The sequence below is a fragment of the Heterodontus francisci genome, chromosome 22 (assembly GCF_036365525.1).
Source record: "Heterodontus francisci isolate sHetFra1 chromosome 22, sHetFra1.hap1, whole genome shotgun sequence".
NCBI lineage: Eukaryota > Metazoa > Chordata > Chondrichthyes > Heterodontiformes > Heterodontidae > Heterodontus > Heterodontus francisci.
This window is the reverse complement of record NC_090392.1, coordinates 15,777,428-16,058,775: the sequence shown is the minus strand read 5'-3', so window position 1 is coordinate 16,058,775 and position 281,348 is coordinate 15,777,428.

The window sequence follows — 281,348 nt, the reverse complement described above, 5'->3', positions numbered from 1 at the left end:
TGCTGGGTATCAGTGTATGTCTTTGTTACTTGGTGTCAGTTTATGTCTGTGTTACTTGGTGTCAGTGTGTTTGTTTGTGTTGCTGAGTGTCAGTATGTGTCTGTGTTACTTAGTGTAAGTGTGTGTCTTTGTTACTTGGTGTCCGTGTGTGTCTGTGTTACTGGGTGTCAGTGTATGTCTTTGTTACTTGGTGTCAGTGTCTGTCAAAATACTTGGTGAAAGTGTATGTCTTTGTTACTTGGTGTACTTGTCTGTCTTTGTTACGTGATGTCAGTGTATGTCTGTGTTACTTGGTGTAAGTGTGTGTCTTTGTTACTTGGTGTCAGTGTATGTCTTTGTTACTTGGTGTCAGTGTATGTCTGTGTTACTTGGTGTAAGTGTGTGCCTTTGTTACTGGGTATCAATTTATGTATTTGTTACTTGGTGTAAGTGTGTGTCTTTGTTACTGGGTGTCAGTGTGCGTCTGTGTTACTTGGTGTAAGTGTGTGTCTTTGTTACTTGGTGACCGTGTGTGTCTGTGTTACTGGGTGTCAGCGTATGTCTTTGTTACTGGGTGTCAGTGTATGTCTTTGTTACTTGTTGTAAGTGTGTGTCTGTGTTACTGGGTATCAGTGTCTGTCTTTGTTACTTGGTGTAAGTGTGTGTCTCTGTTACTGGGTATCAGTGTATGTCTTTGTTACTTGGTGTCAGTGTATGTCTGTGTTACTTGGTGTCAGTGTGTGTCTGTGTTACTGTGTATCAGTGTATGTATTTGTGACTTGGTGTCAGTGTATGTCTTTGTTACTGGGTGTCAGTTTGTGTCTTTGTGACTTGGTGTCAGTGTATGTCTTTGTTACTTGGTGGAAGTGTGTGTCTGTGTTATTGGGTATCAGTGTATGTCTTTGTTACTTGGTGTCAGTGTATGTCAAAATACTTGGTGTAAGTGTATGTCTTTGTTACTTGGTGTAATTGTCTGTCTTTGTTACTTGGTGTCAGTGTATGTCTGTGTTACTTGGTGTAAGTGTGTGCCTTTGTTACTTGCTGTAAGCGCATCTCTTTGTTACTTGGTGTCAGTGTATGTCTTTGTTACTTGGTGTCAGTGTATCTCTGTGTTACTTGGTGTAAGAGTGTGCCTGTGTTACTGTGTATCAGTGTATGTCATTGTTACTTGGTGTCAGTGTATGTCAAAATACCTGGTGTCAGTGTATGCCTTTGTTACTGGGTGTCAGTGTGTGTCTTTGTGACTTGGTGTCAGTGTATGTCTTTGTTACTTGGTGTAAGTGTGTGTCTGTGTTACTGGGTATCAGTGTATGTCTTAGTTACTTGGTGTCAGTGTATGTCTGTGTTACTTGGTGTAAGTGTGTGTCTGTGTTACTGGGTATCAGTGTATGTCTGTGTTACTTGGTGTCAGTGCATGTCTGTGTTACTTGGTGTAAGTGTGTGTCTGTGTTACTGGGTATCAGTGTATGTCTTTGTTACTTTGTGTCAGTGTATGTCTGTGTTACTTGGTGTAAGTGTGTGTCTGTGTTACTGGGTATCAGTGTATGTCTTTGTTACTTGGTGTAAGTGTGTGTCTGTGTTACTGGGTATCAGTGTATGTCTTTGTTACTTGGTGTCAGTGTATGTCTGTGTTACTTGGTGTTAGTGTGTGTCTGTGTTACTGGGTATCAGTGTATGTCTGTGTTACTTGGTGTCAGTGTATGTCTGTGTTACTTGGTGTAAGTGTGTGTCTGTGTTACTGGGTATCAGTGTATGTCTTTGTTACTTTGTGTCAGTGTATGTCTGTGTTACTTGGTGTCAGTGTATCTCTGTGTTACTTGGTGTAAGAGTGTGCCTGTGTTACTGGCTATCAGTGTATGTCATTGTTACTTGGTGTCAGTGTATGTCAAAATACCTGGTGTCAGTGTATGCCTTTGTTACTGGGTGTCAGTGTGTGTCTTTGTGACTTGGTGTCAGTGTATGTCTTTGTTACTTGGTGTAAGTGTGTGTCTGTGTTACTGGGTATCAGTGTATGTCTTAGTTACTTGGTGTCAGTGTATGTCTGTGTTACTTGGTGTAAGTGTGTGTCTGTGTTACTGGGTATCAGTGTATGTCTGTGTTACTTGGTGTCAGTGCATGTCTGTGTTACTTGGTGTAAGTGTGTGTCTATGTTACTGGGTATCAGTGTATGTCTTTGTTACTTTGTGTCAGTGTATGTCTGTGTTACTTGGTGTAAGTGTGTGTCTGTGTTACTGGGTATCAGTGTATGTCTTTGTTACTTGGTGTAAGTGTGTGTCTGTGTTACTGGGTATCAGTGTATGTCTTTGTTACTTGGTGTCAGTGTATGTCTGTGTTACTTGGTGTTAGTGTGTGTCTGTGTTACTGGGTATCAGTGTATGTCTGTGTTACTTGGTGTCAGTGTATGTCTGTGTTACTTGGTGTAAGTGTGTGTCTGTGTTACTGGGTATCAGTGTATGTCTTTGTTACTTTGTGTCAGTGTATGTCTGTGTTACTTGGTGTAAGTGTGTGTCTGTGTTACTGGGTATCAGTGTATGTCTTTGTTACTTGGTGTAAGTGTGTGTCTGTGTTACTGGGTATCAGTGTATGTCTTTGTTACTTGGTATCAGTGTATGTCTTTGTTACTTGGTGTAAGTGTGTGTCTGTGTTACTGGGTGTCAGTGTATGTCTTAGTTACTTTGTGTAAGTGTGTGTCTGTGTTACTGGGTGTAAGTGTGTGTCTGTGTTACTGGGTATCAGTGTATGTCTTTGTCACTTGGTGTCAGTGTATGTCAAAATACTTGGTGTAACTCTATGTCTTTGTTGCTTGGTGTAATTGTCTGTCTTTGTTACTTGGTGTCAGTGTATGTCTGTGTTACCTGGTGTAAGTGTGTGTCTTTGTTACTTGGTGTAAGTGTATTCTTTTGTTACTTGGTGTCAGTGTATGTCTTTCTTACTTGGTGTAAGTGTGTGCCTGTGTTACTGGGTATCAGTGTATGTCTTTGTTACTTGGTGTCAGTGTATGTCTTTGTTACTTGGTGTAAGTGTATGTCTTTGTTACTTGGTGTCACTGTATGTCTTTGTTACTTGGTGTAAGTCTATGTCTTTGTTACTTGGTGTAAGTGTGTGTCAGTGTTACTGGCTATCAGTGTCTGTCTTTGTTACTTGGTGTAAGTGTATGTCTGTGTTACGGGGTATCAATGTATTTCTTTGTTACCTGGTGTCAATGTATGTCCTTTTTACTTGGTGTAAGTGTGTGTCTGTGTTACTGGGTATCAGTGCATGTCTTTGTTACTCGGGGTCAGTGTGTTTCTGTGTTACTGGGTATCAGTGTATGTCTTTGTTAATTGGTGTCAGTGTATGTCAAAATACTTGATGTCAGTGTATGTCTTTGTTGCTTGGTGTAAGTGTGTGTCTGTGTTACTGGGTGTCAGTGTGTGTCTGTGTTACTTGGTGTAAGTGTGTGTCTTTGTTACTTGGTGTGCGTGTGTGTCTGTGTTACTTGGTGTCAGTTTATGTCTTTGTTACTTGGTGTCAGTGTATGTCTTTGTTACTTGGTGTAAGTGTGTGTCTGTGTTACTGGGTATCAGTGTATGTCTTTGTTACCTGGTGTCAGTGTATGTCTTTGTTACATGGTGTAAGTGTGTGTCTGTGTTACTGGGTATCAGTATCTGTCTTTGTTACTTGGTGTAAGTGTGTGCCTGTGTTACTGGGTATCAGTGTATGTCTTTGTTGCTTGATGTCAGTGTATGTCTGTGTTACTTGGTGTAAGTGTGTGTCTGTGTTACTGGGTATCAGTGTATGTCTTTGTTACTTGGTATCAGTGTATGTCTTTGTTACTTGCTGTAAGTGTATGTCTGTGTTACTTGGCGTAAGTGTGTGTCTTTGTTACTTGGTGTAAGTGTATGCTTTTGTTACTTGGTGTCAGTGTACGTCTTTGTTACTTGGTGTGGGTGTGTGCCTGTGTTACTGGGTATCAGTGTATGTCTTTGTTACTTGGTGTCAGTGTATGTCTTTGTTACTTGGTGTAAGTGTGTGTCTGTGTTACTGGGTGTCAGTGTGTGTCTGTGTTACTTGGTGTAAGTGTGTGTCTTTGTTACTTGGTGTCCGTGTGTGTCTGTGTTACTGGGTGTCAGTTTATGTCTTTGTTGCTTGGTGTCAGTGTATGTCTTTGTTACTTGGTGTAAGTGTGTGTCTGTGTTACTGGGTATCAGAGTCTGTCTTTGTTACTTGGTGCAGATGTGTGTCTGTGTCACTGGGTATCAGTGCATGTCTTTGTTACTTGGTATCAGTGTATGTCTGTGTTACTTGGTGTAAGTGTGTGTCTGTGTTACTGGGTATCAGTGTATGTCTTTGTTACTTGGTGTAAGTGTGTGTCTGTGTTACTGGGTATCAGTGTATGTCATTGTTACTTGGTGTCAGTGTATGTCAAAATACCTGGTGTCAGTGTATGTTTTTGTTACTGGGTGTCAGTGTGTGTCTTTGTGATTTGGTGTCAGTGTATGTCTTTGTTACTTGGTGTAAGTGTGTGTCTGTGTTACTGGGTATCAGTGTATGTCTTTGTTACTTGGTGTCAGTGTATGTCTGTGTTACTTGGTGTAAGTGTGTCTCTGTGTTGCTGGGTATCAGTGTATGTTTGTGTTACTTGGTGTCAGTGTATGTCTGTGTTACTTGGTGTAAGTGTGTATCTGTGTTACTGGTATCAGTGTAGGTCTTTGTTACTTTGTGTCAGTGTATGTCTGTGTTACTTGGTGTAAGTGTGTGTCTGTGTTACTGGGTGTCCGTGTATGTCTTTGTTACTTTGTGTAAGTGTGTGTCTGTGTTACTGGGTGTAAGTGTGTGTCTGTGTTAATGGGTATCAGTGTTTGTCTTTGTCACTTGGTGTCAGTGTATGTCAACATACTTGGTGTAAGTGTATGTCTTTGTTGCTTGGTGTAATTGGCTGTCTTTGTTAGTTGGTGTCAGTGTATGTCTGTGTTACTTGTTGTAAGTGTGTGTCTTTGTTACTTGGTGTAAGTGTATTCTTTTGTTACTTGGTGTCAGTGTATGTCTTTGTTAATTGGTGTAAGTGTGTGCCTGTGTTACTGGGTATCAGTGTATGTCTTTGTTACCTGGTGTCAGTGTATGTCTTTGTTACTTGGTGTAAGTGTATGTATTTGTTTCTTGGTGTCAGTGTATGTCTTTGTTACTTGGTGGAAGTGTGTGTCTGTGTTACTGGGTGTCAGTGTGTGTCTGTGTTACTTGGTGTAAGTGTGTGTCTTTGTTACTTGGTGTCCGTGTGTGACTGTGTTACTGGGTGTCAGTTTATGTCTTTGTTACTTGGTGTCAGTGTATGTCTTTGTTACTTGGTGGAAGTGTGTGTCTGTGTTACTGGGTATCAGTGTCTGTCTTTGTTACTTGGTGCAGATGTGTGTCTGTGTTACTGGGTATCAGTGTCTGTCTTTGTGACTCTCTGTCAGTGTATGTCTTTGTTACTGGGTGTCAGTGTGTGTCTTTTTGACTTGGTGTCAGTGTATGTCTTTGTTACTTGGTGTAAGTGGGTGCCTGTGTTACTGGGTATCAGTGTTTGTCATTGTTACTTGGTGTCAGTGTATGTCAAAATACCTGGTGTCAGTGTATGTCTTTGTTACTGGGTGTCAGTGTGTGTCTTTGTGACTTGGTGTCAGTGTATGTCTTTGTTACTTGGTGTAAGTGTGTGTCTGTGTTACTGGGTATCAGTGTATGTCTTTGTTACTTGGTGTCATTGTATGTCTGTGTTACTTGGTGTAAGTGTGTGTCTGTGTTACTTGGTATCAGTGTATGTTTGTGTTACTTGGTGTCAGTGTATGTCTGTGTTACTTGGTGTAAGTGTATGTCTGTGTTACTGGGTATCAGTGTATGTCTGTGTTACTTGGTGTAAGTGTGTGTCTTTGTTACTTGGTGACCGTGTGTGTCTGTGTTACTGGGTGTCAGTGTATGTCTTTGTTACTGGGTGTCAGTGTATGTCTTTGTTACTTGTTGTAAGTGTGTGTCTGTGTTACTGGGTATCAGTGTATGTCTTTATTACTTGGTGTCAGTGTATGTCTTTGTTACTTGGTGTCATTGTATGTCTGTGTTACTTGGTGTAAGTGTGTGCCTTTGTTACTGGGTATCAGTGTATGTATTTGTTACTTGGTGTAAGTGTGTGTCTTTGTTACTGGGTGTCAGTGAGCGTCTGTGTTACTTGGTGTAAGTGTGTGTCTTTGTTACTTGGTGACCGTGTGTGTCTGTGTTACTGGGTGTCAGTGTATGTCTTTGTTACTGGGTGTCAGTGTATGTCTTTGTTACTTGTTGTAAGTGTGTGTCTGTGTTACTGGGTATCAGTGTCTGTCTTTGTTACTTGGTGTAAGTGTGTGTCTCTGTTACTGGGTATCAGTGTACGTCTTTCTTACTTGGTGTCAGTGTATGTCTGTGTTACTTGGTGTCAGTGTGTGTCTGTGTTACTGTGTATCAGTGTATGTATTTGTGACTTGGTGTCAGTGTATGTCTTTGTTACTGGGTGTCAGTTTGTGTCTTTGTGACTTGGTGTCAGTGTATGTCTTTGTTACTTGGTGGAAGTGTGTGCCTGTGTAATTGGGTATCAGTGTATGTCTTTGTTACTTGGTGTCAGTGTATGTCAAAATACTTGGTGTAAGTGTATGTCTTTGTTACTTGGTGTAATTGTCTGTCTTTGTTACTTGGTGTCAGTGTATGTCTGTGTTACTTGGTGTAAGTTTGTGTCTTTGTTACTTGCTGTAAGCGTATGTCTTTGTTACTTGGTGTCAGTGTATGTCTTTGTTACTTAGTGTCAGTGTATGTCTGTGTTACTTGGTGTAAGAGTGTGCCTGTGTTACTGGGTATCAGTGTATGTCATTGTTACTTGGTGTCAGTGTATGTCAAAATACCTGGTGTCAGTGTATGTCTTTGTTAAAGGGTGTCAGTGTGTGTCTTTGTGACTTGGTGTCAGTGTATGTCTTTGTTACTTGGTGTAAGTGTGTGTCAGTGTTACTGGCTTTCAGTGTATGTCTTAGTTACTTGGTGTCAGTGTATGTCTGTGTTACTTGGTGTAAGTGTGTGTCTGTGTTACTGGGTATCAGTGTATGTCTGTGTTACTTGGTGTCAGTGCATGTCTGTGTTACTTGGTGTAAGTGTGTGTCTGTGTTACTGGGTATCAGTGTATGTCTTTGTTACTTTGTGTCAGTGTATGTCTGTGTTACTTGGTGTAAGTGTGTGTCTGTGTTACTGGGTATCAGTGTATGTCTTTGTTACCTGGTGTAAGTGTGTGTCTGTGTTACTGGGTATCAGTGTATGTCTTTGTTACTTGGTGTCAGTGTATGTCTGTGTTACTTGGTGTAAGTGTGTGTCTGTGTTACTGGGTATCAGTGTATGTCTGTGTTACTTGGTGTCAGTGTATGTCTGTGTTACTTGGTGTAAGTGTGTGTCTGTGTTACTGGGTATCAGTGTATGTCTTTGTTACTTTGTGTCAGTGTATGTCTGTGTTACTTGGTGTAAGTGTGTGTCTGTGTTACTGGGTATCAGTGTATGTCTTTGTTACTTGGTGTAAGTGTGTGTCTGTGTTACTGGGTATCAGTGTATGTCTTTGTTTCTTGGTATCAGTGTATGACTTTGTTACTTGGTGTAAGTGTGTGTCTGTGTTACTGGGTGTCAGTGTATGTCTTTGTTACTTTGTGTAAGTGCGTGTCTGTGTTACTGGGTGTAAGTGTGTGTCTGTGTTACTGGGTATCAGTGTATGTCTTTGTCACTTGGTGTCAGTGTATGTCAAAATACTTGGTGTAACTCTATGTCTTTGTTGCTTTGTGTAATTGTCTGTCTTTGTTACTTGGTGTCAGTGTATGTCTGTGTTACTTGGTGTAAGTGTGTGTCTTTGTTACTTGGTGTAAGTGTATTCTTTTGTTACTTGGTGTCAGTGTATGTCTTTGTTACTTGGTGTCAGTGTATGTCTTTGTTACTTGGTGTAAGTGTATGTCTTTGTTACTTGGTGTCACTGTATGTCTTTGTTACTTGGTGTAAGTCTATGTCTTTGTTACTTGGTGTAAGTGTGTGTCAGTGTTACTGGGTATCAGTGTCTGTCTTTGTTACTTGGTGTAAGTGTGTGTCTGTGTTACGGGGTATCAATGTATGTCTTTGTTACCTGGTGTCAATGTATGTCTTTGTTACTTGGTGTAAGTGTGTGTCTGTGTTACTGGGTATCAGTGTATTACTTTGTTACTAGGGGTCAGTGTGTTTCTGTGTTACTGGGGGTCAGTGCTTGTTTCTAACTGGGTGTCAGTGTGTGTCTGTGTTACTGGGTATCAGTGTATGTCTTTGTTACTTGGTGTAAGTGTATGTCTTTGTTACTTGGTTTCAGTGTATGTGTTTGTGACTTGGTGACAGTGTATGTCTTTGTTACTGGGTGTCAGTGTATGTCTTTGTTACTTGGTGTAAGTGTGTGTCTGTGTTACTGGGTATCAGTGTATGTCTTTGTTACTTGGTGTAAGTGTGTCTCTTTGTGACTTGGTGTCATTGTATGTCATTGTTATTGGTGTAAGTGTGTGTCTTTGTTACTTGGTGTCATTGTGTGTCTGTGTTCCTGGGTCTCAGTGCATGTCTTTGTTACTGTGTATCGGTGTGTGTTACTGGGTGTCAGTCTGTGTTTTTGACAGTAGGTGTCAGTATTTAGTTTAGTTTGGAGAAACATCACTTAAACGGGCCCTTGGGCCCACCGAGTCTGTGCCGACCATCAACAACCCATTTATACTAATCCTGCACTTATCCCGTATTCCTCTCACATCCCCACCTGTCCCTATATATTTCCCAACCACCTTCCTATACTAGGGGCAATTTATAATGGCCAATTAACCTATCAACCTGCAAGTCTTTGGCATGTGGGAGGAAACCGGAGCACCCGGAGGAAACCCACGCAGACACAGGGAGAAATTGCAAACTCCGCACAGGCAGTACCCAGAATCGAACACGGGTCCCTGGAGCTGTGAGGCTGCGGTGCTAACCACTGCGCCAATGTGCCCCCGCCCCCCCCCCCACCCACACCACCCCCAGTTTGTGCCTGTGTTACTGGGTATCAGTGTATGTCTTTGTTACTTGGTGTCAGTTTATGTCTGTGTTACTTGGTGTCAGTGTGTTTGTTTGTGTTGCTGGGTGTCAGTATGTGTCTGTGTTACTTAGTGTAAGTGTGTGTCTTTGTTACTTGGTGTCCGTGTGTGTCTGTGTTACTGGGTGTCAGTGTATGTCTTTGTTTCTTGGTGTCAGTGTATGTCAAAATACTTGGTGGAAGTGTATGTCTTTGTTACGTGGTGTCAGTGTATGTCTGTGTTACTTGGTGTAAGTGTGTGTCTTTGTTACTTGGTGTCAGTGTATGTCTTTGTTACTTGGTGTCAGTGTATGTCTGTGTTACTTGGTGAAAGTGTGTGCCTTTGTTACTTGGTGTCCGTGTGTGTCTGTGTTCCTGGGTATCAGTGCATGACTTTGTTACTGGGTGCCAGTGTATGTCTTTGTTACTTGTTGTAAGTGTGTGTCTGTGTTACTGGGTATCAGTGTCTGTCTTTGTTACTTGGTGTAAGTGTGTGTCTCTGTTACTGGGTATCAGTGTATGTCTTTGTTACTTGGTGTCAGTGTATGTCTGTGTTACTTGGTGTCAGTGTGTGTCTGTGTTACTGTGTATCAGTGTATGTCTTTGTGACTTGGTGTCAGTGTATGTCTTTGTTACTGGTTGTCAGTTTGTATCTTTGTGACTTGGTGTCAGTGTATGTCTTTGTTACTTGGTGTAAGTGTGTGTCTGTGTTACTGGGTATCAGTGTATGTCTTTGTTACTTGGTGTCAGTGTATGTCAAAATACTTGGTGTAAGTGTATGTCTTTGTTACTTGGTGTAATTGTCTGTCTTTGTTACTTGGTGTCAGTGTATGTCTGTGTTACTTGGTGTAAGTGTGTGTCTTTGTTACTTGCTGTAAGCGTATGTCTTTGTTACTTGGTGTCAGTGTATGTCTTTGTTACTTGGTGTCAGTGTATGTCTGTGTTACTTGGTGTAAGAGTGTGCCTTTGTTACTGGGTATCAGTGTATGTATTTGTTACTTGCTGTCAGTGTATGTCTGTGTTAATTGGTGTAAGTGTGTGCCTTTGTTACTGGGTGTTAGTGTATGTCTTTGTTACTTGGTGTCAGTGTATGTCTGTGTTACTTGGTGTAAGTGTGTGCCTTTGTTACTGGGTATCAGTGTATGTATTTGTTACTTGGTGTCAGTGTATGTCTGTGTTACTTGGTGTAAGTGTGTGTCTTTGTTACTGGGTGTCAGTGTGCGTCTGTGTTACTTGGTATAAGTGTGTGTCTTTGTTACTTGGTGTCCGTGTGTGTCTGTGTTACTGGGTGTCAGTGTATGTCTTTGTTACTGGGTGTCAGTGTATGTCTTTGTTACTTGGTGTAAGTGTGTGTCTCTGTTACTGGGTATCAGTGCATGTCTTTGTTACTTGGTGTCAGTGTATGTCTGTGTTACTTGGTGTCAGTTTATGTCTGTGTTACTTGGTGTCAGTGAGTTTGTTTGTGTTGCTGCGTGTCAGTATGTGTCTGTGTTACTTAGTGTAAGTGTGTGTCTTTGTTACTTGGTGTCCGTGTGTGTCTGTGTTACTGGGTGTCAGTGTATGTCTTTGTAACTTGGTGTCAGTGTCTGTCAAAATACTTGGTGGAAGTGTATGTCTTTGTTACTTGGTGTAATTGTCTGTCTTTGTTACGTGGTGTCAGTGTATGTCTGTGTTACTTGGTGTAAGTGTGTGTCTTTGTTACTTGGTGTCAGTGTATGTCTTTATTACTTGGTGTCAGTTTATGTCTGTGTTACTTGGCGTAAGTGTGTGCCTTTGTTACTGGGTATCAGTGTATGTATTTGTTAAATGGTGTAAGTGTGTGTCTTTGTTACTTGGTGTCCGTGTGTGTCTGTGTTACTGGGTGTCAGTGTATGTCTTTGTTACTGGGTGTCAGTGTATGTCTTTGTTACTTGTTGTAAGTGTGTGTCTGTGTTACTGGGTATCAGTGTCTGTCTTTGTTACTTGGTGTAAGTGTATGTCTCTGTTACTGGGTATCAGTGTATGTCTTTGTTACTTGGTGTCAGTGTATTTCTGTGTTACTTGGTGTCAGTGTGTGTCTGTGTGACTGTGTATCAGTGTATGTATTTGTGACTTGGTGTCAGTGTATGTCTTTGTTACTGGGTGTCAGTTTGTGTCTTTGTGACTTGGTGTCAGTGTATGTCTTTGTTACTTGGTGGAAGTGCGTGTCTGTGTTATTGGGTATCAGTGTATGTCTTTGTTACTTGGTGTCAGTGTATGTCAAAATACTTGGTGTAAGTGTATGTCTTTGTTACTTGGTGTAATTGTCTGTCTTTGTTACTTGGTGTCAGTGTATGTCTGTGTTACTTGGGGTAAGTGTGTGTCTTTGTTACTTGCTGTAAGCGTATGTCTTTGTTACTTGGTGTCAGTGTATGTCTGTGTTACTTTTTGTAAGAGTGTGTCTGTGTTACTGGGTATCAGTGTATGTCATTGTTACTTGGTGTCAGTGTATGTCAAAATACCTGGTGTCAGTGTATGTCTTTGTTAGTGGGTGTCAGTGTGTGTCTTTGTGACTTGGTGTCAGTGTATGTCTTTGTTACTTGGTGTAAGTGTGTGTCTGTGTTACTGGGTATCAGTGTATGTCTTAGTTACTTGGTGTCAGTGTATGTCTGTGTTACTTGGTGTAAGTGTGTGTCTGTGTTACTGGGTATCAGTGTATGTCTGTGTTACTTGGTGTCAGTGCATGTCTGTGTTACTTGGTGTAAGTGTGTGTCTGTGTTACTGGGTATCAGTGTATGTCTTTGTTACTTTGTGTCACTGTATGTCTGTGTTACTTGGTGTAAGTGTGTGTCTGTGTTACTGGGTATCAGTATATGTCTTTGTTACTTGGTGTAAGTGTGTGTCTGTGTTACTGGGTATCAGTGTATGTCTGTGTTCCTTGGTGTCAGTGCATGTCTGTGTTACTTGGTGTCAGTGTGCGTCTGTGTTGCTTGGTGTAAGTGTGTGTCTTTGTTACTTGGTGACCGTGTGTGTCTGTGTTACTGGGTGTCAGTGTATGTCTTTGTTACTGGGTGTCAGTGTATGTCTTTGTTACTTGTTGTAAGTGTGTGTCTGTGTTACTGGGTATCAGTGTCTGTCTTTGTTACTTGGTGTAAGTGTGTGTCTCTGTTACTGGGTATCAGTGTACGTCTTTGTTACTTGGTGTCAGTGTATGTCTGTGTTACTTGGTGTCAGTGTGTGTCTGTGTTACTGTGTATCAGTGTATGTATTTGTGACTTGGTGTCAGTGTATGCCTTTGTTACTGGGTGTCAGTTTGTGTCTTTGTGACTTGGTGTCAGTGTATGTCTTTGTTACTTGGTGGAAGTGTGTGTCTGTGTAATTGGGTATCAGTGTATGTCTTTGTTACTTGGTGTCAGTGTATGTCAAAATACTTGGTGTAAGTGTATGTCTTTGTTACTTGTTCTAATTGTCTGTCTTTGTTACTTGGTGTCAGTGTATGTCTGTGTTACTTGGTGTAAGTTTGTGTCTTTGTTACTTGCTGTAAGCGTATGTCTTTGTTACTTGGTGTCAGTGTATGTCTTTGTTACTTAGTCTCAGTGTATGTCTGTGTTACTTGGTGTAAGAGTGTGCCTGTGTTACTGGGTATCAGTGTATGTCATTGTTACTTGGTGTCAGTGTATGTCAAAATACCTGGTGTCAGTGTATGTCTTTGTTACTGGGTGTCAGTGTGTGTCTTTGTGACTTGGTGTCAGTGTATGTCTTTGTTACTTGGTGTAAGTGTGTGTCAGTGTTACTGGCTTTCAGTGTATGTCTTAGTTACTTGGTGTCAGTGTATGTCTGTGTTACTTGGTGTAAGTGTATGTCTGTGTTACTGGGTATCAGTGTATGGCTGTGTTACTTGGTGTCAGTGCATGTCTGTGTTACATGGTGTAAGTGTGTGTCTGTGTTACTGGGTATCAGTGTATGTCTTTGTTACTTTGTGTCAGTGTATGTCTGTGTTACTTGGTGTAAGTGTGTGTCTGTGTTACTGGGTATCAGTGTATGTGTTTGTTACCTGTTGTAAGTGTGTGTCTGTGTTACTGGGTATCAGTGTATGTCTTTGTTACTTGGTGTCAGTGTATGTCTGTGTTACTTGGTGTAAGTGTGTGTCTGTGTTACTGGGTATCAGTGTATGTCTGTGTTACTTGGTGTCAGTGTATGTCTGTGTTACTTGGTGTAAGTGTGTGTCTGTGTTACTGGGTATCAGTGTATGTCTTTGTTACTTTGTGTCAGTGTATGTCTGTGTTACTTGGTGTAAGTGTGTGTCTGTGTTACTGGGTATCAGTGTATGTCTTTGTTACTTGGTGTAAGTGTGTGTCTGTGTTACTGGGTATCAGTGTATGTCTTTGTTTCTTGGTATCAGTGTATGACTTTGTTACCTGGTGTAAGTGTGTGTCTGTGTTACTGGGTGTCAGTGTATGTCTTTGTTACTTTGTGTAAGTGTGTGTCTGTGTTACTGGGTGTAAGTGTGTGTCTGTGTTACTGGGTATCAGTGTATGTCTTTGTCACTTGGTGTCAGTGTATGTCAAAATACTTGGTGTAACTCTATGTCTTTGTTGCTTTGTGTAATTGTCTGTCTTTGTTACTTGGTGTCAGTGTATGTCTGTGTTACTTGGTGTAAGTGTGTGTCTTTGTTACTTGGTGTAAGTGTATTCTTTTGTTACTTGGTGTCAGTGTATGTCTTTGTTACTTGGTGTCAGTGTATGTCTTTGTTACTTGGTGTAAGTGTATGTCTTTGTTACTTGGTGTCACTGTATGTCTTTGTTACTTGGTGTAAGTCTATGTCTTTGTTACTTGGTGTAATTGTGTGTCAGTGTTACTGGGTATCAGTGTCTGTCTTTGTTACTTGGTGTAAGTGTGTGTCTGTGTTACGGGGTATCAATGTATGTCTTTGTTACCTGGTGTCAATGTATGTCTTTGTTACTTGGTGTAAGTGTGTGTCTGTGTTACTGGGTATCAGTGTATGTCTTTGTTACTAGGGGTCAGTGTGTTTCTGTGTTACTGGGGGTCAGTGCTTGTTTCTAACTGGGTGTCAGTGTGTGTCTGTGTTACTGGGTATCAGTGTATGTCTTTGTTACTTGGTGTAAGTGTATGTCTTTGTTACTTGGTTTCAGTGTATGTGTTTGTGACTTGGTGACAGTGTATGTCTTTGTTACTGGGTGTCAGTGTATGTCTTTGTTACTTGGTGTAAGTGTGTGTCTGTGTTACTGGGTATCAGTGTATGTCTTTGTTACTTGGTGTAAGTGTGTCTCTTTGTGACTTGGTGTCAGTGTATGTCATTGTTATTGGTGTAAGTGTGTGTCTTTGTTACTTGGTGTCATTGTGTGTCTGTGTTCCTGGGTGTCAGTGCATGTCTTTGTTACTGTGTATCGGTGTGTGTTACTGGGTGTCAGTCTGTGTTTTTGACACTAGGTGTCAGTATTTAGTTTAGTTTGGAGAAACATCACTTAAACGGGCCCTTGGGCCCACCGAGTCTGTGCCGACCATCAACAACCCATTTATACTAATCCTGCACTTATCCCGTATTCCTCTCACAGCCCCACCTGTCCCTATATATTTCCCAACCACCTTCCTATACTAGGGGCAATTTATAATGGCCAATTAACCTATCAACCTGCAAGTCTTTGGCATGTGGGAGGAAACCGGAGCACCCGGAGGAAACCCACGCAGACACAGGGAGAAATTGCAAACTCCGCACAGGCAGTACCCAGAATCGAACACGGGTCCCTGGAGCTGTGAGGCTGCGGTGCTAACCACTGCGCCAATGTGCCCCCCCCCCCCCACCCACACCACCCCCAGTTTGTGCCTGTGTTACTGGGTATCAGTGTATGTCTTTGTTACTTGGTGTCAGTTTATGTCTGTGTTACTTGGTGTCAGTGTGTTTGTTTGTGTTGCTGGGTGTCAGTATGTGTCTGTGTTACTTAGTGTAAGTGTGTGTCTTTGTTACTTGGTGTCCGTGTGTGTCTGTGTTACTGGGTGTCAGTGTATGTCTTTGTTTCTTGGTGTCAGTGTATGTCAAAATACTTGGTGGAAGTGTATGTCTTTGTTACGTGGTGTCAGTGTATGTCTGTGTTACTTGGTGTAAGTGTGTGTCTTTGTTACTTGGTGTCAGTGTATGTCTTTGTTACTTGGTGTCAATGTATGTCTGTGTTACTTGGTGAAAGTGTGTGCCTTTGTTACTTGGTGTCCGTGTGTGTCTGTGTTCCTGGGTATCAGTGCATGTCTTTGTTACTGGGTGTCAGTGTATGTCTTTGTTACTTGTTGTAAGTTTGTGTCTGTGTTACTGGGTATCAGTGTCTGTCTTTGTTACTTGGTGTAAGTGTGTGTCTCTGTTACTGGGTATCAGTGTATGTCTTTGTTACTTGGTGTCAGTGTATGTCTGTGTTACTTGGTGTCAGTGTGTGTCTGTGTTACTGTGTATCAGTGTATGTCTTTGTGACTTGGTGTCAGTGTATGTCTTTGTTACTGGGTGTCAGTTTGTATCTTTGTGACTTGGTGTCAGTGTATGTCTTTGTTACTTGGTGTAAGTGTGTGTCTGTGTTACTGGGTATCAGTGTATGTCTTTGTTACTTGGTGTCAGTGTATGTCAAAATACTTCGTGTAAGTGTATGTCTTTGTTACTTGGTGTAATTGTCTGTCTTTGTTACTTGGTGTCAGTGTATGTCTGTGTTACTTGGTGTAAGTGAGTGTCTTTGTTACTTGCTGTAAGCGTATCTCTTTGTTACTTGGTGTCAGTGTATGTCTTTGTTACTTGGTGTCAGTGTATGTCTGTGTTACTTGGTGTAAGAGTGTGCCTTTGTTACTGGGTATCAGTGTATGTATTTGTTACTTGGTGTCAGTGTATGTCTGTGTTAATTGGTGTAAATGTGTGCCTTTGTTACTGGGTGTTAATGTATGTCTTTGTTACTTGGTGTCAGTGTATGTCTGTGTTACTTGGTGTAAGTGTGTGCCTTTGTTACTGGGTATCAGTGTATGTATTTGTTACTTGGTGTAAGTGTATGTCTGTGTTACTTGGTGTAAGTGTGTGTCTTTGTTACTGGGTGTCAGTGTGCGTCTGTGTTACTTGGTATAAGTGTGTGTCTTTGTTACTTGGTGTCCGTGTGTGTCTGTGGTACTGGGTGTCAGTGTATGTCTTTGTTACTGGGTGTCAGTGTATGTCTTTGTTACTTGTTGTAAGTGTGTGTCTGTGTTACTAGGTATCAGTGTCTGTCTTTGTTACTTGGTGTAAGTGTGTGTCTCTGTTACTGGGTATCAGTGCATGTCTTTGTTACTTGGTGTCAGTCTATGTCTGTGTTACTTGGTGTCAGTTTATGTCTGTGTTACTTGGCGTCAGTGAGTTTGTTTGTGTTGCTGCGTGTCAGTATGTGTCTGTGTTACTTAGTGTAAGTGTGTGTCTTTGTTACTTGGTGTCCGTGTGTGTCTGTGTTACTGGGTGTCAGTGTATGTCTTTGTTACTTGGTGTCAGTGTCTGTCAAAATACTTGGTGGAAGTGTATGACTTTGTTACTTGGTGTAATTGTCTGTCTTTGTTACGTGGTGTCAGTGTATGTCTGTGTTACTTGGTGTAAGTGTGTGTCTTTGTTACTTGGTGTCAGTGTATGTCTTTGTTACTTGGTGTCAGTTTATGTCTGTGTTACTTGGTGTAAGTGTGTGCCTTTGTTACTGGGTATCAGTGTATGTATTTGTTAAATGGTGTAAGTGTGTGTCTTTGTTACTTGGTGTCCGTGTGTGTCTGTGTTACTGGGTGTCAGTGTATGTCTTTGTTACTGGGTGTCAGTGTATGTCTTTGTTACTTGTTGTAAGTGTGTGTCTGTGTTACTGGGTATCAGTGTCTGTCTTTGTTACTTGGTGTAAGTGTATGTCTCTGTTACTGGGTATCAGTGTATGTCTTTGTTACTTGGTGTCAGTGTATGTCTGTGTTACTTGGTGTCAGTGTGTGTCTGTGTGACTGTGTATCAGTGTATGTATTTGTGACTTGGTGTCTGTGTATGTCTTTGTTACTGGGTGTCAGTTTGTGGCTTTGTGACTTGGTGTCAGTGTATGTCTTTGTTACTTGGTGGAAGTGTGTGTCTGTGTTATTGGGTATCAGTGTATGTCTTTGTTACTTGGTGTCAGTGTATGTCAAAATACTTGGTGTAAGTGTATGTCTTTGTTACTTGGTGTAATTGTCTGTCTTTGTTACTTGGTGTCAGTGTATGTCTGTGTTACTTGGTGTAAGTGTGTGTCTTTGTTACTTGCTGTAAGCGTATGTCTTTGTTACTTGGTGTCAGTGTATGTCTGTGTTACTTTTTGTAAGAGTGTGTCTGTGTTACTGGGTATCAGTGTATGTCATTGTTACTTGGTGTCAGTGTATGTCAAAATACCTGGTGTCAGTGTATGTCTTTGTTAGTGGGTGTCAGTGTGTGTCTTTGTGACTTGGTGTCAGTGTATGTCTTTGTTACTTGGTGTAAGTGTGTGTCTGTGTTACTGGGTATCAGTGTATGTCTTAGTTACTTGGTGTCAGTGTATGTCTGTGTTACTTGGTGTAAGTGTGTGTCTGTGTTACTGGGTATCAGTGTATGTCTGTGTTACTTGGTGTCAGTGCATGTCTGTGTTACTTGGTGTAAGTGTGTGTCTGTGTTACTGGGTATCAGTGTATGTCTTTGTTACTTTGTGTCACTGTATGTCTGTGTTACTTGGTGTAAGTGTGTGTCTGTGTTACTGGGTATCAGTATATGTCTTTGTTACTTGGTGTAAGTGTGTGTCTGTGTTACTGGGTATCAGTGTATGTCTTTGTTACTTGGTGTCAGTGTATGTCTGTGTTACTTGGTGTAAGTGTGTGTCTGTGTTACTGGGTATCAGTGTATGTCTGTGTTACTTGGTGTCAGTGTATGTCTGTGTTACTTGGTGTAAGTGTGTGTCTGTGTTACTGGGTATCAGTGTATGTCTTTATTACTTGGTGTCAGTGTATGTCTGTGTTACTTGGTGTAAGTGTGTGTCTGTGTTACTGGGTATCAGTGTATGTCTGTGTTACTTGGTGTCAGTGTATGTCTGTGTTACTTGGTGTCAGTGTATGTCTGTGTTACTTGGTGTAAGTGTGTGTCTGTGTTACTGGGTATCAGGGTAAGTCTTTGTTACTTGGTGTAAGTGTGTGTCTGTGTTACTGGGTATCAGTGTATGTCTTTGTTACTTGGTATCAGTGTATGTCTTTGTTACTTGGTGTAAGTGTGTGTCTGTGTTACTGGGTGTCAGTGTATGTCTTTGTTACTTTGTGTAAGTGTGTGTCTGTGTTACTGGGTGTAAGTGTGTGTCTGTGTTACTGAGTATCATTGTATGTCTTTGTCACTTGGTGTCAGTGTATGTCAAAATACTTGGTGTAACTCTATGTCTGTGTCACTTGGTGTCAGTATGTGTCTGTGTTACTGGGGGTCAGTGTGTGTTTCTAACTGGGTGTCAGTGTGTGTGTTACTGGATGTAAGTGTGTGTCTGTGCTACTGGGTATCAGTGTATGTCTTTGTTACTTGGTGGAAGTGTATGTCTTTGTTACTTGGTGTCTTTGTATGTGTTTGTGACTTGGTCTCAGTGTATGTCTTTGTTACTGGGTGTCAGTGTGTGTCTTTGTTACTTGGTGTAAGTGTGTGTCTGTGTTTCTGGGTATCAGTGTATGTCTTTGTTACTTGGTGTCAGTGCATGTCTTTGTTACTTGGTGTAAGTTTGTTTCTTTGTTACTTGGTGTCAGTGTATGTCTTTGTTACTTGGTGTAATTGTCTGTCTTTGTTACTTGGTGTCAGTGTATGTCTGTGTTACTTGGTGTAAGTTTGTGTCTTTGTTACTTGCTGTAAGCGTATGTCTTTGTTACTTGGTGTCAGTGTATGTCTTTGTTACTTAGTGTCAGTGTATGTCTGTGTTACTTGGTGTAAGAGTGTGCCTGTGTTACTGGGTATCAGTGTATGTCATTGTTACTTGGTGTCAGTGTATGTCAAAATACCTGGTGTCAGTGTATGTCTTTGTTAAAGGGTGTCAGTGTGTGTCTTTGTGACTTGGTGTCAGTGTATGTCTTTGTTACTTGGTGTAAGTGTGTGTCAGTGTTACTGGCTTTCAGTGTATGTCTTAGTTACTTGGTGTCAGTGTATGTCTGTGTTACTTGGTGTAAGTGTGTGTCTGTGTTACTGGGTATCAGTGTATGTCTGTGTTACTTGGTGTCAGTGCATGTCTGTGTTACTTGGTGTAAGTGTGTGTCTGTGTTACTGGGTATCAGTGTATGTCTTTGTTACTTTGTGTCAGTGTATGTCTGTGTTACTTGGTGTAAGTGTGTGTCTGTGTTACTGGGTATCAGTGTATGTCTTTGTTACCTGGTGTAAGTGTGTGTCTGTGTTACTGGGTATCAGTGTATGTCTTTGTTACTTGGTGTCAGTGTATGTCTGTGTTACTTGGTGTAAGTGTGTGTCTGTGTTACTGGGTATCAGTGTATGTCTGTGTTACTTGGTGTCAGTGTATGTCTGTGTTACTTGGTGTAAGTGTGTGTCTGTGTTACTGGGTATCAGTGTATGTCTTTGTTACTTTGTGTCAGTGTATGTCTGTGTTACTTGGTGTAAGTGTGTGTCTGTGTTACTGGGTATCAGTGTATGTCTTTGTTACTTGGTGTAAGTGTGTGTCTGTGTTACTGGGTATCAGTGTATGTCTTTGTTTCTTGGTATCAGTGTATGACTTTGTTACTTGGTGTAAGTGTGTGTCTGTGTTACTGGGTGTCAGTGTATGTCTTTGTTACTTTGTGTAAGTGCGTGTCTGTGTTACTGGGTGTAAGTGTGTGTCTGTGTTACTGGGTATCAGTGTATGTCTTTGTCACTTGGTGTCAGTGTATGTCAAAATACTTGGTGTAACTCTATGTCTTTGTTGCTTTGTGTAATTGTCTGTCTTTGTTACTTGGTGTCAGTGTATGTCTGTGTTACTTGGTGTAAGTGTGTGTCTTTGTTACTTGGTGTAAGTGTATTCTTTTGTTACTTGGTGTCAGTGTATGTCTTTGTTACTTGGTGTCAGTGTATGTCTTTGTTACTTGGTGTAAGTGTATGTCTTTGTTACTTGGTGTCACTGTATGTCTTTGTTACTTGGTGTAAGTCTATGTCTTTGTTACTTGGTGTAAGTGTGTGTCAGTGTTACTGGGTATCAGTGTCTGTCTTTGTTACTTGGTGTAAGTGTGTGTCTGTGTTACGGGGTATCAATGTATGTCTTTGTTACCTGGTGTCAATGTATGTCTTTGTTACTTGGTGTAAGTGTGTGTCTGTGTTACTGGGTATCAGTGTATTACTTTGTTACTAGGGGTCAGTGTGTTTCTGTGTTACTGGGGGTCAGTGCTTGTTTCTAACTGGGTGTCAGTGTGTGTCTGTGTTACTGGGTATCAGTGTATGTCTTTGTTACTTGGTGTAAGTGTATGTCTTTGTTACTTGGTTTCAGTGTATGTGTTTGTGACTTGGTGACAGTGTATGTCTTTGTTACTGGGTGTCAGTGTATGTCTTTGTTACTTGGTGTAAGTGTGTGTCTGTGTTACTGGGTATCAGTGTATGTCTTTGTTACTTGGTGTAAGTGTGTCTCTTTGTGACTTGGTGTCATTGTATGTCATTGTTATTGGTGTAAGTGTGTGTCTTTGTTACTTGGTGTCATTGTGTGTCTGTGTTCCTGGGTCTCAGTGCATGTCTTTGTTACTGTGTATCGGTGTGTGTTACTGGGTGTCAGTCTGTGTTTTTGACAGTAGGTGTCAGTATTTAGTTTAGTTTGGAGAAACATCACTTAAACGGGCCCTTGGGCCCACCGAGTCTGTGCCGACCATCAACAACCCATTTATACTAATCCTGCACTTATCCCGTATTCCTCTCACATCCCCACCTGTCCCTATATATTTCCCAACCACCTTCCTATACTAGGGGCAATTTATAATGGCCAATTAACCTATCAACCTGCAAGTCTTTGGCATGTGGGAGGAAACCGGAGCACCCGGAGGAAACCCACGCAGACACAGGGAGAAATTGCAAACTCCGCACAGGCAGTACCCAGAATCGAACACGGGTCCCTGGAGCTGTGAGGCTGCGGTGCTAACCACTGCGCCAATGTGCCCCCGCCCCCCCCCCCCCACCCACACCACCCCCAGTTTGTGCCTGTGTTACTGGGTATCAGTGTATGTCTTTGTTACTTGGTGTCAGTTTATGTCTGTGTTACTTGGTGTCAGTGTGTTTGTTTGTGTTGCTGGGTGTCAGTATGTGTCTGTGTTACTTAGTGTAAGTGTGTGTCTTTGTTACTTGGTGTCCGTGTGTGTCTGTGTTACTGGGTGTCAGTGTATGTCTTTGTTTCTTGGTGTCAGTGTATGTCAAAATACTTGGTGGAAGTGTATGTCTTTGTTACGTGGTGTCAGTGTATGTCTGTGTTACTTGGTGTAAGTGTGTGTCTTTGTTACTTGGTGTCAGTGTATGTCTTTGTTACTTGGTGTCAGTGTATGTCTGTGTTACTTGGTGAAAGTGTGTGCCTTTGTTACTTGGTGTCCGTGTGTGTCTGTGTTCCTGGGTATCAGTGCATGACTTTGTTACTGGGTGCCAGTGTATGTCTTTGTTACTTGTTGTAAGTGTGTGTCTGTGTTACTGGGTATCAGTGTCTGTCTTTGTTACTTGGTGTAAGTGTGTGTCTCTGTTACTGGGTATCAGTGTATGTCTTTGTTACTTGGTGTCAGTGTATGTCTGTGTTACTTGGTGTCAGTGTGTGTCTGTGTTACTGTGTATCAGTGTATGTCTTTGTGACTTGGTGTCAGTGTATGTCTTTGTTACTGGTTGTCAGTTTGTATCTTTGTGACTTGGTGTCAGTGTATGTCTTTGTTACTTGGTGTAAGTGTGTGTCTGTGTTACTGGGTATCAGTGTATGTCTTTGTTACTTGGTGTCAGTGTATGTCAAAATACTTGGTGTAAGTGTATGTCTTTGTTACTTGGTGTAATTGTCTGTCTTTGTTACTTGGTGTCAGTGTATGTCTGTGTTACTTGGTGTAAGTGTGTGTCTTTGTTACTTGCTGTAAGCGTATGTCTTTGTTACTTGGTGTCAGTGTATGTCTTTGTTACTTGGTGTCAGTGTATGTCTGTGTTACTTGGTGTAAGAGTGTGCCTTTGTTACTGGGTATCAGTGTATGTATTTGTTACTTGCTGTCAGTGTATGTCTGTGTTAATTGGTGTAAGTGTGTGCCTTTGTTACTGGGTGTTAGTGTATGTCTTTGTTACTTGGTGTCAGTGTATGTCTGTGTTACTTGGTGTAAGTGTGTGCCTTTGTTACTGGGTATCAGTGTATGTATTTGTTACTTGGTGTCAGTGTATGTCTGTGTTACTTGGTGTAAGTGTGTGTCTTTGTTACTGGGTGTCAGTGTGCGTCTGTGTTACTTGGTATAAGTGTGTGTCTTTGTTACTTGGTGTCCGTGTGTGTCTGTGTTACTGGGTGTCAGTGTATGTCTTTGTTACTGGGTGTCAGTGTATGTCTTTGTTACTTGGTGTAAGTGTGTGTCTCTGTTACTGGGTATCAGTGCATGTCTTTGTTACTTGGTGTCAGTGTATGTCTGTGTTACTTGGTGTCAGTTTATGTCTGTGTTACTTGGTGTCAGTGAGTTTGTTTGTGTTGCTGCGTGTCAGTATGTGTCTGTGTTACTTAGTGTAAGTGTGTGTCTTTGTTACTTGGTGTCCGTGTGTGTCTGTGTTACTGGGTGTCAGTGTATGTCTTTGTAACTTGGTGTCAGTGTCTGTCAAAATACTTGGTGGAAGTGTATGTCTTTGTTACTTGGTGTAATTGTCTGTCTTTGTTACGTGGTGTCAGTGTATGTCTGTGTTACTTGGTGTAAGTGTGTGTCTTTGTTACTTGGTGTCAGTGTATGTCTTTATTACTTGGTGTCAGTTTATGTCTGTGTTACTTGGCGTAAGTGTGTGCCTTTGTTACTGGGTATCAGTGTATGTATTTGTTAAATGGTGTAAGTGTGTGTCTTTGTTACTTGGTGTCCGTGTGTGTCTGTGTTACTGGGTGTCAGTGTATGTCTTTGTTACTGGGTGTCAGTGTATGTCTTTGTTACTTGTTGTAAGTGTGTGTCTGTGTTACTGGGTATCAGTGTCTGTCTTTGTTACTTGGTGTAAGTGTATGTCTCTGTTACTGGGTATCAGTGTATGTCTTTGTTACTTGGTGTCAGTGTATTTCTGTGTTACTTGGTGTCAGTGTGTGTCTGTGTGACTGTGTATCAGTGTATGTATTTGTGACTTGGTGTCAGTGTATGTCTTTGTTACTGGGTGTCAGTTTGTGTCTTTGTGACTTGGTGTCAGTGTATGTCTTTGTTACTTGGTGGAAGTGCGTGTCTGTGTTATTGGGTATCAGTGTATGTCTTTGTTACTTGGTGTCAGTGTATGTCAAAATACTTGGTGTAAGTGTATGTCTTTGTTACTTGGTGTAATTGTCTGTCTTTGTTACTTGGTGTCAGTGTATGTCTGTGTTACTTGGGGTAAGTGTGTGTCTTTGTTACTTGCTGTAAGCGTATGTCTTTGTTACTTGGTGTCAGTGTATGTCTGTGTTACTTTTTGTAAGAGTGTGTCTGTGTTACTGGGTATCAGTGTATGTCATTGTTACTTGGTGTCAGTGTATGTCAAAATACCTGGTGTCAGTGTATGTCTTTGTTAGTGGGTGTCAGTGTGTGTCTTTGTGACTTGGTGTCAGTGTATGTCTTTGTTACTTGGTGTAAGTGTGTGTCTGTGTTACTGGGTATCAGTGTATGTCTTAGTTACTTGGTGTCAGTGTATGTCTGTGTTACTTGGTGTAAGTGTGTGTCTGTGTTACTGGGTATCAGTGTATGTCTGTGTTACTTGGTGTCAGTGCATGTCTGTGTTACTTGGTGTAAGTGTGTGTCTGTGTTACTGGGTATCAGTGTATGTCTTTGTTACTTTGTGTCACTGTATGTCTGTGTTACTTGGTGTAAGTGTGTGTCTGTGTTACTGGGTATCAGTATATGTCTTTGTTACTTGGTGTAAGTGTGTGTCTGTGTTACTGGGTATCAGTGTATGTCTGTGTTCCTTGGTGTCAGTGCATGTCTGTGTTACTTGGTGTCAGTGTGCGTCTGTGTTGCTTGGTGTAAGTGTGTGTCTTTGTTACTTGGTGACCGTGTGTGTCTGTGTTACTGGGTGTCAGTGTATGTCTTTGTTACTGGGTGTCAGTGTATGTCTTTGTTACTTGTTGTAAGTGTGTGTCTGTGTTACTGGGTATCAGTGTCTGTCTTTGTTACTTGGTGTAAGTGTGTGTCTCTGTTACTGGGTATCAGTGTACGTCTTTGTTACTTGGTGTCAGTGTATGTCTGTGTTACTTGGTGTCAGTGTGTGTCTGTGTTACTGTGTATCAGTGTATGTATTTGTGACTTGGTGTCAGTGTATGCCTTTGTTACTGGGTGTCAGTTTGTGTCTTTGTGACTTGGTGTCAGTGTATGTCTTTGTTACTTGGTGGAAGTGTGTGTCTGTGTAATTGGGTATCAGTGTATGTCTTTGTTACTTGGTGTCAGTGTATGTCAAAATACTTGGTGTAAGTGTATGTCTTTGTTACTTGGTGTAATTGTCTGTCTTTGTTACTTGGTGTCAGTGTATGTCTGTGTTACTTGGTGTAAGTTTGTGTCTTTGTTACTTGCTGTAAGCGTATGTCTTTGTTACTTGGTGTCAGTGTATGTCTTTGTTACTTAGTCTCAGTGTATGTCTGTGTTACTTGGTGTAAGAGTGTGCCTGTGTTACTGGGTATCAGTGTATGTCATTGTTACTTGGTGTCAGTGTATGTCAAAATACCTGGTGTCAGTGTATGTCTTTGTTACTGGGTGTCAGTGTGTGTCTTTGTGACTTGGTGTCAGTGTATGTCTTTGTTACTTGGTGTAAGTGTGTGTCAGTGTTACTGGCTTTCAGTGTATGTCTTAGTTACTTGGTGTCAGTGTATGTCTGTGTTACTTGGTGTAAGTGTATGTCTGTGTTACTGGGTATCAGTGTATGGCTGTGTTACTTGGTGTCAGTGCATGTCTGTGTTACATGGTGTAAGTGTGTGTCTGTGTTACTGGGTATCAGTGTATGTCTTTGTTACTTTGTGTCAGTGTATGTCTGTGTTACTTGGTGTAAGTGTGTGTCTGTGTTACTGGGTATCAGTGTATGTGTTTGTTACCTGTTGTAAGTGTGTGTCTGTGTTACTGGGTATCAGTGTATGTCTTTGTTACTTGGTGTCAGTGTATGTCTGTGTTACTTGGTGTAAGTGTGTGTCTGTGTTACTGGGTATCAGTGTATGTCTGTGTTACTTGGTGTCAGTGTATGTCTGTGTTACTTGGTGTAAGTGTGTGTCTGTGTTACTGGGTATCAGTGTATGTCTTTGTTACTTTGTGTCAGTGTATGTCTGTGTTACTTGGTGTAAGTGTGTGTCTGTGTTACTGGGTATCAGTGTATGTCTTTGTTACTTGGTGTAAGTGTGTGTCTGTGTTACTGGGTATCAGTGTATGTCTTTGTTTCTTGGTATCAGTGTATGACTTTGTTACCTGGTGTAAGTGTGTGTCTGTGTTACTGGGTGTCAGTGTATGTCTTTGTTACTTTGTGTAAGTGTGTGTCTGTGTTACTGGGTGTAAGTGTGTGTCTGTGTTACTGGGTATCAGTGTATGTCTTTGTCACTTGGTGTCAGTGTATGTCAAAATACTTGGTGTAACTCTATGTCTTTGTTGCTTTGTGTAATTGTCTGTCTTTGTTACTTGGTGTCAGTGTATGTCTGTGTTACTTGGTGTAAGTGTGTGTCTTTGTTACTTGGTGTAAGTGTATTCTTTTGTTACTTGGTGTCAGTGTATGTCTTTGTTACTTGGTGTCAGTGTATGTCTTTGTTACTTGGTGTAAGTGTATGTCTTTGTTACTTGGTGTCACTGTATGTCTTTGTTACTTGGTGTAAGTCTATGTCTTTGTTACTTGGTGTAATTGTGTGTCAGTGTTACTGGGTATCAGTGTCTGTCTTTGTTACTTGGTGTAAGTGTGTGTCTGTGTTACGGGGTATCAATGTATGTCTTTGTTACCTGGTGTCAATGTATGTCTTTGTTACTTGGTGTAAGTGTGTGTCTGTGTTACTGGGTATCAGTGTATGTCTTTGTTACTAGGGGTCAGTGTGTTTCTGTGTTACTGGGGGTCAGTGCTTGTTTCTAACTGGGTGTCAGTGTGTGTCTGTGTTACTGGGTATCAGTGTATGTCTTTGTTACTTGGTGTAAGTGTATGTCTTTGTTACTTGGTTTCAGTGTATGTGTTTGTGACTTGGTGACAGTGTATGTCTTTGTTACTGGGTGTCAGTGTATGTCTTTGTTACTTGGTGTAAGTGTGTGTCTGTGTTACTGGGTATCAGTGTATGTCTTTGTTACTTGGTGTAAGTGTGTCTCTTTGTGACTTGGTGTCAGTGTATGTCATTGTTATTGGTGTAAGTGTGTGTCTTTGTTACTTGGTGTCATTGTGTGTCTGTGTTCCTGGGTGTCAGTGCATGTCTTTGTTACTGTGTATCGGTGTGTGTTACTGGGTGTCAGTCTGTGTTTTTGACACTAGGTGTCAGTATTTAGTTTAGTTTGGAGAAACATCACTTAAACGGGCCCTTGGGCCCACCGAGTCTGTGCCGACCATCAACAACCCATTTATACTAATCCTGCACTTATCCCGTATTCCTCTCACAGCCCCACCTGTCCCTATATATTTCCCAACCACCTTCCTATACTAGGGGCAATTTATAATGGCCAATTAACCTATCAACCTGCAAGTCTTTGGCATGTGGGAGGAAACCGGAGCACCCGGAGGAAACCCACGCAGACACAGGGAGAAATTGCAAACTCCGCACAGGCAGTACCCAGAATCGAACACGGGTCCCTGGAGCTGTGAGGCTGCGGTGCTAACCACTGCGCCAATGTGCCCCCCCCCCCCACCCACACCACCCCCAGTTTGTGCCTGTGTTACTGGGTATCAGTGTATGTCTTTGTTACTTGGTGTCAGTTTATGTCTGTGTTACTTGGTGTCAGTGTGTTTGTTTGTGTTGCTGGGTGTCAGTATGTGTCTGTGTTACTTAGTGTAAGTGTGTGTCTTTGTTACTTGGTGTCCGTGTGTGTCTGTGTTACTGGGTGTCAGTGTATGTCTTTGTTTCTTGGTGTCAGTGTATGTCAAAATACTTGGTGGAAGTGTATGTCTTTGTTACGTGGTGTCAGTGTATGTCTGTGTTACTTGGTGTAAGTGTGTGTCTTTGTTACTTGGTGTCAGTGTATGTCTTTGTTACTTGGTGTCAATGTATGTCTGTGTTACTTGGTGAAAGTGTGTGCCTTTGTTACTTGGTGTCCGTGTGTGTCTGTGTTCCTGGGTATCAGTGCATGTCTTTGTTACTGGGTGTCAGTGTATGTCTTTGTTACTTGTTGTAAGTTTGTGTCTGTGTTACTGGGTATCAGTGTCTGTCTTTGTTACTTGGTGTAAGTGTGTGTCTCTGTTACTGGGTATCAGTGTATGTCTTTGTTACTTGGTGTCAGTGTATGTCTGTGTTACTTGGTGTCAGTGTGTGTCTGTGTTACTGTGTATCAGTGTATGTCTTTGTGACTTGGTGTCAGTGTATGTCTTTGTTACTGGGTGTCAGTTTGTATCTTTGTGACTTGGTGTCAGTGTATGTCTTTGTTACTTGGTGTAAGTGTGTGTCTGTGTTACTGGGTATCAGTGTATGTCTTTGTTACTTGGTGTCAGTGTATGTCAAAATACTTCGTGTAAGTGTATGTCTTTGTTACTTGGTGTAATTGTCTGTCTTTGTTACTTGGTGTCAGTGTATGTCTGTGTTACTTGGTGTAAGTGAGTGTCTTTGTTACTTGCTGTAAGCGTATCTCTTTGTTACTTGGTGTCAGTGTATGTCTTTGTTACTTGGTGTCAGTGTATGTCTGTGTTACTTGGTGTAAGAGTGTGCCTTTGTTACTGGGTATCAGTGTATGTATTTGTTACTTGGTGTCAGTGTATGTCTGTGTTAATTGGTGTAAATGTGTGCCTTTGTTACTGGGTGTTAATGTATGTCTTTGTTACTTGGTGTCAGTGTATGTCTGTGTTACTTGGTGTAAGTGTGTGCCTTTGTTACTGGGTATCAGTGTATGTATTTGTTACTTGGTGTAAGTGTATGTCTGTGTTACTTGGTGTAAGTGTGTGTCTTTGTTACTGGGTGTCAGTGTGCGTCTGTGTTACTTGGTATAAGTGTGTGTCTTTGTTACTTGGTGTCCGTGTGTGTCTGTGGTACTGGGTGTCAGTGTATGTCTTTGTTACTGGGTGTCAGTGTATGTCTTTGTTACTTGTTGTAAGTGTGTGTCTGTGTTACTAGGTATCAGTGTCTGTCTTTGTTACTTGGTGTAAGTGTGTGTCTCTGTTACTGGGTATCAGTGCATGTCTTTGTTACTTGGTGTCAGTCTATGTCTGTGTTACTTGGTGTCAGTTTATGTCTGTGTTACTTGGCGTCAGTGAGTTTGTTTGTGTTGCTGCGTGTCAGTATGTGTCTGTGTTACTTAGTGTAAGTGTGTGTCTTTGTTACTTGGTGTCCGTGTGTGTCTGTGTTACTGGGTGTCAGTGTATGTCTTTGTTACTTGGTGTCAGTGTCTGTCAAAATACTTGGTGGAAGTGTATGACTTTGTTACTTGGTGTAATTGTCTGTCTTTGTTACGTGGTGTCAGTGTATGTCTGTGTTACTTGGTGTAAGTGTGTGTCTTTGTTACTTGGTGTCAGTGTATGTCTTTGTTACTTGGTGTCAGTTTATGTCTGTGTTACTTGGTGTAAGTGTGTGCCTTTGTTACTGGGTATCAGTGTATGTATTTGTTAAATGGTGTAAGTGTGTGTCTTTGTTACTTGGTGTCCGTGTGTGTCTGTGTTACTGGGTGTCAGTGTATGTCTTTGTTACTGGGTGTCAGTGTATGTCTTTGTTACTTGTTGTAAGTGTGTGTCTGTGTTACTGGGTATCAGTGTCTGTCTTTGTTACTTGGTGTAAGTGTATGTCTCTGTTACTGGGTATCAGTGTATGTCTTTGTTACTTGGTGTCAGTGTATGTCTGTGTTACTTGGTGTCAGTGTGTGTCTGTGTGACTGTGTATCAGTGTATGTATTTGTGACTTGGTGTCTGTGTATGTCTTTGTTACTGGGTGTCAGTTTGTGGCTTTGTGACTTGGTGTCAGTGTATGTCTTTGTTACTTGGTGGAAGTGTGTGTCTGTGTTATTGGGTATCAGTGTATGTCTTTGTTACTTGGTGTCAGTGTATGTCAAAATACTTGGTGTAAGTGTATGTCTTTGTTACTTGGTGTAATTGTCTGTCTTTGTTACTTGGTGTCAGTGTATGTCTGTGTTACTTGGTGTAAGTGTGTGTCTTTGTTACTTGCTGTAAGCGTATGTCTTTGTTACTTGGTGTCAGTGTATGTCTGTGTTACTTTTTGTAAGAGTGTGTCTGTGTTACTGGGTATCAGTGTATGTCATTGTTACTTGGTGTCAGTGTATGTCAAAATACCTGGTGTCAGTGTATGTCTTTGTTAGTGGGTGTCAGTGTGTGTCTTTGTGACTTGGTGTCAGTGTATGTCTTTGTTACTTGGTGTAAGTGTGTGTCTGTGTTACTGGGTATCAGTGTATGTCTTAGTTACTTGGTGTCAGTGTATGTCTGTGTTACTTGGTGTAAGTGTGTGTCTGTGTTACTGGGTATCAGTGTATGTCTGTGTTACTTGGTGTCAGTGCATGTCTGTGTTACTTGGTGTAAGTGTGTGTCTGTGTTACTGGGTATCAGTGTATGTCTTTGTTACTTTGTGTCACTGTATGTCTGTGTTACTTGGTGTAAGTGTGTGTCTGTGTTACTGGGTATCAGTATATGTCTTTGTTACTTGGTGTAAGTGTGTGTCTGTGTTACTGGGTATCAGTGTATGTCTTTGTTACTTGGTGTCAGTGTATGTCTGTGTTACTTGGTGTAAGTGTGTGTCTGTGTTACTGGGTATCAGTGTATGTCTGTGTTACTTGGTGTCAGTGTATGTCTGTGTTACTTGGTGTAAGTGTGTGTCTGTGTTACTGGGTATCAGTGTATGTCTTTATTACTTGGTGTCAGTGTATGTCTGTGTTACTTGGTGTAAGTGTGTGTCTGTGTTACTGGGTATCAGTGTATGTCTGTGTTACTTGGTGTCAGTGTATGTCTGTGTTACTTGGTGTCAGTGTATGTCTGTGTTACTTGGTGTAAGTGTGTGTCTGTGTTACTGGGTATCAGGGTAAGTCTTTGTTACTTGGTGTAAGTGTGTGTCTGTGTTACTGGGTATCAGTGTATGTCTTTGTTACTTGGTATCAGTGTATGTCTTTGTTACTTGGTGTAAGTGTGTGTCTGTGTTACTGGGTGTCAGTGTATGTCTTTGTTACTTTGTGTAAGTGTGTGTCTGTGTTACTGGGTGTAAGTGTGTGTCTGTGTTACTGAGTATCATTGTATGTCTTTGTCACTTGGTGTCAGTGTATGTCAAAATACTTGGTGTAACTCTATGTCTGTGTCACTTGGTGTCAGTATGTGTCTGTGTTACTGGGGGTCAGTGTGTGTTTCTAACTGGGTGTCAGTGTGTGTGTTACTGGATGTAAGTGTGTGTCTGTGCTACTGGGTATCAGTGTATGTCTTTGTTACTTGGTGGAAGTGTATGTCTTTGTTACTTGGTGTCTTTGTATGTGTTTGTGACTTGGTCTCAGTGTATGTCTTTGTTACTGGGTGTCAGTGTGTGTCTTTGTTACTTGGTGTAAGTGTGTGTCTGTGTTTCTGGGTATCAGTGTATGTCTTTGTTACTTGGTGTCAGTGCATGTCTTTGTTACTTGGTGTAAGTTTGTTTCTTTGTTACTTGGTGTCAGTGTATGTCTTTGTTACTTGGTGTAAGTGTGTGTCTATGTTAATTGGTGTCAGTGTTTGTCTCTGTTCCTGGGTGTCAGTGTATCTCTTTGTTACTTGGTGTCAGTGTGTGTCTGTGTTACTGGGTGTCAGTGTGTTTGTTTGTGTTACTGGCTGTCAGTGTGTGTCTGTGTTACTTGATGTCAGTGTGTGTCTTTGTTCCTTGGTGTCCGTGTGTGTCTGTGTTACTGGGTGTCAGTGTATGTCTTTGTTACTGGGTGTCAGTGTATGTCTTTGTTACTTGGTGTAAGTGTGTGTCTGTGTTACTGGGTGTCAGTGTATGTCTTTGTTACTGTGTATCAGTTTGTGTCTGTGACACTAGATGTCAGTAATAAGTTTAGTTTAGAGATAGAGCACTGAAACAGGCCCTTCGGCCCACCGAGTCTATGCCGACCATCAACCACCCATTTGTACTAATCCTACACTAATCCCGTATTCCTATCAACAACTTTGCTCCCAGTTTCCACCCTTCTCTCACCTTTACATGGTTCATCTCTGACACTTCCCTTCCCTTCCTCGACTTCTCTGTCTCCATCTCTGGGGATAGGTTGTCTACCAATATCCATTATAAGCCCACTGACACCCACAGCTATCTCGACTACACTGCTTCACACCCTACCTCCTGAAAGGTCTCCATTACATTCTCCCAGTTTCTCCGTCTCCGACGCATCTGCTCTGATGATGCTACCTTCCATGACGGTGCTTCTGATATGACCTCCTTTTTCCTCAACCGAGGATTTCCCCCCACTGTGGTTGACAGGGCCCTCAACCGTGTCCGACCCATTCCCCGCACCTCTACGCTCACCCCTTCCCCTCCCTCCCAGAACCGTGACAGGGTTCCCCTTGTCCTCAGTTTTCATCCCTCCAGCCTACATATCCAAAGGATCATCCTCCACCATTTTCGCCACCTCCAGCGTGATGCCACTACCAGTCGCATCTTCCCCTCCCTTCCCCTGTCAGCATTCCGAAGGGATCGTTCCCTCCGCGACACCCTGGTCCACTCCTCCATTACCCCGACCACCTCGTCCCCGTCCCAGGGCACCTTCCCTTGCAATCGCAGGAGGTGTAATACCTGCCCATTTACCTCCTCCCTCCTCACTATCCCAGGCCCCAAACACTCCTTTCACGTGAAGCAGCGATTTACTTGTACTTCTTTCAATGTAGTATACTGTATTCGCTGCTCACAGTGTGGTCTCCTCTACATTGGGGAGACCAAGCGCAGACTGGGTGACCGCTTTGCGGAACATTTCCGCTCAGTCCGCAAGCAGGACCCTGAGCTTCCGGTTGCTTGCCATTTCAACACTCGCCCCTGCTCTCACTGACACTGGTGTCAGTGTGTGTCTTTGTGACTTGGTGTCAGTGTATGTCTTTGTTACTTGGTGTATGTGTGTGTCTGTGTTACTGGGTATCAGTGTCTGTCTTTGTTACTTGGTGTCAGTGTATGTCTGTGTTACTTAGTGGCAGGGTGTTTGTTTGTGTTACTGGGTGTCAGTGTGTGTCTGTGTTACTTGGTGTAAGTGTGTGTCTTTGTTACTTGGTGTCCGTGTGTGTCTGTGTTACTGGGTAGCAGTGTCTGTCTTTGTTACTTGGTGTAAGTGTGTGTCTGTATTACTGGGTATCAGTGTATGTCTTTGTTACTTGGTGTCAGTGTATGTCTGTGTTACTTGGTGTAAGTGTCTGTCTGTGTTACTGAGTGTCAGTGTGTGTCTGTGTGACTTGGTGTAAGTGTGTGCCTTTGTGACTTGGTGTCCGTGTGTGTCTGTGTTACTGGGTGTCAGTGTATGGCTTTGTTACTGGGTGTCAGTGTATGTCTTTGTTACTTGGTGTAAGTGTGTGTCTGTGTTACTGGGTGTCAGTGTATGTCTGTGTTACTTGGTGTAAGTGTGTGTCTGTTTTACTGGGTATCAGTGTATGTCTTTGTGACTTTGTGTCAGTGCATGTCTTTGTTACTTGGTGTCAGTGTGTGTCTTTGTGACTTGGTGTCAGTGTATATCTTTGTTACTTGGTGTAAGTGTGTGTCTCTGTTACTGGGTATCAGTGTATGTCTTTGTTACTTGGTGTCAGTGTATGTCAAAATACTTGGTGTAAGTGTATGTCTTTGTTACTTGGTGTAATTGTCTGTCTTTGTTTCTTGGTGTAAGTGTGTGTCTTTGTTACTTGGTGTCAGTGTATGTCTTTGTTGCTTGGTGTCAGTGTGTGTCTGTGTTACTGGGTATCAGTGTATGTCTTTGTGACTTGCTATCAGTGTACGTCTTTGTGACTTGGTGTCAGTGTATGTCTTTGTTACTGGGTGTCAGTGTGTGTCTGTGTTACTTGGTGTCAGTGTATGTCATTGTTACTGTTTATCAGTGTTTCTCTGTGTTCCTGGGTGTCAGTGTGTGTGTGTTTGTGTTACTGGGTGTCAGTGTGTATCTGTGACACTAGGTGTCAGTATATAGTTTAGTTCAGAGATACAGTACTTCAACAGGCCCTTCGGCCCACCGAGTCTGTGCCGACCATCCACCACCCATTTATACTAATCATACACTAATCCCGTAGTCCTATCACATCCCCACCTGTCCCTATATATTTCCCTACCACCTACCTATACTCGGGGCAATTTATGATGGCCAATTAACCTATCAACCTGCAAGTCTTTGGCATGTGGGAGGAAACCGCAGCACCCGGAGGAAACCCACGCAGACACAGGGAGAACTTGCAAACTCCGCACAGGCAGTACCCAGAATAGAACCCGGGTACCTGGAGCTGTGATGCTGCGGTTCTCACCACTGCGCCAATGTGCACCCCCCAGTGTGTGCCTGTGTTACTGGGTATCAGTGTATGTCTTTGTTACTTGTTGTCAGTGTATGTCTGTGTTACTTGGTGTCAGTGTGTTTGTTTGTGTTACTCGGTGTCAGTGTGTGTCTGTGTTACTTGGTGTAAGTCTGTGTCTTTGTTACTTGGTGTCCGTGTGTGTCTGTGTTACTGGGTGTCAGTGTATGTCTTTGTTACTGGGTGTCAGTGTATGTCTTTGTTACTTGGTGTAAGTGTGTGTCTGTGTCACTGGGTAGCAGTGTCTGTCTTTGTTACTTGGTGTAAGTGTGTGTCTGTGTTACTGGGTATCAGCGCATGTCTTTGCTACTTGGTGTCAGTGTATGTCTGTGTTACTTGGTGTAAGTGTGTGTCTGTGTTGCTGGGTATCAGTGTATGTCTTTGTGACTTGGTGTCAGTGTATGACTTTGTTACTGGGTGTCAGTCTGTGTCTTTGTGACTTGGTGACAGTGTATGTCTTTGTTACTTGGTGTAAGTGTATGTCTTTGTTACTTGGTGTAATTGTCTCTCTTTGTTACTTGGTGTCAGTGTATGTCTGTGCTACTTGGTGTAAGTGTATGTCTTTGTTACTTGGTGTCAGTGTATGTCTTTGTTACTTGGTGTCAGTGTGTGCCTGTGTTACTGGGCATCAGTGTATGTCTTTTTGACTTGGTGTCAGTGTATGTCTTTTTTACTGGGTGTCAGTGTTTGTCTGTGTTACTTGGTGTCAGTGTATGTCTTTGTTACTGTGTATCAGTGTTTCTCTATGTTACTGGTTGTCAGTGTGTGTTTGTTTGTGTTACTGGGTGTCAGTGTGTGTCTGTGTTACTTGGTGTAAGTGTGTGTCTTTGTTACTTGGTGTCCGTGTGTGTCTGTGTTACTGGGTAGCAGTGTATGTCTTTGTGACTTGGTGTCAGTGTATGTCTTTGTTACTGGGTGTCAGTGTGTGTCTGTGTTACTGGGTATCAGTGTATGTCTTTGTGACTTGGTGTCAGTGTATGTCTTTGTTACTGGGTGTCAGTGTGTGTCTTTGTGACTTGGTGTCAGTGTATGTCTTTGTTACTTGGTGTAAGAGTGTGTCTATGTTACTGGGTATCAGTGTATGTCTTTGTTACTTGGTGTCAGTGTATGTCAAAATACTTGGTTTAAGTGTATGTCTTTGTTACTTGGTGTAAGTGTATGTCTTTGTTACTTGGTGTCAGTGTATGTCTTTGTTACTTGGTGTCAGTGTGTGTCTGTGTTACTGATCATCAGTGTATGTCTTTTTGACTTGGTGTCAGTGCATGTCTGTGTTACTTGGTGTCATGTGTTTGTCTTTGTTACTGTGTATCAGTGTTTCTCTGTGTCACTGGGTGTCAGTGTGTGTTTGTTTGTGTTACTGGGTGTCAGTGTGTGTGTCTGTGACACTAGGTGTCAGTATTTAGTTTAGTTTCGAGATGCAGCACTGAAACTGGCCCTTCGGCCCACGGAATCTGTGCCGACCATCAACAACCCATTTATACTAATACTACACTAATCCCGTATTCCTATCACATCCCCACCTGTCCCTATATATTTCCCTACCACCTACCTATACTAGGGGCAATTTATGATGGCCAATTAACCTATCAACCTGCAAGTCTATGGCATGTGGGAGGAAACCGGAGCACCCGGAGGAAACCCACGCAGACACAGGGAGAACTTGCAAACTCCGCACAGGCAGTACCCAGAATCGTTCCCGGGTCCCTGGAGCTGTGAGGCTGCGGTTCTAACCAGCGTGTGCCTAGGTTACTGGGTTTCAGTGTATGTCCTTGTTGCTTGGTGTCAGTGTATGTCTGTGTTACTTGGTGTAGGTGTGTGTCTTTGTGACTTGGTGTCCGTGTGTGTCTGTGTTACTGGGTAGCAGTGTCTGTCTTTGTTACTTGGTGTAAGTGTGTGTCTGTGTTACTGGGTATCAGTGTATGTCTTTGTTACTTGGTGTCAGTGTATGTCTGTGTTACTTGATGTAAGTCTGTGTCTTTGTTACTTGGTGTCCGTGTGTGTCTGCGTTACTGGGTGTCAGTGTATGTCTTTGTTACTGGGTGCCAGTGTATGTCTTTGTTACTTGGTGTAAGTGTGTGTCTGTGTTACTTGGTATCAGTGTATCTCTTTGTGACTTGGTGTGAGTGCATGTCTTTGTGACTGGGTGTCAGTGTGTGTCTTTGTGACTTGGAGTCAGTGTATGTCTTTGTTACTTGGTGTAAGTGTGTGTCTGTGTTACTGGGTATCAGTATATGTCTTTGTTACTTGGTGTCAGTGTATGTCAAAATACTTGGTGTCAGTGCATGTCTTTGTTACTTGGTGTCAGAGTGTGTCTGTGTTACTGGGTCTCAGTGTATGGCTTTGTGACTTGGTATCAGTGTACGTCTTTGTGACTTGGTGTCAGTGTGTGTCTTTGTTACTGCTTATCTGTGTTTCTCTGTGTTGCTGGGTGTCAGTGTGTGTTTGTTTGTGTTACTGGGTGTCAGTGTGTATCTGTGACACTAGGTGTCAGTATATAGTTCAGTTGGAGATCCAGCACTTTAACAGGCCCTTCGGCCCGCCGTGTCTGTGCCGACCTTCAACCACCCATTTATACTAATCCTACACTAATCCCGTATTCCTGTCACATCCCCACCTGTCCCTATATATTTCCCTACCACCTACCTATACTCGGGGCATTTTATGATGGCCAATTAACCTATCAACCTGCAAGTCTTTGGCATGTGGGAGGAAACCGGAGAACACGGAGGAAACCCACGCAGACACAGGGAGAACTTACAAACTCCGCACAGGCAGTACCCAGAATCGAACCTGGGTCCCTGGAGCTGTGAGGCTGCGGTGCCAACCACTGCACCAATGTGCCCCCCAGTGTGTGCCTGTGTTACTGGGTATCAGTGTATGTCTTTGTTACTTGGTGTCAGTGCATGTCTGTGTTACTTGGTGTAAATGTGTGTCTGTGTTACTGGGTGTCAGTGTGTGTCTGTGTTACTTGATGTAAGTGTGTGTCTTTGTTACTTGATGTAAGTGTGTGTCTGTGTTACTGGCTATCAGTGTATGTATTTGTTACTTGGTGTAAGTGTGTGTCTGTGTTTCTGGGTATCAGTGTATGTCTTTGTTACTTGGTGTCAGTGTATGTCAAAATACTTGGTGTAAGTGTATGTCTTTGTTACTTGGTGTAATTGTCTGTCTTTGTTACTTGGTGTAAGTGTGTGTCTTTGTTACTTGGTGTCAGTGTATGTCTTTGTTGCTTGGTGTCAGTGTGTGTCTGTGTTACTGGGTATCAGTGTATGTCTTTGTGACTTGCTATCAGTGTAGGTCTTTGTGACTTGGTGTCAGTGTATGTCTTTGTTACTGGGTGTCAGTGTGTGTCTGTGTTACTTGGTGTCAGTGTATGTCATTGTTACTGTTTATCAGTGTTTCTCTGTGTTACTGGGTGTCAGTGTGTGTGTGTTTGTGTTACTGGGTGTCAGTGTGTATCTGTGACACTAGGTGTCAGTATATAGTTTAGTTCAGAGATACAGTACTTCAACAGGCCCTTCGGCCCACCGAGTCTGTGCCGACTTTCCACCACCCATTTATACTAATCATACACTAATCCCGTATTCCTATCACATCCCCACCTGTCCCTATATATTTCCCTACCACCTACCTATACTCGGGGCAATTTATGATGGCCAATTAACCTATCAACCTGCAAGTCTTTGGCATGTGGGAGGAAACCGCAGCACCCGGAGGAAACCCACGCAGACACAGGGAGAACTTGCAAACTCCGCACAGGCAGTACCCAGAATAGTACCCGGGTACCTGGAGCTGTGATGCTGCGGTTCTAACCACTGCGCCAATGTGCACCCCCCAGTGTGTGCCTGTGTTACTGGGTATCAGTGTATGTCTTTGTTACTTGTTGTCAGTGTATGTCTGTGTTACTTGGTGTCAGTGTGTTTGTTTGTGTTACTCGGTGTCAGTGTGTGTCTGTGTTACTTGGTGTAAGTCTGTGTCTTTGTTACTTGGTGTCCGTGTGTGTCTGTGTTACTGGGTGTCAGTGTATGTCTTTGTTACTGGGTGTCAGTGTATGTCTTTGTTACTTGGTGTAAGTGTGTGTCTGTGTCACTGGGTAGCAGTGTCTGTCTTTGTTACTTGGTGTAAGTGTGAGTCTGTGTTACTGGGTATCAGCGCATGTTTTTGCTAGTTGGAGTCAGTGTATGTCTGTGTTACTTGGTGTAAGTGTGTGTCTGTGTTGCTGGGTATCAGTGTATGTCTTTGTGACTTGGTGTCAGTGTATGACTTTGTTACTGGGTGTCAGTCTGTGTCTTTGTGACTTGGTGACAGTGTATGTCTTGGTCACTTGGTGTAAGTGTATGTCTTTGTTACTTGATGTAACTGTCTCTCTTTGTTACTTGGTGTCAGTGTATGTCTGTGCTACTTGGTGTAAGTGTATGTCTTTGTTACTTGGTGTCAGTGTGTGTCTGTGTTACTGGGCATCAGTGTATGTCTTTTTGACTTGGTGTCAGTGTATGTCTTTTTTACTGGGTGTCAGTGTTTGTCTGTGTTACTTGGTGTCAGTGTATGTCTTTGTTACTGTGTATCAGTGTTTCTCTATGTTACTGGTTGTCAGTGTGTGTTTGTTTGTGTTACTGGGTGTCAGTGTGTGTCTGTGTTACTTGGTGTAAGTGTGTGTCTTTGTTACTTGGTGTCCGTGTGTGTCTGTGTTACTGGGTAGCAGTGTATGTCTTTGTTACTTGGTGTCAGTGTATTTCTTTGTTACTTGGTGTAAGTGTGTGTCTGTGTTCCTGGGTATCAGTGTATGTCTTTGTGACTTGGTGTCAGTGTATGTCTTTGTTACTGGGTGTCAGTGTGTGTCTGTGTTACTGGGTATCAGTGTATGTCTTTGTGACTTGGTGTCAGTGTATGTCTTTGTTACTGGGTGTCAGTGTGTGTCTTTGTGACTTGGTGTCAGTGTATGTCTTTGTTACTTGGTGTAAGAGTGTGTCTATGTTACTGGGTATCAGTGTATGTCTTTGTTACTTGGTGTCAGTGTATGTCAAAATACTTGGTTTAAGTGTATGTCTTTGTTACTTGGTGTAAGTGTATGTCTTTGTTACTTGGTGTCAGTGTATGTCTTTGTTACTTGGTGTCAGTGTGTGTCTGTGTTACTGATCATCAGTGTATGTCTTTTTGACTTGGTGTCAGTGCATGTCTGTGTTACTTGGTGTCAGTGTTTGTCTTTGTTACTGTGTATCAGTGTTTCTCTGTGTCACTGGGTGTCAGTGTGTGTTTGTTTGTGTTACTGGGTGTCAGTGTGTGTGTCTGTGACACTAGGTGTCAGTATTTAGTTTAGTTTCGAGATGCAGCACTGAAACTGGCCCTTCGGCCCACGGAATCTGTGCCGACCATCAACAACCCATTTATACTAATACCACACCAATCCCGTATTCCTATCACATCCCCACCTGTCCCTATATATTTCCCTACCACCTACCTATACTAGGGGCAATTTATGATGGCCAATTAACCTATCAACCTGCAAGTCTATGGCATGTGGGAGGAAACCGGAGCACCCGGAGGAAACCCACGCAGACACAGGGAGAACTTGCAAACTCCGCACAGGCAGTACCCAGAATAGAACCCGGGTACCTGGAGCTGTGATGCTGCGGTTCTAACCACTGCGCCAATGTGCACCCCCCAGTGTGTGACTGTGTTACTGGGTATCAGTGTATGTCTTTGTTACTTGTTGTCAGTGTATGTCTGTGTTACTTGGTGTCAGTGTGTTTGTTTGTGTTACTCGGTGTCAGTGTGTGTCTGTGTTACTTGGTGTAAGTCTGTGTCTTTGTTACTTGGTGTCCGTGTGTGTCTGTGTTACTGGGTGTCAGTGTATGTCTTTGTTACTGGGTGTCAGTGTATGTCTTTGTTACTTGGTGTAAGTGTGTGTCTGTGTCACTGGGTAGCAGTGTCTGTCTTTGTTACTTGGTGTAAGTGTGTGTCTGTGTTACTGGGTATCAGCGCATGTCTTTGCTACTTGGTGTCAGTGTATGTCTGTGTTACTTGGTGTAAGTGTGTGTCTGTGTTGCTGGGTATCAGTGTATGTCTTTGTGACTTGGTGTCAGTGTATGACTTTGTTACTGGGTGTCAGTCTGTGTCTTTGTGACTTGGTGACAGTGTATGTCTTTGTTACTTGGTGTAAGTGTATGTCTTTGTTACTTGGTGTAATTGTCTCTCTTTGTTACTTGGTGTCAGTGTATGTCTGTGCTACTTGGTGTAAGTGTATGTCTTTGTTACTTGGTGTCAGTGTATGTCTTTGTTACTTGGTGTCAGTGTGTGTCTGTGTTACTGGGCATCAGTGTATGTCTTTTTGACTTGGTGTCAGTGTATGTCTTTTTTACTTGGTGTCAGTGTTTGTCTGTGTTACTTGGTGTCCGTGTATGTCTTTGTTACTGTGTATCAGTGTTTCTCTATGTTACTGGTTGTCAGTGTGTGTTTGTTTGTGTTACTGGGTGTCAGTGTGTGTCTGTGTTACTTGGTGTAAGTGTGTGTCTTTGTTACTTGGTGTCCGTGTGTGTCTGTGTTACTGGGTAGCAGTGTATGTCTTTGTTACTTGGTGTCAGTGTATTTCTGTGTTACTTGGTGTAAGTGTGTGTCTGTGTTACTGGGTATCAGTGTATGTCTTTGTGACTTGGTGTCAGTGTATGTCTTTGTTACTGGGTGTCAGTGTGTGTCTGTGTTACTGGGTATCAGTGTATGTCTTTGTGACTTGGTGTCAGTGTATGTCTTTGTTACTGGGTGTCAGTGTGTGTCTTTGTGACTTGGTGTCAGTGTATGTCTTTGTTACTTGGTGTAAGAGTGTGTCTATGTTACTGGGTATCAGTGTATGTCTTTGTTACTTGGTGTCAGTGTATGTCAAAATACTTGGTTTAAGTGTATGTCTTTGTTACTTGGTGTAAGTGTATGTCTTTGTTACTTGGTGTCAGTGTATGTCTTTGTTACTTGGTGTCAGTGTGTGTCTGTGTTACTGATCATCAGTGTATGTCTTTTTGACTTGGTGTCAGTGCATGTCTGTGTTACTTGGTGTCATGTGTTTGTCTTTGTTACTGTGTATCAGTGTTTCTCTGTGTCACTGGGTGTCAGTGTGTGTTTGTTTGTGTTACTGGGTGTCAATGTGTGTGTCTGTGACACTAGGTGTCAGTATTTAGTTTAGTTTCGAGATGCAGCACTGAAACTGGCCCTTCGGCCCACGGAATCTGTGCCGACCATCAACAACCCATTTATACTAATACTACACTAATCCCGTATTCCTATCACATCCCCACCTGTCCCTATATATTTCCCTACCACCTACCTATACTAGGGGCAATTTATGATGGCCAATTAACCTATCAACCTGCAAGTCTATGGCATGTGGGAGGAAACCGGAGCACCCGGAGGAAACCCACGCAGACACAGGGAGAACTTGCAAACTCCGCACAGGCAGTACCCAGAATCGTTCCCGAGTCCCTGGAGCTGTGAGGCTGCGGTTCTAACCAGCGTGTGCCTAGGTTACTGGGTTTCAGTGTATGTCCTTGTTGCTTGGTGTCAGTGTATGTCTGTGTTACTTGGTGTAGGTGTGTGTCTTTGTGACTTGGTGTCCGTGTGTGTCTGTGTTACTGGGTAGCAGTGTCTGTCTTTGTTACTTGGTGTAAGTGTGTGTCTGTGTTACTGGGTATCAGTGTATGTCTTTGTTACTTGGTGTCAGTGTATGTCTGTGTTACTTGATGTAAGTCTGTGTCTTTGTTACTTGGTGTCCGTGTGTGTCTGCGTTACTGGGTGTCAGTGTATGTCTTTGTTACTGGGTGCCAGTGTATGTCTTTGTTACTTGGTGTAAGTGTGTGTCTGTGTTACTTGCTATCAGTGTATCTCTTTGTGACTTGGTGTGAGTGCATGTCTTTGTTACTGGGTGTCAGTGTGTGTCTTTGTGACTTGGAGTCAGTGTATGTCTTTGTTACTTGGTGTAAGTGTGTGTCTGTGTTACTGGGTATCAGTGTATGTCTTTGTTACTTGGTGTCAGTGTATGTCAAAATACTTGGTGTCAGTGCATGTCTTTGTTACTTGGTGTCAGTGTGTGTCTGTGTTACTGGGTATCAGTGTATGGCTTTGTGACTTGGTATCAGTGTACGTCTTTGTGACTTGGTGTCAGTGTGTGTCTTTGTTACTGCTTATCTGTGTTTCTCTGTGTTGCTGGGTGTCAGTGTGTGTTTGTTTCTGTTACTGGGTGTCAGTGTGTATCTGTGACATTAGGTGTCAGTATATAGTTTAGTTGGAGATCCAGCACTTTAACAGGCCCTTCGGCCCGCCGTGTCTGTGCCGACCTTCAACCACCCATTTATACTAATCCTACACTAATCCCGTATTCCTGTCACATCCCCACCTGTCCCTATATATTTCCCTACCACCTACCTATACTCGGGGCAATTTATGATGGCCAATTAACCTATCAACCTGCAAGTCTTTGGCATGTGGGAGGAAACCGGAGAACACGGAGGAAACGCACGCAGACACAGGGAGAACTTACAAACTCCGCACAGGCAGTACCCAGAATCGAACCCGGGTCCCTGGAGCTGTGAGGCTGCGGTGCCAACCACTGCACCAATGTGCCCCCCAGTGTGTGCCTGTGTTACTGGGTATCAGTGTATGTCTTTGTTACTTGGTGTCAGTGCATGTCTGTGTTACTTGGTGTAAATGTGTGTCTGTGTTACTGGGTGTCAGTGTGTGTCTGTGTTACTTGATGTAAGTGTGTGTCTTTGTTACTTGATGTAAGTGTGTGTCTGTGTTACTGGCTATCAGTGTATGTATTTGTTACTTGGTGTAAGTGTGTGTCTGTGTTACTGGGCATCAGTGTATGTCTTTGTTACTTGGTGTCAGTGTATGTCAAAATACTTGGTGTAAGTGTATGTCTTTGTTACTTGGTGTAATTGTCTGTCTTTGTTACTTGGTGTAAGTGTGTGTCTTTGTTACTTGGTGTCAGTGTATGTCTTTGTTGCTTGGTGTCAGTGTGTGTCTGTGTTACTGGGTATCAGTGTATGTCTTTGTGACTTGCTATCAGTGTACGTCTTTGTGACTTGGTGTCAGTGTATGTCTTTGTTACTGGGTGTCAGTGTGTGTCTGTGTTACTTGGTGTCAGTGTATGTCATTGTTACTGTTTATCAGTGTTTCTCTGTGTTACTGGGTGTCAGTGTGTGTGTGTTTGTGTTACTGGGTGTCAGTGTGTATCTGTGACACTAGGTGTCAGTATATAGTTTAGTTCAGAGATACAGTACTTCAACAGGCCCTTCGGCCCACCGAGTCTGTGCCGACCATCCACCACCCATTTATACTAATCATACACTAATCCCGTATTCCTATCACATCCCCACCTGTCCCTATATATTTCCCTACCACCTACCTATACTCGGGGCAATTTATGATGGCCAATTAACCTATCAACCTGCAAGTCTTTGGCATGTGGGAGGAAACCGCAGCACCCGGAGGAAACCCACGCAGACACAGGGAGAACTTGCAAACTCCGCACAGGCTGTACCCAGAATAGAACCCGGGTACCTGGAGCTGTGATGCTGCGGTTCTAACCACTGCGCCAATGTGCACCCCCCAGTGTGTGCCTGTGTTACTGGGTATCAGTGTATGTCTTTGTTACTTGTTGTCAGTGTATGTCTGTGTTACTTGGTGTCAGTGTGTTTGTTTGTGTTACTCGGTGTCAGTGTGTGTCTGTGTTACTTGGTGTAAGTCTGTGTCTTTGTTACTTGGTGTCCGTGTGTGTCTGTGTTACTGGGTGTCAGTGTATGTCTTTGTTACTGGGTGTCAGTGTATGTCTTTGTTACTTGGTGTAAGTGTGTGACTGTGTCACTGGGTAGCAGTGTCTGTCTTTGTTACTTGGTGTAAGCGTGTGTCTGTGTTACTGGGTATCAGCGCATGTCTTTGCTACTTGGAGTCAGTGTATGTCTTGTTACTTGGTGTAAGTGTGTGTCTGTGTTGCTGGGTATCAGTGTATGTCTTTGTGACTTGGTGTCAGTGTATGACTTTGTTACTGGGTGTCAGTCTGTGTCTTTGTGACTTGGTGACAGTGTATGTCTTTGTTACTGGGTGTAAGTGTATGTCTTTGTTACTTGGTGTAACTGTCTCTCTTTGTTACTTGGTGTCAGTGTATGTCTGTGCTACTTGGTGTAAGTGTATGTCTTTGTTACTTGCTGTCAGTGTATGTCTTTGTTACTTGGTGTCAGTGTGTGTCTGTGTTACTGGGCATCAGTGTATGTCTTTTTGACTTGGTGTCAGTGTATGTCTTTTTTACTGGGTGTCAGTGTTTGTCTGTGTTACTTGGTGTCAGTGTATGTCTTTGTTACTGTGTATCAGTGTTTCTCTATGTTACTGGTTGTCAGTGTGTGTTTGTTTGTGTTACTGGGTGTCAGTGTGTGTCTGTGTTACTTGGTGTAAGTGTGTGTCTTTGTTACTTGGTGTCCGTGTTTGTCTGTGTTACTGGGTAGCAGTGTATGTCTTTGTTACTTGGTGTCAGTGTATTTCTGTGTTACTTGGTGTAAGTGTGTGTCTGTGTTACTGGGTATCAGTGTATGTCTTTGTGACTTGGTGTCAGTGTATGTCTTTGTTCCTGGGTGTCAGTGTGTGTCTGTGTTACTGGGTATCAGTGTATGTCTTTGTGACTTGGTGTCAGTGTTTCTCTATGTTACTGGTTGTCAGTGTGTGTTTGTTTGTGTTACTGGGTGTCAGTGTGTGTCTGTGTTACTTGGTGTAAGAGTGTGTCTATGTTACTGGGTATCAGTGTATGTCTTTGTTACTTGGTGTCAGTGTATGTCAAAATACTTGGTTTAAGTGTATGTCTTTGTTACTTGGTGTAAGTGTATGTCTTTGTTACTTGGTGTCAGTGTATGTCTTTGTTACTTGGTGTCAGTGTGTGTCTGTGTTACTGATCATCAGTGTATGTCTTTTTGACTTGGTGTCAGTGCATGTCTGTGTTACTTGGTGTCAGTGTTTGTCTTTGTTACTGTGTATCAGTGTTTCTCTGTGTCACTGGGTGTCAGTGTGTGTTTGTTTGTGTTACTGGGTGTCAGTGTGTGTGTCTGTGACACTAGGTGTCAGTATTTAGTTTAGTTTCGAGATGCAGCACTGAAACTGGCCCTTCGGCCCACGGAATCTGTGCCGACCATCAACAACCCATTTATACTAATACTACACTAATCCCGTATTCCTATCACATCCCCACCTGTCCCTATATATTTCCCTACCACCTACCTATACTAGGGGCAATTTATGATGGCCAATTAACCTATCAACCTGCAAGTCTATGGCATGTGGGAGGAAACCGGAGCACCCGGAGGAAACCCACGCAGACACAGGGAGAACTTGCAAACTCCGCACAGGCAGTACCCAGAATCGTTCCCGGGTCCCTGGAGCTGTGAGGCTGCGGTTCTAACCAGCGTGTGCCTGTGTTACTGGGTATCAGTGTATGTCCTTGTTGCTTGGTGTCAGTGTATGTCTGTGTTACTTGGTGTAGGTGTGTGTCTTTGTGACTTGGTGTCCGTGTGTGTCTGTGTTACTGGGTAGCAGTGTCTGTCTTTGTTACTTGGTGTAAGTGTGTGTCTGTGTTACTGGGTATCAGTGTATGTCTTTGTTACTTGGTGTCAGTGTATGTCTGTGTTACTTGATGTAAGTCTGTGTCTTTGTTACTTGGTGTCCGTGTGTGTCTGCGTTACTGGGTGTCAGTGTATGTCTTTGTTACTGGGTGTCAGTGTATGTCTTTGTGACTTGGTGTAAGTGTGTGTCTGTGTTACTGGGTATCAGTGTGTGTCTTTGTGACTTGGAGTCAGTGCATGTCTTTGTTACTTGGTGTAAGTGTGTGTCTGTGTTACTGGGTATCAGTGTATGTCTTTGTTACTTGGTGTCAGTGTATGTCAAAATACTTGGTGTCAGTGCATGTCTTTGTTACTTGGTGTCAGTGTGTGTCTGTGTTACTGGGTATCAGTGTATGGCTTTGTGACTTGGTATCAGTGTACGTCTTTGTGACTTGGTGTCAGTGTGTGTCTTTGTTACTGCTTATCTGTGTTTCTCTGTGTTGCTGGGTGTCAGTGTGTGTTTGTTTGTGTTACTGGGTGTCAGTGTGTATCTGTGACACTAGGTGTCAGTATATAGTTTAGTTGGAGATCCAGCACTTTAACAGGCCCTTCTGCCCGCCGTGTCTGTGCCGACCTTCAACCACCCATTTATACTAATCCTACACTAATCCCGTATTCCTGTCACATCCCCACCTGTCCCTATATATTTCCCTACCACCTACCTATACTCGGGGCAATTTATGATGGCCAATTAACCTATCAACCTGCAAGTCTTTGGCATGTGGGAGGAAACCGGAGAACACGGAGGAAACCCACGCAGACACAGGGAGAACTTGCAAACTCCGCACAGGCAGTACCCAGAATCGTTCCCGGGTCCCTGGAGCTGTGAGGCTGCGGTTCTAACCAGCGTGTGCCTAGGTTACTGGGTTTCAGTGTATGTCCTTGTTGCTTGGTGTCAGTGTATGTCAGTGTTACTTGGTGTAGGTGTGTGTCTTTGTGACTTGGTGTCCGTGTGTGTCTGTGTTACTGGGTAGCAGTGTCTGTCTTTGTTACTTGGTGTAAGTGTGTGTCTGTGTTACTGGGTATCAGTGTATGTCTTTGTTACTTGGTGTCAGTGTATGTCTGTGTTACTTGATGTAAGTCTGTGTCTTTGTTACTTGGTGTCCGTGTGTGTCTGCGTTACTGGGTGTCAGTGTATGTCTTTGTTACTGGGTGCCAGTGTATGTCTTTGTTACTTGGTGTAAGTGTGTGTCTGTGTTACTTGCTATCAGTGTATCTCTTTGTGACTTGGTGTGAGTGCATGTCTTTGTTAATGGGTGTCAGTGTGTGTCTTTGTGACTTGGAGTCAGTGTATGTCTTTGTTACTTGGTGTAAGTGTGTGTCTGTGTTACTGGGTATCAGTGTATGTCTTTGTTACTTGGTGTCAGTGTATGTCAAAATACTTGGTGTCAGTGCATGTCTTTGTTACTTGGTGTCAGTGTGTGTCTGTGTTACTGGGTATCAGTGTATGGCTTTGTGACTTGGTATCTGTGTACGTCTTTGTGACTTGGTGTCAGTGTGTGTCTTTGTTACTGCTTATCTGTGTTTCTCTGTGTTGCTGGGTGTCAGTGTGTGTTTGTTTCTGTTACTGGGTGTCAGTGTGTATCTGTGACACTAGGTGTCAGTATATAGTTTAGTTGGAGATCCAGCACTTTAACAGGCCCTTCGGCCCGCCGTGTCTGTGCCGACCTTCAACCACCCATTTATACTAATCCTACACTAATCCCGTATTCCTGTCACATCCCCACCTGTCCCTATATATTTCCCTACCACCTACCTATACTCGGGGCAATTTATGATGGCCAATTAACCTATCAACCTGCAAGTCTTTGGCATGTGGGAGGAAACCGGAGAACACGGAGGAAACGCACGCAGACACAGGGAGAACTTACAAACTCCGCACAGGCAGTACCCAGAATCGAACCCGGGTCCCTGGAGCTGTGAGGCTGCGGTGCCAACCACTGCACCAATGTGCCCCCCAGTGTGTGCCTGTGTTACTGGGTATCAGTGTATGTCTTTGTTACTTGGTGTCAGTGCATGTCTGTGTTACTTGGTGTAAATGTGTGTCTGTGTTACTGGGTGTCAGTGTGTGTCTGTGTTACTTGATGTAAGTGTGTGTCTTTGTTACTTGATGTAAGTGTGTGTCTGTGTTACTGGCTATCAGTGTATGTATTTGTTACTTGGTGTAAGTGTGTGTCTGTGTTACTGGGCATAAGTGTATGTCTTTGTTACTTGGTGTCAGTGTATGTCAAAATACTTGGTGTAAGTGTATGTCTTTGTTACTTGGTGTAATTGTCTGTCTTTGTTACTTGGTGTAAGTGTGTGTCTTTGTTACTTGGTGTCAGTGTATGTCTTTGTTGCTTGGTGTCAGTGTGTGTCTGTGTTACTGGGTATCAGTGTATGTCTTTGTGACTTGCTATCAGTGTACGTCTTTGTGACTTGGTGTCAGTGTATGTCTTTGTTACTGGGTGTCAGTGTGTGTCTGTGTTACTTGGTGTCAGTGTATGTCATTGTTACTGTTTATCAGTGTTTCTCTGTGTTACTGGGTGTCAGTGTGTGTGTGTTTGTGTTACTGGGTGTCAGTGTGTATCTGTGACACTAGGTGTCAGTATATAGTTTAGTTCAGAGATACAGTACTTCAACAGGCCCTTCGGCCCACCGAGTCTGTGCCGACCATCCACCACCCATTTATACTAATCATACACTAATCCCGTATTCCTATCACATCCCCACCTGTCCCTATATATTTCCCTACCACCTACCTATACTCGGGGCAATTTATGATGGCCAATTAACCTATCAACCTGCAAGTCTTTGGCATGTGGGAGGAAACCGCAGCACCCGGAGGAAACCCACGCAGACACAGGGAGAACTTGCAAACTCCGCACAGGCTGTACCCAGAATAGAACCCGGGTACCTGGAGCTGTGATGCTGCGGTTCTAACCACTGCGCCAATGTGCACCCCCCAGTGTGTGCCTGTGTTACTGGGTATCAGTGTATGTCTTTGTTACTTGTTGTCAGTGTATGTCTGTGTTACTTGGTGTCAGTGTGTTTGTTTGTGTTACTCGGTGTCAGTGTGTGTCTGTGTTACTTGGTGTAAGTCTGTGTCTTTGTTACTTGGTGTCCGTGTGTGTCTGTGTTACTGGGTGTCAGTGTATGTCTTTGTTACTGGGTGTCAGTGTATGTCTTTGTTACTTGGTGTAAGTGTGTGACTGTGTCACTGGGTAGCAGTGTCTGTCTTTGTTACTTGGTGTAAGCGTGTGTCTGTGTTACTGGGTATCAGCGCATGTCTTTGCTACTTGGAGTCAGTGTATGTCTTGTTACTTGGTGTAAGTGTGTGTCTGTGTTGCTGGGTATCAGTGTATGTCTTTGTGACTTGGTGTCAGTGTATGACTTTGTTACTGGGTGTCAGTCTGTGTCTTTGTGACTTGGTGACAGTGTATGTCTTTGTTACTGGGTGTAAGTGTATGTCTTTGTTACTTGGTGTAACTGTCTCTCTTTGTTACTTGGTGTCAGTGTATGTCTGTGCTACTTGGTGTAAGTGTATGTCTTTGTTACTTGCTGTCAGTGTATGTCTTTGTTACTTGGTGTCAGTGTGTGTCTGTGTTACTGGGCATCAGTGTATGTCTTTTTGACTTGGTGTCAGTGTATGTCTTTTTTACTGGGTGTCAGTGTTTGTCTGTGTTACTTGGTGTCAGTGTATGTCTTTGTTACTGTGTATCAGTGTTTCTCTATGTTACTGGTTGTCAGTGTGTGTTTGTTTGTGTTACTGGGTGTCAGTGTGTGTCTGTGTTACTTGGTGTAAGTGTGTGTCTTTGTTACTTGGTGTCCGTGTTTGTCTGTGTTACTGGGTAGCAGTGTATGTCTTTGTTACTTGGTGTCAGTGTATTTCTGTTACTTGGTGTAAGTGTGTGTCTGTGTTACTGGGTATCAGTGTATGTCTTTGTGACTTGGTGTCAGTGTATGTCTTTGTTCCTGGGTGTCAGTGTGTGTCTGTGTTACTGGGTATCAGTGTATGTCTTTGTGACTTGGTGTCAGTGTTTCTCTATGTTACTGGTTGTCAGTGTGTGTTTGTTTGTGTTACTGGGTGTCAGTGTGTGTCTGTGTTACTTGGTGTAAGAGTGTGTCTATGTTACTGGGTATCAGTGTATGTCTTTGTTACTTGGTGTCAGTGTATGTCAAAATACTTGGTTTAAGTGTATGTCTTTGTTACTTGGTGTAAGTGTATGTCTTTGTTACTTGGTGTCAGTGTATGTCTTTGTTACTTGGTGTCAGTGTGTGTCTGTGTTACTGATCATCAGTGTATGTCTTTTTGACTTGGTGTCAGTGCATGTCTGTGTTACTTGGTGTCAGTGTTTGTCTTTGTTACTGTGTATCAGTGTTTCTCTGTGTCACTGGGTGTCAGTGTGTGTTTGTTTGTGTTACTGGGTGTCAGTGTGTGTGTCTGTGACACTAGGTGTCAGTATTTAGTTTAGTTTCGAGATGCAGCACTGAAACTGGCCCTTCGGCCCACGGAATCTGTGCCGACCATCAACAACCCATTTATACTAATACTACACTAATCCCGTATTCCTATCACATCCCCACCTGTCCCTATATATTTCCCTACCACCTACCTATACTAGGGGCAATTTATGATGGCCAATTAACCTATCAACCTGCAAGTCTATGGCATGTGGGAGGAAACCGGAGCACCCGGAGGAAACCCACGCAGACACAGGGAGAACTTGCAAACTCCGCACAGGCAGTACCCAGAATCGTTCCCGGGTCCCTGGAGCTGTGAGGCTGCGGTTCTAACCAGCGTGTGCCTGTGTTACTGGGTATCAGTGTATGTCCTTGTTGCTTGGTGTCAGTGTATGTCTGTGTTACTTGGTGTAGGTGTGTGTCTTTGTGACTTGGTGTCCGTGTGTGTCTGTGTTACTGGGTAGCAGTGTCTGTCTTTGTTACTTGGTGTAAGTGTGTGTCTGTGTTACTGGGTATCAGTGTATGTCTTTGTTACTTGGTGTCAGTGTATGTCTGTGTTACTTGATGTAAGTCTGTGTCTTTGTTACTTGGTGTCCGTGTGTGTCTGCGTTACTGGGTGTCAGTGTATGTCTTTGTTACTGGGTGTCAGTGTATGTCTTTGTGACTTGGTGTAAGTGTGTGTCTGTGTTACTGGGTATCAGTGTGTGTCTTTGTGACTTGGAGTCAGTGCATGTCTTTGTTACTTGGTGTAAGTGTGTGTCTGTGTTACTGGGTATCAGTGTATGTCTTTGTTACTTGGTGTCAGTGTATGTCAAAATACTTGGTGTCAGTGCATGTCTTTGTTACTTGGTGTCAGTGTGTGTCTGTGTTACTGGGTATCAGTGTATGGCTTTGTGACTTGGTATCAGTGTACGTCTTTGTGACTTGGTGTCAGTGTGTGTCTTTGTTACTGCTTATCTGTGTTTCTCTGTGTTGCTGGGTGTCAGTGTGTGTTTGTTTGTGTTACTGGGTGTCAGTGTGTATCTGTGACACTAGGTGTCAGTATATAGTTTAGTTGGAGATCCAGCACTTTAACAGGCCCTTCTGCCCGCCGTGTCTGTGCCGACCTTCAACCACCCATTTATACTAATCCTACACTAATCCCGTATTCCTGTCACATCCCCACCTGTCCCTATATATTTCCCTACCACCTACCTATACTCGGGGCAATTTATGATGGCCAATTAACCTATCAACCTGCAAGTCTTTGGCATGTGGGAGGAAACCGGAGAACACGGAGGAAACCCACGCAGACACAGGGAGAACTTACAAACACCGCACAGGCAGTACCCAGAATCGAACCCGGGTCCCTGGAGCTGTGAGGCTGCGGTGCCAACCACTGCACCAATGTGCCCCCCAGTGTGTGCCTGTGTTACTGGGTATCAGTGTATGTCTTTGTTACTTGGTGTCAGTGCATGTCTGTGTTACTTGGTGTAAGTGTGTGTCTGTGTTACTGGGTGTCAGTGTGTGTCTGTGTTACTTGATGTAAGTGTGTGTCTTTGTTACTTGATGTAAGTGTGTGTCTGTGTTACTGGCTATCAGTGTATGTATTTGTTACTTGGTGTAAGTGTGTGTCTTTGTTACTTGGTGTAAGTGTATGTCTTTGTTACTTGGTGTCAGTGTATGTCTTTGTTACTTGGTGTCAGTGTATGTCTTTGTTACTTGGTGTAAGTGTGTGTCTGTGTTACTTGGTGTAAGTGTGTGTCTGTGTTCCTGGGTATCAGTGTCTGTCCTTGTTACTTGGTGTAAGTGTGTGTCTTTGTTACTTGGTGTAGGTGTATGTCTTTGTTACTTGGTGTCAGTGTATTTCTTTGTTACTTGGTGTAAGTGTGTGTCTGTGTTACTGGGTGTAAGTGTGTGTCTGTGTTCCTGGGTATCAGTGTATGTCTTTGTTACTTGGTGTCAGTGTATGTCTTTGTTACTTGGTGCAAGTGTATGTCTTTGTTTCTTGGTGTAAGTGTATGTATTTGTTACTTGGTGTCAGTGTATGTCTTTGTTACTTGGTGTCAGTGTATGTCAAAATACTTGGTGTCAGTGTATGTCTTTGTTACTTGGTGTCAGTGTGTGTCTGTGTTACTGTGTCTCAGTGTGTGTCTGTGTTACTTGGTGTAAGTGTGTGTCTTTGTTACTTGGTGTCAGTGTATGTCGTTGTTACTTGGTGTAAGTGTGTGTCTGTGTTACTGGGTGTCAGTGTGTGTCTGTGTTACTTGGTGTAAGTGTGTGTCTTTGTTACTTGGTGTCAGTGTATGTCTTTGTTACTTGGTGTCAGTGCATGTCTTTGTTACTTGGTGTCAGTGTGTGTCTATGTTACTGCGTATCAGTGTATGTCTTTGTGACTTGGTGTCAGTGTATGTCTTTGTTGCTTGGTGTAAGTGTGTGTCTTTGTTACTTGGTTTAATTGTATGTCTTTGTTAGTTGGTGTCAGTGTTTGTCTGTTTTACTTGGTGTAAGTGTATGACTTTGTTACTTGGTGTAAGTGTGTGTCTTTGTTACTTGGTGTAAGTGTATGTCTTTGTTACTTGATGTCAGTGTATGTCTTTGTTACTTGGTGTAAGTGTGTGTCTGTGTTACTTGGTGTAAGTGCGTGTCTGTGTTCCTGGGTATCAGTGTATGTCTGTGTTACTTGGTGTCAGTGTATGTCTGTGTTACTTGGTGTAAGTTTGTGTCTGTGTTACTGGGTATCAGTGTATGTCTTTGTTACTGGGTGTCAGTGTGTGTCTTTGTGACTTGGTGTCAGTGTATGTCTTTGTTACTTGGTGTAAGTGTATGTATTTGTTACTTGGTGTCAGTGTATGTCTTTGTTACTTGGTGTCAGTGTATGTCAAAATTCTTGGTGTCAGTGTATGTCTTTGTTACTTGGTGTCAGTGTACATCTTTGTGACTTGGTGTCAGTGTGTGTCTTTGTTACTGTTTATCTGTGTTTCTCTGTGTTACTGGGTGTCAGTGTGTGTTTGTTTGTGTTACTGGGTGTCAGTGTGTATCTGTGACACTAGGTGTCAGTATATAGTTTAGTTGGAGACACAGCCCTTTAACAGGCCCTTCGGCCCACCGATTCTGTGCCGACCATCAACCACCCATTTATACTAATCCTACACTAATCCCGTATTCCTATCACATCCCCACCTGTCCCTATATATTTCCCTACCACCTACCTATACTCGGGGCAATTTATGATGGCCAATTAACCTATCAACCTGCAAGTCTTTGGCATGTGGGAGGAAACCGGAGAACAAGGTTGAAACCCACGCAGACACAGGGAGAACTTACAAACTCCGCACAGGCAGTTCCCAGAATCGAAACCGGGTCCCTGGAGCTGTGATGCTGCGGTGCCAACCACTGCGCCAATGTGCCGCCCAGTGTGTGCCTGTGTTACTGGGTATCAGTGTATGTCTTTGTTACTTGGTGTCAGTGTATGTCTGTGTTACTTGGTGTAAGTGTGTGTCTGTGTTACTGGGTGTCAGTGTGTGTATGTGTTACTTGGTGTAAGTGTGTGTCTTTGTTACTTGGTGTAAGTGTGTGTCTGTGTTACTGGGTATCAGTGTATGTCATTGTTACTTGGTGTCAGTGTATGTCTGTGTTACTTGGTGTAAGTGTGTGTCTGTGTTACTGGGTGCCAGTGTGTGTCTGTGTTACTTGGTGTAAGTGTGTGTCTTTGTTACTTGGTGTAAGTGTATGTCTTTGTTACTTGATGTCAGTGTATGTCTTTGTTACTTGGTGTAAGTGTGTGTCTGTGTTACTTGGTGTAAGTGTGTGTCTGTGTTCCTGGGTATCAGTGTATGTCTGTGTTACTTGGTGTCAGTGTATGTCTGTGTTACTTGGTGTAAGTTTGTGTCTGTGTTACTGGGTATCAGTGTATGTCTTTGTTACTGGGTGTCAGTGTGTGTCTTTGTGACTTGGTGTCAGTGTATGTCTTTGTTACCTGGTGCAAGTGTATGTCTTTGTTACTTGGTGTAAGTGTATGTATTTGTTACTTTGTGTCAGTGTATGTCTTTGTTACTTGGTGTCACTGTATGTCTGTGTTACTTGGTGTGTATGTGTGTCTTTGTTACTTGGTGTAAGTGTATGTCTTTGTTACTTGGTGTCAGTGTGTGTCTGTGTTACTGTGTCTCAGTGTGTGTCTGTGTTACTTGGTGTAAGTGTGTGTCTTTGTTACTTGGTGTCAGTGTATGTCGTTGTTACTTGGTGTAAGTGTGTGTCTGTGTTACTGGGTGTCAGTGTGTGTCTGTGTTACTTGGTGTAAGTGTGTGTCTTTGTTACTTGGTGTCAGTGTATGTCTTTGTTACTTGGTGTCAGTGCATGTCTTTGTTACTTGGTGTCAGTGTGTGTCTATGTTACTGCGTATCAGTGTATGTCTTTGTGACTTGGTGTCAGTGTATGTCTTTGTTGCTTGGTGTAAGTGTGTGTCTTTGTTACTTGGTTTAATTGTATGTCTTTGTTAGTTGGTGTCAGTGTTTGTCTGTTTTACTTGGTGTAAGTGTATGACTTTGTTACTTGGTGTAAGTGAGTGTCTGTGTTACTTGGTGTAAGTGTGTGTCTGTGTTCCTGGCTATCAGTGTATGTCTTTGTTACTTGGTGTCAGTGCATGTCTGTGTTACTTGGTGTAAGTGTGTGTCTGTGTTACTGGGTGTCAGTGTGTGTCTGTGTTACTTGGTGTAAGTGTGTGTCTTTGTTACTTGGTGTAAGTGTGTTTCTGTGTTACTGGGTATCAGTGTATGTCTTTGTTACTTGGTGTAAGTGTGTGTCTTCGTTACTTGGTGTAAGTGTATGTCTTTGTTACTTGATGTCAGTGTATGTCTTTGTTACTTGGTGTAAGTGTGTGTCTGTGTTACTTGGTGTAAGTGCGTGTCTGTGTTCCTGGGTATCAGTGTATGTCTGTGTTACTTGGTGTCAGTGTATGTCTGTGTTACTTGGTGTAAGTTTGTGTCTGTGTTACTGGGTATCAGTGTATGTCTTTGTTACTGGGTGTCAGTGTGTGTCTTTGTGACTTGGTGTCAGTGTATGTCTTTGTTACTTGGTGCAAGTGTATGTCTTTGTTACTTGGTGTAAGTGTATGTATTTGTTACTTGGTGTCAGTGTATGTCTTTGTTACTTGGTGTCACTGTATGTCGTTGTTACTTGGTGTAAGTGTGTGTCTGTGTTACTGGGTGTCAGTGTGTGTCTGTGTTACTTGGTGGAAGTGTGTGTCTTTGTTACTTGGTGTAAGTGTATGTCTTTGTTACTTGGTGTCAGTGTATGTCTTTGTTACTTGGTGTCAGTGTGTGTCTGTGTTACTGCGTATCAGTGTATGTCTTTGTGACTTGGTGTCAGTGTATGTCTTTGTTGCTTGGTGTAAGTGTGTGTCTTTGTTACTTGGTTTAATTGTATGTCTTTGTTACTTGGTGTCAGTGTGTGTCTGTGTTACTGTGTCTCAGTGTGTGTCTGTGTTACTTGGTGTAAGTGTGTGTCTTTGTTACTTGGTGTCAGTGTATGTCGTTGTTACTTGGTGTAAGTGTGTGTCTGTGTTACTGGGTGTCAGTGTGTGTCTGTGTTACTTGGTGTAAGTGTGTGTCTTTGTTACTTGGTGTCAGTGTATGTCTTTGTTACTTGGTGTCAGTGCATGTCTTTGTTACTTGGTGTCAGTGTGTGTCTATGTTACTGCGTATCAGTGTATGTCTTTGTGACTTGGTGTCAGTGTATGTCTTTGTTGCTTGGTGTAAGTGTGTGTCTTTGTTACTTGGTTTAATTGTATGTCTTTGTTAGTTGGTGTCAGTGTTTGTCTGTTTTACTTGGTGTAAGTGTATGACTTTGTTACTTGGTGTAAGTGAGTGTCTGTGTTACTTGGTGTAAGTGTGTGTCTGTGTTCCTGGCTATCAGTGTATGTCTTTGTTACTTGGTGTCAGTGCATGTCTGTGTTACTTGGTGTAAGTGTGTGTCTGTGTTACTGGGTGTCAGTGTGTGTCTGTGTTACTTGGTGTAAGTGTGTGTCTTTGTTACTTGGTGTAAGTGTGTTTCTGTGTTACTGGGTATCAGTGTATGTCTTTGTTACTTGGTGTAAGTGTGTGTCTTCGTTACTTGGTGTAAGTGTATGTCTTTGTTACTTGATGTCAGTGTATGTCTTTGTTACTTGGTGTAAGTGTGTGTCTGTGTTACTTGGTGTAAGTGCGTGTCTGTGTTCCTGGGTATCAGTGTATGTCTGTGTTACTTGGTGTCAGTGTATGTCTGTGTTACTTGGTGTAAGTTTGTGTCTGTGTTACTGGGTATCAGTGTATGTCTTTGTTACTGGGTGTCAGTGTGTGTCTTTGTGACTTGGTGTCAGTGTATGTCTTTGTTACTTGGTGCAAGTGTATGTCTTTGTTACTTGGTGTAAGTGTATGTATTTGTTACTTGGTGTCAGTGTATGTCTTTGTTACTTGGTGTCACTGTATGTCGTTGTTACTTGGTGTAAGTGTGTGTCTGTGTTACTGGGTGTCAGTGTGTGTCTGTGTTACTTGGTGGAAGTGTGTGTCTTTGTTACTTGGTGTAAGTGTATGTCTTTGTTACTTGGTGTCAGTGTATGTCTTTGTTACTTGGTGTCAGTGTGTGTCTGTGTTACTGCGTATCAGTGTATGTCTTTGTGACTTGGTGTCAGTGTATGTCTTTGTTGCTTGGTGTAAGTGTGTGTCTTTGTTACTTGGTTTAATTGTATGTCTTTGTTACTTGGTGTCAGTGTATGTCTGTGTTACTTGGTGTAAGTGTATGACTTTGTTACTTGGTGTAAGTGAGTGTCTGTGTTACTTGGTGTAAGTGTGTGTCTGTGTTCCTGGCTATCAGTGAATGTCTTTGTTACTTGGTGTCAGTGCATGTCTGTGTTACTTGGTGTAAGTGTGTGTCTGTGTTACTGGGTATCAGTGTATGACTTTGTTAATTGTTGTCAGTGTATGTCTGTGTTACTTGGTCTAAGTGTGTGTCTGTGTTACTGGGTGTGAGTGGGTGTCTGTGTTACTTGGTGTCCGTGTGTGTCTGTGTTACTTGGTGTAAGTGTGTGTCTTTGTTACTTGGTGTAAGTGTATGTCTTTGTTACTTGGTGTCAGTGTATGTCTTTGTTATTTTGTGTCAGTGTATGTCTGTGTTACTGGGTATCAGTGTATGTCTTTGTGACTTGGTGTCAGTGTATGTCTTTGTTACTTGGTGTAAGTGTGTGTCTTTGTTACTAGGTCTAATTGTATGTCTTTGTTACTTGGTGTCAGTGTATGTCTGTGTTAGTTGGTGTAAGTGTATGTCTTTGTAACTTGGTGTAAGTGTGTGTCTGTGTTACTTGGTGTAATTGTCTGTCTTTGTTACTTGGTGTCAGTGTATGTCTGTGTTAGTTGGTGTAAGTGTCTGTCTTTGTTACTTGGTGTAAGTGTGTGTCTGTGTTACTTGGTGTAAGTGTGTGTCTGTGCTCCTGGGTATCAGTGTATGTCTTTGTTACTTGGTGTCAGTGTATGTCTGTGTTACTTGGTGTAAGTGTGTGTCTGTGTTACTGGGTATCAGTGCTTGTCTTTGTTACTTGGTGTAAGTGTGTGTCTTTGTTACTTGGTGTAATTGTATGTCTTTGTTACTTGATGTCAGTGTATGTCTTTGTTACTTGGTGTAAGTGTGTGTCTGTGTTACTTGGTGTAAGTGCGTGTCTGTGTTCCTGGGTATCAGTGTATGTCTGTGTTACTTGGTGTCAGTGTATGTCTGTGTTACTTGGTGTAAGTTTGTGTCTGTGTTACTGGGTATCAGTGTATGTCTTTGTTACTGGGTGTCAGTGTGTGTCTTTGTGACTTGGTGTCAGTGTATGTCTTTGTTACTTGGTGTAAGTGTATGTATTTGTTACTTGGTGTCAGTGTATGTCTTTGTTACTTGGTGTCAGTGTATGTCAAAATACTTGGTGTCAGTGTATGTCTTTGTTACTTGGTGTCAGTGTACATCTTTGTGACTTGGTGTCAGTGTGTGTCTTTGTTACTGTTTATCTGTGTTTCTCTGTGTTACTGGGTGTCAGTGTGTGTTTGTTTGTGTTACTGGGTGTCAGTGTGTATCTGTGACACTAGGTGTCAGTATATAGTTTAGTTGGAGACACAGCCCTTTAACAGGCCCTTCGGCCCACCGATTCTGTGCCGACCATCAACCACCCATTTATACTAATCCTACACTAATCCCGTATTCCTATCACATCCCCACCTGTCCCTATATATTTCCCTACCACCTACCTATACTCGGGGCAATTTATGATGGCCAATTAACCTATCAACCTGCAAGTCTTTGGCATGTGGGAGGAAACCGGAGAACAAGGTTGAAACCCACGCAGACACAGGGAGAACTTACAAACTCCGCACAGGCAGTTCCCAGAATCGAAACCGGGTCCCTGGAGCTGTGATGCTGCGGTGCCAACCACTGCGCCAATGTGCCGCCCAGTGTGTGCCTGTGTTACTGGGTATCAGTGTATGTCTTTGTTACTTGGTGTCAGTGTATGTCTGTGTTACTTGGTGTAAGTGTGTGTCTGTGTTACTGGGTGTCAGTGTGTGTATGTGTTACTTGGTGTAAGTGTGTGTCTTTGTTACTTGGTGTAAGTGTGTGTCTGTGTTACTGGGTATCAGTGTATGTCATTGTTACTTGGTGTCAGTGTATGTCTGTGTTACTTGGTGTAAGTGTGTGTCTGTGTTACTGGGTGCCAGTGTGTGTCTGTGTTACTTGGTGTAAGTGTGTGTCTTTGTTACTTGGTGTAAGTGTATGTCTTTGTTACTTGATGTCAGTGTATGTCTTTGTTACTTGGTGTAAGTGTGTGTCTGTGTTACTTGGTGTAAGTGTGTGTCTGTGTTCCTGGGTATCAGTGTATGTCTGTGTTACTTGGTGTCAGTGTATGTCTGTGTTACTTGGTGTAAGTTTGTGTCTGTGTTACTGGGTATCAGTGTATGTCTTTGTTACTGGGTGTCAGTGTGTGTCTTTGTGACTTGGTGTCAGTGTATGTCTTTGTTACCTGGTGCAAGTGTATGTCTTTGTTACTTGGTGTAAGTGTATGTATTTGTTACTTTGTGTCAGTGTATGTCTTTGTTACTTGGTGTCACTGTATGTCTGTGTTACTTGGTGTAAGTGTGTGTCTTTGTTACTTGGTGTAAGTGTATGTCTTTGTTACTTGGTGTCAGTGTGTGTCTGTGTTACTGTGTCTCAGTGTGTGTCTGTGTTACTTGGTGTAAGTGTGTGTCTTTGTTACTTGGTGTCAGTGTATGTCGTTGTTACTTGGTGTAAGTGTGTGTCTGTGTTACTGGGTGTCAGTGTGTGTCTGTGTTACTTGGTGTAAGTGTGTGTCTTTGTTACTTGGTGTCAGTGTATGTCTTTGTTACTTGGTGTCAGTGCATGTCTTTGTTACTTGGTGTCAGTGTGTGTCTATGTTACTGCGTATCAGTGTATGTCTTTGTGACTTGGTGTCAGTGTATGTCTTTGTTGCTTGGTGTAAGTGTGTGTCTTTGTTACTTGGTTTAATTGTATGTCTTTGTTAGTTGGTGTCAGTGTTTGTCTGTTTTACTTGGTGTAAGTGTATGACTTTGTTACTTGGTGTAAGTGAGTGTCTGTGTTACTTGGTGTAAGTGTGTGTCTGTGTTCCTGGCTATCAGTGTATGTCTTTGTTACTTGGTGTCAGTGCATGTCTGTGTTACTTGGTGTAAGTGTGTGTCTGTGTTACTGGGTGTCAGTGTGTGTCTGTGTTACTTGGTGTAAGTGTGTGTCTTTGTTACTTGGTGTAAGTGTGTTTCTGTGTTACTGGGTATCAGTGTATGTCTTTGTTACTTGGTGTAAGTGTGTGTCTTCGTTACTTGGTGTAAGTGTATGTCTTTGTTACTTGATGTCAGTGTATGTCTTTGTTACTTGGTGTAAGTGTGTGTCTGTGTTACTTGGTGTAAGTGCGTGTCTGTGTTCCTGGGTATCAGTGTATGTCTGTGTTACTTGGTGTCAGTGTATGTCTGTGTTACTTGGTGTAAGTTTGTGTCTGTGTTACTGGGTATCAGTGTATGTCTTTGTTACTGGGTGTCAGTGTGTGTCTTTGTGACTTGGTGTCAGTGTATGTCTTTGTTACTTGGTGCAAGTGTATGTCTTTGTTACTTGGTGTAAGTGTATGTATTTGTTACTTGGTGTCAGTGTATGTCTTTGTTACTTGGTGTCACTGTATGTCGTTGTTACTTGGTGTAAGTGTGTGTCTGTGTTACTGGGTGTCAGTGTGTGTCTGTGTTACTTGGTGGAAGTGTGTGTCTTTGTTACTTGGTGTAAGTGTATGTCTTTGTTACTTGGTGTCAGTGTATGTCTTTGTTACTTGGTGTCAGTGTGTGTCTGTGTTACTGCGTATCAGTGTATGTCTTTGTGACTTGGTGTCAGTGTATGTCTTTGTTGCTTGGTGTAAGTGTGTGTCTTTGTTACTTGGTTTAATTGTATGTCTTTGTTACTTGGTGTCAGTGTATGTCTGTGTTACTTGGTGTAAGTGTATGACTTTGTTACTTGGTGTAAGTGAGTGTCTGTGTTACTTGGTGTAAGTGTGTGTCTGTGTTCCTGGCTATCAGTGAATGTCTTTGTTACTTGGTGTCAGTGCATGTCTGTGTTACTTGGTGTAAGTGTGTGTCTGTGTTACTGGGTATCAGTGTATGACTTTGTTAATTGTTGTCAGTGTATGTCTGTGTTACTTGGTCTAAGTGTGTGTCTGTGTTACTGGGTGTGAGTGGGTGTCTGTGTTACTTGGTGTCCGTGTGTGTCTGTGTTACTTGGTGTAAGTGTGTGTCTTTGTTACTTGGTGTAAGTGTATGTCTTTGTTACTTGGTGTCAGTGTATGTCTTTGTTATTTTGTGTCAGTGTATGTCTGTGTTACTGGGTATCAGTGTATGTCTTTGTGACTTGGTGTCAGTGTATGTCTTTGTTACTTGGTGTAAGTGTGTGTCTTTGTTACTAGGTGTAATTGTATGTCTTTGTTACTTGGTGTCAGTGTATGTCTGTGTTAGTTGGTGTAAGTGTATGTCTTTGTAACTTGGTGTAAGTGTGTGTCTGTGTTACTTGGTGTAATTGTCTGTCTTTGTTACTTGGTGTCAGTGTATGTCTGTGTTAGTTGGTGTAAGTGTCTGTCTTTGTTACTTGGTGTAAGTGTGTGTCTGTGTTACTTGGTGTAAGTGTGTGTCTGTGCTCCTGGGTATCAGTGTATGTCTTTGTTACTTGGTGTCAGTGTATGTCTGTGTTACTTGGTGTAAGTGTGTGTCTGTGTTACTGGGTATCAGTGCATGTCTTTGTTACTTGGTGTAAGTGTGTGTCTTTGTTACTTGGTGTAATTGTATGTCTTTGTTACTTGGTGTCAGTGTATGTCTGTGTTAGTTGGTGTAAGTGTATGTCTTTGTTACTTGGTGTAAGTGTGTGTCTGTGTTACTTGGTGTAAGTGTGTGTCTGTGTTCCTGGGTATCAGTGTATGTCTTTGTTACTTGGTGTCAGTGTATGTCTGTGTTACTTGGTGTAAGTGTGTGTCTGTGTTACTGGGAATCAGTGTATGTCTTTGTTACTTGGTGTCAGTGTATGTCTGTGTTACTTGGTGTAAATGTGTGTCTGTGTTACTGGGTGTGAGTGTGAGTCTTTGTCACTTGGTGTAAGTGTGTGTCTTTGTTACTTGGTGTCCGTGTGTGTCTGTGTTACTTGGTGTTAGTGCATGTCTTTGTTAATTGGTGTCAGTGTATATCTGTGTTACTTGGTGTAAGAATGTGCCTTTGTTACTTGTTGTAATTGTATGTCTTTGTTACTTGGTGTCAGTGTATGTCTGTGTTACTTGGTGTCAGTGTATATCTGTGTTACTTGGTGTAAGTTTGTGTCTTTGTTACTTGGAGTAATTGTATGTCTGCGTTACTTGGTGTAAGTGTATGTCTTTGTTACTTGGTGTAAGTATGTGTCTGTGTTACTTGGTGTAAGTGTGTGTCTGTGTTCGTGAGTATCAGTGTATGTCTTTGTTACTTGGTGTCAGTGTCAGTCTGTGTTACTTGTTGTAAGTGTGTGTCTGTGTTACTGGGTATCAGTGTATGTCTTTGTTACTTGGTGTCAGTGTCTGTCTGTATTACTGTGTGTCAGCGTGTGTCTGTGTTACTTGGTGTAAGTCTGTGTCTTTGTTACTTGGTATCCGTGTGTGTCTGTGTCACTGGGTGTCAGTGTATGTCTTTGTGATTGGGTATCAGTGTATGTCTTTGTTACTTGGTGTCAGTGCATGTCTTTGTTACTGGGTGTCAGTGTGTGTATTTGCGACTTGGTGTCAGTGTATGTCTTTGTAACTTGGTGTAAGTGTGTGTCTGTATTACTGGGTATCAGTGAATGTTTTTGTTACTTGGTGTAAGTGTATGTCTTTGTCACTTGGTGTCAGTGCATGTCTTTGTTACTTGGTGTCCGTGTGTGTCTTAGTTACTGGGTGTCAGTGTATGTCTTTGTTACTGGGTGTCAGTGTGTGTCTGTGTTACTGGGTATCAGTGTATGTCTTTGTGACTTGGTGTCAGTGTATGTCTGTGTTAGTTGGTGTAAGTGTATGTCTTTGTTTCTTGGTGTAAGTGTGTGTCTGTGTTACTTGGTGTAATTGTATGTCTTTGTTACTTGGTGTCAGTGTATGTCTGTGTTAGTTGGTGTAAGTGCAAGTCTTTGTTTCTTGGTGTAAGTGTGTGTCTGTGTTACTTGGTGTAATTGTATGTCTTTGTTACTTGGTGTAAGTGTGTGTCTGTGTTACTTGGTGTAAGTGTGTGTCTGTGTTCCTGGGTATCAGTGTATGTCTTTGTTACTTGGTGTCAGTGCATGTCTGGGTTACTTGTTTTGATGTGTGTCTGTGTTACTGGGTATCAGTGTATGTCTTTGTTACTTGGTGTAAGTGTGTGTCTCTGTAACTTGGTGTAATTGTATGTCTTTGTTACTTGGTGTCAGTGTATTTCTGTGTTAGTTGGTGGAAGTGTATGTCTTTGTTACTTGGTGTAAGTGTGTGTCTGTGTTACTTGGTGTAAGTGTGTGTCTGTGTTCCTGGGTATCAGTGTATGTCTTTGTTACTTGGTGTAAGTGTGTGTCTGTGTTACTGTGTGTCAGCGTGTGTCTGTGTTACTTGGTGTAAGTGTGTGTCTTTGTTACTTGGTATCCGTGTGTGTCTTTGTTACTGGGTATCAGTGTATGTCTTTGTTACTTGGTGTCAGTGTATGTCTTTGTTACTGGGTGTCAGTGTGTGTATTTGCGACTTGGTGTCAGTGTATGTCTTTGTTACTTGGTGTAAGTGTGTGTCTGTGTTACTGGGTATCAGTGAATGTTTTTGTTACTTGGTGTAAGTGTGTGTCTGTGTTACTTGGTGTAAGTGTGCGTCTGTGCTCCTGGGTATCAGTGTATGTCTTTGTTACTTGGTGTCAGTGTATGTCTGTGTTACTTGGTGTAAGTGTGTGTCTGTGTTACTGGGTATCAGTGCATGTCTTTGTTACTTGGTGTAAGTGTGTGTCTTTGTTACTTGGTGAAATTGTATGTCTTTGTTACTTGGTGTCAGTGTATGTCTGTGTTAGTTGGTGTAAGTGTATGTCTTTGTTACTTGGTGTAAGTGTATGTCTTTGTTACTTGGTGTCAGTGTATGTCTTTGTTATTTTGTGTCAGTGTATGTCTGTGTTACTGGGTATCAGTGTATGTCTGTGTTAGTTGGTGTAAGTGTATGTCTTTGTAACTTGGTGTAAGTGTGTGTCTGTGTTACTTGGTGTAATTGTCTGTCTTTGTTACTTGGTGTCAGTGTCTGTCTGTGTTAGTTGGTGTAAGTGTCTGTCTTTGTTACTTGGTGTAAGTGTGTGTCTGTGTTACTTGGTGTAAGTGTGTGTCTGTGCTCCTGGGTATCAGTGTATGTCTTTGTTACTTGGTGTCAGTGTATGTCTGTGTTACTTGGTGTAAGTGTGTGTCTGTGTTACTGGGTATCAGTGCATGTCTTTGTTACTTGGTGTAAGTGTGTGTCTTTGTTACTTGGTGTAATTGTATGTCTTTGTTACTTGGTGTCAGTGTATGTCTGTGTTAGTTGGTGTAAGTGTATGTCTTTGTTACTTGGTGTAAGTGTGTGTCTGTGTTACTTGGTGTAAGTGTGTGTCTGTGTTCCTGGGTATCAGTGTATGTCTTTGTGACTTGGTGTCAGTGTATGTCTGTGTTACTTGGTGTAAGTGTGTGTCTGTGTTACTGGGAATCAGTGTATGTCTTTGTTACTTGGTGTCAGTGTATGTCTGTGTTACTTGGTGTAATTGTGTGTCTGTGTTACTGGGTGTGAGTGTGAGTCTTTGTCACTTGGTGTAAGTGTGTGTCTTTGTTACTTGGTGTCCGTGTGTGTCTGTGTTACTTGGTGTTAGTGCATGTCTTTGTTAATTGGTGTCAGTGTATATCTGTGTTACTTGGTGTAAGAATGTGCCTTTGTTACTTGTTGTAATTGTATGTCTTTGTTACTTGGTGTCAGTGTATGTCTGTGTTACTTGGTGTCAGTGTATATCTGTGTTACTTGGTGTAAGTTTGTGTCTTTGTTACTTGGAGTAATTGTATGTCTGCGTTACTTGGTGTAAGTGTATGTCTTTGTTACTTGGTGTAAGTGTGTGTCTGTGTTACTTGGTGTAAGTGTGTGTCTGTGTTCCTGGGTATCAGTGTATGTCTTTGTTACTTGGTGTAAGTGTGTGTCTGTGTTACTGTGTGTCAGCGTGTGTCTGTGTTACTTGGTGTAAGTGTGTGTCTTTGTTACTTGGTATCCGTGTGTGTCTTTGTTACTGGGTATCAGTGTATGTCTTTGTTACTTGGTGTCAGTGTATGTCTTTGTTACTGGGTGTCAGTGTGTGTATTTGCGACTTGGTGTCAGTGTATGTCTTTGTTACTTGGTGTAAGTGTGTGTCTGTGTTACTGGGTATCAGTGAATGTTTTTGTTACTTGGTGTAAGTGTGTGTCTGTGTTACTTGGTGTAAGTGTGCGTCTGTGCTCCTGGGTATCAGTGTATGTCTTTGTTACTTGGTGTCAGTGTATGTCTGTGTTACTTGGTGTAAGTGTGTGTCTGTGTTACTGGGTATCAGTGCATGTCTTTGTTACTTGGTGTAAGTGTGTGTCTTTGTTACTTGGTGAAATTGTATGTCTTTGTTACTTGGTGTCAGTGTATGTCTGTGTTAGTTGGTGTAAGTGTATGTCTTTGTTACTTGGTGTAAGTGTATGTCTTTGTTACTTGGTGTCAGTGTATGTCTTTGTTATTTTGTGTCAGTGTATGTCTGTGTTACTGGGTATCAGTGTATGTCTTTGTGACTTGGTGTCAGTGTATGTCTTTGTTACTTGGTGTAAGTGTGTGTCTTTGTTACTAGGTGTAATTGTATGTCTTTGTTACTTGGTGTCAGTGTATGTCTGTGTTAGTTGGTGTAAGTGTATGTCTTTGTAACTTGGTGTAAGTGTGTGTCTGTGTTACTTGGTGTAATTGTCTGTCTTTGTTACTTGGTGTCAGTGTATGTCTGTGTTAGTTGGTGTAAGTGTCTGTCTTTGTTACTTGGTGTAAGTGTGTGTCTGTGTTACTTGGTGTAAGTGTGTGTCTGTGCTCCTGGGTATCAGTGTATGTCTTTGTTACTTGGTGTCAGTGTATGTCTGTGTTACTTGGTGTAAGTGTGTGTCTGTGTTACTGGGTATCAGTGCATGTCTTTGTTACTTGGTGTAAGTGTGTGTCTTTGTTACTTGGTGTAATTGTATGTCTTTGTTACTTGGTGTCAGTGTATGTCTGTGTTAGTTGGTGTAAGTGTATGTCTTTGTTACTTGGTGTAAGTGTGTGTCTGTGTTACTTGGTGTAAGTGTGTGTCTGTGTTCCTGGGTATCAGTGTATGTCTTTGTGACTTGGTGTCAGTGTATGTCTGTGTTACTTGGTGTAAGTGTGTGTCTGTGTTACTGGGAATCAGTGTATGTCTTTGTTACTTGGTGTCAGTGTATGTCTGTGTTACTTGGTGTAAATGTGTGTCTGTGTTACTGGGTGTGAGTGTGAGTCTTTGTCACTTGGTGTAAGTGTGTGTCTTTGTTACTTGGTGTCCGTGTGTGTCTGTGTTACTTGGTGTTAGTGCATGTCTTTGTTAATTGGTGTCAGTGTATATCTGTGTTACTTGGTGTAAGAATGTGCCTTTGTTACTTGTTGTAATTGTATGTCTTTGTTACTTGGTGTCAGTGTATGTCTGTGTTACTTGGTGTCAGTGTATATCTGTGTTACTTGGTGTAAGTTTGTGTCTTTGTTACTTGGAGTAATTGTATGTCTGCGTTACTTGGTGTAAGTGTATGTCTTTGTTACTTGGTGTAAGTGTGTGTCTGTGTTACTTGGTGTAAGTGTGTGTCTGTGTTCGTGAGTATCAGTGTATGTCTTTGTTACTTGGTGTCAGTGTCAGTCTGTGTTACTTGTTGTAAGTGTGTGTCTGTGTTACTGGGTATCAGTGTATGTCTTTGTTACTTGGTGTCAGTGTCTGTCTGTGTTACTGTGTGTCAGCGTGTGTCTGTGTTACTTGGTGTAAGTCTGTGTCTTTGTTACTTGGTATCCGTGTGTGTCTGTGTCACTGGGTGTCAGTGTATGTCTTTGTGATTGGGTATCAGTGTATGTCTTTGTTACTTGGTGTCAGTGCATGTCTTTGTTACTGGGTGTCAGTGTGTGTATTTGCGACTTGGTGTCAGTGTATGTCTTTGTAACTTGGTGTAAGTGTGTGTCTGTATTACTGGGTATCAGTGAATGTTTTGGTTACTTGGTGTAAGTGTATGTCTTTGTCACTTGGTGTCAGTGTATGTCTTTGTTACTTGGTGTAAGTGTGTGTCTTTGTTACTAGGTGTAATTGTATGTCTTTGTTACTTGGTGTCAGTGTATGTCTGTGTTAGTTGGTGTAAGTGTATGTCTTTGTAACTTGGTGTAAGTGTGTGTCTGTGTTACTTGGTGTAATTGTCTGTCTTTGTTACTTGGTGTCAGTGTATGTCTGTGTTAGTTGGTGTAAGTGTCTGTCTTTGTTACTTGGTGTAAGTGTGTGTCTGTGTTACTTGGTGTAAGTGTGTGTCTGTGCTCCTGGGTATCAGTGTATGTCTTTGTTACTTGGTGTCAGTGTATGTCTGTGTTACTTGGTGTAAGTGTGTGTCTGTGTTACTGGGTATCAGTGCATGTCTTTGTTACTTGGTGTAAGTGTGTGTCTTTGTTACTTGGTGTAATTGTATGTCTTTGTTACTTGGTGTCAGTGTATGTCTGTGTTAGTTGGTGTAAGTGTATGTCTTTGTTACTTGGTGTAAGTGTGTGTCTGTGTTACTTGGTGTAAGTGTGTGTCTGTGTTCCTGGGTATCAGTGTATGTCTTTGTGACTTGGTGTCAGTGTATGTCTGTGTTACTTGGTGTAAGTGTGTGTCTGTGTTACTGGGAATCAGTGTATGTCTTTGTTACTTGGTGTCAGTGTATGTCTGTGTTACTTGGTGTAAATGTGTGTCTGTGTTACTGGGTGTGAGTGTGAGTCTTTGTCACTTGGTGTAAGTGTGTGTCTTTGTTACTTGGTGTCCGTGTGTGTCTGTGTTACTTGGTGTTAGTGCATGTCTTTGTTAATTGGTGTCAGTGTATATCTGTGTTACTTGGTGTAAGAATGTGCCTTTGTTACTTGTTGTAATTGTATGTCTTTGTTACTTGGTGTCAGTGTATGTCTGTGTTACTTGGTGTCAGTGTATATCTGTGTTACTTGGTGTAAGTTTGTGTCTTTGTTACTTGGAGTAATTGTATGTCTGCGTTACTTGGTGTAAGTGTATGTCTTTGTTACTTGGTGTAAGTGTGTGTCTGTGTTACTTGGTGTAAGTGTGTGTCTGTGTTCGTGAGTATCAGTGTATGTCTTTGTTACTTGGTGTCAGTGTCAGTCTGTGTTACTTGTTGTAAGTGTGTGTCTGTGTTACTGGGTATCAGTGTATGTCTTTGTTACTTGGTGTCAGTGTCTGTCTGTGTTACTGTGTGTCAGCGTGTGTCTGTGTTACTTGGTGTAAGTCTGTGTCTTTGTTACTTGGTATCCGTGTGTGTCTGTGTCACTGGGTGTCAGTGTATGTCTTTGTGATTGGGTATCAGTGTATGTCTTTGTTACTTGGTGTCAGTGCATGTCTTTGTTACTGGGTGTCAGTGTGTGTATTTGCGACTTGGTGTCAGTGTATGTCTTTGTAACTTGGTGTAAGTGTGTGTCTGTATTACTGGGTATCAGTGAATGTTTTTGTTACTTGGTGTAAGTGTATGTCTTTGTCACTTGGTGTCAGTGCATGTCTTTGTTACTTGGTGTCCGTGTGTGTCTTAGTTACTGGGTGTCAGTGTATGTCTTTGTTACTGGGTGTCAGTGTGTGTCTGTGTTACTGGGTATCAGTGTATGTCTTTGTGACTTGGTGTCAGTGTATGTCTGTGTTAGTTGGTGTAAGTGTATGTCTTTGTTTCTTGGTGTAAGTGTGTGTCTGTGTTACTTGGTGTAATTGTATGTCTTTGTTACTTGGTGTCAGTGTATGTCTGTGTTAGTTGGTGTAAGTGCAAGTCTTTGTTTCTTGGTGTAAGTGTGTGTCTGTGTTACTTGGTGTAATTGTATGTCTTTGTTACTTGGTGTAAGTGTGTGTCTGTGTTACTTGGTGTAAGTGTGTGTCTGTGTTCCTGGGTATCAGTGTATGTCTTTGTTACTTGGTGTCAGTGCATGTCTGGGTTACTTGTTTTGATGTGTGTCTGTGTTACTGGGTATCAGTGTATGTCTTTGTTACTTGGTGTAAGTGTGTGTCTCTGTAACTTGGTGTAATTGTATGTCTTTGTTACTTGGTGTCAGTGTATTTCTGTGTTAGTTGGTGGAAGTGTATGTCTTTGTTACTTGGTGTAAGTGTGTGTCTGTGTTACTTGGTGTAAGTGTGTGTCTGTGTTCCTGGGTATCAGTGTATGTCTTTGTTACTTGGTGTAAGTGTGTGTCTGTGTTACTGTGTGTCAGCGTGTGTCTGTGTTACTTGGTGTAAGTGTGTGTCTTTGTTACTTGGTATCCGTGTGTGTCTTTGTTACTGGGTATCAGTGTATGTCTTTGTTACTTGGTGTCAGTGTATGTCTTTGTTACTGGGTGTCAGTGTGTGTATTTGCGACTTGGTGTCAGTGTATGTCTTTGTTACTTGGTGTAAGTGTGTGTCTGTGTTACTGGGTATCAGTGAATGTTTTTGTTACTTGGTGTAAGTGTGTGTCTGTGTTACTTGGTGTAAGTGTGCGTCTGTGCTCCTGGGTATCAGTGTATGTCTTTGTTACTTGGTGTCAGTGTATGTCTGTGTTACTTGGTGTAAGTGTGTGTCTGTGTTACTGGGTATCAGTGCATGTCTTTGTTACTTGGTGTAAGTGTGTGTCTTTGTTACTTGGTGAAATTGTATGTCTTTGTTACTTGGTGTCAGTGTATGTCTGTGTTAGTTGGTGTAAGTGTATGTCTTTGTTACTTGGTGTAAGTGTATGTCTTTGTTACTTGGTGTCAGTGTATGTCTTTGTTATTTTGTGTCAGTGTATGTCTGTGTTACTGGGTATCAGTGTATGTCTTTGTGACTTGGTGTCAGTGTATGTCTTTGTTACTTGGTGTAAGTGTGTGTCTTTGTTACTAGGTGTAATTGTATGTCTTTGTTACTTGGTGTCAGTGTATGTCTGTGTTAGTTGGTGTAAGTGTATGTCTTTGTAACTTGGTGTAAGTGTGTGTCTGTGTTACCTGGTGTAATTGTCTGTCTTTGTTACTTGGTGTCAGTGTATGTCTGTGTTAGTTGGTGTAAGTGTCTGTCTTTGTTACTTGGTGTAAGTGTGTGTCTGTGTTACTTGGTGTAAGTGTGTGTCTGTGCTCCTGGGTATCAGTGTATGTCTTTGTTACTTGGTGTCAGTGTATGTCTGTGTTACTTGGTGTAAGTGTGTGTCTGTGTTACTGGGTATCAGTGCATGTCTTTGTTACTTGGTGTAAGTGTGTGTCTTTGTTACTTGGTGTAATTGTATGTCTTTGTTACTTGGTGTCAGTGTATGTCTGTGTTAGTTGGTGTAAGTGTATGTCTTTGTTACTTGGTGTAAGTGTGTGTCTGTGTTACTTGGTGTAAGTGTGTGTCTGTGTTCCTGGGTATCAGTGTATGTCTTTGTGACTTGGTGTCAGTGTATGTCTGTGTTACTTGGTGTAAGTGTGTGTCTGTGTTACTGGGAATCAGTGTATGTCTTTGTTACTTGGTGTCAGTGTATGCCTGTGTTACTTGGTGTAAATGTGTGTCTGTGTTACTGGGTGTGAGTGTGAGTCTTTGTCACTTGGTGTAAGTGTGTGTCTTTGTTACTTGGTGTCCGTGTGTGTCTGTGTTACTTGGTGTTAGTGCATGTCTTTGTTAATTGGTGTCAGTGTATATCTGTGTTACTTGGTGTAAGAATGTGCCTTTGTTACTTGTTGTAATTGTATGTCTTTGTTACTTGGTGTCAGTGTATGTCTGTGTTACTTGGTGTCAGTGTATATCTGTGTTACTTGGTGTAAGTTTGTGTCTTTGTTACTTGGAGTAATTGTATGTCTGCGTTACTTGGTGTAAGTGTATGTCTTTGTTACTTGGTGTAAGTGTGTGTCTGTGTTACTTGGTGTAAGTGTGTGTCTGTGTTCGTGAGTATCAGTGTATGTCTTTGTTACTTGGTGTCAGTGTCAGTCTGTGTTACTTGTTGTAAGTGTGTGTCTGTGTTACTGGGTATCAGTGTATGTCTTTGTTACTTGGTGTCAGTGTCTGTCTGTGTTACTGTGTGTCAGCGTGTGTCTGTGTTACTTGGTGTAAGTCTGTGTCTTTGTTACTTGGTATCCGTGTGTGTCTGTGTCACTGGGTGTCAGTGTATGTCTTTGTGATTGGGTATCAGTGTATGTCTTTGTTACTTGGTGTCAGTGCATGTCTTTGTTACTGGGTGTCAGTGTGTGTATTTGCGACTTGGTGTCAGTGTATGTCTTTGTAACTTGGTGTAAGTGTGTGTCTGTATTACTGGGTATCAGTGAATGTTTTTGTTACTTGGTGTAAGTGTATGTCTTTGTCACTTGGTGTCAGTGCATGTCTTTGTTACTTGGTGTCCGTGTGTGTCTTAGTTACTGGGTGTCAGTGTATGTCTTTGTTAGTGGGTGTCAGTGTGTGTCTGTGTTACTGGGTATCAGTGTATGTCTTTGTGACTTGGTGTCAGTGTATGTCTGTGTTAGTTGGTGTAAGTGTATGTCTTTGTTTCTTGGTGTAAGTGTGTGTCTGTGTTACTTGGTGTAATTGTATGTCTTTGTTACTTGGTGTCAGTGTATGTCTGTGTTAGTTGGTGTAAGTGCAAGTCTTTGTTTCTTGGTGTAAGTGTGTGTCTGTGTTACTTGGTGTAATTGTATGTCTTTGTTACTTGGTGTAAGTGTGTGTCTGTGTTACTTGGTGTAAGTGTGTGTCTGTGTTCCTGGGTATCAGTGTATGTCTTTGTTACTTGGTGTCAGTGCATGTCTGGGTTACTTGTTTTGATGTGTGTCTGTGTTACTGGGTATCAGTGTATGTCTTTGTTACTTGGTGTAAGTGTGTGTCTCTGTAACTTGGTGTAATTGTATGTCTTTGTTACTTGGTGTCAGTGTATTTCTGTGTTAGTTGGTGGAAGTGTATGTCTTTGTTACTTGGTGTAAGTGTGTGTCTGTGTTACTTGGTGTAAGTGTGTGTCTGTGTTCCTGGGTATCAGTGTATGTCTTTGTTACTTGGTGTAAGTGTGTGTCTGTGTTACTGTGTGTCAGCGTGTGTCTGTGTTACTTGGTGTAAGTGTGTGTCTTTGTTACTTGGTATCCGTGTGTGTCTTTGTTACTGGGTATCAGTGTATGTCTTTGTTACTTGGTGTCAGTGTATGTCTTTGTTACTGGGTGTCAGTGTGTGTATTTGCGACTTGGTGTCAGTGTATGTCTTTGTTACTTGGTGTAAGTGTGTGTCTGTGTTACTGGGTATCAGTGAATGTTTTTGTTACTTGGTGTAAGTGTGTGTCTGTGTTACTTGGTGTAAGTGTGCGTCTGTGCTCCTGGGTATCAGTGTATGTCTTTGTTACTTGGTGTCAGTGTATGTCTGTGTTACTTGGTGTAAGTGTGTGTCTGTGTTACTGGGTATCAGTGCATGTCTTTGTTACTTGGTGTAAGTGTGTGTCTTTGTTACTTGGTGAAATTGTATGTCTTTGTTACTTGGTGTCAGTGTATGTCTGTGTTAGTTGGTGTAAGTGTATGTCTTTGTTACTTGGTGTAAGTGTGTGTCTGTGTTACTTGGTGTAAGTGTGTGTCTGTGTTCCTGGGTATCAGTGTATGTCTTTGTTACTTGGTGTCAGTGTATGTCTGTGTTACTAGGTGTAAGTGTGTGTCTGTGTTACTGGGAATCAGTGTATGTCTTTGTTACTTGGTGTCAGTGTATGTCTGTGTTACTTGGTGTAAATGTGTCTGTGTTACCGGGTGTGAGTGTGAGTCTTTGTCACTTGGTGTAAGTGCGTGTCTTTGTTACTTGGTGTCCGTGTGTGTCTGTGTTACTTGGTGTCAGTGCATGTCTTTGTTAATTGGTGTCAGTGTATATCTGTGTTACTTGGTGTAAGTGTGTGCCTTTGTTACTTGGTGTAATTGTATGTCTTTGTTACTTGGTGTCAGTGTATGTCTGTGTTACTTGGTGTCAGTGTATATCTGTGTTACTTGGTGTAAGTTTGTGTCTTTGTTACTTGGAGTAATTGTATGTCTGTGTTACTTGGTGTAAGTGTATGTCTTTGTTACTTGGTGTAAGTGTGTGTCTGTGTTACTTGGTGTAAGTGTGTGTCTGTGTTCCTGAGTATCAGTGTATGTCTTTGTTACTTGGTGTCAGTGTAAGTCTGTGTTACTTGTTGTAAGTGTGTGTCTGTGTTACTGGGTATCAGTGTATGTCTTTGTTACTTGGTGTCAGTGTCTGTCTGTGTTGCTGTGTGTCAGCGAGTGTCTGTGTTACTTGGTGTAAGCCTGTGTCTTTGTTACTTGGTATCCGTGTGTGTCTGTGTTACTGGGTGTCAGTGTTTGTCTTTGTGATTGGGTATCAGTGTATGTCTTTGTTACTTGGTGTCAGTGCATGTCTTTGTTACTGGGTGTCAGTGTGTGTATTTGCGACTTGGTGTCAGTGTATGTCTTTGTTACTTGGTGTAAGTGTGTGTCTGTGTTACTGGGTATCAGTGAATGTTTTTGTTACTTGGTGTAAGTGTATGTCTTTGTCACTTGGTGTCAGTGTATGTCTTTGCTACTTGGTGTCCGTGTGTGTCTTTGTTATTGGGTGTCAGTGTATGTCTTTGTTACTGGTTGTCAGTGTGTGTCTGTGTTACTGGGTATCAGTGTATGTCTTTGTGACTTGGTGTCAGTGTATGTCTTTGTTACTTGGTGTCAGTGTGTGTCTTTGTTACATGGTGTAATTGTCTGTCTTTGTTACTTGGTGTCAGTGTATGTCTGTGTTAGTTGGTGGAAGTGTATGTCTTTGTTTCTTGGTGTAAGTGTGTGTCTGTGTTACTTGGTGTAATTGTATGTCTTTGTTACTTGGTGTCAGTGTATGTCTGTGTTAGTTGGTGTAAGTGCAAGTCTTTGTTTCTTGGTGTAAGTGTGTGTCTGTGTTACTTGGTATAATTGTATGTCTTTGTTACTTGGTGTAAGTGTGTGTCTGTGTTACTTGGTGTAAGTGTGTGTCTGTGTTCCTGGGTATCAGTGTATGTCTTTGTTACTTGGTGTCAGTGCATGCCTGTGTTACTTGTTTTAATGTGTGTCTGTGTTACTGGGTATCAGTCTATGTCTTTGTTACTTGGTGTAAGTGTGTGTCTTTGTTACTTGATGTAATTGTATGTCTTTGTTACTTGGTGTCAGTGTATTTCTGTTTTAGTTGGTGTTAGTGTATGTCTATGTTACTTGGTGTAAGTGTGTGTCTGTGTTACTTGGTGTAAGTGTGTGTCTGTGTTCCTGGGTATCAGTGTATGTCTTTGTTACTTGGTGTAAGTGTGTGTCTGTGTTACTGTGTGTCAGCGTGTGTCTGTGTTACTTGGTGTAAGTCTGTGTCTTTGTTACTTGGTATCCGTGTGTGTCTGTGTTACTGGGTGTCAGTGTATGTCTTTGTTACTGGGTATCAGTGTATGTCTTTGTTACTTGGTGTCAGTGTATGTCTTTGTTACTGGGTGTCAGTGTGTGTATTTGCGACTTGGTGTCAGTGTATGTCTTTGTTACTTGGTGTAAGTGTGTGTCTGTGTTACTGGGTATCAGTGAATGTTTTTGTTACTTGGTGTAAGTGTGTGTCTTTGTTACTTGGTGTAAGTGTATGTCTTTGTTACTTGGTGTCAGTGTATGTCTTTGTTACTTGGTGTCCGTGTGTGTCTTTGTTACTGGGTGTCAGTGTATGTCTTTGTTACTGGGTGTCAGTGCATGTCTTTGTTACATGTTGTAAGTGTGTGTCTGTGTTACTGGGTATCAGTCTGTGTCTTTGTTACTTGGTGTCAGTGTATCTCTGTTTTACTTGGTGGAAGTGTGTGTCTGTGTTACTGGGTATCAGTGTATGTCTTTGTGACTTGGTGTCAGTGTATGTCATTGTTACTGGGTGTCAGTGTGTGTCTTTGTGCCTCGATGTCAGTGTATGTCTTTGTTACTTGGTGTAAGTGTGTGTCTGTGTTACTTGGTGTCAGTGTATGTCAAAACAATTGGTGAAAGTGTTTGTCTTTGTTACTTGGTGTAATTGTCTGTCTTTGTTACTTGGTGTCAGTGTGTGTCTGTGTTGTTGGGTATCAGTGTATGTCTTTGTGACTTGATATCAGTGTATGTCTTTGTGACTTGGTGTCAGTGTATGTCTTTGTTACTGGGTGTCAGTGTGTGTCTGTGTTACTTGGTGTCAGTGTATGTCTTTGTTACTTGGTGTCAGTGTATGTCAAAACAATTGGTGTAACTGTATTTCTTTGTTACTTGGTGTAATTGTCTGACTTTGTTACTTGGTGTCAGTGTGTGTCTGTGTTGCTGGGTATCAGTGCATGTCTTTGTGACTTGGTGTCAGTGTATGTCTTTGTTACTGGGAGTCAGTGTGTGTCTGTGTTACTGGGTATCAGTGTATGTCTTTGTTACTTGGTGTCAGTGTATGTCAAAATAATTGGTGTAAGTGTATGTCTTTGTTAATTGGTGCAAGTGTATGTCTTTGTTTCTTGGTGTCAGTGTCCGTCTTTGTCACTTGGTGTCACTGTATGTCTGTGTTACTTGGTGTAAGTGTGTGTCTTTGTTACTTGGTGTAAGTGTATGTCTTTGTTACTTGCGGTCAGTGTATGTCTTTGTTACTTGGTGTAAGTGTGTGTCTGTGTGACTGGGTGTCAGTGTGTGTCTGTGTTACTTAGTGCAAGTGTGTGTCTTTGTTACTTGGTGTAAGTGTATGTCTTTGTTACTCGGTGTCAGTGTATGTCTTTGTTACTTGGTGTCAGTGTGTGTCTGTGTTACTGGGTATCAGTGTATGTCTTTGTGACTTGGTGTCAGTGTATGTCTTTGTTACTTGGTGTAAGTGTGTGTCTTTGTTACTTGGTGTAATTGTATGTCTTTGTTACTTGGAGTCAGTGTGTGTCTGTGTTACTTGGTGTAAGTGTATGACTTTGCTACTTGGTGTAAGTGAGTGTCTGTGTTACTTGGTGTAAGTGTGTGTCTGTGTTCCTGGGTATCAGTGTATGTCTTTGTCACTTGGTGTCAGTGTATGTCTGTGTTACTTGGTGTAAGTGTGTGTCTGTGTTACTGGGCATCAGTGCATGTCTTTGTTACTTGGTGTCAGTGTATGTCTGTGTTACTTGGTGTAAGTGTGTGACTGTGTTACTGGGTGTGAGTGGGTGTCTGTGTTACTTGGTGCAAGTGTGTGTCTTTGTTACTTGGTGTCCGTGTGTGTCTGTATTACTTGGTGTAAGTGTGTGTCTTTGCTACTTGGTGTAAGTGTATGTCTTTGTTACTTGGTGTCATTGTATGTCTTTGTTACTTGGTGTCAGTGTGTGTCTGCGTTACTGGGTATCAGTGTATGTCTTTGTGACTTGGTGTCAGTGCATGTCTTTGTTACTTGGTGTAAGTGTGTGTCTTTGTTACATGGTGTAATTGTCTGTCTTTGTTACTTGGTGTCAGTGTATGTCTGTGTTAGTTGGTGTAAGTGTATGTCTTTGTTTATTGGTGTAAGTGTGTGTCTGTGTTACTTGGTGTAATTGTATGTCTTTGTTACTTGGTGTCAGTGTATGTCTTTGTTAGTTGGTGTAAGCGCAAGACTTTGTTTCTTGGTGCAAGTGTGTTTCTGTGTTACTTGGTGTAATTGTATGTCTTTGTTCCTTGGTGTAATTGTGTGACTGTGTTACTTGGTGTAAGTGTGTGTCTGTGTTCCTGGGTATCAGTGTATGTCTTTGTTACTTGGTGTCAGTGCATGTCTGTGTTACTTGGTGTAAGTGTGTGTCTCTGTTACTGGGTATCAGTATATGTCTTTGTTACTTGGTGTAAGTGTGTGTCTTTTTTACTTGGTGTAATTGTATGTCTTTGTTACTTTGTGTCAGTGTATTTCTGTGTTAGTTGGTGTAAGTGTATGTCTTTGTTACTTGGTGTAAATGTATGTCTTTGTTACTTGGTGTAAGTGTGTGTCTGTGTTCCTGGGTATCAGTGTATGTCTTTGTTACTTGGTGTCAGTGTCTGTCTGTGTTACTTGGTGTAAGTGTGTTTCTGTGTTACTGGGTATCAGTGTATGTCTGTGTTACTTGGTGTCAGTGTATTTCTGTGTTCGTTGGTGTAAGTGTATGTCTTTGTTACTTGGTGTAAGTGTGTGTCTGTGTTACTTGGTGTAAGTGTGTGTCTGTGTTCCTGGGTATCAGTGTATGTCTTTGTTACTTGGTGTCAGTGTCTGTCTGTGTTACTTGGTGTAAGTGTGTTTCTGTGTTACTGGGTATCAGTGCATGTCTGTGTTACTTGGTTTAAGTGTGTGCCTTTGTTACTTGGTGTAATTGTATGTCTTTGTTACTTGGTGTCAGTGTATGTCTGTGTTACTTGGTGTCAGTGTATATCTGTGTAACTTGGTGTAAGTTTGTGTCTTTGTTACTTGGTGTAATTGTATGTATGTGTTACTTGGTGTAAGTGTATGTCTTTGTTACTTGGTGTAAGTGTGTGTCTGTGTTCCTGAGTATCAGTGTATGTCTTTGTTACTTGGTGTCAGTGTTTGTCTGTGTTACTTGGTGTAAGTGTGTGTCTGTGTTACTGGATATCAGTGTATGTCTTTGTTACTTGGTGTAAGTGTGTGTCTGTGTTACTGTGTGTCAGCGTGTGTCTGTGTTACTTGGTGTCAGTCTGTGTCTTTGTTAGTTGGTGTCCGTGTGTGTCTGTGTTACTGGGTGTCAGTGTATGTCTTTGTTACTGGGTATCAGTGTATGTCTTTGCTACTTGGTGTCAGTGTGTCTATTTGCGAATTGGAGTCAGTGTATGTCTTTGTTACTTGGTGTAAGTGTGTGTCTGTGTTACTGGGTATCAGTGTATGTTTTTGTTACTTGGTGTAACTGTGTGTCTTTGTTACTTGGTTTAAGTGTGTGTCTTTGTTACTTGCTGTCAGTGTATGTCTTTGTTACTTGGTGTCCGTGTGTGTCTGTGTTACTGGGTGTCAGTGTATGTCTTTGTTACTGGGTGTCAGTGTGTGTCTTTGAGACTCGGTGTCAGTGTATGTCAAAATAATTGGTGTAAGTGTATGTCTTTGTTACTTGGTGTAATTGTCTGTCTTTGTTACTTGGTGTCAGTGAGTGTCTGTGTTGCTGGGTATCAGTGTATGTCTTTGTGACTTGATATCAGTGTATGTCTTTGTGACTTGGTGTCAGTGTATGTCTTTGTTACTGGGTTTCAATCTGTGTCTGTGTTACTTGGTGTCAGTGTATGTCTTTGTTACTTGGTGTAAGTGTGTGTCTTTGTTCCTGGGTATCAGTGTATGTCTTTGTTACTTGGTGTAAGTGTATGTCTTTGTGACTTGGTGTCAGTGTATGTCTGTGTTACTGGGGGTCAGTGTGTGTCTGTGTTACTGGGGGTCAGTGTGTGTATCTAACTGGGGGTCAGTGTGTGTCTGTGTTACTGGGTATCAGTGAATGTATTTGTTACTTGGTGTCAGTGTATGTCTTTGTGATTTGGTGTCAGTGTATGTCTTTGTTACTTGGTGTAAGTGTGTGTCTGTGTTACTGGGTATCGGTGTATGTCTTTGTTACTTGGTGTAAATGTGTGTCTTTGTTACTTGGTGTAAGTGTATGTCTTTGTTACTTGGTGTCAGTGTCTGACTTTGTTACTTGGTGTAAGTGTGTGTCTTTGTTACTTGGTGGAAGTGTGTGTCTGTGTTCCTGGGTGTCAGTGTATGTCTTTGTTACTTGGTGTAAGTGTATGTCTTTGTTACTTGGTGTCAGTGTATGTCTGTGTTACTTGGTGTAGGTCTGTGTCTGTGTTACTGGGTATCAGTGTATGTCTTTGTTACTGGGTGTCAGTGTGTGTGTTTGTGACTTGGTGTCAGTGTATGTCTTTGTTACTTGGTGCAAGTGTATGTCTTTGTTACTTGGTGTAAGTGTATGTATTTGTTACCTGGTGTCAGTGTATGTCTTTGTTACTTGGTGTCACTGTATGTCTGTGTTACTTGGTGTAAGTGTGTGTCTTTGTTACTTGGTGTAAGTGTATGTCTTTGTTACTTGGTGTCAGTGTGTGTCTGTGTTACTGTGCATCAGTGTGTGTCTGTGTTACTTGGTGTCAGTGTGTGTCTTTGTTACTTGGTATCAGTGGATGTCTTTGTTACTTGGTGTCAGTGTAAGTCTGTGTTACATGGTGAAAGTTTGTGTCTGTGTTACTGGGTATCAGTGTATGTCTTTGTTACTCGGTGTAAGTGCATCTCTTTGTTACTTGGTGTCAGTGTATGTCTGTGTTACTTGGTGTAAGTGTATGTCTTTGTTACTTGGTGCAAGTGTTTGTCAGTGTTACTTGGTGTAAGTGTGTGTCTGTGTAACTGGGTATCAGTGTATGTCTTTGTCACTTGGTGTAAGTGTGTGTCTGTGTTAATGGGTGTCAGCGTGTGTCTATGTTATTTGGTGTAAGTCTGAGTCTTTGTTACTTGGTGTCCGTGTATGTCTGTGTTACTGGGTGTCAGTGTATGTCTTTGTTACTTGGTGTAAGTGTGTGTCTGTGTTAATGGGTGTCAGCGTGTGTCTATGTTATTTGGTGTAAGTCTGTGTCTTTGTTACTTGGTGTCCGTGTATGTCTGTGTTACTGGGTGTCAGTGTATGTCTTTGTTACTGGGTATCAGTGTATGTCTTTGTTACTTGGTGTCAGCGTATGTCTTTGTTACTGGTTGTCAGTGTGTGTCTTTGCGACTTGGTGTCAGTGTATGTCTTTGTTACTTGGTGTAAGTGTGTGTCTGTGTTACTGGGTATCAGTGTATATCTTTGTTAATCGTTGTAAGTGTGTGTCTTTGTTACTTGGTGTAGGTGTATGTCTTTGTTACTTGGTGTAATTGTATGTCTTTGTTACTTGGTGTCAGTGTATGTCTGTGTTACTTGGTGTAAGTGTATGACTTTGTTACTTGGTGTCAGTGTGTGTCTGTGTTACTGGGTATCAGTGTATGTCTTTGTGACTTGGTGTCAGTGTATGTCTGTGTTACTCGGTGTAAGTGTATGTCATTGTTACTTGGTGTCAGTGTGTGTCTGTGTTACTGGGTATCAGTGTCTGTCTTTGTTACTTGGTGTAAGTGTGTGTCTGTGTTACTGGGTATCAGTGTATGTCTTTGTTACTTGGTGTCACTGTTTGTGTTTGTTACTTGGTGTAATTGTCTGTCTTTGTTACTGCGCCAATGTGCCAGCACCCCGCCCCCCCCCTACCCCCCAGTGTGTGCCTGTGTTCCTGGGTATCAGTGTATGTCTTTGTTACTTGGTATAAGTGTGTGTCTGTGTTACTGGGTATCCGTTTATGTCTTTGTTACTTGGTGTCAGTGTATGTCAAAATACTTGGTGTAAGTGTATGTCTTTGTTACTTGGTGTAATTGTCTGTCTTTTTTACTTAGTGTAAGTGTATGTCTTTGTTACTTGGTGTCAGTGTATGTCTTTGTTACTTGGTGTCAGTGTGTGTCTGTGTTACTGGGTATCAGTGTATGTCTTTGTGTCTTGGTATCAGTGTATGTCTTTGTTACTGGGTGTCAGTGTGTGTCAATGTTACTGGGTATCAGTGTATGTCTTTGTGACTTGGTATCAGTGTATGTCTTTCTTACTGGGTGTCAGTGTGTGTCTGTTTTACTGGGTATCAGTGTATGTCTTTGTTACTTGGTGTCAGTGTATGTCAAAATACTTGGTGTAAGTGTATGACTTTGTTACTTGGTGTAATTGTCTGTCTTTTTTACTTGTTGTAAGTGTATGTCTTTGTTTCTAGGTGTCAGTGTATGTCTGTGTTCCTTGGTGTAAGTGTGTGTCTTTGTTACTTGGTGTAAGTGTATGTCTTTGTTACTTGGTGTCAGTGTATGTGTTTGTGACTTGGTGTCAGTGTATGTCTTTGTTACTTGGTGGAAGTGCATGTCAAAAAACTTGGTGTAAGTGTATGTCTGTGTTACTCGGTGTTAGTGTATGTCTTTGTTACTTGGTGTAAGTGTGTGTCTGTGTTACTTGGTGTCAGTGGATGTCTGTGTTACTTGGTGTAATTATGCGTCTTTGTTACTTGGTGTAAGTGTGTGTCTGTGTTACTGGGTATCAGTGTGTGTCTTTGTTACTTGGTGTCAGTGTATGTCAAAACACTTGGTGTAAGTGTATGTCTTTGTTACTTGGTGTAATTGTCTGTCTTTTTTACTTCGTGTAAGTGTATGTCTTTGTTACTTGGTGTCAGTGTATGTCTATGTTCCTTGGTGTAAGTGCATGTCTTTGTTTCTGGGTGTCAGTGTATGTCTTTGTTTCTTGGTGTAAGTGTGTGTCTGTGTTTTTGGGTATCAGTGTGTGTCTTTGTTACTTGGTGTAAGTGTTTGTCTTTGTTACTTGGTGTAAGTGTATGTCTTTGTTACTTGGTGTCAGTGTATGTCTTTGTGACTTGGTATCTGTTTACGTCTTTGTTACTGGGTGTCAGTGTGTGTCTGTGTTCCTGGGTATCAGTGTATGTCTTTGTGACTTGTTGTCAGTGTGTGTCTTTGTTACTGGGTGTGAGTGTGTGTCTGTGTTACTGGGTGTCAGTGTGTTTGTTTGTTTTACTGGCTGTCAGTGTGTGTCTGTGTTACTTGGTGTAAGTGTGTGTCTTTGTTACCTTGTGTAAGTGTGTGTCTGTGTTACTGGGTGTCAGTGCATGTCTTTGTTACTGGGTGTCAGTGTATGTCTTTGTTACTTGGTGTAAGTGTGTGTCTGTGTTACTGGGTATCAATGTGTGTCTTTGTTACTTGGTGTGAGTGTGTGTCTGTGTTACTGGGTATCAGTGTATGTCTTTGTGACTTGGTATCAGTGTATGTCTTTGTTACTGGGTGTCAGTGTGTGTCTGTGTTACTGGGTGTCAGTGTGTTTGTTTGTCTTACTGGCTGTCAGTGTGTGTCTGTGTTACTTGGTGTAAGTGTGTGTCTTTGTTACTTGGTGTCCGTGTGTGTCTGTGTTACTGGGTGTCAGTGCATGTCTTTGTTACTGGGTATCAGAGTATGTCTTTGTTACTTGGTGTAAGTGTGTGTCTGTGTTACTGGGTATCATTGTGTGTCTTTGTTACTTGGTGTGAGTGTGTGTCTGTGTTACTGGGTATCAGTGTATGTCTTTGTGACTTGGTATCAGTGTATGTCTTTGTTAATGGGTGTCAGTGTGTGTCTGTGTAACTGGGTATCAGTGTATCTCTTTGTGACTTGGTATCAGTGTATGTCTTTGTTACTGCGTGTCAGTGTGTGTCTGTGTTCCTGGGTATCAGTGTATCTCTTTGTGACTTGGTGTCAGTGTATGTCTTTGTTACTGGGTGTCATTGCGTGTCTTTGTGACTTGGTGTCAGTGTATGTCTTTGTTACTTGGTGTAAGTGTATGTCTGTGTATCAGTGTATGTTTTTGTGACTTGGTGTCAGTGTATGTCTTTGTTACTGGGTGTCAGTGTGTGTCTTTGCGACTTGGTGTCAGTGTATGTCTGTGTTTCGGGGGGTCAGTATGTGTCTGTGTTACTGGGGGTCAGTGTGTGTTTCTAACTGGGTGTCAGTGTTTGTCTTTGTTACTGGGTGTCAGTGTATGTCTTTGTTACTTGGTGTAAGTCAAAATACTTGGTGTAAGTGTTTGTCTGTGTTACTCGTTGTTGGTGTATGTATTTGTTATTTGGTGTAAGTGTGTGTCTGTGTTACTTGGTGTCAGTGCATGTCTGTGTTACTTGGTGTAAGTATGTGTCTTTGTTACTTGGTGTCAGTGTGTGTCTGTGTTACTGGGTATCAGTGTATGTCTGTGTTCCTGTGTATCAGTGCGTGTTACTGGGTGTCAGTGACACGAGGTGTCAGTATTTTGTTTAGTTTCGAGATACAGCACTGAAACAGGCCCTTCGTTCCACCGAGTCTGTGCCGACCATCAACCAACCATTCATACAAATCCTCCACGAATCCCATATTCCAATAACATCCTCACCGGTCCCTATATATTTCCCTCCCGACTACCTAGACTAGGGGCAATTTATAATGGCCAATTAACCTACCAACCTGCAAGTCTTTGGCATGTGGGAGGAAACCGGAACACCGGGAGGAAACCCACGCAGACACAGGGAGAACTTGCAAACTCCGCACAGGCAGTACCCAGAATCGAACCCGGGTCCCTGGAGCTGTGAGGCTGCAGTGCGAACCACAGCGCCACTGTGCCGCCCAGAGTGTATCTGTGTTACTGGGTGTCAGTGTATGTCTTTGTTACTTGGTGTTAGTGTGTGCCTGTGTTACTGGGTGTCAGTGTGTTTGTTTGTCTTACTGGCTGATAGTGTGTGTCTGTGTTACTCGGTGTAAGTGTGTGTCTTTGTTACTTGGTGTCCGTGTGTGTCTGTGTTACTGGGGGTCAGTGCATGTCTTTGTTACTGCGTGTCAGTGTATGTCTTTGTTACTTGGTGTAATTGTGTGTCTGTGTTACTGGGTATCAGTGTGTGTCTTTGTTACTTGGTGTAAGTGTGTGTCTGTGTTACTTGGTGGAAGTGTGTGTCTGTGTATCAGTGTATGTCTTTGTGACTTGGTGTCAGTGTATTTCTTTGTTACTGGGTGTCAGTGTGTGTCTTTGTGACTTGGTGTCAGTGTATGTCTGTGTTACGGGGGTCAGTGTTTGTCTGTGTTACTGGGGGTCCGTGTGTGTTTCTAACTGGGTGTCAGTGTGTTTCTGCGTTACTGGGTATCAGTGTATGTCTTTGTTACTTGGTGTCAGTGTATGTCTTTGTTACTGGGTGTCAGTTTGTGTCTGTGTTACTGGGTGTCAGTGTGTTTGTTTGTCTTACTGGCTGTCAGTGTGTGTCTGTGTTACTTGGTGTAAGTGTGTGTCTTTGTTACTTGGTGACCGTGTGTGTCTGTGTTACTGGGTGTCAGTGCATGTCTTTGTTATCGGGTGTCAGTGTATGTCTTTGTTACTTGGTGTAAGTGTGTGTCTGTGTTACTGGGTATCAGTGTGTGTCTTTGTTACTTGGTGTGAGTGTGTGTCTGTGTTACTGGGTATCAGTGTATGTCTTTGTGACTTGGTATCAGCGTATGTCTTTGTTAATGGGTGTCAGTGTGTGTCTGTGTAACTGGGTATCAGTGTATATCTTTGTGACTTGGTATCAGTGTATGTCTTTGTTACTGCGTGTCAGTGTGTGTCTGTGTTCCTGGGTATCAGTGTATCTCTTTGTGACTTGGTGTCAGTGTATGTCTTTGTTACTGGGTGTCAGTGCGTGTCTTTGTGACTTGGTGTCAGTGTATGTCTTTGTTACTTGGTGTAAGTGTGTGTCTGTGTATCAGTGTATGTCTTTGTGACTTGGTGTCAGTGTATGTCTTTGTTACTGGGTGTCAGTGTGTGTCTTTGTGACTTGGTGTCAGTGTATGTCTGTGTTTCGGGGGGTCAGTATGTGTCTGTGTTGCTGGGTGTCAGTGTGTCTTTGTTACTGGGTGTCAGTGTATGTCTTTGTTACTTGGTGTAAGTGTTTGTCTGTGTTACTCGTTGTTGGTGTATGTATTTGTTACTTGGTGTAAGTGTGTGTCTGTGTTACTTGGTGTCAGTGCATGTCTGTGTTACTTGGTGTAAGTATGTGTCTTTGTTACTTGGTGTCAGTGTGTGTCTGTGTTACTGGGTATCAGTGTATGTCTGTGTTCCTGTGTATTAGTGCGTGTTACTGGGTGTCAGTGACACGAGGTCTCAGTATTTTGTTTAGTTTCGAGATACAGCACTGAAACAGGCCCTTCGTTCCACCGAGTCTGTGCCGACCATCAACCAACCATTCATACTAATCCTACACGAATCCCATATTCCAATAACATCCTCACCGGTCCCTATATATTTCCCTCCCGACTACCTAGACTAGGGGCAATTTATAATGGCCAATTAACCTACCAACCTGCAAGTCTTTGGCATGTGGGAGGAAACCGGAACACCCGGAGGAAACCCACGCAGACACAGGGAGAACTTGCAAACTCCGCACAGACAGTACCCAGAATCGAACCCGGGTCCCTGGAGCTGTGAGGCTGCAGTGCGAACCACAGCGCCACTGTGCCGCCCAGAGTGTATCTGTGTTACTGGGTGTCAGTGTATGTCTTTGTTACTTGGTGTTAGTGTGTGCCTGTGTTACTGGGTGTCAGTGTGTTTGTTTGTCTTACTGGCTGATAGTGTGTGTCTGTGTTACTCGGTGTAAGTGTGTGTCTTTGTTACTTGGTGTCCGTGTGTGTCTGTGTTACTGGGGGTCAGTGCATGTCTTTGTTACTGCGTGTCAGTGTATGTCTTTGTTACTTGGTGTAAGTGTGTGTCTGTGTTACTGGGTATCAGTGTATATCTTTGTTAATCGTTGTAAGTGTGTGTCTTTGTTACTTGGTGTAGGTGTATGTCTTTGTTACTTGGTGTAATTGTATGTCTTTGTTACTTGGTGTCAGTGTATGTCTGTGTTACTTGGTGTAAGTGTATGACTTTGTTACTTGGTGTCAGTGTGTGTCTGTGTTACTGGGTATCAGTGTATGTCTTTGTGACTTGGTGTCAGTGTATGTCTGTGTTACTCGGTGTAAGTGTATGTCATTGTTACTTGGTGTCAGTGTGTGTCTGTGTTACTGGGTATCAGTGTCTGTCTTTGTTACTTGGTGTAAGTGTGTGTCTGTGTTACTGGGTATCAGTGTATGTCTTTGTTACTTGGTGTCACTGTTTGTGTTTGTTACTTGGTGTAATTGTCTGTCTTTGTTACTGCGCCAATGTGCCAGCACCCCGCCCCCCCCCCTACCCCCCAGTGTGTGCCTGTGTTCCTGGGTATCAGTGTATGTCTTTGTTACTTGGTATAAGTGTGTGTCTGTGTTACTGGGTATCCGTTTATGTCTTTGTTACTTGGTGTCAGTGTATGTCAAAATACTTGGTGTAAGTGTATGTCTTTGTTACTTGGTGTAATTGTCTGTCTTTTTTACTTAGTGTAAGTGTATGTCTTTGTTACTTGGTGTCAGTGTATGTCTTTGTTACTTGGTGTCAGTGTGTGTCTGTGTTACTGGGTATCAGTGTATGTCTTTGTGTCTTGGTATCAGTGTATGTCTTTGTTACTGGGTGTCAGTGTGTGTCAATGTTACTGGGTATCAGTGTATGTCTTTGTGACTTGGTATCAGTGTATGTCTTTCTTACTGGGTGTCAGTGTGTGTCTGTTTTACTGGGTATCAGTGTATGTCTTTGTTACTTGGTGTCAGTGTATGTCAAAATACTTGGTGTAAGTGTATGACTTTGTTACTTGGTGTAATTGTCTGTCTTTTTTACTTGTTGTAAGTGTATGTCTTTGTTTCTAGGTGTCAGTGTATGTCTGTGTTCCTTGGTGTAAGTGTGTGTCTTTGTTACTTGGTGTAAGTGTATGTCTTTGTTACTTGGTGTCAGTGTATGTGTTTGTGACTTGGTGTCAGTGTATGTCTTTGTTACTTGGTGGAAGTGCATGTCAAAAAACTTGGTGTAAGTGTATGTCTGTGTTACTCGGTGTTAGTGTATGTCTTTGTTACTTGGTGTAAGTGTGTGTCTGTGTTACTTGGTGTCAGTGGATGTCTGTGTTACTTGGTGTAATTATGCGTCTTTGTTACTTGGTGTAAGTGTGTGTCTGTGTTACTGGGTATCAGTGTGTGTCTTTGTTACTTGGTGTCAGTGTATGTCAAAATACTTGGTGTAAGTGTATGTCTTTGTTACTTGGTGTAATTGTCTGTCTTTTTTACTTCGTGTAAGTGTATGTCTTTGTTACTTGGTGTCAGTGTATGTCTATGTTCCTTGGTGTAAGTGCATGTCTTTGTTTCTGGGTGTCAGTGTATGTCTTTGTTTCTTGGTGTAAGTGTGTGTCTGTGTTTTTGGGTATCAGTGTGTGTCTTTGTTACTTGGTGTAAGTGTTTGTCTTTGTTACTTGGTGTAAGTGTATGTCTTTGTTACTTGGTGTCAGTGTATGTCTTTGTGACTTGGTATCTGTTTACGTCTTTGTTACTGGGTGTCAGTGTGTGTCTGTGTTCCTGGGTATCAGTGTATGTCTTTGTGACTTGTTGTCAGTGTGTGTCTTTGTTACTGGGTGTGAGTGTGTGTCTGTGTTACTGGGTGTCAGTGTGTTTGTTTGTTTTACTGGCTGTCAGTGTGTGTCTGTGTTACTTGGTGTAAGTGTGTGTCTTTGTTACCTTGTGTAAGTGTGTGTCTGTGTTACTGGGTGTCAGTGCATGTCTTTGTTACTGGGTGTCAGTGTATGTCTTTGTTACTTGGTGTAAGTGTGTGTCTGTGTTACTGGGTATCAATGTGTGTCTTTGTTACTTGGTGTGAGTGTGTGTCTGTGTTACTGGGTATCAGTGTATGTCTTTGTGACTTGGTATCAGTGTATGTCTTTGTTACTGGGTGTCAGTGTGTGTCTGTGTTACTGGGTGTCAGTGTGTTTGTTTGTCTTACTGGCTGTCAGTGTGTGTCTGTGTTACTTGGTGTAAGTGTGTGTCTTTGTTACTTGGTGTCCGTGTGTGTCTGTGTTACTGGGTGTCAGTGCATGTCTTTGTTACTGGGTATCAGAGTATGTCTTTGTTACTTGGTGTAAGTGTGTGTCTGTGTTACTGGGTATCATTGTGTGTCTTTGTTACTTGGTGTGAGTGTGTGTCTGTGTTACTGGGTATCAGTGTATGTCTTTGTGACTTGGTATCAGTGTATGTCTTTGTTAATGGGTGTCAGTGTGTGTCTGTGTAACTGGGTATCAGTGTATCTCTTTGTGACTTGGTATCAGTGTATGTCTTTGTTACTGCGTGTCAGTGTGTGTCTGTGTTCCTGGGTATCAGTGTATCTCTTTGTGACTTGGTGTCAGTGTATGTCTTTGTTACTGGGTGTCATTGCGTGTCTTTGTGACTTGGTGTCAGTGTATGTCTTTGTTACTTGGTGTAAGTGTATGTCTGTGTATCAGTGTATGTTTTTGTGACTTGGTGTCAGTGTATGTCTTTGTTACTGGGTGTCAGTGTGTGTCTTTGCGACTTGGTGTCAGTGTATGTCTGTGTTTCGGGGGGTCAGTATGTGTCTGTGTTACTGGGGGTCAGTGTGTGTTTCTAACTGGGTGTCAGTGTTTGTCTTTGTTACTGGGTGTCAGTGTATGTCTTTGTTACTTGGTGTAAGTCAAAATACTTGGTGTAAGTGTTTGTCTGTGTTACTCGTTGTTGGTGTATGTATTTGTTATTTGGTGTAAGTGTGTGTCTGTGTTACTTGGTGTCAGTGCATGTCTGTGTTACTTGGTGTAAGTATGTGTCTTTGTTACTTGGTGTCAGTGTGTGTCTGTGTTACTGGGTATCAGTGTATGTCTGTGTTCCTGTGTATCAGTGCGTGTTACTGGGTGTCAGTGACACGAGGTGTCAGTATTTTGTTTAGTTTCGAGATACAGCACTGAAACAGGCCCTTCGTTCCACCGAGTCTGTGCCGACCATCAACCAACCATTCATACAAATCCTCCACGAATCCCATATTCCAATAACATCCTCACCGGTCCCTATATATTTCCCTCCCGACTACCTAGACTAGGGGCAATTTATAATGGCCAATTAACCTACCAACCTGCAAGTCTTTGGCATGTGGGAGGAAACCGGAACACCGGGAGGAAACCCACGCAGACACAGGGAGAACTTGCAAACTCCGCACAGGCAGTACCCAGAATCGAACCCGGGTCCCTGGAGCTGTGAGGCTGCAGTGCGAACCACAGCGCCACTGTGCCGCCCAGAGTGTATCTGTGTTACTGGGTGTCAGTGTATGTCTTTGTTACTTGGTGTTAGTGTGTGCCTGTGTTACTGGGTGTCAGTGTGTTTGTTTGTCTTACTGGCTGATAGTGTGTGTCTGTGTTACTCGGTGTAAGTGTGTGTCTTTGTTACTTGGTGTCCGTGTGTGTCTGTGTTACTGGGGGTCAGTGCATGTCTTTGTTACTGCGTGTCAGTGTATGTCTTTGTTACTTGGTGTAATTGTGTGTCTGTGTTACTGGGTATCAGTGTGTGTCTTTGTTACTTGGTGTAAGTGTGTGTCTGTGTTACTTGGTGGAAGTGTGTGTCTGTGTATCAGTGTATGTCTTTGTGACTTGGTGTCAGTGTATTTCTTTGTTACTGGGTGTCAGTGTGTGTCTTTGTGACTTGGTGTCAGTGTATGTCTGTGTTACGGGGGTCAGTGTTTGTCTGTGTTACTGGGGGTCCGTGTGTGTTTCTAACTGGGTGTCAGTGTGTTTCTGCGTTACTGGGTATCAGTGTATGTCTTTGTTACTTGGTGTCAGTGTATGTCTTTGTTACTGGGTGTCAGTTTGTGTCTGTGTTACTGGGTGTCAGTGTGTTTGTTTGTCTTACTGGCTGTCAGTGTGTGTCTGTGTTACTTGGTGTAAGTGTGTGTCTTTGTTACTTGGTGACCGTGTGTGTCTGTGTTACTGGGTGTCAGTGCATGTCTTTGTTATCGGGTGTCAGTGTATGTCTTTGTTACTTGGTGTAAGTGTGTGTCTGTGTTACTGGGTATCAGTGTGTGTCTTTGTTACTTGGTGTGAGTGTGTGTCTGTGTTACTGGGTATCAGTGTATGTCTTTGTGACTTGGTATCAGCGTATGTCTTTGTTAATGGGTGTCAGTGTGTGTCTGTGTAACTGGGTATCAGTGTATATCTTTGTGACTTGGTATCAGTGTATGTCTTTGTTACTGCGTGTCAGTGTGTGTCTGTGTTCCTGGGTATCAGTGTATCTCTTTGTGACTTGGTGTCAGTGTATGTCTTTGTTACTGGGTGTCAGTGCGTGTCTTTGTGACTTGGTGTCAGTGTATGTCTTTGTTACTTGGTGTAAGTGTGTGTCTGTGTATCAGTGTATGTCTTTGTGACTTGGTGTCAGTGTATGTCTTTGTTACTGGGTGTCAGTGTGTGTCTTTGTGACTTGGTGTCAGTGTATGTCTGTGTTTCGGGGGGTCAGTATGTGTCTGTGTTGCTGGGTGTCAGTGTGTCTTTGTTACTGGGTGTCAGTGTATGTCTTTGTTACTTGGTGTAAGTGTTTGTCTGTGTTACTCGTTGTTGGTGTATGTATTTGTTACTTGGTGTAAGTTTGTGTCTGTGTTACTTGGTGTCAGTGCATGTCTGTGTTACTTGGTGTAAGTATGTGTCTTTGTTACTTGGTGTCAGTGTGTGTCTGTGTTACTGGGTATCAGTGTATGTCTGTGTTCCTGTGTATTAGTGCGTGTTACTGGGTGTCAGTGACACGAGGTCTCAGTATTTTGTTTAGTTTCGAGATACAGCACTGAAACAGGCCCTTCGTTCCACCGAGTCTGTGCCGACCATCAACCAACCATTCATACTAATCCTACACGAATCCCATATTCCAATAACATCCTCACCGGTCCCTATATATTTCCCTCCCGACTACCTAGACTAGGGGCAATTTATAATGGCCAATTAACCTACCAACCTGCAAGTCTTTGGCATGTGGGAGGAAACCGGAACACCCGGAGGAAACCCACGCAGACACAGGGAGAACTTGCAAACTCCGCACAGACAGTACCCAGAATCGAACCCGGGTCCCTGGAGCTGTGAGGCTGCAGTGCTAACCACTGCGCCACTGTGCCACCCAGTGTGTATCTGTGTTACTGGGTGTCAGTGTATGTCTTTGTTACTTGGTGTTAGTGTGTGCCTGTGTTACTGGGTGTCAGTGTGTTTGTTTGTCTTACTGGCAGATAGTGTGCGTCTGTGTTACTTGGTGTAAGTGTGTGTCTTTGTTACTTGGTGTCCGTGTGTGTCTGTGTTACTGGGGGTCAGTGCATGTCTTTGTTACTGCGTGTCAGTGTATGTCTTTGTTACTTGGTGTAATTGTGTGTCTGTGTTACTGGGTATCAGTGTGTGTCTTTGTTACTTGGTGTAAGTGTGTGTCTGTGTTACTGGGTATCAGTGTATGTCTTTGTGACTTGGTGTCAGTGTATGTCTTTGTTACAGGGTGTCAGTGTGTGTCTTTGTGACTTGGTGTCAGTGTATGCCATTGTTACTTGGTGTAAGTGTGTGTCTGTGTTACTGGGTATCAGTGTATGTCTTTGTTACTTGGTGTCAGTGTAGGTCTTTGTTACTTGGTGTCAGTGTGTGTCTTTGTGACTTGGTGTAAGTGTGTGTCTGTGTTACTGGGTATCAGTGTGTGTCTTTGTTACTTGGTGTGAGTGTGTGTCTGTGTTACTGGGTATCAGTGTATGTCTTTGTACTTGGTGTCAGTGTATGTCTTTTTTTACTTGGTGTAAGTGTGTGTCTGTGTATCAGTGTATGTCTTTGTGACTTGGTATCAGTGTATGTCTTTGTTACTGCGTGTCAGTGTGTGTCTGTGCTACTGGGTATAAGTGTATCTCTTTGTGACTTGGTGTCAGTGTATGTCTTTGTTACTGGGTGTCAGTGTGTGTCTTTGTGACTTGGTGTCAGTGTATGTCTGTGTTTCGGGGGGTCAGTATGTGTCTCTGTTACTGGGGGTCAGTGTGTGTTTCTAACTGTGTGTCAGTGTGTGTCTTTGTTACTGGGTGTCAGTGTATGTCTTTGTTACTTGGTGTAAGTCAAAATACTTGGTGTAAGTGTTTGTCTGTGTTACTCGTTGTTGGTGTATGTACTTGTTACTTGGTGTAAGTGTGTGTCTGTGTTACTTGGTGTCAGTGCATGTCTGTGTTACTTGGTGTAAGTATGTGTCTTTGTTACTTGGTGTCAGTGTGTGTCTGTGTTACTGGATATCAGTGTATGTCTGTGTTCCTGTGTATCAGTGCGTGTTACTGGGTGTCAGTGACACGAGGTGTCAGTATTTTGTTTAGTTTCGAGATACAGCACTGAAACAGGCCCTTCGTTCCACCGAGTCTGTGCCGACCATCAACCAACCATTCATACTAATCCTACACGAATCCCATATTCCAATAACATCCTCACCGGTCCCTATATATTTCCCTCCCGACTACCTAGACTAGGGGCAATTTATAATGGCCAATTAACCTACCAACCTGCAAGTCTTTGGCATGTGGGAGGAAACCGGAACACCCGGAGGAAACCCACGCAGACACAGGGAGAACTTGCAAACTCCGCACAGGCAGTACCCAGAATCGAACCAGGGTCCCTGGAGCTGTGAGGCTGCGGTGCTAACCACTGCGCCAATGTGCCAACCTCCCCCACCCTCCGGTGTGTGCCTGTGTTCCTGGGTATCAGTGTATGTCTTTGTTACTTGGTGTAAGTGTGTGTCTGTGTTACTGGGTATCAGTTTATGTCTTTGTTACTTGGTGTCAGTGTATGTCAAAATACTTGGTGTAAGTGTATGTCTTTGTTACTTGGTGTAATTGTCTGTCTTTTTTACTTGGTGTAAGTGTATGTCTTTGTTACTTGGTGTCAGTGTATGTCTGTGTTCCTTGGTGTAAGTGTGTGTCTTTGTTACTTGGTGTAAGTGTATGTCTTTGTTACTTGGTGTCAGTGTATGTCTTTGTTACTTGGTGTCAGTGTGTGTCTGTGTTACTGGGTATCAGTGTATGACTTTGTGTCTTGGTATCAGTGTATGTCTTTGTTACTGGGTGTCAGTGTGTGTCTGTGTTACTGGGTATCAGTGTATGTCTTTGTGACTTGGTATCAGTGTATGTCTTTCTTACTGGGTGTCAGTGTGTGTCTGTTTTACTGGGTATCAGTGTATGTCTTTGTTACTTGGTGTCAGTGTATGTCAAAATACTTGGTGTAAGTGTATGTCTTTGTTACTTGGTGTAATTGTCTGTCTTTTTTACTTGTTGAAAGTGTATGTCTTTGATTCTTGGTGTCAGTGTATGTCTGTGTTCCTTGGTGTAAGTGTGTGTCTTTGTTACTTGGTGTAAGTGTATGTCTTTGTTACTTGGTGTCAGTGTATGTTTTTGTGACTTGGTGTCAGTGTATGTCTTTGTTACTTGGTGCCAGTGTATGTCTTTGTTTCTTGGTGTAAGTGTGTGTCTGTGTTACTGGGTATCAGTGTGTGTCTTTGTTACTTGGTGTAAGTGTTTGTCTTTGTTACTTGGTGTAAGTGTATGTATTTGTTACTTGGTGTCAGTGTATGTCTTTGTGACTTGGTATCAGTTTACGTCTTTGTTACTGGGTGTCAGTGTGTGTCTGTGTTCCTGGGTATCAGTGTATGTCTTTGTGACTTGGTGTCAGTGTGTGTCTTTGTTACTGGGTGTCAGTGTGTGTCTGTGTTACTGGGTGTCAGTGTGTTTGTTTGTCTTACTGGCTGTCAGTGTGTGTCTGTGTTACTTGGTGTAAGTGTGTGTCTTTGTTACTTGGTGTCCGTGTGTGTCTGTGTTACTGGGTGTCAGTGCATGTCTTTGTTACTGGGTGTCAGTGTGTGTCTTTGTGACTTGGTGTCAGTGTATGTCTGTGTTTCGGGGGGTCAGTATGTGTCTGTGTTACTCGGGGTCAGTGTGTGTTTCTAACTTGGTGTCAGTGTGTGTCTTTGTTACTGGGTGTCAGTGTCTGTCTTTGTTACTTGGTGTAAGTCAAAATACTTGGTGTAAGTGTTTGTCTGTGTTACTCGTTGTTGGTGTATGTATTTGTTACTTGGTGTAAGTGTGTGTCTGTGTTACTTGGTGTCAGTGCATGTCTGTGTTACTTGGTGTAAGTATGTGTCTTTGTTACTTGGTGTCAGTGTGTGTCTGTGTTAATGGGTATCAGTGTATGTCTGTGTTCCTGTGTATCAGTGCGTGTTACTGGGTGTCAGTGACACTAGGTGTCAGTATTTAGTTTAGTTTAGAGATACAGCACTGAAACAGGCCCTTCGTTCCACCGAGTCTTTGCCGACCATCCACCACACATTTATACTAATCCTACACTAATCCCGTATTCCTATCACATCCCCACCTATCCCCATATATTTCCCTACCACCTACCTATACGAGGGTCAATTTATGATGGCCAATTAACCTATCAACCTGCAAGTCTTTGGCATGTGGGAGGAAACCGGAGCACCCGGAGGAAACCCACGCAGACACAGGGAGAACTTGCAAACTCCGCACATGCAGTACCCTGAATCGAACCCGGGTCCCTGGAGCTGTGAGACTGCGGTGCTAACCACTGCGCCAATGTGCCACCCCCCCAGTGTGTGCCTGTGTTACTGGGTATCAGTGTATGTATTTGTTACTTGGTGTAAGTGTATGTCTTTGTTACTTGGTGTAATTGTCTGTCTTTTTTACTTGGTGTAAGTGTATGTCTTTGTTACTTGGTGTCAGTGTATGTCTGTGTTCCTTGGTGTAAGTGTGTGTCTTTGTTACTTTGTCTAAGTGTATGTCTTTGTTACTTGGTGTCAGTGTGTGTCTGTGTTACTGGGTATCAGTGTATGTCTTTGTGACTTAATATCTGTGTATGTCTTTGTTACTGGGTGTCAGTGTATGTCTTTGTGACTTGGTATCAGTGTATGTCTTTGTTAATGGGTGTCAGTGTGTGTCTGTGCTCCTGGGTATCAGTTTATGTCTTTGTGACTTAGTATCAGTGTATGTCTTTGTTACTGGGTGTCAGTGTGTGCCTGTGTTACTGGGTATCAGTGTATGTCTTTGATACTTGGTGTAAGTGTGTGTCTGTGTTACTGGGTATCAATGTATGTCTTTGTTACTTGGTGTCAGTGTATGTCAAAATACTTGGTGTAAGTGTATGTCTTTGTTACTTGGTGTCAGTGTATGTCTGTGTTCCTTGGTGTAAGTGTGTGGCTGTGTTACTGGGTATCAGTGACTGTCTTTGTTACTTGGTGTCAGTGTGTGTCTGTGTTACTGGGTATCAGTGTATGTCTTTGTGACTTGGTATCAGTGTATGTCTTTGTCACTGGGTGTCAGTGTGTGTCTGTTTTACTGGGTATCAGTGTTTGTCTTTGTTACTTGGAGTCAGTGTATGTCAAAATGCTTGGTGTAAGTGTATGTCTTTGTTACTTGGTGTAATTGTCTGTCTTTTTTACTTGTTGTAAGTGTATGTCTTTGTTTCTTGGTGTCAGTGTATGTCTGTGTTCCTTGGTGTAAGTGTGTGTCTTTGTTACTTGGTGTAAGTGTATGTCTTTGTTACTTGGTGTCAGTGTATGTGTTTGTGACTTGGTGTCAGTGTATGTCTTTGTTACTTGGTGTAAGTGCATGTCAAAAAACTTGGTGTAAGTGTCTGTCTGTGTTACTCGGTGTTAGTGTATGTCTTTGTTACTTGGTGTAAGTGTGTGTCTGTGTTACTTGGTGTCAGTGGATGTCTGTGTTACTTGGTGTAATTATGTGTCTTTGTTACTTGGTGTAAGTGTGTGTCTGTGTTACTTGGTGTAAGTGTATGTCTGTGTTCCTTGGTGTAAGTGCATGTCTTTGTTACTTGGTGTAAGTGTATGTCTGTGTTCCTTGGTGTAAGTGCATGTCTTCTTTACTTGGTGTAAGTGTATGTCTTTGTTACTTGGTGTCAGTGTATGTCTGTGTTCCTTGGTGTCAGTGTGTGTCTGTGTTACTGGGTATCAGTGTATGTCTTTGTGACTTAGTATCAGTGTATGTCTTTGTTACTTGGTGTCAGTGTATGTGTTTGTGACTTGGTGTCAGTGTATGTCTTTGTTACTGGGTGTCAGTGTATGTCTTTTTAACTTGGTGTAAGTGTATGTCAATATACTTGGTGTAAGTGTATGTCTGTGTTACTCGGTGTAAATGTATGTCTTTGTTACTTGATGTAAGTGTGTGGCTGTGTTACTGGGTATCAGTGTATGTCTTTGTGACTTGGTATCAGTGTATGTCTTTGTTACTGGGTGTCAGTGTGTGTCTGTTTTACTGGGTATCAGTGTTTGTCTTTGTTACTTGGAGTCAGTGTATGTCAAAATACTTGGTGTAAGTGTATGTCTTTGTTACTTGGTGTAATTGTCTCTCTTTTTTACTTGTTGTAAGTGTCTGTCTTTGTTTCTTGGTGTCAGTGTATGTCTGTGTTCCTTGGTGTAAGTGTGTGTCTTTGTTACTTGGTGTAAGTTTATGTCTTTGTTACTTGGTGTCAGTGTATGTGTTTGTGACTTGGTGTCAGTGTATGTCTTTGTTACATGGTGTAAGTGCATGTCAAAAAACTTGGTGTAAGTGTATGTCTGTGTTACTCGGTGTTAGTGTATGTCTTTGTTACTTGGTGTAAGTGTGTGTCTGTGTTGCTTGGTGTCAGTGGATGTCTGTGTTACTTGGTGTAATTATGTCTCTTTGTTACTTGGTGTAAGTGTGTGTCTGTGTTACTGGGTATCAGTGTGTGTCTTTGTTACTTGGTGTCAGTGTATGTCAAAATACTTGGTGTAAGTGTATGTCTTTGTTACTTGGTGTAATTGTATGTCTTTGTTACTTGGTGTCAGTGTATGTCTGTGTTCCTTGGTGTAAGTGCATGTCTTTGTTACTGGGTGTCAGTGTATGTCTTTGTTTCTTGGTGTAAGTGTGTGTCTGTGTTGCTGGGTATCAGTGTGTGTCTTTGTTACTTGGTGTAAGTGTGTGTCTGTGTTACTGGGTATCAGTGTATGTCTTTGTTACTGGGTGTCAATGTGCGTCTGTGTTACTTGGTGTCATTGTATGTCTTTGTGACTTAATATCAGTGTGTGTCTGTGTTACTGGGTATCAGTGCATGTCTTTGTTACTTGGTGTAAGCGTATGTCTTTGTGACTTAATATCAGTGTATGTCTTTGTTACTGGGTGTCAGTGTGCGTCTGTGTTACTTGGTGTCATTGTATGTCTTTGTGACTTAATATCAGTGTATGTCTTTGTTACTGGGTGTCAGTGTGTGTCTGTGTTACTGGGTATCAGTGCATGCCTTTGTTACTTGGTGTAAGCGTATGTCTTTGTTACTGGGTGTTAGTGTATGTCTTTGTTACATGGTGTCAGTGTGTGTCTGTGTTACTGGGTATCAGTGTATGTCTTTGTTACTTGGTGTCAGTGTATGTGTTTGTGACTTGGTGTCAGTGTATGTCTTTGTTACTTGGTGTAAGTGCATGTCAAAAAACTTGTTGTAAGTGTATGTCTGTGTTACTCGGTGTTCGTGTATGTCTTTGTTACTTGGTGTAATTGTGTGTCTGTGTTACTTGGTGTCAGTGTATGTCTGTGTTACTTGGTGTAAGTATGTGTCTTTGTTACTTGGTGTAAGTGTATGTCTTTGTTACTTGGTGTCAGTGTGTGTCTGTGCTACTGTGTATCAGTGCGTGTTACTGGGTGTCAGTGTGTGTCTGTGACACTAGGTGTCTGTATTTAGTTTAGTTTAGAGATACAACACTGAAACAGGCCCTTCAGCCCACCGAGTCTGTGCCGACCATCAACCAATCATTTATACTAATCCTGCACGAATCCCATATTCCAATGACATCCCCACCGGTCCCTATACATTTCCCTACCACCTACCTTTACTAGGGGCAATTTATAATGGTCAATTAACCTACCAACCTGCAAGTCTTTGGCATGTGGGAGGAAACCGGAGCACCCGGAGGAAACCCACGCAGACACAGGGAGAACTTGCAAACTCCGCACAGGCAGTAACCAGAATCGAACCCGGGTCCCTGGAGCTGTGAGGCTGCAGTGCTAACCACTGCGCCAATGTGCCGCCCAGTTTGTATCTGTGTTCCTGGGTGTCAGTGCATGTCTTTGTTACTTGGTGTCAGTGTGTGCCTGTGTTACTGGGTGTAAGTGTATTTGTTTGTCTTACTGGCTGTCAGTGTGTGTCTGTGTTACTTGGTGTAAGTGTGTGTCTTTGTTACTTGGTGTCCGTGTGTGTCTGTGTTACTGGGTGTCAGTGCATGTCTTTGTTACTGGGTGTCAGTGTATGTCTTTGTTAATTGGTGTAAGTGTGTGTCTGTGTTACTGGGTATCAGTGTGTGTCTTTGTTACATGGTGTAAGTGTGTGTCTGTGTTACTGGTTATCAGTGTATGTCTTTGTTACTGGGTATCAGTGTATGTCTTTGTGACTTGGTGTCAGTGTATGTCTTTGTTACTGGGTGTCAGTGTGTGTCCTTGTGACTTGGTGTCAGTGTATGTCTTTGTTACTTGGTGTAAGTGTGTGTCTGTGTTACCGGGTATCAGTGTATGTCTTTGTTACTTGGTGTCAATGTATGTGTTTGTGACCTGGTGTCAGTGTATGTCTCTGTTAATGGGTGTCAGTGTATGTCTTTGTTACTTGGTGTAAGTGTATGTCAAAAAACTTGGTGTAAGTGTATGTCTGTGTTACTCGGTGTTAGTGAATGTCTTTGTTGCTTGGTGTAAGTGTGTGTGTGTGTTACATGGTGTCAGTGTATGTCTGTGTTACTGGGTGTCAGTGTATGTCTTTGTTACTGGGTGTCAGTGTGTGTCTTTGTGACTTGGTGTCAGTGTGTGTCTGTGTTACTGGGTATCAGTGTGTGTCTTTGTTACTTGGTGTAAGTGTGTGTCTGTGTTACTGGGTATCAGTGTATGTCTTTGTGACTTGGTGTCAGTGTATGTCTTTGTTAATGGGTGTCAGTGTATGTCTTTGTTACTTGGTGTAAGTGTATGTCAAAAAACTTGATGTAAGTGTATGTCTGTTTTACTCGGTGTTAGTGTATGTCTTTGTTACTGGGTGTCAGTGTGTGTCTTTGTGACTTGGTGTCAGTGTGTGTCTGTGTTACTGGGTATCAGTGTGTGTCTTTGTTACTTGGTGTAAGTGTGTGTCTGTGTTACTGGGTATCAGTGTATGTCTTTGTGACTTGGTGTCAGTGTATGTCTTTGTTACTTGGTGTAAGTGTGTGTCTGTGTTACCGGGTATCAGTGTATGTCTTTGTTACTTGGTGTAAGTGTATGTCTTTGTTACTTGGTGGCAGTGTATGTGTTTGTGACCTGGTGTCAGTGTATGTCTTTGTTAATGGGTGTCAGTGTATGTCTTTGTTACTTGGTGTAAGTGTATGTCAAAAAACTTGATGTAAGTGTATGTCTGTTTTACTCGGTGTTAGTGTATGTCTTTGTTACTTGGTGTAAGTGTGTCTCTGTGTTACATGGTGTCAGTGTATGTCTGTGTTACTGGGTGTCAGTGTATGTCTTTGTTACTGGGTGTCAGTGTGAGTCATTGTGACTTGGTGTCAGTGTGTGTCTGTATTACTGGGTATCAGTGTGTGTCTTTGTTACTTGGGGTCAGTGTGTGCCTGTGTTACTGGGTGTCAGTGTGCTTGTTTGTCTTCCTGGCTGATAGTGTGTGTCTGTGTTACTTGGTGTAAGTGTGTGTCTTTGTTACTTGGTGTCCGTGTGTGTCTGTGTTACTGGGTGTCAGTGCATGTCTTTGTTACTGGGTGTCAGTGTATGTCTTTGTTTCTTGGTGTAAGTCTGTGTCTGTGTTACTGGGTATCAGTGTATGTCTTTGTTACTGGGTGTCAGTGTGCGTCTGTGTTACTTGGTGTCAGTGTATGTCTTTGTTACTGTGTATCAGTGGTTCTCTGTGTTACTGGGTGTCAGTGTGTGTTTGTTTTTGTTACTGGGTGTCAGTGTGTGTCTGTGACACTACGTGTCAGTATTGAGTTTAGTTTAGAGATACAGCACTTAAACGTGCCCTTCGGCCCACCGAGTCTGTGCCGACCATCCATCACACATATACACTAATCCTACACTAATCCCGGATTCCTATCACATCCCCACCTATCCCTATATATTTCCCTACCACCTACCTATAAATGGTGGCAATTTATGATTGCCAATTAACCTATCAACCTGAAAGTCTTTGGCATGTGGGAGGAAACCGGAGCACCCGGAGGAAACCCACACAGACACAGGGAGAACTTGCAAACTCCGCACAGGCAGTAACCAGAATCTAACCCGGGTCCCTGGAGCTGTGAGGCTGCAGTGCTAACCACTGCGCCACTGTGCCGCCCAGTGTCTATCTGTGTTACTGGGTGTCAGTGCATGTCTTTGTTACTTGGTGTCAGTGTGTGCCTGTGTTACTGGGTGTAAGTATGTTTGTTTGTCTTACTGGCTGTCAGTGTGTGTCTGTGTTACTTGGTGTAAGTGTGTGTCTTTGTTACTTGGTGTCCGTGTGTGTCCGTGTTACTGGGTGTCAGTGCATGTCTTTGTTACTGGGTGTCAGTGTATGTCTTTGTTACTTGGTGTCAGTGTATGTCTGTGTTCCTTGGTGTAAGTGTGTGTCTCTGTTGCTTGGTGTAAGCGTATGTCTTTGTTACTTGGTGTCAGTGTATGCCTTTGTTACTTGGTGTCAGTGTGTGTATGTGTTACTGGGTATCAGTGCATGTCTTTGTGACTTGGTATCAGTGTATGTCTTTGTTACTGGGTGTCAGTGTGTGTCTGTGTTACTGGGTATTCAGTGTATGTCTTTGTGACTTGGTATCATTGTATGTCTTTGTTACTGGGTGTCAGTGTGTGTCAGTGTTACTGGTTATCAGGGCATGTCTTTGTTACTTGGTGTCAGTGTATGTCTGTGTTACTTGGTGTAAGTGTATGTCTTTGTTACTTGGTGTAATTGTCTGTCTTTTTTACTTGGTGTAAGTGTATGTCTTTGTTACTTGGTGTCAGTGTATGTCCTTGTTAATTGGTGTCAGTGTGTGTCTGTGTTACTGGGTATCAGTGTATGTCTTTGTGACTTAGTATCAGTGTATGTCTTTGTTACTGGGTGTCAGTGTGTATCTGTGTTACTGGGTATCAGTGTATGTCTTTGTTACTTGGTGTCAGTGTATGTCTTTGTTACTTGGTGTCAGTGTGTGTCTTTGTGACTTGGTCTAAGTGTGTGTCTGTGTTACTGGGTATCAGTGTGTGTCTTTGTTACTTGGTGTAATTGTGTGTCTGTGTTACTGGGTATCAGTGTATGTCTTTGTACTTGGTGTCAGTGTATGTCTTTGTTACTGGGTGTCAGTGTGCGTCTTTGTGACTTGGTATCAGTGTATGTCTTTGTTACTTGGTGTAAGTGTGTGTCTGTGTTAATGGGTATCAGTGGATGTCTTTGTTACTTGGTGTCAGTGTATGTCTTTGTAACTTGGTGTCAGTGTGTGTCTGTGTTACACGGTATCAGTGTATGTCTTTGTTACTTGGTATCAGTGTATGTTTTTGTTAATGGGTGTCAGTGTATGTCTGTGTTACTGGGTATCAGTGTATATCTTTGTGACTTGGTATCAGTGTATGTCTTTGTTACTGCGTGTCAGTGTGTGTCTGTGTTCCTGGGTATCAGTGTATCTCTTTGTGACTTGGTGTCAGTGTATGTCTTTGTTACTGGGTGTCAGTGCGTGTCTTTGTGACTTGGTGTCAGTGTATGTCTTTGTTACTTGGTGTACGTGTGTGTCTGTGTATCAGTGTATGTCTTTGTGACTTGGTATCAGTGTATGTCTTTGTTACTGGGTGTCAGTGTGTGTCTGTGTTCCTGGGTATAAGTGTATCTCTTTGTGACTTGGTGTCAGTGTATGTCTTTGTTACTGGGAGTCAGTGTGTGTCTTTGTGAATTGGTGTCAGTGTATGTCTTTGTTATTTGGTGTAAGTGTGTGTCTGTGATACTGGGTATCAGTGTATGTCTTTGTGACTTGGTATCAGTGTATGTCTTTGTTACTGGGTGTCAGTGTGTGTCTGTGTTACTGGGTATCAGTGTATGTCTTTGTGACTTGGTGTCAGTGTATGTCTTTGTTACTGGCTGTCAGTGTGTGTCTTTGTGACTTGGTGTCAGTGTATGTCTTTGTTACTTGGTGTAAGTGTGTGTCTGTGATACTGGGTATCAGTGTATGTCTTTGTTACTTGGTCTCAGTGTATGTCTGTGTTACTTGGTGTAAGGGTGTGTCTGTGTATCAGTGTATGTCTTTGTGACTTGGTGTCAGTGTATGTCTTTGTCACTGGGTATCAGTGTATGTCAAAATACTTGGTGTAAGTGTATGTCTTTGTTACTTGGTGTAATTGTCTGTCTTTTTTACTTGGTGTAAGTGTATGTCTTTGTTACTTGGTGTCAGTGTATGTCTGTGTTCCTTGGTGTAAGTGTGTGTCTTTTTTGCTTGGTGTAAGTGTATGTCTTTGTTACTTGGTGTCAGTGTATGTCTTTGTTACTTGGTGTCAGTGTGTGCCTGTGTTACTGGGTATCAGTGTATGTCTTTGTGACTTGGTATCAGTGTATGTCTTTGTTACTGGGTGTCAGTGTGTGTCTGTGTTACTGGGTATCAGTGTATGTCTTTGTGACTTGGTATCAGTATATGTCTTTGTTACTGGGTGTCAGTGTGTGTCTGTGATACTGGGTATCAGTGTATGTCTTTGCTACTTGGTGTCAGTGTATGTCAAAATACATGGTGTAAGTGTATGTCTTTGTTACTTGGTGTAATTGTCTGTCTTTTTTACCTGGTGTAAGTGTATGTCTTTGTTACTTGGTGTCAGTGTATGTCTGTGTTCCTTGGTGTAAGTGTGTGTCTTTGTTGCTTGGAGTAAGTGTATGTCTTTGTTACTTGGTGTCAGTGTATGTCTTTGTTACTTGGTGTCAGTGTGTGTCTGTGTTCCTGGGTATCAGTGTATGTCTTTGTGACTTGGGATCAGTGTATGTCTTTGTTACTGGGTGTCAGTGTGTGTCTGTGTTACTGGGTATCAGTGTATGTCTTTGGTACTTGGTATCAGTGTATGTCTTTGTTACTGGGTGTCAGTGTGTGTCTGTGTTACTGGGTATCAGTGTATGTCTTTGTGACTTGGTATCAGTGTATGTCTGTGTTACTTGGTGTAATTGTGTGTCTGTGTATCAGTGTATGTCTTTGTGACTTGGTGTCAGTGTATGTCTTTGTTACTGGGTGTCAGTGTGTGTCTTTGTGACTTGGTGTCAGTGTATGTCTGTGTTACGGGGGGTCAGTGTGTGTCTGTGTTACTGGGGGTCAGTGTGTGTTTCTAACTGGGTGTCAGTGTGTTTCTGCGTTACTGGGTATCAGTGTATGTCTTTGTTACTTGGTGTCAGTGTATGTCTTTGTTACTGGGTGTCAGTGTATGTCTTTTTAACTTGGTGTAAGTGTATGTCAATATACTTGGTGTAAGTGTATGTCTGTGTTATTCGGTGTAAGTGTATGTCTTTGTTACTTGGTGTAAGTGTGTGGCTGTGTTACGGGGTATCAGTGTGTGTCTTTGTTACTTGGTGTAAGTGTGTGTCTGTGTTACTGTGTATCAGTGTATGTCTTTGTGACTTGGTGTCAGTGTATGTCTTTGTTACTTGGTGTAAGTGTGTGTCTGTGTTACCGGGTATCAGTGTATGTCTTTGTTACTTGGTGTCAGTGTATGTCTTTGTTAATGGGTGACAGTGTATGTCTTTGTTACTTGGTGTATGTGTATGTCAAAAAACTTGATGTAAGTGTATGTCTGTTTTACTCGGTGTTAGTGTATGTCTTTGTTACTTGGTGTAAGTGTGTGTCTGTGTTACATGGTGTCAGTGTATGTCTGTGTTACTGGGTGTCAGTGTATGTCTTTGTTACTGGGTGTCAGTGTGAGTCATTGTGACTTGGTGTCAGTGTGTGTCTGTGTTACTGGGTATCAGTGTGTGTCTTTGTTACTTGGGGTCAGAGTGTGCCTGTGTTACTGGGTGTCAGTGTGTTTGTTTGTCTTCCTGGCTGATAGTGTGTGTCTGTGTTACTTGGTGTAAGTGTGTGTCTTTGTTACTTGGTGTCCGTGTGTGTCTGTGTTACTGGGTATCAGTGTATGTCTTTGTGACTTGGTATCAGTGTATGTCTTTGTTACTGGGTGTCAGTGTGTGTCTGTGTTACTGGGTATCAGTGTATGTCTTTGTGACTTGGTGTCAGTGTATGTCTTTGTTACTGGCTGTCAGTGTGTGTCTTTGTGACTTGGTGTCAGTGTATGTCTTTGTTACTTGGTGTAAGTGTGTGTCTGTGATACTGGGTATCAGTGTATGTCTTTGTTACTTGGGCTCAGTGTATGTCTGTGTTACTTGGTGAAAGGGTGTGTCTGTGTATCAGTGTATGTCTTTGTGACTTGGTGTCAGTGTATGTCTTTGTCACTGGGTATCAGTGTATGTCAAAATACTTGGTGTAAGTGTATGTCTTTGTTACTTGGTGTAATTGTCTGTCTTTTTTACTTGGTGTAAGTGTATGTCTTTGTTACTTGGTGTCAGTGTATGTCTGTGTTCCTTGGTGTAAGTGTGTGTCTTTTTTGCTTGGTGTAAGTGTATGTCTGTGTTACTTGGTGTCAGTGTATGTCTTTGTTACTTGGTGTCAGTGTGTGCCTGTGTTACTGGGTATCAGTGTATGTCTTTGTGACTTGGTATCAGTGTATGTCTTTGTTACTGGGTGTCAGTGTGTGTCTGTGTTACTGGGTATCAGTGTATGTCTTTGTGACTTGGTATCAGTGTATGTCTTTGTTACTGGGTGTCAGTGTGTGTCTGTGATACTGGGTATCAGTGTATGTCTTTGCTACTTGGTGTCAGTGTATGTCAAAATACATGGTGTAAGTGTATGTCTTTGTTACTTGGTGTAATTGTCTGTCTTTTTTACTTGGTGTAAGTGTATGTCTTTGTTTCTTGGTGTCAGTGTATGTCTGTGTTCCTTGGTGTAAGTGTGTGTCTTTGTTGCTTGGAGTAAGTGTATGTCTTTGTTACTTGGTGTCAGTGTATGTCTTTGTTACTTGGTGTCAGTGTGTGTCTGTGTTCCTGGGTATCAGTGTATGTCTTTGTGACTTGGGATCAGTGTATGTCTTTGTTACTGGGTGTCAGTGTGTGTCTGTGTTACTGGGTATCAGTGTATGTCTTTGGTACTTGGTATCAGTGTATGTCTTTGTTACTGGGTGTCAGTGTGTGTCTGTGTTACTGGGTATCAGTGTATGTCTTTGTGAATTGGTATCAGTGTATGTCTGTGTTACTTGGTGTAAGTGTGTGTCTGTGTATCAGTGTATGTCTTTGTGACTTGGTGTCAGTGTATGTCTTTGTTACTGGGTGTCAGTGTGTGTCTTTGTGACTTGGTGTCAGTGTATGTCTGTGTTACGGGGGGTCAGTGTGTGTCTGTGTTACTGGGGGTCAGTGTGTGTTTCTAACTGGGTGTCAGTGTGTTTCTGCGTTACTGGGTATCAGTGTATGTCTTTGTTACTTGGTGTCAGTGTATGTCTTTGTTACTTGGTGTCAGTGTATGTGTTTGTGACTTGGTGTCAGTGTATGTCTTTGTTACTGGGTGTCAGTGTATGTCTTTTTAACTTGGTGTAAGTGTATGTCAATATACTTGGTGTAAGTGTATGTCTGTGTTATTCGGTGTAAGTGTATTTCTTTGTTACTTGGTGTAAGTGTGTGGCTGTGTTACTGGGTATCAGTGTGTGTCTTTGTTACTTGGTGTAAGTGTGTGTCTGTGTTACTGGGTATCAGTGTATGTCTTTGTGACTTGGTGTCAGTGTATGTCTTTGTTACTTGGTGTAGGTGTGTGTCTGTGTTACCGGGTATCAGTGTATGTCTTTGTTACTTGGTGTCAGTGTATGTCTTTGTTAATGGGTGACAGTGTATGTCTTTGTTACTTGGTGTAAGTGTATGTCAAAAAACTTGATGTAAGTGTATGTCTGTTTTACTCGGTGTTAGTGTATGTCTTTGTTACTTGGTGTAAGTGTGTGTCTGTGTTACATGGTGTCAGTGTATGTCTGTGTTACTGGGTGTCAGTGTATGTCTTTGTTACTGGGTGTCAGTGTGAGTCATTGTGACTTGGTGTCAGTGTGTGTCTGTGTTACTGGGTGTCAGTGCATGTCTTTGTTACTGGTTGTCAGTGTATGTCTTTGTTTCTTGGTGTAAGTCTGTGTCTGTGTTACTGGGTATCAGTGTATGTCTTTGTTACTGGGTGTCAGTGTGCGTCTGTGTCACTTGGTGTCAGTGTATGTCTTTGTTACTGTGTATCAGTGGCTCTCTGTGTTACTGGGTGTCAGTGTTTGCTTGTTTTTGTTCCTGGTTGTCAGTGTGTGTCTGTGACACTACGTGTCAGTATTGAGTTTAGTTTAGAGATACAGCACTTAAACATGCCCTTCGGCCCACCGAGTCTGTGCCGACCATCCATCACACATATACACTAATCCTACACTAATCCCGGATTCCTATCACATCCCCACCTATCCCTATATATTTCCCTACCACCTACCTATAAATGGTGGCAATTTATGATTGCCAATTAACCTATCAACCTGAAAGTCTTTGGCATGTGGGAGGAAACCGGAGCTCCCGGAGGAAACCCACGCAGACACAGGGAGAACTTGCAAACTCCGCACAGGCAGTACCCAGAATCGAACCAGGGACCCTGGAGCTGTGACGCTGCGGTGCTAACCACTGCGCCAATTTGCCACCCCCCTCCCCCCACCAGTGTGTGCCTGTGTTACTGGGTATCAGTGTATGTCTTTGTTACTTGGTGTAAGTGTGTGTCTGTGTTACTGGGTATCAGTTTATGTCTTTGTTACTTGGTGTCAGTGTATGTCAAAATACTTGGTGTAAGTGTATGTCTTTGTTACTTGGTGTAATTGTCTGTCTTTTTTACTTGGTGTAAGTGTATGTCTTTGTTACTTGGTGTCAGTGTATGTCTGTGTTCCTTGGTGTAAGTGTGTGTCTTTGTTACTTGGTGTAAGTGTATGTCTTTGTTACTTGGTGTCAGTGTATGTCTTAGTTACTTGGTGTCAGTGTGTGTCTGTGTTACTGGGTATCAGTGTATGTCTTTGTGTCTTGGTATCAGTGTATGTCTTTGTTACTGGATGTCACTGTGTGTCTGTGATACTGGGTATCAGTGTATGTCTTTGTTACTTGGTGTCAGTGTATGTCAAAATACTTGGTGTAAGTGTATGTCTTTGTTACTTGGTGTAATTGTCTGTCTTTTTTACTTCTTGTAAGTGTATGTCTTTGTTTCTTGGTGTCAGTGTATGTCTGTGTTCCTTGGTGTAAGTGTGTGTATTTGTTACTTGGTGTAAGTGTATGTCTTTGTTACTTGGTGTCAGTGTATGTGTTTGTGACTTGGTGTCAGTGTATGTCTTTGTTACTTGGTGTAACTGCATGTCAAAAAACTTCGTGTAAGTGTATGTCTGTGTTACTCGGTGTCAGTGGATGTCTGTGTTACTTGGTGTAATTATGTGTCTTTGTTACTTGGTGTAAGTGTGTGTCTGTGTTACTGGGTATCAGTGTGTGTCTTTGTTACTTGGTGTCAGTGTATGTCAAAATACTTGGTGTAAGTCTATGTCTTTGTGACTTGGTATAATTGTCTGTCTTTGTTACTTGGTGTCAGTGTATGTCTGTGTTCCTTGGTGTAAGTGCATGTCTTTGTTACTGGGTGTCAGTGTATGTCTTTGTTTCTTGGTGTAAGTGTGTGTCTGTGTTACTGGGTATCAGTGTGTGTCTTTGTTACTTGGTGTAAGTGTGTGTCTGTGTTACTGGGTATCAGTGTATGTCTTTGTTACTGGGTGTCAATGTGCGTCTGTGTTACTTGGTGTCAGTGTGTGTCTTTGTTACTGTGCATCAGTGGTTCTCTGTGATACAGGGTGTCAGTGTGTGTTTGTTTTTGTTACTGGGTGTCAGTGTGTGTCTGTGACACTAGGTGTCAGTATTTAGTTTAGTTTAGAGATACAGCACTTAAACAGGCCCTTCGGCCCACCGAGTCTGTGCCGACCATCCACCACACATTTATACTAATCCTACACTAATCCCGTATTCCTATCACATCCCCACCTATCCCCATATATTTCCCTACCACCTACCTATACGAGGGTCAATTTATGATGGCCAATTAACCTATCAACCTGCAAGTCTTTGGCATGTGGGAGGAAACCGGAGCACCCGGAGGAAACCCACGCAGACACAGGGAGAACTTGCAAACTCCGCACATGCAGTACCCTGAATCGAACCCGGGTCCCTGGAGCTGTGAGGCTGCGGTGCTAACCACTGCGCCAATGTGCCACCCCCCCAGTGTGTGCCTGTGTTACTGGGTATCAGTGTATGTATTTGTTACTTGGTGTAAGTGTATGTCTTTGTTACTTGGTGTAATTGTCTGTCTTTTTTACTTGGTGTAATTGGATGTCTTTGTTACTTGGTGTCAGTGTATGTCTGTGTTCCTTGGTGTAAGTGTGTGTCTTTGTTACTTGGCCTAAGTGTATGTCTTTGTTACTTGGTGTCAGTGTGTGTCTGTGTTACTGGGTATCAGTGTATGTCTTTGTGACTTAATATCTGTGTCTGTCTTTGTTACTGGGTGTCAGTGTGTGTCTGTGTTACTGGGTATCAGTGTATGTCTTTGTTACTTGGTGTCAGTGTGTGTCTGTGTTCCTGGGTATCAGTGTATGTCTTTGTGACTTAGTATCAGTGTATGTCTTTGTTACTGGGTGTCAGTGTGTGCCTGTGTTACTGGGTATCAGTGTATGTCTTTGATACTTGGTGTAAGTGTGTGTCTGTGTTACTGGGTATCAGTGTATGTCTTTGTTACTTGTTGTCAGTGTATGTCAAAATACTTGGTGCAAGTGTATGTCTTTGTTACTTGGTGTAATTGTCTGTCTTTTTTACTTGGTGTAAGTGTATGTCTTTGTTACTTGGTGTCAGTGTATGTCTGTGTTCCTTGGTGTAAGTGTGTGTCTTTGTTACTTGGTGTCAGTGTATGTCTCTGTTACTTGGTGTCAGTGTGTCTCTGTGTTACTGGGTATCAGTGTATGTCTTTGTTACTGGGTGTCAGTGTGCGTCTGTGTTACTGGGTAACAGTGTATGTCTTTGCGACTTGGTATCATTGTATGTCTTTGTTACTGGGTGTCAGTGTGTGTCTGTGTTACTGGGTAACAGTGTATGTCTTTGTTACTTGGTGTCAGTGTATGTCAAAATACTTGGTGTAAGTGTATGTCTTTGTCACTTGGTGTAATTGTCTGTCTTTTTTACTTGGTGTAAGTGTATGTCTTTGTTACTTGGTGTCAGTGTATGTCTGTGTTCCTTGATGTCAGTGTGTGTCTGTGTTACTGGGTATCAGTGTATGTCTTTGTGACTTAGTATCAGTGTATGTCTTTGTTACTTGGTGTCAGTGTATGTCTTTGTTACTTGGTGTCAGTGTATGTGTTTGTGACTTGGTGTCAGTGTATGTCTTTGTTACTGGGTGTCAGTGTATGTCTTTTTAACTTGGTGTAAGTGTATGTCAATATACTTGGTGTAAGTGTATGTCTGTGTTACTCGGCGTAAGTGTATGTCTTTGTTACTTGGTGTAAGTGTGTGGCTGTGTTACTGGGTATCAGTGTCTGTCTTTGTTACTTGGTGTCAGTGTGTGTCTGTGTTACTGGGTATCAGTGTATGTCTTTGTGACTTGGTATCAGTGTATGTCTTTGTTACTGGGTGTCAGTGTGTGTCTGTTTTACTGGGTATCAGTGTTTGTCTTTGTTACTTGGAGTCAGTGTATGTCAAAATACTTGGTGTAAGTGTATGTCTTTGTTACTTGGTGTAATTGTCTGTCTTTTTTACTTGTTGTAAGTGTATGTCTTTGTTTCTTGGTGTCAGTGTATGTCTGTGTTCCTTGGTGTAAGTGTGTGTCTTTGTTACTTGGTGTCAGTGTATGTGTTTGTGACTTGGTGTCAGTGTATGTCTTTGTTACTTGGTGTAAGTGCATGTCAAAAAACTTGGTGTAAGTGTATGTCTGTGTTACTCGGTGTTAGTGTATGTCTTTGTTACTTGGTGTAAGTGTGTGTCTGTGTTACTTGGTGTCAGTGGATGTCTGTGTTACTTGGTGTAATTATGTGTCTTTGTTACTTGGTGTAAGTGTGTGTCTGTGTTACTGGGTATCAGTGTGTGCCTTTGTTACTTGGTGTCAGTGTATGTCAAAATACTTGGTGTAAGTGTATGTCTTTGTTACTTGGTGTAATTGTATGTCTTTGTTACTTGGTGTCAGTGTATGTCTGTGTTCCTTGGTGTAAGTGCATGTCTTTGTTACTGGGTGTCAGTGTATGTCTTTGTTTCTTGGTGTAAGTGTGTGTCTGTGTTGCTGGGTATCAGTGTGTGTCTTTGTTACTTGGTGTAAGTGTGTGTCTGTGTTACTGGGTATCAGTGTATGTCTTTGTTACTGGGTGTCAATGTGCGTCTGTGTTACTTGGTGTCATTGTATGTCTTTGTGACTTAATATCAGTGTATGTCTTTGTTACTGGGTGTCAGTGTGTGTCTGTGTTACTGGGTATCAGTGCATGCCTTTGTTACTTGGTGTAAGCGTATGTCTTTGTTACTGGGTGTAAGTGTACTTCTTTGTTACATGGTGTCATTCTGTGTCTGTGTTACTGGGTATCAGTGTATGTCTTTGTTACTTGGTATCAGTGAATGTGTTTGTGACTTGGTGTCAGTGTATGTCTTTGTTACTTGGTGTAAGTGCATGTCAAAAAACTTGTTGTAAGTGTATGTCTGTGTTACTCGGTGTTCGTGTATGTCTTTGTTACTTGGTGTAAGTGTGTGTCTGTGTTACTTGGTGTCAGTGTATGTCTGTGTTACTTGGTGTAAGTATGTGTCTTTGTTACTTGGTGTAAGTGTATGTCTTTGTTACTTGGTGTCAGTGTATGTGTTTGTGACTTGGTGTCAGTGTGTTTCTGTGTTACTGGGTATCAGTGTATGTCTTTGTTACTTGGTGTAAGTGTGTCTCTGTGTTACTGGGTATCAGTGTCTGTCTTTGTGACTTGGTATCCGTGTATGTCTTTGTTACTGGGTGTCAGTGTGTGTCTTTGTGACTTGGTGTCAGTGTGTGTCTTTGTTACTTGATGTAAGTGTGTGTCTGTGTTACTGGGTATCAGTGGATGTCTTTGTTACTTGGTGTCAGTGTATGTCAAAATACTTGGTGTAAGTGTATGTCTTTGTTACTTGGTGTAAGTGTGTGTCTGTGTTACTGGGTATCAGTGTGTGTCTTTGTTAAATGGTGTAAGTGTGTGTCTGTGTTACTGGTTATCAGTGTATGTCTTTGTTACTGGGTATCAGTGTATGTCTTTGTGACTTGGTGTCAGTGTATGTCTTTGTTACTGGGTGTCAGTGTGTGTCCTTGTGACTTGGTGTCAGTGTATGTCTTTGTTACTTGGTGTAAGTGTGTGTCTGTGTTACCGGGTATCAGTGTATGTCTTTGTTACTTGGTGTCAGTGTATGTGTTTGTGACCTGGTGTCAGTGTATGTCTCTGTTAATGGGTGTCAGTGTATGTCTTTGTTACTTGGTGTAAGTGTATGTCAAAAAACTTGGTGTAAGTGTATGTCTGTGTTACTCGGTGTTAGTGTATGTCTTTGTTACTTGGTGTAAGTGTGTGTCTGTGTTACATGGTGTCAGTGTATGTCTGTGTTACTGGGTGTCAGTGTATGTCTTTGTTACTGGGTGTCAGTGTGTGTCTTTGTGACTTGGTGTCAGTGTATGTCTGTGTTACTGGGTATCAGTGTGTGTCTTTGTTACTTGGTGTAAGTGTGTGTCTGTGTTACTGGGTGTCAGTGTATGTCTTTGTTAATTGGTGTAAGTGTGTGTCTGTGTTACTGGGTATCAGTGTGTGTCTTTGTTACATGGTGTATGTGTGTGTCTGTGTTACTGGTTATCAGTGTATGTCTTTGTTACTGGGTATCAGTGTATGTCTTTGTGACTTGGTGTCAGTGTATGTCTTTGTTACTGGGTGTCAGTGTGTGTCCTTGTGACTTGGTGTCAGTGTATGTCTTTGTTACTTGGTGTAAGTGTGTGTCTGTGTTACCGGGTATCAGTGTATGTCTTTGTTACTTGGTGTCAGTGTATGTGTTTGTGACCTGGTGTCAGTGTATGTCTCTGTTAATGGGTGTCAGTGTATGTCTTTGTTACTTGGTGTAAGTGTATGTCAAAAAACTTGGTGTAAGTGTATGTCTGTGTTACTCGGTGTTAGTGTATGTCTTTGTTACTTGGTGTAAGTGTGTGTCTGTGTTACATGGTGTCAGTGTATGTCTGTGTTACTGGGTGTCAGTGTATGTCTTTGTTACTGGGTGTCAGTGTGTGTCTTTGTGACTTGGTGTCAGTGTATGTCTTTGTGACTTGGTATCAGTTTATGTCTTTGTTACTTGGTGTAAGTGTGTGTCTGTGTTACCGGGTATCAGTGTATGTCTTTGTTACTTGGTGTAAGTGTATGTCTTTGTTACTTGGTGGCAGTGTATGTGTTTGTGACCTGGTGTCAGTGTATGTCTTTGTTAATGGGTGTCAGTGTATGTCTTTGTTCCTTGGTGTAAGTGTATGTCAAAAAACTTGATGTAAGTGTATGTCTGTTTTACTCGGTGTTAGTGTATGTCTTTGTTACTTGGTGTAAGTGTGTGTCTGTGTTACATGGTGTCAGTGTATGTCTGTGTTACTGGGTGTCAGTGTGAGTCTTTGTGACTTGGTGTCAGTGTGTGTCTGTGTTACTGGGTATCAGTGTGTGTCTTTGTTACTTGGGGTCAGTGTGTGCCTTTGTTACTGTGTGTCAGTGTGTTTGTTTGTCTTACTGGCTGATAGTGTGTGGCTGTGTTACTTGGTGTAAGTGTGAGTCTTTGTTACTTGGTGTCCGTGTGTGTCTGTGTTACTGGGTGTCAGTGCATGTCTTTGTTACTGGGTGTCAGTGTATGTCTTTGTTTCTTGGTGTAAGTCTGTGTCTGTGTTACTGGGTATCAGTGTATGTCTTTGTTACTGGGTGTCAGTGTGCGTCTGTGTTACTTGGTGTCAGTGTATGTCTTTGTTACTGTGTATCAGTGGTTCTCTGTGTTACTGGGTGTCAGTGTGTGTTTGTTTTTGTTACTGGGTGTCAGTGTGTGTCTGTGACACTACGTGTCAGTATTGAGTTTAGTTTGGAGCTACAGCACTTCAACATGCCCTTCGGCCCACCGAGTCTGTGCCGACCATCCACCACACATTTACACTAATCCTACACTAATCCCGTATTCCTATCACATCCCCACCTATCCCTATATATTTCCCTACCACCTACCTATAAATGGTGGCAATTTATGATTGCCAATTAACCTATCAACCTGAAAGTCTTTGGCATGTGGGAGGAAACCGGAGCACCCGGAGGAAACCCACGCAGACACAGGGAGAACTTGCAAACTCCGCACAGGCAGTAACCAGAATCTTACCCGGGTCCCTGGAGCTGTGAGGCTGCAGTGCTAACCACTGCGCCACTGTGCCGCCCAGTGTCTATCTGTGTTACTGGGTGTCAGTGCATGTCTTTGTTACTTGGTGTCAGTGTGTGCCTGTGTTACTGGGTGTAAGTATGTTTGTTTGTCTTACTGGCTGTCAGTGTGTGTCTGTGTTACTTGGTGTAAGTGTGTGTCTTTGTTACTTGGTGTCCGTGTGTGTCTGTGTTACTGGGTGTCAGTGCATGTCTTTGTTACTGGGTGTCAGTGTATGTCTTTGTTACTTGGTGTCAGTGTATGTCTGTGTTCCTTGGTGTAAGTGTGTGTCTCTGTTGCTTGGTGTAAGCGTATGTCTTTGTTACTTGGTGTCAGTGTATGTCTTTGTTACTTGGTGTCAGTGTGTGTATGTGTTACTGGGTATCAGTGCATGTCCTTGTGACTTGGTATCAGTGTATGTCTTTGTTACTGGGTGTCAGTGTGTGTCTGTGTTACTGGGTATTCAGTGTATGTCTTTGTGACTTGGTATCATTGTATGTCTTTGTTACTGGGTGTCAGTATGTGTCAGTGTTACTGGTTATCAGGGCATTTCTTTGTTACTTGGTGTCAGTGTATGTCTGTGTTACTTGGTGTAAGTGTATGTCTTTGTTACTTGGTGTAATTGTCTGTCTTTTTTACATTGTGTAAGTGTATGTCTTTGTTACTTGGTGTCAGTGTATGTCTTTGTTAATTGGTGTCAGTGTGTGTCTGTGTTACTGGGTATCAGTGTATGTATTTGTGACTTAGTATCAGTGTAAGTCTTTGTTACTGGGTGTCAGTGTGTGTCTGTGTTACTGGGTATCAGTGTATGTCTTTGTGACTTGGTATCAGTGTATGTCTTTGTTACTGGGTTTCAGTGTGTTTCTGTGTTCCTGGGTATCAGTGTATGTCCTTGTGACTTGATGTCAGTGTATGTCTGTGTTACTGGGTATCAGTGTATGTCTTTGTGACTTGGTGTCAGTGTATGTCTTTGTTACTGGGTGTCAGTGTGTGTCTTTGTGACTTGGTGTCAGTGTCTGTCTGTGTTACGGGTGGTCAGTATGTGTCTGTGTTACTGGGTATCAGTGCATGTCTTTGTTACTTGGTGTAAGTGTATGTCTTTGTTACTTGGTGTCAGTGTATGTGTTTGTGACTTGGTGTCAGTGTGTTTCTGTGTTACTGGGTATCAGTGTATGTCTTTGTTACTTGGTATAAGTTTGTGTCTTTGTGACTTGGTGTCAGTGTGTGTCTTTGTTACTTGGTATCCGTGTATGTCTTTGTTACTGGGTGTCAGTGTGTGTCTTTGTGACTTGGTGTCAGTGTGTGTCTTTGTTACTTGATGTAAGTGTGTGTCTGTGTTACTGGGTATCAGTAGATGTCCTTGTTACTTGGTGTCAGTGTATGTCAAAATACTTGGTGTAAGTGTATGTCTTTGTTACTTGGTGTAATTGTCTGTCTTTGTTACTTGGTGTAAGTGTATGTCTTTGTTACTTGGTTGTCAGTGTATGTCTGTGGTCCTTGGTGGAAGTGTGTGTCTTTGTTACTTGGTGTAAGTGTATGTCTTTGTTACTTGGTGTCAGTGTATGTCTTTGTTCCTTGGTGTCAGTGTGTGTCTGTGTTACTGGGTATCAGTGTATGTCTTTGTGACTTAGTATCAGTGCAAGTCTTTGTTACTGGGTGTCAGTGTGTGTCTGTTTTACTGTGTATCATTGTATGTCTTTGTTACTTGGTGTCAGTGTATGTCAAAATACTTGGTGTAAGTGTATGTCTTTGTTACTTGGTGTAATTGTCTGTCTTTTTTACTTGTTGTAAGTGTATGTCTTTGTTACTTGGTGTCAGTGTATGTCTGTGTACCTTGTTGTAAGTGTGTGTCTTTGTTACTTGGTGTAAGTGTATGTCTTTGTTACTTGGTGTCAGTGTGTGTCTGTGTTTCTGGGTATCAGTGTATGTCTTTGTTACTTGGTGTCAGTGTATGTGTTTGTGACTTGGTGTCAGTGTGTTTCTGTGTTACTGGGTATCAGTGTATGTCTTTGTGACTTGGTATCAGTGTATGTCTTTGTTACTGGGTTTCAGTGTGTGTCTGTGTTCCTGGGTATCAGTGTATGTCTTTGTGACTTGGTGTCAGTGTATTTCTTTGTTACTGGGTGTCAGTGTGTCTTTGTGACTTGGTGTCAGTGTATGTCTGCGTTACGGGGTGTCAGTATGTGTCTGTGTTACTGGGGGTCAGTTTGTGTTTCTGACTGGGTGTCAGTGTGTGTCTGTGTTACTGGGTATCAGTGCATGTCTTTGTTACTTGGTGTAAGTGTATGTCTTTGTTACTTGGTGTCAGTGTATGTGTTTGTGACTTGGTGTCAGTGTATGTCTTTTTACTGGGTGTCAGTGTATGTCTTTGTTACTTGGTGTAAGTATATGTCAAAAAACTTGGTGTAAGTGTATGTCTGTGTTACTCCGTGTTAGTGTGTGTCTTTGTTACTTGGTGTCAGTGTGTATCTGTGTTACTTGGTGTCAGTGTATGTGTTTGTGACTTGGTGTCAGTGTGTTTCTGTGTTACTGGGTATCAGTGTATGTCTTTGTTACTTGGTGTAAGTGTATGTCTTTGTTACTTGGTGTCAGTGTATGTGTTTGTGACTTGGTGTCAGTGTATGTCTTTTTAACTGGGTGTCAGTGTATGTCTTTGTTACTTGGTGTAAGTGTATGTCTTTGTTACTTGGTGTCAGTGTATGTGTTTGTGACTTGGTGTCAGTGTATGTCTTTTTAACTGGGTGTCAGTGTATGTCTTTGTTACTCGGTGTTATTGTTTGTCTCAGTTACTTGGTGTAAGTGTGTGTCTGTGTTACTTGGTGTCAGTGTATGTCTGTATTTAGTTTAGTTTAGAGATACAACACTGAAACACTGAAACAGGCCCTTCGGCCCACCGAGTCTGTGCCGACCATCAACCAACCATTTATACTAATCCTACACGAATCCCATATTCCAATAACATCCCCACCGCTCCCTGTATATTTAGCTACCACCTACCAATTCTAGGGGCAATTAATAATGGCCAATTAACCTACCAACCTGCAAGTCTTTGGCATGTGGGAGGAAACCGGAGCACCCGGAGGAAACCCACGCAGACACAGGGAGAACTTGCAAACTCCGCACAGGCAGTACCCAGAATCGAAACCGGGTCCCTGGAGCTGTGAGGCTGCGGTGCTAACCAATGCGCCAATGTGCCCCCGCGCAGTGTGTGCCTTTGTTACTTGGTGTCATTGTGTGTCTGTGTTACTGGGCATCAGTGTATGTCTTTGTGACTTGGTGTCAGTGTCGGTCTTTTTTACTGGGTGTCAGTGTGTCTCTGTGTTACTGGGTGTCAGTGTGTGTCTTTGTGACTTGGTGTCAGTGTCTGTCTGTGTTACGGGTGGTCAGTATGTGTCTGTGTTACTGGGTATCTGTGCATGTCTTTGTTACTTGGTGTAAGTGTATGTCTTTGTTACTTGGTGTCAGTGTATGTGTTTGTGACTTGGTGTCAGTGTGTTTCTGTGTTACTGGGTATCAGTGTATGTCTTTGTTACTTGGTATAAGTTTGTGTCTTTGTGACTTGGTGTCAGTGTGTGTCTTTGTTACTTGGTATCCGTGTATGTCTTTGTTACTGGGTGTCAGTGTGTGTCTTTGTGACTTGGTTTCAGTGTGTGTCTTTGTTACTTGATGTAAGTGTGTGTCTGTGTTACTGGGTATCAGTAGATGTCCTTGTTACTTGGTGTCAGTGTATGTCAAAATACTTGGTGTAAGTGTATGTCTTTGTTACTTGGTGTAATTGTCTGTCTTTGTTACTTGGTGTAAGTGTATGTCTTTGTTACTTGGTTGTCAGTGTATGTCTGTGGTCCTTGGTGGAAGTGTGTGTCTTTGTTACTTGGTGTAAGTGTATGTCTTTGTTACTTGGTGTCAGTGTATGTCTTTGTTCCTTGGTGTCAGTGTGTGTCTGTGTTACTGGGTATCAGTGTATGTCTTTGTGACTTAGTATCAGTGCAAGTCTTTGTTACTGGGTGTCAGTGTGTGTCTGTTTTACTGTGTATCATTGTATGTCTTTGTTACTTGGTGTCAGTGTATGTCAAAATACTTGGTGTAAGTGTATGTCTTTGTTACTTGGTGTAATTGTCTGTCTTTTTTACTTGTTGTAAGTGTATGTCTTTGTTACTTGGTGTCAGTGTATGTCTGTGTACCTTGTTGTAAGTGTGTGTCTTTGTTACTTGGTGTAAGTGTATGTCTTTGTTACTTGGTGTCAGTGTGTGTCTGTGTTTCTGGGTATCAGTGTATGTCTTTGTTACTTGGTGTCAGTGTATGTGTTTGTGACTTGGTGTCAGTGTGTTTCTGTGTTACTGGGTATCAGTGTATGTCTTTGTGACTTGGTATCAGTGTATGTCTTTGTTACTGGGTTTCAGTGTGTGTCTGTGTTCCTGGGTATCAGTGTATGTCTTTGTGACTTGGTGTCAGTGTATTTCTTTGTTACTGGGTGTCAGTGTGTCTTTGTGACTTGGTGTCAGTGTATGTCTGCGTTACGGGGTGTCAGTATGTGTCTGTGTTACTGGGGGTCAGTTTGTGTTTCTGACTGGGTGTCAGTGTGTGTCTGTGTTACTGGGTATCAGTGCATGTCTTTGTTACTTGGTGTAAGTGTATGTCTTTGTTACTTGGTGTCAGTGTCTGTGTTTGTGACTTGGTGTCAGTGTATGTCTTTTTACTGGGTGTCAGTGTATGTCTTTGTTACTTGGTGTAAGTATATGTCAAAAAACTTGGTGTAAGTGTATGTCTGTGTTACTCCGTGTTAGTGTGTGTCTTTGTTACTTGGTGTCAGTGTGTATCTGTGTTACTTGGTGTCAGTGTATGTGTTTGTGACTTGGTGTCAGTGTGTTTCTGTGTTACTGGGTATCAGTGTATGTCTTTGTTACTTGGTGTAAGTGTATGTCTTTGTTACTTGGTGTCAGTGTATGTGTTTGTGACTTGGTGTCAGTGTATGTCTTTTTAACTGGGTGTCAGTGTATGTCTTTGTTACTTGGTGTAAGTGTATGTCTTTGTTACTTGGTGTCAGTGTATGTGTTTGTGACTTGGTGTCAGTGTATGTCTTTTTAACTGGGTGTCAGTGTATGTCTTTGTTACTCGGTGTTATTGTTTGTCTCAGTTACTTGGTGTAAGTGTGTGTCTGTGTTACTTGGTGTCAGTGTATGTCTGTATTTAGTTTAGTTTAGAGATACAACACTGAAACACTGAAACAGGCCCTTCGGCCCACCGAGTCTGTGCCGACCATCAACCAACCATTTATACTAATCCTACACGAATCCCATATTCCAATAACATCCCCACCGCTCCCTGTATATTTAGCTACCACCTACCAATTCTAGGGGCAATTAATAATGGCCAATTAACCTACCAACCTGCAAGTCTTTGGCATGTGGGAGGAAACCGGAGCACCCGGAGGAAACCCACGCAGACACAGGGAGAACTTGCAAACTCCGCACAGGCAGTACCCAGAATCGAAACCGGGTCCCTGGAGCTGTGAGGCTGCGGTGCTAACCAATGCGCCAATGTGCCCCCGCGCAGTGTGTGCCTTTGTTACTTGGTGTCATTGTGTGTCTGTGTTACTGGGCATCAGTGTATGTCTTTGTGACTTGGTGTCAGTGTCGGTCTTTTTTACTGGGTGTCAGTGTGTCTCTGTGTTACTGGGTGTCAGAGTATGTTTGTTTGTGTTACTGGGTATCAGTGTATGTCTTTGTGACTTGGTATCAGTGTATGTCTTTGTTACTGGGTGTCAGTGTGTGTCTGTGTTACTTGGTGTAAGTGTGTGTCTTTGTTACTTGGTGTCCGTGTGTGTCTGTGTTACTGGGTGTCAGTGTGTGTCTTTGTTACTTGGTGTCAGTGTATGTCTTTGTTCCTTGGTGTAAGTGTGTGTCTGTGTTACTGGGTGTCAGTGTATGTCTTTGTTACTTGGTGTAAGTGTGTGTCTGTGTTACTGGGTGTCAGTGTATGTATATGTTACTTGGTGTAAGTGTGTGTCTGTGTTACTGGGTATCAGTGTATGTCTTTGTGACTTGGTGTCAGTGTATGTCTTTGTTACTGGGTGTCAGTGTGTGTCTTTGTGACTTGGTGTCAGTGTATGTCTTTGTTACTTGGTGTAAGTGTGTGTCTGTGTTACTGGGTATCAGTGTATGTCTTTGTTACTTGGTGTCAGTGTATGTCACAATACTTGGTGTCAGTGTATGTCTTTGTTACTTGGTGTAAGTGTATGTATTTGTTACTTGGTGTCAGTGTATGTCTTTGTTACTTGGTGTCAGAGTGTGTCTGTGTTACTGGGTATTAGTGTATGTCTTTGTGACTTGGTATCAGTGTATGTCTTTGTTTTTGTGTGTCAGTTTATGTCTTTGTTACTTGGTGTCAGTTTATGTCTGTGTTACTTGGTGTAAGTGTATGTCTGTGTTACTTGGTGTAAGTGTATGTCTTTGTGACTTGGTATCAGTGTATGTCTTTGTTACTGGGTGTCATTGTGTGTCTGTGTTACTGGGTATTCAGTGTATGTCTTTGTGACTTGGTGTCAGTGTGTTTCTGTGTTACTGGGTATCAGTGTATGTCTTTGTTACTTAGTGTAAGTGTATGTCTTTGTTACTTGGTGTCAGTGTATGTGTTTGTGACTTGGTGTCAGTGTATGTCTTTTTAACTGGGTGTCAGTGTATGTCTTTGTTACTTGGTGTAAGTGTATGTCTTTGTTACTTGGTGTCAGTGTATGTGTTTGTGACTTGGTGTCAGTGTATGTCTTTTTAACTGGGTGTCAGTGTATGTCTTTGTTACTCGGTGTTATTGTATGTCTCAGTTACTTGGTGTAAGTGTGTGTCTGTGTTACTTGGTGTCAGTGTATGTCTGTATTTAGTTTAGTTTAGAGAGACAACACTGAAACAGGCCCTTCGGCCCACCGAGTCTGTGCCGACCATCAACCAACCATTTATACTAATCCTACACGAATCCCATATTCCAATAACATCCCCACCGGTCCCTGTATATTTAGCTACCACCTACCAATTCTAGGGGCAATTAATAATGGCCAATTAACCTACCAACCTGCAAGTCTTTGGCATGTCGGAGGAAACCGGAGCACCCGGAGGAAACCCACGCAGACACAGGGAGAACTTGCAAACTCCGCACAGGCAGTACCCAGAATCGAAACCGGGTCCCTGGAGCTGTGAGGCTGCGGTGCTAACCAATGCGCCAATGTGCCCCGGCGCAGTGTGTGCCTTTGTTACTTGGTGTCATTGTGTGTCTGTGTTACTGGGCATCAGTGTATGTCTTTGTGACTTGGTGTCAGTGTCGGTCTTTTTTACTGGGTGTCAGTGTGTCTCTGTGTTACTGGGTGTCAGGGTATGTTTGTTTGTGTTACTGGGTATCAGTGTATGTCTTTGTGACTTGGTATCAGTGTATGTCTTTGTTACTGGGTGTCAGTGTGTGTCTGTGTTACTTGGTGTAAGTGTGTGTCTTTGTTACTTGGTGTCCGTGTGTGTCTGTGTTACTGGGTGTCAGTGTGTGTCTTTGTTACTTGGTGTCAGTGTATGTCTTTGTTCCTTGGTGTAAGTGTGTGTCTGTGTTACTGGGTGTCAGTGTATGTATATGTTACTTGGTGTAAGTGTGTGTCTGTGTTACTGGGTATCAGTGTATGTCTTTGTTACTGGGTGTCAGTGTGTGTCTGTGTTACTTGGTGTAAGTGTGTGTCTTTGTTACTTGGTGTCCGTGTGTGTCTGTGTTACTGGGTGTCAGTGCGTGTCTTTGTTACTTGGTGTCAGTGTATGTCTTTGTTCCTTGGTGTAAGTGTGTGTCTGTGTTACTGGGTGTCAGTGTATGTATATGTTACTTGGTGTAAGTGTGTGTCTGTGTTACTGGGTGTCAGTGTATGTCTTTGTTACTGGGTGTCAGTGTGTGTCTGTGTTACTTGGTGTAAGTGTGTGTCTTTGTTACTTGGTGTCCGTGTGTGTCTGTGTTACTGGGTGTCAGTGTGTGTCTTTGTTACTTGCTGTCAGTGTATGTCTTTGTTCCTTGGTGTAAGTGTGTGTCTGTGTTACTGGGTGTCAGTGTATGTATATGTTACTTGGTGTAAGTGTGTGTCTGTGTTACTGGGTATCAGTGTATGTCTTTGTGACTTGGTGTCAGTGTATGTCTTTGTTACTGGGTGTCAGTGTGTGTCTTTGTGACTTGGTGTCAGTGTATGTCTTTGTTACTTGGTGTAAGTGTGTGTCTGTGTTACTGGGTATCAGTGTATGTCTTTGTTACTTGGTGTCAGTGTATGTCACAATACTTGGTGTATGTGTATGTCTTTGTTTCTTTGTGTAATTGTCTGTCTTTGTTACTTGGTGTAAGTGTGTGTCTTTGTTACTTGCTGTCAGTGTATGTCTTTGTTCCTTGGTGTAAGTGTGTGTCTGTGTTACTGGGTGTCAGTGTATGTATATGTTACTTGGTGTAAGTGTGTGTCTGTGTTACTGGGTATCAGTGTATGTCTTTGTGACTTGGTGTCAGTGTATGTCTTTGTTACTGGGTGTCAGTGTGTGTCTTTGTGACTTGGTGTCAGTGTATGTCTTTGTTACTTGGTGTAAGTGTGTGTCTGTGTTACTGGGTATCAGTGTATGTCTTTGTTACTTGGTGTCAGTGTATGTCACAATACTTGGTGTATGTGTATGTCTTTGTTTCTTTGTGTAATTGTCTGTCTTTGTTACTTGGTGTAAGTGTATGTCTTTGTTACTTGGTGTCAGTGTATGTCTTTGTGACTTGGTATCAGTGTATGTCTTTGTTACTGGGTGTCATTGTGTGTCTGTGTTACTGGGTATTCAGTGTATGTCTTTGTGACTTTGTATCATTGTATGTCTTTGTTACTGGGTGTCAGTGTGTGTATGTGTTCCTGGGTATCAGTGCATGTCTTTGTTACTTGGTGTCAGTGTATGTCTGTGTTACTTGGTGTAAGTGTATGTCTTTGTTACTTGGTGTAATTGTCTGTCTTTTTTACTTGGTGTAAATGTATGTCTTTGTTACTTGGTGTCAGTGTATGTCTTTGTGACTTGGTGCCAGTGTATGTCTTTGTTACTGGGTGTCAGTGTGTGTCTTTGTGACTTGGTGTCAGTGTATGACTTTGTTACTTGGTGTAAGTGTGTGTCTGTGTTACTGGGTATCAGTGTCTGTCTTTGTTACTTGGTGCCCGTGTATGTCTTTGTTACTGGGTGTCAGTGTGTGTCTTTGTGACTTGGTGTCAGTGGATGTCTTTGTTACTTGATGTAAGTGTGTGTCTGTGTTACTGGGTATCAGTGTATGTCTTTGTTACTTGGTGTAAGTGTATGTCTTTGTTACGTGGTGTAATTGTCTGTCTTTGTTACTTGGTGTAAGTGTATGTCTTTGTTACTTGGTGTCAGTGTATGTCTGAGGTCCTTGGTGTAAGTGTGTGTCTTTGTTACTTGGTGTAAGTGTATGTCTTTGTTACTTGGTGTCAGTGTATGTCTTTGTTACTTGGTGTCAGTGTGTGTCTGTGATACTGGGTATCAGTGTATGTCTTTGTGTCTTGGTATCAGTGTATGTCTTTGTTACTGGGTGTCAGTGTGTGTCTGTGTTACTGGGTATCAGTCTATGTCTTTGTGACTTGGTATCAGTGTATGTCTTTGTTACTGGGTGTCAGTGTGTGTCTGTTTTACTGGGTATCAGTGTATGTCTTTGTTACTTGGTGTCAGTGTATGTCAAAATACTTGGTGTAAGTGTATGTCTTTGTTACTTGGTGTAATTGTCTGTCTATTTTACTTGTTGTAAGTGTATGTCTTTGTTACTTGGTGTCAGTGTATGTCTGTGTTCCTTGGTGTAAGTGTGTGTCTTTGTTACTTGGTGTAAGTGTATGTCTTTGTTACTTGGTGTCAGTGTATGTCTTTGTTACTTGGTGTCAGTGTGTGTCTGTGTTTCTGGGTATCAGTGTACGTCTTTGTGACTTAGTATTAGTGTATGTCTTTGTTACTGGGTGTCAGTGTGTGTCTGTGTTACTGGGTATCAGTGTATGTCTTTGTGACTTGGTATCAGTGTATTTCTTTGTTACTTGGTGTAAGTGTATGTCTTTGTTACTTGGTGTCAGTGTATGTCTTTGTTACTTGGTGTCAGTGTGTGCCTGTGTTACTGGGTATCAGTGTCTGTCTTTGTTACTTGGTGTAAGTGTCTGTCTGTGTTACTGGGCATCAGTGTATGTCCTTGTTACTGGGTGTCAGTGTGTGTCTGTGTTACTGGGTATCAGTGTATGTCTTTGTTACTTGGTGTCAGTGTATGTCAAAATACTTGTTTGCAAGTGTATGTCTTTGTTACTTGGTGTAATTGTCTGTCTTTTTTACTTGGTGTAATTGTATGTCTTTGTTACTTGGTGTCAGTGTATGTCTGTGTTACTTGGTGGAAGTGTATGTCTTTGTTACTTGGTGTAAGTGTATGTCTTTGTTACTTGGTGTCAGTGTGTGTCTGTGTTACTGGGTGTCAGTGTGTGTCTTTGTGACCTGGTATCAGTGTATGTCTTTGTTACTGGGTGTCATTGTGTGTCTGTGTTACTGGGTATTCAGTGTATGTCTTTGTGACTTGGTATAATTGTATGTCTTTGTTACAGGGTGTCAGTGTGTGTATGTGTTCCTGGGTATCAGTGCATGTCATTGTTACTTGGTGTCAGTGTCTGTCTGTGTTACTAGGTGTAAGTGTATGTCTTTGTTACTTGGTGTAATTGTCTGTCTTTTTTACTTGGTGTAAGTGTATGTCTTTGTTACTTGGTGTCAGTGTATGTCTTTGTTAATTGGTGTCAGTGTGTGTCTGTGTTACTGGGTATCAGTGTATGTCTTTGTGACTTGGTATCAGTGTATGTCTTTGTTACTGGGTTTCAGTGTGTGTCTGTGTTCCTGGGTATCAGTGTATGTCTTTGTGACTTGGTGTCAGTGTATTTCTTTGTTACTGGGTGTCAGTGTGTCTTTGTGACTTGGTGTCAGTGTATGTCTGCGTTACGGGGGGTCAGTATGTGTCTGTGTTACTGGGGGTCAGTTTGTGTTTCTGACTGGGTGTCAGTGTGTGTCTGTGTTACTGGGTATCAGTGCATGTCTTTGTTACTTGGTGTAAGTGTATGTCTTTGTTACTTGGTGTCAGTGTATGTGTTTGTGACTTGGTGTCAGTGTATGTCTTTTTACTGGGTGTCAGTGTATGTCTTTGTTACTTGGTGTAAGTATATGTCAAAAAACTTGGTGTAAGTGTATGTCTGTGTTACTCCGTGTTAGTGTGTGTCTTTGTTGCTTGGTGTCAGTGTGTATCTGTGTTACTTGGTGTCAGTGTATGTGTTTGTGACTTGGTGTCAGTGTGTTTCTGTGTTACTGGGTATCAGTGTATGTCTTTGTTACTTGGTGTAAGTGTATGTCTTTGTTACTTGGTGTCAGTGTATGTGTTTGTGACTTGGTGTCAGTGTATGTCTTTTTAACTGGGTGTCAGTGTATGTCTGTGGTCCTTGGTGTAAGTGTGTGTCTTTGTTACTTGGTGTAAGTGTATGTCTTTGTTACTTGGTGTCAGTGTATGTCTTTGTTACTTGGTGTCAGTGTGTGTCTGTGATACTGGGTATCAGTGTATGCCTTTGTGTCTTGGTATCAGTGTATGTCTTTGTTACTGGGTGTCAGTGTGTGTCTGTGTTACTGGGTATCAGTGTATGTCTTTGTGACTTGGTATCAGTGTATGTCTTTGTTACTGGGTGTCAGTGTGTGTCTGTTTTACTGGGTATCAGTGTATGTCTTTGTTACTTGGTGTCAGTGTATGTCAAAATACTTGGTGTAAGTGTATGTCTTTGTTACTTGGTGTAATTGTCTGTCTTTTTTACTTGTTGTAAGTGTATGTCTTTGTTACTTGGTGTCAGTGTATGTCTGTGTTCCTTGGTGTAAGTGTGTGTCTTTGTTACTTGGTGTAACTGTATGTCTTTGTTACTTGGTGTCAGTGTATGTCTTTGTTACTTGGTGTCAGTGTGTGTCTGTGTTTCTGGGTATCAGTGTATGTCTTTGTGACTTAGTATTAGTGTATGTCTTTGTTACTGGGTGTCAGTGTGTGTCTGTGTTACAGGGTATCAGTGTATGTCTTTGTGACTTGGTATCAGTGTATGTCTTTGTTACTTGGTGTAAGTGTATGTCTTTGTTACTTGGTGTCACTGTATGTCTTTGTTACTTGGTGTCAGTGTGTGCCTGTGTTACTGGGTATCAGTGTCTGTCTTTGTTACTTGGTGTAAGTGTCTGTCTTTGTTACTGGGCATCAGTGTATGTCTTTGATACTGGGTGTCAGTGTGTGTCTGTGTTACTGGGTATCAGTGTATGTCTTTGTTACTTGGTGTCAGTGTATGTCAAAATACTTGTTTGCAAGTGTATGTCTTTGTTACTTGGTGTAATTGTCTGTCTTTTTTACTTGGTGTAATTGTATGTCTTTGTTACTTGGTGTCAGTGTATGTCTGTGTTCCTTGGTGGAAGTGTATGTCTTTGTTACTTGGTGTAAGTGTATGTCTTTGTTACTTGGTGTCCGTGTGTGTCTGTGTTACTGGGTGTCAGTGTGTGTCTTTGTGACCTGGTATCAGTGTATGTCTTTGTTACTGGGTGTCATTCTGTGTCTGTGTTACTGGGTATTCAGTGTATGTCTTTGTGACTTGGTATCATTGTATGTCTTTATTACTGGGTGTCAGTGTGTGTATGTGTTCCTGGGTATCAGTGCATGTCATTGTTACTTGGTGTCAGTGTATGTCTGTGTTACTAGGTGTAAGTGTATGTCTTTGTTACTTGGTGTAATTGTCTGTCTTTTTTACTTGGTGTAAGTGTATGTCTTTGTTACTTGGTGTCAGTGTATGTCTTTGTTAATTGGTGTCAGTGTGTGTCTGTGTTACTGGGTATCAGTGTATGTCTTTGTGACTTAGTATCAGTATATGTCTTTGTTACTGGGTTTCAGTGTGTGTCTGTGTTCCTGGGTATCAGTGTATGTCCTTGTGACTTGATGTCAGTGTATGTCTGTGTTACTTGGTATCAGTGTATGTCTTTGTGACTTGGTATCAGTGTATGTCTTTGTTACTGGGTTTCAGTGTGTGTCTGTGTTCCTGGGTATCAGTGTATGTCTTTGTGACTTGGTGTAAGTGTATTTCTTTGTTACTGGGTGTCAGTGTGTCTTTGTGACTTGGTGTCAGTGTATGTCTGCGTTACGGGGGGTCAGTATGTGTCTGTGTTACTGGGGGTCAGTTTGAGTTTCTGACTGGGTGTCAGTGTGTGTCTGTGTTACTGGGTATCAGTGCATGTCTTTGTTACTTGGTGTAAGTGTATGTCTTTGTTACTTGGTGTCAGTGTATGTGTTTGTGACTTGGTGTCAGTGTATGTCTTTTTACTGGGTGTCAGTGTATGTCTTTGTTACTTGGTGTAAGTATATGTCAAAAAACTTGGTGTAAGTGTATGTCTGTGTTACTCCGTGTTAGTGTGTGTCTTTGTTACTTGGTGTCAGTGTGTATCTGTGTTACTTGGTGTCAGTGTATGTGTTTGTGACTTGGTGTCAGTGTGTTTCTGTGTTACTGGGTATCAGTGTATGTCTTTGTTACTTGGTGTAAGTGTATGTCTTTGTTACTTGGTGTCAGTGTATGTGTTTGTGACTTGGTGTCAGTGTATGTCTTTTTAACTGGGTGTCAGTGTATGTCTTTGTTACTTGGTGGAAGTGTATGTCTTTGTTACTTGGTGTCAGTGTATGTGTTTGTGACTTGGTGTCAGTGTATGTCTTTTTAACTGGGTGTCAGTGTATGTCTTTGTTACTCGGTGTTATTGTATGTCTCAGTTACTTGGTGTAAGTGTGTGTCTGTGTTACTTGGTGTCAGTGTATGTCCGTATTTAGTTTAGTTTAGAGATACAACACTGAAACAGGCCCTTCGGCCCACCGAGTCTGTGCCGACCATCAACCAACCATTTATACTAATCCTACACGAATCCCATATTCCAATAACATCCCCACCGGTCCCTGTATATTTAGCTACCACCTACCAATTCTAGGGGCAATTAATAATGGCCAATTAACCTACCAACCTGCAAGTCTTTGGCATGTGGGAGGAAACCGGAGCACCCGGAGGAAACCCACGCAGACACAGGGAGAACTTGCAAACTCCGCACAGGCAGTACCCAGAATCGAAACCGGGTCCCTGGAGCTGTGAGGCTGCGGTGCTAACCAATGCGCCAATGTGCCCCCGCGCAGTGTGTCCCTTTGTTACTTGGTGTCATTGTGTGTCTGTGTTACTGGGCATCAGTGTATGTCTTTGTGACTTGGTGTCAGTGTCGGTCTTTTTTACTGGGTGTCAGTGTGTCTCTGTGTTACTGGGTGTCAGAGTATGTTTGTTTGTGTTACTGGGTATCAGTGTATGTCTTTGTGACTTGGTATCAGTGTATGTCTTTGTTACTGGGTGTCAGTGTGTGTCTGTGTTACTTGGTGTAAGTGTGTGTCTTTGTTACTTGGTGTCCGTGTGTGTCTGTGTTACTGGGTGTCAGTGTGTGTCTTTGTTCCTTGGTGTCAGTGTATGTCTTTGTTCCTTGGTGTAAGTGTGTGTCTGTGTTACTGGGTGTCAGTGTATGTCTTTGTTACTTGGTGTAAGTGTGTGTCTGTGTTACTGGGTGTCAGTGTATGTATATGTTACTTGGTGTAAGTGTGTGTCTGTGTTACTGGGTATCAGTGTATGTCTTTGTGACTTGGTGTCAGTGTATGTCTTTGTTACTGGGTGTCAGTGTGTGTCTTTGTGACTTGGTGTCAGTGTATGTCTTTGTTACTTGGTGTAAGTGTGTGTCTGTGTTACTGGGTATCAGTGTATGTCTTTGTTACTTGGTGTCAGTGTATGTCACAATACTTGGTTTATGTGTATGTCTTTGTTTATTTGTGTAATTGTCTGTCTTTGTTACTTGGTGTAAGTGTATGTATTTGTTACTTGGTGTCAGTGTATGTCTTTGTTACTTGGTGTCAGAGTGTGTCTGTGTTACTGGGTATTAGTGTATGTCTTTGTGACTTGGTATCAGTGTATGTGTTTGTGACTTGGTGTCAGTGTATGTCTTTGTTACTGGGTGTCAGTGTGTGCCTTCGTCACTTGGTGTCTGTGTGTGTCTGTGTTACTGGGTGTCAGTGTATGTCTGTGTTACTTGGTGTAAGTGTGTGTCTGTGTTACTGGGTATCAGTTTATGTCTTTGTGACTTGGTGTAAGTGTATGTCTTTGTTACTTGGTGTCAGTGTATGTGTTTGTGACTTGGTGTCAGTGTATGTCTTTTTAACTGGGTGTCAGTGTATGTCTTTGTTACTTGGTGGAAGTGTATGTCTTTGTTACTTGGTGTCAGTGTATGTGTTTGTGACTTGGTGTCAGTGTATGTCTTTTTAACTGGGTGTCAGTGTATGTCTTTGTTACTCGGTGTTATTGTATGTCTCAGTTACTTGGTGTAAGTGTGTGCCTTCGTCACTTGGTGTCTGTGTGTGTCTGTGTTACTGGGTGTCAGTATATGACTTTGTTACTGGCTGTCAGTGTATGTCTTTGTTACTTGGTGTAAGTGTGTGGCTGTGTTGCTGGGTGTCAGTGTATGTCTGTGTTACTTGATGTAAGTGTGTGTCTGTGTTACTGGGTATCAGTTTATGTCTTTGTGACTTGGTGTCAGTGTATGTCTTTGTGACTGGGTGTCAGTGTGTGTCTTTGTGACTTGGTGTCAGTGTATGTCTTTGTTACTTTGTGTCTGTGTATGTCAAAATACTTGGTGTAAGTGTATGTCTTTGTTACTTGGTGTAATTGTCTGTCTTTGTTACTTGGTGTAAGTGTATGTCTTTGTTACTTGGTGTCAGTGTGTGTCTATGTTACTTGGTGTAAGTGTGTGGATGTGTTGCTGGGTGTCAGTGTATGTCTGTGTTACTTGGTGTAAGTGTGTGTCTGTGTTACTGGGTATCAGTGTATGTCTTTGTGACTTAGTATCAGTGTATGTCTTTGTTACTGGGTGTCAGTGTGTGCCTGTGTTACTGGGTATCAGTGTCTGTCTTTGTTACTTGGTGTAAGTGTCTGTCTGTGTTACTGGGTATCAGTGTATGACTTTGTTCCTTGGTGTAAGTGTGTGTCTTGGTTGCTTGGTGTAAGTGTATGTCTTTGTTACTTGGTGTCAGTGTATGTCTTTGTTACTTGGTGTCAGTGTGTGTCTGTGTTACTGGGTATCAGTGTATATCTCTGTGACTTGGTATCAGTGTATGTCTTTGTTACTGGGTGTCAGTGTGTGTCTGTGTTACTGGGTATCATTGTATGTCTTTGTGACTTGGTATTTTTGTATGTCTTTGTTACTGGGTGTCAGTGTGTGTCTGTGTTACTGGGTATCAGTGTATGTCTTTGTTACTTGGTGTCAGTGTATGTCAAAATACTTGGTGCAAGTGTATGTCTTTGCTACTTGGTGTAATTGTCTGTCTTTTTTACTTGGTGTAATTGTATGTCTTTGTTACTTGGTGTCAGTGTATGTCTGTGTTCCTTGGTGTAAGTGTATGTCTTTGTTACTTGTTGTTAGTGTGTGTCTGTGTATCAGTGTATTACTTTGTGACTTGGTATCAGTGTATGTCTTTGTTACTGGTTTTCAGTGTGTGTCTGTGTTCCTGGGTATCAGTGCATGTCTTTGTGACTTGGTGTCAGTGTATGTCTGTGTTACTTGTTGTTAGTGTGTGTCTGTGTATCAGTGTATGTCTTTGTGACTTGGTGTCAGTGTATGTCTTTGTTACTGGGTGTCAGTGTGTGTCTGTTTTACTGGGTATCAGTGTATGTCTTTGTTACTTGGTGTCAGTGTCTGTCTTTTTTACTTGTTGTAAGTGTATGTCTTTGTTACTTGGTGTCAGTGTATGTCTGTGTTCCTTGGCGTAAGTGTGTGTCCTTGTTACTTGGTGTAAGTGTATGTCTTTGTTACTTGGTGTCAGTGTATGTCTTTGTTACTTGGTGTCAGTGTGTGTCTGTGTTTCTGGGTATCAGTGTATGTCTTTGTGACTTAGTATGTCTTTGTTACTGGGTGTCAGTGTGTGTCTGTGTTACTGGGTATCAGTGTATGTCTTTGTGACTTGGTATCAGTGTATGTCTTTGTTACTTGGTGTCAGTGTGTGTCTGTGTTACTGGGTATCAGTGTATGTCTTTGTGACTTAGTATCAGTGTATGTCTTTGTTACTGGGTGTCAGTGTGTGTCTGTGTTACTGGGTATCAGTGTATGTCTTTGTGACTTGGTATCAGTGTATGTCTTTGTTACTGGGTTTCAGTGTGTGTCTGTGTTCCTGGGTATCAGTGCATGTCTTTGTTACTTGGTGTCAGTGTATGTCAAAATACTTGGTGCAAGTGTATGTCTTTGTTACTTGGTGTAATTGTCTGTCTTTTTTACTTGGTGTAATTGTATGTCTTTGTTACTTGGTGTCAGTGTATGTCTGTGTTCCTTGGTGTAAGTGTATGTCTTTGTTACTTGTTGTTAGTGTGTGTCTGTGTATCAGTGTATTACTTTGTGACTTGGTATCAGTGTATGTCTTTGTTACTGGTTTTCAGTGTGTGTCTGTGTTCCTGGGTATCAGTGCTTGTCTTTGTGACTTGGTGTCAGTGTATGTCTGTGTTACTTGTTGTTAGTGTGTGTCTGTGTATCAGTGTATGTCTTTGTGACTTGGTGTCAGTGTATGTCTTTGTTACTGGGTGTCAGTGTGTGTCTGTTTTACTGGGTATCAGTGTATGTCTTTGTTACTTGGTGTCAGTGTCTGTCTTTTTTACTTGTTGTAAGTGTATGTCTTTGTTACTTGGTGTCAGTGTATGTCTGTGTTCCTTGGTGTAAGTGTGTGTCCTTCTTACTTGGTGTAAGTGTATGTCTTTGTTACTTGGTGTCAGTGTATGTCTTTGTTACTTGGTGTCAGTGTGTGTCTGTGTTTCTGGGTATCAGTGTATGTCTTTGTGACTTAGTATGTCTTTGTTACTGGGTGTCAGTGTGTGTCTGTGTTACTGGGTATCAGTGTATGTCTTTGTGACTTGGTATCAGTGTATGTCTTTGTTACTTGGTGTCAGTGTGTGTCTGTGTTACTGGGTACCAGTGTATGTCTTTGTGACTTAGTATCAGTGTATGTCTTTGTTACTGGGTGTCAATGTGTGCCTGTGTTACTGGGTATCAGTGTCTGTCTTTGTTACTTGGTGTAAGTGTCTCTCTGTGTTACTGGGTATCAGTGTATGTCTTTGTTCCTTGGTGTAAGTGTGTGTATTTGTTGCTTGGTGTAAGTGTATGTCTTTGTTACTTGGTGTCAGTGTATGTCTTTGTTACTTGGTGTCAGTGCGTGTCTGTGTTACTGGGTATCATTGTATGTCTTTGTGACTTGGTATCAGTGTATGTCTTTGTTACTGGGTGTCAGTGTGTGTCTGTGTTACTGGCTATCAGTGTATGTCTTTGTGACTTGGTGTCAGTGTATGTCAAAATACTTGGTGCAAGTATATGTCTTTGTTACTTGGTGTAATTGTCTGTCTTTTTTACTTGGTGCAATTGTATGTCTTTGTTACTTGGTGTCAGTGTATGTCTGTGTTCCTTGGTGCAAGTGTGTGTCTTTGTTACTTGGTGTAAGTGTATGTCTTTGTTACTTGGTGTCAGTGTATGTCTTTGTTACTTGGTGTCAGTGTGTGTCTGTGTTACTGGGTATCAGTGTCTGTCTTTGTGACTTGGTATCAGTGTATGTCTTTGTTACTGGGTGTCAGTGTGTGTCTGTGTTACTGGGTATCAGTGTATGTCTTTGTGACTTGGTATCAGTGTATGTCTTTGTTACTGGGTTTCAGTGTGTGTCTGTGTTCCTGGGTATCAGTGCATGTCTTTGTGACTTGGTGTCAGTGTATGTCTGTGTTACTTGTTGTTAGTGTGTGTCTGTGTATCAGTGTATGTCTTTGTGACTTGGTGTCAGTGTATGTCTTTGTTACTGAGTGTCAGTGTGTGTCTTTGTGACTTGGTCTCAGTGTATGTCTTTGTTACTTGGTGTAAGTGTGTGTCTGTGTTACTGGGTATCAGTGTATGTCTTTGTTACTTTGTGTCTGTGTATGTCAAAATACTTGGTGTAAGTTTATGTCTTTGTTACTTGGTGTAATTGTCTGTCTTTGTTACTTGGTGTAAGTGTATGTCTTTGTTACTTGGTGTCAGTGTGTGTCTATGTTACTAGGTGTCAGTGTGTGTCTGTGTTACTGGGTATCAGTGTATGTCTTTGTGACTTAGTATCAGTGTATGTCTTTGTTACTTGGTGTAAGTGTGTGTCTGTGTTACTGGGTATCAGTGTATGTCTTTGTTACTTTGTGTCTGTGTATGTCAAAATACTTGGTGTAAGTGTATGTCTTTGTTACTTGGTGTAATTGTCTGTCTTTGTCACTTGGTGTAAGTGTATGTCTTTGTTACTTGGTGTCAGTGTGTGTCTATGTTACTAGGTGTCAGTGTGTGTCTGTGTTACTGGGTATCAGTGTCTGTCTTTGTTACTTGTTGTAAGTGTCTGTCTGTGTTACTGGGTATCAGTGTATGACTTTGTTCCTTGGTGTAAGTGTGTGTCTTGGTTGCTTGGTGTAAGTGTATGTCTTTGTTACTTGGTGTCAGTGTATGTCTTTGTTACTTGGTGTCAGTGTGTGTCTGTGTTACTGGGTATCAGTGTATGTCTCTGTGACTTGGTATCAGTGTATGTCTTTGTTACTGAGTGTCAGTGTGTGTCTTTGTTACTGGGTATCATTGTATTTCTTTGTGACTTGGTATCAGTGTATGTATTTGTTACTGGGTGTCAGTGTGTGTCTGTGTTACTGGGTATCAGTGTATGTCTTTATTACTTGGTGTCAGTGTATGTCAAAATAATTGGTGCAAGTGTATGTCTTTGTTACTTGGTGTAATTGTCTGTCTTTTTTACTTGGTGTAATTGTATGTCTTTGTTACTTGGTGTCAGTGTATGTCTCTGTTCCTTGGTGTAAGTGTATGTCTTTGTTACTTGTTGTTAGTGTGTGTCTGTGTATCAGTGTATGTTTTTGTGACTTGGTATCATTGTATGTCTTTGTTACTGGGTTTCAGTGTGTGTCTGTGTTCCTGGGTATCAGTGCATGTCTTTGTGACTTGGTGTCAGTGTATGTCTGTGTTACTTGTTGTTAGTGTGTGTCTGTGTATCAGTGTATGTCTTTGTGACTTGGTGTCAGTGTATGTCTTTGTTACTGGGTGTCAGTGTGTGTCTGATTTACTGGGTATCAGTGTATGTCTTTGTTACTTGGTGTCAGTGTCTGTCTTTTTTACTTGTTGTAAGTGTATGTCTTTGTTACTTGGTGTCAGTGTATGTCTGTGTTCCTTGGTGTAAGTGTGTGTCTTTGTTACTTGGTGTAAGTGTATGTCTTTGTTACTTGGTGTCAGTGTATGTCTTTGTTACTTGGTGTCAGTGTGTGTCTGTGTTTCTGGGTATCAGTGTATGTCTTTGTGACTTAGTATTAGTTTATGTCTTTGTTACTGGGTGTCAGTGTGTGTCTGTGTTACTGGGTATCAGTGTATGTCTTTGTGACTTGGTATCAGTGTATGTCTTTGTTACTTGGTGTCAGTGTGTGTCTGTGTTACTGGGTATCAGTGTATGTCTTTGTGACTTAGTATCAGTGCATGTCTTTGTTACTGGGTGTCAGTGTGTGCCTGTGTTACTGGGTATCAGTGTCTGTCTTTGTTACTTGGTGTAAGTGTCTGTCTGTGTTACTGGGTATCAGTGTATGTCTTTGTTCCTTGGTGTAAGTGTGTGTCTTTGTTGCTTGGTGTAAGTGTATGTCTTTGTTACTTGGTGTCAGTGTATGTCTTTGTTACTCGGTGTCAGTGGATGTCTGTGTTACTTGGTGTAATTATGTGTCTTTGTTACTTGGTGTCAGTGCGTGTCTGTGTTACTGGGTATCAGTGTATGTCTCTGTGACTTAGTATCAGTGTATGGCTTTGTTACTGGGTGTCAGTGTGTGTCTGTGTTACTGGGTATCATTGTATGTCTTTGTGACTTGGTATCAGTGTATGTCTTTGTTACTGGGTGTCAGTGTGTGCCTGTGTTACTGGGTATCAGTGTCTGTCTTTGTTACTTGGTGTAAGTGTCTGTCTGTGTTACTGGGTATCAGTGTATGACTTTGTTCCTTGGTGTAAGTGTGTGTCTTGGTTGCTTGGTGTCAGTGTATGTCTTTGTTACTTGGTGTCAATGCGTGTCTGTGTTACTGGGTATCATTGTATGTCTTTGTGACTTGGTATCAGTGTATGTCTTTGTTACTGGGTGTCAGTGTGTGTCTGTGTTACTGGGTATCAGTGTATGTCTTTGTTACTTGGTGTCAGTGTATGTCAAAATACTTGGTGCAAGTATATGTCTTTGTTACTTGGTGTAATTGTCTGTCTTTTTTACTTGGTGCAATTGTATGTCTTTGTTACTTGGTGTCAGTGTATGTCTGTGTTCCTTGGTGCAAGTGTGTGTCTTTGTTACTTGGTGTAAGTGTATGTCTTTGTTACTTGGTGTCAGTGTATGTCTTTGTTACTTGGTGTCAGTGTGTGTCTGTGTTACTGGGTATCAGTGTCTGTCTTTGTGACTTGGTATCAGTGTATGTCTTTGTTACTGGGTGTCAGTGTATGTCTGTGTTACTGGGTATCAGTGTATGTCTTTGTGACTTGGTATCAGTGTATGTCTTTGTTACTGGGTTTCAGTGTGTGTCTGTGTTCCTGGGTATCAGTGCATGTCTTTGTGACTTGGTGTCATTGTATGTCTGTGTTACTTGTTGTTAGTGTGTGTCTGTGTATCAGTGTATGTCTTTGTGACTTGGTGTCAGTGTATGTCTTTGTTACTGAGTGTCAGTGTGTGTCTTTGTGACTTGGTCTCAGTGTATGTCTTTGTTACTTGGTGTAAGTGTGTGTCTGTGTTACTGGGTATCAGTGTATGTCTTTGTTACTTTGTGTCTGTGTATGTCAAAATACTTGGTGTAAGTGTATGTCTTTGTTACTTGGTGTAATTGTCTGTCTTTGTTACTTGGTGTAAGTGTATGTCTTTGTTATTTGGTGTCAGTGTGTGTCTATGTTACTGGTGTCAGTGTGTGTCTGTGTTACTGGGTATCAGTGTATGTCTTTGTGACTTAGTATCAGTGTATGTCTTTGTTACTGGGTGTCAGTGTGTGCCTGTGTTACTGGGTATCAGTGTCTGTCTTTGTTACTTGTTGTAAGTGTCTGTCTGTGTTACTGGGTATCAGTGTATGACTTTGTTCCTTGGTGTAAGTGTGTGTCTTGGTTGCTTGGTGTAAGTGTATGTCTTTGTTACTTGGTGTCAGTGTATGTCTTTGTTACTTGGTGTCAGTGTGTGTCTGTGTTACTGGGTATCAGTGTATGTCTCTGTGACTTGGTATCAGTGTATGTCTTTGTTACTGAGTGTCAGTGTGTGTCTTTGTTACTGGGTATCATTGTATTTCTTTGTGACTTGGTATCAGTGTATGTCTTTGTTACTGGGTGTCAGTGTGTGTCTGTGTTACTGGGTATCAGTGTATGTCTTTATTACTTGGTGTCAGTGTATGTCAAAATAATTGGTGCAAGTGTATGTCTTTGTTACTTGGTGTAATTGTCTGTCTTTTTTACTTGGTGTAATTGGATGTCTTTGTTACTTGGTGTCAGTGTATGTCTGTGTTCCTTGGTGTAAGTGTATGTCTTTGTTACTTGTTGTTAGTGTGTGTCTGTGTATCAGTGTATGTTTTTGTGACTTGGTATCATTGTATGTCTTTGTTACTGGGTTTCAATGTGTGTCTGTGTTCCTGGGTATCAGTGCATGTCTTTGTGACTTGGTGTCAGTGTATGTCTGTGTTACTTGTTGTTAGTGTGTGTCTGTGTATCAGTGTATGTCTTTGTGACTTGGTGTCAGTGTATGTCTTTGTTACTGGGTGTCAGTGTGTGTCTGTTTTACTGGGTATCAGTGTATGTCTTTGTTACTTGGTGTCAGTGTCTGTCTTTTTTACTTGTTGTAAGTGTATGTCTTTGTTACTTGGTGTCAGTGTATGTCTGTGTTCCTTGGTGTAAGTGTGTGTCTTTGTTACTTGGTGTAAGTGTATGTCTTTGTTACTTGGTGTCAGTGTATGTCTTTGTTACTTGGTGTCAGTGTGTGTCTGTGTTTCTGGGTATCAGTGTATGTCTTTGTGACTTAGTATTAGTGTATGTCTTTGTTACTGGGTGTCAGTGTGTGTCTGTGTTACTGGGTATCAGTGTATGTCTTTGTGACTTGGTATCAGTGTATGCCTTTGTTACTTGGTGTCAGTGTGTGTCTGTGTTACTGGGTATCAGTGTATGTCTTTGTGACTTAGTATCAGTGTATGTCTTTGTTACTGGGTGTCAGTGTGTGCCTGTGTTACTGGGTATCAGTGTCTGTCTTTGTTACTTGGTGTAAGTGTCTGTCTGTGTTACTGGGTATCAGTGTATGTCTTTGTTCCTTGGTGTAAGTGTGTGTCTTTGTTGCTTGGTGTAAGTGTATGTCTTTGTTACTTGGTGTCAGTGTATGTCTTTGTTACTCGGTGTCAGTGGATGTCTGTGTTACTTGGTGTAATTATGTGTCTTTGTTACTTGGTGTCAGTGCGTGTCTGTGTTACTGGGTATCAGTGTATGTCTCTGTGACTTGGTATCAGTGTATGTCTTTGTTACTGGGTGTCAGTGTGTGTCTGTGTTACTGGGTATCATTGTATGTCTTTGTGACTTGGTATCAGTGTATGTCTTTGTTACTGGGTATCAGTGTGTGCCTGTGTTACTGGGTATCAGTGTCTGTCTTTGTTACTTGGTGTAAGTGTCTGTCTGTGTTACTGGGTATCAGTGTATGACTTTATTCCTTGGTGTAAGTGTGTGTCTTGGTTGCTTGGTGTAAGTGTATGTCTTTGTTACTTGGTGTCAGTGTATGTCTTTGTTACTTGGTGTCAGTGTGTGTCTGTGTTACTGGGTATCAGTGTATGTCTCTGTGACTTGGTATCAGTGTATGTCTTTGTTACTGAGTGTCAGTGTGTGTCTGTGTTACTGGGTATCATTGTATTTCTTTGTGACTTGGTATCAGTGTATGTCTTTGTTACTGGGTGTCAGTGTGTGTCTGTGTTACTGGGTATCAGTGTATGTCTTTATTACTTGGTGTCAGTGTATGTCAAAATACTTGGTGCAAGTGTATGTCTTTGTTACTTGGTGTAATTGTCTGTCTTTTTTACTTGGTGTAATTGTATGTCTTTGTTACTTGGTGTCAGTGTATGTCTGTGTTCCTTGGTGTAAGTGTATGTCTTTGTTACTTGTTGTTAGTGTGTGTCTGTGTATCAGTGTATGTCTTTGTGACTTGGTATCAGTGTATGTCTTTGTTACTGGGTTTCAGTGTGTGTCTGTGTTCCTGGGTATCAGTGCATGTCTTTGTGACTTGGTGTCAGTGTATGTCTGTGTTACTTGTTGTTAGTGTGTGTCTGTGTATCAGTGTATGTCTTTGTGACTTGGTGTCAGTGTATGTCTTTGTTACTGGGTGTCAGTGTGTGTCTGTTTTACTGGGTATCAGTGTATGTCTTTGTTACTTGGTGTCAGTGTCTGTCTTTTTTACTTGTTGTAAGTGTATGTCTTTGTTACTTGGTGGCAGTGTATGTCTGTGTTCCTTGGTGTAAGTGTGTGTCTTTGTTACTTGGTGTAAGTGTATGTCTTTGTTACTTGGTGTCAGTGTATGTCTTTGTTACTTGGTGTCAGTGTGTGTCTGTGTTTCTGGGTATCAGTGTATGTCTTGGTGACTTAGTATCATTGTATGTCTTTGTTACTGGGTGTCACTGTGTGTCTGTGTTACTGGGTATCAGTGTATGTCTTTGTGACTTGGTATCAGTGTATGTCTTTGTTACTTGGTGTCAGTGTGTGTCTGTGTTACTGGGTATCAGTGTATGTCTTTGTGACTTAGTATCAGTGTATGTCTTTGTTACTGGGTGTCAGTGTGTGCCTGTGTTACTGGGTATCAGTGTCTGTCTTTGTTACTTGGTGTAAGTGTCTGTCTGTGTTACTGGGTATCAGTGTATGTCTTTGTTCCTTCGTGTAAGTGTGTGTCTTTGTTGCTTGGTGTAAGTGTATGTCTTTGTTACTTGGTGTCAGTGTATGTCTTTGTTACTCGGTGTCAGTGGATGTCTGTGTTACTTGGTGTAATTATGTGTCTTTGTTACTTGGTGTCAGTGCGTGTCTGTGTTACTGGGTATCAGTGTATGTCTCTGTGACTTGGTATCAGTGTATGTCTTTGTTACTGGGTGTCAGTGTGTGTCTGTGTTACTGGGTATCATTGTATGTCTTTGTGACTTGGTATCAGTGTATGTCTTTGTTACTGGGTGTCAGTGTGTGTCTGTGTTACTGGGTATCAGTGTATGTCTGTGTTACTTGGTGTCAGTGTATGTCAAAATACTTGGTGCAAGTATATGTCTTTGTTACTTGGTGTAATTGTCTGTCTTTTTACTTGGTGTAATTGTATGTCTTTGTTACTTCGTGTCAGTGTATGTCTGTGTTCCTTGGTGTAAGTGTGTGTCTTTGTTACTTGGTGTCAGTGTATGTCTTTGTTACTTGCTGTCAGTGTGTGTCTGTGTTACTGGGTATCAGTGTCTGTCTTTGTGACTTGGTATCAGTGTATGTCTTTGTTACTGGGTGTCAGTGTGTGTCTGTGTTACTGGGTATCAGTGTATGTCTTTGTGACTTGGTATCAGTGTATGTCTTTGTTACTGGGTTTCAGTGTGTGTCTGTGTTCCTGGGTATCAGTGCATGTCTTTGTGACTTGGTGTCAGTGTATGTCTGTGTTACTTGTTGTTAGTGTGTGTCTGTGTATCAGTGTATGTCTTTGTGACTTGGTGTCAGTGTATGTCTTTGTTACTGAGTGTCAGTGTGTGTCTTTGTGACTTGGTGTCAGTGTATGTCTGTGTTACTGGGGGTCAGTGTGTGTCTGTGTTACTGGGGGTCATTGTGTGTTTCTAACTGGGTGTCAGTGTGTGTCTGTGTTACTGGGTATCAGTGTATGTCTTTGTTACTTGGTGTAAGTGTATGTCTTTGTTACTTGGTGTCAGTGTATGTGTTTGTGACTGTGTGTCACTGTATGTCTGTGTTACTGGGTGTCAGTGTATGTCTTTGTTACTTGGTGTAAGTGTATGTCAAAATACTTGGTGTAAGTGTATGTCTGTGTTACTTGGTGTAAGTTTATGTCTTTGTTACTTGGTGTAAGTGTGTGTCTGTGTTACTGGGTATCAGTGTCTGTCTTTGTTACTTGGTGTCAGTGTATGTCTTTGTTATTGGGTGTCAGTGTGTGTCTGTGTTACTGGGTATCAGTGTATGTCTTTGTGACTTGGTATCAGTGTATGTCTTTGTTACTGGGTTTCAGTGTGTGTCTGTGTTCCTGGGTATCAGTGCATGTCTTTGTGACTTGGTGTCAGTGTATGTCTGTGTTAATTGTTGCTAGTGTGTGTCTGTGTATCAGTGTATGTCTTTGTGACTTGGTGTCAGTGTATGTCTTTGTTACTGAGTGTCAGTGTGTGTCTTTGTGACTTGGTGTCAGTGTATGTCTGTGTTACTGGGGGTCAGTGTGTGTCTGTGTTACTGGGGGTCATTGTGTGTTTCTAACTGGGTGTCAGTGTGTGTCTGTGTTACTGGGTATCAGTGTATGTCTTTGTTACTTGGTGTAAGTGTATGTCTTTGTTACTTGGTGTCAGTGTATGTGTTTGTGACTTTGTGTCACTGTATGTCTGTGTTACTGGGTGTCAGTGTATGTCTTTGTTACTTGGTGTAAGTGTATGTCAAAATACTTGGTGTAAGTGTATGCCTGTGCTACTTGGTGTAAGTGTATGTCTTTGTTACTTGGTGTAATTGTGTGTCTGTGTTACTGGGTATCAGTGTCTGTCTTTGTTACTTGGTGTAAGTGTGTGTCTGTGTTACTGGGTATCAGTGTATGTCTTTGCTACTTGATGTAAGTGTCTGTCTTTGTTACTTGGTGTGAGTGTGTGTCTGTGTTACTGGGTATCAGTGTATGTCTTTGTTACTTGGTGTCAGTGTATGTCTTTGTGACTTGGTGTCAGTGTATGTCTTTGTTACTGGGTGTCAGTGCGTGTCTGTGTTACTTGTTGTCATTGTATGTCTTTGTTACTCTGTATCAGTGTATGTCTTTGTTACTGGGTGTCAGTGTGTGTCGGTGTTACTGGGTGTCAGTGTGTGTCTGTGTTCCTGGGTATCAGTGTATGTCTTTGAGACTTGGTGTCAGTGTATGTCTTTGTTACTGGGTGTCAGTGTGTGTCTTTGTTACTGGTTGTCAGTGTATGTCTTTGTTACTTGGTGTAAGTGTGTGTCTGTGTTAATGGGTATCAGTGTATGTCTTTGTTACTTGGTGTCAGTGTATGTCAAAATAATTTGTGTAAGTGTATGTCTTTGTTACTTGGTGTAATTGTCTGTCTTTTTTACTTGGTGTAAGTGTCTGTCTTTGTTACTTGGTGACAGTGTATGTCTGTGTTCCTTGGTGTAAGTGTGTGTCTTTGTTACTTGGTGTAAGTGTATGTCTTTGTTACTTGGTGTCTGTGTATGTCTTTGTTACTTGGTGTCAGTGTGTGTCTGTGTTTCTGGGTATCAGTGTATGTCTTTGTGACTTGGTATCAGTGTATGTCTTTGTTACAAGGTGTCAGTGTGTGTCTGTGTTACTGGGTATCAGTGTATGTCTTTGTGACTTGGTATCAGTGTATGTCTTTGTTACTGTGTTTCAGTGTGTGTCTGTGTTCCTGGGTATCAGTGTATGTCTTTGTGACTTAGTGTCAGTGTATGTCTGTGTTACTTGGTGTAAGTGTGTGTCTGTGTTACTGGGTGTCAGTATAAGTCTTTGTTACTTGGTGTAAGTGTGTGTCTGTGATACTGGGTATCAGTGTATGTCTTGGTTACTTGGTGTCAGTGTATGTCTGTGTTACTTGGTGTAAGTGTGTGTCTTTGTTACTGGGTGTCAGTATATGTCTTTGTTACTTGGTGTAAGTGTGTGTCTGTGATACTGGGTATCAGTGTATGTCTTTTTTACTTGGTGTCAGGGCATGTCTGTGTTACTTGGTGGAAGTGTGTGTCTGTGTATCAGTGTATGTCTTTGTGACTTGGTGTCAATGTATGTCTTTGTTACTGGGTGTCAGTTTATGTCTTTTTAACTTGGTGTAAGTGTATGTCAGAATACTTGGTGTAAGTTTATGTCTGTGTTACTCGGTGTAAGTGTATGTCTTTGTTACTTGGTGTCAGTGTGTGTCTGTGTTAATGGGTATCAGTTTATGTCTTTGTTTGTTGGTTTCAGTGTATGTCTTTGTTACTGGGTGTCAGTGTTTGTCTTTGTGACTTGGTGTCAGTGTATGTCTTTGTTACTTGGTGTAAGTGTGTGTCTGTATTACTGGGTATCAGTGTATGTCTTTGTTACTTGGTGTCAGTGTATGTCAAAATACTTGGTGTAAGTGTATGTCTGTGTTACTTGGTGGAAGTGTGTGTCTGTGTTACTGGGTGTCAGTGTATGTCTTTGTTACTTGGTGTAAGTGTGTGTCTGTGTTACTGGGTATCAGTGTATGTCTTTGTTACTTGGTGTCAGTGTATATCAAAATAGTTGGTGTAAGTGTATGTCTTTGTTACTTGGTGTAATTGTCTGTCTTTGTTACTTGGTGTAAGTGTATGTCCTTGTTACTTGGTGTCAGTGTATGTCTGTGTTCCTTGGTGTAAATGTGTGTCTTTGTTACTTGGTGTAAATGTATGTCTTTGGTACTTGGTGTCAGTGTATGTCTTTGTTACTTGGTGTCAGTGTGTGTCTGTGTTACTGCGTATCAGTGTATGTCTTTGTGACTTGGTATCAGTGTATGTCTTTGTTACTTGGTGTAATTGTGTGTCTGTGTTACTGGGTATCAGTGTCTGTCTTTGTTACTTGGTGTAAGTGTGTGTCTGTGTTACTGGGTGTCAGTGTATGTCTTTGTTACTTGGTGTAAGTGTGTGACTGTGTTACTGGGTATCAGTCTCTGTCTTTGTTACTTGGTGTCAGTGTATGTCAAAATACTTGGTGTAAGTGTATGTCTTTGTTACTTGGTGTAATTGTGTGTCTTTGTTACTTGGTGTAAGTGTATGTCCTTGTTACTTGGTGTCAGTGTATGTCTGTGTTCCTTTTTGTAAGTGTGTGTCTTTGTTACTTGGTGTTAGTGTATGTCTTTGTTACTTGGTGTCAGTGTGTGTCTGTGTTACTGGGTATCAGTGTATGTCTTTGTGACTTGGTATCAGTGTATGTCTTTGTTACTGTGTGTCAGTGTGCGTCTGTGTTAATGGTATCAGTGTATGTCTTTGTGACTTGGTATCAGTGTATGTCTTCGTTACTGGGTGTCAGTGTGTGTCTGTGTTGCTGGGTATCATTGTATGTCTTTATGACTTGGTGTCAGTGTATGTCTTTGTTACTGGGTGTCAGTGTGTGTCTTTGTGACTTGGTGTAAGTGTGTGTCTGTGATACTGGGTATCAGTGTACGTCTTTGTTACCTGGTGTCAGTGTATGTCTGTTTTACTTGGTGCAAGTGTGTTTCTGTGTATCAGTGTATGTCTTTGTGACTTGGTGACAGTGTATGTCTTTGTTACTGGTTGTCCGTGTGTGTCTTTGTTACTTGGTGTCAGTGTATGTCTTTGTTACTTGGTGTAAGTGTGTGTCTGTGATACTGGGTATCAGTGTATGTGTTTGTGACTTGGTGTCAGTGTATGTCTTTGTTACTGGGTGTCAGTGTATGTCTTTGTTACTTGGTGTCAGTGTATATCTTTGTTACTGGGGTCAGTGTGTTTCTGTGTTACTGTGGGTCAGTGTGTGCTTCTAACTGGGTGTCAGTGTGTGTCTGTGTTACTGGGTATCAGTGTATGTCTTTGTTACTTGGTGTAAGTGTATGTCTTTGTTACTTGGTGTCAGTGTATGTGTTTGTGACTTGGTGTCAGTGTATGTCTTTGTCACTGGGTGTCAGTGTATGTCTTTGTTACTTGGTGTCTGTGTATGTCTTTGTTACTCGGTGTCAGTGGATGTCTGTGTTACTTGGTGTAATTATGTGTCTTTGTTACTTGGTGTCAGTGCGTGTCTGTGATACTGGGTATCAGTGTATGTCTCTGTGACTTGGTATCAGTGTATGTCTTTGTTACTGGGTGTCAGTGTGTGTCTGTGTTACTGGGTATCATTGTATGTCTTTGTGACTTGGTATCAGTGTATGTCTTTGTTACTGGGTGTCAGTGTGTGTCTGTGTTACTGGGTATCAGTGTATGTCTGTGTTACTTGGTGTCAGTGTATGTCAAAATACTTGGTGCAAGTATATGTCTTTGTTACTTGGTGTAATTGTCTGTCTTTTTACTTGGTGTAATTGTATGTCTTTGTTACTTCGTGTCAGTGTATGTCTGTGTTCCTTGGTGTAATTGTGTGTCTTTGTTACTTGGTGTCAGTGTATGTCTTTGTTACTTGCTGTCAGTGTGTGTCTGTGTTACTGGGTATCAGTGTCTGTCTTTGTGACTTGGTATCAGTGTATGTCTTTGTTACTGGGTGTCAGTGTGTGTCTGTGTTACTGGGTATCAGTGTATGTCTTTGTGACTTGGTATCAGTGTATGTCTTTGTTACTGGGTTTCAGTGTGTGTCTGTGTTCCTGGGTATCAGTGCATGTCTTTGTGACTTGGTGTCAGTGTATGTCTGTGTTACTTGTTGTTAGTGTGTGTCTGTGTATCAGTGTATGTCTTTGTTACTTGGTGTCAGTGTGTGTCTGTGTTACTGGGTATCAGTGTATGTCTTTGTGACTTAGTATCAGTGTATGTCTTTGTTACTGGGTGTCAGTGTGTGCCTGTGTTACTGGGTATCAGTGTCTGTCTTTGTTACTTGGTGTAAGTGTCTGTCTGTGTTACTGGGTATCAGTGTATGTCTTTGTTCCTTCGTGTAAGTGTGTGTCTTTGTTGCTTGGTGTAAGTGTATGTCTTTGTTACTTGGTGTCAGTGTATGTCTTTGTTACTCGGTGTCAGTGGATGTCTGTGTTACTTGGTGTAATTATGTGTCTTTGTTACTTGGTGTCAGTGCGTGTCTGTGTTACTGGGTATCAGTGTATGTCTCTGTGACTTGGTATCAGTGTATGTCTTTGTTACTGGGTGTCAGTGTGTGTCTGTGTTACTGGGTATCATTGTATGTCTTTGTGACTTGGTATCAGTGTATGTCTTTGTTACTGGGTGTCAGTGTGTGTCTGTGTTACTGGGTATCAGTGTATGTCTGTGTTACTTGGTGTCAGTGTATGTCAAAATACTTGGTGCAAGTATATGTCTTTGTTACTTGGTGTAATTGTCTGTCTTTTTACTTGGTGTAATTGTATGTCTTTGTTACTTCGTGTCAGTGTATGTCTGTGTTCCTTGGTGTAAGTGTGTGTCTTTGTTACTTGGTGTCAGTGTATGTCTTTGTTACTTGCTGTCAGTGTGTGTCTGTGTTACTGGGTATCAGTGTCTGTCTTTGTGACTTGGTATCAGTGTATGTCTTTGTTACTGGGTGTCAGTGTGTGTCTGTGTTACTGGGTATCAGTGTATGTCTTTGTGACTTGGTATCAGTGTATGTCTTTGTTACTGGGTTTCAGTGTGTGTCTGTGTTCCTGGGTATCAGTGCATGTCTTTGTGACTTGGTGTCAGTGTATGTCTGTGTTACTTGTTGTTAGTGTGTGTCTGTGTATCAGTGTATGTCTTTGTGACTTGGTGTCAGTGTATGTCTTTGTTACTGAGTGTCAGTGTGTGTCTTTGTGACTTGGTGTCAGTGTATGTCTGTGTTACTGGGGGTCAGTGTGTGTCTGTGTTACTGGGGGTCATTGTGTGTTTCTAACTGGGTGTCAGTGTGTGTCTGTGTTACTGGGTATCAGTGTATGTCTTTGTTACTTGGTGTAAGTGTATGTCTTTGTTACTTGGTGTCAGTGTATGTGTTTGTGACTGTGTGTCACTGTATGTCTGTGTTACTGGGTGTCAGTGTATGTCTTTGTTACTTGGTGTAAGTGTATGTCAAAATACTTGGTGTAAGTGTATGTCTGTGTTACTTGGTGTAAGTTTATGTCTTTGTTACTTGGTGTAAGTGTGTGTCTGTGTTACTGGGTAACAGTGTCTGTCTTTGTTACTTGGTGTGAGTGTGTGTCTGTGTTACTGGGTATCAGTGTATTTCTTTGTTACTTGGTGTCAGTGTATGTCTTTGTTATTGGGTGTCAGTGTGTGTCTGTGTTACTGGGTATCAGTGTATGTCTTTGTGACTTGGTATCAGTGTATGTCTTTGTTACTGGGTTTCAGTGTGTGTCTGTGTTCCTGGGTATCAGTGCATGTCTTTGTGACTTGGTGACAGTGTATGTCTGTGTTACTTGTTGCTAGTGTGTGTCTGTGTATCAGTGTATGTCTTTGTGACTTGGTGTCAGTGTATGTCTTTGTTACTGAGTGTCAGTGTGTGTCTTTGTGACTTGGTGTCAGTGTATGTCTGTGTTACTGGGGGTCAGTGTGTGTCTGTGTTACTGGGGGTCATTGTGTGTTTCTAACTGGGTGTCAGTGTGTGTCTGTGTTACTGGGTATCAGTGTATGTCTTTGTTACTTGGTGTAAGTGTATGTCTTTGTTACTTGGTGTCAGTGTATGTGTTTGTGACTTTGTGTCACTGTATGTCTGTGTTACTGGGTGTCAGTGTATGTCTTTGTTACTTGGTGTAAGTGTATGTCAAAATACTTGGTGTAAGTGTATGCCTGTGTTACTTGGTGTAAGTGTATGTCTTTGTTACTTGGTGTAATTGTGTGTCTGTGTTACTGGGTATCAGTGTCTGTCTTTGTTACTTGGTGTAAGTGTGTGTCTGTGTTACTGGGTATCAGTGTATGTCTTTGCTACTTGGTGTAAGTGTCTGTCTTTGTTACTTGGTGTGAGTGTGTGTCTGTGTTACTGGGTATCAGTGTATGTCTTTGTTACTTGGTGTCAGTGTATGTCTTTGTGACTTGGTGTCAGTGTATGTCTTTGTTACTGGGTGTCAGTGCGTGTCTGTGTTACTTGTTGTCATTGTATGTCTTTGTTACTCTGTATCAGTGTATGTCTTTGTTACTGGGTGTCAGTGTGTGTCGGTGTTACTGGGTGTCAGTGTGTGTCTGTGTTCCTGGGTATCAGTGTATGTCTTTGAGACTTGGTGTCAGTGTATGTCTTTGTTACTGGGTGTCAGTGTGTGTCTTTGTTACTGGGTGTCAGTGTATGTCTTTGTTACTTGGTGTAAGTGTGTGTCTGTGTTAATGGGTATCAGTGTATGTCTTTGTTACTTGGTGTCAGTGTATGTCAAAATAATTTGTGTAAGTGTATGTCTTTGTTACTTGGTGTAATTGTCTGTCTTTTTTACTTGGTGTAAGTGTCTGTCTTTGTTACTTGGTGACAGTGTATGTCTGTGTTCCTTGGTGTAAGTGTGTGTCTTTGTTACTTGGTGTAAGTGTATGTCTTTGTTACTTGGTGTCTGTGTATGTCTTTGTTACTTGGTGCCAGTGTGTGTCTGTGTTTCTGGGTATCAGTGTATGTCTTTGTGACTTGGTATCAGTGTATGTCTTTGTTACAGGGTGTCAGTGTGTGTCTGTGTTACTGGGTATCAGTGTATGTCTTTGTGACTTGGTATCAGTGTATGTCTTTGTTACTGTGTTTCAGTGTGTGTCTGTGTTCCTGGGTATCAGTGTATGTCTTTGTGACTTAGTGTCAGTGTATGTCTGTGTTACTTGGTGTAAGTGTGTGTCTGTGTTACTGGGTGTCAGTATAAGTCTTTGTTACTTGGTGTAAGTGTGTGTCTGTGATACTGGGTATCAGTGTATGTCTTGGTTATTTGGTGTCAGTGTATGTCTGTGTTACTTGGTGTAAGTGTGTGTCTGTGTTACTGGGTGTCAGTATATGTCTTTGTTACTTGGTGTAAGTGTGTGTCTGTGATACTGGGTATCAGTGTATGTCTTTTTTACTTGGTGTCAGGGCATGTCTGTGTTACTTGGTGGAAGTGTGTGTCTGTGTATCAGTGTATGTCTTTGTGACTTGGTGTCAATGTATGTCTTTGTTACTGGGTGTCAGTTTATGTCTTTTTAACTTGGTGTAAGTGTATGTCAGAATACTTGGTGTCAGTGTGTGTCTGTGTTAATGGGTATCAGTTTATGTCTTTGTTTGTTGGTTTCAGTGTATGTCTTTGTTACTGGGTGTCAGTGTGTGTCTTTGTGACTTGGTGTCAGTGTATGTCTTTGTTACTTGGTGTAAGTGTGTGTCTGTATTACTGGGTATCAGTGTATGTCTTTGTTACTTGGTGTCAGTGTATGTCAAAATACTTGGTGTAAGTGTATGTCTGTGTTACTTGGTGGAAGTGTGTGTCTGTGTTACTGGGTGTCAGTGTATGTCTTTGTTACTTGGTGTAAGTGTGTGTCTGTGTTACTGGGTATCAGTGTATGTCTTTGTTACTTGGTGTCAGTGTATATCAAAATAGTTGGTGTAAGTGTATGTCTTTGTTACTTGGTGTAATTGTCTGTCTTTGTTACTTGGTGTAAGTGTATGTCCTTGTTACTTGGTGTCAGTGTATGTCTGTGTTCCTTGGTGTAAATGTGTGTCTTTGTTACTTGGTGTAAATGTATGTCTTTGGTACTTGGTGTCAGTGTATGTCTTTGTTACTTGGTGTCAGTGTGTGTCTGTGTTACTGCGTATCAGTGTATGTCTTTGTGACTTGGTATCAGTGTATGTCTTTGTTACTTGGTGTAATTGTGTGTCTGTGTTACTGGGTATCAGTGTCTGTCTTTGTTACTTGGTGTAAGTGTGTGTCTGTGTTACTGGGTGTCAGTGTATGTCTTTGTTACTTGGTGTAAGTGTGTGACTGTGTTACTGGGTATCAGTCTCTGTCTTTGTTACTTGGTGTCAGTGTATGTCAAAATACTTGGTGTAAGTGTATGTCTTTGTTACTTGGTGTAATTGTGTGTCTTTGTTACTTGGTGTAAGTGTATGTCCTTGTTACTTGGTGTCAGTGTATGTCTGTGTTCCTTTTTGTAAGTGTGTGTCTTTGTTACTTGGTGTTAGTGTATGTCTTTGTTACTTGGTGTCAGTGTGTGTCTGTGTTACTGGGTATCAGTGTATGTCTTTGTGACTTGGTATCAGTGTATGTCTTTGTTACTGTGTGTCAGTGTGCGTCTGTGTTAATGGTATCAGTGTATGTCTTTGTGACTTGGTATCAGTGTATGTCTTCGTTACTGGGTGTCAGTGTGTGTCTGTGTTGCTGGGTATCATTGTATGTCTTTATGACTTGGTGTCAGTGTATGTCTTTGTTACTGGGTGTCAGTGTGTGTCTTTGTGACTTGGTGTAAGTGTGTGTCTGTGATACTGGGTATCAGTGTACGTCTTTGTTACCTGGTGTCAGTGTATGTCTGTTTTACTTGGTGCAAGTGTGTTTTTGTGTATCAGTGTATGTCTTTGTGACTTGGTGACAGTGTATGTCTTTGTTACTGGTTGTCCGTGTGTGTCTTTGTTACTTGGTGTCAGTGTATGTCTTTGTTACTTGGTGTAAGTGTGTGTCTGTGATACTGGGTATCAGTGTATGTGTTTGTGACTTGGTGTCAGTGTATGTCTTTGTTACTGGGTGTCAGTGTATGTCTTTGTTACTTGGTGTCAGTGTATATCTTTGTTACTGGGGGTCAGTGTGTTTCTGTGTTACTGTGGGTCAGTGTGTGCTTCTAACTGGGTGTCAGTGTGTGTCTGTGTTACTGGGTATCAGTGTATGTCTTTGTTACTTGGTGTAAGTGTATGTCTTTGTTACTTGGTGTCAGTGTATGTGTTTGTGACTTGGTGTCAGTGTATGTCTTTGTCACTGGGTGTCAGTGTATGTCTTTGTTACTTGGTGTCTGTGTATGTCTTTGTTACTTGGTGTAAGTGTGTGTCTGTGTTACTGGATACCAGTGTCTGTCTTTGTTACTTGGTGTAAGTGTGTGTCTGTCTTACTGGGTATCAGTGTATGTCTTTGTTACTTGGTGTCAGTGTATGTATTTGTTACTTGGTGCAATTGTCTGTCTTTGTTACTTGGTGTAAGTGCATGTCTTTGTTACTTGGTGTCAGTGTATTTCTTTGTTACTTGGAGTAAGTGTATGTCTTTGTTACTTGGTGTGAGTGTGTGTCTGTGTTACTGGGTATCAGTGTACGTCTTTGTTACTGTGTGTCAGTGTGTGTCTGTGTTAATGGTATCAGTGTATGTCTTTGTGACTTGGTATCAGTGTATGTCTTCGTTACTGGGTGTCAGTGTGTGTCTGTGTTGCTGGGTATCATTGTATGTCTTTATGACTTGGTGTCAGTGTATGTCTTTGTTACTGGGTGTCAGTGTGTGTCTTTGTGACTTGGTGTAAGTGTGTGTCTGTGATACTGGGTATCAGTGTATGTCTTTGTTACTTGGTGTCAGTGTATGTCTGTGTTACTTGGTGCAAGTGTGTTTCTGTGTATCAGTGTATGTCTTTGTGACTTGGTGACAGTGTATGTCTTTGTTACTGGTTGTCCGTGTGTGTCTTTGTTACTTGGTGTCAGTGTATGTCTTTGTTACTTGGTGTAAGTGTGTGTCCGTGATACTGGGTATCAGTGTATGTGTTTGTGACTTGGTGTCAGTGTATGTCTTTGTTACTGGGTGTCAGTGTATGTCTTTGTTACTTGGTGTCAGTGTGTGTCTGTGTTACTGGGGGTCAGTGTGTGTCTGTGTTACTGTGGGTCAGTGTGTGCTTCTAACTGGGTGTCAGTGTGCGTCTGTGTTACTGGGTATCAGTGTATGTCTTTGTTACTTGGTGTAAGTGTATGTCTTTGTTACTTGGTGTCAGTGTATGTGTTAGTGACTTGGTGTCAGTGTATGTCTTTGTTACTGGGTGTCAGTGTATGTCTTTGTTACTTGGTGTCTGTGTATGTCTTTGTTACTTGGTGTAAGTGTGTGTCTGTGTTACTGGATACCAGTGTCTGTCTTTGTTACTTGGTGTAAGTGTGTGTCTGTCTTACTGGGTATCAGTGTATGTCTTTGTTACTGGGTATCAGTGTATGTCTTTGTTACTTGGTGTCAGTGTATATCAAAATAGTTGGTGTAAGTGTATGTCTTTGTTACTTGGTGTAATTGTCTGTCTTTGTTACTTGGTGTAAGTGTATGTCTTTGTTACTTGGTGTCAGTGTATGTGTTTGTTACTTGGTGCAATTGTCTGTCTTTGTTACTTGGTGTAAGTGCATGTCTTTGTTACTTGGTGTCAGTGAATTTTTTGTTACTTGGTGTAAGTGTATGTCTTTGTTACTTGGTGTGAGTGTGTGTCTGTGTTACTGGGTATCAGTGTATGTCTTTGTTACTGGGTGTCAGTGTGTGTCTGTGTTACTTGGTGTCAGTGTATGTCTTTGTTACTGTGTATCAGTGGTTCTCTGTGTTCCTGGGTGTCAGTGTGTGTTTGTTTGTGTTACTGGGTGTAAGTGTGTGTCTGTGTTACTGGGTATCAGTGTACGTCTTTGTTACTGGGTATCAGTGTATGTCTTTGTTACTTGGTGTAAGTGTATGTCTTTGTTACTGGGTGTCAGTGTGTGTCTGTGTTACTGGGTATCAGTGTATGTCTTTGTGACTTGGTATCAGTGTCTGTCTTTGTTACTGGGTGTCAGTGTGTGTCTGTGTTCCTGGGTATCAATGTTTGACTTTGTGACTTGGTGTCAGTGTATGTCTTTGTTACTGGGTGTCAGTGAGTGCCTTTGTGACTTGGTGTCAGTGTATGTCTTCGTTACTTGTTGTAAGTGTGTGTCTGTGATACTGGGTATCAGTGTATGTCTTTGTTACTTGGTGTCGGTGTATGTCTGTGTTACTTGGTGTAAGTGTGTGTCTGTGATACTGGGTGTCATTGTGTGTCTTTGTGACTTGGTGTCAGTGTATGTCTGTGTTAATGAGGGTCAGTGTGTGTCTGCGTTACTGGGGGTCAGTGTGTTTCTAACTGGGTGTCAGTGTGTTTCTGTGTTACTGGGTATCAGTGTATGTCTTTGTTACTTGGTGTAAGTGTATGTCTTTGTTACTTGGTGTCAGTGTATGTGTTTGTGACTTGGTGTCAGTGTATGTCTTTGTTACTGGGTGTCAGTGTATGTCTTTGTTACTTGGTGTAAGTGTAAGTCAAAATACTTGGTGTAAGAGTATGTCTGTGTTACTTGGTGTAAGTGTGTGTCTTTGTTACTAGGTGTAAGTGTGTGTCTGTGTTACTGGTTATCAGTGTCTGTCTTTGTTACTTGGTGTAAGTGTGTGTCTGTTTTACTGGGTATCAGTGTATGTCTTTGTTACTTGGTGTCAGTGTATGTCTTTGTTACTTGGTGTAAGTGTGTGTCTGTGTTACTGGGTATCAGTGTGTGTCTTTGTTACTTGTGTCAGTGTATGTCTTTGTGACTTGGTGTCAGTGTATGTCTTTGTTACTGGGTGTCAGTGTGCGTCTGTGTTACTTGGTGTCAGTGTATGTCATTGTGACTGTGTATCAGTGGTTCTCTGTGTTACTGGGTGTCAGTGTGTGTTTGTTTTTGTTACTGGGTGTCAGTGTGTGTCTGTGACACTAGGTGTCAGTATTTAGTTTAGTTTAGAGACACAGCACTTAAACAGGCCCTTCGGCCCACCGAGTCTGTGCCGACCATCCACCACACATTAATACTAATCCTGTACTCATCCCGTATTCCTATCACATCCCCACCTGTCCCTATATATTTCCCTACCACCTACCTATACTAGGGGCAATTTATGATGGCCAATTAACCTATCAACCTGCAAGTCTTTGGCATGTGGGAGGAAACCGGAGCACACGGTGGAAACTCACGCAGACACAGGGAGAACGTGCAAACTCCGCACAGGCAGTACCCAGAATCGAACCCGGGTCCCTGGAGCAGTGAGGCTGCAGTGCCAACCACTGCGCCAATGTGCCCCCATCCCCAGTGTGCGTCTGTGTTACTTGGTGTCAGTGTATGTCTTTGTTACTTGGTGTAAGTGTGTGTCTGTGATACAGGGTATCAGTGGATGTCTTTGTTACTTGGTGTCAGTGTATGTCAAAATACTTGGTGTAAGAGTATGTCTTTGTTACTTGGTGTAATTGTCTGTCTTTGTTACTTGGTGTAAGTGTATGTCTTTGTTACTTGGTGTCAGTGTATGTCTGTGTTCCTTGGTGTAAGTGTGTGTCTTTATTACTTGGTGTAATTGTATGTCTTTGTTACTTGGTGTCAGAGTATGTCTGTGTTTCTGGGTATCAGTGTATGTCTTTGTTACTTGGTGTCAGTGTATGTCTGTGTTCCTTGGTGTAAGTGTGTGTCTTTATTACTTGGTGTAATTGTATGTCTTTGTTACTTGGTGTCAGTGTATGTGTTTGTGACTTGGTGTCAGTGCATGTCTTTGTTACTGGGTGTCAGTGTATGTCTTTGTTACTTGGTGTAAGTGTATGTCAAAATACTTGGTGTCAGAGTATGTCTGTGTTACTGGGTATCAGTGTATGTCTTTGTTACTTGGGGTCAGTGTATGTGTTTGTTACTTGGTGTAATTGTCTGTCTTTGTTACTTGGTGTAAGTGTATGTCTTTGTTACTTGGTGTCAGTGTATGTCTGTGTTACTTGGTGTAAGTGTGTGTCTGTGCTACTTGGTATCAGTATGCGTCTTTGTTACTTGGTGTAAGTGTGTGTCTGTGTTACTGGGTAACAGTGTATGTCTTTGTTACTGGGTAACAGTGTATGTCTGTGTTACTTGGTGTAAATGTGTTTCTTTGTTACTTGGTGTAATTGTATGTCTTTGTTACTTGGTGTCAGTGTATGTCTGTGTGACTTGGTGTAAGTGTATGTCTTTGTTGCTTGGTGTCAGTGTCTGTCTTTGTTACTTGGTGTCAATGTGTGTCTGTGTTACTGGTTGTCAGTGTGTTTGTTTGTGTTACTGGGTGTCAGTGTGTGTCTGTGTTACTTGGTGTCAGTGTGTGTCTTTGTTACTTGGTGTCCGTGTGTGTCTGTGTTACTGGGTGTCAGTGTGTGTCTTTGTGACTTGGTGTAAGTGTGTGTCTGTGATACTGGGTATCAGTGTATGTCTTTGTTACTTGGTGTCAGTGTATGTCTGTGTTACTTGGTGCAAGTGTGTTTCTGTGTATCAGTGTATGTCTTTGTGACTTGGTGACAGTGTATGTCTTTGTTACTGGTTGTCCGTGTGTGTCTTTCTTACTTGGTGTCAGTGTATGTCTTTGTTACTTGGTGTAAGTGTGTGTCTGTGATACTGGGTATCAGTGTATGTGTTTGTGACTTGGTGTCAGTGTATGTCTTTGTTACTGGGTGTCAGTGTATGTCTTTGTTACTTGGTGTCAGTGTATGTCTGTGTTACTGGGGGTCAGTGTGTGTCTGTGTTACTGTGGGTCAGTGTGTGCTTCTAACTGGGTGTCAGTGTGTGTCTGTGTTACTGGGTATCAGTGTATGTCTTTGTTACTTGGTGTAAGTGTATGTCTTTGTTACTTGGTGTCAGTGTATGTGTTTGTGACTTGGTGTCAGTGCAAGTCTTTGTTACTGGGTGTCAGTGTATGTCTTTGTTACTTGGTGTCTGTGTATGTCTTTGTTACTTGGTGTAAGTGTGTGTCTGTGTTACTGGATACCAGTGTCTGTCTTTGTTACTTGGTGTAAGTGTGTGTGATTGTTACTTGGTGCAATTGTCTGTCTTTGTTACTTGGTGTATGTGCATGTCTTTCTTACTTGGTGTCAGTGTATTTCTTTGTTACTTGATGTAAGTGTATGTCTTTGTTACTTGGTGTGAGTGTGAGTCTGTGTTACTGGGTATCAGTGTATGTCTTTGTTACTGGGTGTCAGTGTGTGTCTGTGTTACTTGGTGTCAGTGTATGTCTTTGTTACTGTGTATCAGTGGTTCTCTGTGTTCCTGGGTGTCAGTGTGTGTTTGTTTGTGTTACTGGGTGTAAGTGTGTGTCTGTGTTACTGGGTATCAGTGTACGTCTTTGTTACTGGGTATCAGTGTATGTCTTTGTTACTGGGTGTCAGTGTGTGTCTGTGTTACTGGGTATCAGTGTATGTCTTTGTGACTTGGTATCATTGTCTGTCTTTGTTACTGGGTGTCAGTGTGTGTCTGTGTTCCTGGGTATCAATGTTTGACTTTGTGACTTGGTGTCAGTGTATGTCTTTGTTACTGGGTGTCAGTGAGTGCCTTTGTGACTTGGTGTCAGTGTATGTCTTTGTTACTTGGTGTAAGTGTGTGTCTGTGATACTGGGTATCAGTGTATGTCTTTGTTACTTGGTGTCAGTGTATGTCTGTGTTCCTTGGTGTAAGTGTGTGTCTTTATTACTTGGTGTAATTGTATGTCTTTGTTACTTGGTGTCAGTGTATGTGTTTGTGACTTGGTGTCAGTGCATGTCTTTGTTACTGGGTGTCAGTGTATGTCCTTGTTACTTGGTGTAAGTGTAAATCAAAATACTTGGTGTCAGAGTATGTCTGTGTTACTGGGTATCAGTGTATGTCTTTGTTACTTGGGGTCAGTGTATGTGTTTGTTACTTGGTGTAATTGTCTGTCTTTGTTACTTGGTGTAAGTGTATGTCTTTGTTACTTGGTGTCAGTGTATGTCTGTGTTACTTGGTGTAAGTGTGTGTCTGTGCTACTTGGTATCAGTATGCGTCTTTGTTACTTGGTGTAAGTGTGTGTCTGTGTTACTGGGTAACAGTGTATGTCTTTGTTACTGGGTAACAGTGTATGTCTGTGTTACTTGGTGTAAATGTGTTTCTTTGTTACTTGGTGTAATTGTATGTCTTTGTTACTTGGTGTCAGTGTATGTCTGTGTGACTTGGTGTAAGTGTATGTCTTTGTTGCTTGGTGTCAGTGTCTGTCTTTGTTACTTGGTGTCAATGTGTGTCTGTGTTACTGGGTGTCAGTGTGTTTGTTTGTGTTACTGGGTGTCAGTGTGTGTCTGTGTTACTTGGTGTCAGTGTGTGTCTTTGTTACTTGGTGTCCGTGTGTGTCTGTGTTACTGGGTGTCAGTGTGTGTCTTTGTGACTTGGTGTAAGTGTGTGTCTGTGATACTGGCTATCAGTGTATGTCTTTGTTACTTGGTGTCAGTGTATGTCTGTGTTACTTGGTGCAAGTGTGTTTCTGTGTATCAGTGTATGTCTTTGTGACTAGGTGACAGTGTATGTCTTTGTTACTGGTTGTCCGTGTGTGTCTTTGTTACTTGGTGTCAGTGTATGTCTTTGTTACTTGGTGTAAGTGTGTGTCTGTGATACTGGGTATCAGTGTATGTGTTTGTGACTTCGTGTCAGTGTATGTCTTTGTTACTGGGTGTCAGTGTATGTCTGTGTTACTGGGGGTCAGTGTGTGTCTGTGTTACTGTGGGCCAGTGTGTGCTTCTAACTGGGTGTCAGTGTGTGTCTGTGTTACTGGGTATCAGTGTATGTCTTTGTTACTTGGTGTAAGTGTATGTCTTTGTTACTTGGTGTCAGTGTATGTGTTTGTGACTTGGTGTCAGTGTAAGTCTTTGTTACTGGGTGTCAGTGTATGTCTTTGTTACTTGGTGTCTGTGTATGTCTTTGTTACTTGGTGTAAGTGTGTGTCTGTGTTACTGGATACCAGTGTCTGTCTTTGTTACTTGGTGTAAGTGTGTGTCTGTCTTACTGGGTATCAGTGTATGTCTTTGTTACTTGGTGTCAGTGTATGTGTTTGTTCCTTGGTGCAATTGTCTGTCTTTGTTACTTGGTGTAAGTGCATGTCTTTGTTACTTGGTGTCAGTGTATTTCTTTGTTACTTGGTGTAAGTGTATGTCTTTGTTACTTGGTGTGAGTGTGTGTCTGTGTTACTGTGTATCAGTGTATGTCATTGTTACTGGGTGTCAGTGTGTGTCTGTGTTACTTGGTGTCAGTGTATGTCTTTGTTACTGTGTATCAGTGGTTCTCTGTGTTCCTGGGTGTCAGTGTGTGTTTGTTTGTGTTACTGGGTGTAAGTGTGTGTCTGTGTTACTGGGTATCAGTGTACGTCTTTGTTACTGGGTATCAGTGTATGTCTTTGTTACTTGGTGTAAGTGTATGTCGTTGTTACTGGGTGTCAGTGTGTGTCTGTGTTACTGGGTATCAGTGTATGTCTTTGTGACTTGGTATCAGTGTCTGTCTTTGTTACTGGGTGTCAGTGTGTGTCTGTGTTCCTGGGTATCAATGTTTGACATTGTGACTTGGTGTCAGTGTATGTCTTTGTTACTGGGTGTCAGTGAGTGCCTTTGTGACTTGGTGTCAGTGTATGTCTTTGTTACTTGGTGTAAGTGTGTGTCTGTGTTACTTGGTGTAAGTGTGTGTCTGTGATACTGGGTGTCATTGTGTGTCTTTGTGACTTGGTGTCAGTGTATGTCTGTGTTACTGGGTGTCAGTGTATGTCTTTGTTACTTGGTGTAAGTGTATGTCTTTGTTACTTGGTGTCAGTGTATGTGTTTGTGACTTGGTGTCAGTGTATGTCTTTGTTACTGGGTGTCAGTGTATGTCTTTGTTACTTGGTGTAAGTGTAAGTCAAAATACTTGGTGTAAGAGTATGTCTTTGTTACTTGGTGTAAGTGTGTGTCTTTGTTACTAGGTGTAAGTGTGTGTCTGTGTTACTGGTTATCAGTGTCTGTCTTTGTTACTTGGTGTAAGTGTGTGTGTGTTTTACTGGGTATCAGTGTATGTCTTTGTTACTTGGTGTCAGTGTATGTCTTTGTTACTTGGTGTCAGTGTATGTCTTTGTTTTTTGGTGTAAGTGTGTGTCTGTGTTACTGCGTATCGGTGTATGTCTTTGTTACTTGTGTCAGTGTATGTCTTTGTGACTTGGTGTCAGTGTATGTCTTTGTTACTGGGTGTCAGTGTGCGTCTGTGTTACTTGGTGTCAGTGTATGTCATTGTGACTTGGTGTAAGTGTGTGTCTGTGTTACTGGGTATCAGTGTATGTCTTTGTTACTTGGGGTCAGTGTATGTGTTTGTTACTTGGTGTAATTGTCTGTCTTTGTTACTTGGTGTAAGTGTATGTCTTTGTTACTTGGTGTCAGTGTATGTCTGTGTTACTTGGTGTAAGTGTGTGTCTGTGCTACTTGGTATCAGTATGCGTCTTTGTTACTTGGTGTAAGTGTGTGTCTGTGTTACTGGGTAACAGTGTATGTCTTTGTTACTGGGTAACAGTGTATGTCTGTGTTACTTGGTGCAAGTGTGTTTCTTTGTTACTTGGTGTAAGTGTATGTCTTTGTTACTTGGTGTCAGTGTATGTCTTTGTTACTTGGTGTCAATGTGTGTCTGTGTTACTGGGTGTCAGTGTGTTTGTTTGTGTTACTGGGTGTCAGTGTGTGTCTTTGTTACTGTGTATCAGTTTGTGTCTGTGATACTAGGTGTCAGTATTTAGTTTAGTTTCGAGATGCAGCACTGAAACAGGCCCTTCGGCCCACCGTCCATCAACCACCCATTTATACTAATCCTACACTAATCCCGTATTCCTATCAACAACTTTGATTCCAATTTCCACCCTTCTCTCACCTTTACATGGTCCATCTCTGACACTTCCCTTCCCTTCCTCGACTTCTCTGTCTCCATCTCTGGGGATAGGTTGTCTACCAATATCCATTATAAGCCCACTGACTCCCACAGCTATCTCGACTACACTTCTTCACACCCTTCCTCCTGTAAGGACTCCATTCCATTCTCCCAGTTTCACCGTCTCGGACGCATCTGCTCTGATGATGCTACCTTCCATGACGGTGCTTCTGATATGGCCTCCTTTTTCCTCAACCGAGGATTTCCCCCCACTGTGGTTGACAGGGCCCTCAACCGTGTCCGACCCATTCCCCGCACCTCTTTTTTCACCCCTTCCCCTCCCTCCCAGAACCGTGACAGGGTTCCCCTTGTCCTCACTTTTCATCCCTCCAGCCTACATATCCAAAGGATCATCCTCCACCATTTTCGCCACCTCCAGCGTGATGCCACTACCAGTCGCATCTTCCCCTCCCTTCCCCTGTCAGCATTCCGAAGGGATCGTTCCCTCCGCGACCCCCTGGTCCACTCCTCCATTACCCCCACCACCTCGTCCCCGTCCCAGGGCACCTTCCCTTGCAATCGCATGAGGTGTAATACCTGCCCATTTACCTCCTCTCTCCTCACTATCCCAGGCCCCAAACACTCCTTTCAGGTGAAGCAGCGATTTACTTGTACTTCTTTCAATGTAGTATACTGTATTCGCTGCTCACAGTGTGGTCTCCTCTACAATGGGGAGACCAAGCGCAGACTGGGTGACCGCTTTCCGGAACATCTCCGCTCAGTCCGCAAGCAGGACCCTGAGCTTCCGGTTGCTTGCCATTTCTACACTCCCCCCTGATCTCATGCTCACATCTCTGTCCTGGGATTGCTGCAGTGTTCCAGTGAACATCAACGCAAGCTCGAGGAACAGCATCTCATCTACCGATTAGGTACACTACAGACTGCCGGACTGAACATTGAGTTCAATAATTTCATAGCATGACAGCCCCCCCACTTTACTTTCATTTTTAGTCATTTTTAGTTATTTTTTCTTCCTTTTTTTTTGCATTCCTTTTTACATTTTTTACAATCTTTTTTTGCATTTATTTCATTTCATCTTAGTTTGATCAGTTTGCTTACCCACTGTTTTTTTCAGGATGTTCTTCTTCAGGTTTGCACTTGCTGATGATCAATATTCAGTATATTCATTCCTAATCTGAACTAATGCTTTGTCTTACAACACACCATTAACATATTGTTTGCCTTTGCTCCGTGACCTTTTGGTCAGCTATGTGGCCTGGTCCAATCTGCACCTTCTCCTTTGTTATCTCTTGCCCAACCCCCACCTCACTTGTTTATAATCTGTGACTTTTCTAATATTTGTCAGTTCCGAAGAAGGGTCACTGACCCGAAACGTTAACTCTGCTTCTCTTTCCACAGATGCTGCCAGACCTGCTGAGTGAATCCGGCATTTCTTGTTTTTGTTTCAGATTTCCAGCATCCGCAGTATTTTGCTTTTATTCCCGTATTCCTATCACATCCCAACCTGTCCCTATATATTTCTCCACCACCTACCTATACTAGGGGCAATTTATGATGGCCAATTAACCTATCAACCTGCAAGTCTTTGGCATGTGGGAGGAAACCGGAGCACCCGGAGGAAACCCACGCAGACACAGGGAGAACTTGCAAACTCCGCACAGGCAGTACCCAGAATCGAACCCGGGTCCCTGGAGCTGTGAGGCTGCTAACCACTGTGCCAATGTGCCGCCCAGTGTGTGTCTGTGTTACTGGGTATCAGTGTATGTCTTTGTTACTTTCTTTTTCTTTCTTTTTCTTTTGGGCCTCCTTATCTCGAGAGACAATGGATACGCGCCTGGAGGTGGTCAGTGGTTTGTGAAGCAGCGCCTGGAGTGGCTATAAAGGCCAATTCTGGAGTGACAGGCTCTTCCACAGGTGCTGCAGAGAAATTTGTTTGTTGGGGCTGTTGCACAGTTGGCTCTCCCCTTGCGCCTCTGTCTTTTTTCCTGCCAACTACTAAGTCTCTTCGACTCGCCACAATTTAGCCCTGTCTTTATGGCTGCCCGCCAGCTCTGGCGAATGCTGGCAACTGACTCCCACGACTTGTGATCAATGTCACACGATTTCATGTCGCGTTTGCAGACGTCTTCATAACGGAGACATGGACGGCCGGTGGGTCTGATACCAGTGGCGAGCTCGCTGTACAATGTGTCTTTGGGGATCCTGCCATCTTCCATGCGGCTCACATGGCCAAGCCATCTCAAGCGCCGCTAACTCAGTAGTGTGTATAAGCTGGGGATGTTGGCCGCTTCAAGGACTTCTGTGTTGGAGATATAGTCCTGCCACCTGATGCCAAGTATTCTCCGAAGGCAGCGAAGATGGAATGAATTGAGACGTCGCTCTTGGCTGTCATACGTTGTCCAGGCCTCGCTGCCGTAGAGCAAGGTACTGAGGACACAGGCCTGATACACTCGGACTTTTGTGTTCCGTGTCAGTGCGCCATTTTCCCACACTCTCTTGGCCAGTCTGAACATAGCAATGGAAGCCTTACCCATGCGCTTGTTGATTTCTGCATCTAGAGACAGGTTACTTGGTGTAATTGTGTGTCTTTGTTACTTGGTGTAATTGTATGTCTTTGTTACTTGGTGTCAGTGTATGTCTTTATTACCTGGTGTAAGTGAGAGTTTGTGTTACTTGGTGTAAGTGTGTGTCCGTGTTACTTGGTATCAGTGCATGTCTTTGTTACTTGGTGTAAGTGTCTGTCATTGTTACTGGGTGTCAGTGTATGTCTTTGTTACTTGGTGTCAGTGTATGCCTTTGTTACTTGGTGTCAGTGTATGTCTGTGTTACTTGATGTAAGTGTGTGTCTGTGTTACTGGGTAACAGTGCATGTCTTGGTTACTTGGTGTCAGTGTATGTTTGTGTTACTTGGTGCAAGTGTGTGTCTTTGTTACTTGGTGTAATTGTATGTCTTTGTTCCTTGGTGTCATTGTATGTCTGTGTTACTTGGTGTAAGTGTATTTCTTTGTTACTTGGTGTCAGTGTATGGCTTTATGACTTTGTGTCAGTGTCTGTCTTTGTTACTGGGTGTCAGTGTCTGTCTTCGTTACTTGGTGCCAGTGTTTGTCTTTGTTACTGTGTGTCAGTGTCTGTCTTTGTGTCTTGGTGTCAGTGTATGCCTTTGTTACTTGGTTTCAGTGTATGTCGTTGTTACTTGGTGTAAGTGTGTGTCTGTGTTACTGGGTATCAGTGTATATCTTTGTTACTTGGTGTAAGTGTGTGTCTGTGTTACTGGGTATCAGTGAAAGTCTTTGCTACATGGTGACAGTGTATGTCTGTGTTACTTGGTGTAAGTGTGTGTCTTTGTTACTTGGTGTAATTGTATGTCTTTGTTTCTTGGTGTCAGTGCCTGTCTGTGTTACTTGGTGTAAGTTATGTCTTTGTTACTTGGTGTCAGTGTATGTCTTTGTTACTTGGTGTAAGTGTGTGTCTTTGTTACTTGGTGTAAGTGTGTGTCTGTGTTACTTGGTGTCATTGTATTTCTTTGTTACTTGGTGTAAATGTGTGTCTGTGTTACTAGGTAGCAGTGTATGTCTTTGTTACTTGGTGTCAGTGTATGTCTGTGTTACTTGGTGTAAGTGTGTCTCTTTGTTACTTGGTGTTATTGTATGTCTTTGTTACTTGGTGTCAGTGTATGTCTTTGTTACTTGGTGGAAGTGAGTGTTTGTGTTACTTGGTGTAAGTGTGTGTCTGTGTTACTTGGTATCAGTGTATGTCTTTGTTACTTGGTGTAAGTGCGTATCTGTGTTACTGGGTACCAGTGCATGTCTTTGTTACTTGGTGTCAGTGCATGTCTGTGTTAAATGGTTAATATGTGTGTATTTGTTACTTGGTGTAATTGTATGACTTTGTTACTTGGTGTCAGTGTATGTCTGTGTTACTTGGTGTAAGTGTATGTCTTTGATACTTGGTGTCAGTGTATGTCTTTGTTACTTGGTGTAAGTGCGTATCTGTGTTACTGGGTACCAGTGCATGTCTTTGTTACTTGGTGTCAGTGCATGTCTGTGTTAAATGGTTAATATGTGTGTATTTGTTACTTGGTGTAATTGTATGACTTTGTTACTTGGTGTCAGTGTATGTCTGTGTTACTTGGTGTAAGTGTATGTCTTTGATACTTGGTGTCAGTGTATGTCTTTGTTACTTGGTGTAAGTGTGTGTCTGTGTTACTGGGTATCAGTGTATGTCTTTGTTACATGGTGTCAGTGTATGTCTTTGTTACTGGGTGTCACTGTATGTCTTTGTGACTTTGTGTCAGTGAATGACTTTCTTACTGGGTGTCAGTTTATGTCTTTGTTACTTGGTGTCAGTGTATGTCTTTGTTACTTGGTGTCAGTGTATGTCTGTGTTACGTGGTGTAACTGTGTGTCTTTGTTACTTTGTGTAAGTGTGTGTCTGTGTTACTGGGTATCAGTGTATGTCTTTGTTACTTGATGTCAGTGTATGTCTTTGTTACTTGGTGTAAGTGTGTGTCTGTGTTACTGGGTATCAGTGTATATCATTGTTACTTGGTGTAAGTGTGTGTCTGTGTTACTGGGTATCAGTGAATGTCTTTGCTACATGGTGACAGTGTATGTCTGTGTTACTTGGTGTAAGTGTGTGTCTTTGTTACTTGGTGTAATTGTGTGTCTTTGTTACTTGGTGTCAGTGTATGTCTGTGTTACTTGGTGTAAGTGTATGTCTTTGCTACTTGGTGTCAGTGTATGTCTATGTTACTTGGTGTAAGTGTGTGTCTGTGTTACTTGGTGTAAGTGTGTGTCTGTGTTACTTGGTATCAGTGTATGTCTTTGTTACTTGGTGTAAGTGTGTGTCTGTGTTACTGGGTATCAGTGTATGTCTTTGTTACTTGGTGTCAGTGTATGTCTTTGTGACTTGGTCTCTTTGTATGTCTTTGTTTCTGCATGTCACTGTATGTCTTTGTTACTTGGTGTCAGTGTATGTCTGTGTTACTTGGTGTAAGTGTGTGTCTTTGTTACTTGGTGTAATTGTATGTCTTTGTTACTTGGTGTCAGTGTATGTCTTTGTTTACCTGGTGTAAGTGAGAGTTTGTGTTACTTGGTGTAAGTGTGTGTCCGTGTTACTTGGTATCAGTGCATGTCTTTGTTACTTGGTGTAAGTGTCTTTCATTGTTACTGGGTGTCACTGTATGTCTTTGTTACTTGGTGTCTGTGTATGTCTGTGTTACTTGGTGTAAGTGTTTGTCTTTGTTACTTGGTGTAATTGTATGTCTTTGTTACTTGGTGTCAGTGTATGTCTTTGTTACCTGGTGTAAGTGAGAGTTTGTGTTACTTGGTGTAAGTGTGTGTCTGTGTTACTGGGTATCATTGTATATCATTGTTACTTGGTGTAAGTGTGTGTCTGTGTTACTGGGTATCAGTGAATGTCTTTGCTACATGGTGAAAGTGTATGTCTGTGTTACCTGGTGTAAGTGTGTGTCTTTGTTACTTGGTGTAATTGTATGTCTTTGTTACTTGGTGTCAGTGTATGTCAGTGTTACTTGGTGTAAGTGTATGTCTTTGCTACTTGGTGTCAGTGTATGTCTATGTTACTTGGTGTAAGTGTGTGTCTGTGTTACTTGGAGTAAGTGTGTGTCTGTGTTACTTGGTATCAGTGTATGTCTTTGTTACTTGGTGTAAGTGTATGTCTTTGTTACTGGGTGTCACTGTATGTCTTTGTTACTTGGTGTCAGTGTATGTCTGTGTTACTTGGTGTAAGTGTGTGTCTTTGTTACTTGGTGTAATTGTATGTCTTTGTTACTTGGTGTCAGTGTATGTCTTTGTTACCTGGTGTAAGTGAGAGTTTGTGTCACTTGGTGTAAGTGTGTGTCTGTGTTACTTGGTATCAGTGCATGTCTTTGTTACTTGGTGTAAGTGTCTGTCATTGTTACTGGGTGTCAGTGTCTGTCTTTGTGACTTGGTGTCAGTGTATGCCTTTGTTACTTGTTTTCAGTGTCTGTCGTTGTTACTTGGTGTAAGTGTGTGTCTGTGTTCATGGGTATCACTGTATATCTTTGTTACTTGGTGTAAGTGTGTGTCTGTGTTACTGGGTATCAGTGAATGTCTTTGCTACATGGTGACAGTGTCTGTCTGTGTTACGTGGTGTAAGTGTGTGTCTTTGTTACTTGGTGTAATTGTATGTCTTTGTTACTTGGTGTCAGTGTATGTCTGTGTTACTTGGTGTAAGTTATGTCCTTGTTACTTGGTGTCAGTGTATGTCTTTGTTACTAGGTGTAAGTGTGTGTCTGTGTTACTTGGTGTAAGTGTGTGTCTGTGTTACTTGGTGTCATTGTATGTCTTTGTTACTTGGTGTAAGTGTGTGTCTGTGTTACTGGGTAACAGTGTATGTCTTTGTTACTTGGTGTCAGTGTATGTCTGTGTTACTTGGTGTAAGTGTGTGTCTTTGTTACTTGCTGTAATTGTATGTCTTTGTTACTTGGTGTCAGTGTATGTCTTTGTTACTTGGTGTAAGTGAGTGTTTGTGTTACTTGGTGGAAGTGTGTGTCTGTGTTACTTGGTATCAGTGTATGTCTTTGTTACTTGGTGTAAGTGTGTATCTGTGTTACTGGGTAACAGTGTGTGTCTTAGTTACTTGGTGTCAGTGTATGTCTGTGTTACTTGCTTTAAATGTGTGTCTTTGTTACTTGGTGTAATTGTATGTCTTTGTTACTTGGTGTCAGTGTATGTCTGTGTTACTTGATGTAAATGTATGTCTTTGATACTTGGTGTCAGTGTGTGTCTGTGTTACTTGGTATCAATGTATATTTTTGTTACTTGGTGTAAGTGTGTGTCTGCGTTACTGGGTAAGAGTGTATGTCTTTGTTACTTGGTGTCAGTGTATGTCTGTGTTACTTGGTGTAAGTGTGTGTCTTTTTTACTTGGTGTAATTGTATGTCTTTGTTACTTGGTGTCATTGTATGTCTATGTTACTTGGTGTAAGTGTATGTCTTTGTGACTTGGTGTCAGTGTCTGTCTTTGTTACTGTGTGTCAGTGTCTGTCTTTGTGACTTGGTGTCAGTGTATGCCTTTGTTACTTGTTTTCATTGTATGTCGTTGTTACTTGGTGTAAGTGTGTGTCTGTGTTCATGGGTATCACTGCATATCTTTGTTACTTGGTGTAAGTGTGTGTCTGTGTTACTGGGTACCAGTGAATGTCTTTGCTACATGGTGACAGTGTATGTCTGTGTTACGTGGTGTATGTGTGTGTCTTTGTTACTTGGTGTAATTGTATGTCTTTGTTACTTGGTGTCAGTGTATGTCTGTGTTACTTGGTGTAAGTTATGTCCTTGTTACTTGGTGTCAGTGTATGTCTTTGTTACTTGGTGTAAGTGTGTGTCTGTGTTACTTGGTGTAAGTGTGTGTCTGTGTTACTTGGTGTCATTGTATGTCTTTGTTACTTGGTGTAAGTGTGTGTCTGTGTTATTGGGTAACAGTGTATGTCTTTGTTACTTGGTGTCAGTGTATGTCTGTGTTACTTGGTGTAAGTGTGTGTCTTTGTTACTTGCTGTAATTGTATGTCTTTGTTACTTGGTGTCAGTGTATGTCTTTGTTACTTGGTGTAAGTGAGTGTTTGTGTTACTTGGTGGAAGTGTGTGTCTGTGTTACTTGGTATCAGTGTATGTCTTTGTTACTTGGTGTAAGTGTGTAACTGTGTTACTGGGTAACAGTGTGTGTCTTAGTTACTTGGTGTCAGTGTATGTCTGTGTTACTTGCTTTAAATGTGTGTCTTTGTTACTTGGTGTAATTGCATGTCTTTGTTACTTGGTGTCAGTGTATGTCTGTGTTACTTGATGTAAATGTATGTCTTTGATACTTGGTGTCAGTGTGTGTCTGTGTTACTTGGAATCAATGTATATTTTTGTTACTTGGTGTAAGTGTGTGTCTGCGTTACTGGGTAAGAGTGTATGTCTTTGTTACTTGGTGTCAGTGTATGTCTGTGTTACTTGGTGTAAGTGTGTGTCTTTGTTACTTGGTGTAATTGTATGTCTTTGTTACTTGGTGTCATTGTATGTCTGTGTTACTTGGTGTAAGTGTATGTCTTTGTGACTTGGTGTCAGTGTCTGTCTTTGCTACTGTGTGTCAGTGTTTGTCTTCGTTACTTGGTGTCCGTGTTTGTCTTTGTTACCGTGTGTCAGTGTCTGTCTTTGTGACTTGGTGTCACTGTATGTCTTTGTTACTTGGTGTCAGTGTAGTTCTTTGTTACTTGGTGTAACTGTGTTTCTGTGTTACTGGGTATCAGTGTATATCTTTGTTACTTGGTGTAAGTGTGTGTCTGTGTTACTGGATATCAGTGAATGTCTTTGCTACATGGTGACAGTGTATGTCTTTATTACTCGGTGTAAGTGTGTGTCATTGCTACTTGGTGTCAGTGTATGTCGATGTTACTTGGTGTAAGTGTGCGTCTGTGTTACTTGGTGTAATTGTATGTCTTTGTTACTTGGTGTCAGTGTATGTCTGTGTTACTTGGTGTAAGTGTGTGTCTGTGTTACTTGGTGTCAGTGTATGTCTTTGTGACTTGGTGTCAGTTTATGTCTTTGTTACTGGGTGTCACTGTATGTCTTTGTGACTTGGTATCAGTGTATGTCTTTGTTACTGGGTGTCAGTTTATGTCTTTGTTACTTGGTGTCAGTGTATGTCTTTGTGACTTGGAGTCAGTGTATGTCTGTGTTACTTGGTGTAAGTGTGTGTCTTTGTTACTTGGTCTAATTGTGTGTCTGTGTTACTGGGTATCAGTGTATGTCTTTGTTACTTGGTGTCAGTGTATGTCGTTGTTACTTGGTGTAAGTGTGTGTCTGTGTTACTTGGTATCAGTGTATGTTTTTGTTACTTGATGTAAGTGTGTGTCTGTGTTACTGGGTAACAGTGTATGTCTTTGTTACTTGGTGTCAGTGTCTGTCTGTGTTACTTGGTGTAAGTGTGTGTCTTTGTTACTTGGTGTAATTGTATGTCTTTGTTACTTGGTGTCATTGCATGTCTGTGTTATTTGGTGTAAGTGTATGTCTTTGTGACTTTGTGTCAGTGTCTGTCTTTGTTACTGGGTGTCAGTGTCTCTCTTCGTTACTTGGTGTCAGTGTTTGTCTTTGTTACCGTGTGTCAGTGTCTGTCTTTGTGACTTGGTGTCAGTGTATGTCTTTGTTACTTGGTGTCAGTGTATGTCTTTGTTACTTGGTGTAAGTGTGTGTCTGTGTTACTGGGTATCAGTGTATATCATTGTTACTTGGTGTAAGTGTGTGTCTGTGTTACTGGGTATCAGTGAATGTCTTTGCTACATGGTGACAGTGTATGTCTGTGTTACTTGGTGTAAGTGTGTGTCTTTGTTACTTGGTGTCAGTGTATGTCTTTGTTACTTGGTGTAAGTGTGTGTCTGTGTTACTGGGTATCAGTGTATATCATTGTTACTTGGTGTAAGTGTGTGTCTGTGTTACTGGGTATCAGTGTATGTCTTTGTGACATTGTGTCAGTGTATGCCTTTGTGACCTGGTGTCAGTTTATGTCTTTGTTACTTGGTGTCAGTGTATGTCTTTGTTACTTGGTGTCAGTGTATGTCTGTGTTACTTGGTGTAAGTGTGTGTCTGTGTTACTGGGTATCAGTGTATGTCTTTGTTACTTGGTGTCAGTTTATGTCGTTGTTACTTGGTGTCTGTGTGTGTCTGTGTTACTGGGTGTCAGTGTATGTCTTTGTTACTTGGTGTCAGTGAATGTCTGTGTTGCTTGGTGCAAGTGTGTGTCTTTGTTACTTGGTGTAAGTGTATGTCTTTGTTACTTGATGTCAGTGTATGTCTGTGTTACTTTGTGTAAGTGTATGTCTTTGTTACTTGGTGTCAGTGTTTGTCTTTGTTACTTTGTGGAAGTGTGTGTCTGTGTTACTGGGTATCACTGTATGTCTTTTTGACTTTGTGTCAGTGTATGTCTTTGTTACTGGGTGTCAGTGTATGTCTTTGTGACTTGGTGTCAGTGTGTCTCTCTGTTACTCTTTGTTACTTGGTGTCAGTGTCTGTCTGTGTATGTCTTTGTAACTGTGTGTCAGTGTTTCTCTATGATACTAGGTGTCAGTGTGTGTTTGTTTGTGTTACTGGGTGTCAGAGTGTGTCTGTGTTACTTGGTGTAAGTATATGTCTTTGTTTCTTGCTGTCAGTGGATGTCTTTGTTACTTGGTGTCAGTGTTTGTCTTTGTTAATTGGTGTAAGTGTGTGTCTGTGTTACTGGGTATCAGTATATGTCTTTGCGACTTGGTGTCAGTGTATGTCTTTGTTACTGGGTGTCAGTGTATGTCTTTGTTACTTGGTGTCAGTGTATGTCTGTGTTACTGCGTATCAGTGCATGTCTTGGTTACATGGTGTGAGTGTATGTCTGTGTTACTTGGTGTAAGTGTGTGTCTCTGTTACTTGGTGTAATTGGATGTCTTTGTTACTTGGTGTCAGTGTATGTCTGTGTTACGTGGTGTAAGTGTATGTCTTTGTTACTTGGTGTCAGTGTATGTCTTTGTTACTTGGTGTAAGTGTGTGTCTGTGTTACTTGGTGTAAGTGTGTGTCTGTGCTACTTGGTATCAGTGTATGTCTTTGTTACTTGGTGTAAGTGTGTGTCTGTGTTACTGGGTAACAGTGTCTGTCTTTGTTACTTGGTGTCAGTGTATGTCTGTGTTAGTTGGTGCAAGTGTATGTCTGTGTTACTTGTTGTAATTGTATCTCTTTGTTATTGGTATCAGTGTATGTCTTTGTGACTTGGTGTCAGTGTATGTCTTTGTTTCTGGGTGTCAGTGTATGTCTTTGTGACTTGGTGTCAGTGTATGTCTTTGTTACTTGGTGTAAGTGTGTGTCTGTGTTACTGGGTATCAGTGTATGTCTTTGTTACTTGGTGTAACTGTGTGTCTGTGTTACTGGGTATCAGTGTATGTCTTTGTGACTTGATGTCAGTGTATGTCTTTGTTACTGGGTGTCAGTGTGTGTCTTTGTGACTTGGTGTCAGTGTATGTCTTTGTTACTTGGTGTAAGTGTGTGAATGTTACTGGGTATCAGTGTATGTCTTTGTTACTTGGTGTCAGTGTATGTCAAAATACGGGGTGTAAGTGTATGTCTTTGTTACTTGGTGTAATTGTCTGTCTTTGTTACTTGGTTTCATTGTATGTCTGTGTTACTTGGTGTAAGTGTGTGTCTTTTTTACTTGGTGTGAGTGTCTGTCTTTGTTACTTGGTGTCAGTGTATGTCTTTGTTACTTGGTGTCAGTGTGTGTCTGTGTTACTGGGCATCAGTGTATGTCTTTGTTACTGGGTGTCAGTTTATGTCTTTGTTACTTGGTGTCAGTGTATGTCTTTGTGACTTGGTGTCAGTGCATGTCTGTGTTACTTCGTGTAAGTGTGTGTCTTTGGTACTTGGTCTAAGTGTGTGTCTGTGTTACTGGGTATCAGTGTATGTCTTTGTTACTTGGTGTCAGTGTATGTCGTTGTTACTTGGTGTAAGTGTGTGTCTGTGTTACTTGGTATCAGTGTATGTTTTTGTTACTAGGTGTAAGTGTGTGTATGTGTTACTGGGTAACAGTGTATGTCTTTGTTACTTGGTGTCAGTGTATGTCTGTGTTACTTGGTGTAAGTGTGTGTCTTTGTTACTTGGTGTAATTGTATGTCTTTGTTACTTGGTGTCATTGTATGTCTGTGTTACTTGGTGTTAGTGTATGTCTTTGTGACTTGGTGTCAGTGTCTGTCTTTGTTACTGGGTGTCAGTGTCTGTCTTCGTTACTTGGTGTCAGTGTTTGTCTTTGTTACCGTGTGTCAGTGTCTGTCTTTGTGACTTGGTGTCACTGTATGACTTTATTACTTGGTGTCAGTGTATGTCTTTGTTACTTGGTGTAAGTGTGTCTCTGTGTTACTGGGTATTAGTGCATACATTTGTTACTTGGTGTAAGTGTGTGTCTGTGTGACTGGGTATCAGTGAATGTCTTTGCTACATGGTGACAGTGTATGTCTGTGTTACCTGGTGTATGTGTGTGTCTTTGCTACTTGGTGTCAGTGTATGTCTATGTTACTTGGTGTAAGTGTGTGTCTGTGTTACTTGGTGTAATTGTGTGTCTTTGTTACTTGGTGTCAGTGTATGTCTGTGTTACTTGGTGTAAGTGTATGTCTTTGCTACTTGGTTTCAGTGTATGTCTATGTTACTTGGTGTAAGTGTGTGTCTGTGTTACTTGGTGTAAGATTGTGTCTGTGTTACTTGGTATCATTGTATGTCTTTGTTACTTGGTTTAAGTGTGTGCCTGTGTTACTGGGTATCAATGTATGTCTTTGTGACTTGGTGCCAGTGTATGTCTTTGTTATTGGGTGTTACTGTATGTCTTTGTTACTTGGTGTCAGTGTATGTCTGTGTTACTTGGTGTAAGTGTGTGTCTTTGTTACTTGGTGTAATTGTATGTCTTTGTTACTTGGTGTCAGTGTATGTCTTTGTTACCTGGTGCAAGTGAGTGTTTGTGTTACTTGGTGTAAGTGTGTGTCTGTGTTACTTGGTATCAGTGTATGTCTTTGTTACTTGGTGTAAGTGTGTGTCTGTGTTACTGGGTAACAGTGTATGTCTTTGTTACTTGGTGTCAGTGTATGTCTGTGTTACTTGGTGTAAGTGTGTGTCTTTGTTATTTGGTGTAATTGTATGTCTTTGTTACTTGGTGTCAGTGTATATCTGTGTTCCTTGGTGTAAGTGTATGTCTTTGTTACTTGGTGTCAGTGTATGTCTTTGTTACTTGGTGTAAGTGTGTGTCTGTGTTACTGGGTATCAGTGTATGTCTTTGTTGCTTGGTGTCAGTGTATGTCATTGTGACTTGGTGTCAGTGTATGTCTTTGTTACTTGGTGTCACTGTATGTCTTTGTGACTTTGTGTCATTGTATGCCTTTGTTACTGGGTGTCAGTTTATGTCTTTGTTACTTGGTGTCAGTGTATGTCTTTGTTACTTGGTGTCAGTGTATGTCTGTGTTACTTGGTGTAAGTGTGTGTCTGTGTTACTGGGTATCAGTGTATCTCTTTGTTACTTGGTGTCAGTGTATGTCGTTGTTACTTGGTGTATGTGTGTGTCTGTGTTACTGGGTGTCAGTGTATGTCTTTGTTACTTGGTGTCAGTGAATGTCTGTGTTGCTTGGTGCAAGTGTGTGTCTTTGTTACTTGGTGTAAGTGTATGTCTTTGTTACTTGGTGTCAGTGTATGTCTGTGTTACTTTGTGTAAGTGTATGTCTTTGTTACTTGGTGTCAGTGTTTGTCTTTGTTACTTTGTGGAAGTTTGTGTCTGTGTTACTGGGTATCATTGTATGTCTTTTTGACTTTGTGTCAGTGTATGTCTTTGTTACTGGGTGTCAGTGTATGTCTTTGTGACTTGGTGTCAGTGTGTCTCTCTGTTAGTCTTTGTTACTTGGTGTCAGTGTCTGTCTGCGTATGTCTTTGTAACTGTGTGTCAGTGTTTCTCTATGATACTAGGTGTCAGTGTGTGTTTGTTTGTGTTACTGGGTGTCAGAGTGTGTCTGTGTTACTTGGTGTAAGTGTATGTCTTTGTTTCTTGGTGTCTGTGGATGTCTTTGTTACTTGGTGTCAGTGTTTGTCTTTGTTAATTGGTGTAAGTGTGTGTCTGTGTTACTGGGTATCAGTTAATGTCTTTGTGACTTGGTGTCAGTGTATGTCTTTGTTACTGGGTGTCAGTGTATGTCTTTGTTACTTGGTGTCAGTGTATGTCTGTGTTACTGGGTATCAGTGCATGTCTTTGTTACATGGTGTAAGTGTGTGTCTGTGTTACTGGGTAACAGTGTATGTCTTTGTTACTTGGTGTCAGTGTATGTCTGTGTTACGTGGTGTAAGTGTGTGTCTTTGTTACTTGGTGTAATTGTATGTCTTTGTTACTTGGTGTCAGTGTATGTCTGTGTTACTTGGTGTAAGTGTATGTCTTTGTTACTTGGTGTCAGTGTATGTCTTTGTTACTGGGTGTAAGTGTGTGTCTGTGTTACTGGGTATCAGTGTATGTCTTTGTTGCTTGGTGTCAGTGTATGTCTTTGGGACTTGGTGTCAGTGTATGTCTTTGTTACTGGGTGTCACTGTATGTCTTTGTGACTTTGTGTCAGTCTATGCCTTTGTTACTGGGTGTCAGTTTATGTCTTTGTTACTTGGTGTCAGTGTATGTCTTTGTTACTTGGTGTCAGTGTATGTCTGTGTTACTTGGTGTAAGTGTGTGTCTGTATTACTGGGTATCAGTGTATGTCTTTGTTACTTGGTGTCAGTGTATGTCGTTGTTACTTGGTGTATGTGTGTGTCTGTGTTACTGGGTGTCAGTGTATGTCTTTGTTACTTGGTGTCAGTGAATGTCTGTGTTGCTTGGTGCAAGTGTGTGTCTTTGTTACTTGGTGTAAGTGTATGTCTTTGTTACTTGGTGTCAGTGTATGTCTGTGTTACTTTGTGTAATTGTATGTCTTTTTTACTTGGTGTCAGTGTTTGTCTTTGTTACTTTGTGGAAGTGTGTGTCTGTGTTACTGGGTATCATTGAATGTCTTTTTGACTTGGTGTCAGTGTATGTCTTTGTTACTGGGTGTCAGTGTATGTCTTTGTGACTTGGTGTCAGTGTGTCTCTCTGTTAGTCTTTGTTACTTGGTGTCAGTGTCTGTCTGTGTATGTCTTTGTAACTGTGTGTCAGTGTTTCTCTATGATACTAGGTGTCAGTGTGTTTTTGTTTGTGTTACTGGGTGTCAGAGTGTGTCTGTGTTACTTGGTGTAAGTGTATGTCTTTGTTTCTTGCTGTCTGTGGATGTCTTTGTTACTTGGTGTCAGTGTTTGTCTTTGTTAATTGGTGTAAGTGTGTGTCTGTGTTACTGGGTGTCAGTGTATGTCTTTGTTACTTGGTGTCAGTGTATGTCTGTGTTACTGGGTATCAATGCATGTCTTTGTTACATGGTGTGAGTGTATGTCTGTGTTACTTGGTGTAAGTGTGTGTCTTTGTTACTTGGTGTAATTGGATGTCTCTCTTACTTGGTGTCAGTGTATGTCTGTGTTACGTGTTGTAAGTGTATGTCTTTGTTACTTGGTGTCAGTGTATGTCTTTGTTACTTGGTGTAAGTGTTTGTCTGTGTAACTTGGTGTAAGTGTGTTTCTTTGTTACTTGGTGTAATTGGATGTCTTTGTTACTTGGTGTCAGTGTATGTCTGTGTTACGTGGTGTAAGTGTATGTCTTTGTTACTTGGTGTCAGTGTATGTCTTTGTTACTTGGTGTAAGTGTGTGTCTGTGTTACTTCGTGTAAGTGTTTGTCTGTGCTACTTGGTATCAGTTTATGTCTTTGTTACTTGGTGTAAGTGTGTGTCTGTGTTACTGGGTAACAGTGACTGTCTTTGTTACTTGGTGTCAGTGTATGTCTGTGTTACTTGGTGTAAGTGTGTGTCTGTGTTACTTGTTGTAATTGTATCTCTTTGTTATTGGTATCAGTGTATGTCTTTGTGACTTGGTGTCAGTTTATGTCTTTGTTTCTGGGTGTCAGTGTATGTCTTTGTTACTTGGTGTCAGTGTATGTCTTTGTTACTTGGTGTAAGTGTTTGTCTGTGTAACTTGGTGTAAGTGTGTTTCTTTGTTACTTGGTGTAATTGGATGTCTTTGTTACTTGGTGTCAGTGTATGTCTGTGTTACGTGGTGTAAGTGTATGTCTTTGTTACTTGGTGTCAGTGTATGTCTTTGTTACTTGGTGTAAGTGTGTGTCTGTGTTACTTCGTGTAAGTGTTTGTGCTACTTGGTATCAGTGTATGTCTTTGTTACTTGGTGTAAGTGTGTGTCTGTGTTACTGGGTAACAGTGACTGTCTTTGTTACTTGGTGTCAGTGTATGTCTGTGTTACTTGGTGTAAGTGTGTGTCTGTGTTACTTGTTGTAATTGTATCTCTTTGTTATTGGTATCAGTGTATGTCTTTGTGACTTGGTGTCAGTTTATGTCTTTGTTTCTGGGTGTCTGTGGATGTCTTTGTTACTTGGTGTCAGTGTTTGTCTTTGTTAATTGGTGTAAGTGTGTGTCTGTGTTACTGGGTATCAGTTAATGTCTTTGTGACTTGCTGTCAGTGTATGTCTTTGTTACTGGGTGTCAGTGTATGTCTTTGTTACTTGGTGTCAGTGTATGTCTGTGTTACTGGGTATCAATGCATGTCTTTGTTACATGGTGTGAGTGTATGTCTGTGTTACTTGGTGTAAGTGTGTGTCTTTGTTACTTGGTGTAATTGGATGTCTCCCTTACTTGGTGTCAGTGTATGTCTGTGTTACGTGTTGTAAGTGTATGTCTTTGTTACTTGGTGTCAGTGTATGTCTTTGTTACTTGGTGTAAGTGTGTGTCTGTGTTACTTCGTGTAAGTGTTTGTCTGTGCTACTTGGTATCAGTGTATGTCTTTGTTACTTGGTGTAAGTGTGTGTCTGTGTTACTGGGTAACAGTGACTGTCTTTGTTACTTGGTGTCAGTGTATGTCTGTGTTACTTGGTGTAAGTGTGTGTCTGTGTTACTTGTTGTAATTGTATCTCTTTGTTATTGGTATCAGTCTATGTCTTTGTGACTTGGTGTCAGTTTATGTCTTTGTTTCTGGGTGTCAGTGTATGTCTTTGAGACTTGGTGTCATTCTATGTCTTTGTTACTTGGTGTAAGTGTGTGTCTGTGTTACTGGGTATCAGTGTATGTCTTTGTTACTTGGTGTAAGTGTGTGTCTGTGTTACTGGGTATCAGTGTATGTCTTTGTTACTTGGTGTCAGTGTATGTCAAAATACGTGGTGCAAGTGTATGTCTTTGTTACTTGGTGTAATTGTCTGTCTTTGTTACTTGGTGTCAGTGTATGTCTGTGTTACTTGGTGTCAGTGTATGTCTTTGTTACTGGGTGTCAGTGTATGTCTTTGTTACTTGGTGTAAGTGTCTGTCAATGTTACTGGGTATCAGTGTATGTCTTTGTTACTTGGTGTCAGTGTATGTCAAAATACGTGGTGCAAGTGTATGTCTTTGTTACTTGGTGTAATTGTCTGTCTTTGTTACTTGGTGTCAGTGTATGTCTGTGTTACTTGGTGTCAGTGTTTGTCTTTGTTACTGGGTGTCAGTGTGTGTCTGTGTTACTTGGTGTCAGTGTTTGTCTTTGTTACTGGGTGTCAGTGTGTGTCTGCGTTACTGTGTGTCAGTGTATGTGTTTGTTACTTGGTGTAAGTGTGTGTCTGTGTTACTGGGTATCAGTGTGTGTCTTCGTTACTAGGTGTATGTGTGTGTCTGTGTTACTGGGTATCAGTGTATGTCTTTGTTACTGGGTATCAGTGTCTGTCTTTGTGACTTGGTGTCAGTGTATGTCTTTGTTACTGGGTGTCAGTGTGTGTCTTTGTGACTTGGTGTCAGTGTATGTCTTCGTTACTTGGTGTAAGTGTGTGTCTGTGTTACTGGGTGTCAGTGTGTGTCTGTGTTACTTGCTGTAATTCTGTGTCTTTGTTACTTGGTGTCCGTGTGTGTCTGCGTTACTGGGTGTCAGTGTATGTGTTTGTTAATAGGTGTCCGTGTATGTCTTTGTTCCTTGGTGTAAGTGTGTGTCTGTGTTACTGGGTGTCAGTGTATGTCTGTGTTACTTGGTGTAAGTGTGGGTCTGTGTTACAGGGTATCAGTGTATGTCTTTGTGACTTGGTGTCAGTGTATGTCTTTGTTACTGGGTGTCAGTGTGTGTCTTTGTGACTTGGTGTCAGTGTATGTCTGTGTTACTTGGTGTAAGTGTGGGTCTGTGTTACCGGGTATCAGTGTATGTCTTTGTGACTTGGTGTCAGTGTATGTCTTTGTTCCTGGGTGTCAGTGTGTGTCTTTGTGACTTGTTGTCTGTGTATGTCAAAATGCTTGGTGGAAGTGGATCACTTTGTTACTTGGTGTCAGTGTATGTCTTTGTTACTTGGTGTCAGTGTATGTCTTTGTTCCTGGGTGTCAGTGTGTGTCTTTGTGACTTGGTGTCAGTGCATGTCTTTGATACTTGGTGTCAGTGTGTGTCTGTGTTGCTGGGTGTCAGTGTGTTTGTTTGTCTTACTGGCTGTCAGTGTGTGTCTGTGTTACTTTGTGTAAGTGTGCGTCTTTGTTACTTGGTGTCCGTGTGTGTCTGTGCTACTGGGTATCAGTGTGTGTCTTCGTTACTAGGTGTATGTGTGTGTCTGTGTTACTGGGTATCAGTGTCTGTCTATGTGACTTGGTGTCAGTGTATGTCTTTGTTACTGGGTGTCAGTGTGTGTCTTTGTGACGTGGTGTAAGTGTGTGTCTGTGTTACTGGGTGTCAGTGTATGTTAATGGGTGTCCGTGTGTGTCTCTGTTACTTGGTGTAAGTGTGTGTCTGTGTTACTGGGTGTCAGTGTATGTCAGTGTTACTTGGAGTAAGTGTGGGTCTGTGTTACCGGGTATCAGTGTATGTCTTTGTGACTTGGTGTCAGTGTGCGTCTGTGTTGCTGGGTGTCAGTGAGTTTGTTTGTCTTGCTGGCTGTCAGTGTGTGTCTGTGTTACTTGGTGTAAGTGTGTGTCTTTGTTACTTGGTGTCCGTGTGTGTCTGTGTTACTGGGTGTCAGTGCATGTCTTTGTTACTGGGTGTCAGTGCATGTCTTTGTTACTTGGTGTAAGTGTTTGTCTGTGTTGCTGGGTGTCAGTGTGTTTGTTTGTCTTGCTGGCTGTCAGTGTGTGTCTGTGTTACTTGGTGTAAGTGTGTGTCTTTGTTACTTGGTGTCCGTGTGTGTCTGTGTTACTGGGTTTCAGTGTGTGTCTTTGTGAATTGGTGTCAGTGTATGTCTGTGTTGCTGGGTGTCAGTGTGTTTGTTTGTCTTACTGGCTGTCAGTGTGTGTCTGTGTTACTTGGTGGAAGTGTGGGTCTGTGTTACTGGGTATCAATGTATGTCTTTGTGACTTGGTGCCAGTGTATGTCTTTGTTATTGGGTGTTACTGTATGTCTTTGTTACTTGGTGTCAGTGTATGTCTGTGTTACTTGGTGTAAGTGTGTGTCTTTGTTACTTGGTGTAATTGTATGTCTTTGTTACTTGGTGTCAGTGTATGTCTTTGTTACCTGGTGCAAGTGAGTGTTTGTGTTACTTGGTGTAAGTGTGTGTCTGTGTTACTTGGTATCAGTGTATGTCTTTGTTACTTGGTGTAAGTGTGTGTCTGTGTTACTGGGTAACAGTGTATGTCTTTGTTATTTGGTGTCAGTGTATGTCTGTGTTACTTGGTGTAAGTGTGTGTCTTTGTTATTTGGTGTAATTGTATGTCTTTGTTACTTGGTGTCAGTGTATATCTGTGTTCCTTGGTGTAAGTGTATGTCTTTGTTACTTGGTGTCAGTGTATGTCTTTGTTACTTGGTGTAAGTGTGTGTCTGTGTTACTGGGTATCAGTGTATGTCTTTGTTGCTTGGTGTCAGTGTATGTCATTGTGACTTGGTGTCAGTGTATGTCTTTGTTACTGGGTGTCACTGTATGTCTTTGTGACTTTGTGTCAGTGTATGCCTTTGTTACTGGGTGTCAGTTTATGTCTTTGTTACTTGGTGTCAGTGTATGTCTTTGTTACTTGGTGTCAGTGTATGTCTGTGTTACTTGGTGTAAGTGTGTGTCTGTGTTACTGGGTATCAGTGTATCTCTTTGTTACTTGGTGTCAGTGTATGTCGTTGTTACTTGGTGTATGTGTGTGTCTGTGTTACTGGGTGTCAGTGTATGTCTTTGTTACTTGGTGTCAGTGAATGTCTGTGTTGCTTGGTGCAAGTGTGTGTCTTTGTTACTTGGTGTAAGTGTATGTCTTTGTTACTTGGTGTCAGTGTATGTCTGTGTTACTTTGTGTAAGTGTATGTCTTTGTTACTTGGTGTCAGTGTTTGTCTTTGTTACTTTGTGGAAGTTTGTGTCTGTGTTACTGGGTATCATTGTATGTCTTTTTGACTTTGTGTCAGTGTATGTCTTTGTTACTGGGTGTCAGTGTATGTCTTTGTGACTTGGTGTCAGTGTGTCTCTCTGTTAGTCTTTGTTACTTGGTGTCAGTGTCTGTCTGCGTATGTCTTTGTAACTGTGTGTCAGTGTTTCTCTATGATACTAGGTGTCAGTGTGTGTTTGTTTGTGTTACTGGGTGTCAGAGTGTGTCTGTGTTACTTGGTGTAAGTGTATGTCTTTGTTTCTTGGTGTCTGTGGATGTCTTTGTTACTTGGTGTCAGTGTTTGTCTTTGTTAATTGGTGTAAGTGTGTGTCTGTGTTACTGGGTATCAGTTAATGTCTTTGTGACTTGGTGTCAGTGTATGTCTTTGTTACTGGGTGTCAGTGTATGTCTTTGTTACTTGGTGTCAGTGTATGTCTGTGTTACTGGGTATCAGTGCATGTCTTTGTTACATGGTGTAAGTGTGTGTCTGTGTTACTGGGTAACAGTGTATGTCTTTGTTACTTGGTGTCAGTGTATGTCTGTGTTACGTGGTGTAAGTGTGTGTCTTTGTTACTTGGTGTAATTGTATGTCTTTGTTACTTGGTGTCAGTGTATGTCTGTGTTACTTGGTGTAAGTGTATGTCTTTGTTACTTGGTGTCAGTGTATGTCTTTGTTACTGGGTGTAAGTGTGTGTCTGTGTTACTGGGTATCAGTGTATGTCTTTGTTGCTTGGTGTCAGTGTATGTCTTTGTGACTTGGTGTCAGTGTATGTCTTTGTTACTGGGTGTCACTGTATGTCTTTGTGACTTTGTGTCAGTGTATGCCTTTGTTACTGGGTGTCAGTTTATGTCTTTGTTACTTGGTGTCAGTGTATGTCTTTGTTACTTGGTGTCAGTGTATGTCTGTGTTACTTGGTGTAAGTGTGTGTCTGTATTACTGGGTATCAGTGTATGTCTTTGTTACTTGGTGTCAGTGTATGTCGTTGTTACTTGGTGTATGTGTGTGTCTGTGTTACTGGGTGTCAGTGTATGTCTTTGTTACTTGGTGTCAGTGAATGTCTGTGTTGCTTGGTGCAAGTGTGTGTCTTTGTTACTTGGTGTAAGTGTATGTCTTTGTTACTTGGTGTCAGTGTATGTCTGTGTTACTTTGTGTAAGTGTATGTCTTTGTTACTTGGTGTCAGTGTTTGTCTTTGTTACTTTGTGGAAGTGTGTGTCTGTGTTACTGGGTATCATTGAATGTCTTTTTGACTTGGTGTCAGTGTATGTCTTTGTTACTGGGTGTCAGTGTATGTCTTTGTGACTTGGTGTCAGTGTCTGTCTGTGTATGTCTTTGTAACTGTGTGTCAGTGTTTCTCTATGATACTAGGTGTCAGTGTGTGTTTGTTTGTGTTACTGGGTGTCAGAGTGTGTCTGTGTTACTTGGTGTAAGCGTATGTCTTTGTTTCTTGCTGTCTGTGGATGTCTTTGTTACTTGGTGTCAGTGTTTGTCTTTGTTAATTGGTGTAAGTGTGTGTCTGTGTTACTGGGTATCAGTTAATGTCTTTGTGACTTGGTGTCAGTGTATGTCTTTGTTACTGGGTGTCAGTGTATGTCTTTGTTACTTGGTGTCAGTGTATGTCTGTGTTACTGGGTATCAATGCATGTCTTTGTTACATGGTGTGAGTGTATGTCTGTGTTACTTGGTGTAAGTGTGTGTCTTTGTTACTTGGTGTAATTGGATGTCTCTCTTACTTGGTGTCAGTGTATGTCTGTGTTACGTGTTGTAAGTGTATGTCTTTGTTACTTGGTGTCAGTGTATGTCTTTGTTACTTGGTGTAAGTGTTTGTCTGTGTAACTTGGTGTAAGTGTGTTTCTTTGTTACTTGGTGTAATTGGATGTCTTTGTTACTTGGTGTCAGTGTATGTCTGTATTACGTGGTGTAAGTGTATGTCTTTGTTACTTGGTGTCAGTGTATGTCTTTGTTACTTGGTGTAAGTGTGTGTCTGTGTTACTTCGTGTAAGTGTTTGTCTGTGCTACTTGGTATCAGTTTATGTCTTTGTTACTTGGTGTAAGTGTGTGTCTGTGTTACTGGGTAACAGTGACTGTCTTTGTTACTTGGTGTCAGTGTATGTCTGTGTTACTTGGTGTAAGTGTGTGTCTGTGTTACTTGTTGTAATTGTATCTCTTTGTTATTGGTATCAGTGTATGTCTTTGTGACTTGGTGTCAGTTTATGTCTTTGTTTCTGGGTGTCAGTGTATGTCTTTGTTACTTGGTGTCAGTGTATGTCTTTGTTACTTGGTGTAAGTGTTTGTCTGTGTAACTTGGTGTAAGTGTGTTTCTTTGTTACTTGGTGTAATTGGATGTCTTTGTTACTTGGTGTCAGTGTATGTCTGTGTTACGTGGTGTAAGTGTATGTCTTTGTTACTTGGTGTCAGTGTATGTCTTTGTTACTTGGTGTAAGTGTGTGTCTGTGTTACTTCCTGTAAGTGTTTGTCTGTGCTACTTGGTATCAGTGTATGTCTTTGTTACTTGGTGTAAGTGTGTGTCTGTGTTACTGGGTAACAGTGACTGTCTTTGTTACTTGGTGTCAGTGTATGTCTGTGTTACTTGGTGTAAGTGTGTGTCTGTGTTACTTGTTGTAATTGTATCTCTTTGTTATTGGTATCAGTGTATGTCTTTGTGACTTGGTGTCAGTTTATGTCTTTGTTTCTGGGTGTCTGTGGATGTCTTTGTTACTTGGTGTCAGTGTTTGTCTTTGTTAATTGGTGTAAGTGTGTGTCAGTGTTACTGGGTATCAGTTAATGTCTTTGTGACTTGCTGTCAGTGTATGTCTTTGTTACTGGGTGTCAGTGTATGTCTTTGTTACTTGGTGTCAGTGTATGTCTGTGTTACTGGGTATCAATGCATGTCTTTGTTACATGGTGTGAGTGTATGTCTGTGTTACTTGGTGTAAGTGTGTGTCTTTGTTACTTGGTGTAATTGGATGTCTCCCTTACTTGGTGTCAGTGTATGTCTGTGTTACGTGTTGTAAGTGTGTGTCTGTGTTACTTCGTGTAAGTGTTTGTCTGTGCTACTTGGTATCAGTGTATGTCTTTGTTACTTGATGTAAGTGTGTGTCTGTGTTACTGGGTAACAGTGACTGTCTTTGTTACTTGGTATCAGTCTATGTCTTTGTGACTTGGTGTCAGTTTATGTCTTTGTTTCTGGGTGTCAGTGTATGTCTTTGAGACTTGGTGTCATTCTATGTCTTTGTTACTTGGTGTAAGTGTGTGTCTGTGTTACTGGGTATCAGTGTATGTCTTTGTTACTTGGTGTAAGTGTGTGTCTGTGTTACTGGGTATCAGTGTATGTCTTTGTTACTTGGTGTCAGTGTATGTCAAAATACGTGGTGCAAGTGTATGTCTTTGTTACTTGGTGTAATTGTCTGTCTTTGTTACTTGGTGTCAGTGTATGTCTGTGTTACTTGGTGTCAGTGTATGTCTTTGTTACTGGGTGTCAGTGTATGTCTTTGTTACTTGGTGTAAGTGTGTGTCAATGTTAGTGGGTATCAGTGTATGTCTTTGTTACTTGGTGTCAGTGTATGTCAAAATACGTGGTGCAAGTGTATGTCTTTGTTACTTGGTGTAATTGTCTGTCTTTGTTACTTGGTGTCAGTGTATGTCTGTGTTACTTGGTGTCAGTGTATGTCTTTGTTACTGGGTGTCAGTGTGTGTCTTTGTGACTTGGTGTCAGTGTATGTCTTTGTTACTTGGTGTAAGTGTGTGTCTGTGTTACTGGGTGTCAGTGTGTGCCTGTGTTAATGGGTGCAAGTCTGTGTCTTTGTTACTTGGTGTCCGTGTGTGTCTGCGTTACTGGGTGTCAGTGTATGTGTTTGTTACTTGGTGTAAGTGTGTGTCTGTGTTACTGGGTATCAGTGTGTGTCTTCGTTACTAGGTGTATGTGTGTGTCTGTGTTACTGGGTATCAGTGTATGTCTTTGTTACTGGGTATCAGTGTCTGTCTTTGTGACTTGGTGTCAGTGTATGTCTTTGTTACTGGGTGTCAGTGTGTGTCTTTGTGACTTGGTGTCAGTGTATGTCTTTGTTACTTGGTGTAAGTGTGTGTCTGTGTTACTGGGTGTCAGTGTGTGTCTGTGTTACTTGCTGTAATTCTGTGTCTTTGTTACTTGGTGTCCGTGTGTGTCTGCGTTACTGGGTGTCAGTGTATGTGTTTGTTAATAGGTGTCCGTGTATGTCTTTGTTCCTTGGTGTAAGTGTGTGTCTGTGTTACTGGGTGTCAGTGTATGTCTGTGTTACTTGGTGTAAGTGTGGGTCTGTGTTACCGGGTATCAGTGTATGTCTTTGTGACTTGGTGTCAGTGTATGTCTTTGTTACTGGGTGTCAGTGTGTGTCTTTGTGACTTGGTGTCAGTATATGTCTGTGTTACTTGGTGTAAGTGTGGGTCTGTGTTACCGGGTATCAGTGTATGTCTTTGTGACTTGGTGTCAGTGTATGTCTTTGTTCCTGGGTGTCAGTGTGTGTCTTTGTGACTTGTTGTCTGTGTATGTCAAAATGCTTGGTGGAAGTGGATCACTTTGTTACTTGGTGTCAGTGTATGTCTTTGTTACTTGGTGTCAGTGTATGTCTTTGTTCCTGGGTGTCAGTGTGTGTCTTTGTGACTTGGTGTCAGTGCATGTCTTTGATACTTGGTGTCAGTGTGTGTCTGTGTTGCTGGGTGTCAGTGTGTTTGTTTGTCTTACTGGCTGTCAGTGTGTGTCTGTGTTACTTTGTGTAAGTGTGTGTCTTTGTTACTTGGTGTCCGTGTGTGTCTGTGCTACTGGGTATCAGTGTGTGTCTTCGTTACTAGGTGTATGTGTGTGTCTGTGTTACTGGGTATCAGTGTCTGTCTATGTGACTTGGTGTCAGTGTATGTCTTTGTTACTGGGTGTCAGTGTGTGTCTTTGTGACGTGGTGTAAGTGTGTGTCTGTGTTACTGGGTGTCAGTGTATGTTAATGGGTGTCCGTGTGTGTCTCTGTTACTTGGTGTAAGTGTGTGTCTGTGTTACTGGGTGTCAGTGTATGTCAGTGTTACTTGGAGTAAGTGTGGGTCTGTGTTACCGGGTATCAGTGTATGTCTTTGTGACTTGGTGTCAGTGTGCGTCTGTGTTGCTGGGTGTCAGTGAGTTTGTTTGTCTTGCTGGCTGTCAGTGTGTGTCTGTGTTACTTGGTGTAAGTGTGTGTCTTTGTTACTTGGTGTCCGTGTGTGTCTGTGTTACTGGGTGTCAGTGCATGTCTTTGTTACTGGGTGTCAGTGCATGTCTTTGTTACTTGGTGTAAGTGTTTGTCTGTGTTGCTGGGTGTCAGTGTGTTTGTTTGTCTTGCTGGCTGTCAGTGTGTGTCTGTGTTACTTGGTGTAAGTGTGTGTCTTTGTTACTTGGTGTCCGTGTGTGTCTGTGTTACTGGGTTTCAGTGTGTGTCTTTGTGAATTGGTGTCAGTGTATGTCTGTGTTGCTGGGTGTCAGTGTGTTTGTTTGTCTTACTGGCTGTCAGTGTGTGTCTGTGTTACTTGGTGGAAGTGTGGGTCTGTGTTACTGGGTATCAGTGTGTGTCTTTGTTTCTTGGTGTCATTGTATGTCTGTGTCACTCGGAGCAAGTGTATGTCTTTGTTATTGGTGTCAGTGTGTTTCAGTGACACTAGGTGTCAGTATTTAGTTTAGTTTGGAGATACAGCACTGAAACAGGCCCTTCAGCCCACCGAGTCTGTGCCGACCATCAACCAACCATTTATACTAATCCTACACGAATCCCATATTCCAATAACATCCCCACCGGTCCCTATATATTTCCCTACCACCTACGTATACTAGGGGCAATTTATAATGGCCAATTAACCTCCCAACCAGCAAGTCTTTGGCATGTGGGAGGAAACCGGAGCACCCGGACGAAACCCACGCAGACACAGGGAGAACTTGCAAACTCTGCACAGGCAGTACCCAGAATCGATCCCGGGTCCCTGGAGCTGTGAGGCTGCAGTGCTAACCACTGCGCCACTGTGCCGCCCAGTGTGTATCTGTGTTACTGGGTGTCAGTGTATGTCTTTGTTACTTGGTGTCAGTGTGTGTCTGTGTTGCTGGGTGTCAGTGCTTGTCTTTGTTACTGGGTGTCAGTGTATGTCTTTGTTACTTGGTGTAAGTGTGTGCCTGTGTTACTGGGTATCAGTGTGTGTCTTCGTTACTAGGTGTAAGCGTGTGTCTGTGTTACTGGGTATCAGTGTATGTCTTTGTTACTGGGTATCAGTGTGTGTCTTTGTGAATTGGTGTCAGTGTATGTCTTTGTTACTGGGTGTCAGTGTGTGTCTTTGTGACTTGGTGTCAGTGTGTGTCTGTGTTACTGGGTGTCAGTGTGTGTCTGTGTTGCTTGGTGTAAGTCTGTGTCTTTGTTACTTGGTGTCCGTGTGTGTCTGTGTTACTGGGTGTCAGTGTATGTGTTTGTACTGGGTGTCAGTGAATATCTGTGTTACTTGGTGTAAGTGTGTGTCTGTGTTACTGGGTATCAGTGTATGTCTTTGTGACTTGGTGTCAGTGTATGTCTTTGTTACTTGGTGTAAGTGTGTGTCTGTGTTACTGGGTGTCAGTGTATGACTGTGTTACTTGGTGTAAGTCTGTGTCTTTGTTACTTGTTGTCCGTGTGTGTCTGTGTTACTGGGTGTCAGTGTATGTGTTTGTTAATGGGTGTCCGTGTATGTCTTTGTCACTTGGTGTAAGTGTGTGTCTGTGTTACTGGGTGTCAGTGTGGGTCTGTGTTACTTGGTGTAAGTGTGGGTCTGTGATACCGGGTATCAGTGTATGTCTTTGTTACTGGGGATCAGTGTATGTCTTTGTTACTTGGTGTCAGTGCATGTCTGTGTTACTTGGTGTAAGTGTGGGTCTGTGTAACCGGGTATCAGTGTATGTCTTTGTTACTGGGTATCAGTGTATGTCTTTGTTACTTGGTGTCAGTGTGTGTTTGTGTTACTGGGTATCAGTGTATGTCTTTGTGACTTGGTGTCAGTGTATGACTTTGTTACTGGGTGTCAGCGTGTGTCTTTGTGACTTGGTGTAAGTGTATGTCTTTGTGACTTGGTGTCAGTGTCTGTCTTTGTTACTTGGTGTAAGTGTGTGTCTGTGTTACTGGGTGTCAGTGTGTGTCTGTGTTACTTGGTGTAAGTCTCTGTCTTTGTTACTTGGTGTCCGTGTGTGTCTGCGTTACTGGGTGTCAGTGTGTATCTGTGTTACTTGGTGTAAGTCTGTGTCTTTGTTAATTGGTGTCCGTGTGTGTCTGTGTTACTGGGTGTCAGTGTATGTCTTTGTTGCTTGGTGTAAGTGTGTGGCTTTTGTGACTTGGTCTCAGTGTATGTCTTTATTACTTGGTGTAAGTGTGTGTCTGTGTTACTGGGTGTCAGTGTGTGTCTGTGTTACTTGGTGTAAGTCTCTGTCTTTGTTACTTGGTGTCGGTGTGTGTCTGCGTTACTGGGTGTCAGTGTGTGTCTGTCTTACTGGGTATCAGTGGATGTCTTTGTGACTTGGTATCAGTGTATGTCTTTGATACTGGGTGTCAGTGTGTATCTTTGTGACAGTGTATGTCTTTGTTACTTGGTGTCAGTGTATGTCTTTGTTACTGGTTGTCAGTGTTTCTTTGTGACTTGGTGTCAGTGTATGTCTTTGTGACTTGGTGTCAGTGTATGTCTTTGTTCCTGGGTGTCAGTGTGTGTCTTTGTGACTTGGTGTCAGTGTATGTCTTTGTTACTTGGTGTCAGTGTATGTCTTTGTTACTTGGTGTCAGTGTGTGTCTGTGTTACTGGGTGTCAGTGTATGTCTTTGTGACTTGGAGTCAGTGTGTGTCTTTGTTACTGGGTGTCAGTGTATGTCTTTGTGACTTGATGTCATTGTATGTCTTTGTTACTGGGTGTCAGTGTGTGTCTTTGTGACTTGGTGTCAGTGTATGTCTTTGTTACTTGGTGTCAGTGTATGTCTTTGTTACTTGGTGTCAGTGTGAGTCTGTCTTCCTGGGTATCAGTGTATGTCTTTGTGACTTGGTATCAGCGTATGTCTTTGTGACTTGGTGTCAGTGTATGTCTTTGTTACTGGGTGTCAGTGTGTGTCTGTGTTACTTGGTGTCAGTGTATGTCTTTGTTACTGTTTATCAGTGTTTCTCTGTGTTACTGGGTGTCAGTGTTTGTTTGTTTGTGTTACTGGGTGTCAGTGTGTAACTGTGACACTAGGTGTCAGTATTTAGTTTAGTTTGGAGATGCAGTTCTTTAACAGGCCCTTCGGCCCACCGAGTCTGTGCCGACCATCAATCACCCATTGATACTAATCCTACACTAATCCCGTATTCCTATCACATCCCCACCTGTCCCTATATACTAGGGGCAATTTATGATGGCCAATTAACCTATCAACCTGCAAGTCTTTGGCATGTGGGAGGAAGCCGGAGCACCCGGAGGAAACCCACGCAGACACAGGGAGAACTTGCAATCTCCGCACAGGCAGTACCCAGAATCGAACCCGTGTCCCTGGAGCTGTCAGGCTGCGGTGCTAACCACTGCGCCAATGTGCCACCCCCCCCCACCCCCCGCCAGTGTGTGCCTGTGTTACTGGGTATCAGTGTATGTCTTTGCTACTTGGTGTCAGTGTATGTCTGTGTTACTTGGTGTAAGTGTGTGTCTGTGTTACTGGGTGTCAGTGTGTGCCTGTGTTACTTGGTGTACGTCTGTGTCTTTGTTACTTGGTGTCCGTGTGTGTCTGTGTTACTGGGTGTCAGTGCATGTCTTTGTTACTGGGTGTCCGTGTATGTCTTTGTTACTTGGTGTAAGTGTGTGTCTGTATTACTGGGTGTCAGTGTATGTCTGTGTTACTTGGTGTAAGTGTGGGTCTCTGTTACTGGGTATCTGTGTATGTCTTTGTTACTTGGTGTCAGTGTATGTCTTTGTTATTGGGTGTCAGTGTGTGTCTCTGTGACTTGGTGTCAGTGTATGTCTTTGTTACTTGGTGTAAGTGTGTGTCTGTGTTACTGGGTATCAGTGTATGTCTTTGTTACTTTCTGTCAGTGTATGTCAATATACTTGGTGCAAGTGTGTGTCTTTGTTACTTGGTGTCAGTGTATGTCTTTGACACTAGGTGTCAGTATTTAGTTTAGTTTAGAGATGCAGCACTGGAACAGGCCCTTCGGCCCACCGTGTCTGTGACGACCATCAACCACCCATTTATACTAATCCTACACTATCCCGTATTCCTATCACATCCCCACCTGTCCCTATATATTTCCCTACCAGCTACCTATACTAGGGGCAATTTATGATGGCCAATTAACCTATCAACCTGCAAGTCTTTGGCATGTGGGAGGAAACCGGAGCACCCGGAGGAAACCCACGCAGACACAGGGAGAACTTGCAAACTCCGCACAGGCAGTACCCAGAATCGAAAACGGGTCCCTGGAGCTGTGAGGCTGCAGTGCTAACCACTGCGCCACTGTGCCGCCCAGTGTGTATCTGTGTTACTGGGTGTCAGTGTATGTCAAAATACTTGGTGTAAGTTTATGTCTTTGTTACTTGGTGCAATTGTCTGTCTTTGTTACTTGGTGTCAGTGTATGTCTGTGTTACTTGGTGTAAGTGTGTGTCTTTGTTAGTTGGTGTAAGTGTGTGTCTTTGTTACTTGGTGTCAGTGTGTGTCTTTGTTCCTGGGTGTCAGTGTATGTCTTTGTTACTGTGTTTCAGTGTGTGTTACTGGGTGTCAGTGTGTGTCTGTGTTACTTGGTGTAAGTGTGCGCCTTTGTTACTTAGTGTCCGTGTGTGTCTGTGCAACTGGGTGTCAGTGCATGTCTTTGTTACTGGGTGTCAGTGTATGTCTTTGTTACTTCGTGTAAGTGTGTGTCTGTGTTACTGGGTATCAGTGTTTGTCTTTGTTACTGGGTATCAGTGTATGTCTTTGTGACTTGGTGTCAGTGTGTGTCTGTGTTACTGGGTGTCAGTGTGTGTCTGTGTTACTTGGTGTACGTGTGTTTCTGTGTTACTGGGTGTCAGTGTATCTCTTTGTTACTGGGTGTCAGTGTATGTCTTTGTTACTTGGTGTCAGTGTCTGTCAAAATACTTGGTGTAAGTGTATGTCTTTGTTACTTGGTGCAATTGTCTGTCTTTGTTACTTGGTGTCCGTGTGTGTCTGTGTTACTGGGTGTCAGTGTATGTCTTTGTTACTGGGTGTCAGCGTATGTCTTTGTTACTTGGTGTAAGTGTTTAACTGTGTTACTGGGTATCAGTGTCTGTCTTTGTTACTTGGTGTAAGTGTGTGTCTGTGTTGCTGGATATCAGTGTATGTCTTTGTGACTTGGTATCAGTGTATGTCTTTGTTACTGGGTGTCAGTGTGTGTCTGTGTTCCTGGGTATCAGTTTATGTCTTTGTGACTTGGTATCAGTGTCTGTCTTTGTTACTTGGTGTAAGTGTGTGTCTGTGTTGCTGGGTATCAGTGTATGTCTTTGTGACTTGGTGTCAGTCTATGTCTTTGTTACTGGGTGTCAGTGTGTGTCTTTGTGACTTGGTGTCAGTGTATGTCTGTGTCACTTGGTGTAAGTGTGTGTCTATGTATCAGAGTATGTCTTTGTGACTTGGTGTCAGTGTATGTCTTTGTTACTGGGTGTCAGTGTGTGTCTTTGTGACTTGGTGTCAGTGTATGTCTGTGTTAAGGGGGGTCAGTGTGTGTCTGTGTTACTGGCGATCAGTGTATGTCTTTGTTACTTGGTGTAAGTGTATGTCTTTGTTACTTGGTGTCAGTGTATGTGTTTGTGACTTGGTGTCAGTGTATGTCTTTGTTACTGAGTGCCAGTGTATGTCTTTGTTACTTGGTGTCAGTGTATGTCTGTGTTACTTGGTGTAAGTGTGTGTCTGTGTTACTGGGCGTCAGTTTGTGTCTGTGTTACTTGGTGTAAGTCTGTGTCTTTGTTACTTGGTGTCCGTGTGCGTCTGTGTTACTGGCTGTCAGTGTATGTCTTTGTTACTGGGTGTCCGTGTATGTCTTTGTTGCTGGGTGTCAGTGTATGTCTTTGTTACTTGGTGTAAGTGAGTGTCTTTGTTACTTGGCGTCAGTGTATGTCTGTGTTACTGGGTGTCAGTGCCTGTCTTTGTTACTGGGTGTCAGTGTATGTCTTTGTTACTTGGTGTAAGTGTGTGTCTGTGTTACTTGGTGTCAGTGTCTGTCTTTGTTACTTGGTGTAAGTGTGTGTCTGTGTTCCTGGGTATCAGTGTATGTCTGTGTTACTGGGTGTCAGTCTATGTCTGTGTTACTTGGTGTAAGTGTGTGTCTGTGTTACTGGGTGTCAGTGTCTGTCTTTGTTACTGGGTGTCAGTATATGTCTTTGTTACTTGGTGTAAGTGAGTGTCTTTGTTACTTGGCGTCCGTGTGTGTCTGTGTTACTGGGTGTCAGTGCCTGTCTTTGTTACTGGGTGTCAGTGTATGTCTTTGTTACTTGGTGTAAGTGTGTTTCTGTGTTACTGGGTATCAGTGTCTGTCTTTGTTACTTGGTGTAAGTGTGTGTCTGTGTTACTGGGTATCAGTGTATGTCTGTGTTACTGGGTGTCAGTCTATGTCTGTGTTACTTGGTGTAAGTGTGGGTCTGTGTTACTGGGTATCAGTGTATGTCTTTGTGACTTGGTGTCAGTGTATGTCTTTGTTACTGGGTGTCAGTGTGTGGCTTTGTGACTTGGTGTCAGTGTATGTCAAAATACTTGGTGTAAGTGTATGTCTTTGTTACTTGGTGTCAGTGTAAGTCTTTGTTACTTGGTGTCAGTGTTTGTCTGTCTTACTGGGTATCAGTGTATGTCTTTGTGACTTGGTGTCAGTGTGTGTCTGTGTAACTGGGTGTCAGTGCATGTCTTTGTTACTGGGTGTCAGTGTAGGTCTTTGTTATTTGGTGTAAGTGTGTGTCTGTGTTACTGGGTATCAGTGTATGTCTTTGTGACTTGGTGTCAGTGTATGTCTGTGTTACGGGGGGTCAGTATGTGTCTGTGTTACTGGGGGCCAGTGTGTGTTTATAACTGGGTGTCAGTGTGTGTCTGTGTTACGGGCTATCAGTGTATGTCTTTGTTACTGGGTGTCAGTGTATGTCTTTGTTACTTGGTGTAAGTGTATGTCAAAATAATTGGTGTAAGTGTATGTCTGTGTTACTCGGTGCAAGTGTATGTCTTTGTTACTTGGTGTCAGTGTGCGTCTGTGACACTACGTGTCAGTATTTAGCTTAGTTTAGAGATACAGCAGTGAAACAGGCCCTTCGTTCCACCGAGTCTGTGCCGACCATCAACCACCCATTTATACTAATCCGACACGAATCCCATATTCCAATAACATCCCCACCGGTCCCTATATATTTCCCTACCACTTACCTATACTAGGGGCAATTTATAATGGCCAATTAACCTCCCAACTAGCAAGTCTTTGGCATGTGGGAGGAAACCGGAGCACCCGGACGAAACCCACGCAGACACAGGGAGAACTTGCAAACTCTGCACAGGCAGTACCTGGAATGTATCTCGGGTCCCTGGAGCTGTGAGGCTGCAGTGCTAACCACTGCGCCACTGTGCCACCCAGTGTGTATCTGTGTTACTGGGTGTCAGTGTATGTCTTTGTTACTTGGTGTCAGTGTGTGTCTGTGTTGCTGGGTGTCAGTGTGTTAGTTTGTCTTACTGGCTGTCAGTGTTTGTCTGTGTTACTTGGTGTAAGTGTGTGTCTTTGTTACTTGGTGTCTGTGTGTGTCTGTGTTACTGGGTGTCAGTGCATGTCTTTGTTACTCGGTTTCAGTGTATGTCTTTGTTACTTGGTGTAAGTGAGTGTCTGTGTTACTGGGTATCAGTGTGTGTCTTTTTTACTGGGTGTAAGTGTGTGTCTGTGTTACTGGGTGTCAGTGTGTGTCTGTTTTACTTGGTGTAAGTTTGTGTCTGTGTTACTGGGTGTCAGTGTATGTCTTTTTTACTGGGTGTCAGTGTATGTCTTTGTTACTTGGTGTCAGTGTATGTCAAAATACTTGGTGTAAGTGTATGTCTTTGTTACTTGGTGCAATTGTCTGTCTTTGTTACTTGGTGTCAGTGTATGTCTGTGTTACTTGGTGTAAGTGTGTGTCTTTGTTAGTTGGTGTAAGTGTGTGTCTTTGTTCCTGGGTGTCAGTGTATGTCTTTGTTACTGTGTATCAGTGTTTGTTACTGGGTGTCAGTGTGTGTCTGTGTTACTTGGTGTAAGTGTGCGTCTTTGTTACTTGGTGTCCGTGTGTGTCTGTGTAACTGGGGGTCAGTACATGTCTTTGTTACTGGGTGTCAGTGTATGTCTTTGTTACTTGGTGTAAGTGTGTGTCTGTGTTACTGGGTATCAGTGTATGTCTTTGTCACTGGGTATCAGTGTATGTCTTTGTGACTTGGTGTCAGTGTGTGTCTGTGTTACTGGGTGTCAGTGTGTGTCTGTGTTACTTGGTGTACGTGTGTGTCTGTGTTACTGGGTGTCAGTGTATCTCTTTGTTACTGGGTGTCAGTGTATGTCTTTGTTACTTGGTGTCAGTGTATGTCTGTGTTACTTGGTGTAAGTGTGTGTCTTTGTTAGTTGGTGTAAGTGTGTGTCTTTGTTACTTGGTGTCAGTGTGTGTCTTTGTTCCTGAGTGTCAGTGTATGTCTTTGTTACTGTGTATCAGTATGTGTTACTGGGTGTCAGTGTGTGTCTGTGTTACTTGGTGTAATTGTGTGTCTTTGTTACTTGGTGTCCGTGTGTGTCTGTGTTACTGGGTGTCAGTGTATGTCTTTGTTACTGGGTGTCATTGTATGTCTTTGTGACTTGGTATTAGTGTATGTCTTTGTTACTGGGTGTCAGTGTGTGTCTGTGTTCCTGGGTATCAGTGTATGTCTTTGTGACTTGGTGTCAGTGTATGTCTTTGTTACTGGGTGTCAGTGTGTATCTTTGTGACTTGGTGTCAGTGTATGTCTGTGCTACTTGGTGTACGTGTGTGTCTGTGTATCAGTGTATGTCTTTGTGACTTGGTGTCAGTGTGTGTCTGTCTTACGGGGGGTCAGTGTGTGTCTGTGTTACTGGGGGCCAGTGTGTGTTTCTAACTGGTTGTCAGTGTGTGTCTGTGTTACTGGCTATCAGTGTATGTCTTTGTTACTTGGTGTAAGTTTATGTCTTTGTTACTTGGTGTCAGTGTATGTGTTGGTGACTTGTTGTCAGTGCATGTCTTTGTTACTGGGTGTCAGTGTATGTCTTTGTTACTTGGTGTAAGTGTATGTCAAAATACTTGGTGTAAGTGTATGTGTTACTCGGTGCAAGTGTATGTCTTTGTTACTTGGTGTCAGTATTTAGTTTAGTTTAGAGATACAGCACTGAAACAGGCCCTTCGGTCCACCGAGTCTGTGCCGACCATCAACCAACCATTTATACTAATCCTACACGAATCCCATATTCCAATAACATCCCCACCGGTCCCTATATATTTCCCTACCACCTACCTATACTAGGGGCAATTTATAATGGCCAATTAACCTCCCAACCAGCAAGTCTTTGGCATGTGGGAGGAAACCGGAGTACCCAGAGGAAACCCACGCAGACACAGGGAGAACTTGCAAACTCCGCACAGGCAGTACCCAGAATCGATCCCGGGTTCCTGGAGCTGTGAGGCTGCAGTGCTAACCACTGCGCCACTGTGCCACCCAGTGTGTATCTGTGTTACTGGGTGTCAGTGTATGTCTTTGTTACTTGGTGTCAGTGTGTGTCTGTGTTGCTGGGTGTCAGTGTGTTTGTTTGTCTTACTGGCTGTCAGTGTGTGTCTGTGTTACTTGGTGTAAGTGTGTGTCTTTGTTACTTGGTGTCCGTGTGTGTCTGTGTTACTGGGTGTCAGTGCATGTCTTTGTTACTGGGTGTCAGTGTATGTCTTTGTTACTTGGTGTAAGTGTGTGTCTGTGTTTCTGGGTATCAGTGTGTGTCTTTTTACTAGGTGTAAGTGAGTGTCTGTGTTACTGGGTGTCAGTGTGTGTCTGTGTTACTTGGTGTAAGTGTGTGTCTGCGTAACTGGGTGTCAGTGTATGTCTTTGTGACTGGGTGTCAGTGTATGTCTTTGTTACTTGGTGTCAGTGTATGTCAAAATACTTGGTGTAAGTGTATGTCTTTGTTGCTTGGTGCAATTGTCTGTCTTTGTTACTTGGTGTCAGTGTATGTCTGTGTTACTTGGTGTAAGTGTGTGTCTTTGTTACTTGGTGTAAGTGTGTGTCTTTGTTACTTGGTGTCAGTGTATGTCTTTGTTACTGTGTATCAGTGTGTGTTACTGGGTGTCAGTGTTTGTCTGTGTTACTTGGTGTAAGTGTGCGTCTTTGTTACTTGGTGTTCTTGTGTGTCTGTGTAACTGGGTGTCAGTGCATGTCTTTGTTACTGAGTGTCAGTGTATGTCTTTGTGACTTGGTGTCAGTGTATGTCTGTGTTACGGGGGGTCAGTGTGTGTCTGTGTTACTGGGGGCCAGTGTGTGTTTCTAACTGGGTGTCAGTGTGTGTCTTTGTTACTGGCTATCAGTGTATGTCTTTGTTACTTGGTGTAAGTGTATGTCTTTGTTACTTGGAGTCAGTGTATGTGTTTGTGACTTGGTGTCAGTGTATGTCTTTGTTACTGGGTGTCAGTGTATGTCTTTGCTACTTGGTGTCAGTGTATGTCTGTGTTACTTGGTGTAAGTGTGTGTCTGTGTTACTGGGTGTCAGTGTGTGTCTGTGTTACTTGGTGTAAGTCTGTGTCTTTGTTACTTGGTGCCCGTGTGTGTCTGTGTTACTGGCTGTCAGTGTATGTCTTTGCTACTGGGTGTCCGTGTATGTCTGTGTTACTTGGTGTAAGTGTGGGTCTGTGTCACTGGGTATCAGTGTATGTCTTTGTGACTTGGTGTCAGTGTATGTCTTTGTTACTTGGTGTCAGTGTTTGTCTGTGTTACTGGGTATCAGTGTATGTCTTTGTGACTTGGTGTCAGTGTGTGTCTGTGAAACAGGGTGTCAGTGCATGTCTTTGTTACTGGGTGTCAGTGTATGTCTTTGTTACTTGCTGTAAGTGTGTGTCTGTGTTACTGGGTATCAGTATATGTCTTTGTTACTGGGTATCTGTGTATGTCTTTGTGACTTGGTGTCAGTGTGTGTCTGTGTTACTGGGTGTCAGTGTGTGTCTGTGTTACTTGGTGTCCGTGTGTGTCTGTGTTACTGGTTGTCAGTGTATCTCTTTGTTACTGGGTGTCAGTGTACGTCTTTGTTTCTTGGTGTCAGTGTATGTCAAAATACTTGGTGTAAGTGTATGTCTTTGTTACTTGGAGTCAGTGTATGTCTGTGTTACTTGGTGTATGTGTGTGTCTGTGTATCAGTGTATGTCTTTGTGACTTGGTGTCAGTGTATGTCTTTGTTACTGGGTGTCAGTGTGTGTCTTTGTGACTTGGTGTCAGTGTATGTCTGTGTTACGGGGGGTCAGTGTGTGTCTGTGTTACTGGGGTCCAGTGTGTGTTTCTAACTGGGTGTCAGTGTGTGCCTGTGTTACTGGCTATCAGTGTATGTCTTTGTTACTTGGTGTAAGTGTATGTCTTTGTTACTTGGTGTCAGTGTATGTGTTTGTGACTTGGTGTCAGTGTATGTCTTTGTTACTGGGTGTCAGTGTATGTCTTTGTTACTTGGTGTCAGTGTATGTCTGTGTTACTTGGTGTAAGTGTGTGTCTGTGTTACTGGGTGTCAGTGTGTGTCTGTGTTACTTGGTGCAAGACTGTGTCTTTGTTACTTGGTGTCCGTGTGTGTCTGTGTTACTGGCTGTCAGTGTATGTCTTTGTTACTGGGTGTCCGTGCATGTCTGTGTTACTCGGTGTAAGTGTGGGTCTGTGTTACTGGGTATCAGTGTATGTCTTTGTGACTTGGTGTCAGTGTATGTCTTTGTTACTGGGTGTCAGTGTGTGTCTTTGTGACTTGGTGTCAGTGTATGTCTTTGTAACTTGGTGTAAGTGTGTGTCTGTGTTACTGGGTATCAGTGTATGTCTTTGTTACTTGGTGTCAGTGTATGTCAAAATACTTGGTGTAAGTGTATGTCTTTGTTACTTGGTGTCAGTGTATGTCTTTGTTACTTGGTATCAGTGTTTGTCTTTGTTACTGGGTATCAGTGTATGTCTTTGTGACTTGGTGTCAGTGTGTGTCTGTGTTACTGGGTGTCAGTGTGTGTCTGTGTTACTTGGTGTACGTGTTTGTCTGTGTTACTGGTTGTCAGTGTATCTCTTTGTTACTGGGTGTCAGTGTACGTCTTTGTTACTTGGTGTCAGTGTATGTCAAAATATTTGGTGTAAGTGTATGTCTTTGTTACTTGGTGCAATTGTCGGTCTTTGTTACTTGGTGTCAGTGTATGTCTGTGTTACTTGGTGTAAGTGTGTGTCTGTGTATCAGTGTATGTCTTTGTGACTGGGTGTCAGTGTATGTCTGTGTTACGGGGGGCCAGTGTGTGTTTCTAACTGGGTGTCAGTGTGTGCCTGTGTTACTGGCTATCAGTGTATGTCTTTGTTACTTGGTGTAAGTGTATGTCTTTGTTACTTGGTGTCAGTGTATGTGTTTGTGACTTGGTGTCAGTGTATGTCTTTGTTACTGGGTGTCAGTGTATGTCTTTGTTACTTGGTGTCAGTGTATGTCTGTGTTACTTGGTGTAAGTGTGTGTCTGTGTTACTGGGTGTCATTGTGTGTCTGTGTAACTTGGTGCAAGTCTGTGTCTTTGTTACTTGGTGTCCGTGTGTGTCTGTGTTACTGGCTGTCAGTGTATGTCTTTGTTACTGGGTGTCCGTGTATGTCTGTGTTACTTGGTGTCAGTGTATGTGTTTGTGACTTGGTGTCAGTGTATGTCTTTGTTACTGGGTGTCAGTGTATGTCTTTGTTACTGGGTGTCCGTGTATGTCTGTGTTACTCGGTGTAATTGTGGGTCTGTGTTACTGGGTATCAGTGTATGTCTTTGTGACTTGGTGTCAGTGTATGTCTTTGTTACTGGGTGTCAGTGTGTGTCTTTGTGACTTGGTGTCAGTGTATGTCTTTGTTACTTGGTGTAAGTGTGTGTCTGTGTTACTGGGTATCAGTGTATGTCTTTGTTACTTGGTGTCAGTGTATGTCAAAATACTTGGTGTAAGTGTATGTCTTTGTTACTTGGTGTCAGTGTATGTCTTTGTTTGCGCAACGCCTAGCTGTTCTTTGTGCAGTACTTCTGGCTGCTTTAAGTGCTGCGGATGTTAAATCGCTGGGGGCTTTCTTGTAGTTCAAAAGTGCAATGCGCTTAGCGGCTATGACAGGTTCCAGCTCTTCATTATGAGATTGAAACCAGTCTGCATTTCTCTTCGCACTTTTGCCGTAGGTGGTCAAAGCTGACTCATAGATGGCGTCTCTGATGTGGGCCCACTTGGTCTCAGCATCCCCTGTGGGAGTGTTTTGAAGGGCTGTTACAAGTGAATTTAGAAATTTTTGTAACAGCTGTGGGTGAGAAATTCTGCTCGTGTTGATGCGCGGGTGGCCCTTCTGCTTGGAATGATGCAACTTCTTTGGTCTGAGTCTAACCTTGCTGCACACCAGGGAGTGGTCGGTGTCGCAGTCCGCACTGTGGAAGCTGCGTGTGATTTGAACACTGTTTAAGGCGGCTCGCCTTGTGACAATGAGGTCTAGCTGGTGCCAACGACGTGATCTTGGGTGCCTCCATGAAACCTGGTGACAGGGTTTAGTGTGAAAGAACGAGTTGGTGATGCAGAGGTTATGATAGGTACACAACTCAAGCAGTCTCTGCCCGTTCTCATTCATCCTTCCAACGCCATAGCGCCCAAGGCAGGAGGGCCATGAGTCATGGTCGGCCCCAACCCTGGCATTAAAGTCCCCCAGCAGGAATAGGTGTTCGGTGTTGGGGATGCTGCTAATGATGTTATGGAGTTGTTCATAGAACTGGTCTTTAGCTTCAGGTGCGGAACAGAGTGTTGGAGCATAGATGCTGAGTAGGTGTACTGGACCAGAGGTGGTGAGCAGTCGGATGGACAGTATGCGTTCCGAGCCATTTGAGGGAGGCTCTATCATGCTGAGCAAGGAGTTTCTGATGGCGAAGCCCACTCCACTCCATAGGCAACACCTATGCAGTCATATTCAGCTGGCCTCAGACACCGGAAACATCAGAGGAATGTATGATGGCATGAAGAGAGCTCTTGGGCCAACCATCAAGAAGATCACCCCCCTCAAATCTAAATCGGGGGACATAATCACTGACCAACGCAAACAGATGGACCGCTGGGTTGAGCACTACCTAGAACTGTACTCCAGGGAGAATGCTGTCACTGAGACTGCCCTCAATGCAGCCCAGCCTCTACCAGTCATGGATGAGCTGGACATACAGCCAACCAAATCGGAACTCAGTGATGCCATTGATTCCCTAGCCAGCGGAAAAGCCCCTGGGAAGGACAGCATTACCCCTGAAATAATCAAGAGTGCCAAGCCTGCTATACTCTCAGCACTACATGAACTGCTATGCCTGTGCTGGGACGAGGGAGCAGTACCCCAGGACATGCGCGATGCCAACATCATCACCCTCTATAAAAACAAAGGTGACCGCGGTGACTGCAACAACTACCGTGGAATCTCCCTGCTCAGCATAGTGGGGAAAGTCTTTGCTCGAGTCGCTCTGAACAGGCTCCAGAAGCTGGCCGAGCGCGTCTACCCTGAGGCACAGTGTGGCTTTCGTGCAGAGAGATCGACTATTGACATGCTGTTCTCCCTTCGTCAGATACAGGAGAAATGCCGTGAACAACAGATGCCCCTCTACATTGCTTTCATTGATCTCACCAAAGCCTTTGACCTCGTCAGCAGACGTGGTCTCTTCAGACTACTAGAAAAGATCGGATGTCCACCAAAGCTACTAAGTATCATCACCTCATTCCATGACAATATGAAAGGCACAATTCAACATGGTGGCTCCTCATCAGAGCCCTTTCCTATCCTGAGTGGTGTGAAACAGGGCTGTGTTCTCGCACCCACACTTTTTGGGATTTTCTTCTCCCTGCTGCTTTCACATGCGTTCAAATCCTCTGAAGAAGGAATTTTCCTCCACACAAGATCAGGGGGCAGGTTGTTCAACCTTGCCCGTCTAAGAGCGAAGTCCAAAGTACGGAAAGTCCTCATCAGAGAACTCCTCTTTGCTGACGATGCTGCTTTAACATCTCACACTGAAGAATGCCTGCAGAGTCTCATCGACAGGTTTGCGTCTGCCTGCAATGAATTTGGCCTAACCATCAGCCTCAAGAAAACGAACATCATGGGGCAGGATGTCAGAAATGCTCCATCCATCAATATTGGCGACCACGCTCTGGAAGTGGTTCAAGAGTTCACCTACCTAGGCTCAACTATCACCAGTAACCTGTCTCTAGATGCAGAAATCAACAAGCGCATGGGTAAGGCTTCCACTGCTATGTTCAGACTGGCCAAGAGAGTGTGGGAAAATGGCGCACTGACACGGAACACAAAAGTCCGAGTGTATCAGGCCTGTGTCCTCAGTACCTTGCTCTACGGCAGCGAGGCCTGGACAACGTATGCCAGCCAAGAGCGACGTCTCAATTCATTCCATCTTCGCTGCCTTCGGAGAATACTTGGCATCAGGTGGCAGGACTATATCTCCAACACAGAAGTCCTTGAAGCGGCCAACATCCCCAGCTTATACACACTACTGAGTCAGCGGCGCTTGAGATGGCTTGGCCATGTGAGCCGCATGGAAGATGGCAGGATCCCCAAAGACACATTGTACAGCGAGCTCGCCACTGGTATCAGACCCACCGGCCGTCCATGTCTCCGTTATAAAGACGTCTGCAAACGCGACATGAAATCGTGTGACATTGATCACAAGTCGTGGGAGTCAGTTGCCAGCATTCGCCAGAGCTGGCGGGCAGCCATAAAGACAGGGCTAAATTGTGGCGAGTCGAAGAGACTTAGTAGTTGGCAGGAAAAAAGACAGAGGCGCAAGGGGAGAGCCAACTGTGCAACAGCCCCAACAAACAAATTTCTCTGCAGCACCTGTGGAAGAGCCTGTCACTCCAGAATTGGCCTTTATAGCCACTCCAGGCGCTGCTTCACAAACCACTGACCACCTCCAGGCGCGTATCCATTGTCTCTCGAGATAAGGAGGCCCAAAAGAATGTCTTTGTTACTTGGTGTCAGTGTTTGTCTTTGTTACTGGGTATCAGTGTATGTCTTTGTGACTTGGTGTCAGTGTGTGTCTTTGTTACTGGGTGTCAGTGCGTGTCTGTGTTACTTGGTGTACGTGTTTGTCTGTGTTACTGGTTGTCAGTGTATCTCTTTGTTACTGGGTGTCAGTGTACGTCTTTGTTACTTGGTGTCAGTGTATGTCAAAATACTTGGTGTAAGTGTATGTCTTTGTTACTTGGTGCAATTGTCGGTCTTTGTTACTTGGTGTCAGTGTATGTCTGTGTTACTTGGTGTAAGTGTGTGTCTGTGTATCAGTGTATGTCTTTGTGACTGGGTGTCAGTGTATGTCTGTGTTACGGGGGGGTCAGTGTGTGTCTGTGTTACTGGGGGCCAGTGTGTGTTTCTAACTGGGTGTCAGTGTGTGCCTGTGTTACTGGCTATCAGTGCATGTCTTTGTTACTTGGTGTAAGTGTATGTCTTTGTTACTTGGTGTCAGTGTATGTGTTTGTGACTTGGTGTCAGTGTATGTCTTTGTTACTGGGTGTCAGTGTATGTCTTTGTTACTTGGTGTCAGTGTATGTCTGTGTTACTTGGTGTAAGTGTGTGTCTGTGTTACTGGGTGTCAGTGTGTGTCTGTGTTACTTGGTGCAAGTCTGTGTCTTTGTTACTTGGTGTCCGTGTGTGTCTGTGTTACTGGCTGTCAGTGTATGTCTTTGTTACTGGGTGTCCGTGTATGTCTGTGTTACTTGGTGTAAGTGTTGGTCTGTGTTACTGGGTATCAGTGTATGTCTTTGTGACTTGGTGTCAGTGTATGTCTTTGTTACTGGGTGTCAGTGTGTGTCTTTGTGACTTGGTGTCAGTGTATGTCTTTGTTACTTGGTGTAAGTGTGTGTTTGTGTTACTGATTATCAGTGTATGTCTTTGTTACTTGGTGTCAGTGTATGTCAAAATACTTGGTGTAAGTGTCTGTCTTTGTCCCTTGGTGTCAGTGTATGTCTTTGTTACTTTGTGTCAGTGTTTGTCTGTGTTACTGGGCATCAGTGTATGTCATTGTGACTTGGTGTCAGTGTGTGTCTGTGTAACTGGGTGTCAGTGCATGTCTTTGTTACTGGGTGTCAGTGTATGTCCTTGTTACTTGGTGTAACTGTGTGTCTTTGTTACTGGGTATCAGTGTATGTCTTTGTTACTGGGTATCAGTGTATGTCTTTGTGACTTGGTGTCAGTGTGTGTCTGTGTTACTGGGTGTCAGTGTGTGTCTGTGTTACATGAAGTACGTGTCTGCCTGTGTTACTGGTTGTCAGTGTATCTCTTTGTTACTGGGTGTCAGTGTACGTCTTTGTTACTTGATGTCAGTGCATGTCAAAATACTTGGTGTAAGTGTATGTCTTTGTTACTTGGTGCAATTGTCTGTCTTTGTTACTTGGTGTCAGTGTATTTCTGTGTTACTTGGTGTAAGTGTGTGTCTTTGTTACTTAGTGAAAGTGTGTGTCTTTGTTACTTGGTGTCAGTGTGTGTCTTTGTTCCTGTGTGTCAGAGTATGTCTTTGTTACTGTGTATCAGTGTGTGTTACTGGGTGTCACTGTGTGTCTGTGTTACTTGGTGTAAGTGTGTGTCTTTGTTACTTGGTGTCCGTGTGTGTCTGTGTTACTGGGTGTCAGTGTATGTCTTTGTTACTGGGTGTCTGTGTATGTCTTTGTTACTTGGTGTAAGTTTTATCTGTGTTACTGGGTATCAGTGTCTGTCTTTGTTACTTGGTGTAAGTGTGTGTCTGTGTTACTGGGGATCAGTGTATGTCTTTGTGACTTGGTATCTGTGTATGTCTTTGTTACTGGGTGTCAGTGTGTGTTTGTGTTACTGGGTATCAGTGTCTGTCTTTGTGACTTGGTATCAGTGTATGTCTTTGTCACTGGGTGTCAGTGTGTGTCTGTGTTCCTGGGTTTCAGTGTTTGTCTTTGTTACTGGGTATCAGTGTATGTCTTTGTGACTAGGTGTCAGTGTGTGTCTGTGTTACTGGGTGTCAGTGTGTGTCTGTGTTACTTGGTGTATGTGTGTGTCTGTGTTACTGGTTGTCAGTGTATCTCTTTGTTACTGGGTGTCAGTGTACGTCTTTGTTAATTGGTGTCAGTGTATGTCAAAATACTTGGTGTAAGTGTATGTCTTTGTTACTTGGTGCAATTGTCTGTCTTTGTTACTTGGTGTCAGTGTATGTCTGTGTTACTTGGTGTAAGTGTGTGTCTGTGTATCAGTGTATGTCTTTGTGACTTGGTGTCAGTGTATGTCTTTGTTACTGGGTGTCAGTGTGTGTCTTTGTGACTTGGTGTCAGTATATGTCTGTGTTACGGGGGGTCAGTGTGAGTCTGTGTTACTGGGGGCCAGTGTGTGTTTCTAACTGGGTGTCAGTGTGTGCCTGTGTTACTGGCTATCAGTGTATGTCTTTGTTACTTGGTGTAAGTGTATGTCTTTGTTACTTGGTGTCAGTGAATGTGTTTGTGACTTGGTGTCAGTGTATGTCTTTGTTACTGGGTGTCAGTGTATGTCTTTGTTACTTGGTGTCAGTGTATGTCGGTGTTACTTGGTGTAAGTGTGTGTCTGTATTACTGGGTGTCAGTGTGTGTCTGTGTTACTTGGTGCAAGTCTGTGTCTTTGTTACTTGGTGTCCGTGTGTGTCTGTGTTACTGGCTGTCAGTGTATGTCTTTGTTACTGGGTGTCCGTGTATGTCTGTGTTACTTGGTGTCAGTGTATGTGTTTGTGACTTGGTGTCAGTGTATGTCTTTGTTACTGGGTGTCAGTGTATGTCTTTGTTACTGGGTGTCCGTGTATGTCTGTGTTACTCGGTGTAATTGTTGGTCTGTGTTACTGGGTATCAGTGTATGTCTTTGTGACTTGGTGTCAGTGTATGTCTTTGTTACTGGGTGTCAGTGTGTGTCTTTGTGACTTGGTGTCAGTGTATGTCTTTGTTACTTGGTGTAAGTGTGTGTCTGTGTTACTGGGTATCAGTGTATGTCTTTGTTACTTGGTGTCAGTGTATGTCAAAATACTTGGTGTAAGTGTATGTCTTTGTTACTTGGTGTCAGTGTATGTCTTTGTTACTTGGTGTCAGTGTTTGTCTTTGTTACTGGGTATCAGTGTATGTCTTTGTGACTTGGTGTCAGTGTGTGTCTGTGTTACTGGGTGTCAGTGCGTGTCTGTGTTACTTGGTGTACGTGTTTGTCTGTGTTACTGGTTGTCAGTGTATCTCTTTGTTACTGGGTGTCAGTGTACGTCTTTGTTACATGGTGTCAGTGTATGTCAAAATACTTGGTGTAAGTGTATGTCTTTGTTACTTGGTGCAATTGTCGGTCTTTGTTACTTGGTGTCAGTGTATGTCTGTGTTACTTGGTGTAAGTGTGTGTCTGTGTATCAGTGTATGTCTTTGTGACTGGGTGTCAGTGTATGTCTGTGTTACGGGGGGGTCAGTGTGTGTCTGTGTTACTGGGGGCCAGTGTGTGTTTCTAACTGGGTGTCAGTGTGTGCCTGTGTTACTGGCTATCAGTGCATGTCTTTGTTACTTGGTGTAAGTGTATGTCTTTGTTACTTGGTGTCAGTGTATGTGTTTGTGACTTGGTGTCAGTGTATGTCTTTGTTACTGGGTGTCAGTGTATGTCTTTGTTACTTGGTGTCAGTGTATGTCTGTGTTACTTGGTGTAAGTGTGTGTCTGTGTTACTGGGTGTCAGTGTGTGTCTGTGTTACTTGGTGCAAGTCTGTGTCTTTGTTACTTGGTGTCCGTGTGTGTCTGTGTTACTGGCTGTCAGTGTATGTCTTTGTTACTGGGTGTCCGTGTATGTCTGTGTTACTTGGTGTAAGTGTTGGTCTGTGTTACTGGGTATCAGTGTATGTCTTTGTGACTTGGTGTCAGTGTATGTCTTTGTTACTGGGTGTCAGTGTGTGTCTTTGTGACTTGGTGTCAGTGTATGTCTTTGTTACTTGGTGTAAGTGTGTGTTTGTGTTACTGATTATCAGTGTATGTCTTTGTTACTTGGTGTCAGTGTATGTCAAAATACTTGGTGTAAGTGTCTGTCTTTGTCCCTTGGTGTCAGTGTATGTCTTTGTTACTTTGTGTCAGTGTTTGTCTGTGTTACTGGGCATCAGTGTATGTCATTGTGACTTGGTGTCAGTGTGTGTCTGTGTAACTGGGTGTCAGTGCATGTCTTTGTTACTGGGTGTCAGTGTATGTCTTTGTTACTTGGTGTAACTGTGTGTCTTTGTTACTGGGTATCAGTGTATGTCTTTGTTACTGGGTATCAGTGTATGTCTTTGTGACTTGGTGTCAGTGTGTGTCTGTGTTACTGGGTGTCAGTGTGTGTCTGTGTTACATGAAGTACGTGTCTGCCTGTGTTACTGGTTGTCAGTGTATCTCTTTGTTACTGGGTGTCAGTGTACGTCTTTGTTACTTGGTGTCAGTGCATGTCAAAATACTTGGTGTAAGTGTATGTCTTTGTTACTTGGTGCAATTGTCTGTCTTTGTTACTTGGTGTCAGTGTATGTCTGTGTTACTTGGTGTAAGTGTGTGTCTTTGTTACTTAGTGAAAGTGTGTGTCTTTGTTACTTGGTGTCAGTGTGTGTCTTTGTTCCTGTGTGTCAGAGTATGTCTTTGTTACTGTGTATCAGTGTGTGTTACTGGGTGTCACTGTGTGTCTGTGTTACTTGGTGTAAGTCTGTGTCTTTGTTACTTGGTGTCCGTGTGTGTCTGTGTTACTGGGTGTCAGTGTATGTCTTTGTTACTGGGTGTCTGTGTATGTCTTTGTTACTTGGTGTAAGTTTTATCTGTGTTACTGGGTATCAGTGTCTGTCTTTGTTACTTGGTGTAAATGTGTGTCTGTGTTACTGGGGATCAGTGTATGTCTTTGTGACTTGGTATCTGTGTATGTCTTTGTTACTGGGTGTCAGTGTGTGTCTGTGTTACTGGGTATCAGTGTCTGTCTTTGTGACTTGGTATCAGTGTATGTCTTTGTCACTGGGTGTCAGTGTGTGTCTGTGTTCCTGGGTTTCAGTGTTTGTCTTTGTTACTGGGTATCAGTGTATGTCTTTGTGACTTGGTGTCAGTGTGTGTCTGTGTTACTGGGTGTCAGTGTATCTCTTTGTTACTGGGTGTCAGTGTACGTCTTTGTTAATTGGTGTCAGTGTATGTCAAAATACTTGGTGTAAGTGTATGTCTTTGTTACTTGGTGCAATTGTCTGTCTTTGTTACTTGGTGTCAGTGTATGTCTGTGTTACTTGGTGTAAGTGTGTGTCTGTGTATCAGTGTATGTCTTTGTGACTTGGTGTCAGTGTATGTCTTTGTTACTGGGTGTCAGTGTGTGTCTTTGTGACTTGGTGTCATTATATGTCTGTGTTACGGGGGGTCAGTGTGAGTCTGTGTTACTGGGGGCCAGTGTGTGTTTCTAACTGGGTGTCAGTGTGTGCCTGTGTTACTGGCTATCAGTGTATGTCTTTGTTACTTGGTGTAAGTGTATGTCTTTGTTACTTGGTGTCAGTGAATGTGTTTGTGACTTGGTGTCAGTGTATGTCTTTGTTACTGGGTGTCAGTGTATGTCTTTGTTACTTGGTGTCAGTGTATGTCGGTGTTACTTGGTGTAAGTGTGTGTCTGTATTACTGGGTGTCAGTGTGTGTCTGTGTTACTTGGTGCAAGTCTGTGTCTTTGTTACTTGGTGTCCGTGTGTGTCTGTGTTACTGGCTGTCAGTGTATGTCTTTGTTACTGGGTGTCCGTGTATGTCTGTGTTACTTGGTGTAAGTGTGGGTCTGTGTTACTGGGTGTCAGTGCATGTCTTTGTTACTGGGCATCAGTGTATGTCTTTGTGACTTGGTGTCAGTGTGTGTCTGTGTAACTGGGTGTCAGTGCATGTCTTTGTTACTGGGTGTCAGTGTATGTCTTTGTTACTTGGTGTAAGTGTGTGTCTGTGTTACTGGATATCAGTGTATGTCTTTGTTACTAGGTATCAGTGTATGTCTTTGTGACTTGGTGTCAGTGTGTGTCTGTGTTACTGTGTGTCAGTGTGTGTCTGTGTTACTTGGTGTACGTGTGTGTCTGTGTTACTGGTTGTCAATGTATCTCTTTGTTACTGGGTGTCAGTGTACGTCTTTGTTACTTGGTGTCAGTGTATGCCAAAATACTTGGTGTAAGTGTATGTCTTTGTTACTTGGTGCAATTGTCTGTCTTTGTTACTTGGTGTCAGTGTATGTCTGTGTTACTTGGTGTAAGTGTGTGTCTTTGTTACTTGGTGAAAGTGTGTGTCTTTGTTACTTGGTGTCAGTGTGTGTCTTTGTTCCTGGGTGTCAGTGTATGTCTTTGTTACTGTGTATCAGTGTGTGTTACTGGGTGTCAGTGTGTGTCTGTGTTACTTGGTGTTAGTGTGTGTCTTTGTTACTTGGTGTCCGTGTGTGTCTGTGTTACTGGGTGTCAGTGTATGTCAAAATACTTGGTGTAAGTGTATGTCTTTGTTCCTTGGTGTCAGTGTATGTCTTTGTTACTTGGTGTCAGTGTTTGTCTGTGTTACTGGGCATCAGTGTATGTCTTTGTGACTTGGTGTCAGTGTGTGTCTGTGTAACTGGGTGTCAGTGCATGTCTTTGTTAATGGGTGTCAGTGTATGTCTTTGTTACTAGGTGTTAGTGTGTGTCTGTGTTACTGGATATCAGTGTATGTCTTTGTTACTGGGTATCAGTGTATGTCTTTGTGACTTGGTGTCAGTGTGTGTCTGTGTTACTGTGTGTCAGTGTGTGTCTGTGTTACTTGGTGTACGTGTGTGTCTGTGTTACTGGTTGTCAATGTACGTCTTTGTTACTTGGTGTCAGTGTATGTTAAAATACTTGGTGTAAGTGTATGTCTTTGTTACTTGGTGCAATTGTCTGTCTTTGTTACTTGGTGTCAGTGTATGTCTGTGTTACTTGGTGTAAGTGTGTGTCTTTGTTACTTGGTGAAAGTGTGTGTCTTTGTTACTTGGTGTCAGTGTGTGTCTTTGTTCCTGGGTGTCAGTGTATGTCTTTGTTACTGTGTATCAGTGTGTGTTACTGGGTGTCAGTGTGTGTCTGTGTTACTTGGTGTAAGTGTGTGTCTTTGTGACTTGGTGTCCGTGTGTGTCTGTGTTACTGGGTGTCAGTGTATGTCTTTGTTACTGGGTGTCAGTGTATGTCTTTGTTACTTGCTGTAAGTTTTTATCTTTGTTACTGGGTATCAGTGTCTGTATTTGTTACTTGGTGTAAGTGTGTGTCTGTGTTACTGGGTGTCAGTGTATGTCTTTGTTACTTGGTGTAAGTGTATGTCTTTGTTACTTGGTGTCAGTGTATGTGTTTGTGACTTTTTGTCAGTGTATGTCAAAATACTTTGTGTAAGTATGTCTGTGTTACTCGGTGCAAGTGTATGTCTTTGTTACTTGGTGTCAGTGTGTGTCTGTGACACTAGGTGTCAGTATTTAGTTTAGTTTAGAGATACAGCACTGAAACAGGCCCTTCGGTCCACCGAGACTGTGCCGACCATCAACCAACCATTTATACTAATCCTACACGAATCCCATATTCCAATAACATCCCCACCGGTCCCTATATAGTTCCCTACCACCTACCTATACTAGGGGCAATTTATAATGGCCAATTAACCTATCAACCTGCAAGTCTTTGGCATGTGGGAGGAAACCGGAGATCCCGGAGGAAACCCACGCAGACACAGGGAGAACTTGCAAACTCCGCATAGGCAGTACCCAGAATCGATCCCGGGTCCCTGGAGCTGCGAGGCTTCAGAGCTAACCACTGCACCACTGTGCCGCCCAGTGTGTATCTGTGTTACTGGGTGTCAGTGCTTGTCTTTGTTTCTTGGTGTAAGTGTGTGTCTGTGTTACTGGGTATCAGTGTGTGTCTTTTTTACTAGGTGTAAGTGTGTGTCTGTGTTACTGGGTGTCAGTGTGTGTCTGTGTTACTTGGTGTAAGTGTGTGTCTGTGTTACTGGGTGTCAGTGTGTGTCTTTTTTACAAGGTGTAAGTGTGTGTCTGTGTTACTGGGTGTCAGTGTGTGTCTGTGTTACTTGGTGTAAGTGTGTGTCTGTGTAACTGGGTGTCAGTGTATGTCTTTGTTACTGGGTGTCAGTGTATGTCTTTGTTACTTGGTGTAAGTGTGTGTCTGTGTTACTGGGTATCAGTGTGTGTCTTTTTTACTAGGTGTAAGTGTGTGTCTGTGTTACTGGGTGTCAGTGTGTGTCTGTGTTACTTGGTGTAAGTGTGTGTCTGTGTTACTGGGTGTCAGTGTATGTCTTTGTTACTGGGTGTCAGTGTATGTCTTTGTTACTTGGTGTCAGTGTATGTCAAAATACTTGGTGTAATTGTATGTCTTTGTTACTTGGTGCAATTGTCTGTCTTTGTTACTTGGTGTAAGTGTGTGTCTTTGTTAGTTGGTGTAAGTGTGTGTCTTTGTGACTTGGTGTCAGTGTATGTCTTTGTTACTGGGTGTCAGTGTATTTCTTTGTTACTTGGTGTAAGTGTTTATATGTGTTACTGGGTATCAGTGTCTGTCTTTGTTACTTGGTGTAAGTGTGTGTCTGTGTTACTGGGTATCAGTGTATGTCTTTGTTACTGGGTGTCAGTGTATGTCTTTGTTACTTGGTGTAAGTGTGTGTCTGTGTTACTGGGTATCAGTGTATGTCTTTGTTACTGGGTATCAGTGTATGTCTTTGTGACTTGGTGTCAGTGTGTGTCTGTGTTACTGGGTGTCAGTGTGTGTCTGTGTTACTTGGTGTACGTGTGTGTCGGTGTTACTGGTTGTCAGTGTATCTCTTTGTTACTGTGTATCAGTGTGTGTTACTGGGTGTCAGTGTGTGTCTGTGTTACTTGGTGTAAGTGTGCGTCTTTGTTACTTGGTGTCCGTGTGTGTCTGTGTAACTGGGTGTCAGTGCATGTCTTTGTTACTGGGTTTTCAGTGTATGTCTTTGTTACTTGGTGTAAGTGTTTGTCTGTGTTACTGGGTATCAGTGTATGTCTTTGATACTGGGTATCAGTGTATATCTTTGTGACTTGGTGTCAGTGTGTGTCTGTGTTACTGGGTGTCAGTGTGTGTCTGTGTTACTTGGTGTACGTGTGTGTCTGTGTTACTGGGTGTCAGTGTATCTCTTTGTTACTGGGTGTCAGTGTATGTCTTTGTTACTTGGTGTCAGTGTATGTCAAAATACTTGGTGTAAGTGTATGTCTTTGTTACTTGGTATCAGTGTATGTCTTTGTTACTGGGTATCAGTGTATGTCTTTGTGACTTGGTGTCAGTGTGTGTCTGTGTTACTGGGTGTCAGTGTGTGTCTGTGTTACTTGGTGTACGTGTGTGGCGGTGTTACTGGTTGTCAGTGTATCTCTTTGTTACTGGGTGTCAGTGTACGTCTTTGTTACTTGGTGCAATTGTCTGTCTTTGTTACTTGGTGTCAGTGTATGTCTGTGTTACGAGGTGTAAGTGTGTGTCTTTGTTACTTGGTGTAAGTGTGTGTCTTTGTTACTTGGTGTCAGTGTGTGTCTTTGTTCCTGGGTGTCAGTGTATGTCTTTGTTACTGTGTATCAGTGTGTGTTACTGGGTGTCAGTGTGTGTCTGTGTTACTGGGTGTCAGTGTGTGTCTGTGTTACTTGGTGTAAGTGTGTGTCTTTGTTACTGGGTGTCAGTGTATGTCTTTGTTACTGGGTGTCAGTGTATGTCTTTGTTACTTGGTGTAAGTTTTTATCTGTGTTACTGGGTATCAGTGTCTGTCATTGTTACTTGGTGTAAGTGTGTGTCTGTGTTACTGGGGATCAGTGTATGCCTTTGTGACTTGGTATCTGTGTATGTCTTTGTTACTGGGTGTCAGTGTGTGTCTGTGTTAATGGGTATCAGTGTCTGTCTTTGTGACTTGGTATCAGTGCATGTCTTTGTTACTGGGTGTCAGTGTGTGTCTGTGTTCCTGGGTTTCAGTGTTTGTCTTTGTGACTTGGTGTCAGTGCATGTCTTTGTTACTGGGTGTCAGTGTGTGTCTTTGTGTCAGTGTATGTCTGTGTTACTTGGTGTAAGTGTGTGTCTGTGTATCAGTGTATGTCTTTGTGACTTGGTTTCAGTTTATGTCTTTGTTACTGGGTGTCAGTGTGTGTCTTTGTGATATGGTGTCAGTTTATGTCTGTGTTACGGGGGGTCCGTGTGTGTCTGTGTTACTGGGGGCCAGTGTGTGTTTCTAACTGGGTGTCAGTGTGTGTCTGTGTTACTGGCTATCAGTGTATGTCTTTGTTACTTGGTGTAAGTGTATGTCTTTGTTACTTGGCGTCAGTGTATGTGTTTGTGACTTGGTGTCAGTGTATGTCTTTGTTACTTGGTGTAGGTATATGTCAAAATACTTGGTGTAAGTGTATGTCTTTGTTACTGGGTGTCAGTGTGTGTCTTTGTGACTTGGTGTCAGTGTATGTCTTTGTTACTTGGTGTACGTGTGTGTCTGTGTTACTGGGTATCAGTGTATGTCTTTGTTACTGGGTGTAATTGTCTGTCTTTGTTATTTGGTGTAATTGTCTGTCTTTGTTACTTGGTCTAAGTGTATGTCTTTGTTACTTGGTGTCCGTGTGTGTCTGTGTTACTGGGTATCAGTGTATGTCTTTGTTACTTGGTGTCAGTGTATGTCAAAATACTTGGTGTAAGTGTATGTCTTTGTTACTTGGGGTAATTGTCTGTCTTTGTTACTTGGTGTAAGTGTATGTCTTTGTCACTGGGTATCAGTGTATGTCTTTGTGACTTGGTATCAGTGTATGGCTTTGTGACTTGGTATCAGTGTATGTCTTTGTTACTGGGTGTCAGTGTGTGTCTTTGTGACTTGATGTCAGTGTATGTCTTTGTTACTTGGTGTAAGTGTGTGTCTGTGTTACTGTGTATCAGTGTATGTCTTTGTTACTTGGTGTCAGTGAATGTCAAAATACTTGGTGTAAGTGTACGTCTTTGTTACTGGGTGTAATTGTCTGTCTTTGTTACTTGGTGTAAGTGGATGTCTTTGTTAATTGGTGTAATTGTCTGTCTTTGTTATTTGGTGTAAGTGCATGTCTTTGTTACTTGGTGTCAGTGTATGTCTTTGTTACTTGGTGTCAGTGTGTGTCTGTGTTACTGGGTATCAGTGTATGTCTTTGTGACTTGGTATTAGTGTATGTCTATGTGACTTGGTGTCAGTGTATGTCTTTGTTACTTGGTGTAAGTGCATGTCTTTGTTTCTTGGTGTCAGTGTATGTCTTTGTTACTTGGTGTCAGTGTGTGTCTGTGTTACTGGGTATCAGTGTATGTCTTTGTGACTTGGTATTAGTGTATGTCTATGTGACTTGGTGTCAGTGTATGTCTTTGTTACTTGGTGTAAGTGTATGTCTTTGTTACTTGGTGTCAGTGTATGTCTCTGTTACTTGGTGTAAGTGTGTGTCTTTGTTACTGGGTGTAAGTGTATGTCTTTGTTACTTTGTGTCAGTGTGTGTCTGTGTTACTGGGCATCTGTGTATGACTTTGTGACTTGGTATCAGTGTATGTCTTTGTGACTTGGTGTCAGTGTATGTCTTTTTTACTGGGTATCAGTGTATGTCTTTGTTACTTGGTGTCAGTGTATGTCTGTGTTACTCGGTGTAAGTGTGTGTCTGTGTTACTGGGTGTCAGTGTATGTCTTTGTTACTTGGTGTAAGTGTGTGTCTGTGTTACTGGGTGTCAGTGTGTGTCTGTGTTACTTGGTGTAAGTCTGTGTCTTTGTGACTTGGTGTCAGTGTATGTCTTTTTTACTGGGTATCAGTGTATGTCTTTGTTACTTGGTGTCAGTGTATGTCTGTGTTACTCGGTGTAAGTGTCTGTCTGTGTTACTGGGTGTCAGTGTATGTCTGTGTTACTTGGTGTAACTGTGTGTCTGTGTTACTGGGTATCAGTGTATGTCTTTGTGACTTGGTGTCAGTGTATGTCTTTGTTACTGGGTGTCAGTGTGTGTCTGTGTTACTTGGTGTCAGTGAATGTCTTTGTTACTGTTTATCAGTGTTTCTCTGTGTGACTGGGTGTCAGTGTGTGTTTGTTTGTGTTACTGGGTGTCAGTGTGTATCTGTGACAGTAGGTGTCAGTATTTAGTTTAGTTTCGAGATGCAGCACTTTAACAGGCCCTTCGGCCCACCGTGTCTGTGACGACCATCAACCACCCATTTATACTAATCCTACACTAATCCCGTATTCCTATCACATCCCCACCTGTCCCTATATATTTCCCTACCACCTACCTATACTAGGGCAATTTATGATGGCCAATTAACCTATCAACCAGCAAGTCTTTGGCATGTGGGAGGAAGCCGGAGCACCCGGAGGTATCCCACGCAGACACAGGGAGAACTTGCAAACTCCGCACAGGCAGTACCCAGAATCGAACCAGGGTCCCAGGAGCTGTGAGGCTGCGGTGCTAACCACTGCGCCAATGTGCCCCCCTCCCCCCCCACCCCCCCCCACCACCCCCCCCCCCCCCACCCCAGTGTGTGCCTGTGTTACTGGGTATCAGTGTATGTCTTTGTTACTTGGTGTCAGTGTATGTCTGTGTTACTTGGTGTAAGTGTGTGTCTGTGTTACTGGGTGTCAGTGTGTGTCTGTGTTACTTGGTGTCCGTGTGTGTCTGTGTTACTGGGTGTCAGTGTATGTGTTTGTTACTGGGTGTCAGTGTATGTCTGTGTTACTTGGTGTAAGTGTGTGTCTGTGTTACTGGGTATCTGTGTATGTCTTTGTTACTGGGTGTAATTGTCTGTCTTTGTTACTTGGTGTAAGTGTACGTCTTTGTTACTTGGTGTAATTGTCTGTCTTTGTTACTTGGTGTAAGTGTATGTCTTTGTTACTTGTTGTAAGTGCATGCCTGTGTTACTGGGTATCAGTGTCTGTCTTTGTTACTTGGTGTCAGTGTATGTAAAAATACTTTGTGTAAGTGTATGTCTTTGTTACTTGGTGTAATTGTCTGTCTTTGTTACTTGGTGTAAATGTATGTCTTTGTCGCTGGGTATCAGTGTATGTCTTTGTGACTTGGTGTCAGTGTATGTCTTTGTTACTGGGTGTCAGTGTGTGTCTTTGTGACTTGGTGTCAGTGTATGTCTTTGTTACTTGGTGTAATTGTGTGTCTGTGTTACTGCGTATCAGTGTATGTCTTTGTTACTTGGTGTCAGTGTATGTCAAAATACTTGGTGTAAGTATATGTCTTTGTTACTTGGTGTAATTGTCTGTCATTGTTACTTGGTGTAAGTGTATGTCTTTGTCACTGGGTATCAGTGTATATCTTTGTGACTTGGTATCAGTGTATGTCTTTGTGACTTGGTGTCAGTGTATGTCTTTGTTACTGGGTGTCAGTGCGTGTCTATGTTACTTGGTGTCAGTGTATGTCTTTGTTACTGTTTATCAGTGTTTCTCTGTGTTACTGGGTGTCAGTGTGTGTTTGTGTTACTTGGTGTAAGTCTGTGTCTTTGTTACTTGGTGTCCGTGTGTGTCTGTGTTACTGGGTGTCAGTTTATGTCTTTGTTACTTGGTGTAAGTGTGTGTTTGTGTTACTGGGTGTCAGTGTATGTCTGTGTTACTTGGTGTCAGTGTGTCTGTTTAACTGGTTCTCAGTGTATGTCTTTGCGACTTGGTGTCAGTGTATGTCTTTGTTACTGGGTGTCAGTGTGTGTCTTTGTGACTTGGTGTCAGTGTATGTCTTTGTTACTTGGTGTAAGTGTTTGTCAAAATACTTGGTGTAAGTGTATGTCTTTGTTACTTGGTGTAATTGTCTGTCTTTGTTACTTTGTGTAAGTGTATGTCTTTGTTACTTGGTGTCAGTGTATGTCTTTGTGAATTGGTATCAGTGTATGTCTTTGTGACTTGGTGTAATTGTCTGTCTTTGTTACTTGGTGTAAGTGTATGTCTTTGTCACTGGTTATCAGTGTATGTCTTAGTTACTTGGTGTCAGTGTATGTCTGTGTTACTTGGTGTAAGTGTGTGTCTGTGTTACTGGGTGGCAATGTGTGTTTGTGTTACTTGGTGTAAGTCTGTGTCTTTGTTACTTGGTGTCCGTGTGTGTCTGTGTTACTGGGTGTCAGTGTCTGTCTTTGTTACTGGGTGTCAGTGTATGTCTTTGTTACTTGTTGTAAGTGTGTGTCTGTGTTACTTGGTGTCAGTGTGTGACTGTGTTACTGGGTATCAGTGTATGTCTTTGTTACTGGGTGTAATTGTCTATCTTTGTTACTTGGTGTAATTGTCTGTCTTTGTTACTTGGTCTAAGTGTAAGTCTTTGTTACTTGGTGTAAGTGTGTGTCTGTGTTACTGGGTATCAGTGTATGTCTTTGTTACTTGGTGTCAGTGTATGTCAAAATACTTGGTGTAAGTGTATGTCTTTGTTACTTGGTGTAATTGTCTGTCTTTGTTACTTGGTGTAAGTGTATGTCTTTGTCACTGGGTATCAGTGTATGTCTTTGTGACTTGGGATCAGTGTATGGCTTTGTGACTTGGTGTCAGTGTATGTCTTTGTTACTGGGTGTCAGTGTGTGTCTTTGTGACTTGGTGTCAGTGTATGTCTTTGTTACTTGGTGTAAGTGTGTGTCTGTGTTACTGTGTATCAGTGTATGTCTTTGTTACTTGGTGTCAGTGTATGTCAAAATACTTGGTGTAAGTGTACGTCTTTGTTACTGGGTGTAATTGTCTGTCTTTGTTACTTGGTGTAAGTGTATGTCTTTGTTAATTGGTGTAATTGTCAGTCTTTGTTACTTGGTGTAAGTGTATGTCTTTGTTACTTGGTGTCAGTATGTGTCTGTGTTACTTGGTATCAGTGTATATCTTTGTTACTGGGTGTAATTGTCTGTCTTTGTTACTTGGTGTAATTGTCTGTCTTTGTTACTTGGTCTAAGTGTATGTCTTTGTTACTTGGTGTAAATGTGTGTCTGTGTTACTGGGTATCAGTGTATGTCTTTGTTACTTGGTGTCAGTGTATGTCAAAATACTTGGTGTAAGTGTATGTCTTTGTTACTTGGTGTAATTGTCTGTCTTTGTTACTTGGTGTAAGTGTATGTCTTTGTCACTGGGTATCAGTGTATGTCTTTGTGACTTGGTATCAGTGTATGGCTTTGTGACTTGGTGTCAGTGTATGTCTTTGTTACTGGGTATCAGTGTATGTCTATGTGACTTGGTGTCAGTGTATGTCTTTGTTACTTGGTGTAAGTGTATGTCTTTGTTTCTTGGTGTCAGTGTATGTCTTTGTTACTTGGTGTCAGTGTGTGTCTGTGTTACTGGGTATCAGTGTATGTCTTTGTGACTTGGTATTAGTGTATGTCTATATGACTTGGTGTCAGTGTATGTCTTTTTTACTGGGTATCTGTGTATGTCTTTGTTACTTGGTGTCAGTGTATGTCTGTGTTACTCGGTGTAAGTGTGTGTCTGTGTTACTGGGTGTCTGTGTGTGTCTTTGTTATTTGGTGTAAGTGTGTGTCTGTGTTACTGGGTGTCAGTGTGTGTCTGTGTTACTTGGTGTAAGTCTGTGTCTTTGTGACTTGGTATCAGTGTATGGCTTTGTGACTTGGTGTCAGTGTATGTCTTTTTTACTGGGTATCAGTGTATGTCTATGTGACTTGGTGTCAGTGTATGTCTTTGTTACTTGGTGTAAGTGTATGTCTTTGTTTCTTGGTGTCAGTGTATGTCTTTGTTACTTGGTGTCAGTGTGTGTCTGTGTTACTGGGTATCAGTGTATGTCTTTGTGACTTGGTATTAGTGTATGTCTATATGACTTGGTGTCAGTGTATGTCTTTGTTACTTGTTGTAAGTGTATGTCTTTGTTACTTGGTTTCAGTGTATGTCTCTGTTACTTGGTGTAAGTGTGTGTCTTTGTTACTGGGTGTAAGTGTATGTCTTTGTTACTTGGTGTCAGTGTGTGTCTGTGTTACTGGGCATCAGTGTATGACTTTGTGACTTGGTATCAGTGTATGTCTTTGTGACTTGGTGTCAGTGTATGTCTTTTTTACTGGGTATCTGTGTATGTCTTTGTTACTTGGTGTCAGTGTATGTCTGTGTTACTCGGTGTAAGTGTGTGTCTGTGTTACTGGGTGTCTGTGTGTGTCTTTGTTATTTGGTGTAAGTGTGTGTCTGTGTTACTGGGTGTCAGTGTGTGTCTGTGTTACTTGGTGTAAGTCTGTGTCTTTGTGACTTGGTGTCAGTGTATGTCTTTTTTACTGGGTATCAGTGTATGTCTTTGTTACTTGGTGTCAGTGTATGTCTGTGTTACTCGGTGTAAGTGTGTGTCTGTGTTACTGGGTGTCAGTGTATGTCTGTGTTACTTGGTGTAAGTGTGTGTCTGTGTTACTGGGTATCAGTGTATGTCTATGTGACTTGGTGTCAGTGTATGTCTTTGTTACTTGGTGTAAGTGTATGTCTTTGTTTCTTGGTGTCAGTGTATGTCTTTGTTACTTGGTGTCAGTGTGTGTCTGTGTTACTGGGTATCAGTGTATGTCTTTGTGACTTGGTATTAGTGTATGTCCATATGACTTGGTGTCAGTGTATGTCTTTGTTACTTGGTGTAAGTGTATGTCTTTGTTACTTGGTTTCAGTGTATGTCTCTGTTACTTGGTGTAAGTGTGTGTCTTTGTTACTGGGTGTAAGTGTATGTCTTTGTTACTTGGTGTCAGTGTGTGTCTGTGTTACTGGGCATCAGTGTATGACTTTGTGACTTGGTATCAGTGTATGTCTTTGTGACTTGGTGTCAGTGTATGTCTTTTTTACTGGGTATCTGTGTATGTCTTTGTTACTTGGTGTCAGTGTATGTCTGTGTTACTCGGTGTAAGTGTGTGTCTGTGTTACTGGGTGTCTGTGTGTGTCTTTGTTATTTGGTGTAAGTGTGTGTCTGTGTTACTGGGTGTCAGTGTGTGTCTGTGTTACTTGGTGTAAGTCTGTGTCTTTGTGACTTGGTGTCAGTGTATGTCTTTTTTACTGGGTATCAGTGTATGTCTTTGTTACTTGGTGTCAGTGTATGTCTGTGTTACTCGGTGTAAGTGTGTGTCTGTGTTACTGGGTGTCAGTGTATGTCTGTGTTACTTGGTGTAAGTGTGTGTCTGTGTTTCTGGGTATCAGTGTATGTCTTTGTGACTTGGTGTCAGTGTATGTCTTTGTTACTGGGTGTCAGTGTGTGTCTGTGTTACTTGGTGTCAGTGAATGTCTTTGTTACTGTTTATCAGTGTTTCTCTGTGTGACTGGGTGTCAGTGTGTGTTTGTTTGTGTTACTGGGTGTCAGTGTGTATCTGTGACAGTAGGTGTCAGTATTTAGTTTAGTTTCGAGATGCAGCGCTTTAACAGGCCCTTCGGCCCACCGTGTCTGTGACGACCATCAACCACCCATTTATACTAATCCTACACTAATCCCGTATTCCTATCACATCCCCACCTGTCCCTATATATTTCCCTACCACCTACCTATACTAGGGGCAATTTATGATGGCCAATTAACTTATCAACCTGCAAGTCTTTGGCATGTGGGAGGAAGCCGGAGCACCCGGAGGAATCCCACGCAGACACAGGGAGAACTTGCAAACTCCGCACAGGCAGTACCCAGAATCGAACCAGGGTCCCAGGAGCTGTGAGGCTGCGGTGCTAACCACTGCGCCAATGTGCCCCCCTCCCCCACCCCCCCCACACACCCCCACCCCTCCCCCCCCCCCAGTGTGTGCCTGTGTTACTGGGTATCAGTGTATGTCTTTGTTACTTGGTGTCAGTGTATGTCTGTGTTAGTTGGTGTAAGTGTGTGTCTGTGTTACTGGGTGTCCGTGTGTGTCTGTGTTACTGGGTGTCAGTGTATGTGTTTGTTACTGGGTGTCAGTGTATGTCTGTGTTACTTGGTGTAAGTGTGTGTCTGTGTTACTGGGTATCTGTGTATGTCTTTGTTACTGGGTGTAATTGTCTGTCTTTGTTACTTGGTGTAAGTGTATGTCTTTGTTACTTGGTGTAATTGTCTGTCTTTGTTACTTGGTGTAAGTGTATGTCTTTGTTACTTGTTGTAAGTGCATGTCTGTGTTACTGGGTATCAGTGTCTGTCTTTGTTACTTGGTGTCAGTGTATGTAAAAATACTTTGTGTAAGTGTATGTCTTTGTTACTTGGTGTAATTGTCTGTCTTTGTTACTTGATGTAAGTGTATGTCTTTGTCGCTGGGTATCAGTGTATGTCTTTGTGACTTGGTGTCAGTGTATGTCTTTGTTACTGGGTGTCAGTGTGTGTCTTTGTGACTTGGTGTCAGTGTATGTCCTTGTTACTTGGTGTAATTGTGTGTCTGTGTTACTGCGTATCAGTGTATGTCTTTGTTACTTGGTGTCAGTGTATGTCAAAATACTTGGTGTAAGTGTATGTCTTTGTCACTGGGTATCAGTGTATGTCTTTGTGACTTGGTGTCAGTATATGTCTTTGTGACTTGGTGTCAGTGTATGTCTTTGTTACTGGGTGTCAGTGTGTGTCTGTGTTACTTGGTGTCAGTGTATGTCTTTGTCACTGTTTATCAGTGTTTCTCTGTGCTACTGGTTGTCAGTGTGTGTTTGTGTTACTTGGTGTAAGTCTGTGTCTTTGTTACTTGGTGTCCGTGTGTGTCTGTGTTACTGGGTGTCAGTGTATGTCTTTGTTACTTGGTGTAAGTGTGAGTTTGTGTTACTGGGTGTCAGTGTATGTCTGTGTTACTTGGTGTAAGTGTGTCTGTTTAACTGGTTCTCAGTGTATGTCTTTGCGACTTGGTGTCAGTGTATGTCTTTGTTACTGGGTGTCAGTGTGTGTCTTTGTGACTTGGTGTCAGTGTATGTCTTTGTTACTTGGTGTAAGTGTGTGTCTGTGTTACTGGGTATCAGTGTATGTCTTTGATACTTGGTGTCAGTGTTTGTCAAAATACTTGGTGTAAGTGTATGTCTTGGTTACTTGGTGTAATTGTCTGTCTTTGTTACTTTGTGTAAGTGTATGTTTTTGTTACTTGGTGTCAGTGTATGTCTTTGTGACTTGGTATCAGTGTATGTCTTTGTGACTTGGTGTAATTGTCTGTCTTTGTTACTTGGTGTAAGTGTATGTCTTTGTCACTGGTTATCAGAGTATGTCTTAGTTACTTGGTGTCAGTGTATGTCTGTGTTACTTGGTGTAAGTGTGTGTCTGTGTTACTGGGTGGCAATGTGTGTCTGTGTTACTTGGTGTAAGTCTGTGTCTTTGTTACTTGGTGTCCGTGTGTGTCTGTGTTACTGGGTGTCAGTGTCTGTCTTTGTGACTTGGTGTCAGTGTATGTCTTTGTTACTTGGTGTAATTGTGTGTCTGTGTTACTGCGTATCAGTGTATGTCTTTGTTACTTGGTGTCAGTGTATGTCAAAATACTTGGTGTAAGTGTATGTCTTTGTTACTTGGTGTAATTGTCTGTCATTGTTACTTGGTGTAAGTGTATGTCTTTGTCACTGGGTATCAGTGTATATCTTTGTGACTTGGTATCAGTGTATGTCTTTGTGACTTGGTGTCAGTGTATGTCTTTGTTACTGGGTGTCAGTGCGTGTCTGTGTTACTTGGTGTCAGTGTATGTCTTTGTTACTGTTTATCAGTGTTTCTCTGTGTTACTGGGTGTCAGTGTGTGTTTGTGTTACTTGGTGTAAGTCTGTGTCTTTGTTACTTGGTGTCCGTGTGTGTCTGTGTTACTGGGTGTCAGTTTATGTCTTTGTTACTTGGTGTAAGTGTGTGTTTGTGTTACTGGGTGTCAGTGTATGTCTGTGTTACTTGGTGTAAGTGTGTCTGTTTAACTGGTTCTCAGTGTATGTCTTTGCGACCTGGTGTCAGTGTATGTCTTTGTTACTGGGTGTCAGTGTGTGTCTTTGTGACTTGGTGTCAGTGTATGTCTTTGTTACTTGGTGTAAGTGTTTGTCAAAATACTTGGTGTAAGTGTATGTCTTTGTTACTTGGTGTAATTGTCTGTCTTTGTTACTTTGTGTAAGTGTATGTCTTTGTTACTTGGTGTCAGTGTATGTCTTTGTGAATTGGTATCAGTGTATGTCTTTGTGACTTGGTGTAATTGTCTGTCTTTGTTACTTGGTGTAAGTGTATGTCTTTGTCACTGGTTATCAGTGTATGTCTTAGTTACTTGGTGTCAGTGTATGTCTGTGTTACTTGGTGTAAGTGTGTGTCTGTGTTACTGGGTGGCAATGTGTGTTTGTGTTACTTGGTGTAAGTCTGTGTCTTTGTTACTTGGTGTCCGTGTGTGTCTGTGTTACTGGGTGTCAGTGTCTGTCTTTGTTACTGGGTGTCAGTGTATGTCTTTGTTACTGGGTGTAATTGTCTATCTTTGTTACTTGGTGTAATTGTCTGTCTTTGTTACTTGGTCTAAGTGTAAGTCTTTGTTACTTGGTGTAAGTGTGTGTCTGTGTTACTGGGTATCAGTGTATGTCTTTGTTACTTGGTGTCAGTGTATGTCAAAATACTTGGTGTAAGTGTATGTCTTTGTTACTTGGTGTAATTGTCTGTCTTTGTTACTTGGTGTAAGTGTATGTCTTTGTCACTGGGTATCAGTGTATGTCTTTGTGACTTGGGATCAGTGTATGGCTTTGTGACTTGGTGTCAGTGTATGTCTTTGTTACTGGGTGTCAGTGTGTGTCTTTGTGACTTGGTGTCAGTGTATGTCTTTGTTACTTGGTGTAAGTGTGTGTCTGTGTTACTGTGTATCAGTGTATGTCTTTGTTACTTGGTGTCAGTGTATGTCAAAATACTTGGTGTAAGTGTACGTCTTTGTTACTGGGTGTAATTGTCTGTCTTTGTTACTTGGTGTAAGTGTATGTCTTTGTTAATTGGTGTAATTGTCAGTCTTTGTTACTTGGTGTAAGTGTATGTCTTTGTTACTTGGTGTCAGTATGTGTCTGTGTTACTTGGTATCAGTGTATATCTTTGTTACTGGGTGTAATTGTCTGTCTTTGTTACTTGGTGTAATTGTCTGTCTTTGTTACTTGGTCTAAGTGTATGTCTCTGTTACTTGGTGTAAGTGTGTGTCTGTGTTACTGGGTATCAGTGTATGTCTTTGGTACTTGGTGTCAGTGTATGTCAAAATACTTGGTGTAAGTGTATGTCTTTGTTACTTGGTGTAATTGTCTGTCTTTGTTACTTGGTGTAAGTGTATTTCTTTGTCACTGGGTATCAGTGTATGTCTTTGTGACTTGGTATCAGTGTATGGCTTTGTGACTTGGTGTCAGTGTATGTCTTTGTTACTGGGTATCAGTGTATGTCCATGTGACTTGGTGTCAGTGTATGTCTTTGTTACTTGGTGTAAGTGTATGTCTTTGTTTCTTGGTGTCAGTGTATGTCTTTGTTACTTGGTGTCAGTGTGTGTCTGTGTTACTGGGTATCAGTGTATGTCTTTGTGACTTGGTATTAGTGTATGTCTATATGACTTGGTGTCAGTGTATGTCTTTGTTACTTGGTGTAAGTGTATGTCTTTGTTACTTGGTTTCAGTGTATGTCTCTGTTACTTGGTGTAAGTGTGTGTCTTTGTTACTGGGTGTAAGTGTATGTCTTTGTTACTTGGTGTCAGTGTGTGTCTGTGTTACTGGGCATCAGTGTATGACTTTGTGACTTGGTATCAGTGTATGTCTTTGTGACTTGGTGTCAGTGTATGTCTTTTTTACTGGGTATCAGTGTATGTCTTTGTTACTTGGTGTCAGTGTATGTCTGTGTTACTGGGTGTAAGTGTGTGTCTGTGTTACTGGGTGTCAGTGTGTGTCTTTGTTACTTGGTGTAAGTGTGTGTCTGTGTTACTGGGTGTCAGTGTGTGTCTGTGTTACTTGGTGTAAGTCTGTGTCTTTGTGACTTGGTGTCAGTGTATGTCTTTTTTACTGGGTATCAGTGTATGTCTTTGTTACTTGGTGTCAGTGTATGTCTGTGTTACTCGGTGTAAGTGTGTGTCTGTGTTACTGGGTGTCAGTGTATGTCTGTGTTACTTGGTGTAAGTGTGTGTCTGTGTTACTGGGTATCAGTGTATGTCTTTGTGACTTGGTGTCAGTGTATGTCTTTGTTACTGGGTGTCAGTGTGTGTCTGTGTTACTTGGTGTCAGTGAATGTCTTTGTTACTGTTTATCAGTGTTTCTCTGTGTGACTGGGTGTCAGTGTGTGTTTGTTTGTGTTACTGGGTGTCAGTGTGTATCTGTGACAGTAGGTGTCAGTATTTAGTTTAGTTTCGAGATGCAGCACTTTAACATGCCCTTCGGCCCACCGTGTCTGTGACGACCATCAACCACCCATTTATACTAATCCTACACTAATCCCGTATTCCTATCACATCCCCACCTGTCCCTATATATTTCCCTACCACCTACCTATACTAGGGGCAATTTATGATGGCCAATTAACCTATCAACCTGCAAGTCTTTGGCATGTGGGAGGAAGCCGGAGCACCCGGAGGAATCCCACGCAGACACAGGGAGAACTTGCAAACTCCGCACAGGCAGTACCCAGAATCGAACCAGGGTCCCAGGAGCTGTGAGGCTGCGGTGCTAACCACTGCGCCAATGTGCCCCCCTCCCCCACCACCCCCCCCACACCCCCCCACACCCCCCCCCCCCCCCCAGTGTGTGCCTGTGTTACTGGGTATCAGTGTATGTCTTTGTTACTTTGTGTCAGTGTATGTCTGTGTTACTTGGTGTAAGTGTGTGTCTGTGTTACTGGGTGTCCGTGTGTGTCTGTGTTACTGGGTGTCAGTGTATGTGTTTGTTACTGGGTGTCAGTGTATGTCTGCGTTACTTGGTGTAAGTGTGTGTCTGTGTTACTGGGTATCTGTGTATGTCTTTGTTACTGGGTGTAATTGTCTGTCTTTGTTACTTGGTGTAAGTGTATGTCTTTGTTACTTGGTGTAATTGTCTGTCTTTGTTACTTGGTGTAAGTGTATGTCTTTGTTACTTGTTGTAAGTGCATGTCTGTGTTACTGGGTATCAGTGTCTGTCTTTGTTACTTGGTGTCAGTGTATGTAAAAATACTTTGTGTAAGTGTATGTCTTTGTTACTTGGTGTAATTGTCTGTCTTTGTTACTTGATGTAAGTGTATGTCTTTGTCGCTGGGTATCAGTGTATGTCTTTGTGACTTGGTGTCAGTGTATGTCTTTGTTACTGGGTGTCAGTGTGTGTCTTTGTGACTTGGTGTCAGTGTATGTCTTTGTTACTTGGTGTAATTGTGTGTCTGTGTTACTGCGTATCAGTGTATGTCTTTGTTACTTGGTGTCAGTGGATGTCAAAATACTTGGTGTAAGTGTATGTCTTTGTTACTTGGTGTAATTGTCTGTCATTGTTACTTGGTGTAAGTGTATGTCTTTGTCACTGGGTATCAGTGTATGTCTTTGTGACTTGGTGTCAGTGTGTGTCTTTGTGACTTGGTGTCAGTGTATGTCTTTGTTACTGGGTGTCAGTGTGTGTCTGTGTTACTTGGTGTCAGTGTATGTCTTTGTCACTGTTTATCAGTGTTTCTCTGTGTTACTGGGTGTCAGTGTGTGTTTGTGTTACTTGGTGTAAGACTGTGTCTTTGTTACTTGGTGTCCGTGTGTGTCTGTGTTACTGGGTGTCAGTGTATGTCTTTGTTACTTGGTGTAAGTGTGAGTTTGTGTTACTGGGTGTCAGTGTATGTCTGTGTTACTTGGTGTAAGTGTGTCTGTTTAACTGGTTCTCAGTGTATGTCTTTGCGACTTGGTGTCAGTGTATGTCTTTGTTACTGGGTGTCAGTGTGTGTCTTTGTGACTTGGTGTCAGTGTATGTCTTTGTTACTTGGTGTAAGTGAGTGTCTGTGTTACTGGGTATCAGTGTATGTCTTTGATACTTGGTGTCAGTGTTTGTCAAAATACTTGGTGTAAGTGTATGTCTTGGTTACTTGGTGTAATTGTCTCTCTTTGTTACTTTGTGTAAGTGTATGTCTTTGTTACTTGGTGTCAGTGTATGTCTTTGTGACTTGGTATCAGTGTATGTCTTTGTGACTTGGTGTAATTGTCTGTCTTTGTTACTTGGTGTAAGTGTATGTCTTTGTCACTGGTTATCAGAGTATGTCTTAGTTACTTGGTGTCAGTGTATGTCTGTGTTACTTGGTGTAAGTGTGTGTCTGTGTTACTGGGTGGCAATGTGTGTCTGTGTTACTTGGTGTAAGTCTGTGTCTTTGTTACTTGGTGTCCGTGTGTGTCTGTGTTACTGGGTGTCAGTGTCTGTCTTTGTTACTGGGTGTCAGTGTATGTCTTTGTTACTTGTTGTAAGTGTGTGTCTGTGTTACTTGGTGTCAGTGTATGTCTTTGTTACTTGGTGTAAGTGTGTGACTGTGTTACTGGGTATCAGTGTATGTCTTTGTTACTGGGTGTAATTGTCTATCTTTGTTACTTGTTGTAATTGTCTGTCTTTGTTACTTGGTCTAAGTGTAAGTCTTTGTTACTTGGTGTAAGTGTGTGTCTGTGTTACTGGGTATCAGTGAATGTCTTTGTTACTTGCTGTCAGTGTATGTCAAAATACTTGGTGTAAGTGTATGTCTTTGCTACTTGGTGTAATTGTCTGTCTTTGTTACTTGGTGTAAGTGTATGTCTTTGTCACTGGGTATCAGTGTATGTCTTTGTGACTTGGGATCAGTGTATGGCTTTGTGACTTGGTGTCAGTGTATGTCTTTGTTACTGGTTGTCAGTGTGTGTCTTTGTGACTTGGTGTCAGTGTATGTCTTTGTTACTTGGTGTAACTGTGTGTCTGTGTTACTGTGTATCAGTGTATGTCTTTGTTACTTGGTGTCAGTGTATGTCAAAATAATTGGTGTAAGTGTACGTCTTTGTTACTGGGTGTAATTGTCTGTCTTTGTTACTTGGTGTAAGTGTATGTCTTTGTTAATTGGTGTAATTGTCTGTCTTTGTTACTTGGTGTATGTGTATGTCTTTGTTACTTGGTGTCAGTGTGTGTCTGTGTTACTGGGTATCAGTGTATATCTTTGTTACTGGGTGTAATTGTCTGTCTTTGTTACTTGGTGTAATTGTCTGTCTTTGTTACTTGGTGTAAGTGTATGTCTTTGTTACTTGGTGTAAGTGTGTGTCTGCGTTACTGCGTATCAGTGTATGTCTTTGTTACTTGGTGTCAGTGTATGTCAAAATATTTGGTGTAAGTGTATGTCTTTGTTACTTGGTGTAATTGTCTGTCTTTGTTACTTGGTGTAAGTGTATGTCTTTGTCACTGGGTATCAGTGTATGTCTTTGCAACTTGGTATCAGTGTATGGCTTTGTGACTTGGTGTCAGTGTATGTCTTTGTTACTGGGTGTCAGTGTGTGTCTTTGTGACTTGGTGTCAGTGTATGTCTTTGTTACTTGGTGTAAGTGTGTGTCTGTGTTACTCTGTATCAGGGTATGTCTTTGTTACTTGGTGTCAGTGTATGTCAAAATACTTGGTGTAAGTGTACGTCTTTGTTACTGGGTGTAATTGTCCGTCTTTGTTACTTGGTGTCAGTGTATGTCTTTGTTAATTGGTGTAATTGTCTGTCTTTGTTACTTGGTGTCAGTGTATGTCTTTGTCACTTGGTATCAGTGTGTGTCTGTGCTACTGGTTATCAGTGTATGTCTTTGTGACTTGGTATTAGTGTATGTCTATGTGACTTGGTATCAGTGTATGTCTTTGTTACTTGGTGTAAGTGTATGTCATTGTTACTTGGTGTCAGTGTATGTCTTTGTTACTTGGTGTAATTGTGTGTCTTTGTTACTGGGTGTAAGTGTATGTCTTTGTTACTTGGTGTCAGTGTCTGTCTGTGTTACTGGGCATCAGTGTATGACTTTGTGACTTGGTATCAGTGTATGTCTTTGTTACTTGGTGTAAGTGTATGTCATTGTTACTTGGTGTCAGTGTATGTCTTTGTTACTTGATGTAAGTGTATGTCTTTCGCGCTGGGTATCAGTGTATGTCTTTGTGACCTGGTGTCAGTGTATGTCTTTGTCACTGGGTGTCAGTGTGTGTCTTTGTGACTTGGTGTCAGTGTATGTCTTTGTTACTTGGTGTAATTGTGTGTCTGTGTTACTGCGTATCAGTGTATGTCTTTGTTACTTGGTGTCAGTGTATGTCAAAATACTTGGTGTAAGTGTATGTCTTTGTTACTTGGTGTAATTGTCTGTGATTGTTACTTGGTGTAAGTGTATGTCTTTGTCACTGGGTATCAGTGTATGTCTTTGTGACTTGGTATCAGTGTATGTCTTTGTGACTTGGTGTCAGTGTATGTCTTTGTTACTGGGTGTCAGTGTGTGTCTGTGTTACTTGGTGTCAGTGTATGTCTTTGTTACTGTTTATCAGTGTTTCTCTGTGTTACTGGGTGTCAGTGTGTGTTTGTGTTACTTGGTGTAAGTCTGTGTCTTTGTTACTTGGTGTCCGTGTGTGTCTGTGTTACTGGGTGTCAGTGTATGTCTTTGTTACTTGGTGTAAGTGTGTGTTTGTGTTACTGGGTGTCAGTGTATGTCTGTGTTACTTGGTGTAAGTGTGTCTGTTTAACTGGTTCTCAGTGTATGTCTTTGCGACTTGGTGTCAGTGTATGTCTTTGTTACTGGGTGTCAGTGTGTGTCTTTGTGACTTGGTGTCAGTGTATGTCTTTGTCACTTGGTATCAGTGTGTGTCTGTGTTACTGGTTATCAGTGTATGTCTTTGTGACTTGGTATTAGTGTATGTCTATGTGACTTGGTATCAGTGTATGTCTTTGTTACTTGGTGTAAGTGTATGTCATTGTTACTTGGTGTCAGTGTATGTCTTTGTTACTTGGTGTAATTGTGTGTCTTTGTTACTGGGTGTAAGTGTATGTCTTTGTTACTTGGTGTCAGTGTGTGTCTGTGTTACTGGGCATCAGTGTGTGAATTTGTGACTTGGTAACAGTGTATGTCTTTGTGACTAGGTGTCAGTGTATGTCTTTTTTACTGGGTATCAGTGTATGTCTTTGTTACTTGGTGTCAGTGCAGGTCTGTGTTACTAGGTGTAAGTGTGTGTCTGTGTTACTGGGTGTCAGTGTGTGTCTGTGTTACTTGGTGTCAGTGTATGTCTTTGTTACTTGGTGTCAGTGTATGTCTGTGTTACTTGGTGTAAGTGCGTGTCTGTGTTACTGGGTGTAAGTGTGTGTCTGTGTTACTGGATGTCAGTGTATGTCTGTGTTACTTGGTGTCAGTGTATGTCTGTGTTACTTGGTGTAAGTGTGTGTCTGTGTTACTGGGTGTCAATGTGTGTCTGTGTTACTGGATGTCAGTGTCTGTCTTTGTTACTGGGTGTCAGTGTATGTCTTTGTTACTTGATGTAAGTGTGTGTCTGTGTTACTGGATGTCAGTGTATGTCTGTGTTACTTGGTGTAAGTGTGTCTGTTTTACTGGCTATCAGTGTATGTCTTTGTGACTTGGTGTCAGTGTATGTCTTTGTTACTGGGTGTCAGTGTGTGTCTTTGTGACTTGGTGTCAGTGTATGTCTTTGTTACTTGGTGTAAGTGTGTGTCTGTGTTACTGGGTATCTGTGTATGTCTTTGTTACTGGGTGTAATTGTCTGTCTTTGTTACTTGGTGTAAGTGTATGTCTTTGTTACTTGGTGTAATTGTCTGTCTTTGTTACTTGGTGTAAGTGTATGTCTTTGTTACTTGGTGTAAGTGTATGTCTGTGTTACTGGGTATCAGTGTATGTCTTTGTTACTTGGTGTCAGTGGATGTCTTTGTTACTTGGTGGAAGTGTATGTCTTTTTCACTGGGTATCAGTGCATGTCATTGTGACTAGGTGTCAGTGTACGTCTTTGTGACTTGGTGTCAGTGTATGTCTTTGTTACTTGGTGTAATTGTGTGTCTGTGTTACTGGGTATCAGTGTATGTCTTTGTTACTTGGTGTCAGTGTATGTCAAAATACTTGGTGTAAGTGTATGTCTTTGTTACTTGGTGTAATTGTCTGTCTTTGTTACTTGGTGTAAGTGTATGTCTTTATCACTGGGTATCAGTGTATGTCTTTGTGACCTGGTATCAGTGTATGTCTTTGTGACTTGGTGTCAGTGTATGTCTTTGTTACTGGGTGTCAGTGTGTGTCTGTGTTACTTGGTGTCAGTGTATGTCTTTGTTACTGTTTATCAGTGTTTCTCTGTGTTACTGGGTGTCAGTGTGTGTTTGTGTTACTTGGTGTAAGTCTGTGTCTTTGTTACTTGGTGTCCGTGTGTGTCTGTGTTACTTGGTGTAAGTGTGTGTCTGTGTTACTGGGTGTCAGTGTGTGTTTGTGTTACTTGGTGTAAGTCTGTGTCTTTGGTTACTTGGTGTCCGTGTGTGTCTGTGTTACTGGGTGTCAGTGTATGTCTTTGTTACTGGTTGTCAGTGTATGTCTTTGTTACTTGGTGTAAGTGTGTCTTTGTGTTACTGGGTGTCAGTGTATGTCTGTGTTACTTGGTGTAAGTGCGTCTGTTTTACTGGTTATCAGTGTATGTCTTTGCGACTTGGTGTCAGTGTATGTCTTTGTTACTGGGTGTTAGTGTGTGTCTTTGTGACTTGTTGTCAGTGTATGTCTTTGTTACTTGGTGTAAGTGTGTGTCTGTGTTACTGGGTATCAGTGTATGTCTTTGTTACTTGGTGTCAGTGTTTGTCAAAATACTTGGTGTAAGCGTATGTCTTTGTTACTTGGTGTAATTGTCTGTCTTTGTTACTTGGTGTAAGTGTATGTCTTTGTTACTTGGTGACAGTGTATGTCTTTGTTACTTGGTGTCAGTGTATGTCTTTGTTACTGTTTATCAGTGTTTCTCTGTGTTACTGGGTGTCAGTGTGTGTTTGTTTGTGTTACTGGGTGTCAGTGTTTATCTGTGACACTAGGTGTCAGTATTTAGTTTAGTTTCGAGATACAGCACTTTAACAGGCCCTTCGGCCCACCGTGTCTGTCACGACCATCAACCACCCATTCATACTAATCCTACACTAATCCCGTATTCCTATCACATCCCCACCTGTCCCTATATATTTCCCTACCACCTACCTATACTAGGGGCAATTTATGATGGCCAATTAACCTATCAACCTGCAAGTCTTTGGCATGTGGGAGGAAGCAGGAGCACCCGGAGGAAACCCACGCAGACACAGGGGGAACTTGCAAACTCCGCACAGGCAGTACCCAGAATCGAACCCGGCTCCCTGGAGCTGTGAGGCTGCGGTGCTAACCACTGCGCCAATGTGCCCCCCTCCCATGTGTGTGCCTGTGTGACTGGGTGTCAGTGTATGTCTTTGTTACTTGGTGTCGGTGTGTGCCTGTGTTACTGGGTATCAGTGTATGTCTTTGTTACTTGGTGCCAGTGTATGTCTGTGTTACTTGGTGTCCGTGTGTGTCTGTGTTACTGGGTGTCAGTGTATGTCTTTGTTACTGGGTGTCAGTGCATGTCTCTGTTACTTGGTGTAAGTGTGTGTTTGTGTTACTGGGTGTCAGTGTATGTCTGTGTTACTTGGTGTAAGTGTGTCTGTTTTACTGGGTATCAGTGTATGTCTTTGTGACTTGATGTCACTGAATGTCTGTGTTACTTGGTGTAAGTGTGTGTCTGTGTTACTGGGTGTCAATGTGTGTCTGTGTTACTGGGTGTCAGTGTATGTCTTTGTTACTTGTTGTAAGTGTGCGTCTGTGTTACTTGGTGTCAGTGTATGTCAGTGTTACTTGGTGTAAGTGTGTCTGTTTTACTGTGTATCAGTGTATGTCTTTGTGACTTGGTGTCAGTGTATGTCTTTGTTACTGGGTGTCAGTGTGAGTCTTTGTGACTTGGTGTCAGTGTATGTCTTTGTTACTTGGTGTAAGTGTGTGTCTGTGTTACTGGGTATCAGTGTATGTCTTTGTTACTGGGTGTAATTGTCTGTCTTTGTTACTTGGTGTAATTGTCTGTCTTTGTTACTTGGTCTAAGTGTATGTCTTTGTTACTTGGTGTAAGTGTGTGTCTGTGTTACTGGGTATCAGTGTATGTCTTTGTTACTTGGTGTCAGTGTATGTCAAAATACTTGGTGTAAGTGTATGTCTTTGTTACTTGGTGTAATTGTCTGTCTTTGTTACTTGGTGTAAGTGTATGTCTGTGTCACTGGGTATCAGTGTATGTCTTTGTTACTTGGTGTCAGTGGATGTCAAAATACTTGGTGTACGTGTATGTCTTTGTTACTTGGTGTAATTGTCTGTCTTTGTTACTTGGTGGAAGTGTATGTCTTTTTCACTGGGTATCAGTGTATGTCATTGTGACTAGGTGTCAGTGTATGTCTTTGTTACTGGGTGTCAGTGTGTGTCTTTGTGACTTGGTGTCAGTGTATGTCTTTGTTACTTGGTGTAATTGTGTGTCTGTGTTACTGGGTATCAGTGTATGTCTTTGTTACTTGGTGTCAGTGTATGTCAAAATACATGGTGTAAGTGTATGTCTTTGTTACTTGTTGTAATTGTCTGTCTTTGTTACTTGGTGTAAGTGTATGTCTTTGTGACTTGGTGTCAGTGTATGTCTTTGTTACTGGGTGTCAGTGTGTGTCTGTGTTACTTGGTGTCAGTGTATGTCTTTGTTACTGTATATCAGTGTTTCTCTGTGTTACTGGGTGTCAGTGTGTGTTTGTGTTACTTGGTGTAAGTCTGTGTCTTTGTTACTTGGTGTCCGTGTGTGTCTGTGTTACTTGGTGTAAGTGTGTGTCTGTGTTACTGGGTGTCAGTGTGTGTTTGTGTTACTTGGTGTAAGTCTGTGTCTTTGTTTACTTGGTGTCCGTGTGTGTCTGTGTTACTGGGTGTCAGTGTATGTCTTTGTTACTGGTTGTCAGTGTATGTCTTTGTTACTGTTTATCAGTGTTTCTCTGTGTTACTGGGTGTCAGTGTGTGTTTGTTTGTGTTACTGGGTGTCAGTGTTTATCTGTGACACTAGGTGTCAGTATTTAGTTTAGTTTCGAGATACAGCACTTTAACAGGCCCTTCGGCCCACCGTGTCTGTCACGACCATCAACCACCCATTCATACTAATCCTACACTAATCCCGTATTCCTATCACATCCCCACCTGTCCCTATATATTTCCCTACCACCTACCTATACATTGGGCAATTTTTGATGGCCAATTAACCTATCAACCTGCAAGTCTTTGGCATGTGGGAGGAAGCCGGAGCACCCGGAGGAAACCCACGCAGACACAGGGAGAACTTACAAACTCCGCACAGGCAGTACCCAGAATCGAACCCGGCTCCCTGGAGCTGTGAGGCTGCGGTGCTAACCACTGCGCCAATGTGCCCCCCTCCCCTGTGTGTGCCTGTGTGACTGGGGGTCAGTGTATGTCTTTGTTACTTGGTGTCAGTGTGTGCCTGTATTACTGGGTATCAGTGTATGTCTTTGTTACTTGATGTCAGTGTATGTCTGTGTTACTTGGTGTCCGTGTGTGTCGGTGTTACTGGGTGTCAGTGTATGTCTCTGTTACTTGGTGTAATTGTGTGTTTGTGTTACTGGGTGTCAGTGTATGTCTGTGTTACTTGGTGTAAGTGTGTCTGTTTTACTGGGTATCAGTGTATGTCTTTGTGACTTGATGTCAGTGAATGTCTGTGTTACTTGGTGTAAGTGTGTGTCTGTGTTACTGGGTGTCAATGTGTGTCTGTGTTACTGGGTGTCAGTGTATGTCTTTGTTACTTGTTGTAAGTGTGTGTCTGTGTTACTTGGTGTCAGTGTATGTCTGTGTTACTTGGTGTAAGTGTGTCTGTTTTACTGTGTATCAGTGTATGTCTTTGTGACTTGGTGTCAGTGTATGTCTTTGTTACTGGGTGTCAGTGTGTGTCTTTGTGACTTGGTGTCAGTGTATGTCTTTGTTACTTGGTGTAAGTGTGTGTCTGTGTTACTGGGTATCAGTGTATGTCTTTGTTACTGGGTGTAATTGTCTGTCTTTGTTACTTGGTGTAATTGTCTGTCTTTGTTACTTGGTCTAAGTGTATGTCTTTGTTACTTGGTGTAAGTGTGTGTCTGTGTTACTGGGTATCAGTGTATGTCTTTGTTACTTGGTGTCAGTGTATGTCAAAATACTTGGTGTAAGTGTATGTCTTTGGTACTTGGTGTAATTGTTTGTCTTTGTTACATGGTGTAAGTGTATGTCTTTGTCACTGGGTATCAGTGTATGTCTTTGTGACTTGGTGTCAGTGCATGTCATTGTTATTGGGTGTCAGTGTGTGTCTTTGTGAGTTGATGTCAGTGTATGTCTTTGTTACTTGGTGTAAGTGTGTGTCTGTGTTACTGGGTGTCAGTGTATGTCTTTGTTACTTGGTGTCAGTGTATGTCAAAATACTTGGTGTAAGTTTATGTCTTTGTTACTTGGTGTAATTGTCTGTCTTTGTTACTTGGTGTAAGTGTATGTCTTTGTGACTTGGTGTCAGTGTATGTCTTTGTTACTGGGTGTCAGTGTGTGTCTGTGTTACTTGGTGTCAGTGTATGTCTTTGTTACTGTTTATCAGTGTTTCTCTGTGTTACTGGGTGTCAGTGTGTGTTTGTGTTACTTGGTGTAAGTCTGTGTCTTTGTTACTTGGTGTCCGTGTGTGTCTGTGTTACTTGGTGTAAGTGTGTGTCTGTGTTACTGGGTGTCAGTGTGTGTTTGTGTTACTTGGTGTAAGTCTGTGTCTTTGTTTACTTGGTGTCCGTGTGTGTCTGTGTTACTGGGTGTCAGTGTATGTCTTTGTTACTGGTTGTCAGTGTATGTCTTTGTTACTGTTTATCAGTGTTTCTCTGTGTTACTGGGTGTCAGTGTGTGTTTGTTTGTGTTACTGGGTGTCAGTGTTTATCTGTGACACTAGGTGTCAGTATTTAGTTTAGTTTCGAGATACAGCACTTTAACAGGCCCTTCGGCCCACCGTGTCTGTCACGACCATCAACCACCCATTCATACTAATCCTACACTAATCCCGTATTCCTATCACATCCCCACCTGTCCCTATATATTTCCCTACCACCTACCTATACATTGGGCAATTTTTGATGGCCAATTAACCTATCAACCTGCAAGTCTTTGGCATGTGGGAGGAAGCCGGAGCACCCGGAGGAAACCCACGCAGACACAGGGAGAACTTACAAACTCCGCACAGGCAGTACCCAGAATCGAACCCGGCTCCCTGGAGCTGTGAGGCTGCGGTGCTAACCACTGCGCCAATGTGCCCCCCTCCCCTGTGTGTGCCTGTGTGACTGGGTGTCAGTGTATGTCTTTGTTACTTGGTGTCAGTGTGTGCCTGTATTACTGGGTATCAGTGTATGTCTTTGTTACTTGATGTCAGTGTATGTCTGTGTTACTTGGTGTCCGTGTGTGTCGGTGTTACTGGGTGTCAGTGTATGTCTCTGTTACTTGGTGTAATTGTGTGTTTGTGTTACTGGGTGTCAGTGTATGTCTGTGTTACTTGGTGTAAGTGTGTCTGTTTTACTGGGTATCAGTGTATGTCTTTGTGACTTGATGTCAGTGAATGTCTGTGTTACTTGGTGTAAGTGTGTGTCTGTGTTACTGGGTGTCAATGTGTGTCTGTATTACTGGGTGTCAGTGTATGTCTTTGTTACTTGTTGTAAGTGTGTGTCTGTGTTACTTGGTGTCAGTGTATGTCTGTGTTACTTGGTGTAAGTGTGTCTGTTTTACTGTGTATCAGTGTATGTCTTTGTGACTTGGTGTCAGTGTATGTCTTTGTTACTGGGTGTCAGTGTGTGTCTTTGTGACTTGGTGTCAGTGTATGTCTTTGTTACTTGGTGTAAGTGTGTGTCTGTGTTACTGGGTATCAGTGTATGTCTTTGTTACTGGGTGTAATTGTCTGTCTTTGTTACTTGGTGTAATTGTCTGTCTTTGTTACTTGGTCTAAGTGTATGTCTTTGTTACTTGGTGTAAGTGTGTGTCTGTGTTACTGGGTATCAGTGTATGTCTTTGTTACTTGGTGTCAGTGTATGTCAAAATACTTGGTGTAAGTGTATGTCTTTGGTACTTGGTGTAATTGTCTGTCTTTGTTACATGGTGTAAGTGTATGTCTTTGTCACTGGGTATCAGTGTATGTCTTTGTGACTTGGTGTCAGTGCATGTCATTGTTATTGGGTGTCAGTGTGTGTCTTTGTGAGTTGATGTCAGTGTATGTCTTTGTTACTTGGTGTAAGTGTGTGTCTGTGTTACTGGGTGTCAGTGTATGTCTTTGTTACTTGGTGTCAGTGTATGTCAAAATACTTGGTGTAAGTTTATGTCTTTGTTACTTGGTGTAATTGTCTGTCTTTGTTACTTAGTGTAAGTGTATGTCTTTGTTACTTGGTGTCAGTGTATGTCTTTGTTACTTGGTGTCAGTGTGTGTCTGTGTTACTGGGTATCAGTGTTTGTCTTTGTGACTTGGTATTAGTGTATGTCTTTGTGACTTGGTGCAAGTGTATGTCTTTGTTACTTGGTGTCAGAGTATGTCTTTGTTACTTGGTGCAAGTGTGTGTCTTTGTAACTTGGTGTAAGTGTATGTCTTTGTGACTTGGTGTCAGTGTGTGTCTGCGTTACTGGGCATCAGTGTATGACTTTGTGACTTGGTATCAGTGTATTTCTTTGTGACTTGGTGTCAGTGTATGTCTTTTTTACTGGGGATCAGTGTATGTCTTTGTTACTTGGTGTCAGTGAATGTCTTTGTTACTGAGTGTCAGTGTGTGTCTTTGTGACTTGGTGTCAGTGTATGTCTTTGTTACTTGGTGTAAGTGTGTGTCTGTGTTACTGGGTGTCAGTGTATGTCTTTGTTACTTGGTGTAAGTGTGTGTCTGTGTTACAGGGTGTCAGTGTACGTCTTTGTGACTTGGTGTCAGTGTATGTCTTTGTTACTGGGTGTCAGTGTGTGTCTTTGTGACTTGGTGTCAGTGTATGTCTCTGTTACTTGGTGTAAGTGTGTGTCTGTGTTCCTGGGTATCAGTGTATGTCTGTGTTACTTGGTGTCGGTGTGTTTGTTTGTGTTACTGGGTGTCAGTGTGTGTCTGTGTTACTTGGTGTAAGTGTGTGTCTTTGTTACTTGGTGTCCGTGTGTGTCTGTGTTACTGGGTGCCAGTGTATGTCTTTGTTACTGGGTGTCAGTGTATCCCTTTGTTACTTGGTGCATGTGTGTGTTTGTGTTACTGGGTGTCAGTGTATGTCTGTGTTACTTGGTGTAAGTGTGTCTGTTTTACTGGGTATCAGTGTATGTCTTTGTGTCTTTGTGTCAGTGTCTGTCTTTGTTAATGGGTGTCAGTGTGTGTCTTTGTGACTTGGTGTCAGTGTATGTCAAAATACTTGGTGTAAGTGTATGTCTTTTTTACTTGGTGTCAGTGGATGTCTTTGTTACTGGGTGTCAGTGTGTGTCTGTGTTACTTTTTGTCAGTATATGTCTTTGTTACTGTTTATCAGTGTTTCTCTGTGTTACTGGGTGTCAGTGTTTGTTTGTTTGTGTTACTGGGTGTCAGTGTGTATCTGTGACACGAGGTGTCAGTATTTAGTTTAGTTTAGAGAGAAAGCACTTTAACAGTCCCTTCGGCCCACCGAGTCTGTGCCGACCATCAACCACCCATTTATACTAATCCTACACTAATCCCGTACTCCTATCACATCCCCACCTGTCCCTATATATTTCCCTACCAACTACCTATACTAGGGGAAACTTATGATGGCCAATTAACCTATCAACCTGCAAGTCTTTGGCATGTGGGAGGAAACTGGAGCACCCGGATGAATCCCACGCAGACACAGGGAGAACTTGCAAACTCCGCACAGGCAGTACCCAGAATCGAACCCGGCTCCCTGGAGCTGTGAGGCTGCGGTGCTAACCACTGCGCCAATGTGCCCCCCTCCCCTGTGTGTGCCTGTGTGACTGGGTGTCAGTGTATGTCTTTGTTACTTGGTGTCAGTGTGTGCCTGTGTTACTGGGTATCAGTGTATGTCTTTGTTACTTGATGTCAGTGTATGTCTGTGTTACTTGGTGTCCGTGTGTGTCGGTGTTACTGGGTGTCAGTGTATGTCTCTGTTACTTGGTGTAATTGTGTGTTTGTGTTACTGGGTGTCAGTGTATGTCTGTGTTACTTGGTGTAAGTGTGTCTGTTTTACTGGGTATCAGTGTATGTCTTTGTGACTTGATGTCAGTGAATGTCTGTGTTACTTGGTGTAAGTGTGTGTCTGTGTTACTGGGTGTCAATGTGTGTCTGTGTTACTGGGTGTCAGTGTATGTCTTTGTTACTTGTTGTAAGTGTGTGTCTGTGTTACTTGGTGTCAGTGTATGTCTGTGTTACTTGGTGTAAGTGTGTCTGTTTTACTGTGTATCAGTGTATGTCTTTGCGACTTGGTGTCAGTGTATGTCTTTGTTACTGGGTGTCAGTGTGTGTCTTTGTGACTTGGTGTCAGTGTATGTCTTTGTTACTTGGTGTAAGTGTGTGTCTGTGTTACTGGGTATCAGTGTATGTCTTTGTTACTGGGTGTAATTGTCTGTCTTTGTTACTTGGTGTAATTGTCTGTCTTTGTTACTTGGTCTAAGTGTATGTCTTTGTTACTTGGTGAAAGTGTGTGTCTGTGTTACTGGGTATCAGTGTATGTCTTTGTTACTTGGTGTCAGTGTATGTCAAAATACTTGGTGTAAGTGTATGTCTTTGGTACTTGGTGTAATTGTCTGTCTTTGTTACATGGTGTAAGTGTATGTCTTTGTCACTGGGTATCAGTGTATGTCTTTGTGACTTGGTGTCAGTGCATGTCATTGTTACTGGGTGTCAGTGTGTGTCTTTGTGAGTTGATGTCAGTGTATGTCTTTGTTACTTGGTGTAAGTGTGTGTCTGTGTTACTGGGTGTCAGTGTATGTCTTTGTTACTTGGTGTCAGTGTATGTCAAAATACTTGGTGTAAGTTTATGTCTTTGTTACTGGGTGTAATTGTCTGTCTTTGTTACTTGGTGTAAGTGTATGTCTTTGTTACTTGGTGTAATTGTCTGTCTTTGTTACTTAGTGTAAGTGTATGTCTTTGTTACTTGGTGTCAGTGTATGTCTTTGTTACTTGGTGTCAGTGTGTGTCTGTGTTACTGGGTATCAGTGTTTGTCTTTGTGACTTGGTATTAGTGTATGTCTATGTGACTTGGTGTCAGTGTATGTCTTTGTTACTTGGTGTAAGTGTATGTCTTTGTTACTTGGTGTCAGAGTATGTCTTTGTTACTTGGTGCAAGTGTGTGTCTTTGTAACTTGGTGTAAGTGTATGTCTTTGTGACTTGGTGTCAGTGTGTGTCTGCGTTACTGGGCATCAGTGTATGACTTTGTGACTTGGTATCAGTGTATGTCTTTGTGACTTGGTGTCAGTGTATGTCTTTTTTACTGGGGATCAGTGTATGTCTTTGTTACTTGGTGTCAGTGAATGTCTTTGTTACTGAGTGTCAGTGTGTGTCTTTGTGACTTGGTGTCAGTGTATGTCTTTGTTACTTGGTGTCAGTGTGTGTCTGTGTTACTGGGTGTCAGTGTATGTCTTTGTTACTTGGTGTAAGTGTGTGTCTGTGTTACAGGGTGTCAGTGTATGTCTTTGTGACTTGGTGTCAGTATATGTCTTTGTTACTGGGTGTCAGTGTGTGTCTTTGTGACTTGGTGTCAGTGTATGTCTCTGTTACTTGGTGTAAGTGTGTGTCTGTGTTCCTGGGTATCAGTGTATGTCTGTGTTACTTGGTGTCGGTGTGTTTGTTTGTGTTACTGGGTGTCAGTGTGTGTCTGTGTTACTTGGTGTAAGTGTGTGTCTTTGTTACTTGGTGTCCGTGTGTGTCTGTGTTACTGGGTGCCAGTGTATGTCTTTGTTACTGGGTGTCAGTATATCCCTTTGTTACTTGGTGCATGTGTGTGTTTGTGTTACTGGGTGTCAGTGTATGTCTGTGTTACTTGGTGTAAGTGTGTCTGTTTTACTGGGTATCAGTGTATGTCTTTGTGACTTGGTGTCAGTGTCTGTCTTTGTTAATGGGTGTCAGTGTGTGTCTTTGTGACTTGGTGTCAGTGTATGTCAAAATACTTGGTGTAAGTGTATGTCTTTGTTACTTGGTGTCATTGTGTGTCTGTGTTACTAGGTGTCAGTGGATGTCTTTGTTACTGGGTGTCAGTGTGTGTCTGTGTTACTTTTTGTCAGTATATGTCTTTGTTACTGTTTATCAGTGTTTCTCTGTGTTACTGGGTGTCAGTGTTTGTTTGTTTGTGTTACTGGGTGTCAGTGTGTATCTGTGACACGAGGTGTCAGTATTTAGTTTAGTTTAGAGAGAAAACACTTTAACAGTCCCTTCGGCCCACCGAGTCTGTGCCGACCATCAACCACCCATTTATACTAATCCTACACTAATCCCGTACTCCTATCACATCCCCACCTGTCCCTATATATTTCCCTACCAACTACCTATACTAGGGGAAACTTATGATGGCCAATTAACCTATCAACCTGCAAGTCTTTGGCATGTGGGAGGAAACCGGAGCACCCGGATGAATCCCACGCAGACACAGGGAGAACTTGCAAACTCCGCACAGGCAGTACCCAGAATCGAACCCCGGTCCCTGGAGCTGTGAGGCTGCATTGCTAACCACTGCGCCACTGTGCCGCCCAGTGTGTGATCTGTGTTACTGGGTATTAGTGTATGTGTTTGTTACTTGGTGTCAGTGTATGTCTGTGTTACTTGGTGCAAGTGTGTGTCTGTGTTACTGGGTGTCAATGTGTGTCTGTGTTACTGGGTGTCAGTGTATGTCTTTGTGACTTGGTGTCAGTGTATTTATTTGTTACTGGGTGTTAGATTGTGTCTTTGTGACTTGGTGTCTGTGTATGTCTTTGTTACTTGGTGTAAGTGTGTGTCTGTGTTACTGGGTATCAGTGTATGTCTTTGTGACTTGGTGTCAGTGTATTTATTTGTTACTGGGTGTTAGTGTGTGTCTTTGTGACTTGGTGTCAGTGTATGTCAAAATACTTGGTGTAAGTTTATGTCTTTGTTACTTGGTGTAATTGTCTGTCTTTGTTACTTGGTGTCAGTGTATGTCTGTGTTACTTGGTGTAAGTGTGTGTCTTTGTTACTGGGCATCAGTGTATGTCTTTGTGACTTGTTATCAGTGTTTGTCTTTGTGACTGGGTGTCAGTGTATGTCTTTGTTACTTGGTGTAAGTGTGTGTCTGTGTTACTGGGTATCAGTATCTGTCCTTTTTACTTGGTGCAAGTGTTTGTCTGTGTTACTGGGTATCAGTGTATGTCTTTGTTACTTGGTGTCAGTGTATGTCTGTGTTACTTGGTGCAAGTGTGTGTCTGTGTTACTGGGTGTGAATGTGTGTCTGTGTTACTTGGTGTAAGTCTGTGTCTTTGTTACTTGGTGTCCGTGTGTGTCTGTGTTACTGGGTGTCAGTGTATGTCTTTGTGACTTGGTTTCAGTGTATTTATTTGTTACTGGGTGTTAGTGTGTGTCTTTGTGACTTGGTGTCTGTGTATGTCTTTGTTACTTGGTGTAAGTGTGTGTCTGTGTTACTGGGTATCAGTGTATGTCTTTGTGACTTGGTGTCAGTGTATTTATTTGTTACTGGGTGTTAGTGTGTGTCTTTGTGACTTGGTGTCAGTGTTTGTCAAAATACTTGGTGTAAGTGTATGTCTTTGTTACTTGGTGTAATTGTCTGTCTTTGTTACTTGGTGTCAGTGTATGTCTTTGTTGCTTGGTGTCAGTGTATGTCTTTGTGACTTGGTATCAGTGTATGTCTTTGTGACTTGGTGTCAGTGTATTTCTTTGTGACTTGGTGTCTGTGTATGTCTTTTTTACTGGGTGTAAGTGTGTGTCTGCGTTACTGGGTATCAGTGTATGTCTTTGTTACTTGGTGTCAGTGTATGTCAAAATACTTGGTGTAAGTGTATGTCTTTGTTACTTGGTGTAATTGTCTGTCTATGTTACTTGGTGTCAGTGTATGTCTGTGTTACTTGGTGTAAGTAAGTGTCTTTGTTACTGGGCATCAGTGTATGTCTTTGTGACTTGTTATCCGTGTATGTCTTTGTGACTGGGTGTCAGTGTATGTCTTTGTTACTTGGTGTAAGTGTGTGTCTGTGTTACTGGGTATCAGTGTCTGTCCTTTTAACTTGGTGCAAGTGTTTGTCTGTGTTACTGGGTATCAGTGTATGTCTTTGTTACTTGGTGTCAGTGCATGTCAAAATACTTGGTGTAAGTGTATGTCTTTGTTACATGGTGTAATTGTATGTCTTTGTTACTTGGTGTCAGTGTATGTCTTTGTTACTTGGTGTCGGTGTGTGTCTGTGTTACTGGGCATCAGTGTATGTCTTTGTGACTTGGTATCAGTGTATGTCTTTGTGACTTGGTGTCAGTGTATGTCTTTTTTACTGTGTGTCAGTGTGCGTCTGTCTTACTTGGTGTCAGTGTATGTCTTTGTTACTGTGTATCAGTGTTTCTCTGTGTCACTGGGTGTCAGTGTGTGTTTGTTTGTGTTACTGGTTGTCAGTGTGTGTCTGTGACACTAGGTGTCAGTATTTAGTTTAGTTTAGAGATACAGCACTTAAACAGGCCATTCGGCCCACCGAGTCTCTGCCGACCATCAACAACCCATTTATACTAATCCTACACTAATCCCGTATTCCTATCACAGCCCCACCTATCCCTATATATTTCCCTACCACCTACCTAACTAGGGGCAATTTATGATGGCCAATTACCCTACCAACCTGCAAGGCTTTGGCATGTGGGAGGAAACCGGAGCACCGGGAGGAAACCCACGCAGACACAGGGAGAACTTGCAAACTCCGCACAGGCAGTACCCAGAATCGAACCCGGATCCCTGGAGCTGTGAGGCTTCTGTGCTAACCACTGCGCCAATGTGCCCCCCCCCCCCCCCCGCCCCCAGTGTGTGCCTGTGTTACTGGGTATCAGTGTATGTCTTTGTTACTTGGTGTCAGTGTGTGTCTGCGTTACTTGGTGTCAGTGTGTTTGTTTGTGTTACTGGGTGTCAGTGTGTGTCTGTGTTAATTGGTGTAAGTGTGTGTCTTTGTTACTTGGTGTCCGTGTGTGTCTGTGTTACTGGGTTTCAGTGTATGTCTTTGTTACTGGGTGTCAGTGTATGTCTTTGTTACTTGGTGTAAGTGTGTGTCTGTGTTACTGGGTATCAGTGTCTGTCTTTTTTACTTGGTGTAAGTGTGTGTCTGTGATACTGGGTATCAGTGCATGTCTTTGTTACTTGGTGTCATTGTATGTCTGTGTTACTTGGTGTAAGTGTGTGTCTGTGTTACTGGGTATCAGTGTATGTCTTTGTTACTTGGTGTCAGTGTATGTCAAAATACTTGGTGTCAGTGTATGTCTTTGTTACTTGGTGTAATTGTCTGTCTTTGTTACTTGGTGTCAGTGTATGTCTGTGTTACTTGGTGTCAGTCTGTGTCTGTGTTACTGGGCATCAGTGTATGTCATTGTGACTTGGTATCAGTGTATGTCTTTGTGACTTGGTGTCAGTGTATGTCTTTTTTACTGTGTGTCCGTGTGTGTCTGTCTTACTTGGTGTCAGTGTATGTCTTTGTTACTGTGTATCAGTGTTTCTCTGTGTTACTGGGTGTCAGTGTCTGTTTGTTTGTGTTACTGGGTGTCAGTGTGTGTCTGTGACACTAGGTGTCAGTATTTAGTTTAGTTCAGAGAAACAGCACTTCAACAGGCCCTTCGGCCCACCGAGTCTGTGCCGACCATCAACCACCCATTTACACGAATCCTACACTAATACCGTATTCCTTTCACTCCCCCACTTATCCCTATATATTTCCCTACCACCTACCTATACTATGGGCAATTTATGATGGCCAATTAACCTATCAACCTGCAAGTCTTTGGCATGTGGGAGGAAACCGGAGCACCCGGAGGAAACACACGCAGACACAGGGAGAATTTGCAATCTCCGCACAGGCAGTACCCAGAATCGAACCCGGGTCCCTGGAGCTGTGAGGCTGCGGTGCTAAGCAATGCGCCAATGTGCACCCCCCCCGCCCCCCTCCACCCCCCTCCCCCCCCCCCCCAGTGTGTGCCTGTGTCACTGGATATCAGTGTATGTCTTTGTTACTTGGTGTCAGTGTATGTCAAAATACTTGGTGTAAGTGTATGTCTTTGATACTTGGTGTAATTGACTGTCTTTGTTACTTGGTGGCAGTGTATGTTTGTGTTACTTGGTGTAAGTGTGTGTCTTTGTTACTTGGTGTAAGTGTATGTCTTTGTTACTTGGTGTCAGTGTAAGTCTTTGTTACCTGGTGTCAGTGTGTGTCTGTGTTACTGGGCATCAGTGTATGTCTTTGTGACTTGGTATCAGTGTATGCCTTTGTGACTTGGTGTCAGTGTATGTCTTTTTTACTGGGTGTAAGTGTGTGTCTGCGTTACTGGGTATCAGTGTATGTCTTTGTTACTTGGTGTCAGTGTATGACAAAATACTTGGTGTAAGTGTATGTCTTTGTTACATGGTGTAATTGTCTCTCTTTGTTACTTGGTGTCAGTGTATGTCTGTGTTATTTGGTGTAAGTGTGTGTCAAAATACTTGGTGTCAGTGTATGTGTTTGTTACTTGGTGTCAGTGTGTGTCTTTGTTACTTGGTGTAATTGTCTGTCTTTGTTACTTGGTGGCAGTGTATGTTTGTGTTACTTGGTGTAAGTGTGTGTCTTTGTTACTTGGTGTAAGTGTATGTCTTTGTTACTTGGTGTCAGTGTAAGTCTTTGTTACTTGGTGTCAGTGTGTGTCTGTGTTACTGGGCATCAGTGTATGTCTTTGTGACTTGGTATCAGTGTATGCCTTTGTGACTTGGTGTCAGTGTATGTCTTTTTTACTGGGTGTAAGTGTGTGTCTGCGTTACTGGGTATCAGTGTATGTCTTTGTTACTTGGTGTCAGTGTATGACAAAATACTTGGTGTAAGTGTATGTCTTTGTTACATGGTGTAATTGTCTCTCTTTGTTACTTGGTGTCAGTGTATGTCTGTGTTATTTGGTGTAAGTGTGTGTCTTTGTTACTTGGTGTAAGTGTATGTCTTTGTTACTTGGTGTCAGTGTATGTCTTTGTTATTGGTGTCAGTGTGTGTCTGTGTTACTGGGCATCAGCGTATGTCTTTGTGACTTGGTATCAGTGTATGTCTTTGTGACTTGGTGTCAGTGTATGTCATTTTTACTGGGTGTAAGTGTGTGTCTGCGTTACTGGGTATCAGTGTATGTCTTTGTTACTTGGTGTCAGTGTATGTCAAAATACTTGGTGTAAGTGTATGTCTTTGTTACTTAGTGTAATTGTCTGTCTTTGTTACTTGGTGTCAGTGTATGTCTGTGTTACTTGGTGTAAGTGTGTGTCTTTGTTACTGGGCATCAGTGTATGTCTTTGTGACTTATTATCAGTGTATGTCTTTGTGACTTGGTGTCAGTGTATGTCTTTGTTGCTGTGTATCAGTGTTTCTCTGTGTAACCTGGTGTCAGTGTCTGTTTGTTTGTGTTACTGGGTGTCAGTGTGTGTCTGTGACACTAGGTGTCAGTATTTAGTTTAGTTTATAGATACAGCACTTAAACAGGCCCTTCGGCCCACCGAGTCTTTGCCGACCATCAGCAACCCATTTATACTAATCCTACACTAATCCCGTATTCCTATCACATCCCCACCTATCCCTATATATTTCCCTACCACCTACCTATACTAGGGGCAATTTATGATGGCCAATTAACCTAGCAACCTGCAAGTCTTTGGCATGTGGGAGGAAACCGGAGCACCGGGAGCAAACACACGCAGACACAGGGAGAACTTGCAAACTCCGCACAGGCAGTACCCAGAATCGAACCCAGGTCCCTGGAGCTGTGAGGCTGCGGTGCTAACCACGGCGCCAATGTGCCCTCCTATCCCCCCAGTGTGTGCCTGTGTCACTGGGTATCAGTGTATGTCTTTGTTACTTGGTGTCAGTTAATTTCAAAATACTTGGTGTAAGTGTATGTCTTTGTTACTTGGTGTAATTGTCTGTCTTTGTTACTTGGTGTCAGTGGATGTCTATGTTACTTGGTGTAAGTGTGTGTCTTTGTAACTTGGCGTAAGTGTATGTCTTTGTTACTTGGTGTCAGCGTGTGACTGTGTTACTGGGCGTCAGTGTATGTCTTTGTGACTTGGTATCAGTGTATGTCTTTATGACTTGGTGTCAGTGTATGTCTTTTTTACTGGGTGTAAGTGTGTGTCTGCGTTACTGGTTATCATTGTATGTCTTTGCTACTTGGTGTCAGTGTATGTCAAAATAATTGGTGTAAGTGTATGTCTTTGTTACTTGGTGTAATTGTCTGTCTTTGTTACTTGGTGTCAGTGTATGTCTGTGTTACTTGGTGTAAGTGTGTGTCTTTGTTACTGGGCATCAGTGTATGTCTTTGTGACTTGGTGTCGGTGTATCTCTTTTTTACTGGGTGTCAGTGTGTGTCTGTGTTACTTGGTGTCAGTGTATGTCTTTTTTACTGTGTATCAGTGTTTCTCTGTGTTACTGAGTGTCATTGTCTGTTTGTTTGTGTTACTGGGTGCCAGTGTGTGTCTGTGGCACTAGGTGTCAGTATTTAGTTTAGTTCAGAGATACAGCACTTAAACAGGCGCTTCGGCCCACCGAGTCTTTGCCGACCATCAACAACCCATTTATACTAATCCTACACTAATCCCGTATTCCTATCACATCCCCACCTATCCCTATATATTTCCCTACCACCTACCGAGACTATGGGCAATTTATGATGGCCAATTAACCTATCAATCTGCAATTCTTTGGCATGTGGGAGAAAACCGGAGCACCCGGAGGAAAACCACGCAGACACAGGGAGAACTTGGAAACTCCGCACACGCAGTACCCAGAATCGAGCCCGGGTCCCTGGAGCTGTGAGGCTGCTAACCACTGTGCCAATGTGCCGACCGGTGTGTGTCTGTGTTACTGGGTATCAGTGTATGTCTTTGTTACTTGGTGTCAGTGTATGTCTGTGTTACTTGGTGTAAGTTTGTGTCTTTCTTCCTTGGTGACAGTGTATGTCTGTGTTACTTGGTGTCATTGTCTGTCTTTGTTACTGGGTGTCAGTGAGTTTGATGTTCTTACTGGCTGTCAGTGTGTGTCGGTGTTACTTGGTGCAAGTGTGTGTCTTTGTTACTTGGTGTCCGTGTGTGTCTGTGTTACTGGGTGTCAGTGCATGTCTTTGTTACTGGGTGTAAGTGTATGTCTTTGTTACTTGGTGTCAGTGTATGTCTGTGTTACTTGGTGTAAGTGTATGTCTGTGTTACTGGGTAACAGTGTATGTCTTTGTTACTTGGTGTCAGTGTATGTCTGAATTACTTGGTGTAAGTGTGTGTCTGTGTTACTGGGTAACAGTGTATGTCTTTGTTACTTGGTGTCAGTGTATGTCGTTGTTACTGGGTGTCAGTGTATGTCTTTGCAACTTGGTGACAGTGTGTGTCTGTGTGTCAGTGTATGTCTTTGTTACTGTGTATCAGTGTTTCTCTATGTTACTGGGCGTCAGTGTGTGTTTGTTTGTGTTACTGGGTGTCATTATTTAGTTTAGTGATACAGCACTGAAACAGGCCCTTCGGCAAACCGGGTCTGTGCCGACGATCAACCACCCATTCATACTAATCCTACACTAATCCCGTATTCCTATCACATCCCCACCTGTCCCTATCTATTTCCCTACCACCTATCTATACTAGGGTCAATTTATAATGGCCAATTAACCTATCAACCTGCAAGTCGTTGACATGTGGGAGGAAACCGGAGCACCCGGAGGAAACTCACGCAGACACAGGGAGAACTTGCAAACTCCGCACAGGCAGTACCCAGAATCGATCCCGGGTCCCTGGAGCTGTGAGGCTGCTAACCACTTTGCCAATGTGCAGCCCGGTGTGTGTCTGTGTTACTGGGTATCAGTGTATGTCTTTGTTACTTGGTGTAAGTGTGTGTCTGTGTTACTGGGTAGCAGTGTATGTCTTTGTTACTTGGTGTCAGTGTATGTCTGTGTTACTTGGTGTAAGTTTGTGTCTTTGTTCCTTGGTTTCAGTGTATGTCTGTGTTACTTGGTGTCATTGTCTGTCTTTGTTACTGGGTGTCAGTGAGTTTGATGTTCTTACTGGCTGTCAGTGTGTGTCGGTGTTACTTGGTGCAAGTGTGTGTCTTTGTTACTTGGTGTCCGTGTGTGTCTGTGTTCCTGGGTGTCAGTGCATGTCTTTGTTACTGGGTGTAAGTGTATGTCTTTGTTACTTGGTGTCAGTGTATGTCTGTGTTACTTGGTGTAAGTGTATGTCTGTGTTACTGGGTAACAGTGTATGTCTTTGTTACTTGGTGTCAGTGCATGTCTGAGTTACTTGGTGTAAGTTTGTGTCTGTGTTACTGGGTAACAGTGTATGTCTTTGTTACTTGGTGTCAGTGTATGTCTGTGTTACTTGGTGTATGTGTGTGTCTTTGTTACTTGGTGTCAGTGTTACTGTGCATCAGTGTGTGTTACTGGGTGTCAGTGTGTGTCTGTGACACTAGGTGTCAGTACGTAGTTTAGTTTAGAGATACAGCACTGAAGCAGGCCCTTCAGCCCACCGAGTCTGTGCCGACCATCAACCAACCGTTTATACTAATCCTACACGAATCCCATATTCCAATAACATCCCCACCGGTCCCTATATATTTCCCTACCACCTACCTATACTAGGTGCAATTTATAATGGCCAATTAACCTATCAAACTGCAATGCTTTGGCATGTGGGAGGAAACCGGAGCACCCGGAGGAAAACCACGCAGACACAGGGAGAACTTGCAAACTCCGCACAGGCAGTACCTAGAATCGAACCCGGGTCCCTGGAGCTGTGAGGCTGCAGTGCTAACCGCTGCGCCACTGTGCCGCCCAGTGTGTGTCTGTGTTACTGGGTGTCAGTGTATGTCTGTGTTACTTGGTGTAAGTGTGTGTCTTTGTTACTTGGTTTCAGTGTGTGTCTGTGTTACTTGGTGTAAGTGTATTTCTTTGTTACTTGGTGTAAGTGTGTGTCTGTGTTACTGGGTATCAGTGGACGTCTTTGTTACTTGGTGTCAGTGTATGTCTTTGTTACTAGGTGTAAGTGTGTGTCTGTGTTACTGGGTATCAGTGTATGTCTGTGTTACTGGGGGTCAGTGTGTGTTTGTGTTACTGGGGGTCAGTGTGTGTTTCTAACTGGGTGTCAGTGTGTGTCTGTGTTACTTGGTGTCAGTGTATGTCTTTGTTACTTGGTGTCAGTGTATGTCTTTGTTACTTGGTGTAAGTGTGTGTCTGTGTTCCTGGGTGTCAGTGTATGTCTTTGTTACTAGGTGTCAGTGTATTGTCTTTGTTACTTGGTGTAAGTGTATGTCTTTGTTACTTGGTGTCAGTGTATGTCTGTGTTACTTGGTGTCAGTCTGTGTCTGTGTTACTGGGCATCAGTGTATGTCATTGTGACTTGGTATCAGTGTATGTCTTTGTGACTTGGTGTCAGTGTATGTCTTTTTTTACTGTGTGTCCGTGTGTGTCTGTCTTACTTGGTGTCAGTGTATGTCTTTGTTACTGTGTATCAGTGTTTCTCTGTGTTACTGGGTGTCAGTGTCTGTTTGTTTGTGTTACTTGGTGTAAGTGTGTGTCTGTGTTCCTGGGTGTCAGTGTATGTCTTTGTTACTAGGTGTCAGTGTATTGTCTTTGTTACTTGGTGTAAGTGTATGTCTTTGATACTTGGTGTCAGTGTATGTCTTTGTTACTTGGTGTAAGTGTGTGTCTGTGTTACTGGGTATCAGTGTATGTCTTTGTTACTTGGTGTCAGTGTATGTCTGTGTTACTTGGTGTACGTGTGTGTCTGTGTATCAGTGTATGTCTTTGTGACTAGGTGTCAGTGTATGTCTTTGTTATTGGGTGTCATTGTGTGTATTTGTGACTTGGTGTCAATGTCTGTCTGTGTTACTGGGGGTCAGTGTGTGTCTGTGTTACTGGGGTTCAGTGTGTATTTCTAACTGGGTGTCAGTGTGTGTCTGTGTTACTGGGTATCAGTGTCTGTCTTTGTTACTTGGTGTAATTGTGTGTCTTTGTTACTTGGTGTAATTGTATGTCTTTGTTACTTGGTGTCAGTGTATGTCTGTGTTACTTGGTGTAAGTGTATGTCTTTGTTACTTGGTGCAAGTGTGTGTCTGTGTTACTTGGTGTAAGTGTGTGTCTGTTTTCCTGGGTATCAGTGCCTGTCTTTGTTACTTGGTGTCAGTGTATGTCTGTGTTACTTGGTGTAAGTGTGTGTCTGTGTTACTGGGTATCAGTGTATGTCTTTGTTACTTGGTGTCAGTTTATGTCTGTGTTACTTGGTGTAAGTGTGTGTCTGTGTTACTGGGTGTCAGTGTGTGTCTGTGTTACTTGGGGTAAGTGTGTGTCTTTGTTACTTGGTGTCGGTGTGTGTCTGTGTTACTGGGTGTCAGTGTCTGTCTTTGTTACTGGGTATCAGTGTATGTCTTTATTACTTGGTGTCAGTGTGTGTCTGTGTTACTGGGTATCAGTGTCTGTCTTTGTTACTTGGTGTAAGTATGTGTCTGTGTTACTGGGTATCAGTGTATGTCTTTGTTACTTGGTGTCAGTGTATGTCTTTGTTACTTGGTGTAAGTGTGTGTCTGTGTTACTGGGTATCAGTGTATGTCTTTGTGAATTGGTGTCAGTGTATGTCTTTGTTACTGGGTGTCAGTGTATGTCTTTGTTACTTGGTGTCTGTGTATGTCAAAATACTTGGTGAAAGTGTATGTCTTTGTTACTTGGTGTAATTGACTGTCTTTGTTACTTGGTGTAAGTGTATGTCTTTGTTACTTGGTGTCAGTGTATGTCTTTGTTACTTGGTGTCAGTGCATGTCTTTGTTACTTGGTGTCAGTGCATGTCTGTGTTACTGGGTATCAGTGAATGCCTTTGTGATTGGTATCAGTGTATGTCTTTGTTACTGGGTGTCAGTGTGTGTCTGTGTTACTGGGTATCAGTGTGCGTCTGTGACACTAGGTGTCAGTATTTAGTGTAGTTTGGAGATACAGCACTTAAACAGGCCCTTCGCCCCACCGAGTCTGTGCCGACCATGAACGACCCATTTATACTAATCCTACACTAATCCCGTATTCCTATCACATCCCCACCTATCCCCATTTATTTTCCTCCCACCTACCTAAACTAAGGGCAATTTATGATGGCCAATTAACCTATCAACCTGCAAGTGTTTGGCATGTAGGAGGAAAACGGAGCACCGGGAGAAAACCCACGCAGACACAGGGAGAACTTGCAAACTCCGCATAGGCAGTACCCAGAATCGAACCCGGGTCCCTGGAGCTGTGAGGCTGCAGTGCTAACCACAGCGCCAATGTGCCCCCCCCCCCCCCCCCCCAGTGTGTGCCTGTGTTACTGGGTATCAGTGTATATCTTTGCTACTTGGTGTCAGTGTATGTCAAAATACTTGGTGTAAGTGAATTTCTTTGTTACTTGGTGTCAGTGTGTGTCTTTGTTACTTGGTGTAAGTGTGTGCCTGTGTTACTGGGTATCAGTGTATGTCTTTGTTACTTGGTGTCAGTGTATGTCTATGTTACTTGGTGTAAGTGTGTGTCTGTGTTACTGGGTGTCAGTGTGTATCTGTGTTACTTGGTGTAAGTGTGTGTCTTTGTTACTTGGTGTCCGTGTGTGTCTGTGTTACTGGGTATCAGTGTATGTCTTTGTTACTTGGTGTCAGTGTATGTCTATGTTATTTGCTGTAAGTGTGTGTCTGTGTTACTGGGTATCAGTGTATGTCTTTGTTACTTGGTGTCAGTGTAAGTCTGTGGTACTTGGTGTAAGTGTATGTCTTTGTTACTTGGTGTCAGTGTATGTCTTTGTTACTTGGTGTAAGTGTTTGTCTGTGTTACTGGGTGTCAGTGTATGCATTTGTTACTGAGTGTCAGTGTATTCTTTGTAACTTGGTGTAAGTGTGTGTCTGTGTTACTGAGTATCAGTGTCTGTCTTTGTTACTTGGTGTAAGTGTGTGTCTGTGTTACTGGGTATCAGTGTATATCTTGTTACTTGGTGTCAGTGTATGTCTGTCTTACTTGATGTAATTGTGTGTCTGTGTTACTGCGTATGAGTGTATGTCTTTGTGACTTGGTGTCAGTGTATGTCTTTGTTACTGGGTGTCAGAGTGTGTCTTTGTGACTTGGTGTCAGAGTATGTCTTTGTTACTTGTTGTAAGTGTGTGTCTGTGTTACTGGGTATCAGTGTATGTCTTTGTTAATTGGTGTCAGTGTATGTCTGTGTTACTTGGTGTCAGTGTATGTCTGTGTTACTTGGTGTAAGTGTGTGCCTGTGTTACTGGGTATCAGTGTATGTCTTTGTTACTTGGTGTCAGTGTATGTCAAAATACTTGGTGAAAGTGAATGTCTTTGTTACTTGGTGTCATTGTGTGTCTTTGTTACTTGGTGTAAGTGTGTGCCTGTTTTACTGGGTATCAGTGTATGTCTTTGTTACTTGGTGTTAGTGTATGTCTATGTTACTTGGTGTAAGTGTGTGTCTGTGTTACTGGGTGTCAGTGTGTATCTGTGTTACTTTGTGTAAGTGTGTGTCTTTGTTACTTGGTGTCCGTGTGTGTCTGTGTTACTGGGTGTCAGTGTATGTCTTTGTTGCTTGGTGTCAGTGTATGTCTGTGTTACTTGGTGTAAGTGTGTGCCTGTGTTACTGGGTATCAGTGTATGTCTTTGTTACTTGGTGTCAGTGTATGTCAAAATACTTGGTGTAAGTGAATGTCTTTGTTACTTGGTGTCAGTGTGTGTCTTTGTTTCTTGGTTTAAGTGTGTGCCTGTTTTACTGGGTATCAGTGTATGTCTGTGTTACTTGGTGTCAGTGTGTTTCTGTGTTACTTGGTGGAAGTGTGTGTCTTTGTTACTTGGTGTCCGTGTGTGTCTGTGTTACTGGGTGTCAGTGTATGACTTTGTTACTGTGTGTCAGTGTATGTCTATGTTACTTGGTGTAAGTGTGTGTCTGTGTTACTGGGTATCAGTGTATGTCTTTGTAACTTGGTGTAAGTGTGTGTCTGTGTTACTGGGTATCAGTGTATGTCTTTGTTACTTGGTGTCATTGTATGTCTATGTTACTTGGTGTAAGTGTGTGTCTGTGTTACTGGGTATCAGTGTATGTCTTTGTTACTTGGTGTAAGTGTAAGTCTGTGGTACTTGGTGTAAGTGTATGTCTTTGTTACTTGGTGTCAGTGTATGTCTTTCTGACTTGGTGTAATTGTATGCCTTTGTTACCTGCTGTCAGTGTTTGTCTTTGTTACTGGGTTTCAGTGTGCGTCTGTGACACTAGGTGTCAGTATTTAGTGTAGTTTGGAGATACAGCACTTAAACAGGCCCTTCGCCCCACCGAGTCTGTGCCGACCATGAACGACCCATTTATACTAATCCTACACTAATCCCGTATTCCTATCACATCCCCACCTATCCCCATTTATTTCCCTCCCACCTACCTAAACTAAGGGCAATTTATGATGGCCAATTAACCTATCAACCTGCAAGTGTTTGGCATGTAGGAGGAAAACGGAGCACCGGGAGAAAACCCACGCAGACACAGGGAGAACTTGCAAACTCCGCATAGGCAGTACCCAGAATCGAACCCGGGTCCCTGGAGCTGTGAGGCTGCAGTGCTAACCACAGCGCCAATGTGCCCCCCCCCACCCCCCCCCCCCCCCCCCCCCAGTGTGTGCCTGTGTTACTGGGTATCAGTGTATATCTTTGCTACTTGGTGTCAGTGTATGTCAAAATACTTGGTGTAAGTGAATTTCTTTGTTACTTGGTGTCAGTGTGTGTCTTTGTTACTTGGTGTAAGTGTGTGCCTGTGTTACTGGGTATCAGTGTATGTCTTTGTTACTTGGTGTCAGTGTATGTCTATGTTACTTGGTGTAAGTGTGTGTCTGTGTTACTGGGTGTCAGTGTGTATCTGTGTTACTTGGTGGAAGTGTGTGTCTTTGTTACTTGGTGTCCGTGTGTGTCTGTGTTACTGGGTATCAGTGTATGTCTTTGTTACTTGGTGTCAGTGTATGTCTATGTTATTTGCTGTAAGTGTGTGTCTGTGTTACTGGGTATCAGTGTATGTCTTTGTTACTTGGTGTCAGTGTAAGTCTGTGGTACTTGGTGTAAGTGTATGTCTTTGTTACTTGGTGTCAGAGTATGTCTTTGTTACTTGGTGTAAGTGTTTGTCTGTGTTACTGGGTGTCAGTGTATGCATTTGTTACTGAGTGTCAGTGTATTCTTTGTAACTTGGTGTAAGTGTGTGTCTGTGTTACTGAGTATCAGTGTCTGTCTTTGTTACTTGGTGTAAGTGTGTGTCTGTGTTACTGGGTATCATTGTATATCTTGTTACTTGGTGTCAGTGTATGTCTGTCTTACTTGATGTAATTGTGTGTCTGTGTTACTGCGTATGAGTGTATGTCTTTGTGACTTGGTGTCAGTGTATGTCTTTGTTACTGGGTGTCAGTGTGTGTCTTTGTGACTTGGTGTCAGAGTATGTCTTTGTTACTTGGTGTAAGTGTGTGTCTGTGTTAGTGGGTATCAGTGTATGTCTTTGATAATTGGTGTCAGTGTATGTCTGTGTTACTTGGTGTCAGTGTATGTCTGTGTTACTTGGTGTAAGTGTGTGCCTGTGTTACTGGGTATCAGTGTATGTCTTTGTTACTTGGTGTCAGTGTATGTCAAAATACTTGGTCTAAGTGAATGTCTTTGTTCCTTGGTGTCATTGTGTGTCTTTGTTACTTGGTGTAAGTGTGTGCCTGTTTTACTGGGTATCAGTGTATGTCTTTGTTACTTGGTGTCAGTGTATGTCTATGTTACTTGGTGTAAGTGTGTGTCTGTGTTACTGGGTGTCAGTGTGTATCTGTGTTACTTTGTGTAAGTGTGTGTCTTTGTTACTTGGTGTCCGTGTGTGTCTGTGTTACTGGGTGTCAGTGTATGTCTTTGTTACTTGGTGTCAGTGTATGTCTGTGTTACTTGGTGTAAGTGTGTGCCTGTGTTACTGGGTATCAGTGTATGTCTTTGTTACTTGGTGTCAGTGTATGTCAAAATACTTGGTGTAAGTGAATGTCTTTGTTACTTGGTGTCAGTGTGTGTCTTTGTTTCTTGGTGTAAGTGTGTGCCTGTTTTACTGGGTATCAGTGTATGTCTGTGTTACTTGGTGTCAGTGTGTTTCTGTGTTACTTGGTGTAAGTGTGTGTCTTTGTTACTTGGTGTCCGTGTGTGCCTGTGTTACTGGGTGTCAGTGTATGACTTTGTTACTGTGTGTCAGTGTATTTCTTTATTAATTGGTGTAAGTGTGTGTCTGTGTTAATGGATATCAGTGTCTGTCTTTGTAACTTGGTGTAAGTGTGTGTCTGTGTTACTGGGTATCAGTGTATGTCTTTGTTACTTGGTGTCAGTGTATATCTATGTTACTTGGTGTAAGTGTGTGTCTGTGTTACTGGGTATCAGTGTATGTCTTTGTTACTTGGTGTCAGTGTAAGTCTGTGGTACTTGGTGTAAGTGTATGTCTTTGTTACTTGGTGTCAGTGTATGTCTTTGTTACTTGGTGTAAGTGTGTGTCTGTGTTACTGTGTGTCAGTGTATGCATTTGTTACTGAGTGTCAGTGTATTCTTTGTTACTTGGTGTAAGTGTGTGTCTGTGTTACTGAGTATCAGTGTCTGTATTTGATACTTGGTGTAAGTGTGTGTCTGTGTTACTGGGCATCAGTGTATATCTTGTTACTTGGTGTCAGTGTATGTCTGTCTTACCTGGTGTAATTGAGTGTCTGTGTTACTGCGTATCAGTGTATGTCTTTGTGACTTGGTGTCAGTGTATGTCTTTGTTACTTTTGTCAGTGTGTGCCTTTGTGACTTGGTGTCAGTGTATGTCTTTGTTACTTGGTGTAAGTGTGTGTCTGTGTTACTGGGTATCAGTGTATCTCTTTGTTAATTGGTGTCAGTGTATGTCTGTGTTACTTGGTGTAAGTGTGTGTCTTTGTTACTTGGTGTAAGTGTATGTCTTTGTTACTTGGTGTCAGTGTATGTCTTTGTTACTTGGTGTCAGTGTATGTCTGTGTTACTTGGTGCAAGTGTGTGCCTGTGTTACTGGGTATCAGTGTATGTCTTTGTTACTTGGTGTCAGTGTATGTCAAAATACTTGGTGTAAGTGAATGTCTTTGTTACTTGGTGTCAGTGTGTGTCTTTGTTACTTGGTGTAAGTGTGTGCCTGTGTTACTGGGTATCAGTGTATGTCTTTGTTACTTGGTGTCATTGTATGTCTATGTTACTTGGTGCAAGTGTGTGTCTGTGTTACTGGGTGTCAGTGTGTATCTGTGTTACTTGGTGTAAGAGTGTGTCTTTGTTACTTGGTGTCCGTGTGTGTCTGTGTTACTGGGTGTCAGTGCATGACTTTGTTACTGTGTGTCAGTGTATTTCTTTATTAATTGGTGTAAGTGTGTGTCTGTGTTAATGGATATCAGTGTCTGTCTTTGTAACTTGGTGTATGTGTGTGTCTGTGTTACTGGGTATCAGTGTATGTCTTTGTTACTTGGTGTCAGTGTATGTCTATGTTACTTGGTGTAAGTGTGTGTCTGTGTTACTCGGTGTCAGTGTATGTCTTTGTTACTTGGTGTCAGTGTAAGTCTGTGGTACTTGGTGTAAGTGTATGTCTTTGTTACTTGGTGTCAGTTTATGTCTTTGTTACTTGGTGTAAGTGTGTGTCTGTGTTCCTGGGTGTCAGTGTCTGCATTTGTTACTGAGTGTCAGTGTATTCTTTGTTACTTGGTGTAAGTGTGTGTCTGTGTTACTGAGTATCAGTGTCTGTCTTTGTTACTTGGTGTAAGTGTGTGTCTGTGTTACTGGGTATCAGTGTATATCTTGTTACTTGGTGTCAGTGTATGTCTGTCTTACTTGGTGTAATTGTGTGTCTGTGTTACTGCGTATCAGTGTATGTCTTTGTGACTTGGTGTCAGTGTATGTCTTTGTTACTGGGTGTCAGTGTGTGATTTTGTGACTTGGTGTCAGTGTATGTCTTTGTTACTTGGTGTAAATGTGTGTCTGTGTTACTGGGTATCAGTGTATGTCTTTGTTAATTGGTGTCAGTGTATGTCTGTGTTACTTGGTGTAAGTGTGTGTCTTTGTTACTTGGTGTAAGTGTATGTCTTTGTTACTTGGTGTCAGTGTATGTCTTTGTTACTTGGTGTCAGTGTATGTCTGTGTTACTTGGTGTAAGTGTGTGCCTGTGTTACTGGGTGTCAGTGTATGTCTTTGTTACTTGGTGTCAGTGTATGTCTGTGTTACTTGGTGTAAGTGTGTGCCTGTGTTACTGGGTATCAGTGTATGTCTTTGTTACTTGGTGTCAGTGTATGTCAAAATACTTGGTGTAAGTGAATGTCTTTGTTACTTGGTGTCAGTGTGTGTCTTTGTTTCTTGGTGTAAGTGTGTGCCTGTTTTACTGGGTATCAGTGTATGTCTGTGTTACTTGGTGTCAGTGTGTTTCTGTGTTACTTGGTGTAAGTGTGTGTCTTTGTTACTTGGTGTCCGTGTGTGCCTGTGTTACTGGGTGTCAGTGTATGACTTTGTTACTGTGTGTCAGTGTATTTCTTTATTAATTGGTGTAAGTGTGTGTCTGTGTTAATGGATATCAGTGTCTGTCTTTGTAACTTGGTGTAAGTGTGTGTCTGTGTTACTGGGTATCAGTGTATGTCTTTGTTACTTGGTGTCAGTGTATATCTATGTTACTTGGTGTAAGTGTGTGTCTGTGTTACTGGGTATCAGTGTATGTCTTTGTTACTTGGTGTCAGTGTAAGTCTGTGGTACTTGGTGTAAGTGTATGTCTTTGTTACTTGGTGTCAGTGTATGTCTTTGTTACTTGGTGTAAGTGTGTGTCTGTGTTACTGTGTGTCAGTGTATGCATTTGTTACTGAGTGTCAGTGTATTCTTTGTTACTTGGTGTAAGTGTGTGTCTGTGTTACTGAGTATCAGTGTCTGTATTTGATACTTGGTGTAAGTGTGTGTCTGTGTTACTGGGCATCAGTGTATATCTTGTTACTTGGTGTCAGTGTATGTCTGTCTTACCTGGTGTAATTGAGTGTCCGTGTTACTGCGTATCAGTGTATGTCTTTGTGACTTGGTGTCAGTGTATGTCTTTGTTACTTTTGTCAGTGTGTGTCTTTGTGACTTGGTGTCAGTGTATGTCTTTGTTACTTGGTGTAAGTGTGTGTCTGTGTTACTGGGTATCAGTGTATCTCTTTGTTAATTGGTGTCAGTGTATGTCTGTGTTACTTGGTGTAAGTGTGTGTCTTTGTTACTTGGTGTAAGTGTATGTCTTTGTTACTTGGTGTCAGTGTATGTCTTTGTTACTTGGTGTCAGTGTATGTCTGAGTTACTTGGTGCAAGTGTGTGCCTGTGTTACTGGGTATCAGTGTATGTCTTTGTTACTTGGTGTCAGTGTATGTCAAAATACTTGGTGTAAGTGAATGTCTTTGTTACTTGGTGTCAGTGTGTGTCTTTGTTACTTGGTGTAAGTGTGTGCCTGTGTTACTGGGTATCAGTGTATGTCTTTGTTACTTGGTGTCATTGTATGTCTATGTTACTTGGTGCAAGTGTGTGTCTGTGTTACTGGGTGTCAGTGTGTATCTGTGTTACTTGGTGTAAGTGTGTGTCTTTGTTACTTGGTGTCCGTGTGTGTCTGTGTTACTGGGTGTCAGTGCATGACTTTGTTACTGTGTGTCAGTGTATTTCTTTATTAATTGGTGTAAGTGTGTGTCTGTGTTAATGGATATCAGTGTCTGTCTTTGTAACTTGGTGTATGTGTGTGTCTGTGTTACTGGGTATCAGTGTATGTCTTTGTTACTTGGTGTCAGTGTATGTCTATGTTACTTGGTGTAAGTGTGTGTCTGTGTTACTCGGTGTCAGTGTATGTCTTTGTTACTTGGTGTCAGTGTAAGTCTGTGGTACTTGGTGTAAGTGTATGTCTTTGTTACTTGGTGTCAGTTTATGTCTTTGTTACTTGGTGTAAGTGTGTGTCTGTGTTCCTGGGTGTCAGTGTCTGCATTTGTTACTGAGTGTCAGTGTATTCTTTGTTACTTGGTGTAAGTGTGTGTCTGTGTTACTGAGTATCAGTGTCTGTCTTTGTTACTTGGTGTAAGTGTGTGTCTGTGTTACTGGGTATCAGTGTATATCTTGTTACTTGGTGTCAGTGTATGTCTGTCTTACTTGGTGTAATTGTGTGTCTGTGTTACTGCGTATCAGTGTATGTCTTTGTGACTTGGTGTCAGTGTATGTCTTTGTTACTGGGTGTCAGTGTGTGATTTTGTGACTTGGTGTCAGTGTATGTCTTTGTTACTTGGTGTAAATGTGTGTCTGTGTTACTGGGTATCAGTGTATGTCTTTGTTAATTGGTGTCAGTGTATGTCTGTGTTACTTGGTGTAAGTGTGTGTCTTTGTTACTTGGTGTAAGTGTATGTCTTTGTTACTTGGTGTCAGTGTATGTCTTTGTTACTTGGTGTCAGTGTATGTCTGTGTTACTTGGTGTAAGTGTGTGCCTGTGTTACTGGGTATCAGTGTATGTCTTTGTTACTTGGTGTCAGTGTATGTCTGTGTTACTTGGTGCAAGTGTGTGTCTGTGTTACTGGGTGTCAGTGTATGTCTGTGTTACTTGGTGTTCGTGTGTGTCTGTGTTACTGGGTGTCAGTGTATGTCTTTGTTACTGGGTATCTGTGTATGTCTTTGTTACTTGGTGACAGTGTATGTCTATGTTACTTGGTGTAAGTGTGTGACTGTGTTTCTTGGTATCAGTGTATGTATTTGTGACTTGGTGTCAGTGTATGTCTTTGTTACTGGGTGTCAGTGTGTGTTTTTGTGACTTGGTGTCAGTGTATGCCTTTTTTACTTGGTGTACGTGTATGTCTGTGTTACTGGGTATCAGTGTACGTCTTTGTTACTTGGTGTCAGTGCATGTCAAAATACTTGGTGTAAGTGTATGTCTTTGTTACTTGGTGTAATTGTCTGTCTCTGTTACCTGGTATCAGTGTATATCTGTGTTACTTGGTGTAAGTGCGTGTCTTTGTTACTTGGTGTAAGCGTATATCTGTGTTACATGGTGTAAGTGTGTGTTTCTGTTACTGGCTATCAGTGTATGTCTTTGTTACTTGGTGTAAATGTGTGTCTGTGTTACTGTGTATCAGTGTAGGTCTTTGTTACTTGGTGTCAGTGTATGTCTTTGCTACTTGGTGTAAGTGTATGTCTTTGTTACTTGGTGTCAGTGTATGTCTTTGTGACTTGGTGTCAGTGTCTGTCTGTGTTACATGGTGTATGTGTGTGTCTGTGTTACTGGGTTTCAGTGTGTGTCTTTGTTACTTGGTGTAAGTGTGTGTAAGTGTTACTGGGTGTCAGTGTATGTCTTTGTTACTTGGTGTCAGTGTATGTCTTTGTTACTTGGTGTCAGTGTATGTCTTTGTTACTTGGTGTACGTGTGTGTCTGTGTTACTGGGTGTCAGTGTGTATCTGCGTTACTTGGTGTAAGTGTGTGTCTTTGTTACTTGTTGTCCGTGTGTGTCTGTGTTACTTGGTGTCAGTGTATATCTTTGTTACCTGGTGTCAGTGTATGTCTTTGTTACTTGGCGTAAGTGTGTGCCTGTGTTACTGGGTATCAGTGTATGTCTTTGTTACTTGGTGTCAGTGTGTGTCTGTGTTACATATGTATCAGTGTATGTCTTTGTTACTTGGTGTAAGTGTGTGTCTGTGTTACTGGGTATCATTGTATGTCTTTGTTACTTGGTGACAGTGTATGGCTTTGTTACTTGGTGTAAGTGTGTGTCTGTGTTACTGGGTGTCAGTGTATGTCTTTGTTACTTTGTGTAAGTGTGTGTCTGTGTTACTGGGTGTAAGTGTGTGTCTGTGTTACTGGGTATCAGTGTATGTCTTTGTTACTTGGTTTCAGTGTATGTCAAAATACTTGTTGTAAGTGTATGTCTTTGTTGCTTGGTGTAATTGTCTGTCTTTGTTACTTGGTGTCAGTGTATGTCTGTGTTACTTGGTGTAAGTGTGTGTCTTTGTTACTTGGTGTAAGTGTATGCCTTTGTTACTTGGTGTCAGTGTATGTCTTAGTTACTTGGTGTTAGTGTATGCCTGTGTTACTGGGTATCAGTGTATGTATTTGTTACTTGGTGTCATTGTATGTCTTTGTTATTTGGTGTAAGTGTGTGTCTCTGTTACTGGGTGTCAGTGTGTGTCAGTGTTACTTGGTGTAAGTGTATGTCTTTGTTACATGGTGTCATTGTATGTCTTTGTTATTTGGTGTAAGTGTGTGTCTGTGTTACTGGGTGTCAGTGTGTGTCAGTGTTACTTGGTGTAAGTGTGTGTCTTTGTTACTTGGTGTCCGTGTGTGTCTGTGTTACTGGGTTTCAGTTTATATCTTTGTTACTTGGTGTCAGTGTATGTCTTTGTTACTTGTTGTAAGTGTGTGTCTGTGTTACTGGGTATCAGTGTCTGTCTTTGTTACTTGGTGTAAGTGTGTGTCTGTGTCACTGGGTATCAGTGTATGTCTTTGTTACTTGGTGTCAGTGTATGTCTGTGCTACTTGGTGTAAGTGTGTGTCTGTGTTACTGGGTATCAGTGTATGTCTTTGTGACTTTGTGTCAGTGTATGTCTTTGTTACTGAATGTCAGTATGTGTCTTTGTGACTTGGTGTCAGTGTATGTCTTTGTTACTTGGTGTAAGTGTGTGTCTGTGTTACTGGGTATCAGTGTATGTCATTGTTACTTGGTGTCAGTGTATGTCAAAATAATTGGTGTCAGTGTATGTCTTTGTTGCTGGGTGTCAGTGTGTGTCTTTGTGACTTGGTGTCAGTGTATGTCTTTGTTACTTGGTGTAAGTGTGTCTCTGTGTTCTTGGGTATCAGTGTATGTCTTTGTTGCTTGGTGTAAGTGTATGTCCGTCTTACTTGGTGTAAGTGTGTGTCTGTGTTACTGGGTATCAGTGTATGTCTTTGTGACTTGGTGTCAGTGTATGTCTTTGTTCCTGGGTGTCAGTGTGTGTCTTTCTGACTTCGTGTCAGTGTATGTCTTTGTTACTTGGTGTAAGTGTGTGTCTGTATTACTGGGTGTCAGTGTATGTCTTTGTTACTTTGTGTAAGTGTATGTCCGTCTTACTTGGTGTAAGTGTGTGTCTGTGTTACTGGTTATCAGTGTATGTCTTTGTTACTTGGTGTAAGTGTTTGTCTGTGTTACTGGGTGTCAGTGTATGCATTTGTTACTGAGTGTCAGTGTATTCTTTGTTACTTGGTGTAAGTGTGTGTCTGTGTTACTGGGTGTCAGTGTATGTCTTTGTTACTTTGTGTAAGTGTATGTCCGTCTTACTTGGTGTAAGTGTGTGTCTGTGTTACTGGTTATCAGTGTATGTCTTTGTTACTTGGTGTAAGTGTTTGTCTGTGTTACTGGGTGTCAGTGTATGCATTTGTTACTGAGTGTCAGTGTATTCTTTGTTACTTGGTGTAAGTGTGTGTCTGTGTTACTGAGTATCAGTGTCTGTCTTTGTTACTTGGTGTAAGTGTGTGTCTGTGTTACTGGGTATCAGTGTATGTCTTTGTTACTTGGTGACAGTGTATGGCTTTGTTACTTGGTGTAAGTGTGTGTCTGTGTTACTGGGTGTCAGTGTATGTCTTTGTTACTTTGTGTAAGTGTATGTCCGTCTTACTTGGTGTAAGTGTGTGTCTGTGTTACTGGTTATCAGTGTATGTCTTTGTTACTTGGTGTCAGTGTAAGTCTGTGGTACATCGTGTAAGTGTATGTCTTTGTTACTTGGTGTCAGTGTATGTCTTTGTTACTTGGTGTAAGTGTTTGTCTGTGTTACTGGGTGTCAGTGTATGCATTTGTTACTGAGTGTCAGTGTATTCTTTGTTACTTGGTGTAAGTGTGTGTCTGTGTTACTGAGTATCAGTGTCTGTCTTTGTTACTTGGTGTAAGTGTGTGTCTGTGTTACTGGGTATCAGTGTATATCATGTTACTTGGTGTCAGTGTATGTCTTTGTCACTTGGTGTAAGTGTGTGTCTGTGTTACTGGGTATCAGTGTATGTCTTTGTTAATTGGTGTCAGTGTATGTCTGTGTTACTTGGTGTCAGTGTATGTCTGTGTTACTTGGTGTAAGTGTGTGCCTGTGTTACTGGGTATCAGTGTATGTCTTTGTTACTTGGTGTCAGTGTATGTCAAAATACTTTGTGTAAGTGAATGTCTTTGTTACTTGGTGTCAGTGTGTGTCTTTGTTACTTGGTGTAAGTGTGTGCCTGTTTTACTGGGTATCAGTGTATGTCTTTGTTACTTGGTGTCAGTGTATGTCTATGTTACTTGGTGTAAGTGTGTGTCTGTGTTCCTGGGTGTCAGTGTGTATCTGTGTTACTTGGTGTAAGTGTGTGTCTTTGTTACTTGGTGTCCGTGTGTGTCTGTGTTACTGGGTGTCAGTGTATATCTTTGTTACTTGGTGTCAGTGTATGTCTGTGTTACTTGGTGTAAGTGTGTGCCTGTGTTACTGGGTATCAGTGTATGTCTTTGTTACTTGGTGTCAGTGTATGTCAAAATACTTGGTGTAAGTGAATGTCTTTGTTACTTGGTGTCAGTGTGTGTATTTGTTACTTGGTGTAAGTGTGTGCCTGTTTTACTGGGTATCAGTGTATGTCTTTGTTACTTGGTGTCAGTGTATGTCTATGTTACTTGGTGTAAGTGTGTGACTGTGTTACTGGGTGTCAGTGTGTATCTGTGTTACTTGGTGTAAGTGTGAGTCTTTGTTACTTGGTGTCCGTGTGTGTCTGTGTTACTGGGTGTCAGTGTATGACTTTGTTACTGTGTGTCAGTGTATTTCTTTATTAATTGGTGTAAGTGTGTGCCTGTGTTAATGGATATCAGTGTCTGTCTTTGTAACTTGGTGTAAGTGTGTGTCTGTGTTACTGGGTATCAGTGTATGTCTTTGTTACTTGGTGTCAGTGTATGTCTATGTTACTTGGTGTAAGTGTGTGTCTGTGTTACTGGGTATCAGTGTATGTCTTTGTTACTTGGTGTCAGTGTAAGTCTGTGGTACTTGGTGTAAGTGTATGTCTTTGTTACTTGGTGTCAGTGTATGTCTATGTTACTTGGTGTAAGTGTGTGTCTGTGTTACTGAGTATCAGTGTCTGTATTTGTTACGTGGTGTAAGTGTGTGTCTGTGTTACTGGGTATCAGTGTATATCTTGTTACTTGGTGTCAGTGTATGTCTGTCTTACTTGGTGTAATTGTGTGTCTGTGTAACTGCGTATCAGTGTATGTCTTTGTGACTTGGTGTCAGTGTATGTCTTTGTTACTGGGTGTCAGTGTGTGTCTTTGTGACTTTGTGTCAGTGTATGTCTTTGTTACTTGGTGTAAGTGTGTGTCTGTGTTACTGGGTATCAGTGTATGTCTTTGTTAATTGGTGTCAGTGTATGTCTGTGTTACTTGGTGTAAGTATGTGTCTTTGTTACTTGGTGTAAGTGTATGTCTTTGTTACTTGGTGTCAGTGTATGTCTTTGTTACTTGGTGTCAGTGTATGTCTGTGTTACTTGGTGTAAGTGTGTGCCTGTGTTACTGGGTATCAGTGTATGTCTTTGTTACTTGGTGTCAGTGTATGTCAAAATACTTGGTGTAAGTGAATGTCTTTGTTACTTGGTGTCAGTGTGTGTCTTTGTTACTTGGTGTAAGTGTGTGCCTGTGTTACTGGGTATCAGTGTATGTCTTTGTTACTTGGTGTCAGTGTATGTCTATGTTACTTGGTGTAAGTGTGTGTCTGTGTTACAGGGTGTCAGTGTGTATCTGTGTTACTTGGTGTAAGTGTGTGTCTTTGTTACTTGGTGTCCGTGTGTGTCTGTGTTACTGGGTGTCAGTGCATGACTTTGTTACTGTGTGTCAGTGTATTTCTTTATTAATTGGTGTAAGTGTGTGTCTGTGTTAATGGATATCAGTGTCTGTCTTTGTAACTTGTTGTAAGTGTGTGTCTGTGTTACTGGGTATCAGTGTATGTCTTTGTTACTTGGTGTCAGTGTATGTCTATGTTACTTGGTGTAAGTGTGTGTCTGTGTTACTGGGTATCAGTGTATGTCTTTGTTACTTGGTGTCAGTGTAAGTCTGTGGTACTTGGTGTAAGTGTATGTCTTTGTTACTTGGTGTCAGTGTATGTCTGTGTTACTTGGTGTAAGTGTGTGCCTGTGTTACTGGGTATCAGTGTATGTCTTTGTTACTTGGTGTCAGTGTATGTCAAAATACTTGGTGTAAGTGAATGTCTTTGTTACTTGGTGTCAGTGTGTGTCTTTGTTACTTGGTGTAAGTGTGTGCCTGTGTTACTGGGTATCAGTGTATGTCTTTGTTACTTGGTGTCACTGTATGTCTATGTTACTTGGTGTAAGTGTGTGTCTGTGTTACTGGGTGTCAGTGTGTATCTGTGTTACTGGGTATCAGTGTATGTCTTTGTTACTTGGTGTAAGTGTGTGTCTGTGTTACTGGGTATCAGTGAATGTCTTTGTTACTTGGTGACAGTGTATGGCTTTGTTACTTGGTGTTAGTGTGTGTCTGTGTTACTGGGTGTCAGTGTATGTCTTTGTTACTTTGTGTAAGTGTGTGTCTGTGTTACTGGGTGTAAGTGTGTGTCTGTGTTACTGGGTATCAGTGTATGTCTTTGTTACTTGGTGTCAGTGTATGTCAAAATACTTGGTGTAAGAGTATGTCTTTTTTGCTTGGTGTAATTGTCTGTCTTTGTTACTTGGTGTCAGAGTATGTCTGTGTTACTTGGTGTAAGTGTGTGTCTTTGTTACTTGGTGTAAGTGTATGCCTTTGTTACTTGGTGTCAGTGTATGTCTTTGTTACTTGGTGTTAGTGTGTGCCTGTGTTACTGGGTATCAGTGTATGTCTTTGTTACTTGGTGTCATTGTATGTCTTTGTTACTTGGTGTAAGTGTATGTCTTTGTTACTTGGTGTCATTTTATGTCTTTGTTATTTGTTGTAAGTGTGTGTCTGTGTTACTGGGTGTCAGTGTGTGTCAGTGTTACCTGGTGTAAGTGTGTGTCTTTGTTACTTGGTGTCCGTGTGTGTCTGTGTTGCTGGGTTTCAGTTAATATCTTTGTTACTTGGTGTCAGTGTATGTCTTTGCTACTTGGTGCAAGTGTGTGTCTGTGTTACTGGGTATCAGTGTCTGTCTTTGTTACTTGGTGTAAGTGTGTGCCTGTGTTACTGGGTATCAGTGTATGTCTTTGTTACTTGGTGTCAGTGTATGGCTTTGTTACTTGGTGTTAGTGTGTGTCTGTGTTACTGGGTGTCAGTGTATGTCTTTGTTACTTTGTGTAAGTGTGTGTCTGTGTTACTGGGTGTAAGTGTGTGTCTGTGTTACTGGGTATCAGTGTATGTCTTTGTTACTTGGTGTCAGTGTATGTCAAAATACTTGGTGTAAGAGTATGTCTTTTTTGCTTGGTGTAATTGTCTGTCTTTGTTACTTGGTGTCAGAGTATGTCTGTGTTACTTGGTGTAAGTGTGTGTCTTTGTTACTTGGTGTAAGTGTATGCTTTTGTTACTTGGTGTCAGTGTATGTCTTTGTTACTTGGTGTTAGTGTGTGCCTGTGTTACTGGGTGTCAGTGTATGTCTTTGTTACTTGGTGTCATTGTATGTCTTTGTTACTTGGTGTAAGTGTATGTCTTTGTTACTTGGTGTCATTTTATGTCTTTGTTACTTGGTGTAAGTGTGTGTCTGTGTTACTGGGTGTCAGTGTGTGTCAGTGTTACCTGGTGTAAGTGTGTGTCTTTGTTACTTGGTGTCCGTGTGTGTCTGTGTTGCTGGGTTTCAGTTAATATCTTTGTTACTTGGTGTCAGTGTATGTCTTTGCTACTTGGTGCAAGTGTGTGTCTGTGTTACTGGGTATCAGTGTCTGTCTTTGTTACTTGGTGTAAGTGTGTGCCTGTGTTACTGAGTATCAGTGTATGTCTTTGTTACTTGGTGTCAGTGTATGTCTGTGCTACTTGGTGTAAGTGTTTGTCTGTGTTACTGGGTATCAGTGTATGTCTTTGTGACTTTTTGTCAGTGTATGTCTTTGTTACTGGGTGTCAGTATGTGTCTTTGTGACTTGGTGTCAGTGTATGTCTTTGTTACTTGGTGTAAGTGTGTGTCTGTGTTACTGGGTATCAGTGTATGTCATTGTTACTTGGAGTCAGTGTATGTCAAAATAATTGGTGTCAGTGTATGTCTTTGTTGCTGGGTGTCAGTGTGTGTCTTTGTGACTTGGTGTCAGTGTATGTCCGTCTTACTTGGTGTAAGTGTGTGTCTGTGTAACTGGGTATCAGTCTATGTCTTTGTGACTTGGTGTCAGTGTATGTCTTTGTTCCTGGGTGTCAGTGTGTGTCTTTCTGACTTCGTGTCAGTGTATGTCTTTGTTACTTGGTGTAAGTGTGTGTCTGTGTTATTGGGTATCAGTGTATGTCTTTGTTGCTTGGTGTCAGTGTATGTCTGTGTTACTTGGTGTAAGTGTGTGTTTGTGTTACTGGGTATCAGTGTATGTCTTTGTTCCTGGGTGTCAGTGTGTGTCTTTGTGACTTGGTGTCAGTGTATGTCATTGTTACTTGGTGTCAGTGTATGTCAAAATACTTGGTGTAAGTGTGTGTCTTTGTTACTTGGTGTAATTGTCTGTCTTTGTTACTTGATGTCAATGTATATCTGTGTTACTTGGTGTCAGTGTGTGTCTTTGTTACTTGGTGTAAGTGTATGTCTTTGTTACTTGATGTAATTGTCTGTCTTTGTTACTTGGTGTCAGTGTATGTCTGTGTTACATGGTGTAAGTGTGTGCCTGTGTTACTGGGTATCAGTGTATGTCTTTATTATTTGGTGTCAGTGTATGTCTATGTTACTTGGTATAAGTGTGTGTCTGTGTTACTGGGTGTCTGTGTGTATCTGTGTTACTGGGTGACAGTGTATGTCTTTGTTACTGGGTGTCAGTGTATTCTTTGTTACTTGGTGTAAGTGTATGTCTGTCTTACTTGGTGTAAGTGTTTGTCTGTGTTCTTGGGTATCAGTGTATGTCTTTGTTGCTTGGTGTCAGTGTATGTCTGTCTTACTTGTTGTAAGTGTGTGTCTGTGTTACTGGGTATCAGTGTATGTCTTTGTGACTTGGTGTCAGTGTATGTCTTTGTTACTGGGTGTCAGTGTGAGTCTTTGTGACTTGGTGTCAGTGTATGTCTTTGTTGCTTTGTGTAAGTTTGTGTCTGTGTTATTGGGTATCTGTGTATGTCATTGTTACTTGGTGTCAGTGTATGTCAAAATACTTGGTGTAAGTGTGTGTCTTTGTTACTTGGTGTAATTGTCTGTCTTTGTTACTTGGTGTCAGTGTATGTCTGTGTTACTTGGTGTAAATGTGTGTCTTTGTTGCTTGGTGTAAGTGTATGTCTTTGTTACTTGGTGTCACTGTATGTCTTTGTTACTTGGTGTCAGTGTATGTCTGTGTTACTTGGTGTAAGTGTGTGCCTGTGTTACTGGGTATCAGTGTATGTCTTTGTTACTTGGTGTCAGTGTATGTCTATGTTACTTGGTGTAAGTGCGTGTCTGTGTTACTGGGTGTCAGTGTGTATCTATGTTACTTGGTGTAAGTGTGTGTCTTTGTTACTTGTTGTCCGTGTGTATCTGTGTTACTGGGTGTCAGTGTATGTCTTGTTACTGGGCGTCTGTGTATGTCTTTGTTAATTGGTGTAAGTGTGTGTCTGTGTTACTGGGTATCAGTGTCTGTCTTTGTTACTTGGTGTAAGTGTGTGTCTGTGTTACTGTGTGTCAGTGTGTATCTGTGTTACTTGGTGTAAGTGTGTGTCCTTGTTACTTGGTGTCCGTGTGTATCTGTGTTACTGGGTGTCAGTGTATCTCTTTGTTACTGGGTGTCAGTGTATGTCTTTGTTAATTGGTGTAGGTGTGTGTCTGTGTTACTGGGTATCAGTGTCTGTCTTTGTGACTTGGTGTCAGTGTATGTCTGTGTAAATTGGTGTAAGTGTGTGTCTGTGTTACTGAGTATCAGTGTCTGTCTTTGTTACTTGGTGTAAGTGTGTGTCTGTGTTCTTGGGAATCAGTGTATGTCTTTGTTGCTTGTTGTCAGTGTGTGTCTTTGTGACTTGGTGTCAGTGTATGTCTTTGTTCCTTGGTGTAAGTGTGTGTCTGTGTTATTGGGTGTCAGAGTATCTCCTTGTTACTTGGTGTCAGTGTATGTCAAAAAACTTGGTGCAAGGGTGTGTCTTTGTTACTTGGTGTAATTGTCTGTCTTTGTCACTTGGTGTCAGTGTATGTCTGTGTTACTTGGTGTAATTGTGTGTCTTTGTTACTTGGTGTAAGTGTATGTCTTTGTTACTTGGTGTCAGTGTATGTCTTTGTTGCTTGGTGTAAGTTTGTGTCTGTGTTATTGGGTATCAGTGTATGTCATTGTTACTTGGTGTCAGTGTATGTCAAAATACTTGGTGTAAGTGTGTGTCTTTGTTACTTGGTGTAATTGTCTGTCTTTGTTACTTGGTGTCAGTGTATGTCTCTGTTACTTGGTGTAAATGTGTGTCTTTGTTACTTGGTGTAAGTGTATGTCTTTGTTACTTGGTGTCATTTTATGTCTTTGTTATTTGTTGTAAGTGTGTGTCTGTGTTACTGGGTGTCAGTGTGTGTCAGTGTTACCTGGTGTAAGTGTGTGTCTTTGTTACTTGGTGTCCGTGTGTGTCTGTGTTGCTGGGTTTCAGTTAATATCTTTGTTACTTGGTGTCAGTGTATGTCTTTGCTACTTGGTGCAAGTGTGTGTCTGTGTTACTGGGTATCAGTGTCTGTCTTTGTTACTTGGTGTAAGTGTGTGCCTGTGTTACTGGGTATCAGTGTATGTCTTTGTTACTTGGTGTCAGTGTATGGCTTTGTTACTTGGTGTTAGTGTGTGTCTGTGTTACTGGGTGTCAGTGTATGTCTTTGTTACTTTGTGTAAGTGTGTGTCTGTGTTACTGGGTGTAAGTGTGTGTCTGTGTTACTGGGTATCAGTGTATGTCTTTGTTACTTGGTGTCAGTGTATGTCAAAATACTTGGTGTAAGAGTATGTCTTTTTTGCTTGGTGTAATTGTCTGTCTTTGTTACTTGGTGTCAGAGTATGTCTGTGTTACTTGGTGTAAGTGTGTGTCTTTGTTACTTGGTGTAAGTGTATGCTTTTGTTACTTGGTGTCAGTGTATGTCTTTGTTACTTGGTGTTAGTGTGTGCCTGTGTTACTGGGTATCAGTGTATGTCTTTGTTACTTGGTGTCATTGTATGTCTTTGTTACTTGGTGTAAGTGTATGTCTTTGTTACTTGGTGTCATTTTATGTCTTTGTTACTTGGTGTAAGTGTGTGTCTGTGTTACTGGGTGTCAGTGTGTGTCAGTGTTACCTGGTGTAAGTGTGTGTCTTTGTTACTTGGTGTCCGTGTGTGTCTGTGTTGCTGGGTTTCAGTTAATATCTTTGTTACTTGGTGTCAGTGTATGTCTTTGCTACTTGGTGCAAGTGTGTGTCTGTGTTACTGGGTATCAGTGTCTGTCTTTGTTACTTGGTGTAAGTGTGTGCCTGTGTTACTGGGTATCAGTGTATGTCTTTGTTACTTGGTGTCAGTGTATGTCTGTGCTACTTGGTGTAAGTGTTTGTCTGTGTTACTGGGTATCAGTGTATGTCTTTGTGACTTTTTGTCAGTGTATGTCTTTGTTACTGGGTGTCAGTATGTGTCTTTGTGACTTGGTGTCAGTGTATGTCTTTGTTACTTGGTGTAAGTGTGTGTCTGTGTTACTGGGTATCAGTGTATGTCATTGTTACTTGGAGTCAGTGTATGTCAAAATAATTGGTGACAGTGTATGTCTTTGTTGCTGGGTGTCAGTGTGTGTCTTTGTGACTTGGTGTCAGTGTATGTCCGTCTTACTTGGTGTAAGTGTGTGTCTGTGTAACTGGGTATCAGTGTATGTCTTTGTGACTTGGTGTCAGTGTATGTCTTTGTTCCTGGGTGTCAGTGTGTGTCTTTCTGACTTCGTGTCAGTGTATGTCTTTGTTACTTGGTGTAAGTGTGTGTCTGTGTTATTGGGTATCAGTGTATGTCTTTGTTGCTTGGTGTCAGTGTATGTCTGTGTTACTTGGTGTAAGTGTGTGTTTGTGTTACTGGGTATCAGTGTATGTCTTTGTTCCTGGGTGTCAGTGTGTGTCTTTGTGACTTGGTGTCAGTGTATGTCATTGTTACTTGGTGTCAGTGTATGTCAAAATACTTGGTGTAAGTGTGTGTCTTTGTTACTTGGTGTAATTGTCTGTCTTTGTTACTTGATGTCAATGTATATCTGTGTTACTTGGTGTCAGTGTGTGTCTTTGTTACTTGGTGTAAGTGTATGTCTTTGTTACTTGATGTAATTGTCTGTCTTTGTTACTTGGTGTCAGTGTATGTCTGTGTTACATGGTGTAAGTGTGTGCCTGTGTTACTGGGTATCAGTGTATGTCTTTATTATTTGGTGTCAGTGTATGTCTATGTTACTTGGTATAAGTGTGTGTCTGTGTTACTGGGTGTCTGTGTGTATCTGTGTTACTGGGTGACAGTGTATGTCTTTGTTACTGGGTGTCAGTGTATTCTTTGTTACTTGGTGTAAGTGTATGTCTGTCTTACTTGGTGTAAGTGTTTGTCTGTGTTCTTGGGTATCAGTGTATGTCTTTGTTGCTTGGTGTCAGTGTATGTCTGTCTTACTTGGTGTAAGTGTGTGTCTGTGTTACTGGGTATCAGTGTATGTCTTTGTGACTTGGTGTCAGTGTATGTCTTTGTTACTGGGTGTCAGTGTGAGTCTTTGTGACTTGGTGTCAGTGTATGTCTTTGTTGCTTTGTGTAAGTTTGTGTCTGTGTTATTGGGTATCTGTGTATGTCATTGTTACTTGGTGTCAGTGTATGTCAAAATACTTGGTGTAAGTGTGTGTCTTTGTTACTTGGTGTAATTGTCTGTCTTTGTTACTTGGTGTCAGTGTATGTCTGTGTTACTTGGTGTAAATGTGTGTCTTTGTTGCTTGGTGTAAGTGTATGTCTTTGTTACTTGGTGTCACTGTATGTCTTTGTTACTTGGTGTCAGTGTATGTCTGTGTTACTTGGTGTAAGTGTGTGCCTGTGTTACTGGGTATCAGTGTATGTCTTTGTTACTTGGTGTCAGTGTATGTCTATGTTACTTGGTGTAAGTGCGTGTCTGTGTTACTGGGTGTCAGTGTGTATCTATGTTACTTGGTGTAAGTGTGTGTCTTTGTTACTTGTTGTCCGTGTGTATCTGTGTTACTGGGTGTCAGTGTATGTCTTGTTACTGGGCGTCTGTGTATGTCTTTGTTAATTGGTGTAAGTGTGTGTCTGTGTTACTGGGTATCAGTGTCTGTCTTTGTTACTTGGTGTAAGTGTGTGTCTGTGTTACTGTGTGTCAGTGTGTATCTGTGTTACTTGGTGTAAGTGTGTGTCCTTGTTACTTGGTGTCCGTGTGTATCTGTGTTACTGGGTGTCAGTGTATGTCTTTGTTACTGGGTGTCAGTGTATGTCTTTGTTAATTGGTGTAGGTGTGTGTCTGTGTTACTGGGTATCAGTGTCTGTCTTTGTGACTTGGTGTCAGTGTATGTCTGTGTAACTTGGTGTAAGTGTGTGTCTGTGTTACTGAGTATCAGTGTCTGTCTTTGTTACTTGGTGTAAGTGTGTGTCTGTGTTCTTGGGAATCAGTGTATGTCTTTGTTGCTTGTTGTCAGTGTGTGTCTTTGTGACTTGGTGTCAGTGTATGTCTTTGTTCCTTGGTGTAAGTGTGTGTCTGTGTTATTGGGTGTCAGTGTATCTCCTTGTTACTTGGTGTCAGTGTATGTCAAAAAACTTGGTGCAAGGGTGTGTCTTTGTTACTTGGTGTAATTGTCTGTCTTTGTCACTTGGTGTCAGTGTATGTCTGTGTTACTTGGTGTAATTGTGTGTCTTTGTTACTTGGTGTAAGTGTATGTCTTTGTTACTTGGTGTCAGTGTATGTCTTTGTTGCTTGGTGTAAGTTTGTGTCTGTGTTATTGGGTATCAGTGTATGTCATTGTTACTTGGTGTCAGTGTATGTCAAAATACTTGGTGTAAGTGTGTGTCTTTGTTACTTGGTGTAATTGTCTGTCTTTGTTACTTGGTGTCAGTGTATGTCTGTGTTACTTGGTGTAAATGTGTGTCTTTGTTGCTTGGTGTAAGTGTATGTCTTTGTTACTTGGTTTCACTGTATGTCTTTGTTACTTGGTGTACGTGCGTGTCTGTGTTACTGGGTGTCAGTGTTTATCTATGTTACTTGGTGTAAGTGTGTGTCTTTGTTACTTGTTGTCCTTGTGTATCTGTGTTACTGGGTGTCAGTGTATGTCTTTGTTACTGGGCGTCTGTGTATGTCTTTGTTAATTGGTGTAAGTGTGTTTCTGTGTTACTGGGTATCAGTGTCTGTCTTTGTTACTTGGTGTAAGTGTGTGTCTGTGTTACTGGGTGTCAGTGTGTATCTGTGTTACTTGGTGTAAGTGTGTGTCTTTGTTACTTGGTGTCCGTGTGTATCTTTGTTACTGGGTGTCAGTGTATGTCTTTGTTACTGGGTGTCAGTGTATGTCTTTGTTAATTGGTGTAGGTGTGTGTCTGTGTTACTGGGTATCAGTGTCTGTCTTTGTTACTTGGTGTCAATGTATGTCTGTGTAACTTGGTGTAAGTGTGTGTCTGTGTTACTGAGTATCAGTGTCTGTCTTTGTTACTTGGTGTAAGTGTGTGTCTGTGTTCTTGGGTATCAGTGCATGTCTTTGTTGCTTGTTGTCAGTGTGTGTCTTTGTGACTTGGTGTCAGTGTATGTCTTTGTTCCTTGGTGTAAGTGTGTGTCTGTGTTATTGGGTGTCAGTGTATCTCTTTGTTACTTGGTGTCAGTGTATGTCAAAATACTTGGTGTAAGGGTGTGTCTTTGTTACTTGGTGTAATTGTCTGTCTTTGTCACTTGGTGTCAGTGTATGTCTGTGTTACTTGGTGTAAGTGTGTGTCTTTGTTACATGGTGTAAGTGTATGTCTTTGTTACTTGGTGTCAGTGTATGTCTTTGTTACTTGGTGTATGTGTGCGTCTGTGTTACTGGGTGTCAGTGTGTATCTGTGTTACTTGGTGTAAGTGGGTGTCTTTGTTACTTGGTGTCCGTGTGTGTCTGTGTTACTGGGTGTCAGTGTATGATTTTGTGACTGTGTGTCAGTATATTTCTTTATTATTTGGTGTAAGTGTGTGTCTGTGTTACTGGATATCAGTGTCTGTCTTTGTTACTTGGTGTAATTGTGTGTCTGTGTTACTGGGTATCAGTGTATGTCTTTGTTACTTGGTGTCATTGTATGTCTGTGTTACTTGGTGTAAGTGAGTGTCTGTGTCACTGGGTATCAGTGTATGTCTTTGTTACTTGGTGTCAGTGTATGTCTGTGGAACTTGGTGTAAGTGTATGTCTTTGTTACTTGGTGTCAGTATATGTCTTTGTTACTTGGTGTAAGTGTGTGTCTGTGTTACTGGGTGTCAGTGTATGTCTTTGTCACTTGGTGTAAGTGTGTGTCTGTGTTAATGAGTATCAGTGTCTGTCTTTGTTACTTGGTGTAAGTGTGTGTCTGTGTTCCTGGGTATCAGTGTATATCTTTGTTACTTGGTGTCAGTGTATGTCTGTCTTACTTGTTGTAAGTGTTTGTCTGTGTTACTGGGTATCAGTGTATGTCTTTGTGATTTGCTGTCGGTTTATGTCTTTGTTACTGGGTGTCAGTGTGTGTCTTTGTTACTTGGTGTCAGTGTATGTCTGTGTTACTTGGTTTAAGCGTGTCTCTTTGTTACTTAGTGTAAGTGTATGTCTTTCTTACTTGATTTCAGTGAATGTGTTTGTTACTTGGTGTCAGTGTATGTCTGTGTTACTTGGTGTAAGTGTGTGCCTGTGTTACTGGGTATCAGTGTATGCCTTTGTTACTTGGTGTCAGTGTATGTCCGTGTTACTTGGTGTAAGTGTGTGTCTGTGTTACTGGGTGTCTGTGTGTGTCTGTGTTACTTGGTGTAAGTGTGTGTCTTTGTTACTTGGAGTCCGTGTGTGTCTGTGTTACTGGGTGTCAGTGTATGACTTTGTTACTTGGTGTCAGTGTATGTCTGTGTTACTTGGTGCAAGTGTGTGTCTTTGTTACTTGGTGTAAGCGTATGTCTGTGTTACATGGTTTAAGTGTGTGTCTCTGTTTCTGGGTATCAGTGTATGTCTTTGTTACTTGGTGTAAGTGTGTGTCTGTGTTACTGGGTACCAGTGTATGTCTTTGTTACTTGGTGTCAGTGTATGTCTTTGTTACTTGGTGTAAGTGTATGTCTTTGTTACTTGGTGTCCGTGTGTGTCTGTGTTACTGGGTATCAGTATCTGTCTTTGTTACTTGGTGTAAGTGTGTGCCTGTGTTACTGGGTATCAGTGTATGTCTTTGTTGCTTGCTGTCTGTGTATGTCTGTGTTACTTGGTGTAAGTGTGTGTCTGTGTTACTGGGTATCAGTGTATGTCTTTGTTACTTGGTGTAAGTGTGTGTCTGTGTTACTGGGTATCAGTGTATGTCTTTGTTACTTGGTATCAGTGTATGTCTTTGTTACTTGGTGTAAGTGTGTGTCTGTGTTACTGGGTGTAAGTGTGTGTCTGTGTTACTGGGAATCAGTGTATGTCTTTGTTAATTGGTGTCAGTGTATGTCAAAATTCTTGCTGTAAGTGTATGTATTTGTTGCTTGGTGTAATTGTCTGTCATTGTTACTTGGTGTCAGTGTATGTCTGTGTTACTTGGTGTAAGTGTGTGTCTTTGTTACTTGGTGTAAGTGTATGCTTTTGTTACTTGGTGTCAGTGTATGTCTTTGTTACTGGGTGTATGTGTGTGTCTGTGTTACTGGGTATCAGTGTATGTCTTTGTTAATTGGTGTCAGTGTACGTCAAAATACTTGATGTCAGTGTATGTCTTTGTTGCTTGGTGTAAGTGTGTGCCTGTGTTACTGGGTGTCAGTGTGTGTCTGTGTTACTTGGTGTAAGTGTGTGTCTTTGTTACTTGGTGTGCGTGTGTGTCTGTGTTACTTGGTGTCAGTTTATGTCTTTGTTACTTGGTGTCAGTTTATGTCTTTGTTACTTGGTGTAAGTGTGTGTCTGTGCTACTGGGTATCAGTGTATGTCTTTGTTACCTGGTGTCAGTGTATGTCTTTGTTACATGGTGTAAGTGTGTGTCTGTGTTACTGTGTATCAGTATCTGTCTTTGTTACTTGGTGTAAGTGTGTGCCTGTGTTACTGGGTATCAGTGTATGTCTTTGTTGCTTGATGTCAGTGTATGTCTGTGTTACTTGGTGTAAGTGTGTGTCTGTGTTACTGGGTATCAGTGTATGTCTTTGTTACTTGGTGTAAGTGTGTGTCGGTGTTACTGGGTATCAGTGTATGTCTTTGTTACTTGGTATCAGTGTATGTCTTTGTTACTTGGTGTAAGTGTATGTCTGTGTTACTTGGCGTAAGTGTGTGTCTTTGTTACTTGGTGTAAGTGTATGCTTTTGTTACTTGGTGTCAGTGTATGTCTTTGTTAATTGGTGTGGGTGTGTGCCTGTGTTACTGGCTATCAGTGTATGTCTTTGTTACTTGGTGTCAGTGTATGTCTTTGTTACTTGGTGTACGTGTGTGTCTGTGTTACTGGGTGTCAGTGTGTGTCTGTGTTACTTGGTGTAAGTGTGTGTCTTTGTTACTTGGTGTCCGTGTGTGTCTGTGTTACTGGGTGTCAGTTTATGTCTTTGTTACTTGGTGTCAGTGTATGTCTTTGTTACTTGGTGTAAGTGTGTGTCTGTGTTACTGGGTATCAGAGTCTGTCTTTGTTACTTGGTGCAGATGTGTGTCTGTGTTACTGGGTATCAGTGCATGTCTTTGTTACTTGGTGTCAGTGTATGTCTGTGTTGCTTGGTGTAAGTGTGTGTCTGTGTTACTGGGTATCAGTGTCTGTCTTTGTGACTCTCTGTCAGTGTATGTCTTTGTTACTGGGTGTCAGTGTGTGTCTTTGTGATTTGGTGTCAGTGTATGTCTTTGTTACTTGGTGTAAGTGTGTATCTGTGATACTGGGTATCAGTGTATGTCTTTGTTACTTGGTGTCAGTGCATGTCTGTGTTACTTGGTGTAAGTGTATGTCTGTGTTACTGGGTATCAGTGTATGTTTGTGTTACTTGGTGTCAGTGTATGTCTGTGTTACTTGGTGTAAGTGTGTGTCTGTGTTACTGGGTATCAGTGTAGGTCTTTGTTACTTTGTGTCTGTGTATGTCTGTGTTACTTGGTGTAAGTGTGTGTCTGTGTTACTGGATGTCCGTGTATGTCTTTGTTACTTTGTGTAAGTGTGTGTCTGTGTTACTGGGTGTAAGTGTGTGTCTGTGTTACTGGGTATCAGTGCATGTCTTTGTCAGTTGGTGTCAGTGTATGTCAAAATACTTGGTGTAAGTGTATGTCTTTGTTACTTGGTGTCAGTGTCTGTCTTTGTTACTTGGTGTAAGTCTATGTCTTTGTTACTTTGTGTAAGTGTGTGTCTGTGTTACTGGGTATCAGTGTCTGTCTTTGTTACTTGGTGTAAGTTTGTGTCTGTGTTACGGGCTATCAATGTATGTCTTTGTTACCTGGTGTCAATGTATGTCTTTGTTACTTGGTGTAAGTGTGTGTCTGTGTTACTGGGTATCAGTGTATGTCTTTGTTACTAGGGTTCAGTGTGTTTCTGTGTTACTGGGGGTCAGTGTTTGTTTCTAACTGGGTGTCAGTGTGTGTCGGTGTTACTGGGTATCAATGTATGTCTTTGTTACTTGGTGTAAGTGTATGTCTTTGTTACTTGGTTTCAGTGTATGTGTTTGTGACTTGGTGACAGTGTATGTCTTTGTTACTGGGTGTCAGTGTATGTCTTTGTTACTTGGTGTAAGTGTGTGTCTGTGTTACTGGGTATCACTGTATGTCTTTGTTACTTGGTGTAAGTGTGTCTCTTTGTTACTTGGTGTCAGTGTATGTCATTGTTATTGGTGTAAGTGTGTGTCTTTGTTACTTGGTGTCAGTGTGTGTCTGTGCTCCTGGGTGTCAGTGCATGTCTTTGTTACTGTGTATTGGTGTGTGTTACTGGGTGTCAGTCTGTGTTTTTGACACTAGGTGTCAGTATATAGTTTAGTTTAGAGAAACAACACTGAAACGGGCCCTTGGGCCCACCGAGTCTGTGCCGACCATCAACAACCCATTTATACTAATCCTACACTTATCCCGTATTCCACTCACATCCCCACCTGTCCCTAAATATTTCCCTGCCACCTTCCTGTACTAGGGGCAATTTATAATGGCCAATTAACCTATCAACCTGCAAGTCTTTGGCATGTGGGAGGAAACCGGAGCACCCGGAGGAAACCCACGCAGACACAGGGAGAAATTGTAAACTCCGCACAGGCAGTACCCAGAATCGAACACGGGTCCCTGGAGCTGTGAGGCTGCAGTGCAAACCACTGCGCCAATGTGCCCCCCCCCCCCCCCACACCACCCCCAGTGTGTGCCTGTGTTACTGGGTTTCAATGTATGTCTTTGTTACTTGGTGTCAGTTTATGTCTGTGTTACTTGGTGTCAGTGTGTTTGTTTGTGTTGCTGGGCGTCAGTATGTGTCTGTGTTACTTAGTGTAAGTGTGTGTCTTTGTTACTTGGTGTCCGTGTGTGTCTGTGTTACTGGGTGTCAGTGTATGTCTTTGTTACTTGGTGTCAGTGTATGTCTGTGTTCCTTGGTGTAAGTGTGTGCCTTTGTTACTGGGTATCAGTGTATGTATTTGTTACTTGGTGTAAGTGTGTGTCTTTGTTACTGGGTGTCAGTGTGCGTCTGTGTTACTTGGTGTAAGTGTGTGTCTTTGTTACTTGGTGACCGTGTGTGTCTGTGTTACTGGGTGTCAGTGTATGTCTTTGTAACTGGGTGTCAGTGTATGTCTTTGTTACTTGTTGTAAGTGTGTGTCTGTGTTATTGGGTATCAGTGTCTGTCTTTGTTACTTGGTGTAAGTGTGTGTCTCTGTTACTGGGTATCAGTGTATGTCTTTGTTACTTGGTGTCAGTGTATGTCTGTGTTACCTGGTGTCAGTGTGTGTCTGTGTTACTGTGTATCAGTGTATGTATTTGTGACTTGGTGTCAGTGTATGCCTTTGTTACTGGGTGTCAGTTTGTGTCTTTGTGACGTGGTGTCAGTGTATGTCTTTGTTACTTGGTGGAAGTGTGTGTCTGTGTTATTGGGTATCAGTGTATGTCTTTGTTACTTGGTGTCAGTGTATGTCAAAATACTTGGTGTCAGTGTATGTCTGTGTTACTTGGTGTAAGTGTGTGTCTTTGTTACTTGCTGTAAGCGTATGTCTTTGTTACTTGGTGTCAGTGTATGTCTTTGTTACTTGGTGTCAGTGTATGTCATTGTTACTTGGTGTAAGAGTGTGCTGTGTTACTGGGTATCAGTGTATGTCATTGTTACTTGGTGTCAGTGTATGTCAAAATACCTGGTGTCAGTGTATGTCTTTGTTACTGGGTGTCAGTGTGTGTCTTTGTGACTTGGTGTCAGTGTATGTCTTTGTTACTTGGTGTAAGTGTGTGTCTGTTTTACTGGGTATCAGTGTATGTCTTAGTTACTTGGTGTCAGTGTATGTCTGTGTTACTTGGTGTAAGTGTGTGTCTGTGTTACTGGGTATCAGTGTATGTCTGTGTTACTTGGTGTCAGTGCATGTCTGTGTTACTTGGTGTAAGTGTGTGTCTGTGTTACTGGGTATCAGTGTATGTCTTTGTTACTTGGTGTAAGTGTGTGTCTGTGTTACTGGGTATCAGTGTATGTCTTTGTTACTTGGTGTAAGTGTGTCTCTTTGTGACTTGGTGTCAGTGTATGTCATTGTTATTGGTGTAAGTGTGTGTCTTTGTTACTTGGTGTCAGTGTGTGTCTGTGTTCCTGGGTGTCAGTGCATGTCTTTGTTACTGTGTATTGGTGTGTGTTACTGGGTGTCAGTCTGTGTTTTTGACACTAGGTGTCAGTATATAGTTTAGTTTAGAGAAACAGCACTGAAACGGGCCCTTGGGCCCACCGAGTCTGTGCCGACCATCAACAACCCATTTATACTAATCCTACACTTATCCCGTATTCCTCTCACATCCCCACCTGTCCCTATATATTTCCCTACCACCTTCCTGTACTAGGGGCAATTTATAATGGCCAATTAACCTATCAACCTGCAAGTCTTTGGCATGTGGGAGGAAACCGGAGCACCCGGAGGAAACCCACGCAGACACAGGGAGAAATTGTAAACTCCGCACAGGCAGTACCCAGAATCGAACACGGGTCCCTGGAGCTGTGAGGCTGCAGTGCAAACCACTGCGCCAATGTGCCCCCCACCCCCCCACACCACCCCCAGTGTGTGCCTTTGTTACTGGGTATCAAAGTATGTCTTTGTTACTTGGTGTCAGTTTATGTCTGTGTTACTTGGTGTCAGTGTGTTTGTTTGTGTTGCTGGGTGTCAGTATGTGTCTGTGATACTTAGTGTAAGTGTGTGTCTTTGTTACTTGGTGTCCGTGTGTGTCTGTGTTACTGGGTGTCAGTGTATGTCTTTGTTACTTGGTGTCAGTGTATGTGTGTGTTACTTGGTGTAAGTGTGTGCCTTTGTTACTGGGTATCAGTGTATGTATTTGTTACATGGTGTAAGTGTGTGTCTGTGTTACTTGGTGTAAGTGTGTGTCTTTGTTACTTGGTGACCGTGTGTGTCTGTGTTACTGGGTGTCAGTGTATGTCTTTGTAACTGGGTGTCAGTGTATGTCTTTGTTACTTGTTGTAAGTGTGTGTCTGTGTTATTGGGTATCAGTGTCTGTCTTTGTTACTTGGTGTAAGTGTGTGTCTCTGTTACTGGGTATCAGTGTATGTCTTTGTTACTTGGTGTCAGTGTATGTCTGTGTTACTTGGTGTCAGTGTGTGTCTGTGTTACTGTGTATCAGTGTATGTATTTGTGACTTGGTGTCAGTGTATGTCTTTGTTACTGGGTGTCAGTTTGTGTCTTTGTGACGTGGTGTCAGTGTATGTCTTTGTTACTTGGTGGAAGTGTGTGTCTGTGTTATTGGGTATCAGTGTATGTCTTTGTTACTTGGTGTCAGTGTATGTCAAAATACTTGGTGTCAGTGTATGTCTGTGTTACTTGGTGTAAGTGTGTGTCTTTGTTACTTGCTGTAAGCGTATGTCTTTGTTACTTGGTGTCAGTGTATGTCTTTTTTACTTGGTGTCAGTGTATGTCATTGTTACTTGGTGTAAGAGTGTGCTGTGTTACTGGGTATCAGTGTATGTCATTGTTACTTGGTGTCAGTGTATGTCAAAATACCTGGTGTCAGTGTATGTCTTTGTTACTGGGTGTCAGTGTGTGTCTTTGTGACTTGGTGTCAGTGTATGTCTTTGTTACTTGGTGTAAGTGTGTGTCTGTGTTACTGGGTATCAGTGTATGTCTTAGTTACTTGGTGTCAGTGTATGTCTGTGTTACTTGGTGTAAGTGTGTGTCTGTGTTACTGGGTATCAGTGTATGTCTGTGTTACTTGGTGTCAGTGCATGTCTGTGTTACTTGGTGTAAGTGTGTGTCTGTGTTACTGGGTATCAGTGTATGTCTTTGTTACTTGGTGTAAGTGTGTGCCTGTGTTACTGGGTATCAGTGTATGTCTTTGTTACTTGGTGTCAGTGTATGTCTGTGTTACTTGGTGTTAGTGTGTGTCTGTGTTACTGGGTATCAGTGTATGTCTGTGTTACTTGGTGTCAGTGTATGTCTGTGTTACTTGGTGTAAGTGAGTGTCTGTGTTACTGGGTATCAGTGTATGTCTTTGTTACTTTGTGTCAGTGTATGTCTGTGTTACTTGGTGTAAGTGTGTGTCTGTGTTACTGGGTATCAGTGTATGTCTTTGTTACTTGGTGTCAGTGTCTGTCGAAATACTTGGTGGAAGTGTATGTCTTTGTTGCTTGGTGTAAGTGTGTGTCTGTGTTACTGGGTGTCAGTGTGTGTCTGTGTTACTTGGTGTAAGTGTGTGACTTTGTTAATTGGTGTGCATGTGTGTCTGTGTTACTTGGTGTCAGATTATGTCTTTGTTACTTGGTGTCAGTGTATGTCTTTGTTACTTGGTGTAAGTGTGTGTCTGTGTTACTGGGTATCAGTGTATGTCTTTGTTACCTGGTGACAGTGTATGTCTTTGTTACATGGTGTAAGTGTGTGTCTGTGTTACTGGGTATCAGAATCTGTCTTTGTTACTTGGTGTAAGTGTGTGCCTGTGTTACTGGGTATCAGTGTATGTCTTTGTTGCTTGATGTCAGTGTATGTCTGTGTTACTTGGTGTAAGTGTGTGTCTGTGTTACTGGGTATCAGTGTATGTCTTTGTTACTTGATGTAAGTGTGTGTCTGTGTTACTGGGTATCAGTGTATGTCTTTGTTACTTGGTATCAGTGTATGTCTTTGTTACTTGGTGTAAGTGTATGTCTGTGTTAATTGGCGTAAGTGTGTGTCTTTGTTACTTGGTGTAAGTGTATGCTTTTGTTACTTGGTGTCAGTGTATGTCTTTGTTACTTGGTGTGGGTGTGTGCCGGTGTTACTGGGTATCAGTGTATGTCTTTGTTACTTGGTGTCAGTGTATGTCTTTGTTACTTGGTGCAAGTGTGTGTCTGTGTTACGGGGTGTCAGTTTATGTCTTTGTTACTGGGTGTCAGTGTGTGTCTGTGTTACTTGGTGTAAGTGTGTGTCTTTGTTACTTGGTGTCCGTGTGTGTCTGTGTTACTGGGTGTCAGTTTATGTCTTTGTTACTTGGTGTCAGTGTATGTCTTTGTTACTTGGTGTAAGTGTGTGTCTGTGTTACTGGGTATCAGAGTCTGTCTTTGTTACTTGGTGCAGATGTGTGTCTGTGTTACTGGGTATCAGTGCATGTCTTTGTTACTTGGTGTCAGTGTATGTCTGTGTTACTTGGTGTAAGTGTGTGTCTGTGTTACTGGGTATCAGTGTCTGTCTTTGTGACTCTCTGTCAGTGTATGTCTTTGTTACTGGGTGTCAGTGTGTGTCTTTGTGATTTGGTGTCAGTGTATGTCTTTGTTACTTGGTGTAAGTGTGTATCTGTGATACTGGGTATCAGTGTATGTCTTTGTTACTTGGTGTCAGTGCATGTCTGTGTTACTTGGTGTAAGTGTGTGTCTGTGTTACTGGGTATCAGTGTATGTTTGTGTTACTTGGTGTCAGTGTATGTCTGTGTTACTTGGTGTAAGTGTGTGTCTGTGTTACTGGGTATCAGTGTAGGTCTTTGTTACTTTGTGTCTGTGTATGTCTGTGTAACTTGGTGTAAGTGTGTGTCTGTGTTACTGGGTGTCCGTGTATGTCTTTGTTACTTTGTGTAAGTGTGTGTCTGTGTTACTGGGTGTAAGTGTGTGTCTGTGTTACTGGGTATCAGTGTATGTCTTTGTCACTTGGTGTCAGTGTATGTCAAAATACTTGGTGTAAGTGTATGTCTTTGTTACTTGGTGTCAGTGTCTGTCTTTGTTACTTGGTGTAAGTCTATGTCTTTGTTACTTGGTGTAACTGTGTGTCAGTGTTACTGGGTATCAGTGTCTGTCTTTGTTACTTGGTGTAAGTTTGTGTCTGTGTTACGGGGTATCAATGTATGTCTTTGTTACCTGGTGTCAATGTATGTCTTTGTTACTTGGTGTAAGTGTGTGTCTGTGTTACTGGGTATCAGTGTATGTCTTTGTTTTTAGGGTTCAGTGTTTTTCTGTGTTACTGGGGGTCAGTGTTTGTTTCTAACTGGGTGTCAGTGTGTGTCTGTGTTACTGGGTATCAGTGTATGTCTTTGTTACTTGGTGTAAGTGTATGTCTTTGTTACTTGGTTTCAGTGTATGTGTTTGTGACTTGGTGACAGTGTATGTCTTTGTTACTGGGTGTCAGTGTATGTCTTTGTTACTTGGTGTAAGTGTGTGTCTGTGTTACTGGGTATCACTGTATGTCTTTGTTACTTGGTGTAAGTGTGTCTCTTTGTGACTTGGTGTCAGTGTATGTCATTGTTATTGGTGTAAGTGTGTGTCTTTGTTACTTGGTGTCAGTGTGTGTCTGTGTTCCTGGGTGTCAGTGCATGTCTTTGTTACTGTGTATTGGTGTGTGTTACTGGGTGTCAGTCTGTGTTTTTGACACTAGGTGTCAGTATATAGTTTAGTTTAGAGAAACAGCACTGAAACGGGCCCTTGGGCCCACCGAGTCTGTGCCGACCATCAACAACCCATTTATACTAATCCTACACTTATCCCGTATTCCTCTCACATCCCCACCTGTCCCTATATATTTCCCTACCACGTTCCTGTACTAGGGGCAATTTATAATGGCCAATTAACCTATCAACCTGCAAGTCTTTGGCATGTGGGAGGAAACCGGAGCACCCGGAGGAAACCCACGCAGACACAGGGAGAAATTGCAAACTCCGCACAGGCAGTACCCAGAATCGAACACGGGTCCCTGGAGCTGTGAGGCTGCAGTGCAAATCACTGCGCCAATGTGCCCCCCCCCCCCCCCACACCACCCCCAGTGTGTGCCTGTGTTACTGGGTATCAATGTCTGTCTTTGTTACTTGGTGTCAGTTTATGTCTGTGTTACTTGGTGTCAGTGTGTTTGTTTGTGTTGCTGGGTGTCAGTATGTGTCTGTGTTACTTAGTGTAAGTGTGTGTCTTTGTTACTTGGTGTCCGTGTGTGTCTGTGTTACTGGGTGTCAGTGTATGTCTTTGTTACTTGGTGTCAGTGTCTGTCAAAATGCTTGGTGGAAGTGTATGTCTTTGTTACTTGGTGTAATTGACTGTCTTTGTTACGTTGTGTCTGTGTATGTCTGTGTTACTTGGTGTAAGTGTGTGTCTTTGTTACTTGGTGTCAGTGTATGTCTTTGTTACTTGGTGTCAGTGTATGTCTGTGTTACTTGGTGTAAGTGTGTGCCTTTGTTACTGGGTATCAGTGTATGTATTTGTTACTTGGTGTAAGTGTGTGTCTTTGTTACTGGGTGTCAGTGTGCGTCTGTGTTACTTGGTGTAAGTGTGTGTCTTTGTTACTTGGTGACCGTGTGTGTCTGTGTTACTGGGTGTCAGTGTATGTCTTTGTAACTGGGTGTCAGTGTATGTCTTTGTTACTTGTTGTAAGTGTGTGTCTGTGTTATTGGGTATCAGTGACTGTCTTTGTTACTTGGTGTAAGTGTGTGTCTCTGTTACTGGGTATCAGTGTATGTCTTTGTTACTTGGTGTCAGTGTATGTCTGTGTTACTTGGTGTCAGTGTGTGTCTGTGTTACTGTGTATCAGTGTATGTATTTGTGACTTGGTGTCAGTGTATGTCTTTGTTACAGGGTGTCAGTTTGTGTCTTTGTGACTTGGTGTCAGTGTATGTCTTTGTTACTTGGTGGAAGTGTGTGTCTGTGTTATTGGGTATCAGTGTATGTCTTTGTTACTTGGTGTCAGTGTATGTCAAAATACTTGGTGTCAGTGTATGTCTGTGTTACTTGGTGTAAGTGT